Source organism: Aquila chrysaetos, chromosome 8 (assembly GCF_900496995.4).
Source record: "Aquila chrysaetos chrysaetos chromosome 8, bAquChr1.4, whole genome shotgun sequence".
Taxonomy (NCBI): domain Eukaryota; kingdom Metazoa; phylum Chordata; class Aves; order Accipitriformes; family Accipitridae; genus Aquila; species Aquila chrysaetos.
Window position 1 is genome coordinate 39,639,130 of NC_044011.1, and position 231,073 is coordinate 39,870,202.

Below are 231,073 nucleotides of genomic sequence, written 5' to 3' on the forward strand. Positions count from 1 at the left end.
GGTAACAAACGAGTAATAGATGCATTGTATAAATTCAGCATTGTAATGAGCACTGATATGAGGTCCCTATGGTAGTACCTCTACCTAAAATCTTAAAACTGGAGCCTTCAAAGTAAGTTGCAAGAGCAGAAGTTTATGCTGTTTTCAGGTACTAAAAGAATTTTGTATTAGTACCAGCATTAAAATGGCTTTGCCTTCCTAAGTAGCAGCCTATAGTCCCAACTGTCACATGAGCTAGCCAGCTGCCATCTTCTGTTGCTCTGTAAGGGAACCACACTCTCACCCAAGCAGGGTGGGCAGGAAGGCACAAGCATCTAACCAGGGCAACAATCCTTCACAGTAAGGTGAATTCAGTAATTCCACAGTCGTCTTTTCATGTCTCCAGAAGCACTCGGATAAGCGAGAGCAAAAATGAGTGTCTGTCAAATGTAACTCCACTCTTAAAGGCTGCAGCTGCCTCAAGTTACAGGAAAAAAAAAAGAAAAAAAATAGGACCTTAGTGATAGAAGGGGAAAGTACAACTGGAAAATATGCAGGACTGAAGAGCAGGTTTTCAGTATGCTGCAGCAAACAGCTCTGAACTCTCACTGCTGCCTTACACAATTGCCTTGCACTCCCAAACCATCTTCCTGCCTGACCCGCCGCAACAGGGCCCATGCAAGCAAAGCCTTCCTGACACTGCCTTTGTGCCCACAAAAGAAATGAGCCCTGCTCAAGGGTGGTTTTCCTCAATTTGGCTGTTACAGTAAAAAAACCACAGCTCTCCCCCACAAGATCTACAAGCGGTGCCTCGTTCTCCATTCCTCTCCTGGCCTCAGTCACTGGCTGTGAGCAGCAGTCCACGGTTTATGCACTTGCAAGCAGCAACGGGAGGGTATCTGTCCCCAAAGGATGCGGTGAAGCTTAACCAACTACCCCTAAATACAGGCGGGACTGTCAGCGCAGCTAGGGTCCAGTAAGTTCCCACTTTCAGCCTGGATAGTTCCCAGCAGACTTTGATAAAGACGTTAGCAAAGCACAATTTGTTTGGCAGAGGTAGCCGCAGACAGCGGTGGCCGCAGCAGACATTATATTCAGTTCTTTCACCAGCAGGCTGACAATTATTTACCCTCCTTTTCCCTGCCTTGGACAAAACACCACCACACAAAATCAAGTAAAAAAAGAAAGCTGTTATTTACAAGTGTACACACAGATTACAGGACCGCTAGAAACGTAACACAGTGAATAAAAAAAACAGGGAGGGAAGTCCCGAGACTCTCCCACTCCAGAGAAGACTTTGTCCCTGCGCTTCGCACCCACAGCCCTCCTAGCACTCAAGAATCACCGCACAGGGGGCCAGACACCAGAACTGCTCTGACCAGTACTGAAGACAAGGCATCTCCATGGAAACTGCTGGCTGCATTTAAGACACACTCCCTGGGACATAGAGAGGAACAACTGTATTTATTTCCAGAAGTGCTTTCTCACAAGCAGGGATTAAGGAAGCTCTCTGCCTGGCCTCTGCCTCCAGCCTGACAAATCTGACCACAAGAGAGGGGTTACACTTCACGCTAAAGCTAGCCCCCAGGTAGCAGCACGAGGGAAGCGCCAAGCTATCAGCACCACTGTCCGGTGTGAAGTCTGGGGGGGTCTGAAATAACGGTCAGAGGAGGCAATTTAAACACCCTCCGTATGTTTATTTCCATAAGAAACTGACCCCCAAAGAGTTGCAGGGGCTCCTGAAGATTTTGCTGCTGAATGCAGCATTGCGGGTTCGTCTCTGAACCTCTCGTAGGAGAGAGCCAGAGGGCTACAGAGCAAGCAGCTTCCTGCTCAGACAGGGCTAGGAGAAGCTGAGCTTTACTAACTTCACTGCAAGTCGGTGACTCCGTGAACTCTAGAGGGCCTGATAACTACACTAACTTAACAGAAGCCTTTTGGGTGCACTGGGAAGGACGTGGGGCAGATCTGACATCAGCCCAGAGGCAAACCAGCTCACAGTACTAAGTAGTTTTAGGGTATAGTTGCTCCCTGGCACAACTCAAGCACAACTGAAACTGCAATGGAACTCTGGAACAGACTGACCTACTGGATGAGGTTAACTCCAGGGACCAAGCGTTCAGTATACTTTCACGATGAAGAAAAACCTGAGATTTAGGACAGCTGAAGACTTATGAACCGCCCTCAGAGGACAAAGCATTTGGCATAAAAACAATTAAGCATATCATTTCTACGGTTTGTTAGAAGACAAATAAAGGGACCAGAAACCAATGTCTGCAGCACCTTATGGGAGAGCGCCAGAGAGCTGAGGTAGTCTGGCAGGCAGCAGCCACCACACCTGTCCGCCACACTCAGCCACTGCCCTGCTCCAAATAACACCGCTGCAGTTCTCTGCGCTCGTTCTCTCTGGCTGCTGGAAAAATCCTCTTTTGGCAGCTCTCCTCTAAATTCAGCCTTGCCTCTCAGAGGATGGTCCGCTGGGATGCTGAACGCCGAGGATAGGGCTTGGCCCAGGCAGAGTGAGCCATTCCGCACAGCTCTGCCAGTAGCTGAACCTCTGGAGTACTGCTTTGCACAGTTCTTCATCTTGCCTACATGTCCTCAACGCTCCACTTGTACGCGAGCTCCTGAACTGCCTTCTTGTTGGCAATCCTGGCAAAGCGCTGCTGCTCAAATCCATTGGACCTACAGAGCAATACCGAGAAGACCATGGGCTGCTGCGCAGAAGCTTTTCTAAAGCAATGAAACATTTAGAGACATTACGAGTTTTCCACTACTTTTGCTCTGGCTCAGTTTCCGCCTTGATCTGTGGTTAGCAACAGTTAGCATCTCTGCAGCTATTCACACCCTTGCTGACAGCACCAGCCTTGCTCCCTTCTGTCCCAAACAAGCACATATTCATCACCTACTGGTAACTTAACACTTTAAACCTTACTAATACTAACAATCTCATTCATCTGATAACTGGAAATCTTTACACTGTGAACTCTTTGAAGCAAAAGCTCATGCATTTTTACTGTTATTCAAACACAGCATTGTATCAGGAACATGTACCTGTCCACACCATCCCAGCGATGCCCGGGCCATATATTAAATCTGTTGAGTGGAGGTGCTGGTCCATTGTACCTAGGTTTTTCTAGAAAGAGAAAGAGTGATACAGCCATTTACTCCTTTGGTGTGATCATGCGGTCACATCATCATCAACCCAAGAGCTCTATAAAGGCATAGCGCACAGGCCGCTTAACAGCCAACTACAGCTCGCAGAGGAAACTTCCAAAGAGAGACTTAATCAAACTAGAGTCTGCTGACATTTAAGTCACCAGATACTGCTCTCTAAGCTAACAAACAATAGTCACCGTTGCTAGTAACAAGCCAGTAATAGCAAATACTGCTACTACACAAACTCCAGACAAGGAGCCCTTTAGGACTAAGCTGCTCTGGCAGTTCTTAGGCTTTAACAGCACCTCCATTTCTACGCTGCTAGAGCCCTAAACTGTACACCAGTGTAACTGAACATCCAAACCTTTCTTTTCTTTGTTCTCTTTGGCCTTCCTTTTTTTGATGAAGTCAGCCATGGGGTCTCCTTCTCTCTCTTGTTCCCGCAGCATTCGATCCAGATCCTGGTCATCAATATAACGAGCCAATGGCTTCTGCATCTCTTTTATAGCATCTTCCACATTCTGCTGCTGTTGCCTCCCCTGCGCTAGCCTGAAAAACCCCACAAAGTTTCACTCCAAACCCATGCAATCATTTACCACGACTTACACAATTTGCAGGACTGATCACAGTCCTGAACTTCCGCTGCATGCGCAAGCATTCCCAACATATATCCTGCAACAGAGGGAATAACAGAGGGGGTCTCCAAGACATGTGGGATGTGCTGTCCTGGTCCCAGGCTCAAACTCAGAACGAAGTGACATGCCACCAACACCACCACTGGAAGCGGTATCAAAGGTGGGCTAAAAAGCAGGGAGTGGTGAGTCCTAAGCTGTAGCGTGAGGCCCAAAGACCATGCTAGGGAGCTCTAGAGAACCTTACCCTTTTCCCCATTTGGCGTATTGCTCGTCTCTCTCGGACTTTGCTTCAGCTTTCTGCCTCTGCTCCAGCCGCTCCTGCACAAGGTCCCTCTTGCGGCCTGACTTGTCTCGGAAGACGGTCTCAGAGTGTCGGGATTCCTCTGGAGGGGACAGATGCCTCAAGTCATGCATTTGGGAATGTTCTGCTGTCCCCAGACAATTCAATTACTAACTGTGACTCATTCCAATGGTTTTTTTCCTTTTACTTGTTCTAGCCTCTGAAAGAGCTTATCATCCAAAGTCAGGCAGGATCACAGCTCTTGCTTTTAGCTGCTGCCCCACACAGCCACACTCGTGCCCTGAGCTCTTTGAGTATCAGACCGCTCCTTCAGACTTGCAGATGGGGCAGACAGAAAAGAAGACACTCGCTCTCCCTATGGTCTCGCCAGCATTGCTTTGAAATCACCATTTATAAATCTCTTCTTTCAGAGGCTCAGCGACCCTACGCAAGGAATCCATCAGCTTGTCTAGATGCTGCTCCACAGGGATGCTCTCCCTCAGCAGCCTAACACCAGGGCCTGATACAGCATCAGCAGACAGCTGAACACAGAGAAACAGAAAGCAAGCTGGTGCTCATGCAGTGTTTTTACACCCCTACCTTCCAAGTGCTTGTTATTTCTCTCATGCCTCCTGAGCTCCTGCTGTTCCCTCCGCAGCACATCAGCTGACACCAAGCCAGCTTTGACCCCAGATAACATCACGTTTGCCTACCAATCAAACAAAAATCACGTTACTGCTAGCCAAGAGCTGTCCAGTGATCCAGAGGCGTAACGAGGGGAAGACCCAAAATCAAGAGAGACGCGTCAGCAGAGAGTCATGTTACAAAGCCACTTTGCTGGCACCCTTGACAACAGCTTCCCCAGACCTCCAGAAACAGAGAGGACTGAGGCAGAGCTCCTCTCTCACACCTACTTCATGCCTCTTATTGCATGCAGAGGGCCTGGCACAGCTGCGTATGTGAGGTATATGAAACTTCTGCTCCACAATTTGTAAGTCATTGCATTTTTACAGTTTTCTATCAACAGGGAAGTAATGTACAGCTTAAATGGAAAGATAAACCGCTTACCTTCTTGGGAGATCCCTTAGCATCACGGTGGTGATGAGGTGAGAGGTCAGGGGGACTCCTCAAACTGCGCTGATCCTCACCAGCTGGCACAGTCCGTCGTGGAGGAGATAAATCAGAGTCTGAAGATTTGCTCTGATTCTGTTTGAGAGGAACACGCTTAGGGGAATCACTGCGTACACGGCCTAGCCTGTGGTCTGCATCGGAGGCGTTCCGGGTAGCCCTCCGCGGAGATGGAGACTCAGAGTCATGCCTTGGGCACCTCTGAGGTGAGGGCACCTGCCTAAGCTTTTTGGTGGCTGGAGAAGCACCTGCAGTAAAGACATATACTAACTAAAAATCACAGATTTAGACAGAATTAGTCCCAAGAAAGGACTAAACATAGTGGTGCATAAGCTCATCTTCTAGAAAAATCAAGACCTAAGAGACAACAAACTGTAAGGAAAGACAAGGATATGACAAGAGTCTGTGAATTTTCCTTCTGAACGCGTACTGCCCGGAGACAGGGTTTAACCTCGGTTTTCCTTTCAGACATGTTTAAGCCTTAGCCAGCTAACTCCTAGGTTAATTCTAGTCCAGCTGATGCAAAAATTGGATTACAAGAACTAGCTGTACCAACAGAAATGAGAACCTATCCACTACCCTTCCATGCTCGCAGACTACTAACTCCACGCCACTCACCTCTCAGGAGCGTGCAAACAGGATGACAGAGTGGGCAGCCAGCAAAGCACAGGACAGACAGAACAAACTCTTAGCACACTCACGTTTTGTTCGGCTCTGCTTTTTCAGACTAGGTGACCCAGTCCTCTTTCTCCGAGGCGGTGACAAATCTGGGTCAGAATCGTACCTCTTCTTCCGTGGAGGGGATAGATCTGGAGTAGCCTGACGCTTCTGACGTGACGAGGACTTGTCAGAGACACCGTGCCTGAGCTGAGATTGCCCTCCTTGGACTCCCACTAACTGCGACTTGTCTGTGGTTTTGCAGCCCTTTTTCCCCATTGCTGAACTGACTCTCTTTGGAGAAAGGTCCGGGGAGTCGTGACGCTGTCGCCTGGGAGGTGACAGGTCCGGGGAGTCGTGACGCTGTCGCCTGGGAGGTGACAGGTCCGGGGAGTCGTGACGCTGTCGCCTGGGAGGTGACAGGTCCGGGGAGTCGTGACGCTGTCGCCTGGGAGGTGACAGGTCCGGGGAGTCGTGACGCTGTCGCCTGGGAGGTGACAGGTCCGGGGAGTCGTGACGCTGTCGCCTGGGAGGTGACAGGTCCGGGGAGTCGTGACGCTGTCGCCTGGGAGGTGACAGGTCCGGGGAGTCGTGACGCTGTCGCCTGGGAGGTGACAGGTCCGGGGAGTCGTGACGCTGTCGCCTGGGAGGTGACAGGTCCGGGGAGTCGTGACGCTTCCGTCTTGGGGGAAATTGGTCCGGGGAGTCGTGGCGCTTCCTTCTTGGTGGCGAGAGGTCTGGGGAGTCATGGCGCTTCCTTCTTGGTGGCGAGAGGTCTGGGGAGTCGTGGCGCTGTCGCCTGGGAGGCAAGAGGTTGGCGGAATTGTTTCTCTCTCGCCTGGGAGGGGACAGATCCGGGGAGTCATGGCGCTGTTGCCCTGGAGGCGATTTGTCCGGGGAGTCATGCCGCAGTCTCCTTGGTGGCAAGCTGTCTGGGGAGTCGTGGCGCTGTCGCCTGGGAGGAAAGGAGAACGGAAAAATGAGAGTTAGATTTTTGTTTTGTTTTCCTGTCTCCAGACTGGAAACAAAAACCAAGTAGGACCTATAAAGCTAGCAGTAGGGGTCGAGGATGAAAACAGCTTTCTGAATGCAAATTCATATTTGGTTCTGCACCTCCATGTAGTGACCGGCACCACTGAGCTGCAGACTTCCCAAAGGAGATCCCAGAAACCCTCTGAGGCAACCTGGATCACAGGAAAGCTGTAATTTTAAAGTCTCTTTAAAGACTCTTTAAAAGTCTCTTTTAAAGTCTCTAGGGACCCTTGCGACACTTGGACTACAAAACCCATTTTGTGCCCTTGTATAATCATCTTCTCACAAGGAAACGCCCCATCACGCGCTCTCAGAGAGCCTGGACACTGTGCAACCATGAAACACCCCACAGATGCTTTCAGAAAAGAGGCATGCTGTAACACCACCATCCTCACCGCATTCCAGATCTATAGTGAGTCATCACCCAGATTTCTCTGACACTGTCAAAGGATTGCAGGACAGCTGTTCCAACTACTGTGCAGAAACCTAGACAGCATGCTGTCTGCCAGTTCTGTCCCCCCACCCCCAGCAGAAGCTATTCAACAGTGGAAAAGGAATCCACGCGTAAGCCGCTTCCCACATTTCACAGCAAAGAACTTAAACTGCAGAACAAGATGGGCGATAGCAGAAAACAAGAGTTAACCGTCAGAAGAGTTTCTAGTTGGAGCCCCGTACCTCGCGGTAGATTTGGCAGGTACTGAAATATCTGAACTTTGTGAGTCTTCATTCTGGTCTAAAGAAAAAAACAATCAGAAAGTCACCATCATTAGGATTCTCCACAGTTCATGATCTCTTCAGCATTTCAAGGATTTTTTTTTTTTTTAAGCTAGTAATCTTTTCAACTTGCAGGGTCACTATTTAGAGCAGTTAAACATTCAGGGAGAGAAGGTGGGAAGGTCTGGTCTCACCGCCTAAAAGTTTCCATTTCGTATTTGTTCGGAATTCCTCCATGAGCTTCACTTCATCTGGACGCTCATCAATAAATTCTGCCACCTGAAGATAAAACACCAGAGTAAACAACATGGCTTTAAAAAAAAAAAAAGGGAGGGAGGGAGGAAAGAAAAAGAAAGAAAAAAGGGAGGGAGGGAGGAAAGAAAAAGAAAGAAAAAAGGGAGGGAGGGAGGAAAGAAAAAGAAAGAAAAAAGGAGGGAGAAAAAGAAAAGAAAAAGGAGAGAGGGAGAAAGAAAAAAAACAAAGAGAGAGAGAAAGAAAAAGAAAGAAAAAAGGGAGAGAGGAAAGAAAGGAAGGATTTCTACCCTCTAACACAAATGATTAAGCATAATTGCACTGATCAGCAGCTGATATGTGACCATCACTTAGCTGCCTTCCTACAGGCAGATCTCAAAACAACTTTCTAGAGCCATCGCCTTCACTGTTCATCTCTTCGCTGCCGAGATTTCCAGCCCGTGCCATAAGCCACTCTGCAGCAGTCAGCAGGCTCCAACAATCGCATGGGTACCTTCTGCCTTGCCTCCAGCTGGTGCTTGAAAGCCGTGAGAACCACTGCACTGGGCCTACCACATGGCTTTGGCACTTGCAAAAATGCAAACACATAAAGAAAAGGCTACTTTTATCTGCAGGGAGCTAATTTAACCCCCTTGTGCCTAGACCAGGGAAAACTCACCCCTCCCTACCACGGAACCTACCCAAAGAGGAGGCAGTGAGAAAGGGCTTGGCAAGTACTTCCCAAAGAGACACACAAGGCGGACCGCAAGAAGAACGGATTTAGTTTGTGAAACCGTATTTGACGTAATTCCCCGCTCACCACGGGCATGTCCCCTTCGTCCTCCTCCTCCTCCTCCTTCTCCTGGACAGCAGCGATGCTATTCCAGCTGACATCGTCGTCCACGATCCGCATCCTGGGAGCGGGGAGAGGGGCCCTGCCGTCAGGCCACCGCCAAGGAAGGGACCGTCCGACTGCTGCCAGCCGGCCCGCAGCTGGGGACGGGAATGGGGGGGATTTCTGGCCGGGGGCGGGGGGACCTGGCGAGCGTCCCGGCCCCACGGGACGAGGGTAAGGGGCTCCCCGCCCGAGGCCAGCACAGACGGGCAGCGGGGAGGGCCGGGCCGGGGCTGGCCTGGCCGGGCCTGCCGCCGAAGGCCTCGGCTGGCGCAGATCGCGGCCTCCCCTTTTCCTCGCAACTCACCCGCCTCTGCCGGCGCCGCCCGGCGGCTTCTTCTTGCGGCGGCGGCGGGGCTGGGCGGCTTCTGCGGCGGCCGGCCCGCTCAAGTAGCGCCGCAGGTACTCGGCCTTGGAAAGCCCCGGCGCCGCCATCTTACCGCCAGCCGGAAGGGACGGCGCGCGCGGAGGGACACGCGGCGGCGGCGGGCGAGGGGGGCGGAGCCCGGGCGGGCGGGGGGCGGAGCCGGCAGCAGCCTCACACCGTGCCTCCAGAACACCTTTTATTTGGGAGTCGCAGCCCCCAGGGCACCCCAACGCGACCCCCCTCCCAGCCCACACATCAGCAGTAGGCCTCCGGGGAAGGCGACAGGGGACTCCAGCCCCAAACAAGTCCTGGTCATCGCCGGAGCCGTTGGGGGAAAAAGGCTGAAGGGGGTCCGGCTGCACCCAGCTACCGGCCCGGGGCTCCCTCCGCCTCGTAGCCCTCCGTCTTCATGTCGTTCAAGCCCAGGTCTTCGTTCTGCTCAAACGTACGCTCGTAGCGCTCCACTTTCAGCTCCGGGTCCTCTTCCGGGGCATAGACGTTCTGCGGGGTGAAACAGAGGCCTCCTTCGCACCCCTCTTCTCCAAGTCTCGGTCACCGGCACTCTTCAGCAGCACCCCAGCGATGGCAAGGGGCTTGGGACAAGATTCACCCCCCCACCGAGGGCAAGACTTGTCCATCACCCCACAGAGAGCATGACTCGGCCCAGCCCCTCACCCCAGGGAGCAGACACTGCTCCCGTCTCCCTCCCCACCAGAGCCCTGAAGGGAACCCTGCCCGCCAACACACACCAGGGAAATAAAGAAGAAAATCCACCCAAAGGGCCCAGGAGACTTCAAGGCATTCATCTTTCAAGTGCACAACACCGTACCTGAAGATAGCTGTTGCCTGCAGGGTCATCCATGATGAAGTGAGCCTTTGCCTTCCCCTCTACGATCTGCAAAAAGAGAGCACAGCCAGGCATGAAGGCTCTTTATGATCCCTCAGCACTTCTGGCACGAAGACATTCGCAGCACACTTTAGACAGTTCGAACGTTCTCATCGTTTAAAAAACAGCAACGGCTTGCGGAGAGAAGCGAGGCAAGCGTGGAACAGCTAGAAATAGTAAGGCAACACTCGCCGAGGAGTTCAGTTAAACATACGTCGTTGCTGCAGTGACAGTGGCAAAAACCACATTGTGGACCACTGAAGATTAAGAGCGCACTCACCTCACGCAGTTTCCCCAGGAACTCTTGCAGCTTTTCCGTTTTGCTGGGCGCAGAGCTGTCCCCCAGGGTGAAGGGGTTTCTCTCAACCTGGAAGAGCAGACTGCCCCTCACTCAGCCAGCTGTGAGACACCCAGCCCCACGGCCAGGCCAAATATTCACACAGAGGGGTCTGAGCTCCACCAGGCTGCAGTGCAGGACCACTCACCAGCTCTCCAATGTCCTTCAGCAGCCCTTCCAGCGTGGTGAATTTCCCCCCCAGTGCTCCCATCCCCAGCTCGAACTCCAGCTCTGGGATCTCTACACTGCACGTCTCCGACTGCAAGAGCGAGCACCCCCTGAGTCCCCACGGAGGGACAGCCAGGCCCACACGCACCCACCGCAGGAGGACAGGGCAGCTATCCAAAGGCACCGTACCTTTAGGACATCCCTCGTCATGTCAGAAGGGTCTGTAATCCGAAGGGTAATCCTGGTGCCTTGTGGTTCGATTGCTCCACCAGACTTCACCTAGGAACACCCAGCAGTCAGCTTCACGGCTTTTTGTATTTAAGTCACGCCACAACGCTTTAAGAGGGTTTACCCTGGCAGCTCCAAGGCCATGCCAAACCCAGGGACAGTGCCTTAACCCAGGGGACTTTGGCAGGTGTGGAGTCGGCTGACTTGCACCAAATGAAGCTCTTCAAGAACAAATTCTCCCGCTTCACTTGTTGGGGAAGGCAAGTCAGACCCAGGCTGACCTTGCTGCACGAGCCAGCCTCCGCACAGCTCACATAGGGTCTGGCCCCCACCCAGAAGCAACCAAGGGAGCTCTACCACACCCAGCGCTGCATGCCTCATGATGCTGCCCATAAATCCAGCACCACTCCCAGCCTGGCTTCCCAAACAGCTGCATCGTGAAGCGGTGGCCAGGGACTCTGAGAAACACCTACCCACAAAAGCACAGAACATCGCTCCCCCTCCCCACTGCCCGCCCCCGCCCCCCTCCCTGCCCTGCAAAAGGGTCAGTACTTTTCCAGCTCACCTCATTTGTCCTGTGCCCACAGGAGTCGCAGTTTGTGGCCATGATAATCACCTCCTTGAAGTGTGGGATTTCTGGAGCAGACAGTCAAGGAAAAGCCAGTGAAAGGAAAGCCTCAAAGCAGCAGCCTGCACCCGCTTCACGGCCTCAGCCCTCCCCAGCGTATTGCGGGAGCTTGCTGGCAAGCTGTGAGCAGCACCCAGACAAAGTTGCACCCTGACAGGCTCTAGGAGAAATGATTTCTGCATGCCTGGTGGGTGCAGCAGGAAGAGACCTGGTCAGCACACAGAGCAGCTCTCACCCCTGCAGAGGGCACCAGCCTGTGACCACGCTCAAAGGATACGCACTAACTTCATATTTGTGTTAGCTGGAGCGTTGCACTCGGGGCAGTTAGTGTTGAACTGCAATACCTGGGTCACAGGAACAGAAAAGAGACTTAGAAAGTCCCGGTCAGCCCAGAAAGCCTGCCCTGGGTGCCAGTCACCCAGGCACAGCCACCACCACACTGCAAAGTCACCCACCTCATTCCTCAGATCCTCTGCAGAATTGGCTGCCTTCTCATCCACCTCCTCTCCCTGCACAAGAGGACACCAGAAGCAGCATTAACTTCTGTTCCTTAATTCAGGGTCTCCCAGAGAGCAAGGGGGCTGACCAGCACTGCTCCCCCAGGCCGAGAGCGTGCACAGGCCCGCTGGCAGCAGTGGCAGCTCCCCGTTACCTCCAGTCCCAGCATGGCAGCCTGCTGGGGAGTCCTCCTGTAGTGGGTGACCACAAGAGCGTCATCCTTCTGCGGTGCGTGAGGGTTCTCCACAAAGCTGTTCCCTGAAGGATCGTCTACGATCTACAGGAGAACAAGGCCTTAGAAAGCCACCCCGCACTTCCCCCATGCCGAAAGGGGCTGCACTCTCGCACATACTCACAAAGGTGAAGGAGGAATGTAATTCTTTCAGCTGCTTTAGTTTACCAATGAACTCATCTATTTTACTCGCCACCTCTTCGTCCGTTGCCTGCCAAAGAGGACACGTTGGAGACGGACGCCGGGGCAGCCCAGAGCTGAAGACAACGCTGATAACCGCGCAAAGCAGAGAGCCCCTAAGGCTCTTATCAGCAGCATGCAACGCCCAGAGGCAGGGGACGAACAAAACAAGCATTTGCCAAGCAGGCGTTCCTGAAGCGCTTCCCCTTTTGCAGCACCTTACCCTGCGGACAGGCTGGTCCTGCTCCAGGCCTGCGACAGCTCTGTCAATTATCCCCTCAACGGTGGTAAGGACTTGAAAGAGAACAAAAGCTCACAGTGGTGCTACCCACCCCACCAGCTCACAGTGGTGCTACCCACCCTGCCGATCCCCAGCAGCAGCTTCCGCACACAGGCCCCATCAAGCTCATCTGACCCAATGGCCAGGAGACCAGGTCCCTAACCAGCGCCTGCTGCACACCCGCCGGCAGGCGGAGGGGTGCAGGCCGTGTACCCACCTCCCTTCTGGGTGAAGGCAGGGATCTCAAAGTCCAGCTCTGGAATTCGAGCCGTAGCACAGTCGGTCTTCACCACCTCCCTGTTCATGTCCTGCAGGCGATAGTCAGGGAGCAGCGTTAGGATCCCCAACAGGGCCGGGAGCTCCCGCACGCTACAGGACCACCCTGAGGTAGGCAGTGCCTGCCAAAGTGGCAGTGTTAGCTCCAGGACAGCTTTAGCAGCTTCTCCACTGGTGCAGGGGCGCACCAGGAACGCGCGCATTTGGGGCTTTAAACGGTAGCTTCCAAACAAAAAACGCTGTTTCTCAAACGGCACAGAAGACACTTTATTGCTCAAGCAAGACCAGCTTGTGAGGGGCCAAAGATGCAAGGCAGCTCCCCGCCGCAGGGGTGGGCCCAGCCCCACTGTCGAGGACAGATGAGGGGGGTTCCCCTGCTCACCTGACGGGAAGTGACAGCCAGGGTGTAGCGCACGCCCTGCTCCTGGATCCTGCCGGCAGACTGGATCTCCGTGTTGGACCAGGAGCAGCTGTCGCAGGCGAAGGAGCTGACAATGATCTCTTTGAAGAAGGGGATCCTGGTGAGCAGGAGCCGCGTCACCCCCTGCAGCAGCGAGGGGCCTCGTGGGAACCCGAGTCCTCAGGGCACCATTTCCCACCCGGCCCCGTGTTCCTGCCAAGAACCCCCCCGGCCGGGTCACCATCCCTGAGCCCTGCACGCCCCCCCCCCCCAAAACACCCAACCTCCTCTCACCTGCCAGTAGGCCCTGCCTACCCCCTCCTGCCCCCCACCCCCTGCCTGCCTCCTGCCCCCCAGCTCCCACCACCGCCCCTCCCACCCCCGCCATGGCCCCCCGCCCGTTCCTTCCCCTCACTCGCCCCGCAGGCCCCAGGGGCCGGCCCGCTCCCCCGCCCCTCACGTTGCGGAAGCAGTTCATGCACAGGGACTCGATCTCAGCTGGCCGCTGCTCGCCGTCCTCGGCGCTGAGAGGCCGGAACAGGGGTCCCCCCGCCGCGGCATCCACCTCCACAGCCCCCAGCGCCGACATGTTGCCGCCGCCCCCCACCGCGCCTGCGCGCCGCGCGGTCACGTGAAGGGGGCGCGGTCACGTGAAGGGGGCGCGGTCACGTGAAGGGGGCGCGGTCACGTGAAGGGGGGTGACAGCGACACCCGGCCAGGTCGGCGATGGCGGCGTCTTTTATTGCGGTTCAGCTAGACCCGCCCGGCCCCACCCCGCCACGCCCGGCCCCGCTCGGCCCCGTCAGCGGGCCTCGCCGCCCTTCTCGGCCAGGCTACGGGCCAGGTCTCTCCACAGGGCGTCGAGGCGGGCATGCAGGTCCTCCACGGGGGGCGGCCCCTCCTGGGGATCCCCTGGGTAGGGGGGCCGGGAGGAGAGCTTCCGCCTCATCTCCTCCGTCTCCTGGTCCAGGGCGCGGGTGAAGTCCTGGATCTGGAGGTGGGTGTCCCTGCGGAACTCCTCCACCTGCCGCTGCACCTCCCGGGCCAGCTCCCCTGGGGCTGGCGGCTGCTGGAGGCTGCCGGAGTGGAGGCTCAGCTTCACCTTGAGCTGCTCCAGGTTCCTCTGGATCTTCTGGTGGAGGTCCCTCGCGTTCCGGGTCAGCTTGGCGGAGAGCTCCTGGATGTACTGGTTGAGCTGCTCCGGGCTGGCCTGGCTGTGAGGAACGACGTTTCTGTGCAGCTCCTCCACATTGCGGTGGATCTCAGTCACCAGCCTGTCCGCGTAGGGGCGGAAGATGTCCTTCACCTGGTCGGTGTGGAAGGCAATCTTGTCGGCGTAATGAGCCATGAACCTCTGGACCTCGTCCGCACCCTCCAGGAGCTGTGCTGCCGCCTCCCGGCTGGGCGTCAGGTGCCGCCGGAGCTCCCGGGCTTTCAGGGCCACCTGGTCCAGGAGCTCCTCCGTGAACGGCTGCAGCCGGTAGCGGAGGTCTTCCAGGTGCTTGCCGACCGTCTGATGGACATCGTCCACATATGGTGACAGTTTCACCCTCAGGCTCTCCAGCTCTTTCCTGATGACTTTCCGCAGGCTGTCTGAGTCATGGTAGAGCCGGGGCTGGAGGCCCCTGTTTAGCGGCGCCAGCTTCTCCAGGAAGTTGCCCATGTAGCTGACCCCATCCTGAACGCTTTCCTTCAGGTTTCTGCGTGAGACAGCAGGTGTAGTTACTGAGCACCCCTGACATAGCGCAGCACCTCCACTATGCCCCAATGCACCCGTAATAAAAGCTGTTGACAGCCATGAGGGCCATGCCCATGAGCTTTTCTGTCCCCGGGGAAAGAGGAGGGAACAGGGTCCAATGTGTGCTGGTGGGGCCTGGGGGGAGCTTGCAGAGGGACCACGGGCAGTTGCCCAGGACGGGCACTGCGAGGCAAGCCCCCTGCGCGGCGTACTCACGTGATGTCGCTGCCCAGCTTGCTGCTCTGGCCGTGCTCTGGGCTGTCCTTGTCACTCGTCAGCTGGCTGAGGTACTCCCAGAAGCCACTCCGTGCCAGCTCGGCCGGTGACACTGCAGGCAGGAGGGCAGTGGTTAGTGGGGCAGCCAGGGCACTGCCCACCCCCAGCTCTTCCCTCCCGTCCAGCCCGCGTCGCAGCTCTGCCCCATCCTGCCATCGTCAGCCGTCCCCACGTGAGCTCCTCTGCTTGGCACCCACCTGGTAAGGTGGCCAGGAAGGCAAGGAGAACCACTGCCTTCAGAGGCATGGTCTGCCAGGCCGGCGTGCCACTGTGCTGCGGGAAGAGAGAGAAGAGGAGCGCGTTAGCTCACACCACAGTGCAGGTCTCCTCTCAGAGCGCTCATGGGTCAGTGGTCCCTGCACTTCACCCGCCCCCCCCGGCTGCTTTCCACAAGGACCTCGCTCCTGGGGTCCCCCGCCACGCAACTGGCACGCATGTGGAATGACACCTGGCTCCTCCGGCTGGGCAAAGCTAAACCAGGCCCGAGGTGTCCCTGCCGGTGCTGGCTCGGCGGGGCTGCTCCCCCCCTCCTCACCTGGCTCCGGGTCACCTCCCGCGTCCCTCCTGCTGGGACCAGGCCCGTGGCTCCCTTTATATATGCCTGGCGGGAGGCAGAGGCGTGTGGGCGATAAGGCGCATCCGCAGGGGTAGGCTTTTTGGACCTCACTCCCTGTAAACACAACGTGGAGGTCCGCGGACGTTCCTGAGAGGTGACGTGGGGGGCCGGTCATCTGACTGCCGGCTGCCCCTTCGCCTGCCCCACACTGCTCCCATCCCACCACCCGGGCCGGCCTGACCTCGCTGCGGCCGCAGGCAGCCTTAACCCCCTCGGGGCTGTGAGGCTGTGCGGCCCTGCCCTGCCCCGAGCATCTCCCAGGCAGAGATCTCGCGCCTGGAGCTGCTCGAACGCTGGCCTGGCGCCGGCCTGCTGGCTCAGCCCTTGTTTTCCCAGCGATAAGGGAGCCCTCACTGCTTGCTCTGCAGGTTTCTGGGGTCGAGGCTGACCCTGCCCTCGCAGCCAACCTTTGCATCGCAGAGCAAACGGTGTCTGGGAGCTGCCGGGGTGGCGAGGGGGTGCAGAGCAGCGGGACAGGGACAGGGATGTGGGCTGTAGCTCGCCAGCTGGCAGCTCCTGTCGCAGGGGCTCGCAGCCCAAACGGGGGGGAAAGGGAGCCAGGACCCCCGGGATGGGGCCAGGGTGGGCACGGGAGGATGAGCCCGGCTCTGGCTGTGCCAGGGAAGGGTGAAGCGAGCACAGTGGCCGTGTCTGCAGCCTGGGCAAGAGAGCACGCCTTCTGCGTGGGCTGCCTGCTTGCAAACTGCCAGCTGCACGGCCCCACTTCCCGCCAGCATACCAAACCCGCCGCGCTTTGGAGTGGTTCCTTTGCAAGTTGCCTTTCCCCCAGGAAAGAAAGAAAAACATTTTCAGCTCGGGTCTCGTCCCTGTGAGGGGTGCCGGCTGCTGACACCAGGCTTTTAAATCAGGAGAGCGCTGCAATGTTTGCACTGAAGCGACCCAGCAACCAGGGACCCACTGGGACTAATGTCTCCCCAGCGGGGCTGGGGTGTGGGCACCTGGCCGTGGAGGGCAAAGTCCGGCACACCGCCGGGATGAAACTCCGAGCCAACGCTCCTCTAGCACCAAAGTCCACTCCGCCCCCTTGCCCGTGCGGACACGCAGGGTCGCCCTGAGCAGCCCCGGCCGCACTCCCATCCCGCGGCCACTGCAGCCCACATGGGAAATCCCTCTGGCCGTGGGAGCGGTCCTCACGGGGCACCCACCAGTGGAGCAGCTCAGGGCCCTTGCTGTGGCCATAGCTCCAGTCCCCTTTTCTTCTCCCTGAGCTGGGAAGCTCCTGGGGACAAGGGCCCGCTCCCTACCTGTCCGAGCCCCACTGCGTCTGGCCACAGCCCCTGCGGGGCTGTGGGACGGGGGAGCGAGGTGTCCATCGCCCACCCTGCGCAGTCCGCAGAGACCCGTCCCCCGTGGCAGCAGCAGACCCGCTGCAGTGGGGATGCTCGGCCATATGCTGGGGCTCTGGCCCCTCTGGAGCTGCCTGGGTGCCACTGACTTGCTGCGGCACCCCGGTGTGGTGAAGTCCTGGGGCCCCAGCCCACTCTGGCTGACGGGCTCGCCTGGCTTCAACCGCCTCCAGCCCCCGGGCAGCGCCTGCCGCCCTGTGCCGGGGACGGAGACCCCCCACCCGCCTGGCCCCACCTCTGTTCCCTCTCCTGGGTGCCCCGGGACCCAAATCCGGGGGTGATGCTCTCCCCTCGGAGCAGCTGGGCCGGGCGCCCCAGGTTGCCCGTCCCGGGGCAGGACGGTGGGATGCTGCAGAGAACGAAGGACACAGACCAGCACGTGCATGGCAAGGCGGCAGTTTATTCCCACTGCGGGCAGCGGCCGTGAATGCTTGCGGTGCGGGGGGACGGCCGGATGGCCGCCCCGCGCCCCCTCCCTGTGTCACCGGTGGGGGGTTCTCAGTTCTCAGCTGGCTGGGCGGTGCTGAGGAAGGTGGCCACCTTCTCCCGCACCTCCTTCTCCAGCAGCTCCAGGTGGTCCTCCACGCCAGCGGCGCCTGAGTCCAGCTTCCCCCGCATCGCCTCCAGCCGCTCCACCAGCTGCCGCCCGAAGGTCTCGCCGAAGGGGGCTGCCTGCTGCCGGAAAGCCTCCAGCGTCTGCCCCACACGCTCGTCCAGCTGCTGGGCCAGGGGGGCCAGCCGCTGCCGCAGGCTCTCGGCATCACCGCCCGCTGCCTGCCGCAGCTCCTGGGCCAGCGGGCTGAGCTGGGCGCGCAGCTCCTCCGAGCTGGCGGCCAGGCGGGCACGCAGCTCCTCCACCGCCCGCTCCATCTGCGCTGTCAGGCTCTCCAGCTGCCGGTTGAGGCTGTCCTGCACCTCCTGGGTGTAAGGGCTGAGCCCCTGCCGCAGCTCCTCCACGCTCTGCCCCACTTGCGCCTTCAGCTCATCGGCCAGGGGAGCCAGCCGCTCCTTCAGGCTCTCCACCCCGCCGTCGATCTGCTGCTGCAGCCGGTCAGCATAGGGGCTGAGGGAGGCCTGGATGTTCTCGGCGTTGTCCTGCAGCCGGTCCCGCAGCTCAGTGGCGTAGGGCTCCAGTGCCCGCCGCAGCTCCCCGGCCCCGCGGTCCACCTGGGAGCGCAGCTCTTCGGCGTAGGGGCTCATCTTGGCTTGCAGCTGGCGGATGTTGGTGCCGATCTGCTGGTGCACCTCGTCGGCGTAGGGCGCCAGCTTGGCCTGCAGCTCCGCCAGCTCCCGCCGGATCTGCTCCTTCAGCCGCTGCGAGTCCTGCGCCAGCCGCGCCTGCAGCTCCGTGGCAAAGGGCACCAGCCGCCGCCGCAGGTCCTCGGCGTACGAGTTGACGCTCTGCAAGTTGCTCTCCAGCAGGGTGCTGGGGAGGTGGGGAGGGATGTCAGCACCCCGGCGTCCCCGCGGCCCCCTCCCCTGCCCGGCATCTCCCGGCCACCACCGTGTCCCCCACCCGGCGCCGCAGCCTGCGGCTCTGCTCACTTCAGCTGCTTGGTGATCTCGGCTTGCTGCAGCTGGTCCACCGTCTCCTTGGCATTGCTGCCCAGCTCGGTGAAGTACTTCCAGAGCACGCTGGCCACCTCGTCCGGCTTGACGTCAGCCCGTGCCCCTGCAAAGTGGATGCCGGGGTCAGTGCTGGCACAATCCCTCTTGGCAGCTCCCCCGGGTGCATCGGGTCCCCATCCCCACCCCGGGCCGGGACCACTCTCCCAGCACCGGGGACCCGCACACCGCCTCACCTGAGACCACGAGGAGCACCAGGACGAGGGCGGCTGCCTTCAGAGTCATCCTGACTGCTGGGGAATGCCTGCAGGAGCACAGAGTGGAGATGAAGGGAGCCCCCCAGCCCCTGGCCGCCCCTCACCACCACCGCAGGCGATGCAGCCGCCGGCTCTCCCCACACCTCGACGCTGCCGCTCACCTGTGCTGCCGCTGGGTGTGGGTACCTGCTGTGCCGGCGAGCACCTGGCCGCTATTTATGCAGCCTGAGCGCTCTCGGCAGCTTCCACGCAGGCCTGTGACACAGGCCCCGGGCTTGGACTTTAGCAAGGTCGCAACGTGGAAGCGCCTGACGTGAGCGCAGCCCTGACATCACCTGCAGCCCTGCCAGCTCCCAGCAGGGTGCCAGGGGCCGGGGCAGAGAGGGAGTGGGGGTACGCACGGGCACCCCAAGGCTGAGCCCCTCCTGGGGGGCGCAGGGGCCCTGGGGCAGAGGGGACAGCGCACCGTGGGGGGCAGCCCCTGGCTCCGCAGCTCTGTGGGACGCAGCGACGGCCCCACCGGTGCCGGCTGCGCAGTACCCGGGATGCGTGGTGTGGTGGGGTGCGGGGTCTGGGGGACGCTGCGGGGACCCCTCAGCCCTGCTGCTGGCTGCGCTGTGCCCAGGATGCACAGTGGGGCAGGACGCGGGCTTGGGGAGGGGATGCTGCGATGAATGAATATGAGACTGCAGGGTAGCATCGCTCCCTCCGAGCGCGGGATCCCGGAGGAAGCCCTGCCACAGGGAAAGGCCAGGACCCCGCAGCTGCGGGATGTTGCACCCACACGGCGCCGGCGTGCCCTTGACTGGAGCTGGGACCCGTGCGTGTCCCCGGCCGCGGGCACCGGGCTCTCAGCACACGCCCCGGGGATGCAGCCCCCAGCTCAGCCCACCCCCGGCCCGGTGGACCCACTGCGGGCTGCAGACTGGCGGTGACGTGTCACGGCTGGGGCAAAGGGCATGGCTGGCAGGGGCAGGGATCAGCCGGGTGCCGGCAATGCCAAGGTCCAAAGAGCCCTCGCGGTGCCCCACGGCCGGAGGGCACGGCCGAGGCACCCCGGCCGAGGTAGCCGCACGGTACCCCTGGGCAGAGCCAGCCCGGTGGGATCTCGCCCGGTGCCGGTGCCGCTGGATGTCAGCCTCGTGCCGTGTGTGCCCGTGCCAGCCTCGGGCCCGTCCTCACGGTGCTGCGCCCTGCAGCGGGCACCGGGCCGGCTGCAGGCACACCGGTGCACACAGCCATGTGCCCGTGCAAGTGCACGCACATGCATGCGTGGGCCTGTGCACGCGTGCAGACCCACGCACACGCGTGCTGAGCCCCAGGCCAGCCCCCGGCAGCCTTGGTCCCTGGGAGATTTCCCAACTCCTGGCTGGGAGGCAGGCCCCTCTGCAGCGGGAACGGTCTCGGCAAACGTGCCCCCTCCCCGGCCAGCCCCACCGCCCCTGACCTTTGCACAAACACCCCCGGAGGCGGCTGTGGGGAGGGTATAAAGTGGGAGCTCAGGGCTTCCCCCACGTAGCAGAGCCCCGTGTAGGTGAGTGGGGAAGCCCCCAGCGAGGGTCACGCCGGGAAGGGGACGGGGCCGGGACCCCCACGGGCGCGTGGGTCCCCGCCTGCCGCCCCGCGCCATACGCTCTGCTCTCTCCCCAGCCATGAAGGCGTCGCTCCTGCTCGCGCTCGTCTGCACGGCCGTCCTGGTGGCGGGAGCAAGTAAGGGGAGGGCGAGGGCTGCGGCAGGAGGAAGGGGATGGGGCTCAGGGTGCTGGGGTGCATGCACGGGGTGGGGGGCACGGACCCGTGGCCCCCGTCCCCCCGCTCCCACGAGGCTCGTGCTTGCAGGGGACGACGCGCCCAGGGAGCCAGAGATGCTGGTGAGGAAGGTGCAGGAGTACGCCCAGAAAGCCACGGCCATGGCCAAGACCGCCTTCAGCATGGTGCAGGAGTCGGATGCGGCTCAGCAAGCCAGGTGCCCCCCTGCCCTGCCCCCCCCCCCCCCCCCCCCCCCCCCCAGCCCGGGCACCTGGCCCTGCCGTCCCGCTGCCCACGGGGGAGCCCGGCCGGTGCCCCGCTCTGAGCCCCCTCCCCTTGCAGGCAATGGCTGGCGGACAACGCCGACCTGGCGAAACAGCGGCTGGTCTGGCTGAAGGAGCAGCTGCTGGAGTTCTGGAAGCCGATGCCGGCCGCGTAGCCCCACCGGGGGCTGGCCGAGGGCCAGCCGGGCTGGGGTGCCCCCAGCTCCCCGCCCACTGTCACGGTTCTTGCAATAAAGCGGCGCTGAAGTAGACGGCTGTGGCGGCGTCACTGGGGGGGGGGGGACAGGACAGCTAGGAGGAAAGTACACCGCGGGGCGAGGAAGGGCCGGGACAGATGCCCACGCTGGGGTGCTGCTCCCCCCCGCCGGGGCTGCACGTGGCCGTGCCAGGGTGCCGGGACCCCTCGCCATGGGGCGAGCACCGCGTGCCACTGCCCCACGCACACGTGCCCAGAGCGGCAGGAGCCGGGTGCCGCTCCCGCAAGCTGGGGGGATCCGGCTTCTGCAAAACCAGCCCCTGCCGCTCTCCACCGCCCCGGCAGAGCCCTTTGCCCAGCAGGGAGAGTCTCGCGCGGGGCCAAGCCGACGCAGAGCTGGGCTCAGCGGCAGGGAGAGCCCAGGGCACCCACCCTGCTAGCTTCACCCCCCCGACCCCGCGTCCCCCCAGCACCCCCTGCCCGGAGCAGCCCTCGCCCCCAGCACTGCGTGCAGGCTGCCTCCCTCCAGCATCCACTGCAAAGACTGAGCGAGCTCCAATAACTTAAGTCACATTTATTTGACAAAAGGAAGGCAAAGCTGAGACCGACGCCGGTTCGGGGAGGGGAGGCGGCGGGAAGGGAGGAGGGGGGTCCCCAGGGAGGACGCCCCAGGGCTGGCCTGGCCCAGGGCTCCCGCAGCCCGTCCCCAGAGCCCCCCCGGGGGGGAGGCACCCCAGTCAGGGCAGGGAGCGGCCCCGGGGCGGCTGCAGGAGCGGGGCCGGGGTCAGTCCCTGGCCGTGCCGGCCGGCGGCTCAGGCCACGCTCTTCTGGAGGTCGTCCAGGAGGGTGATGAAGCGGGTCTTGAGGCTCTCGGCATAGGGGGTGAGGCGTTCCTTGAATTCCTGCAGCAGGGGCGTCATCTTCTCGCGCAGGTTGCTGAGGTGCTCCACCACCTTGGCCTGGTACTCGGCGGCCTGGGGGATGCCCTTCTCCCGGATCTCCTCCAGCTTCTGGCTCAGCTTCTGCCGCAGCTCATTGCTGTAGGGCGCCAGGTTCTTGCGCAGCTCCTCCACGTGCTCGCGCAGGCGGTCCCGCACATCCTCGGCCACGGGGGTCAGCTTCTCCTGCATCAGCTCCACCTTCTGCTTGGTAAGCTCCTTCAGCTCCTGGGCCACGGGCGCCAGGCGCTGGCGGTACTGCTCCAGCTCCTCCGTCCACTTGGCGGAGAACTGGTCGAGGAAGGGCCGGATCTTCTCCTTCACCTCCTCCAGGTCCTTGGTCAGCTCCTGGCGCAGAGCCTCCGTGTCCTTCAGCCACATCTCCCGCACCTCCTTGTAGTAGGGGGTCATGTCCTCCCGCAGCTTGGCGGCGGCTGCGCCCAGCATGTCCAGGTTTTCGGCCAGCTTCAGGCTACGGGGAGTGGAGGGAGGTCATGCACGGCGCCCAGGGCCCCCCCGCCGACACCCTCCTCCGCTGCCACACGCCCCTCCAACTTACTCCAGCTGTTTGCCCACGGCGGAGGACTCGAACTGGGCGATGGCATCCTTGCCGCTGCCCTTCACCGTCTCCAGGTACACCTCCACCATGTCCCTGAGGCGATCCAGGGGCGTCTGGGCTTCATCACGCTGCCAGAAGTAGCGGGCCTGGGTGCCTGTGGAGAGAGCCCGGCATGCTCAGGACAGACCGCCCGGTGGGACGGCGGCGGGGACGGCTCCGTCCCCGCCGCTCTGCCCGTCGCTGCCCCCGGGACCTGCCCGGCTCAGGAGGCGACCGGGGAGCCGCTTGGCTGCAGCCTGACTTGCGAGGCACGTTGGAAGCCGGGCGCTTCCAGCAGCGCTCGCGTCGGGCTCGGCTGCCCCGTCCTGCTCTGTCCCGCCCCGGCCCGGCACCGACCCCGTTTGGACCTACCCGTCAGGCAGAGCAGGGCGAGGGTCACCACCACGGCTCTCATCTTGGTGCTGAACCTGGGGGGCAGAGCAAGAGTTGAGTGCAGGGAGCCCCGGGGCAAAGCCAGCCCCGGTGGGAACTGAGCCCCCCACCCCGGCACGCGGGGTCCCCAGGAGCAGCGGGACTCTGGCCCCTGCGGTGCCGCGAGGGCTCCGGAGCCCCTGGAGCCGCCCCGGCTCTTACCAGCTCTCCTCCTGCTGCTGTCGTGCTGCCGGTCGTCCCGTCTGAGCCGGCCGCTTCCCCACCGCTGCTATTTATGCAGGAGGGGGCAGTTCCTGCCGGAGATAAGCCAGCGCTGCAGCCCAAGAAATCGCTCCCCGGCGCGGGCGTTGTGGCGCGTAGAGTTCAAGGATCGCGCGCGTGGGCCAGTGCCGAGGAGCGCCGGCTTGGCAGGGGCGGCGAGCAAACAGGAGATCCCTGCGGGACGCGCCTCGCCGGCCAAGGAGCCTGTTTACGCTCCCGGTGACCCAGATTCCCGCTCGCCGCTGCGGCCTCGCCGGGGCCTCTCGGCAGCCCCCGGGGGTTGGCCGGCAGCCTGGGGACCGGGCTTATACCCGCAGAGTTTTGGCCGGCTGTATCCAGACCCCTCGTCCTCCCCTCGCCACCGCTGTGGGTCTCTGCCCCGTCCTTCCCCAGGCTGGTGAGACCCACGCTGCTCACAGCACCCTCTTTTCCCAGCACGTCCCCCATGCAGAGGTCCCAGGAGCTGCACCCCCATGCATGCTCCCACCAGCCCTCCCTGGGGACCTGGGCAGCAAAGCGAAGGCTCAGCCTGGAGCAGACACCAGCCTGGCCACAGCCAGCACCCCAGCATGGCCACCCCAACCCCCCCGCTTGGCCCGAAGCCGCTCTGCAGCCAAACCGAGGTGCTGCCCCATCCCACTGCCGCCAGCCTGGCAAGAGGGGACGGGGGAGAAAGGGGCCATGCCCCGCAGACGGCGCTGCAGGAGGGGCTGGTTAATGCCACAGGGAAGCTGCCCGCTGCTCCAGAGCAGTGCCAGTGGCACTGGCTCTCTGTGGCCCCAAGCCCAGGCTGGCTCGCTGGGCGCCGCATCAGCAACCCCATCCCCTGCAGTGCTGCAGCATGCAGGAGGCATGGCTCCCCTTCCCTCGCCTCTCCTCCCCAGAGCTGCCCTGCTCCTGGGAAAGCTTGGCCTTGGAAAGACACACTTGACAACACGGGTTTGATCTGCAACACCACATTTCTCTGCCCGCGGAGGGACGGGGAAGGATGCAGCTGACACAGCTGGTTCAAAGCTGCATCCTCCTGAAGGGATAGAGCTGGGCAGGCAGGGAGCTCCGCAGCACCCGCAGCCAGCCCAGGCAGGCTCCCAGGGCCCCTCGGGGCTCAGGCTGGGCTCTCGGAGGCAAGAAACCAGGCAGGGAAGAAAGCAGCAGCGATCCCAGCCTTGCAACGGGTAAGAAGGAGCTGGGTGAACAACACCCAGTGGTGTCAAACGTGGGTGGGCAGAGCTGGTGAAGGGCTCCAGCTCCCCAGGCAAGCGCAGCCGGGAGCTCGGGAACGTGGTGGAGGCTGACGTGAGTGAATCCCACCGCAGCTGCCCACGCGTCCCCCACACCACGAGTCAGGCTTGGCTGAGTTGCAGAGCTGGAGACCTTACCACTGCGTGGGGGCCAGGCAGAGCAGCCGGGGGCTTCGGGAAACCCTATCAAAGTGGTCTGCCGGAGCCGGTGGCCATGCCTCCGAGGAGGAGGCGAGGGGTCTGGGGACGGATCGAGGACACGGTGGCTCCGGAGCGAGCGCGGCCACCCTGCCGCACCTTGAGCTTTTGGCCCCGGCCACTGAGGCGAGAGGCTGTTCCACCTCTACAGTGGGCGTTGAGCAAAAGGCAAACAGGAGACCAGGGAAGATCATCGTCATGGTTTTATTTGTCATGATCCCACTGTCCAACTAATTGACTAGTTGCAAGTGACCCACAAAAAAATGGACTGAAGATTTACTGAAACTTCTTTGTTTTAGTCCAACATAAATGAGGAAGAAAAAATACTTCTGACATTTCCAAAAAACAGAAATAATAGCAAAGTATATTAATATACATTCAACATATACTGCGCGTATTGATTACTACAATACAAAGCAATGATAAAAAAAGTGTGATACTGCGAAATGGCACGGTTAAGCGAGTCCCTGCTGTTTCAGATGCTTGCTGTAGGGTGGCTGTCGACTCTCCCAGAAATACAGTGTCATGTAAACAAAAGGAAAACAAACCAAAGGTACAGAGCAAAAGGCTTTCAGTGTTTCCCACTACCTTCCCGCTCGGCCCGGCAGGCCCCGCCTGGCTCCCCGCGGCCCCCTGAGCCTGCCAGCACCAGCTGAGGAAACGCACCCGGCCAGCAAAGCCATGCGGCACTGGGACGCCAGCAGAAGTGCCAGCCTGGGCAATGCCGCTCGGCAGCCACTGAGTTTCTCTCCTCTCTGGGTTTCGGGATGGCAGAGCCGGACAGCGTTACTTTCCCGGGGCAGGGGAGAAGGGGGAGGCCGGGAAGAGGCACAGGTAAGGATAGCAAAGTCACCTCCACCGTGCTGGTTTCACACTTCCTTCTGTGCAAATTCAGGAGGGCTGGGTTGGTTTTTTCCTTTTTTAAAAAACTATTCCCGAAAAGTGTCAGTAAGAAGAATTTGAGCTGTAGCTTGTAACGTCCCGAAGGCAATGATGACACCAAGTGCTGCCAAGCCCCGGCTGGGGGGGGGGCTTCGCGCTCTATCCGTCACGGAAAGGATGGAAAGAAGGACAAAGAAGAGATCTAAGCACGTCTGAACTGTATAAAGGAGAATACCACTGTCGCCACTGGCACGAGAGAAAAAACCAGTCACAAGTACAATGTCATTAAAAGAAATAAAATACTTTGAACAAAAGGTGCAAGTCACAATTCATATAGAACAGAATCTAGTTAAAAATTTCTCTCAAACAGAAATTCCTTTTGCCTTTTATTAATAACAATAATAATAAAACAACATTTACCAAAAAACAATTCCTACAGGATCAGGAGGAGAAGCTAAGAAAACAAAGAAAAACCTGTCTTCCCTACATTAAGCCAGGAAAAAGAAAGAAAAACCCAAGTCGTATGCGGATTTGAAAAGAAAAGGTGAGGAGGGGGCGGGGAAGAGGTGATCCTTTCGGCACGCTGACAAACGGAGAGAAGGGACAAAAGCAGACGAAGATGAGACAAGCAGCGTATTGCACCAGGGGTGGGTGTCCCTGCCGGAGCGGGACGCGCGATCTGCTGCCGGGACACGGGCAGGGCTGCGGCTAGGCCGGCACCGTCCTCGCCCGCCCCTGCCAGTGCTGCCGGGCTCGGGTCAGGCTGGGCCCCTCCCCAGTGCAAAGGGTTCAAAAGAGTGGAAGAATAGCAGGGCCTCCAGGGATCGGACCCCCGCTCCACACCCGCCTGCTCCCTGCCCCACCAGGGAGGCCTCAGTCCCGGCCGCGCGCTGTGCCGAGCGCGGCGGTGGCGGGCCGGAGCAGCCCCCCAGGGCCCACGTGGCCGTGGTCAGAAGCAGCCCTCCAAACCAGACTCAGTGCTCAGGCTCCGTGAATCCTCTGCCGACGTGTAGGACTCGGGTTCTCTGGTTATTTCTGTGATAGCTGGAGTTACAGGCAAATAGGGCAAAAATTAAAGAAACCAAAAGGAACAACACACTGGATGAACTGATTATGAGGAAAGGGGCCATGGTATTCCAGTTAGTCAGAAATACTACGGCAATTTGGCGCAATGCTGCTAGATACTGTTGGTTTAAAATGGACCTTTTCGTTTCAAAGCTGTACATAGAACCTGCAAGAGAGAGAAGAAGCGGAGATGTCAGGAGACACCAGAGGATGGCAGTTTGGCTTCTGCAGCCCTCCACCACCTTCCCAGTCCACACCCGCGAGCTTTGCCCCAGGAGGGAGACCCTGCCGATGCTGCCATGGTCTGGAAAAGCAGCCTGGAAGGAGGGGTGTTGTCCCTGAACAAACAGGGGACAGCAGACAGTCACCAGTGCGGAAGCTTAGAGCCGCCCGTTGCTCCCCTCAGAGCAAGGGGACAAGGAGGGAGCCACCGATGCAAGCCAGGCCGACAGGGCTCTGGGTCTGCCATCGAGGTGGCCCTAGGCTTGCCGTTGGAAGGAGAGGGACACTTGAATACTCACTCCCTTCCTGGTTACACCCCTGCCTGCTCCATCCCAAAGGGCACCTCCGGGTGCTTGTAGCTCAGGAGAACGTCTGTAATACACGTCGAGGGGTAACAGGAGGTGTTTAGATGCTGGTTGCCGTCACCTAGGTTGGGATGCTCTTGACCTTCCAAACTCTCCCCGCATTCTGTAAGGTCAAAGAGCATCATCAGAGTTTGCACAAGGAGTGCTAAGGACTTACAGCTCCAGTGCAGGGATCAGCCCAGCAGGCCGCCAGGGCCTGAAGGGTCATGCCACAGGTGGAGCTGCCCTGTGTTTCTCCAGGAAGCCTAGATCACTGCTCCCACCAGCCCAGGCTCCGACCGAGAGCAGCACCCAAGGAGCTGCCCTCTGTCAGCATGCACTCCCCCGCAGCCCACGCAGCCCTCCACTCCCTGCAGGCACTGCTCGCTTGGAGGAGAGGTGGCTCTGCCATGCAGATTGCAAGCTGGTCCCCTCAGTTCCTGACCAGACCCCCAGCAGCACCCCTCACCCTCCATGCCATGGCTCGGCCAGGTCCTTACCCTCATTCTCCCTGTTGCGCAGCTGCTGACTGGCCATCAGCGACGACTGGCTGAGGACGGCGTCAGACATCCGAGCAGAGCTTAGTGCTTTTCCCGCCATTAAACTCATTCCAGGCAAGTTATCTAACTGCACCTGCAGAGAGAGCAGGACACAAGTCAAAGGGGGCTCAGGACAAGGCACCCCGCTGCTCCCGCAGCCCTCTGACAGGCTGCCCGGGGAGCTTCTGCAAGCCTTCAGCAAGGACTTCTAAGTAAAAACTGCACACCAGGTACAGCTCAGGGGCAGCAGATGTCCCCTCAAACCAAGAACGGACTGGACAGCCCAAGCGCCTTCCAGACCTACACTGAACTATCTAGGGACAAGCCCTTCTCATTTATACCAGAAGGGAGCTGCAGCAAAGAGCACATCAAGATTTGGGCAGGACAGTTCCCAGTGGCCCGAAACACAGGGGAAGCAGAGCAGCCGCTCTGTGCTCTCGGTCAAGGTCTGGGCTGCCAGGGCCAGCTCGTTCAGCAGCGCTGCAGAACCGAAAGCTGGGCTTGGCGTGTCTGCAAAGCCCTCTGTGGCCAGAGCCAGGCCTGGGGCATCCCAGCCTGTTTCATCAGAAGGACCTTGGAGGAAAAAGAAGAGATGCCACAGCTACAGCAGCCAGCTCTGGGGCAAACCATGAGTGAAGGAGGAGCGCATCCATACCGATCTCTGCTAAGCTGTTTTCCATGTTAAGCGAACAGGACATACTAAGTGAAGCACCCTCACAGCTTTTCATTCCCAGCAATGCCACAGAGCAGGGCGCTGCCTTGCCTATGCAACATGTCATACATAACCCACACACGTCAAGGAAGCTCTGCACTGCTTTAAGCCCCGCCGGGCACAGGCCTCTTCAAACCTACGTAGGCATCATCACTGTTCTGAATGGTGTGATGTCTCTGCAGGGTCCTGGGCCGCGGGTGCTCACTGGAGGCGGGTCGCGCAGGGTAGCCCAGTCCGTTGTGGTCAGGCACCTGCATCGCTTGGCCGGGGGAACTCCTGTCCATACAGTTCCCTACGATGGACTCTTGAAAGTCAGAGAAGACAGAAAAACGACAGATTAGTACAAGAAACCTGCAGCTCTCGGCGACGCGCGCCACCGCAAAACTGCGGGTCTGAGCTGGCTGGGTGGAAAGGGACCCCTGGCTGCTCCTGTTGAACTGATGCAGCACCAGGGCCCCCCCCAGGATGGCACTCAGGCAGGCTTCTCTCCCACCAGCATCGAGATCCTGAAAGATCCCAATGCTAGCTGCCTCTGATGGGGTCTACAAAAGCAGCCTGAAATTGGAGGAACGGGGCAGGAGCACCACAGCACAGGGACCAGACTCTTTCTGACTGCCTCCCAGCACTGCCGCCTTCCCCTTGAGCCCGAGCTCGCCCTCCACCCTCCTCCCTGCGTTGCCCACATCATTACACAAGAGCAGAGGGAGAAGCATCTCCCCAGCCTCCAACACGGGATGTTCTAGCAGGGCCCCTCGGCAATCGCGAGCAACATAATCTTGCTGGAAGAGCTGACCGGGATATTTGCTTTTATCAGATGACTTCTCCCTGCCCTCCTACAATCCGGCCGTAGGAGTACAGGAGTGTTCTGCCTGGCAAAGTCCATCTGCACTGCAAACTCTTATGACCGGGGGTAAAGGCTACATTCCTATCAAGCAAAACTTATCATCATCAAGTACACGATGTTTTTGAATAAAGTCCTGAGGTATGGAGAAGCCTATCATTGGGTCTCATGCACGTAAACAGCTCGCTCTCAGCAAGCACTCCCGCAGAGCACAAACACGCGGACGTGGCCACGAGCACTAGGGAGCTGCCCTGAAATGACACAGCTGCAGGTAGATTCCCCAGCCAAAGCTATCAGCTTTCGGGGGCTTTGGCCAGCGGGAAGCCATCTCCCGCTGTGCCGGGACACCGCGCTTCCTGGCTGGGCCTGCAACCACGAGATGCCAGAAAGATGCTCCCCAACAAGATCTGGCCGTAAAGTTACCAGGACCCAAACGAGACCCCATCCCAGGCGCAGTCTCCCAGCTGAGCTCTCAACGCCGCTCCCGGGCACGTGAGCGCGGCTAGCATCCCACTCCCCCAAGGCCTTTCCTCCTTCCCTCAGAGACATGGCAGTCCCGCAGGAACCCTGTCCCAGGGCAGGCGGAGATGCAGCCGGCCTCCCCCTTCCTTTGCACAACCGTGGGGTTACGTGCGGTTAACAGTCAGCTTTCCCGGAAAAGCGAGAAGGAAAACATGAGGTAACAGATGTTGGCGGAGCAGTGCCACCCACACACTGCTCGGGATGCCGCTCCAACTGTGGGAACGGTTGTTCGGGCCGGCAGCCCGCTTCTCCAGCTCCACAAACAGCCCCGGTGCCTAAGTGCTCCTGCAGCCAGGCCCAGCGGCAAGCCCTGGCACCAGCCCCTGCGCTGCAGGTGACGAGGCACGGCGGGACGAGTCCCCTCAGCCTGGAATAGCCTGGACCCAAAAGACAACCGCACGCTTCCCGTTGCCAGCACAGCACCTCTGGGGATGCAGCTCAGGCTGAGGGACGGGACGGCCTGCATTCACGCTCCTGTCCTTGCTCCAACCCTGCTCCAGCAGCCCAAACCCACAGCAGGAGAGCTTTTCATCCCCGCATCCATAGGGGACGGGGCTCCTGCGCCAGGCAGCCTTTGTGTCAGTGCGGCATGTGACACTGGCACCACGGGCAGGGCCACAGCCGCCAGCTCAGCTCCTTCAGTGCCGAGGCGAGGCAGATTTCCCATGGGCAGCATTCCCAGCCCTGTGACAGCTAGGTTGGAGCAAAACTGGAGCAGAGACGTTCAAAGGCAGTTTAGTCACATCCTAAACACAGATTTGGTCAACGCTCTCACAGTCTCTGGCTGCCATCTCCGGCAGATGCTCAACATAAAAGCCAGAGCCTTTTGATCAGGGTCAACACGCTCCCTCGGAAGGCACAAATACTCCCGAACCACTGCAAAGGTATGCTCTGCTCTAAGGAAAATACGTTTGGTGAGCTGGGCAGAAGAGAAGATACCACCCCCCGCCCCTGCGCCAAGAGAGGCTGTGGCCTCGTAACACAGTATAGGGAAAATAATGGGAAAACCCAGGGATGTGGCTGAGAAAGCCCAGCCGTCAGCACCAGCACTCAGGGAGAGGAGCCATGCTTGGCTGGGGCAAGTCTCCCCGGTCAGCCCTCTGTGCCTTGCACAGCGCACTTGGGAATGCTGGGGCTGCGCTACACGTGAGCGAGTGAAGCGCCAGCGTGCTACTGGCACGTCCACTGGAGTTTCGTAGGATTTAATTGTAGGAAAGGGTACCTAGGCTGCTTACATGTCAACTCTGCCTGGAACCAAAGCAGCACAGGCCTGATTCCAAGTGGGTTATCGAAGCCAGGAGGAAAGCAGTGCGAGCGGTTGTATCTCAGGACATAGTTTACTACGTGAGCATCCAAACAGCACTGCCAGAAGGGCTTACACAATTCTATTTGTAAACATTTACTTGCTTTTACTCATTTACAAAGTCTTGTAGTCTAAAGTCCTTTTCCCTTGTGTAACCGGTTCTAGCACCATCAGTACAGGGGCAGAAATATAGCTTCCGACTTCATGAAATTCTGTTGTTCATCTAATGGTCTACGATATTAAGATGCAAACTCTTGATTTGGTACAAAATGCACCTCCAGAGTTTCCAAACTTTGCCTAACCTGGGGTGATTCTTCCCTTTTGTTCTTCAAGCACGGCAGGGGAATTGAGGTCTGAGACAAACACATCAGTAACCCACAATTTAAGAAAACTTTGGAAAAGCCATGCCTTGTCCCTACCCCCCGCCCGCGCTCTGGGGGGCCAGGGCTTGGCGTGCCCGCTCTGCCCTCCGAGCCAGTCTGTTCCAACCCAGTACTTTCCCAACAAACCCGTGCTGTGTCCCCAAACAAAGCTGTGCCTCCTGTGCCCGGGACACTGCTCCTCCGCAGTAGGGTCCTCTGTGCCAAGGGCAAGCCAATGGCTTCGGACCAGCACAACTCAGTCCTGCACTGAATACTGATCCACCCAGCTCAGCCTGGAAAGCCTCTCTTCAAAGCCCTCTTAGCAAGGGTGTAAGATGGTGTGTTTTTCATACAGAGAAGGCCTGTAATTACAGCTCAGGCAGGAATTTCTCTTACAGCACACTGCTGCCAACACAGTCACCAAGGAGCAAAGGCGTAACTGCTTCCAACTAGCAGAAAAGGTCTTGGGACTCAAGTTTAAACTCACTTTCTTCAGAATCAAGCCCTTCTGGTTCAAGCAGGGCTAGAGTCTTGCTGCTGCTTCCCAAAGCGCCAGAGGAGCTCCTGCAAGGCGGCCCTAGCCGCAAGACATTTACCACCACTCTTACTGTGCGCGTTTGTGGAAGCTTTAGCAATACCAGGACTCAAGGGTCTGTTCTGAAGAGAAGGGACACACTGCTGCAGTTGGGGCTGCGCTAGTAACTTAACTGTTTCTAGCCCGTTGTTTACACAGGATGGGGAACATCACCAATGAGAATAAAAACGTCAACAGTACACAGCATCCCTGAAAACATGGCAGTACTCTGGGACCTGGTCTTCACCTGCCTGCGGAAGTAGGTCAAATTCCAAAGAGAAGCAGCCGATCGGGTCCCCTTCTTATTTAATGCTGTTGATGAGAGAGACTATGCCTGCAATTTACTTAAGGCCCCCAAAGCCAAAAAGAATCTAGGTAATTCTGTGCTATGCAAAATATGTCACGAAACCCCTGCCGTGCTGGGTAGAGACAGTGTCCTCCGGCAGGAAGGCAAGCGGCACGCAGCCAGCACGGAAGAGCGTTTTGTCCACGCGAGCAGCAGGAAGCCTTACCTCTGCTGGGCACCTTATTCCTACTGAATCCAGCAGCGGGCTGATGTCTGTATTGATGCGTCCCCAACTCCTGCGCGTGATTAGCAGTTCCTAGCAAAGATTCTGGGTCCCCATGCCCTCCTGCATTTACAAGCAGAGGGGTCTCGTGGCAACCTTTGGTCAATGTGTTTGAACTCTTACTGTCTGGAAAGCTGTCCCTGGCACCCTCGCACGTGCAGTCCTCCTCCATGCTCTCCGAATGGAACAGGGCTGGCTGGTGTACATATCCGTGCGGTGGCACTGACGCGGGTACCTGCTGGATACATTCTTGCGCCCTGATTTTTAAGAGGTGCTGGGGGCTGTTCTGTGGGTGGTACGTGTCAGCACTCTGATAAGGCAAAGACAACGACTGGCGCTCCGAGAGGTTCTGTCCCATGCTGGTGCCCATGTTCCCAGCATCCCCTTGGCTCATATGCCTGAACAACTCTTGAAATTCTTGCTGCTGCTGCTGTTGTTGCCGCCGTTTGATGAGCTGTGCAAATTCTGCCTGGGGCAGCCGCATGTCCGTGTGCCCCGTGAGCGAGTGCCGGGGAGAAAGCAGTCCCTGGAGGATGTGCGGTACCTGCTGGTGTCGGCTGTAGTCAGGAGGCGTTGGAGACAACAGTGCTTGCTGTAGTGCCGATGCAGTGTAGTGCTGCTGTTGCTGATGTGCGTTTTGAGGGAAACTGGGATACTGGTCAAGCTGTGGGACTTTCAGAGCTTGCTGAGCTGGAGGAAACCCAACTCCTCCCGATGGGCTGTAGTTGCTGGGGGAAACGCGAGGCTGCTCTGGGAACAGGTGGGGGTGTAAGTGCACCTGGTCATAGTTGGCGGGGGGATACCTGTTCACGTTCAGACTGCAAAGAACAGAAGAGAACAAGTTAGTGCACTGCAGCAGCTCTGGCTCAGCCAGGCGTGCCGGGCTGCCCTCTTGGGTCAGGAGGCAGACAGAGCTGCTCCTGGGCAGGAGATGCTCCCTAAGCCACGCGATACAGCAGTCCTGCAGACTTTCAGAGCTCTGACCTGGCTCAGGAGCTGCTGCCCAGGGGCGGGGAGACACAGCTTGCTCCCCGAAACCAGTGCAGCACAGCCCCGGGCTGGCGAGGAAACCACGTCTCGGCCCGAGAGATACCCGCCCCCTCTTCTTCATCCCTGCTCCCAGCTTAGGGAAGCAGTGCAGAGAAGGCCGGCGGCCTTACCTGTGCGACTCGGCGCTGTCGGCACTGAGCTGCTTGGACAGCTGCCTGTGGCCGTAGGTGAGGGAGGCCATCAGGTTAGCACGGTGCTGCATCTGGATCTGGTTGGCGCTGGGGCTGATGGGCAAGCCCCGTGTGTGGGAGGACATGCCCTGCCCAGCCACAGAGGCCCCTTGCAGGAGGTTGTTGCTGACCAGGTCGGTGGGCTCCTGCACTTGGATAGTGACCTGCTGAGGCTGCGACTGCTGCTGCAGGCCCAGGCACGTCAGCCCCATGTTTGGGGGAGGGGAACAGTTACCAGACTGCGGGAAGATTGTGTTGTGGGATGGCATGCCTTGGAACTGAGACTGGGAGGCGGCACCTACAAGGAACAAAGACCCTCAGCACCCGCGCCAGCCTGCAGCAAGGCTTGGGAGTGAGATCTGCCCCACGCGGGAGCTGCTGCTCCTTTGGGCCACACTGGGAGTCCCAGTATGTGTCTGTGGGTGGCGAGAGGAGCACTACTCCCGACCGCTCTGTCACACTGTGCCAGCGTGCAAAGGTCACAGCTAGAGCCCCTTGCACAGAAAGAGAAACAAAGCGGAGTTGACAGTGATTTGCATAAACCCGAGAATATCAGCCCTTCCTCCCCACCCCCGGGAGCGATAAGTAAGGATCTTATGACAAGAAACCCAACAGCACATTCCAGCTGGCAGCTCCACACAAGCTCTCGATAACACCAGCCCTTGCTGCCAGATGGAGAATCTTTTACATCATCAGCAAACGGCACAAGGATGAGGCCGCAGGGGGGAACCGAAGCCCCCAGCACCCCCACACATTCTTTTCCCCGGAGGTTTGATAGGACCATACGGTTCTGCCAAGCGGCCTGCCCAGAGGAGCGCAGATGGCTCAGTAAACTGTCAGCGCTTACCGTGGGGCTGGAGCACACTGCTGCTTACAGGAGGTGGGCTGCTGTTTGGTTGCCTGAAGAGATGGTTATTAGGGTGGTTCGGGGGCGGGCTGGATGGCTGAATCCGTAACCTACGCAGGGAAAAAAGCACCTTTTCGTCATGCCCGTTCCTCATTAAGATGCCTTTTCAACTGTGAGAGCTGATGCCAAATGCTGCGCTTCTCTTGTTTTCAATAAACACCATAAAGCCCTTGTTTGGGATCCCAAGCTCTTTAGAGCTTGGCTTCTCTTCTGAGAGCCACCTGACTTGCCTCAGTCACACACATAGTGAGCATAACCTGGTGGTTGCAACAGAAACCCGGGGACGAGGACACTGCAGGCTCGCCTCCTGACTTGCTGGGGCCGGTGAGAAACCTTCCTTTCTCCTTGCCCATCATTCAGCCTGCCCCATCTACAACTCAGGGTGCTGAAGCCAAGGACGGCTATCTAACCAAAAGCCTGAAAAGGTGTGAGATGTCCAGCAGCAGCTCTAAGTAGAAAGCAGGAGAGAAACCGGCTACTGAAGGTAATGCATTTTCAAGCCGGTGAAAAGGCAGAACTGTCAATCATCTGCTCAAAGCAGATTTGTGCCTTTGAATCATGTTTCTCTGCTTCTAAAAGTCCTTCCGACAGAATCCAGCTAAAAGGACTGGGCACGTTCACCTGGGAATGGAGTGCCATTCTCACTTTATACACTTGCAACCTGGCCCTGGACTCTAACTGTGTTAGCTCATCCCCAAGGTTGAGTAAGAGTAAAACCCATTCCCCAGAGCATTACTTGAGCCATTTCTTTACCTCTGAAGCTGGTGAGTGAGCAGAGCTGGCTGGTTTTCACATGGAGCTTGCAAGGGGGGAGATGGCTGGGGTGGCCGGATACAGTCCTGAACCAGGCACCGGAAGAAAACAAGAAGTATTTGCAATCAATAATGTCTCAACTAGTAAATTTAGAAAACACTGATTGGTGAAGTAGGACATATCCAGATTCACCAAATACTCAGTCCCTGACTGCAGCTCTGGCTGTCACAGCAGCTGTGCAAACATCACTGCTGAAGTCCTTCAGGCTTACAACAAGCCGAGCAATCTACCCTCCTCAATCCCACCAGGACCTGCTCAGTAGTTGTATCCGCAGCAATGCAGGAAAACACAAGGAAGACTTCAGAAGGTCTGGCTCAGGCTCCAGTACCTGAATCTGCTGATGAAGAATCTGATGGTGCTGCTCCTGCTGGTACAACATGTGCTGCTGCTGCGTCTTCTCCAGCGTCCTCTCATCCATGTGCCCACCATACATCTTCTGAAGCTGCTCGCACTCCTGTAACGAATCCAACGCACCCTGTAAGTGACCTTTTTGGGCATGGCACACTTGCTGTACAAAAAAACACTCTCTGAAGCCTACCCATCTGAAAAAGCCAGTAAAGAAAGCCTCATCCATTTAATTTGACATAATCAGGTGTGTAATAACATGGCTACCTCAAACCTCAGACAACAGAAAAGAAATGGGTGCACGTGACACCAAGCTGGTACCATTGCCTTCCCTTAAAAATGCAAGCACAAAGCTCTAGTAATAACAACTTCAAGGTGAAAAGAGCATATCATATTTCTACCGTGTCACAAGGTGAAAGTCCTGTCCTGGGGCCAAATCCCGCTCAAGCCATTGATAAGACGTGCACTGGCTGTGTAGGGAATAACTGTATACAATACACTCCAAACTCTGGCCTTTTCCCAGGACACCCTGGAACAGCCCCAAAACTTTGCTGCTGCAGGAAGTACAGGAGAGCAGCAGCCGCAGCCTGACAGTGCTGGTGGGACCCGCGAGGGCAGGCATAACAGCCCACATGTGGGCACAGCATGTAGTTTGCTGCCCAGAAAAAGGTGGGTGGAAGCCCCCGAGGTTCCCAGCCTACAGGTGAACAGCACGTACGTTTAGAGGATACCCAGCAGGGTTGCTGCAGATGGACAGAGGGGGAACAGCTCCTTGGCTGGAAAGCCACCACTGCATGTGCACAACCACTAGCGATACAGATTTCACCTTTTGTTTCCTGAAGCAGCAAGTCTGAGACAATAAAAAGCCCTTGTAGAGGCTCTTTTGAGGACTCCCACCCCTCTCTTTTACCTGCTGAAGCTGTTTGATGCTGCTGTTATTGCCCATCTTCTCCAGGTGGGCTTTGAAAGCCTGGATGCTGGCAGCACCATCCGAGAAGCGCCGAACCGGGGAGAAGCGTTCAGTGGGGAGGTGCAGAGTATTTGAGTCCTTGTAAATAGAACTGAACACATGGGGAAGTGTGTTAGTGATGCCAGCTAAAAAAACAAACTCCAGTACAGAGACATTTAATTTACACCAGCCATGCCAAGTTCTACCTGCCCACTCACCCAAAGCACTCACCATGCTTTAGATCAAGAAATAAAGTGCCATCATCACCGTGAACAGGAAACAGGATTACCAAGTATCCTTGGTGCCTGGGCAGATAAATGTGTTTTAAGGTTGGAGACTACTCAGCCACAAACCAGATTCCAGGTGGGCAGCAACTCATTGTCCATCCATACAGATGCATCTATCCCTTAGAGGGAAAAGGTTTACAGAAACCATTCAGCATCCTAAAAATCTAAAATTCACCTCTTCAGTAGCCACTTCCTGAGCCTTCCAGCTCCCCAGGGCTCCTGACTACATCTGATGCCTGTGGAAAACAGGAGGGGCACATGGAGAAAGGAGCCTGATACGTTCTGCAGCCTCTGAGGAGGAAGGGGGGCTGGAACCCGTGCTTAGAGATGCACTGAATTAAAAAGAGAGGGCAGGAACGTAACTCTGCACAGTAGGGGATATCTTTCTAATGCATTAACCAAGCTGTCGCTTCATATACAGAGTCTCCCAGTTGCCTGGATGCTCGGCACTGGGCAATCAGAACTGGTGCGTTTGAAAAGCAGACATAGCCAGTATCAAGGCAACTGTGTCCAAGGCACTACAAGCACTTTCCCTTCACAATGGGGTTTCTTCTTCACCATCAGAGGGAGCCAGATTTTTTTCAGGAGCTTTTTTCTCCCCAAGTTGGGGCTCCCCATTATCAAAGTAAAGTGCTAAGCTCCTGCCCTGCCATTTGGTGCAACCTGCATCATCATGAGCAAAGCTAACCTTCCATACACATGTTGCAAGGTGCCTTACAACAAATAGGATCAGGTTTCTCTGCCTGCCCTAACAGTTTCTGTGCAAATGCAATCTATAAAACCCAGCAAACAATACTTAATGGTACAGGCTCCAACAGCAGCCTTTGTCTGTGAGAAGGTCATGGAGACATGGTCTTTACAGCATCTCTGACATCCTGGCACTAAACCCAACAGGAGCCCGTCTAGCTGCACACTGGTGTGGGCCTGAACCACATTACTGCAGGCAAGTTACTGCCATGGTGACTCTGAATGCAGGTCTTTACTGAAGCCTGTTCCACGAAGTGATACGATTTCTCCCGGAGAGGCTCCCCCTTGTCAGAAGGTGACTGATGCTGGACCATTTCCAGCACACTGGGTTCAGTTCGTGTCACTTGGTCTGCCTTAGCGGGATGTACTTCAGTTTCTATAGCTTACACACAACTTTCTTCCAAGGACAGAGCTGTGCCCCTGCCTTTTGATGCCATCCCATGCATTATCCTTATCCTGATCTCCTGTTGTATTGATGGAAAGCAGAAGCCACAGATAAAATTACACTGAGGTTCCCAAACCCACGGGGCCAGGGCCAAACAACTGTACTGCCTTGTACAATCACAGTACTTCAATTCTGCTTTCAGATACTACGTTATCGTGACTAAAACCAGGTGCTACATAAGAAGATGGCTTAAAATACGTTAGGTGCTAAAATAAAACCCACCTGCCACTCAATAACTGAGGTCTAGTTAGGTGATGACACAAGACAGCTAATGGTTTCTGTACCATACGCGTCCTGGACACAACACGGGGCAACCTGTTTAGGCCACGGTCAGATGAAGTGTCTGTGATTTCCCAGGTAAAACATGAGGCAGGCTTACAGCACGTTACGACACCGAGGGTGGAATGAGCAGATACCACCCTGTCCGTGATGCAACAAAACAGGACTCCAAAGCCAAGAGGCAGAGGTGACACCAACATATTTACAGGGCAAGTGTGTTTTAACAATCTTGTAAAAAATCAACTCCTGCAGTGCATGAGTGACCCAGCTTACCTTTCCAATTTGAAGCAATCGTTAAAGCAGGACACAGCACATTCTGGTTGTTTTGCAAGCTGCACTCCTCCTATCAAGCTTTTCTGTGACCCTAGAAATCTTTCCCCTCCTGCTCTTCCCATCCCCCAAGCACCTTTGTGAGGGAGTAACTTCAGGGGAGAGAGGTGCTTATCTTGGTTTTCCGGAGTTCCAGCGTGGCACTAGCACTGTCTCAGTCTGCTCAGAGTTCACCTGTCTCTGCTGATTACATCAGTGCTCAGCTCAGCAGGTATCTGGCTACAATAAAAAGCGCTTTGTCAAGCTTGCCAGCATGAGCTGGCTGAAAGATTGAACAGGAGCACCAACCTGGCCTGGTAGGTGACTGCTTTCTCAACAGTCGAGACCAACAGGCAGCAAACTCTGCAGTTTGCAGCTGCTTTGCGCTCTCAGCGCTGAGAGGTTCAGAGCACAGGTTTTAAGCTCCCTCTGTGGCATTAGCATCTCCAGTTTGCTGCTGCTAACCAAGGACTGCGTGTCAAATTAACACCTCTCTCCATCCGGAGTGCCCCACCCACACATTTTGAGTGTGTTTAGATCCAAATCTGCATTGGTTCCCTCCTTCCCAGACATTGTGATTTTCTTCCCACCCCAGCTTCCTCTCCCCACATCATTCCCAGCAGGGGTTCGGATCAGAAATAAAATGACTCTTGAGGAGCTTTGCAAAGAGACTCTGCAGTCAAAACACACAACTCTGGTGCAGAACAGTGAGGTTTTTAAGCTCTGGTTGTAGATGACTCTTGGTGCAGCTTTTGCCTGCATCTGCCTCCAAAAATGTTCTGTAGAAAATCTGCTATCTACTGCTAGCTTGACACCTACCATTACAACAGAGAAAAGCTTTCCTCTAAAATGAATAGCTTATTCCCAACCCTTATGTGACAGCAGCCACTCTGGCAAATCACGTCCAGCCCCAAAAACGGGACTGGAGGGGAAGAGCCAGCTGGTTCCTGCCCCTGTGTTGCCTCTATTTGCAGGCACGGAGCCCATGCCAGCGCAGAACTCCAGCGTCCCCAGTGCGGTCAAGACACCCTCTGCTCTGTGGGTCTGCTCTTTGGAGTTGTTCCTCCTCCTCACCCCTCCCTGCCAAGCGGGATGTCCTCAGTGCTCCATTCCAGATGACATCTGAGCAGGTTTCCTGGCGCAAAGCTGCCCGAACGGCCGGTGCCATTACTCACCGGTGCTGATCGGGTACCAGGTGTGGAGCCCAAGCCCGGGGTCGGAAGGACTGCTGTCCTAGCTGCCTCTGCAAGTCTGGAGGGATTTCAGCTGTAGGGTTGGTCATTGCCAGAGTGTGCCTTTTTGACCTATTTGCCAAGTATCTGCAACAAGCAGGAGCACATTTTATAAGAGACTGATGGGAGTACTCCAAAAACAGGGAGCGTTAGATAATCCAGAGTAAACGGGAAGGAAGAATGCTTGCTGCAGTGCTCAGAACCAAATGGGGAGAAGCACGCCAGGGACACACTGCCTATGCCAGTCACATCACTGGGTCTTCAGTGCTTAGGGGACAAGTGTAGTTTCAGCTGCTTGTGTGCTACTGCAAGCCTCAGAAGGAACGAGTAGCCATTTGCTCTTCCCAGCAGGAAAGCCACATTTCATCTCAAGGGGAAGGCCGGTATATCCCTTTGGGAATACCCGGGTGACTACCTGCCCTCAACGTGGATTCACTCCGCTACAGCAGGTCTGCCTTCCTCTCCCAAGGCCCCACTGAGCCACGGGGAAGTCTGCTGCATGCACAGAGCCAAGAGACGAGTCACAGATAATTCTAGTGAGAGGTGGCCAGAGAACGGGCACAGAGCAGAGCTGCTGCTCAGCTGCACCCTTGCAGGATGGCCTTTGCACTTCAGTCCTGCCCTGGGCCGAGCCTTGAGCAGTGGCCGGCTTGTCACAGCAGGGGAAGGGCGCACGAGGGTCACCCTGCCAGAGATTACAGGTGGGTAGAGCCTCCGGCTGTCGGAGGAGCATGAGGAGAATGGGCTCGGCTGAGGAAGGGCTGGTGCCCAGCCTGGGCCGTGTGCGCCATCTAGTACCTGCTCCATGCTCCAGGGAGTCAGGAATCGCCTGGCGATGCACAGGGCAAAACCACCGAAGGAAACTGAGAAGCGAGAGGGTCCCTTCCAATGGAGCCGGAGCCACCAGCGCTAAGGCTGGGCTCACCTCTCACATCAGAGCCTGCGGGACAGCAGGTTAAACTAAAGCACCCTCTGAACTGGAAATGAGAGAATGCAGTTCTTTTGCAAACCTGCTGAAGACTGGGGGAGCGCGCAGGGCAAAACTAGGAGCCTCTGCTTTGGCAAGGATGTGACAAAGGGCTGCGCAGCTCTGAACTGCTAGTTTCTGGCTGCAGTGATGCTCAGAGTGGCTGGGGGCACCGGGCCAGAAGAGATAACGAACAAAGCGCCTACCCAGGACACCCTAGCTTGTGATGAGCGCAGGGCCTAGCACTTTACCCACTCAAGGCCAGGTGGGATGGATGCCTGCTTATGAACTCAACTATTTCTGCTCTTGTGAACCAGCAGCAACGAGGCAGCTATGGTAACTGTGACAAAGATCACTTGGCCAGCGACACTGCGGATACTAACAGGGAATTCTCACCTTCACTCTTTTCCCCTGCTAAGGCTCCCTGCAACTTCAACTGGTGAAGCACAGGAGCAGCAGGCAATGAAGTTGTTGCCTTCTCCAAAGCCAGCCTTTCTTTGCTAGCCACTGAAGCCACTTAAGCAGAAGACAGCAAGTTAACAGAATGAAGAGTGCTTAGCATTGCGGTAACTTGCCAAAGTCTGTGCCATTAGCTGTTTAAGAATCATTTGATGCAGACGGGGCAAGTTTCCCAAAGAGCTTTACAGTTGTGGTTTGCTAAGATCATTTTATTTCAGACCTCCAGGGAACAATCCAACCATGAGCTGTAACAGTGTTTCGGGTGGAAGAAAGTTTCCCAAAGCTCAAAGGAGATGTGACTGTTCTCTGGAACAGAGAAAAGACTATGCTCTGTTTTCAAGGTCAGATTAAGGAGGGCAAAAACTGCTCACTGGCGGCTGCATACAGAGTATTCAGAGCAGTGTTCTGAGAAGCTAAATATTTGCATCTGTCCCTGATGTTAATGCTATTTACCCTTCTCCTCTGATGACTACTGACATGTTGCAACATAAGGGGGTGGAGAGCGAGTTAACATACAACCTGGATGGGGCTTCTTCTGGGCCATCTGGTGGAAGAAGAACATGTGGTATGAAAGGACTAAGGGCAGCACTGTTGAGAGCAGCAAAGTGACCTATGGGTCCAAGGAGACTTGCCTTTCAGTGGGATCTGAAGATTTCAGTGGCTTGCAACCTACAAAATACTGCATGTGGGTTTCAAAATGTTTCCAGCTGAGGTACTGCTTTAATTTAGAGACTCAGCTAACACCTTAGGTTTTAGAATAGGAGAGGTGAAAATCTGCCCTGGTAAGATGAACAGGCATCCCCTTGCCAAGAGTCAGATTTATCTAATTTGCACAGTCAGAAAGACTGTCTACCACCTGAGGCGTTGTCAGTGGACATTATGGGCCCTTAGTTACAACTTTTAATAGCTATCTAGGCAGCACATCTGTGTACAGCTGCGTATAGAGCCTGTGCTCCTGAGCCCTGCTAGGGAGGACAGCGCGCAGTTAGGGTACAGCAGCTTAACAGGGGCTGAATGCAGCCTACAGTGCCTGGAGGTGCACGCTCTTCATCTGCTCAGTACTATGACTTGGCATCCGTTCTTTCATTGTGCTGCCTTGCAGCTGGGGCAGGTCATGAGCATGTACCTTCCCAGTATCGTGGCTCAGTGGATGAACAGCAGCTCATGAAGCTGGAAAATACTGTGAGAGTGAGCACAAAGATGAGGGTGGTGAAGAACTAGAGTCTAAGGCTACGCAGAAAACAAGATGTGCTCTGTGTTAACTCTAAGGTAGGGCTGGAAGCGAGTTCTTTCACATGTACCAGCTTTGACTTTCTTCTAAGCTTAGGTAGGCAAAAGGAGTCTCAGCGCACACTCTGCACAATCTGTCACTGCACACACCCACCGTTCAAATCCCCCCTTCGCTCTGGAGCACTGAGAGGAGAAGAGCTGGCAGAGGCTCTGGGGTATGACCTCCACCCCCCCCCCCAGTGTTTCTCTGCCTGCAACCAACCCCCAATTTGAATCCTTCTCCAGAGCGCAGCCCCTGAGGAAATGCTGCCTTACTCGAGGTGGTGGCCTGTACAAACTGGGGGGGGGAGGGCAGGGTATCCAGAAAACTTTTCAAGTTTGATGTAAGAATAGGAGCACTCCGTAACCACATCCACCACATGTAGTGCACCAGCTGGTTAGCAGAGAAGAAACTATGCAAAAGCTACTAAGAAAATGTTAGCAAGGACATGGTTAGTGTTTTCATGGATTTAGAAAATTACAAGCATCTTCTACCCGCTTCCTAGTATGTGTTTGGAGCAGACAAAAAGAACAGAAGTTTCCAGCCCGGTATCTAACAATCCTTTCCTTATTGGAGTAGACGATTTTAAGGCCTATTGTTAAAATTAGCAGCTAGAGGTACCCGCATTTCCAGCAAGCTCACTTTGTTTAAGGCATCAGAGTTGGATGTTTACTGCATGTCTTGATACAAAAGCTGCATTGACACCCAAGGCCACAGATGAGATCTTCATACCTCCATCACTCAGCAGGGAGGGGTGAATCACTTAGCACTCATTTTGCAGGTTAGTGTGGATTGCATGCTGGTGCACACTAAGCAAAGGAATTTAGCAGTTTCAGAGTTTCTGGAGAACCTACTGCTCAATTAGCTAACCATTTCAGGGGGAATCCAGCTTTGTAAGCACCTAGTAGTGTCAGAGGAGTAATTGCTTACAGTAATCAACACCCACAAGAACAAGAGAAACGTTGAGCCTTCGCTGTAATCAACATTGTTGCCTGTGATGAGGTTGCTCGTGTTTTAATTCAGCTGTGGAACCCCACAGGGTGAGCCTCTTGGAGGTAGTAAGGGCAAATGTTAACAGACTGGGAGTTACCTCTGCACAGCTTCCTGATCTGGCTCCCCATCAGAGCTCTCCTCATCCACCGGGGTGACAGCTGGGACAGCCTGCGGAGAGAAGAGAAGCCATGGGTTCCAGAAAGCAGTCGGCGTGGTCCCATCCGCACAGTGGACACCTGACCTCCCCAAACAAGCTTTCACAAGGATGTATGTCAGCTCCTCTGCAGCACCAAGGCCACCCAGCCAAGAACCCCTTCCAACATTCCTTCCCCAAACAAAACTGCTTGTACAAGGTTGCTGCTTCTTTTGGTGCTACCAGGTGCTACAGATGCATCAAGAAAGAATGTGCATTAACGCCCAAGATGGACATTTTTGTTTTCTCTATTAGATCAGCAAAGGAGAAGAAAAGCAACCGTTAAAAATTAAGTTCACAAATACTTTGTCAATTCCAGGGAGGAATACCTTCTCAGCTGCTAGCTACAGGAGAGAACAGCAACTCTCCCACAAGGGGACAGAGCACCCCGCCGCTCCAGAGCGGGGCAACCTTTGGAAGCATGCAGGCACACTCCCTGCAGTGCTTCCAGAGAGCTACAGACTGAGCTACTACTCTGTCTGCCGTGACCTGGAGGCAGTCACCTCTGCCTGTGGGAGGAGATATTTATAAGCATGCCACCAATTCTCTTCTTTTCTTTTGCTACTTACTGGCGTCATAGTGACGAGCGGAGATGGACCTCGAGGACGTTTCAGCAGTTGCTGTGCATGTAACTGGATGTTAGCTCCGCCATCTGATGCCCTCCGCCCCAGAGGGCCCATGCCATTCAGCAGCTGCAGGGTGGGGGGCTGCAGCAGGGACTGCTCCTGGGAAGCACAGACAGTGCAGTTATCGACCCCATACCAGATCCTTCTGGTACCTGAGCCCCAAGGTCACAAACCCAGACACTGGCATGAGAGAAAACAAGCCTTCTGGGCTTCAGAAGAGATGAAGGAGTATCACCAACATCTCAGAGCTGACGTGGGGCAGAGAGAGGCAGTCTCAGTGGAAAAGTGGTGTTTAACTCTCCATTTCTCTGCACTCTGCTTTAGTTGCCAGGCAGGCTGCAACCTGCAGCTCCAAAGCCAGGCAGCACAGTCCTATTTCTCCTCAGCCCATTAATTAATTTCATATTGCAGTGTTCTTTCATTCTTTGGCTTTTTAAGTAACCAAGTAGAATGATACCTAAAGAGACAGCAAGAGGATAAACCTTGAAGCTTATGGAGTCCAAGGAACTGGCAGATAGAGAGAGCAAGTGCGAGCACAAACACACCCCCACGTGCTGGTGGGGCACAGACTGCAGCAGGGAGCGCACGCATCAGTCAGTACCTTGTACTCCAGCTGACCCGTGGGCTGCAGGTTCTGCCTAGGCAGCACATTGTGCATGAAGTTCACATTCGGGGTCACCTGCAGGAACGGAGCCTGAGGAGTGACACGGGGGAAGCCAGGCAGGAGCTTCTGCAGATCTTCCATGACTTCCGTCCTGTGCAATCACATTTACAGACAGGCGAATTAGCAATGATGTGGAGAGCACCACCCATAGGCCCAGCACACTCTGCTTCCCTTCACAAAAAGGCTTCTTACTGCTCCAGAAAATGGTCACGGAGAGTAGCCAAGCCACCCTTTGGTTTTCACTTGTTCCTTCTTCCCCTCCAAGTTGAGATTTGCCAGAACTAGCTCTTTGCATTACCCTCAAGTTGCATTTATCACAAAAACTTTACCTAGGACATGAGAGCAGTGCACCTTAGGTGAGAAACCGGCTTGCACACCAGTGAACACCACTAGAGCTTACACAGAGCTGATGAGGAAGAAGAGGAAAGCCTCTCATCCTCAGCTGAAATACTAACCAAGCTGTGCAACGGGACTAGGACGTTTAAAAGAACACTTTTGCTAAAGAGACACCTTGAATTTCTTTCTCCGTCTAGCAAAAATCAAGTTTGCAGAAATAACTCTAAGCCACTCACAGCAGGAGTGGGAAACCAAAGGTTTGATAGCAGCTATGATACAGATACACGCACTCATCACCACCTGGTCTGCCTAGAGTGAAGCAGAGACCTGGGACTGAGGGGCACACTGTGAAGCATATTTGCCAGCCCAGAAACTGGAGACCATTGCCAGTCCAAAATGTATCAAGTCTTATATAGCACAGAGCCCAGAAGTCCCCTTCAGGCATTAGCCTCTCATCTGCCAATGGAGCACATGAATAAATCTGTGACATCTCAGAAGGAGCAAAGTCATGTGCTAGGAGTAAATCTTCAGGTTCCCTTAACCCTCCCTCAGGGAGTTAGGGTCCAATACTAACCGTGGGTCAGCTACTCCAACTGTGTGCCTTCTCATGGAGAGGTAACGGACCAGAGCTTCAGGTGATGGCTCTTCCCCTTCATCACTGTCTAAGTTCATTGTTCCGTCAGTCTGGGCAGGCAAAACATTGGAGATGTTGAAACACAATGTGAGGGTCAAGCAAAAGGCTTTGGTGCAAGCCTGGGAAAAGAACTTGCAGGGGCCATCAAGGGGTGTACCTCACCTCCACAATTTGGTTTTCAGGGTTGATGAGCTGGACTTGTGGCACATTGATGCTCATGGTATTGCCTGTCTGTTCTGTCTGCAAGAGCAGTAAGATCAAAATCAGAAGGCATGAAGCTAGCATCTCGTACAACCCCTTTACAAGCACCGCTGGATTAACACCAGTGCACAGACCTAAGCACTTGGGAATAGAGAGGTTACCCTGGAGCCAGTGAAGATCAGTTTATTCCTAATTCTCAAGGGGTTGCCTCATTTCCCCTCCTCCCTTCTGTTCAGGCAGGGTCAGCATCTCTTCTGCTTCCCTTATGACCTGGCCTCTCTTAAAGCAAATACTCATTTCTTGGACAGCAGCACAAATTGAGGAAGAAGCATCGCACCGGAGTCCTGGTCTGTAAACTCTGCCTCCCGAACAGTAACCCTCACATTGCCTTCTCCTCTGTCGCTAAGCTAACACAAGACTTTGTCTGAAAGGTATTCGCTAAACCCACAGCCAATGAACAAACTGTTCCTAATCTCAGGATTATGGCACCCTAAATACACACAAAGTTCTTGGATGAGGAACATTTTGACACTCCTGCCAGGATGAGGACACCCACAAGCAAGTCTGAGTTTAGCAGGTAAGGGACTGGCTGGCCTTCCAGGGCTGGAAGAACATTATGCAAGCAGGATCTACCTGGATGTTAGCAGAGGTGGGGAAGGTCATGGTCCGTGGTATACTTGGAGATGCTGCAATGCGCAGATTCTTGTGTCTCTTCAGGCGGTCACAGAGCAGGCTGTAGATTGCACTGTAGTGATCATAAGCATCGGCTCTTAATGACTAAAAGAGGAAAAGGAAAAAGCGGTCAGTGCCTTTTGTCAAACAACAAAATATGCTCCATATCATGCTGAGGGTGCTCAGTTACCAGAGGCAATAAGCAACAAACGTGGCCATTTGATCTCCAATGGGAACAGGCAGGACATGACTGTCAGCTGTGGTGTCTCACCTGAACTGTGCGCTCCTTGTCCAGCCCCATGTCTGCCATTGCTAGCAGCACGTCCTCGTTCAGTGGCTCCATCTGCCTCTCGGTCTTCAGGTGCTGACACTCCGCTATCAGCTGTAAGAGCGCAGACACAGACTTGAGTGCTGACATTCCCAAAGACACACCGATGAGTCATAGCGCTCTGAGGAACCAATGCACCAGGCTCTGGCTGCAAGCTGCCATGAGCTTTGAAGGCTGATGGCACACCAAATCGAAATCTAGTCCCTTTGGCTCTCAGTGCCAAAGGGAAAGATACAAAAATACATGGAGATGAGGAGCGATGTGGAAAGCAAGACCAGGAGACAGAAAGCGGAAAGGCAGCGCACCAGCACTCCCAATAAGAGGTCTCAAACAGCCGAAATGAACATTGCAGCACTATGTGCCCGGAGCCCATTTGCAGCCCGGCAGGCACTGAGCAGACCCCACTCACACACCAGCTCGCTTCTGCTTCTCACCCTGTCAAACTCTGCATCGGCCTCCCCAAGCTTCATCCACTTGTGTTTGCAGATCTGCTCCATGGAGAGCCGCTTGCTTGGGTCCAAGACCAGCATGTGGCGGATCAGATGTTCACATTCTGCAGGGGAAGAGAGAGGCTGGGTAACCCGCAGGGAGGGACACGACTTCTGCAGGAGGCAACCTCACGCGGCAAGGGCGAAAGCGCTTTTTTCTTTCAAAGCGACGCGCTTCTCCGCAGGAAGTCATACACAGCAAAAATACTGCTTCTCCTTTTGCACTTCGCACACGTGCCGCTTTGCTGCAGACATTTGATTTCCCCAGGCTAGGAAGGAAGCAAGCCACCCAGGCCACCGGGCCCCTGTGCTATTTGCCGGAGCCCCTAGGTGGCACGCTGTCACCCCGTCCCTCCTCGCCTTGCCGGCACTGGCCGGGGGACACGACTGGCTTTGGGGGGTTGAAGGGCAAAGTATCCCCTGACCATTCCCCACTCGGGAACAGCTCACTGTGAATGATTTCTCCACTGTATTATGCATGTGCTGTCACTATGGGGGACTGCTGAGGCTCTCCTCCATTTGGGGTGGGATCTAAGCTTGCTTTAAAAGCACCACATTTTAGCAAGCATTTTCTGCGTGAAGAGAACCTCTTCCACAAGTAAGGCGGCAGGCAAGGAAGCTTTCAGCTGGGAAACTCCATGCAGCCCATGCAAAATTACTCCTTAATCTGACAGCAGGCAACCAAGAACCTACATGTGACTCATTCTGAAATGAAGTTGGTCTTATCTGAGAATTAATCATACTTTTCCAAAACAAGATTTATTACTAAAGCATTCACAAGCATTTTTGCAGAAACAGGACACAGATATTCATCTCTGATGGGGGTATTGCTGGAAACTCACGTGCCATAATGCTGTGAAAAAGCATCTTGTCTAAAACAGGTACAGTGAGAGTCTCTATATTCCTAAATGACTCTTCCATTTTTAGCTTTCGCATTTCCCAAAATTTAGGAGTGTATCTTTGCTGACATTTTGCTCTAGTTTGCACAGTTACATACATGAAAGCTGAGATTTTAAATAAGAGTGTTTTGGTTTCTAAATTCTAGACTCGGAACTCATTTTAGCTTACGTTACAAACCACCATCCAGTGGATAAGCTTCCTGGCATACCACTTGACTGGCACGTTAATCAACTGGTATACTATAATGTAAGTGCTCCAAAGAATCTGTAAGCAGAGACGCAACCAGTGCCTGCTCAGCGCTGCAGGCACACTGAGGTGTGTGCACCCCTTACCTGTGGACATGAAAAATGGAATGCGAAATTTCCCACTGAGCACCCTCGCCCGCAGGTTCTGCAGCGTGCTCCCATCGAAGGGCAGAGCGCCGCAAACCAGCACGTACAGCACCACGCCAAGACTCTGCGTCCAAAACAAAGGTTGTGTCAGCAACGTTAGAGGGAGAGACTGGGAGACTGCAGTTAATTGCAGTAAATGTTGTTTAAATAAAATAAAATAATAATAAAGAAAAAAAAGCAAATCCCATTGGAATGGACCTTGCTGACATCCCAGGCCAGCTTAATTCCTCCTGCAAACTTCAAGCCTAATTTAGACTTTCTTTGGAGCCTCAGAAGCCAATCGTTAAAGAAGCCTACAGCCCCAGCCTGCCTGAGGCAGCCCCACACCACTGCGGCAGGAGACTCTGGCCAACCTGCATGCCCAGACCAAACAGCTTCAGCCGACCTAACACCACTGGGATGGCGCGGCCGTTTCAAATCCAGCTATGCCACCCTTCCCTCACACTCATCCGGCTTGGCTGGCAGAGCTTGGGGAGCCCCACGAGGAGAAGAGGCAGGACAGCAGGCAACCAAGTCGGTGTTGAAAGGCAGGGCTGCAGGGCAAAGCAGGCTTTGCGTTGCACAGCTAGTGCCACAGAGGAGACCATCCCAAGTCTCTGTGCTAATGTGCTCTCTGCAAAAACCTCGCAGAGCAAAACTTGACCTTTCCTCTTTCAGCTCTGCCAGATCAAGCCCTACTGCAGCAAGTACTCTGCCATTCAACAGTGGTGAAGCAAACCGTATTTTTGGGAAACTAAATTAAAAACGCTTTTCTGGGCAACTAATATTTTTGGCACCATACCTCCCAATAAAGAAAACATGTGACACAGTAGCCAGAACAAAATTTTGTAAGCGTTTCTTTGAAAAACATTGTTTCCCATATCAGGGGCTTTTCTCCAAGACACATACCAAGTATTCAGGAAGCAAAGCCAAACAAACAGAGCAAAAATCAGATCAAAGAGAGCAGGAGGTTCATCGCATACCCAAATGTCAACCTTTGGCCCATCGTATTCCTTTCCTTCAAAGAGCTCTGGAGCAGCATAGGGAGGACTCCCACACCAGGTTTTAAGCAGTTGACCAGGTGTGAAGATGTTACTGAACCCAAAATCTGAAAGAACAAAGAGAACTGATTAGAGGAATACGATCCACTCCAACTGTCCTAAGCAAATGGGATTTAAGTAATTTGCCGAGTCTAGTAAAGTCACATACAATCCCATAACGGATAACTGATACACAGACATCAGAGAAACAAGAGTGCAAAAGAGGCAAGAAGAGTAAGAGCAACGCTGAATCCACCTGGACAATGTGCAACTTTTCTCCATATTGAGACAAAAGAAGACCAAGTATTAACAGCGGCATGTCCACTTCATACAGTATAAACCACACCCCATTTAAACAACCTGCTGCAATACCAAGACTTAGGCCTGCTTCACATACTATAACCATACTGCTTTTGCTTAGCAGAACACAAAGATCTTTCCAAAAGTTTCCTCTTTGCTTTTTGCCCATGTGATTTCCATGCTGGAGTCAATACACCAGCCATCAGATCAACTAGGGTTGCTGCAAGTCAGGTGGATGGTTTGGAATGAGGCTTCCGCCTTATATTCAAGAAATCCCACATAAATCTTGTGTGTTAATTTCCATCTCCAATGTCAAGTTTCTCAACTTCATTAGGGACAGGGCAGCCGGCAGCAAGGACAAAATGCAGACAAAGGGAAAAAGAACAGGAAACTTTGATTTTCCAGAAAGTGCTATGTGAGCTGGAAACTTTGGTTATGGTGGGCAGCTCTACAAACCAAGTCAAATCATCCACCAACAGCAAATAATAAATCCTGAAAGAAAAATTAAAAGAAAGGTCTTAACCTTACGGGCAGTCAACCATCAGCTTATGTGGGCACTAATGGCATTCTCTGCTAATTAACCTGCCACCCTCTGGCACACAGCTGGGACTCGCACTGGAAGAAGTAAAGAAACCAACGGACTCAAGAGAAGTGAGCTTTTTCTTACAAAAAGAAAGAAGCTTCACTAACAATTTCCTTCTTTTTCGTGTCCATTGAATAAAAGCAAACATACAGTCAGAAAGAGGCATCTCCATGTCCCGTGAACGAGGTGCCCTTAGAAGCAAGCTCCATCAGAAGGAGCGGTGCCACAAAGGTTATCTGCAAACTGCTCTGCCTGTGTTTCTGCTAGAAGTGTGCCAGCAGGAGGGTGAGTGACATTAATACAAGCGGACGGGGACCCACAGCAACAAGGACATTTTTCATGGCATTTGCACCAGCAGCAGATCCTCACGGCAGGCTTGTTGAGAAACACTGGAAAAAACAAGGAGGGCCAGAGCTCAGTTTGCAAATTCTAACTGATTAAACCAAAAAAGCATCATGGCAAAAATACGCAGTACAGCTGCAGAAAGTGAAAATCTCTTATAAAGAGCTTAAGATTAATTTTGACTCCATCAGTGGTCAGAAGTGCACCGTATCTGGAATAATGCACAGCTGACTGCCTACCTGTCAGTGAAACACAAGATCCCCATGTCGTGCCAGGAGAATTGGACCGAAAATGCATACTTCACTACATGTATACAAATGGTAAAGAATACTTGAAATGCAAAAGCGCAAAAGTTTTTTTTCCATTTCTTGAAATAAATACACATTCACCTTGAAAACTCATCTTCGTTTTTATCTGCTTATTTCTCCTTACAGTCTTTTACCCATGCTTTAAAAGGTAAGGACTTTGGCATGCCATCTTCTTTAGCCATCAAGAAATATTTGTTTTCCTAAATCATGTAAAACTACAGGTTTGCCCCAACACATTCGATATTACCCTGCAGAAAGGAAAACAGTTGTCATCTTCTAAACAAAAGCCCCTTAACACCAGCGCCCAGAGTTTCACACCAACTTCCAAGAACAAGCCATCAGCGAGGTCAGTGATGGCCAACACCTCTGTGCAGGAGGCACAGAAAACGCCACAAGCACTCCAAAGACAATGCACTAACTGGTGAGTCTGTGCTCCCGCTCGCCATCACCGCTTTCCTTACAGGATTTTCCATGACCTAATTTCAGGTGACTTTCCTCTCCTCCTTCAAACAGCTTCTGCAAAGCTCAGCAGACCACCTAGCACAGCTCGGCACAGCAGGCGCAGTCGGCATGACTCCTGCTAGCTCAGCGCCAGGAGGGTACAGCCAACTTCCCCTCCTCCCATCCCTTTGCGGGGGCAAAATTCTCCATGTGGAGGTGGTTTACGCTTGCAAAGAATACCTAGCGTGGCATGTTCCTGTGGAAATACCTGGAGTACAGACAACGCTGCTCAAACCCTACCTCAAAACAGAGCACAGACATGGTAAATGTTCTTTAAAAGCATCACAGTATCAAAACGAGGCAGTTAAACATCCTTTGGGTTTTTACTGTTGGAAATTAACTCATTTAAACTTCCAAAACACGGGAGCAGTCAGCCTTTGGAGGACTATTTCAGGGAAATAGTACACAGCCACACAATTGTCTTTTCCACCTCTGCAAGCTTTTGAGCTGTTCTGTCTCATGTTTAAAGCAGGACGTATAACAAGTGCCTGAATTACAGCTATGAGAGCAAGCAACAAAAACTAGAGCACTAAATGTATTTTCATCTCCTCACAACAAAGCATCTGTAGTCAAGTTTAGATGTAAACTCTTTCCGACTGTGCAAGAACACGTTGGAATTTTGGTACTTCACATATATTGAGCAAACTATTCTGGTTTAGTTACTTTTATTTATCCTTGTATGTACTCGAATGGGCTTTGCAGCACTGTGGGAAACAACCGTATTTTCAAAGCAGCGAACGCCGCCCCGTGCAGCCCGGCACCAGCTCCAGCTCTGCACAGGACAGAGGACCGAGGTGCTCCCCGCACTGCTGCACTGGCCCGCTAACCGGTCATGCCGACGAGCCCCATTTGATAGCGGCATGGTGAGCAAGCAGCAGCACATTCTGCAGCGAGGGCAGAGCTTTGCCTTGCCGTGCCAGCTGGCAGCCACCACTGCCTCTGAACAGACATGCAACAGCTGCCTCCCGCAACCTTCTCTGCTTCGTAAGAGCTGCAGGAGATTGGCCATCTTTAAAACTTTACCCCTCTTCCACATCAGGTTGAAATTAGCCCATGGGTTCACAGCTCTTTTTGACAGCGGAGAGGAGGTGGGCAGAGAGAGCAGCCCCACAGAGCCTCTCCTTAGAGGACCAGGCTAGAAGGGCAGAGATGCTGCCACCAGCATGTCAGTGTTCACCCAGCAGGTCCTGGAGCTCCTGCGCTCACCCACCAGCTGCCCAAGATTTCAGGATGAAAAACCTCTCCCTGTGGAGAGCTACTGCTCTACCCAGCACTTTCCGAGCTCCGGGTGAGTCACGCTGCTCATCTCTGCGGGGAGCTGGAGCCAGACGGCTCCATCTTACGTGAAGCACTGCTCAAAGGCTGGAAACAGCTTCCAGAACCCACCTGTGCTGCATCAACTGACGTCAAGGCTGGTGAAAACAGCTGACTTTTTAAAAGCCCCCCTGAAAGTTCAGCGGGGGATTTGAAAACCCCAAAGCAACAAAAAACAACAAAACAAAATCTAAACCAAACCAAAAAACCCAAACTACAACTTAAATAAACTTTCTTAAAAACTATGACAAGTCACCCCAGTTCACCCCAGACATACAAATCCAAATCCCCAGGGAGCAACCAGGTCTCATTCCACAAACAGATGCAGAGGGAAGAGGAGCATTTTTAAAGAGCAAGGTAAAAGTCACAATGATGTGATATAGGGAAAATATTTAAAAGAAACATCTCTGTGCTATAAAAAGGTGGGCCCAGTCCCTCACGTTTCCTCAGAGCAAGAGCCTTTACTATCTGCACAACAGGAACTTTTATCCTCAGAAGGTGAAAGAGCAAGCAGGCTCTTGCAAACGAATGCAAAGCAATGCATAGATCAGATTCCTCTCTGAAACCATACCCCAGGAAGGCCTGGGTATTTAGCAATAATCTCAACTCCTGGCTGAACCCTCTGACTGGGAGCACAAGTGAACATAGTGCCAGAAGCTACTGACTCAGACTTTGAGAAGGTACGCTGGAGAAAAAGCATCCATGGGAAAAATGAGCACGAGGGTAAGAGTGTTTGTGTCTATCTTACTGTTTACAGAAAAATAGTATAGCTGCAATCAATCAAAAAACCCCAAAAACCCTGAACCCAAACCCCAAAAGCACACTTGTAGTCACCATTGAGTGAGAATAGCAGCATTAACTGACTTTGAGACTGCTACACTATCTTGCTGTGTCAGTTACTTAACTAATGCCAAGTAAGAGATGCAAAGCTGCAAATGGAGGTCAGTAGTAATGTGCTAGAAAATCTGCACCGGTGAGAGTCTGCAAAACTCCAAAAGCTGACAGAATTATGCACATTACTAAAGGCTACACATATGGGTACCAGAAGAACCACAAAGCTCTAGTCCCAGTCTCAGCTCTGAGTGTCAGAGATGACACACTGGCTTACTGCATCCATCCTTCAGGCTGTCTATGTTGCTGCTACTTGGCAGATAAAAAGCGACCAGACCTACTGAGCAGAGCCTTCAGAAGACACTTGAGATATATGTCTAGCTTCCATCACCTGAACATTAAATGGATTATTGAAGAGGTTTGAGTTAGACATGGTTAACGGGTTTGGCAATGAAGGTTTAGCCGATCCTCCACCCTGCGTAACTGGGCTTTGCGCATTTCTGTAGTGTTTATTCTGGGAGGTCTGGGGTGAAAGAGATCAGTTGCTATCGCTTCTTTTTTTGCTCTTGAAACAATGGAAGAACCGGTGTCAAGTTGTAATTGATGAGTTATAGGGACAAAACTTAATACTTGGAAAATCCTATACCATAAATCAGCTTTTCCAGGCTACTTTTCAAATCACTACCACATCTTCCTGCCAAGTAAAACACTACCACCACCAGGGTGGGAACTATCTTCTAGAGTCCATTCTGGGAGCAGAGATTTGGAAGGAAAATAGTTTCCAACTCCCTTAGATTAAAAAAAAAAAAGTTTCCACAATTTTCAGACATTCACAGAGCTTGTCAGCATGCTCATGTGGACATTTCTGTAGGAAATCCAGCCGTATTCCAGTTTCTACCTGGGTTAGTTTTTAACTTCTTTCTTTCTTTTTATTTGCTAGGCACCCTCCCCCCCTACACACAGATTAGATTTTACCCCATGAACACAAGATGGCCTCAAATCATTAGTGCATCTGTTCGCATAAAACAGACACCAGAAAGTGCTGCTCATAAAGACCTCCTGAACAGCCTTTCTTGTCGGAGCTCCGTTACCTGCCACCAACTCCTTCCACTGCCCACTGCAGCAGCTACCAACAGGCGCTTGCTGCTGCCCTCCTTCAGCAGGAAATGAGTCTGACTGGCAAAACCAAGTCATTTTCCCCACATTGTCAGTATGTTTCTCTCGGTGACTGCACACAGCGCAGTCCTGGGAAGCGTGAGCTAGCAGGCTTTCAGTTGGCCACAAAACACTGCACAGCGCAAGGCAGCACAGATTAGCTTAACACATAGGAAACACTACGAACCACTTATACTTCATCAGCAACATGTCTCTTGCTCATCTTCTGCTCCCAGAAGAGCAAAGAGCAGGTTATCATCCTTGTGCCAAGGAGGACAGGGTTCATACTATTAAGTGTCCAGAGAAAGTTTCATGAAGTCCTTGACTCCTTTCTATTCCTTCCCCATTCCCTCCTCACAAAGTGAGGATGAGAGAAACCAAAGAAATTACTAATCATTTTACTACAAATCAAATATTAAACTCTAATCTAACACCTACGGATGGTACAGAAGAGAACAGTAACACGAGGAACAAGGCTGGTTCCTCTCTCCAAGATGGTATCAAGCTAGAAGAGTATTCCCCAACTCCCAGTATTAAAATTGCTCACAGACTGAAAAGTTTTGTAGCCCTGAGCACTTTTTTTTTTTTTTTTTTTTTTTTTTAAATCAAGCTACAAACCCTTGTAAAAGCCAACAAGCTCTCCAAGGAAGCCTATTAAGAGAGGGGGCAACAAAGTGCTTTCCAAAAATGCTCTGCTATGCATTAGGCTCTAGTAGAATTAAACAGTAAGTATGATTCAAAATCCAAATTCAAATTTGGCTCTTCCAATTCAAAAGCCCATGAAATGAGATGAGCAGGGCGGTATTAAATCCTCTTGTTTCAATCAGTTGCTACATAATCCCACAAAGCTAAAGTCAAGTCTAGTCAGTGCATTACAGAGCTCAGCAGCCAAGGCTCAATCTCATGTACAAGAGGATCACAGACATGCAGGCCTGTGTTAGGTCAGTCTAGAAACCATCCAAGGTGCAAGCTCTCTGGAAGGGCAGTTATTAGCGAAAAACCCCACTGCCCAGCAAAACACTGGGAACAGACTGTAAGGGCCTGTTTATTTAGTAACTTCAGTTTCTCACCCTGCAATGAATAAAATACCCAAAGCACTGGCGCTACTTCTCTTGCTCTGTCAGACAGCATAGTGAAATGATTCCAAGAGTGCTGTTTCCCCTTCACTGCTCTACCATAAATGTTGTCATCCCACCTTTTCCATTCTTTCTCTCTCAGCCAGTCTGACCTGCTTCAAAGAAGTCCTAAACCGGCAGCAGGACTCAAAGCAAGGTCAATTTTTTAATATTAGTCTCACCCACTATCCAGCGTATTGGAACACCACAGTATCTACAGCCGCATATCTGCCTACGAAGCCAAACTTGCTTTTTTTTTGTCGTCTTTTATTTTGTGCTACTTGAAGGGAGATATAAATCTCCCGGCTACAACCTGGCAGTTTCAGCTCTGGGCAGCAGGCCACACCGAAATCCAAAGCTTCCTTTAGCTGCACTGCGTTTCCTTCTCTCTGAATACCTGGAAGCAGCCAATGCCTACATTTATTAACTTCTGAAAGCAGCTGCCTTCCTCCCACACTGCTAGTCTTAGCTCACCTGCTATTTTGATGTTAAGGTTAGCATCCAGAAGTAGATTTTCTGCCTTCAGATCTCTGTGGACTATATTACGACAGTGACAAAAGTTGACAGCAGCCACTATTTGCTTGAACTTTCTCCGGGCTTCCTTCTCGGCCATACGTCCGTGGGCCACCAAGTGATCTGTAAGGGACGAAGAGAAGAACAAAGTGGGTTATTCACACAGGGAGCGCAACCCAGACAGGGGCTTCTCGCGCACTTGCCGCAAGCGATCCAGAGGATGGAGATGGGGAATGACGTGGGCACCAGCGTGTTTTACAGATTCAAACACCAGACGGGGTCACCGCTGAAGCTACATGGGAAGGGACTCCAGCAAGCCACTGACACACCAGCCCTTACCTGGGCTGTCTCCAAGTGAAAGGCTTTAAAATTAGAAAATTTCCTCTATTTAGAAGACAGCTGATGGGGCTGGCTGGAAAATCAGAACTGTTTTGTGAAAAAGTGTAAAGGTTTTTAAATCTTTTTCAAAATCAAAATAAAACTTTTTCAACCTCTTCCTTCAGTCAAATACCAAGCCTCTCTCATACCATATTACCTCGACAGTGAGAGGTGCAGGTTCATGGCCACATGCCATCCCTCCTTCCCTCTGGTTTTTCACAGCAAATTTGTCTTTGGTCTAATAAGCCTCACCAAAGATAACTCTTGCCGAAACCAGTGAAGTCCCGGCTAGTTACAGAGACACTTCAGCTTTCTAGCCAACACACCTACCAGCTGCAGAAAGTATTTAACATCAACCCTCTTCAGAGGGAAAGCCACTCGTGACCAGATTGGAGCAAAACGCCGCTGTGCTCTACAGTGTATGCCAGCTCCACTCCAGCCAGCTGTACATCTGCCTCTGACCCACACTCTCCTTGCTCAGGCTGGACACAGGGCACTCCTCAAGGTACACCTTGGCTGAGACCCAGTCTGAACACTCCTGAAGCACACAGGCTCCCCTTACGAATGCTACAAGTCAGTACTAAAGTACAACTTCAGGAACAGTTTTACTTCTGCAATGCAACAAAAGAAAGTCATCGCACACACTTCAAAACACGTGCAGGGGTTCCTGACACTCATAACCAGCCTCTGAGTACTTGCTACTGTTTTGCTGCAAAACCAGACTTGCAATATTCAACAATGCCTTTCATTGTAAAAATGGAGCTTGCCTCTACTACAGAAACCTGAGTACTCTAAAATATTTTCTTGAAAATCTACACTCTCACTCAAAGGTAGTATTTGTTGCCAGCTCAGCTTTCCTTGGAAGCTAGCATTGCACGCACAGGCAGGGACAGTCTCTCTAAGGGATCACAAAGGCAGACATACAGCAGCAACCCAACTTAAATGAATCCACTTAAAACCAGACTTACAGAAGCCACTCATCACACCATCCTGCAAGTGGGCATGAACAGGCAGGAGACCAGCAGTAGAAATGGCAGAGAAAGGAGAAAAAGCATCCCCCTCCCCGAAGCATCAGCAGAACTGGCAACAAAACTCTGCCAGGAAAAGCGTAAAAGTCAAAGTAAGTGGCAGTTGAATAATGAAATACAATTATTACCCTTCCCTAATATCTCTCTAGCCTATAAGCAAATCTAGCTAAAACTGATGTGGCACGGTAAGAGATACGGGTAGGAATAGTACTTGGCAAGATCATGGAATTGAGGACAGTGCTACAAAAAGCCAGGAGAAACCTGAGAAGCATCCTGGAGAGCCCCCAGTAACCAACCACACTCCCTGACTACATGCGGGACCAGGAGGGTTCCCGAGTTTCCCCAACTCATGGGAGAGGCTTCAGAGAGGTTTGCACAAGCCCTCTCCCCTCGAGTGCGGGCCACAGAGCAGGTGAACAGAGGCACTAGCAAGCCAAACCCCCGGGGCTTATTATCTCCTTGCCTGTTTCAAGAGGCTATTACTTCTCAGCTGGGCCATCGAGTTGGCCTCAAAAGACTTCTGGCCAAAAACAGGCTGAAATGATTCATTTCACTCCATAAACTCCATTAAACTGGAAGGCTCGACAGAGATATCTGTTCTTGAAAATAATAAAAATAAATCACTTCTGAAGGTTTCTCATCAGGTGGTTGTATTTTTCCTAGTCACCCATTAATTAAAATACCTGTGACATAATTGACTTGCAGTAAATACTAATTACCAAGATCCATCAAAGCAGTTCTGCTGGCTTCTGACTGCACAGCAACCTACTTCTCTACGTTTGACTACTCGTGTTGTGCAACAGAGTGAAGTTGTTTTTCAGAGAACTTGTCAATTAAGTTTTATTCATCGGATGAACTTATTCCATGAGCAAATCTGAGCCAGGGCTGGGGAAGGGAGTCCATACCAATTCCAGTGTGACCTTCAAGTCACTTGCTAGGAAAAGCAAAATTTACTATCTCAAATAGCCCCATGATATTTCATTAAGTCATTTGCATGGTCATAAATTCTTTACTCTAAAGAGTTGGGAGACTGGCAAGCAGAGTTAAGCAAGGACCTGCTCCAATTTAATCCCTACCACTGATCAACAGATAGTAGCTCAGCCCCTAAACAAGTCAAGGTCATTCACATCTTTTACGCTGCTTGAATCTGGGAGCAGAGCCTGCCAATATAGCAAGCGCTCTTAAAACAAAGTGCAAGGTTCCAATCTCTCAACATTCAAAAAAATATTTTAGAGATTCTCCTGCAGGCAAGCAATCAAATCCACCTACTACAGCAGGCGTCTTCCTACAGGGCTCTCCTAAGTATATTTTTGCCCAGACCAGGGTCACCTGTCCCCCCACACAGTGACACATGCCGTTGGGTCCCGCACACTTCACAGAGTCTTGCTCTCAGAGGCTGCCCTGCCAGACGTCTGCTCACGCAGAAAACTCTGCTGCCCCTTTTATTAGTCAGTCCTGCTTAGGCTGTGAAAAAAATCTTCTTAGGTTAGGCATGAAATTTCACTTTTCATGAAGAAATGTGAGCAGAGGCCAGTCCCCAAGCTCTGCACGTAGGCACAGCACTTGGAGACCGCTGACATTTCTGCACAAGCTCCAGAGGAAGGACAGAAACAATGAAGCTACAGAATACTTCACATACCACCAAGGGCAACTGTATGCCAAAATTAACCATTGCAGGCTTAGTCTGCATAAACCTCTCGTGCAACGGAGGTTACAGAGATGACCTGAATGTTCAGCTGGGAGCCAGCACACTGATCTTGAGTGCACCAAGTCCAGAAGCACAGACTCGCCGCTGGGTCGTACACACGTCGGCGTGCTCTGCGGGAGCTGAAGATGCGTACGGCGTTGCTCCTTTGAGTGTTTTCCAGAGAGGAAGGAATGCACGATTTCATTTCGCAGCCCTTAAAAACATCAGTCACTGTTGTCTGTACTTATATGAAGCACCTGATGCTGCTCTCTGCATTAAAAAACCCAGTAAAATCCTACACTGAGGAAAAGACATCTTCTGGTTAAGAGACAGAACTGATACACAAGTTTCCACTTTTCACCTCTGGACAGACTCCTCACGCTTTTAAGTTGCGTTCTGTCTGGAAAGCAAATGCTGCTTAAGCTTCACATCTCCTCTGTGTGGTGGATTAAGTCATATTTCCAGCGTATCTGGTGACCTTGTGATCTCAGAACCAGCCTGACCTTCTTAGAGACTGGTACCACGTTGTTTAACGCCTCTGTCCAGTTCAAGCTCAGAAAGCTCAGGACAAACAGGCAGGAGATGGGGAGACAGGGCAGAGACAGCAGATGTGCTAACCACATTAACCAGACGAGAATTTTGTCAAGCTTTCTGAGAATTTTTGTTAATCAACCAAGTACTCGTATTCTTGTCAATGAGGGCTGCAGATTATTTACAGTATTCATAGTAAACAGCTGAAATCAAAACAGACTTCTAGACTGTATTCTGTTTGACCTCAAAAAAGGACACTCGAGGGACCTGGAACAAAGAGCACCGTATGTTTAAAAGGAGACATTAATTTGTTCATGATGTCAAACCAGCAACCCAACCACACGCAAAACATGCATAGGGACAAAAATAACAATTTACATTTTGCTGCTTAAGCCCACAGAGAAAGCAAGTCTTCCCCCTGATCCCCATGCAGCGCTATGCAAACAAAGTGAATTATCAAAACGTTTCCAGTAACAGATGAATCAAAGACACTTACTGCACAGCTTGGCCACTGAAGGAGCTATCAGCCCTTTTACTGGAAATTCAGATAAACAGGTTGTAAAGCTCTCCCAGGTGCCTATCCAGAACAGCCTGCAGAGCTCAGACCAACCAGGGACAAGACAGACAAGCATCCAACACTGACTGACTTAAACTGTGGCCATTTAGAGAAACTACCATTCTTTCAGCTAAAAATTCCAACCTATATTGCTGCCCATGTAATATTTACAGTTGTATGGTACAGTTTAAGCCTGTGAAAGTCTTTTTAAAGCGCCAAGGGAAACAACTTAGATTTGCTTCTAACAAAAACTTGCCGTTCACAAAAGCGTGACACTGTAACTCGGATTGTATGAGGCACTCAACCTCACACCGAGCGTTTAGCATCCAGAAAACCATGGCTGCCAGCGCCCCCCACTTCTGCAGCTCAGCACTACACTTCAAAACCTAGGTCATGCAGATGTTAGGAGACAATCAAGAAAGAGAGATAAAGACTCAGCACAGGCACGTTTAATAGAGGATTCCCCAGTGCGCAGTAATGGACACAGTGACTGCACTGTTCATACGCACCTAACACGGCTATCCCAGCAGCACGTCCAGCGATCCCTAACAAGCCTACCATAAGAGGGACAGGCATTGAGTTGAAGCAATGTGTGGGCAACGTTTTATCCTTAATAACAGGTAAGCCCCAGCTTCCGCCCGCTGCACGACGGTACGGAAGAGTCAGAGCGGGTGCGAAGCCAGCCTGCACTGCAATAGACTTTCTCTCAACAACATGAGGACGTGAGATTCTTTAGTATTGGAGATGCTAACGACTGCAAGGAAGCCTTCCCAAAACGGGTTGCTGTTTCCTCCCTGTAAATTGCTTCCGCTGTTAGAACAAAGTCTTCGTGGCTCCTCAGGAAACTCCGATTACAAAAAGCTGAAACTTTAGTTTCCCCCTCTTTGCTCTAACACCGAGGGCGCACAGGGCCTTGCGCAGCGCCTGAAAACGCTCAAAACCGGCTAGCGGGGGCACAACCTCTGGCTTCGGTCTGGAAAAACGTCATGGTTGTTACATAACTGGCTGCTCCCAGCTATCCACGAGGATAAAATGCTGGGCAGTGTAAGGGAAATTAGCCATGCTAATGAGCTAAATTTACTACAGCATAAAATATTTCAGAAAGCAATGAGATTTTCACTTCGACTCATGTAGAAGGCTAAGAGAATTCATTCCAAGTTTATATATGAACTTGCACATAGTTCTGGATTTAAAAAAAGACGAGCCCATCTCTGCCAAATTCACCAGAAGAGGGAGAAAAAGCAAAAAGTAATTTATACTTTTCTGTGGTGATCCACACACAAGTGAACTCTAATACACATTCAAGTGATTTTGCTGCAATTACAGCTTGCTGCACAAGGTAAGACGAATTTCACAAGCTTACAGAACCGCTGGGTGCCTAGCGCCGTGATTCATGTTTGAGAAAACAACTGGAAGACTCAGCTGGAGGAAGTTGGGTTTTTCACCAGGCAATCCACACTTTCCAAACATCAGCTACTACTTGCTTCTTCCTTCAGCTGTCACCTTCTCAGAGAAGAAATCCAAAGGACAAGGACAATGTCGAGAAGAAGGCATGACAGCCATCTACGAAGGTACTGAGGAACTGGTATTAGATTATATTCACCGGAAACCAGCATTTTTCAGCTCAAGTTGTTTTCCTTTTCCTTAATTTGGAGCTTGTCTTGCTTCTCTAAGAGCTTCATCTTTTATTACAACTCGGCCGCAGTTCCAGCAGAGTGAGAGGCTCTGACATCAAAAGTGAATCTGCTGCAATGACTTAACAGGACAAAAAGGAGAGTATTTCCATTTAGCTGACAGGCTGTATGTGACTGTCCTCAAAAGGACACTGCCTGGAAGCAGATTTAAGCCAGCTCACTTCAAGCACAAAGGATTTGCCCCCTTTTCTGAGGCTCACGTTGGCTAAGTTTGTAAAGACCAATCTTGCAAAATTCTGACTCTGCCACCTGGTGCAAAATTCCAGTGTGTAAGTAAATCTCTATTTCTACAAGTTTCTTACTGGTCATGGCAATAAAACAAATTAATAAATCAGTCAACAGTTCTTGCAATTGTGCTGCACAGATACTTTTTTGCCTTTAAAGAATAGCTTCTGTGTCAAGAAAGCTCAGCCAAAACATTCTTAGCAGACAATGGAGTTTAAAATGGATGTAACTAATACATGCTAAGATAACATCAGATATGAAAAAGATAAGAAAATACATGGTTTTGAGAACAAAATACTACAGAACCGCAGGACTGCCTGTTTCTTTGAAAGCTACCAACAAACAACAACATTTCCGCTATTGTCAACAAGTTTCAAATAACTTGCTGGGAAACAAAGTATTCAGCAACACTTTAAAATCCAACTGGATTACTATTTCCAACGTCTTTAATCCCAAAGGCAGCATAAAAAAAGTAGCAGCACCACCTGTCAATGAAACCCAAAGAAGAAACAGAGGTTATGGAAGTTATTTTTCCATTAAGTTGGTAGCATTTATTTCTTTACCCCTTTTGTCAATGGAAAGTTTTCAGGCTGAAGGGCATCTCTCAACTGAAACAAGAGAGTGTGGCAGCTATTTTCAGTTTACTGTAGTTGACCAAGTGCATTATCTGATTAAAGAATGCAATAAATGTACTTACCAAATATTTCCCCTCCACTAGCATACTCTGTCACTAGATAAATCATCCTCTCCGTCTCCATAACCTGGACGCAAGGACAGAAAAGTGACAGATAAGGAGACTGCCGTGTGCAAAAAGAAACGTAACTAAAAAAAATTTATTCTTTCTATAACACGCGTAACTGCTTTCATCAAATAAAAAATATTACTTTCCCATGCTTTACAGAGCTATGCAAAGGAATGGACAGGAACTGGGGAAAGTAAGAATCAAACAGCAAGTTTTAAACACTAAATCTGTAACTAAACACAACACTTCACCTTCCTCTTCTTCTATTTCCCCTCCCTTTAGCGTTTGCTCCCCAGTTTTGTCTCGTTCCAGCAGCCTGGGAGACTTTTCAGGGCTCCTACAACCAAACTTAGTTCACCCTTTCAATTAATCAGTCCATTGCAGGCACTAAAATAACCAACGCAATTTTGCCAAAGGGAGGAATATTCGCTGAATCAATAAGTGACTTTCAAATGAGTCAAGACCTATTAGACATAAACCACAGCGTGGGCTTTGCTTTAGGGAGGCTGCACGGTTCAGCCAGGTAACGCCACATTTTTCACAGTTTTTAAACACACATTTTTTAAGAGTCAGTTAGGATTTTGGGACCAGAGCAGTCCAACACGCAAGGCTGGCAATATATTAGATGGGATTTCTGTAAAGGGCAGACAAAAGGCAGCAAGGGGCTGATGGAGAGCAATGCCACGCTCCGCACCGCAGCAGGGCTGCTGCACAGGACTCTCGGAAGTGTACAACTGATTTCTGAGCACAGTTCTATCACCCCTAGTGAAACCTATACTCCAAAATGACCTCAGAGTCCTGAACAACTTCTAGGAAAGGCCCTATCAGGATACAGAAGAGAAGAGAAGCATAGGGCAAGGCACTATATGCTAAAGACAGGCCTCAACTACATTTTTAACGCTTAATAGACAGTGGGTGAGGGTGCGCAATTGCACTGAGCATACAAAAAGCAGCAAATAATGCCTTCCTGCCTGCAGATTTGGTAATGGTGGCTCCGAGGGCTGTTTTGTGACTGGATTAGGTTTTGTGACCTGCCTTCAGGAAAGTATGCACTTGGGGTGTTTTCCAAAATTTGATGCCATTTATTTCGCAGGCTTTGCGGCTCTGTCAATGGAAAAAAACCACCGTGTTTCATTTCCAGGACTGCAGGGCTGAACCTCCAGTGCCAGGTTTGAGAGGTCCATTTGCATACTCCAGGGTGTTTAGAAAAGGCCTGGAAACATTTTGGTTTTGTATTGGCTTTTCTCTGTTTCAAAGACAAGTGAAAGTTCACCTTTTGACACAAAATGGACTATTATCCCAACAGAGAAGCTCGGTACTTGGAGCCCCACACTGCTTGTTCCTACTAAGAATTAGGACTCGAACACGCAGAATTCGTATTTTAAAAAATACAAGCCTGATCCAGACAACAGCAGCTGCTTTAAAAGCTATTTTGCTGAATGTTAAGAGTATAACAAAGATGAACCTCAGTTCTGCTCAAGTGTCACAGGGCATGATGTACAGCTCCCACTCAATGGTGATACTACATGTCCAGAGAAGCCTTCAGTAGATATTTTTAAGCATGTTTCTGTTTCCAGACAGAATCTCTTATATTATAGACTACTAGCATTATAGATACTTTCTCCTTTTTCACTTACACCTTTTAAGTTCTATAAGCTCAAGGAAACGTGATTTTTAAAGTCAGATTCCTGATGAAAAGCTATGAAAGGCTCTGAATTCCCAACTCCAGGTTTTAGTAGTTTTTATCTAAAAATAAATGCCACTGAAAGTACCCAGAAAGAACGGCCAGATGAAACATGCTCCACAGTGGGTACTCTTTTCTCACCTTAGCAAAGCCGAGCCACAAGTGTCACCTGTTCAGTATCATATCAAAAGCTTTAGATGGAATAAAACAGGTTGAAAAAGGGGGTTTTGGCTCAGGAAAAAAAAAGGTTTAAGGAGTCAGTTTGCAAACAAACATTCCCTAAGTACCTTAAAAGTGCCACAATTCTGCAGTGTCTGCTGTAAGCATCTCACACTTGACAGTTTGGCCAAAACAGCTAAACATTAACCTCTGTCACTTCTACTCAGTTTTAACTCTTTGGGAGTCCCAGTAAATACTCCTATCTATCAGGCACAGATGAGAAGCAGACTGGGCTTGAACAGACAAAAGCTGGTTGTAGGGAACGGCAACTTCTATTGCGGGTTACCACAACTTCTCCCTTAAAATGCTCACACGAACATTACATTACAAAAGGAAATAACCCCAGCATATTTCCCCCAGGATTCCAAGTTTTTCACATTCCAATGCCTGCCATCCGAGTCAGGCAGCCACAAACAGGAGATCACCCATCTTTAATTAGTCTCTTGCACCTGAACACTGTCCCCAGGAAGGGCCCTGGGCAGCCCTTTCTCCACTTTCCATACCAGCCCCAAGAAGAGCTAACCTTCCATCCACAGCTTGGATAGAAGTCCCCTCCATTCCCAAAACAGCCTGTGACTGAGAGCCCTCTGGTAAGTGCACCGCTCCATCAAAGGTGCAGGTAGTTCTGTATGAACCTGGCAGTCAGTGGTCAGCTCTGGCATGATCCTGGGAAGGAGCCTCTGTCCCACAGCTCCCCAGAACTGGGACTGCAAGCAACAGAGAGGAGAGTTTGCACAGAGCTTTTTAGCACTCTTTGGTTGTAAGTCACTGCTTGAGCCCTTGTATCAGAAAGGCCCAGGGTGGGAGTCTTTCATCTGTCCAACAGCTTCTGAAACAGCTTTTAACATTTCACCAAGGTGTTGGTCCCCTTTGTTCCTCCGCTCCCATTGCTCTGCTGCCTGCTTGTCTCCAGCCAGTTGCAACTTCCTTGCTGTTCTATTTGATCGTGCAGTCAGAGGGGCACCACCGAATACGTGTGTAAAAGGCAACACACATGGATTCTGTCTCTGGTGGTTTTGTTCGTAAAGATGCCAAACAAGCTGGAGGAAGTCTGCAAACAATATTGAAAAGCAGGTCTGCCACTGCTATTGATCATCTTCCAGGGATCTTCCTGGGAAGGACTTTCAGCAAGTCCTTGGGGCCACAGGGCAACTGGGCAGAGAGAGGAGACCCAAGGAGTCGCATGCTTTCAGTCCTGCTAGTGGGTAAGACTTACTCTCTCCCTTAAACTGAGAAGGGGAGCCCGCATCCGGTTTCAACTGGGAAACTGAAAAGCACACAATAGCCATAAACAAATGGCAAGAGGCCAGCCCACAGCGGAAGTGTGATCTCCCAGAAAATAGAAGGATTAGCCACACTTTCCCCCCGCCCCTCTAATCAAAGTTCCCTGAGACCCTGAAAACATAAAAGACTTTCCCAGTATTTCACGTAGGAGAAATGGAGGGATAACCCTAGAGAAAGCATTACTATACAGTCAGCATAAAGCTATCGTGCAGAGGGATGGAAAACCCACTGCAGAGTGCTCCTACCTGGTATAACCTGATGATATGTGGGTGGCAAAGCATCTTCATGATCTGAACTTCTCTAAATATCTTCTTCAGGTTCTCTTCATCCAGCTGTGTCTTATCAATTATCTTTATAGCAACCTAGCGGAAGGAGAAAACAAAAGAGAAATTATTGACCCAACTGCACATTAGGAAAAGCATTTTTAAAAACAAATACTGCACATAAGAGCCTGCCATGCTGAACACTGTACGAAAACAGAAGAGGTTGTCCCTGCCTCAGAGGGCCTGGGATCTGAGCAGCCTCCCAGAATCCAGCCAGCTTGCCACAAATTGGGCAGGAAGAAGCTTTGCTTCCTAATCTTCAGTGTATTTTCCCTACAGAGGGTACCTCCTTAAGAGCAGCATTGCAGAAGGCAGTGGGATTTTTAGGCTGTTGCCTGTTATGGCAGTACAGCATGTTCACAGAGGCACCCAACACTGCTGAAAAGCAAGCTACTTCTGAACTCCTGCATATATTTCAAGAGAGTCCAAACATTTGTTGTTTGCTCAACGGAACCAGTTTCCTAGATCTCACCACCCAGCTTCGCTCTTCAGCCTCGCAACTGTCGTGTTAACTTACCACTGGAGGTTGTGCCCAAACACCAGCCCGAGAGCTGCACTGCTTTGGCATAAAAGCAGCGAGACAGATGGAGAAGTTGCCAGCTAGCCACACAGCGGGGGAACAGCTTTCGCGCACTGAAATCCGGACGCAAGTGGAACAGACCCTATTGCATTATCCACACAACACCTCACTGTAACAGGGCTGATAAATACGAGCAAGGATGGAAACGGGGGCGTTCAGGCTTCTAACAATTGAGGTATTTACCTATTTTAAGGCAGACGTGCTCTATAACGCTACACTAACATAGTTTAAACAAGTCTAAGTGCTTCCAGTCAGCTGCTCTCCAGCCTTGAAGACTCTCTTGCTTCTTTTCCCCCCACCTTCTCCGAGCATCCTTCCCCAGCACTGGCGACTCCCAGCTTTTTTGGGCATGGACAGTAAAGCCATCAGACTCCAAATGGGGAGACGCTTCTGTGCAAAAAAGTACCTCCCCTCAAGTCCACTCTGTCATTTGTTTCATCCACACAGAGAGTAAGGAAAGGAATCTTTTCCAGAAGGCCACGTTTAGCAGGGGAGAAAAGGCAACCGCCAGTGTGATACCTTGCCAGAGCAAACAGATGAGAGAAAAGGCTGCTCTTACTGGCAGAGGAACATTTGCTCTGCTGCTCCTACATCAGATTTCAGCCTTAAGTTAATAAGTACCTTCCTCCCCACCAAGAAAGATCAGTGCAAGCGAGCAGCTATAGTGTGCCAGCCTCGTTCAAGATTTGTGGGCTGAATTAACATCCACCAGCAGGTTTTCTCGCTTAGAGATGGCACTCTCCCTGGGAAGAGAACCGCTTTTAGAAATCTTCTCCTGGTTGCTTTGCTAAAGCATAATTTACAAAACTTCTGTCAAGGAAGACTGCAGAATCATGCAAAGACATGGGGAAGGGCATGCAAAGCAGCACTGCAGTAAAAAATGCTGATGATGCACAACCAGAAAGATTTGACACAGGAGCCCAAAGCCCAATTACATAAATGCTTAGCTTGTAACAGGCTCCAGCATTTGCTAGGGATGAGGACAAGTGCTCCACACACAAAGGCGTGCCATGTCCACGGACGAAAAACCACAGTGGCACACGATCCAAAACACATGTACTTCTCCTCTCATGCCAAACCCCAAGTGCAATGCTAAACGATGCTCTAACAGGCATGGTGCTGTTTGGAGAAAAACAAACAAACAAAAAAGGATCTTTATGATCTTTAAGGGAACAATCTGAAGCACATGAAAATTAAGCTTCATATTTTATGATAAAATCCCTGCCAGGGGAATAAGTGCCCTGCATGTAAGCAGAATCCTGAAAAGGCACCAAGTACAATAAGCTGTTTCTTTCACTTGAAACCTTTAATTCAGAGTACAGGAACGATTCCAGACTTCTAAGTCACTGAGCATGCTTCCTACAGCAAGAACAGAAGCTGAAAGGCAGCCAGGTCTGGCACTCGGCACTAGAAGCTGCTGGCAGGAATGGGGCTAGAGCCGAGACACAAGGTGAAACGGCAGAATGGGACCCCGCTCCGTGAGGCTGCCAAGCACTAACTGGCAGTGATTAACAGGGTGACGAGCCGCTGCTGTCCTGTTCTGGGCTGGCAGCACTCTGGGCTGCAGCTCATCCTCTGCTGAGCAGCAGACAGGCGACAAGCGCGTGTTTCATTAGCTAGGGTTTTGGTAGATCTGCACCACATAGTTTCAAGGACAATGCTCAGGAGCAGACTGGAAAAGTTAAGAGAGCCAGAGCGGGATTGGAAACCACTCAGTACATGCTTTTCACCAAGCATTTTCCCTGCAAGAATGAGTTTTTATAAAATTTAAACATACATATATATAAAGCTAAGGGAAGCTTCCTCAAAGAGTGAAGCCAAGATGTCTACCAAGAGACATGAGTCATTTTCAGGCGCAAATATGTAAATGACAATCCACAGATCTGGAGTATTCCTAAACTCCTTACTCATTTCCCAGCTCTATATTTGCTCTAAGGAAATCTCATTTCCCAGCTTAATTATATGGCTTGAGTTGACACTCTTGTCCAAGTTGAAGGTAAGTAGAGCAGCTGATTAAATACGCCGTGGTCAGTAGGGCCAGACAAAACAGAAGAACTGAATTACTCTGTTTTTCTCTCTGATAACATGGGGCAGGGAGAACCAGGCTGCCATCTCACCTGCTTGCCTGCCCCACGCTTGTCACCTTGCTACGCTGCGGGCTTTACATGTGGTGCCCTGAAACTCCACACCCACAAGACACACAATACCTGAATCGGTAGCAAAGGAACACAAACTCCAGCCAGAAAATGTCTTCTTGTGAAGATATTAATGTGAGTTTGGTCAAATGGGTGGCCCTTGAGCAAACCTAAACCCATCCTCAAAAGTTACGAGGAGGTTTCTTCAAAATCTTTTCATTCCATTCAAATGCCTCCAGCAACTGATGTAACATAAAAGGTAAAATCTCCTGAAAAAGCCTGGGGAAACCACCTTGTGCTCTGGTTTCGGGAAATTCAGAGCTTCCTCACGAACATGCGAGGGTGGAAGTAGGAAAACCCCTCTGTGCTCGCCGCAGAAGGGAAAGCACAGGGAATTTCAGGGGTGAGGGGCTTGCATTTCACCTGGGGCTTTGCAGAGGTACTTTACTTGGTTTGTTTCAGAGGTTTCCTCTTTGGTTTGTTTCAGAGGATTGCTTTTTTTCCAGAAGGAAGGAGTGGTTTCAAGGCTTTCCAGAACAGACGGAGTTGGTTTCTCCATTCCTGCATTTCCCAGCTGGCTAATATTCTCCCTTCCCTTGAAAGATGATTCAGGATTTCAACAGAAAAAAGACTGGCTGAAGTCCTCTGGTCACATCAGCCAGACTGACTTCATCTAAAACTTGGTCGCAGGGAAACAACCACAATGGATTCTGCCCTGCTAAGTGCATGCTTTCCTTCCGCTGGGAAAGTCTGCCCTGCCTAAGCCTCCCGACCAGGAAAGAGCCCCTGCAACTGCACAGCCTCCTGCTCCTTCTCCTTCTCCTCCTGGGTTTTGCTCCATCCTCCAAGCTCTTGATGCAGGTTATGCACACAAGTTTGCAGTTTTTGGTTGCAGTTCTTCCTGCTAGCAGTAACTTGCTGCTGCCATCACAAAACCATCTCACCCCAGGAGAAAGAATCAAGAAAGTACAGGCAAATAGGCTTCCGACTCCAACCGAAGGGAACACTAACGTTTATGGCACCTCTAGAACTAGCACTCTGTGGTATTATTTATGCAAAAAGAATCAGTTTCAGGTAGTCTCATGAAACACTAAAATCTCAAACCCAAAATCAAGTGCATTCCCTCATGCTTGCAAATACCACATAAAATAGAGGAGCAAGCAAGACTAAACGTCATTAAATAAAGCACAAATTTGGCTACAAGTAGAAGTGGAAGAAAACCATGATCTAATTTCTTAAACAATGAAATACCCATAAAAAAGGAGTCTGAAAAATTAACTGTTCTTTTATCAAAAGTTAATGAAGCTTACAGGCAGTAGGATACATGCCAACTCTGGAGCATACATGCTGCTACCAATTAACAAAGTGTTCCCTCCATTTCTAAACATTTCATTTTTTCCTTCTTGAATCCAAGTAAAACTTACACCAGTAATTTGAGGAAGAAATCGTTATTTGGAAGAAATGGTAAGTTGCTAGAAACAACAGTTGGTAGAGAGAAGGTAAGGTGTTCAAACTGATGCCTGCAAGACGCTGTGGAGGTCTTGCTCTTCAGGGCCAGAAGGCTCATCCATTGTATTTCCAGATTTTTCTTCTGGTGCACTTCAGCTGAACACTGCTCTGTAATTTTTTTTTTATTCTAAAGCTGTGCTGAGTATGTGTGCATGCCAGGCAAAAGCCTTGTGAGAAGTAGTGGAAATTTCAACCACAGATTAGCATGCATCCTTGTTTTGGCTGGGATAGAGTTCATTTTCTTCCTAGTAGCTGGTATAATGTTGTGTTTTGGATTTAGTATGAAAAGGATGTTGATAACACACTGATGGTTTCAGTTGTTGCTAAGTAGTGTTTAGACTAAGTCAAGGATTTTTCAGCCTTTCATGCCCAGCCAGCAAGAAGGCTGGAGGGGCACAAGAAGTTGGGAGGGGACACAGCCAGGACACCTGACCCAAACCAGCCAAAGGGATATTCCATACCATGTGATGTCACGTCCCGTATATAAACTGGGGGGAGTTGGCCTAGGGGGAGGATCGCCGCTCAGGAACTAACTGGGCATCAGTTGGCAAGTGGTGAGCAACTGCATCGTGCATCACTTGTCCTTTTTGGATTATATTTCACTCTCTTTTTGTTATCTTCCTTTTCATTACTATTATTATTTTAATTTTATTTCAATTATTAAACTGTTCTTACCTCAACCCACAAGTTTTACTTGTTTTTGATTCTCCTCCCCATCCCACTGGGGGGGGAGGAGTGAGCGAGTGGCCACGTGGTGCTTAGTTGCTGGCTGGGGCTAAACCACGACAGCATGAAAGCAAAAGGGGTGGTTAGGGAACTAAAGGAGAGGAACTGAAACTCTGGAAGGCCAAAAGGGCACAAGCAGTTATCCCCAATATCAACATGTCTCCCTGCATCAAATGGGAAGTCAAGAGGGCCAGAAACTATATTTCAGGCCAAAACAGCAAGTTGCTTTCACTGCACCCCAAAATTATACGTTCCTATTTTGCACTGAGAGACCATATTTTAAAATCTGGTGGTCACCAGAACTCAAGACAATGTCAAGGGTGAGAGTCTCCTAAACGAGGCAGAAGTCTCGGTGTAAGAGAGAATACCTACTTGCAGGAATTAAAATTATATAGACATCCTGTTTATCAGCTAAGCGTGGCTAATATTCATACAGACTTCCTTGAATCAATACTGCCCTGCCAACAAGAAGAGAAATAAATTGCTGGGTGTCCAGGTGGATGGGCAGGAGGAGGACAGGGGTGGCACAGGGGCGGGGAGAGGACAGCCACCATGCTCTTAACTGTTCCAACTTCTTGGAAAGTACATGAGAGGGGGAAAAATAGGTAGGAGCAAAACATCTATTTTCAGTGGAAAGAAGCCACGAAACAGCAAATGTTTCCTTTTTCTTCTGCATAGTGAACAAAGGAAAAAGCTAAAGACCCTGTCCCGGGCTAACACCTATTACTTCATGCCACACATTTGCTTAGATCTAATGATAACTATAATTAAACTATAATTAAAGTTTCCTGCATGGATGATCATTCCATAAAGAAACCACCTTTTCCATTTCGGGTCAGTTGCTTCTATAGCAGCCTACGTTAAAAATCAGGAAAAACCCCACTTCTTTTGGAATGTGACCACGTGATCAGTCTAATCAGTAATCATTATAAAAGTATAATTATGCCAGTAAGTGTTTCCATAAGTCAGCAATTGATCTCCTCAATGTAACAAGAGCCAACAGATGGCACCGACAAATTGACTGCATTGAAAAAAATCAACATGTTTATTTAGGAGAACCACATTTCCTAGAATTGTTCCAAGGAGTCCTCCTGCTCCAAATTCCTCCTGGAAAACCCTCAATAAACATTCACTGTGTGTATTCTGCTGTAGATGAACCTGTCCACACAACTTGGTTCCCGTGTTGTTCTCTCTGTGAGGGCACATTGCAGAGTACAAATGAATGAAAAGATGCCACCAGTGCAGGTCTTTAGACTAATGAATGAATAAACCTGGAGAAGGCCAATCTAAATGCAAAGGCAGGCACCTGGGTTCCCTCTACGTTTGCAAGTTATGTCAGCTAAGAAGCCCTCTCCTTTCCATCGGCTAGAGCTACAGTCTTACTAGGCTGACAAGATGAGCAGTCAGAGGGATGGACAGAGAAGAACTTCTCCTTCCAGCTGCTCCTGCCTGCCAGAAACGCTTGCGAAGCTTGGGAACATGGCCTGTTCGGATTAAGCAGCTGCTGGAGGGGTAGAAATCACTCCTGTAAGCAGATACCGAAGCTGCACAGGACCTTCAGAACTCCATTAGCAGAGACCAGACTTAAGACAGAGGGAAAAAAAGAAAAAACAAAACAAAACAAACCCTCAAAAGTGAAAAACCTGACATCAGCAGCAGATGCAAACTGCAAAGCATGGCTGTCCGGTCCCAGCGCTGACAGCACAAGGAAACCTCTAGTGTACGGTCATATTTAGATGTTAAATACAGCATCCTCCATACCTTCTCTTTGCTGCAAGCGGAATGGTGAGCACTGAGTGGCTGCAATGCACCTACCACGGGGCTGAAGCTCAGCTGTTTACTCTCTCCAGCTGACCTGCACCACACTACACACTCTGGTGTCATCATGTATCCCATGCCGTAGATCAGGCTCCACCACTGCCTTTTTCCCCGCATTAGAGCTGTATAGTCAGAAGAGCTCTGCAGACCAGATAAGCAAGCAAGTATATACAGAAGATGATATGCATATTAGCTACATGTGGAGGCACTTAACTGGCATATGGACACACAGCTGTGATAAAAACAAAACTTGAACTCTAGGCTACTGCCGGTCATGTCCCTTTTTGGGAGCTCAGTTTGATAGATGTCACTACAGCAACGCTGCGTTTCCGTATGGACAGTTGGATGGCAGAGGCACATGTTTTTCAGGCAAGCTGTCATCACAAGTCTGCTTGTGTGTTTAGGGTCACTAAAAGTGATCCCTCTAGATGCAAATAGGCAATTTGTACAGTTTATAGTCATAAGAAAACACTCGACAAAAAAAGATGCACTCTAACTGACATTCTAGATACCCAAACAATAGCTTGTTACTGAACCGGTGAGACTTCTCTTGACAAGCTCATGGGCAAAACAGAGGCATCTCCTCCTCAGAATTAAGTAACTAGCAGAAACCACCTAACTAAAAGTGACGTAGCAGATAAAACGAGGCCATTCTGCAGCAAAATCAGTGGCTTTTGGAGGTGGCACAAACACAAATATTGGCAGCAACTGAAAGCAGGAAACTGTGGACCGAGATGCGTACAGAAAAGTTGCATTTGCTCAGGAAGGAAGTTATCACCTTGTCCACATCCCTCTTCAGAATCAATGCAGTGACTTGTGTCTTGCACAAGGTGAAGAAAATACTGATGGCATTTTGAGAAAAGTCAATACGTCCAAATCCTCTTGGCCTGCTGCAATGTTAATACCCTGCTTGTGTGAACGCTGTACTCTGCTATGACCTTTCCTTGGCCCCAGGGGAACAGAACTGGGATTTCAATGACAGAAGCACAAACCCCACATTCACATCTACAGCTCAGCATACCAGCTAAACCCAGTTAAGAAAATCTCATCATTTCAGCGCATGCACAACAGCCTACAAATGTGGTTGGAACCATCGCAGCCAGGGGAAACTCATCTACAGCATCCCCTAGGAGCCCAGCCTTTACCTGTGCTGACTACCAAAATACCAATTCCTCATTTTCCAGTCTTGTGTTAACACTACGCTAGCAGCTGCAGCTTCTCTTTTCAAGAAGAAACTATCAAACACATACAAGAGCTGAATGCCCCCCACCCAAAACACACCGCTTCACAGCATGAACTTAAGTGTCAAATGGTGACTTAATCCCAAATGCAAATTCTTTCCTTTCCTATTCTGAAAGGTGCAAGGGATGACAGGTATACTCTTGCACATGCAGCCACAGCAATAATGTTCTGCAAGCAACGAGCAAGCTTGATTGCATTGCTAAAACTGGCTTCCAGGAACTGTATTCTCTGCTTGTCACAGTTACCTTGCATCACAGGTCAGCAACAGTGTGGTTCTGTAGAGCTTCTCCTAATTATTTCATCACCTGGGGTAACAGCAGGAAACAACAGAGAGATTCTAAGTTACCTTCACCGGCTGCCGAACATGCTAACATGAACTACATCACAGGCTTGCTGAACAGCATTAAGGGCATTAAGATTGCAGGGAAAGGCAAGGGAATCGTAACTGGAGATGCCAATTAGATAAACAAACTGTTTCAGTGCATGAAGAAGCTCCTTCTGCAAGCCGGAGGTGCTGCAAGCCCAAGTTCTTCGGCTTGCAGCAGGGACACACCATGAAGCGTCACCTCAGACTGCAAACATAAGACTTGAGAAGAGGCAGTGCAGAGGGACAGGCTGCAGTACTTCACACAGAACTGCCCCAGCCATCTGCTGCTGGTTTGTTGCAAAGAGCACATCTAGGTTGTACAGTATTACTACATAATACTACAAAACCTGATGGCGGCTCAGTTAGTTACCTGGTCTTCAGGCTGATCAGAACTTCGGAAGACCAAACTGTGAGCAAGGAGGTCAGCCATCCGCAGCTTAGGCACAGGAATCCCTTAAGCTACACCACATCTACCTTCAGCCTTTATCCTCCTTAAAGGCAAGATTACCAGAATCTTTTCTAACTTCTGGTCAGATGTTGAATCTCCTGGTCCTGGCCACTACTGCCTTTTCTTCCTCAGCTACAGCAAGAGATACACTGGATTGAGCCAAAGGCAGAGCAAGCCTTAGGAAACCAGATTACAGGTAGCCACACCTAACCAATTCAAACAAAAGTATGGTATATGCGCACAATTCCTGTCTCTCCTAAATTCTGTCAGGTTCCCATTGTACCGTGTTTATATTACGACTGACCTCTCCATCTTTTCATTTAGCACTGTTACAAGAGCAGAAAAACTCTCCAGTTCCACAACTTCAGCTGACATCTGTGCGAGTAATTTGTTTTTAGTTCAGAAGCCTTATAAAATTACTATAATGCTTAACAGATGCAAGTCTAAGAACTTCACAGGAGTCAGAACCATGAATTAGAGGTGGTATGGAAAATTATTTATTTACCCTAGTCAAGGGAAAAAAGCAAACCACACCCACAAATGGCAGCCTACAGTGATGGCCTGCACTACTACACTTAAATATGTCCACGTGTCCATCCACAGATAGCAGGCACAAAGAACTGAATGCCTGGTTATGTGATTTAATTGAACTCCTTCATACCTTGACTATAAATGCAGAATGTCTAAGAACTGGTATTAATAGTTAGCCTAAGCTTAAGGAAAAGCAGCTCAGGTAAAAGCCAGGTAAAGACCTCTCTCCCCACCGGTGTTGGACCCCCCAGCATAGCTCTTCCTTGACTTCTTTACGTCTTGTTTTCACCTCAGGATCTTTGATCTAACGAGAGTCTTTCTACGGCAGAGATTGAGATCTCACAAACCAGTGCAGGCTGTAATAGGTTCACAAAACTCAAGTTGCAAATTAGGCCACTATCTGGTCACATCTAACCTGAGTTGTGGGTGTAAAACACATCGTACAGACATTTAATGGGAAAGCAGCTTTTGCTCGTAGCATTCGCAGTGGCCCTACAGTAATTACAGGGGGATCTGCCGAGGCAATGCAAGTACTGTGTGGGTTTGCTGGAGTGAAAGGAATGAAAATTCAGCAATGAACAGTGCTGTGGTTCAGCCGTACGATCTGCTGACAGTCTGCAGCGCTACCTCCATGGGTTCTATGCAAATTAAAAGCAATCTTGGCACTTACTACACAAAGACTGCACTTGCTAATTAAAACCGGTTTTTGAATGAGCTTAGTTAAACTAGTGCAGAACTTTATGGAGGTACGTTTAATTGATGTAAACCAGTTAACTAGTCAAATGCAATGTGAAAAAGCAGATCGCAGTCACGTAAGCTTGACTATTCTGTAGAAGAGGCTCAGATCCAGTCACTCTGGCCAGCAGATGGGAACGCAGCATTTCTGCTTAGGCCTGACCAGGCTCTTGCTTATGCCACAGCTTGGCCTCCCAGCAACCTGCACACAAGCAAAGCCAAGAGGTGAATCAAAATCCGGGAGGACGCTTGCGCACCTTGGTCCCCTTTCAATACAGGTTACCCTCCACCTCAGGACACTGCATTCAAACTGGTTTCTTAATCGCTCTCCACCCATAAAGTAGTTAAGCAGCTGAACTTTTGTCCAAAAGCACAGAATAAGCAAGGTCGGGTCATGTCTATGCAACGCTGGCCATCAGGACGTGGCACCGACCTCATTTTAAATCAAGGGGAATGGAGGAAAAGTCCAGGAAAAGGAGATGACAACATTCTTACCTTTATCGGCCATATTTCCCATACACGCAGAGCAGCACACGTTGCGCTGCACGTAGGAGGGGAAGCACAAAGAAGCTCATATGTGCTCCGCTCCGCACCTCAGCAGAGATGGCAAGAGCTAAGCGTCCAAGGGGGAGATTGGGAAAGGAGGGGGAGAGGCAACAGGAGGCCATGGGGCAGGATCCCATGGGAGGCCGGCCTGCCTGGGAGACAGAGCCAGCAAGAAGAGGAGGCAAAGCCACTGCCGAGAAGAAAGTCGAAACGCCTTTCCCAAGCAGAGTTCAATCCCATGCCCTGGCACATGGTCACTGAGGGGAACTGAATCAGAAAGGACACTGCCATCACCCAACACTGCCATGGTTGTTCCAGGTTTCTTCCAGAAAATGCAAGCGTGACTCTGCCAAAGTGTTCAACGTTGTCATTTGTATTTAATGTAAAGTTTTTAGCAAGTTCAAATGTACATTAGATTTCCCCTCCCTCATATTTCACAGCTTCTAACAACTAAAAGAAATCCCGGTGCTGCATTACAGCTCAGCAGACAGCACAGTCCCCCGGACCACTACAAAATGCCTGACTGTAACCAGGCGAGACCAAAGACATGTCAGTTAACCTCAGAGGGCATTTATGCCCCATAGTTTACCATAGGTTTACCATACATAGTTCTTCTGTTTGCAAAGACAGGAGAGGGGAGGAGACTACAGTGAATTAATTTACAGTATCAGTCTGACACGTGTCAGACACCCGCAGTGATATCCAACATAATGCAGCAGGTTGTAACAGTATCAGGAAAATTAGACCACTTCTGAGAAAAGCTTGCTGTTATTAAATGCTGGGGTCTCCCTGACTTGCAGGAATTACACCCAGAATGATACCGACTGGCACTAGGTTGAAGACATAACTTCCACACTTCCACTCAGTGCTGGTACGGTCTTTTTTCAAACGCGGAGTTGTGTACCTCACAGCCTCTCTGAAAAGCCCAGTGAAGGAATAAGCAAATAAAATCCATGTGGAGAAGTGCGTTGGATCATCTACGACTAACGCCATCAACTGTTTCTTTTGGGCACTTCCACATGTGAACGCCTTCCATGGTTACTCCTTCCCTTCCCTCTGTCCCCTCCACTCCCACCCCTCTCACAGCCACCTCCAGCTGGCAGATGAGGACAGAGCACAGCCCCCAGCCCAGCGGGTCAGCTTCAAGGTTGCGCTGCAGGCTAAGCATTCAATAAAAACAAGATTCAGCTTACCAACGCCTTTAATACCCATTTGTCAGTATTGGGACAGGAGATGTTAGTTGTACATTGTAACTGACCACCATTCAGACACACGACTCCTAACCTCTCTTGAGATTGCCAGTTTAAGATTTAGAGGGCCTGTCAAAGGGCCCGTGTTGCTAAAACTAAAAAGCCCATCAGTGTCCAATCACCAAAGCTTCATTACCATATACCACACCAAAGTAAGAGCACCTTGCAGGAGCACAGGTACAAACTCTCAAGCTGCAACTGATTTACTGTTGCTTCGCCCAGAACCAAGCGACAGTTGAAGCAGCAAGCACACCAACCAATATATCCAGCTCATTTCAGGGACCAGAGTCAAGACCTGCTTGCAAGATCACCTATAGTCCAACGAGACCATTTCTTACATTGCTAATGCTCTTGCCTGCAGCCAGCAGAGCTAGAGGAAATCATACAAGACTGTTACTCACTGGCACTGCATTAGAGCAACACTAGACTCTTGGACCGAGTTGCTTAGCAGCAGAGTTTTGGAAATGTAGTCGCATGCAGGAAGAAATCTGTCACAGCAGGCTACGCACCAAGAATGCTGTACGGCAGCAGCCACGGGTCCGCCTGCTGCGAAACTAAGCTGTACTTGCTGCAACGCAGAGAACTCGTTTGAGGGCAGATGAGGAACGAGACTCACAGTCTACCTTCCAGGTTTTTAGGGAAAGACCCGTCTCAAATATCAATAGGAAGTCTTCACAAAACTGCTAGGATATTAGAACAAGCAGGTTTTAAAAGTGTTATTAAAAGTTCCCCTGGACTGATATTTTGCTCTCATTCAGTCATGACCTAAAAACGCAAGGGACAAGGAAAAGCAGTACATTCCAGGTACACAGCTTAAAATTAGACTCAGGTTTGAATGCAAGTGGATTGGACTATTAAAAAACAAAAGCTCAGAAGCAAGGAAAGTTAGTAGACGGTGTGCATGAAGTGGTGTCAAGAAATTTACTGTACTTTGGGGTTTGAATATTGTTAAGCAATACTTATAATGCAAAGATCACTACTCAGATTGACAGGCCTCCAATGAGAAGATGGAAAACCGTAACCTCGCTCATGTCAGAAACACGTACTGAGCAGCGCACTGGTGCACTGCAACAGGTCTCTCAACAAGTCAAGAGTAGCTGGCTATTTTTTAACAAGAGCAACATGCACGCAGCAAGAACATCTCTGGTTTGGCTCACCAGTCTTCCATACAACACAAGAAATCCTATTGCCCTAAGTTGCAATCAGGAAAAATAACTGCAGCAGGATGTGCAGCAGAGCCACAGGGAGCCTTTGCACCGGCTTCCAATTTATTTCTTGAGGATCCTTAAGGGTTAAAGCAGAGGACTTCTGGAAGATATTAAGCACTGATGTTTTGGCTTCCCTTCTGCAAACAGCAACAACCTCCAGAGGAATCTGTCATCCCATATAACAATCCCTTTCACTCAACCTCAGCGGCCTGTTCCCTTTGCCTCGCCACAGCCTAAGCAGCAGTGGCTCCGTGCTGAGCTATTACACCGAATTATGCCCACATTTCAGGGAGGAGGCCAGGTTCTGCAGCAACCCCAGCATTCACAATATTTTTAATATGGAATTACATTATGTGCAGTTATATTCAGAAGCATAATAGCTCCTGGTTAAAGAAGAAGGCTATAAGAACATTAAATATCACATTGGGATCACAGTATCAGAGAAAATCGAAAGCGACAGATAAGATGGAACGAATCACTATTCCACTTCATATGCCATCAAGTCCGTTTGGGAATATGGTATTCTGGGCTCTGAAATGCAAACTTGCACAGATATTGTCCTAAGCCTGTAAGCGTTAGGTCTTTTCTATACCAAAGTGAATCTACTTGGATATTCAAAATAAATCAAAAGCAATAGCCAATGCTACAGCACGCACTTGCAGATAAGGGAGTTACGCTGTAACGTTGCTACAACTCAGTGACTGCCAAACACTAAAGTCTTGTGCCAGGGTACCCCCCAGTGAATCACAAGCACTTCTCAAAGGGTCTGCAGCTAGCTCTGCTCCCATGACGCCAGCAAGAACGCCGAACGCTCTGCACTGAGGAACCGGCACCTAGCAATTGTCAAGTTCTTCCACAACTACAAATATCCACATGTCACGATTTATAAAGGCTGCGAAATGACCAGAAAGACAATGAAATCAGAGCTATGAAAAAAATCTCATCTGATAGGCGAAGTCCTAAGGCAGCCATTAGCTATCAGCATGTCAAGGTTTTGCATACAACCCATCGAAGTTAAAGATTTCAGATGCAGAAAATGTTCCTGTGTGCACCAACAGTATGCTGTTTGCAGGGACTGCACCTTCAATACAGCTGCGACTGGAGGCACGCTGGAGAGCACAGTGGCCCTGCAGCCTGGCTGCGTGGAGACAGACAGACTGCCCAGCTGCAGAGCGCGCTGACACTGCACGTGCCCTTCATTACTCTACAGGGGTACGGGTAGGGTGAGAGGCTCTTCCAGGGCACGAGCTTGTTCCCCATTCAGTTTCTGTATGTCAGTAAACACTGCTCCCTCACACAGTACCTCCAAGATCACAACTAGAAGGTGATAGTAAACCCTTTATTTCTGCCATTATTTTTAAAGGTGCCAAATGCATTAATGCTACAGGATCTGGAGTATACCAAGCAGGAAGAGACCAAGATTTCGACTGGAAAGTGAAGGATGAAGCAAAATGCCAGATCTAGATGATGTATTCAGAAATTTTTAGACACTGCGTTTCCAGCAACAGCCTTTATACAGTTTGCCATGATTAGATGGCAGTTTCTATGGGAACAAATAAGCAGCGTCCCCGTCACAAGATGTCTTGTAAATGGCACTTTCTTACGGCTTAGCATGAAACGCACCATCCGCTTAGTACATCTGGAGATGTAGGCTCCCAGGCTCCTCAGCATGACAGTGTTTTAAATGCTGAGGGCAGTGTACGTGTGCATTTATGATGAATATCCACTGCTTTGCAAGACTGTACTAGCCGTCAGGATTAATGTATTCTCAGCGGCAGCCAACCCATTCAACATCTGCTTTAATTTGGGCAACTTCTACCCATATAAACGATCCTTCTGGGAGCAGTCCTTTTCTTTGTGAAGTGCCAGTGCCACAACCGAACTAGCATAGAGCAGCCGAAAGACGATGCCCACCTCTGGGAAAGGTACAGCAATTTGAAGATAAAAAGCACCGTGAAGGCTAAGCATTTCTTACCTTCTATGCCAGACGTTAGATCTTATTTTTTCTCCGGACGACTCATCCTCTTCACCCCCCCAAAACCATCCCCAAACACCTACAGGCTGAACTTTAAGAACTGATGAAGCATCTGAGCCAATTAAAGCCTGAATCTCAGAAAAATTTCTCATGTCGCAGCATAGCCTAGCAAAGACACTCCAGATCAGGTTATCAGCTCGTGAGGCAGAATTGTAACAGATATGCCCGAAGTGCTTTCAGTACAAAGCCAATGTAGTCATTATGCTCAAAAGAGTCCAGTATTTGTGCGCACGTAAGGCACCAATACACACAGTATCAACTAACGAACACTGGTTTCAAATCTCGGGGCAGTGCCAGATCTGCACACCTCCAGAGGGGAGACCCAAGCAACAGCAAACATTCACTCGTGCAAAGCGAGTCTGTGAATCGGGCCCAGAGCCAGCAGAGAGGGGCAGACAACCACAGCATCTCTGCTGCGGATTCACTTAGCACGCAGTTCAACTACTGCCTGCTCGGAACAGTTCTTGAAAGGCTGTAGTTCACCTCTCAGAGAGGTCTCCATCAATAATATGTTTACTACGTGCCTGCAAAACCTAGTAACTTTAGTCTGCATTTGGTTCAAAAGAGAATAGAAATGATCAAACCAATGCAACACAAATTTGTAGCCCTAAAATGACAGAATTTTCCTTGCAGTTAGAAGAATACAGAAGAAAGCAATTTTCTTCTCAAAAACATTGCCTCTTCCTACTATCTCTACTCCTTCAGTTAATTAAAAATCCCTCAATTAGCCAATCTAGGGCGGGTTAATGTTACTGTCAGGAAGATCTTTTCCACGCTCCCCTGGGCCTGAAAACAACCATGGCTGCCTCCATCCCCCTGATTACACAAAAGAACATTTTCAGACTCAGCAAAGGTTCCAGAGTATCACCACCCCTCACTCCAAAACTGTTATGAAATGAAGTGGAAATTTTAGGAAGAGAAGCCAAAAGTGAAACTGTAAGGAATGTAGCCTTCAACACATTAACCCTCAACAACCAAGATAAAAAAAATCCAAGCACTGGGTAGCCCCTTCCTTGCCCTAGTCTTGCATGTGCTTTGCAGTAGTAGCAAACCACATTGTGCCAGTGTTAGCACCACAAATTTCAGGAAAGCTGCCTCCCCCGTGCCCCCACCCCATCTATTTCCCGTTATTTGCACTGACTCAGTCTTTACATTTACTAGAGATATTAAAACTAGTGACCTTAAAACCTCAATGTGGTCACAGCAGCATCTCTGCCAGAAAGGGAACGGGCAGCGTGGTGGTACAGATGTCCATAAACCAGCACACCCAGGGAACTGCCTAGCTGGGATCTCACTCCACTGTTACCATCGGTCACCCTGCCCTGCAAGGGACTTTTGCGGGGACACTGCTGAAAAGGAGAGCCTCTCTGGGCACAACAGGAATGGCAAAGTTGAAGCTCAACTTGTTTGACGTTTCCAACCTATTGATCTTCCCCAAACACCCTGTAAGGTGGGAAAACCACTGGCTGCCTCCACCCTTCTGCTTTCAGCAGAGTTTATAAAAGTACAAAGGAAGACGCAAGGTTGGCAACTTACATTCCATCATAACGCTTGGCTTAAAATAAACCCATGTTCTGCAGTGGTATTTCCACCAAAGGGTGAGGGGGGAATACCTAAGTCAAGTCAGAAATTTCCTCGCTCTTAGCAAGTAAGAAGCTCACAGCTCGCTGAGGACAAAAACACCCTTGCAGTTATTTCCACTAAGGGTTGCCAGTGATGTCAGAACACAGTACCTGCCTCTCGTAACTTTAGGAAGCTTGCTTCTCCCCCAAAACCAGAAAGATTAGCTTAAAATTTAAATTTGTTTCATAACAAAGACAGAAGCTCCTTCCACAGCAGTAACTGCACAGACCAACTTTTTACAGAATCACCTTTCACTTCAGTGTAGAACTGAATTACAACACTCGAGAAGCCTACAAGCCACTTCCAACAATAGTACCTGATTTCTCTTATCGGTAGAAATGACTTAAACCCACAGATAACATACTCAGGAGTTGAAAGCCTACTTCAAAGCCAAAACACGACACAGCAACGGTCTCAGGGAAGCATGGTACAGCGTGGTCTGAGCAAAAGGGCACCCAGACGGACAACTGCTGTGCAATGAGAAAAGACTGCTGAAGCCACCCCTGCAAACTGGCTCCCATGTGGGTTGGCATGCTTCCACCTGTGCCGGATGTTGATTGCTACTTCATCGCAGAGGAAAGAGCCTTGGAGACGAAGGGCACTTCTGCAAATCTCCTGTCCTCAAGGACCTCACAATCCTACAACATGCAATACCTCCTCACACCGCTCAAGCAGCCAGCGAGAGCCCTTAAGATGCACGTTTTCCCCTTCTGAAGGTGGATAAGCTGAGGAGTCCTCCCAACAGCTCAGGAAGCAAAGGAGGTAAGCCTTCATCTGCAAAGAGGAAAGAGCCCTGATCAAGGGGTATCGTAAGGGACAGAGTGGAGATTTTATCTCCAGCTTTACTGGCAACCAGAGGCAACATCACCACCTGTACTCTTGTAAAAGAGAACCAAACCGTCACAGCAACCGGGAATTCAGATCTCATGTTCATGATTCACCTTTCTGTGCAAGCTGAAGCACAACACAGCTCCTCAGAGGAGTTGATTCAGGTAAGGACAGGACAGTTCCAGAGCTTCATGCTAAACACCCAAGCAACCCACTGCTTTCCAAATATCACACACAGCCATTAACCCCGGGTCGGTGACAGTTCGTGGCAAAGGGCCAAAAGTCACAAGCAGCAATGGGTGTCACAGTCTTATCACTGGCGCTCCATCTATGCAAATTAAAGACATTACTCTATTCCAACAAGCTAGCAGCTTTGGCTGGCAAAGCGGGAGACTGGCAGCAACCAAGGACTCAGGTATCTGGAGTCTTGAGGTTTCTGCCCTCAGCACCAATGCAGTTCTCACGTGCGTACCAAATAACCATTGCTGCACCCCAGCTCTAAAACTTAAAGCAAGGGACAATGGAGTATTTCTGGAGCATGGAGACACTGCTATTTTGAAAGCAGACTTCAGCACTGTAGTACCGAAATTCTAATTGTGGCTGCTGCTTTGCTTTGCCACCGTAAATTCTGTTCTGAGGGAGGAAGACAGCAGCCAATACATGAGCGTAGGCATTGCACAACTGGGCTTCTACAAGCACTTGGTGTAAAGAATAATGTTCTTAAAAGATTTAATTTCTAGGGAATGTTTAAACACCGAAGAGTAAACACTGAGTCAGAGACATGCACTAAATACAGGTAAATGCAGCAGGGGCACGTGGAAGCAAAGCCGCAGCCTGGAATTCACTCAATGCCTCTCCTTGTACATGTGAAATTCGGGGCCCGACAGAGGACAAAGCCTCTTTTATATGTGCAGAAACTGCAAGAAAACAAAACCCAAACAAATAAAGTCAATCTACAGATTTGTTCGGGGGTCTTAATACAAGTCTGCAATACACAACTTCGTGTGTCTGACTTTTCAGTATTTGCACTTCTCCTTATGTATAAAGCACAGTGGTCAGACAGGAGGAACTTACAACTCGAGGAATCATTGAGCAGAACAGCAATACAGAAGAAAAGATGAGATCATTGCAATTGTCTAGGAAAGTAGAGTGCCTCTTTGGGGAGGCGACTCAGCGCACCAGTTTCTCTGTAAGTATTGCCCCCTTCCACACACACATACATGTAGCAATCTCCAAATACAGGGGTCTTCTATTTCACAGTATTTCCTATTTCTTACAACAAACAGTTCAGGAGTAATTGCACTAGGAAGCTGACAACACATTTTGATTTTTTTCTTGCAGTAGACTGACAATATTTACTTTCACAAGAACTGTATATTAAGGTAACTCTCCAGTTCAAACAGCCACAAAACACAGAGGCGTGTGTATCTTCTACAAATACTTGCTGGCCATACACCATGTCAATAACAGGCATTCTCTGTTAGCGAACATTTTCTGTTACAAACTACCCTTCCTGAAGTGCACCACCAGGAAATAATACCCTGTTTGACAACATCCAGTGCTAAGGAAAAGCACCAAGCTTCCCTCTGCAGAACACATCCTAGTACGTAATGGCATTTGTTAACACCCTTACACAGCTGAACTACTATTTCAGAACAAACTCAACAAGCCATGACAAAAGCAGAAGGTACAGCTAGAAGCTAGCACAATCTCTGTGACTTCAGAAACACGGACAAAGCAGGTTAGCTCAGCACACACCCCCCCCAGACAGGGCTTTCCCTATCAACTCACAGGCTGGCTCCCTCGGGCTGCCCAGAGGCACAATGCCTGCGCGCCCCTGCCCTCGCTCCATGGCGAAACAAAGCTCAAGCCACTCTCGGCCACGGGATTTTTGCCTCCTTGGAAGGGGAAGGGGACCACAGATAGTTCTCCACAAACTTGGCAGACCATGTGGGAACCAATACAGCCAGGGTGGGCAAGCTGGAGCCAAGAGAACACTTTTGGCTCCTAAACTAGAAGCCTGAAAAATTGGAAGTGGCACTCCATTTGTTTAAATTACCTTCTGAAACCATGCTCCATATGTGGGAATAAACAGTCACTCTGGTAGCCCTAAACACAACCAGGAGTAAATTGTTCCAAGATGCACATCTGCATTTACCAAAGATTAGACAGATAGGCTGCCAAGTCAGGATCTGATTTTCCTCACAAGGCTTTTTTTTTTTTTTTTTTAAGAACTCTTAACTGAAAATGGCAGCACAGAAAGGTACTATATATGGAACAGGAACAGATCACCATCACCCCTACCTTGTTCAAATAAAGGTCTCGGTCTGTCCAGCTGCCTTGTGCAAGCAAAGACCACTGCACGGAGCACGCCCTTTGTCCCTCTCACAATGCACTTGCACAGCCCATGTCACCCTGGAATCCAAGAGAAAAAGAACATCTCTCCCTCACCAACCTGCAAAAAGAGCAGTTTCAGGAATTCAGTGTCACGTTTAATGCATCATGCCCACGTGGGCATTATTCTGAGGGCAAGAGAAAGCAAATAAACAGCTTTCACATTTAATCCGTGAAGCAGCAGAGTCTCTGTACCCCTCATATATGCCAGCTCCCAGGAAAGATGTCTAACCTTTCCGTGGTGATTTCTAGTGCTGCAGTGTAACAGAGGTACCGAAGGCCCGGCCACAGCCAGGAAGGCAGATGACGTCAGGTACGTAAAGTCTGTCTTTCAGTGAATTTCAAAAAGCACAGCACACCAAGGGAAGCAAAGCCTCGGTCTAAGGCAGCACAGCTACTCCTACGTTTTGGTCCGGACTTTGCCTAATAAAGAACCAACGCAGAAAGCAGATTAGACATTAGCTCGCGTTGATCCATTTTAGAAGTGCAGCAACTGTTGATGCTGAGTGCACCGGAGGGGCTTTTAGGCATATGAATTCTCTTCTGCATGTACGATGCTATCGATTGAGACTGGAGGTCAGCTACGTGGATTCTGGGACAGTGATGGGATTGGGTAATAGTACTCCAACAGCAAGGAGCAATTATCTTTTATTTTGCACACATACTGAGAGATCTAGAAAGGACAAATGCTCAGCATCACACCCAAAAACTTTGGTGTGAGCAATGTAAACTGCAGGACAAACACCTCCAAGAGCTGGGAATGTTGCAGAAGATTTGGGCATGCCTACGCGGCTACAGCTTAGTCAGCAACCTTCCAGGGGAGAAAACTTTGCCCACATAGGCCAGTTCTACCCAAGTTCTTTATCCATCACTATGTCACTTAGAAAGCAGCTTTCTCCTAGTCCTGCACATCCATAAAGCATAACAAAATTAAGAGTACAGATGCAAGCTCTGAAGTGATTCTTTCTTATCATAAGGACTACCGGAGTCCTGACCTGAGGACAAGATCCCCATTCTGGAGCAAACCCACTCCATCCTTACTAGAAACAATGCCAATGTACTGGCAGGTTTTTTACAGGCTACCTAGCCCTTGAGCTCTGACACTTTGAAGTACTCGTCCCCTTTGCGCTGTACAGTCAGAGGGGATTTTAGTGAGGAGCTCGTACTGTATGGATATCGAATGACATGTCCAGTAAAACAAGCTGCTTGCCTTCTAAACCTGGAATATCACAAGACCACTACATAAATGTCAAGAACAGCAGTGCCTGCTGAACAGCCGCAAGCTCACTTGTTCCTTACTGGCTAACATTAGGACACAATCACCAAACAACTGCATTTGCAGCAAAGCATGCACAGTATCCTGCTTACTTAAGACTAAGCACCACTCAGTTGCTCAGGTAATCTAAACACAGCGTATGCCACAAGGCCTGCAAGTAATTAAGCACAGACTGCCAGCACTATCTGGTCTGAGCAGCAATCGGCATCATTGTGAGGCATCTCCTTCCGAAAAGAATTTCTGAAATTCTCTTTTTCCACTGCTCTAACCAACTTGGAAAGCTTCAACTCAATCACAAAAAAACGGGAGCAGATACCAGGTCTGGTTTTAAGAAACTTTTGACTTCACACAATTAGAGTTAGATCTGGTTTTATTTACAAGGCCATATTCTATAGCTAAGCAACGTTCTTCTGCATCGAGTCTCTTGGTTTTGTAATTCTGCTTATTTGGTGATACGAACACTGGTCAAGGCATTTCCAAAATGCATCACTGTTTCTGACGTGCATGATCAAAAAAAGGTAGGAAGTTGATTTAACAAGCAATTTGCCAGTCTTGGGCAAGATATTTACGGCAGCCATACAAGAAAGCATGGAAAAAGTGTAGCAATCCAAACACAGTATCTTGCTTATTCACACTTGATATCAACATTTTACCCAAATATGGACTGCTTGGCCTTAGGTAGCTAATTCACAAGTTAACTGTGTTCTTCCCCTCTTTAGCATTTTTAACCTAGTACGCATTAAAAGTCCAAGATGCCTGAAACAGCTGTAACACCAGAGAAAATGGTGATATTAAAGGAAAAATAAAAGAAATCTAGAGCTGCATAGAGGTTCCATAATAGAAAATCTTTCCATGCGGCTGCAGAGCCATACATAAGTGCTATGTAGCTCTCTGCTGAGCACATACTGAACCAATTACACAGGAGCCTCATAAGACCCACACAACCTCGGGAGCTATCACATTATAGATCCTTATGTAAGGCACAATGACGTAAATACAGTCTCCCTTGACACATGGAGGGTGCAAGATGAGTGAGCCTGCAGGACTTTCAGATCACATTTCCCATCTCCCCTCTTCAGTCATTTGTATCGTTTGTGATGACCTTGCTCTCCAGGGACGTATATTACCAGAAGGAGATAAATGAGATTTCTATTAACTTAAACTACACCAGCAAGAAAATAAAGGCACTGTCTCACAAGGTCAATTATTATTTTTTCTCTCTTTAAATGAAGATGAAAAAAAGCTTATTTACCAACTGCAAGACTGGTAACACTAACAATCATTGCTGCCCTCAATGCTGGAAAGCAGATTACCCAGAGCATTTGGCATTTCAGCTGCAATACCTCTTCTTGGGAAGAAAGAGAACACCCTGAGAAACATCCAGGATAGTGAAGAAGCCTCCAAGGCAAGATGCTATTCCTCCCTCCACCCCCACCCCCTAGCCCCCCACCTCCACAAATCCCAACAAATTTATTTCCATGCGGACTAGTTAATCTCTTATCCTCTAGATGTGTCCAAGGAAATTTAAAACCACACATCAAAATCCTAACCAGCTAAGATCAAAAGATAGTGCTAAAATAGACCTTGGGCTTATTTCAATTCAACCCCAGCACCATTCAGCCCAGCAGCAGGATGCAGGAAGATGTCAGCCACTGGAAGAAAGCGGAGAACATTGTGCATGCCTAAATATCACTTTTTACCTTGTTTCAGAGTATGCAACAGGAACACACAGGCCAGGAAACCGACCTGCTCTCAAGCAGCCTCATTTGTGCATGCTTGTATCAGACATGCAGAGTCTTGTTTCTGCTCAGGCCAAGCGGGTGTGAGGGGATGCTGCTCCTGTAACCACAGCATATGCCATCGTCTTTCCAGGAAACTTTCTTTCCACGCAGGCATTTTTCCCAAGTGTCTGCCTCGTGGATGGAAGAGCATGTAAAGCTTAAGGGTATTTCAAACCGTGATGTTCAGCAGAAATACAACTTCCCCTTCATGACCAAGTCAACCGTGCTTTGTTTTATTCCAAAGGCCCAACGTTTAGAAACGTCACCTTCAAGGGTTACTTGCACTCTAAAAAGAGCTAAAAGTATGAAAAGTGACATCTACTTGCCTCAGCAAAAATCGTTCCGTCTCCACCAAGGCCAATGGGACTCAGAAGCAGCCGTGAAAAACTCATGAAACCTCTTCCCAAGCAAAGCCACCCAACTCTACTGCTACTGAACCGAAGTGCAGCCAGGCAGTATGCAGCTAGCCATCCACTTAGCTTCTAGTTCAGAGCATGTAAACCAGAGCCATTAGCATAGGCTAACCACTTTCAAATCAGTCAGCAAAAACACCCATGCCACTGTCCTGCGTGAAAGGCACCTTACAGCGTTTCCCGTGACCAGGCAGAAAGCCTCAGACTTCCCCCCTGCAACCAGCGAGGAGAAAGCCAAGCCACACAGAATCACACCTTGATCAAAGGGGCTTTCCCTGTTTGCCAGTTATAATTTTGTGAGAGTTGGGGTAGTGAAGACAGGAAAGAGTCGAGCAGAGCTGACACAGCCACAGAGATTCGTGTGGTGCAGGAGAACTTTGTCTGTCTCTCCAGAAATGAGCTTCAGTCACATTAGCTTGCCTTTCTATGATTCAGGTACAAAATGAAAATGAGCTTCTATTCTAGCACGTACCAAAAATTCCTTAAATGCAACAGCTGCCTCAGGGAAAACAAGAACTTTTCCCTGGTTATGGAATGTGGTAGAGTCTTAGAGAATAAATAACAGTGACATCGGAGATAACTATAATGGGCTAGGGCCAGTACGAGCACCTTCCAAAGAAACCACAAGCCTACTAGGGAGTAAGTCACTCCCATCAGCAAGGCTCTACAAAAACGTATTTCTCCCAAGCTACAGCTTCCACTCGTTATGCATCAGATTCCTCTTCTCATACCTAGACACAGCCGTCAGGCTCAGAGGGCAGACTATAAAACCTGACTATAAAGTAATTACCTGCACCATCATATCACACAAATGGCCCGTGTATCCTGAGGAGTTGCAAAAGACAGACCTATCATTCCAGCAGGGCTAACAACTTGGAAATGCTTAAAATTTAAAAAATCACAGTAAGAGTAGTTAAAGTTTAAATAATACAGTTTCACGCCCTAACACAGGTGAATACAGACAGCTTCAGGGTCAGCTGTCTGGAGTGATGTAGCCAAAGAGTGTTCAACTGCTGCAGCCACGGCAGTGACCGGAGCCAGGGGAGATAAAGGTATTAAATGTCATCAGAAGAACAGAATACGAGCTATGCTCATCACTGCATACACAACACCTGCCACAGGTGGGCAAGTTCAAAACTACCAATGGGCACCGAATATTTAAACACTGCCAAGCTGAAATCATTTTCCAGCTTACTGTTCAGGAACAACTAGTCCACGGACCACAGCTTTCCAGTGCACAGATCACGATGGCAAGAGACAAGGGGTGCGCGTAGAAACAACTGCAAGCCAGACGGTGAGCTAGCATAGTGCTCCATGAGTAGGAAGGCGCAGCTGCTAACAAGCAAGACAGGCAAGCAACTCTTTAAGAAGATACGGTGTACATCGAGTGCAGTTTCACAACAACCAAGAAACCCTCTCCCGCCATTAGCAAGACTTGAGGAACAGCCTGGAATTGTCTTCCAGCAAACCCTCCAGGATACAATCATCTCTCACAATCATGCAACTGCCACCCGGGCTCTGACACAGGCAGCTGTAAGACTGAGTGGTGCCTGCTAGTACAGAACACGCCTCATTTCTGGGCAGCACAGTTTGCAAGCTGCAACACTGTCCAAAGAACAGCTATCAAGGGACAAAACCGAACTGCAGTAAATGTACTCGATCACAAATTCACACAAGCGGTTACACACAGTCTCAAGCACAGTCCCACAGGTAAATGCAAAACCGGCCCGTGTGCTTAGCATAGCCCATGGAAACCCAAACAGAGAGCTGCCAAAGCAAAACGTACGGCAGCACAGCACCTCGTAAGGTGAGGACCAACATCACAGCTTCCACTCTGAGTCTCTCTGGTCACACTCCCTTCTCCTTCCCCCTCTCATGTTCATCTCATTGTACTGAGAAGTCTTGCTTTCATCTGTCCGAGGGGAAGCTGGCTAGCTGAGGGTAAACAGTTCTGCTCAGTCCCTCTGGGGAAAAAGAAAGAAAAAAAGCTTTCCAACGTCACTGAAATGGAATGTGAGGGAACTAAGTGCACTTGGTAGGGGGAGAAAAAGGACAGCCTTACACTGCAGTCTGTTTGTACACAGCACTCAGCTGCGGAAAACACAAACAGAGTGTTCAACAATGCATCTGGGCTTGTGCTTAAGATCCCTTTTGCTCTGAGGTTCTGAAGAGATATTTTGGTTTGTAGAAAAGTTATGTTAATCAAATGAATCATTTGATAGGAATGTACAGTCATCCCAATGCAATGGAAAATCTAGAGATTAAAACGTTCAATCTACGCATCCAGCATAAAAGGTTAGAGTAACACTTCTGTAAAAAGCATTACTCATCCCTGCTTCAGCTGTACATCACTGCAGAGGTGTAGAGAAAGGAGGATGAACAGCATCAATAACTTATCAGCTGCGGTACAGAACAACCGGTTAAGAGTCATAAAAAGCATAAAGCAAGACCTAAACCACCCCGAACGTAAAAAGTCTTTGTGCAGTAGGGGGCCACCTCCTAGTCACTTAATCTTGAAGTTGATGATATCTGAGGCAGGTTTTCAGCGCTACCCCACTCTTACTGTATCCAAAGACATGCACCTAATGGTGGTACTTGCACACTTTTGCAAGCATAAGAAATTCCCTGTCTCTAAGAGCTGACAGAGGGTCTACTGCAGTGCTGTAGCCATTTACCTAAAGAGAAAAAAAGAAAACAATGCAAGTCTTGGTTGAAAATAGCATGAATTCTGCATTACATGCATGCTTTCCTCGGCTTCTAAAGCTACACTCGAAAAGTGCAGATATACAGTTATAGCTCAGGGTTTTTGCAGTGGCTGTTTAAGGAAATTAATTCACAAAGATCAAGCACCACAGCAATCCTACATACGGCCCATTCTTTACTGGGGGTTACATAATGAGTTTTTGAGTTACCCGTTCCAACTTGATTTTACGAAGCCATGGCTTTTTATGATCTGAAAGGTAACAGCACACAAGCAGGTCACTGCCTTACGTAGGCCAAGCTCTCTACATCACCGTTCTGCAGGAAGTCTGGAAGACAGGCAGCGAGTTCACCCCAACAGGAGGTAAGCTGGAATCTCTCCCGTCCCACACGCCCCCCTAAAACCCCTCCTCAATTGCATTCGGGTCTGTTGAAAAGCAATGCAATGAGGAGAGCATATGGATAGATGCAAAGATATTCTGATTCATTACTGAATGCCAGCAGACATATTGCTGTCATTAGCCTCTAGCTCCATCGCAAAATTTGTTTCTGAGAAGTCTCTGGTTATATAAAGCTCAGACCCTTCCTCTTTCACATGAGCTGATAGTCTTCTCGATGGGTGACTGGTGTTTGCTAGTAAAACATTCATCCCTCCACAGACGAAGAAGATGCATCTAATCAAAACAACTTCCCAGTCCAACAGTCTGCTGGTGGTCTAGCTAAAGCTGGCATTGCCAGCTCACGCCCAATTATAGAGTATCTGCCAAAGATCGGAGTCTCCATCAGAAGAGGTCTTGCTGTGAAAAGCAAGGACCAACCAGCCTGGCGAGCAGCCAGCACCAGGGACTGATGGTTCTGCACAAGAAATTCTGCTGCACCCTCGCTTCCACAAAGAGCATGCATCTCGAAGCCAGCCAGCAAAACATTTCAGAAACAAAGCTCATTTCCCATAAACCCATAGATATGTTCCTTTACTGTGGTATATCCTACTGCTATCAGGGTAACGCATCATTCTTCGCCTTAGCATACCTTACCAACCGAACTGGCTGACCAGGCAGCCGAACAGAAAAGGTTCAGTAAGTTACTGAGCACTTTTAAATAACTGCAGGTTACTGCTGAATGTTCTTTTTATCTTTTATCTAAACAAAATGTTACAGGACTAGGCTTGTTTTATGCAACAACGCCCTTGTAGCTTCTACTCCTGATAGCAAGCAAGCAGTTAGTTCTGTACACCTCATTGAGGGATCAGCTGGCTTACCTTTTACCACCTTTTACAAACTGATGCCTGAAAAAATTAAAAGATGTTCTGCCTTCTGAGCTGTGCCTCCCCTTTTCAGTTTCTTTACTAATAAATACATAGCAGGATCTGCCCCCCGTCCTCCCCCCCTTCCAGATTCTGATAAACTCCTTGTGGTTTAAGCTTTACTGGAAACAATGCTTCCTACCTCACTAGTTTTTCATATTACTCTCTCTCTCTCATTCAGCAATTTAGATACCCAAGTAGGAAGTTAGAAGTGAAAGGAAAGTTCTTAATCATGAGATCTAAACAAAACTGGTCCTTCATCAGCTCATAGCTCCTGGTAACTACATCATCTTCTGGTAAAAGTTGTCTAACACACTACGTTATCTTTACACTGTTGGTTGTCTGAAGGAGGTCAAACAAACATGTTGTACTTTCCTTGCAGAAGACCGGTAGTGCTCCTGTGGTTGGTTAATACTTGCAGTGGAGATGTATTAATTCACTAAGCTATAGTAACTCAGCAGCTTGCAGTCAGCTATAAATAACCAAGGTCCCCGTCCTAAAAATGATAGTTTGAAGGCACGAGTCAAGTGCAGCAAGCTGCAATGGCAGTGAAATACAGTTAGTTAGCCACCCCAGCACACCCTCCAATTATTCCTCAGAAACTCGCTGGCTTCTTAGTGAGACTGCAGCTCTAGATGTGCTTTATCCAGCAATTCTCAACACAAAATACATAAACAGTCCCTGGAGCACAGATGGAAGCTGATGCCCATCCCCTCCCAGGGGAGTTCCCTCATCACTAGGCTACAAAATCATGTTCCCTCTTGCTTTCAGTCTTTGATGATACAAATCTTACGTTCCTTCCTACACAGTACCCCAGTTTCAACATGAGAGGTAGAGCATCCCCTCCCTTATTAGCCTGTAGCTTAGTGATTAGGGCACTCTCAGAAGCCGGAGTCATGGTTGCCCCAAGGCTCAAGGAGATGGCTCATCTCTGGTATCGCAGCAAATGCAATTTCCCATCTCCCTTTCACTCACCTACGGGGTACCAGTGTTCACCCGCGACGGATGACCTCAGGTGCAGCTAATGAACCACATGCAAGCTCCAAGTTGGAAGACACTCCGAAAGCACACTCATCTGCCCTGTGTATAGATTTGCTCTTCCCATGAGAGCGGGATGCTGAAGAAAAGGGCCAAGCTGTTTAAGAGCAGAAGTAATTCAGTTTTTCTCCTCATAGCAAATCAAAGCCACACAACAGCATTTTGCTTAAGGAGACTTGAGAAAGGAGAGGAAACCCTTAAAAGCCACCTTTTAAATAAACAAACGAGAAAAGACAGGTACATTGAGAAGTAGTCTTATGTATGAAGTTTTAAGATTTAAGCCAAAATATTTGGAGCAAGATGAAACTCCATCCACCTAGCACCACCATTTAATCTCTCTCCAATACAAGCATCTCAACATAAACCAGAGATCTGGGTCCAACAAGCACACAGGTATCGCTCAAGTTTCTGCTGTCAAACGCCTACTTCCTCCACACATCCTGCAGCTCAATCATTTGGCAAAAAGTCAGCTATTTCTCTACTTCTAAGGCAAGCGTCTAATCTTCAGAGTTCCAAATAATTTCTGAAATACTAACTTTGCTCTCTAAAAATCTGGAAGTCAAAGATACCCTTCACTTTTTCCACCCTTGCAGTTAACAACACTCCTACACTTGGAGACCCTACACAGCTGCTTTGCTGTTTCCTCCAGTGTCAAAAGCATGGCAGAAGGTTTCACCAGTTACTTTTTCAATCCAAGCGCAAAGAACCCAGAGGTGCTGCCTCCCCAGCTTCATCCCAGGCAGGAGTAACCTGGGTTTTTAGAGCATCTCACCGACGATCACCCAAAACGAGGTAATGACACTGCAGCTTTACAAGCTACAGGAGACCATTTCAGTGGCTGACAAAATTTGGAACTCAGGTCTCCATTCACTTTGGAGAAAGCCACCAATCTTAGAGTTAACTGTGCAGCGTGCTGTCAGCACTCAAAGCTACCGCTAAGCAAAATGCCCCATGGCTACAACTTTAATGAAATTATCTGCCGAGCTGGCCACCAGATTTGTTCATTCTATCAGGATGAGATATTTTTTCAGCACATTTCCTTCAGTCTAGCTTAAAAGGGAGGAAATTAAGATAACACAAAATCGGCAAGATGAATACAACAAAAAGCTTGGGGATTTAGGAGCTTATTAAACAGTAAGTAGTTTTCGCTCTCAATGTTTTCAAGCCTATGGCTCCACTACTTACAGAAAATTTTATACATTAGAGACCAAAGAAACCTAACTGAAAATAAGTCATTACCTAGCCACAAAGAGAAGTGGCAGATCAACAGCAACTCATGCCCTCATATTCAGGTGGGATCAGCAGAAAACCAGCAGACGCACAGACCATCTCCATGTAGGCTCCGTTCTGCCCCCCTACTCCCACTGTCAGGGCAACACTGCCATTCAAAGCATTAGGGCAAAACAGGGCCATCTCACTAACTGAATCTTTTTTCCTGGCCAGCCATGACAGCTGGGCTCCTCAGACACAGCAGCTATACAGGCACATCATTTCCCACACAACAGTAGGTTCTTCAGATAATCTGAGGCTCTCTGGAAAAATCAAGCACAAGGCTCATCAGCTTGGACACCTTCCGCTATGAGCCACTGCCTTTATACAGTATTCATCACTGCAATAAGCATCTTCCCAGCCATCCTGGAATTGTCTCCCTCGCGGCCACTGCACAGGCTGGTATCGGATGTAGCATTGCTACCTTACAGGTATCACCAGCAAGTCACCCATTAACACCTTTGTCAAAACAGTACAGGCCATAGGGAGGGAGCATGCATACAGAGAGAGTGATACAGATACAAGCAAGGTTGCCTGCTATTGGAAGTCATCAGTTTCAACTAAGAGCTTATGAAATTTTATTTACAGAAGTTAACATCAGTTCCGAGACCTGAACACCAACCAGCTTTGACAGCGCTGCCCTAGAGCTCTCCTTACCTACACATTCTATCCGTATGAAAAAAAATCATAAACTTTAGACAGAAGTCAAACTGTTAGACTGAAGTCATCTCACTTCCAAGTATACTTAGAAGCTACACACTCAAAATTGTTTCCACTTGCAACACACATTCTTGACACCAGGTCTCTGCAAAACATAACCCTCGTTGTTCAAGTCCTTTGAAACAGAAGCAAGTTTGACACCACACAAGGAATCTTGACTCTTGCAAAGGAAGACGAAAATGAAGCAGTGCTGTAAGGATAGGTTAGCTTTAAGCCCCCAAATACCCAAGTTTGGGAGGTTTGGAATAAATTCAGGTTTTAGGGTTTTTACTACCATTTCTTACTACCAAATGCAGGGAAGGAAGGAAAGGTGATAAAAAAGGAAATTGGTATTTTTTGAATTAATTTCACCTTGAAGTAGTAATGCAACACTTCTACACAATTATTGGACCTTGTTGGTTGGCAATTTGAAGAGATACAGACAACCAAAACCCACTGCAGAGATCCAAACTGCCCCCGAAACAGCAATCCTCTACAACTGCTCCCAGAGCTACAGCAGAGCACACTGCCATGGCTGAGCCCAGCTCATAGCTGCTACCTGTGTAAAAAGAAGTTTCCTGTGATCTCAGGTACTGACCCATCCTTTGTACTGCATACAATAACGATTCACTGGAAAAAGCCTGTTCCACAGACATGTGAAATGAAGGACAAGTTTTCCAAATCTATGTTAGTGGTTTCAGAATGTTTCCCCAATGACTTCTAATTAGACTTCTGACTTCTAATTTGCTTTTTATCAAATGTGGATCTCACGTGCATCACAGGTGCACAAGGCAGCTTGCCGAAAGACAAAATTCCAACCTAGATGAATGTATAAGCACATAGATCACAGCTGCAGAGTGAGTAAGGGCTTACAGAAACTTTGGCTGTAATTCTTACTAAATCAAAACCTCAGGCCGAGACTCTCAATGTGTCTTGTGGTCACACATGCAGCCCTGGACAACCAAAAACCTTCCAAGGCTGAGAAGGAATGGACACATGAGGCAGTCTGACTCCAAAGGTCCTAGAAAGCATCCATGGTGGAGTCAGTGGATAAAAGGCTGACTTGTGTCCACGGGACGAGTTCACTCTCACATTAGGCACCTTCTTCTAAGGAGTTACTCAAAAGCTGGCAGCTAACTGCCTCCTAGAAAACAAACTGCTGATGTCTGGAGTTATCTTGTTGGTCGTTTGTACTCACACCAACGTCATAAGAACCTATGACCTCCTGCACTGCTCCAAATTTCTTCTGCTCCATCAGCCAGTAGTGACCACACAGCTGAAGATTTGCATGTATAGCTACTGTCTTTCTGATCATGTTTCCTGGGGCTGAGCTGTCCTCAGCAGTTTGTTTTTCTTCATCTTCACACATCTCAGAAACTCCAGAAAGGAAAACTGGAAAAGTCAGTCTGATCTTGCAATTCCTAGGTCACTTCCACTGTTCCCACACCTTTATTGCCATGGTCTCTGTTAACAAGCTCTTCCTCCCGTCTTGCTTGTGCTGCATTAATCAGAAGCCTGGGCTGACAGGCCTGCAGCCTGTGAAGGGACTGAAGCAAATCTCTTCCTGCAGGCTGGGCCAAGCCAGAGAATACGGGGGATGATCCCACTGAACCCTCTGCGGTCCAATAAAAAACGTAAGTGAAGAGGAAACACAAATGGCCCTGGCACACGGATGGGGGAGCCTTCTACACTCTTGGGAAGACAGTGGCTTTTGCTTGCCGTAGCTAGTTTGCTTTTCAGGACTCCCACTCCACCTACTCGTGACTCTTGTGCATGGCTGGTACCCGCACACCACCTCGTCCGCCTCTGACCAGTCGCACCCCAGGGTATGCTGAAGGGGAAAGATGTGCTGTCCAGAAGCAGCAGGGAAACGAACGTTACCCTTGCAGCTGGCAAAGGCCCCAGAGCCAAGTCGGTGGCCCTCGGGAAAGGCAGAGGAAGAGCTAACAAGGAGTGGAAGGCAAGGGTGCCCACAGAATTAAAAATAGCTATCCTGATCCTCCCTCGCCCTGCTGCGCAGCTCGGTCCAGTGTCCCGTGAATGAGGACAGGAATCCCCACTCCAGGTACGAGTGAAGTGCATGCAGTTCACGTGCTTCAGGTTACAGAAGGAGTGGATCCAGTTGCTTGAATTGTATTTAAAAAAAAAAATCCAATTGAAATTCAAGCTCTATCACAGCCTTGTGCTGCAACTTCACACAGTCCTTCAGCCGTTTGTTCTGTCCAGGGAAGACAGATAGGTTGCCAACCAAGAACTGCACTGTGGGATTAGCCAATGTTTATCAAGTGCTTTAAAGATTAGAAGTGTCACCTATGTGCTAAATATTTCTCTGGCACTATCAGCTTGAACAGCAACCAAGCATCTTGTATCTACTCCTGCCGATCTTGAGCTGGTTGCCGAAGGCGTCAGTCAACCTGACTTCCAACCACTGCGTTTGGCATTAATTCTAGGGACGTTTTTAGACACATCACAGGAGAGGACAGAATTAGGGAACCACTTAAACTGTAACTCCTAAAAACTACTAGCAGAGTAATGACAGTAGTATCACCAGAAGAGGCTCAGGGATTTATTTTTTTAAATCAGTCTCATATGTGTGCACGAGACCGGAATACTTTGGAATGAAGCCCAACCGTGTGAAGAGAGGCCCTCACCATCATTGACCCAGACAGAACTGGCTTAGCAGTGTTATGAAAAGGTACTTTGTACACATCAGCTTGATAGGAGCTAAATGGATCCCAAAGTCCTTCATTCCCCAAAAAGCTTTTTGCAATGCTCTCGCAGCATCTGAATTAAGAAACCAAAACATGAGCCCGAGCGCACAGGACAGCAGTACGGCATTGCTCACGCCGTTTGTGCCGTACAGTCTGCAGTACAACATGCACAGACCAAACAGCAAGGATATACTTATTTTTGTTCCTTTCTTCCTCTTGTTCCCATATCCCACCTACATTTCTCTTCCAGCTAGAATACAAGCAGAACCTGTCTGTGTCAAGACCTTCCCACTATCACCAGTATCACACGCATAGCCAAGCTGTAAGTGTTTAGCCTGAGATCCCAGTGTTTCCCATTCACTCACCTTTTGTCACCCATATTCCATCCATCCTCAGAGGACTTATGCCCCACAGAGGTTTAGAAACATTTAAAATACACAGACCTCAGTCTTCCCTTCAGCCCGTGGGTCTGAACCAACAGCAACAGAATTAAACCACTATTATCAAGCAGTTGGAAAATCAGAAATTCAGTTGCAAGAGTTTACGCTGCACTGGAGAGAGAAGAAAAACAAAGCTGGAAATCCCTCACTTTATAAACAACAGCTACTCTGAAAGCATTGTCAACAGGAAGTTGTCACACTAAGCTGTGTGCACCTTTGGCTCACAATTTGCCAGCAACGAGGAAAATGAACTCCACAGAAGGATTCCAGTAACACGAGCTCAGTATCAAAAACTGCAGAGGTCACACCACAAATTCAAAGGGGAACATCACCCGAAATGGACACTGCATTGCAGAGGCATAGTTTTTACCGCAGTGGCCCAGCCTGCATCCAGACACGCTTGCTCTGACTTTCAAGCAGCATGGTTCTCAGTCAAACGCAGCACGGGCCCTTGCACATCTGGACTCAACAGCGCCGAGGTCCAGGCGGTCACCAACACCCGGGCTCTACTGCCAGGGCCAGAGCAACAGGACCTTGCCAGCAAGAGTTTATTTGCACCTTGGTGTAAAAGCAGAGCAGAATTCTCTTCCCGGCCTCTCACGAGCTGTACGACCTTCCATCAGCCACGCAACCACGTAGCCCCCACTGCCTGGGCGTCCCACGTGTCACTGCGCCAGCGACACAGCTGCAGCCCACTCGACCTTGCGTTTTCGGAGCAGCTCTAGGCAGACCCAACAAGGTACGGCAGTCCCGTGCTTGGGCTGGACCTGCCCTAATGCTGTGTCTGCCCTCCGACTGCCAAGGTGAACGCTTCAAAAGCCAGAGACACAAACGCAGGAAGCCCAAGGACAGAGGAGCCCATGACAGAGAAAAACATCATCCAAAGCCAAAACAGCGTCACCACAATACTTTCTACTCAGCAGTGGAACCAGAGGACAGGCAGCTTGTTAAGGCTTACTCACTCAACAGAGAAACAACAACAAGAGAACCAGAAAAGCAGTGGTCATCAGTCAGTTCCTCCGCAGCCTGGAAGGGCGTTTTGCGGAAGAATCCCATAAAAGACAACAGGGTAAGACCATGGCAGGAGGCAGACCACAGCCGAGATGCAAGTGCTTTTCCTGCACAGGTGTCACAGTTTCCTGTGCGACAGAAAGACTGCTCACAAACTGGAGCCCTCACCAGGCGCTTGACGGAGGTGCCCTTGCTCGGGATAACCTCGGCCAGGTGTATTGCACGGTGGTGTGAGCAGGGGCTTGGAACGTCTGCAGGTTGGCGTGGCTGACGCTGCCTCCGACTTCTTATCAGGTGACTCACTGAAGTCACACATCATAAACTGTTCTTACCCAAGGCATGAATTAGCAGCGCAGGAGAGTCTGAAAACGGCGAGCTGAAGACACAGCTCAGTACAAACAAGCCTCCTAAAAACACACGCCATTCTTGCAGAGCCACTTGCGCCCTTTTCTGTGCAAAGGAGACTGAAACCAAAGGGTAAAACCAGAAAACTGGAATTGCTGTTCAAGATCTTGAAACGCATTTAACAGAAGGAAAACAAAGCCTAGCAAAAAATAAAGAGCAATCTTAATCGAGAGTTGATCTTCCTAGTATAATTAACAACTGGAGCATCCCAGGCACTGAATTTTGCCACGAACAACTCAGGTGGCACAGCTCAGGCTTCTGCCTGTGCAAAGGAAGCAGCACCATGGGAGAGTCTCCGCAGAGCAGCCTTTGTTCTGGGACCCAGCAAAGAAAACACATCTGCTCAGGCCAAATCACTTTTCCCTCCAACTTGATAGGACCCGAATTCGGATGACAGGAAGCAAGCTTTGTTTCAAGCAGCAAGAAAGGCGGTCTTATCACCCAGACTAATGTGTCAGGTTTTCGAGTTTGGAGACCTACATGTGGTAAAACAAAAAGCGTTCTGCTGTTTACCTGAGTGAGAGACACATAGCTGGCTTTAAAAGAGACTGCTTGGGTGCCTCTGTGGAGCTCCTCTTGTTTGGACAAGCACATTTGCTCTGGTGACTATTTGAATGATGACTCACTCAAACAAGCCAGGGCACCCTACCACACAAAACCCCAAACTGCTGACTTAGGGCTTGGGATGCAAATCCGCCAGGAAGCGGCGTTTCCCCGCCGAGGGCCGAGACGCCCAGACCTGGTCACTGCTGCACGTCGTGGCAGGACGCGCCATTACAACCAGGCTGCTCCAGGCACAGCGCAAGGCAGCGCTCCTCGCACAGCTCCAAGCCGTCGCTGAAAGAGAAGCTTTCGGCCAAGTACAGGAGTATATATTTATTAAATGTGACTGTAAATGATGTTCAGGGAAAGACTACATCTTTCGTCTACAATGAGACAGTTAAGTCAATTCTAATGCTATGAGGCCAAAGAGTAGAAAATGTAAAGCAGACTGGTAAAATGTGGCACTATAGAGAGACAAACCCTACTTCAGCCGCAGTTCTTGCCTTGAGGACAAATTCAAAGAGAAGACAACAGGGATAAGCAAATTTTATAAAACATTCTTGCTCTCATTGCACTTGTTAAGTTGCTTTTTTTCCTTTTAACATTTGTGCTCTGCAAAACTGACAGCCCAACTGCAATTTCTTTGTTCGCCCTCTGAAGGGCTCGCGACAGGCGGGTGCAGGACTGCCTGCCCAGCATCTCGTCCCCTGCTCCTCCAGAGCTGCAGCAGCGCCTGGCTCAGATGCAAGCCCGTGCCCGCCCCGCTCGCCTTGCTGGTGGCATTCCTCCAGCGACTTCCACTTTTGTCTCACGAAGCATGTGAGAGTCACAACCCGTGACGAGCCCGGCAGTAACTGCCGTATCAATTTCGACGCTCCTCCGGCCTGAGCAACGCCTGTAACTGTAAACCATAAACCTTTTAATATCCCGCTCAATTATGCGGAAAATAACTTCTGAGCAGCAGCACCACAGCAGCATCGTTTGGAGCCCGCTGCCATTTATTCCACCGCAACCTGGGGCCTGGCTAGGGATGGCCAAACCATGTGGGGAGAAGTTGTGTCAAGCGACACTGTCAGGGAGGACAGAAGCAGAGACAGCTCTTCCATGTGTCACTGATGATGTCAGAGCCACTCAACCCTCTTCTTGCTGCCCTCACTGAAGAGCTCAAAATGCTGCAACACAGGGAATGAGAAGACAGATGAACAAACTGATGGCATGCCATCAGAACGCGACGGGGTGCTAGTGCAACCTGTGGACTGTTTACAAATCCAAGAGAAAGAGCCCAAGAATTAAGCAACTAAATTGGGCGCTGCCGTACAAAGTAGTCTTACAACCACTCTCTGTTATTTACAAACAATTATCAAGGAAAGGTAAACAATCTGAATGACTGTTTGGAGTTTATAAAACATTCCCATCCTCTGCAGCCTGTAAAAAGCAAGTCAGACACTTTGCTGAAGCAAGAATGAGATCAGCAGAACTCACTTCCAATCCCCGATGCCAAATCCTAAAGTTCATCATCACCTTACCAGCCCTTTACAGCAAAGGCAGCTTTTCTTGCCCAGGAATTAAGGGGCAGGTTTTGGAGACGCACAGGCATACAGCCTCGAGAAGGCTCCCACCTTGCTACGCGCAGACCTGACCTGCTTTTGTCTCCCTGTGCTGCAAGCTGGGCTTTGTTGCCATGGTGAAAGCTCTGACACATTTAGTTTTCCCACTAATTTCCTGCTGCACTACAAACTACTGATGCTTTGCACCTCGCTGCTCGTCAGTACGGCGACAAGGAACCCCACCACCACCAGCCACACAAATGAAGAATGGATTCAGCTATGTGCTGTCCTTGCCCGGTCACTCCGCCAACAGAGTTTTTCAAGGCAACTTTAGTTATACCTCTATTAATTAAAATCTCTCCTGCCTCATCCATATCAGGATGGCTTAGGTACTCCATTCGTGTTTTCTCAGGACATGCAAGATTTGATATACTTTTGCAGAGTTTATCTTGCATCCTACAAGTTTATCTTGCATCATCAAGCCCTACAACAATTCAAGAAATTTGATCATCATCCAAAAGTGCTGCTCTAGAAGAGAAATATGCATGTCTGTCCCAATTTTGATTGCAACAACGGATAATCCCACTCTTAGGACAACCTGACGGCCAACCTTGGAGCGCCGAGTCCCTGCTGTCACACATGCTCTCACATCAGCTTCCGTTCCTGCACCAACTGGCAAGATGCAAGGGCTCTGATCGCTGAAACAAAGCGGGATTTTTCTAAACCTTGATCTGCAACGCAGAATATGCAATTCTGCTCACAGAGCAAAGCATGTTGACATCCTCAAACCAAACATGAATTTTAGGCCTGCCATTTCCCACAACATGTTTTAGAAAGAAATACTAACAGCTGCTTCCCTATCCTCCTGGAGACATCGAAGCACAGCCAGTAAATCCCTTACATTTCTACAGTCTCTTGCAAGAGTCACCCACCAACCTCGTGTCCCGAGGAAAAAAGCAAACAGTATTTGCATACAAAGGACGATGAGTTTCCCTATGTTCTCAAGCAGCTCTAAGATTCTCAGCTGAAGTTTTCCCAAAGACAATACTTGGTACAAACCTGAGGTTGTTCCATGAGCTCTACCAGCACATCTTCCAAAACATTTTTTCAGAACTGCTTGTCTTGCTGTCATCGGATGCGGAGCAGAGCACACAAGAGTGACCGCTGCCACCAAAGAAGATGGACTAAGAGGTGTGTTTCTCCAGGAAACTCACCAGTACAGGACAACACATGGGTTTTCCAGGTCTCTGAAAATTTATCAAAAGGAACTAGACAATTGAATGACCCTCATAATTAGGGGCTGCATCCCACCCTTGTCCTAAAAAGAGGTGGTACAGTCTCAAATCCCATACTGCAATTTCTGAACCACCATATTTTCCTTTGAGCTCACATGAAGGAACTAACTTCATACCCGACTGTCTCCATGGTAAGTGAAAACGACGATCCAGCTCTGTCCACGGTACCAAACCGGGACCAACAGCGCGCACACACACACAAACAATGGAAAGTAGCGATTAAGGCCCACATTGTCTAGCAAATGACTCAGAAAGTGCAGAAGCGCCTACTGAGTGGGAAAATACCTATAGTCAGTCTTCACTTGTCTTTTTACTGTGTAATGGGAGTCTCAACTTGGCTGAAAAAATATTAGTATTTTGTTCTGACTAAGCATAGGTTTCCCCATGCACCTCAGCTGCTGTGGGAAACACACGTCCCCGGCAACTCTGCCAGGGCAGCGGGCACAGACCACCCACACCGCAGCAACCTTGTGGATGTAGCTACCGTGATTCCCTTCTCCTCCACCAACTCTGTATTTTGTTTCCAATATAAAACAGCTGAACCAACCAGCAGAAAGGAAAAGTCTTTGGTTTTTTTTATCTTACACTTCTCAAAGCAGCTCAGATGAAAAACTATCTCTGCGGAAGCCAAATAGTAAAATGCTTGCAGACAGAATGAAACAGAATTATTTTTATTGGTTTCCAATGAGATTGCACTTGAAAACAAACAGTGGCTGTAGAACTGACAACCATCTCACTGCATCAAAATGCTTGAGATGCAAGAACATAGATGGGCTTTGTACAGCTAAGAACATATTCCTTAATGGCTACTGGGTAACGATCCTGTTTGTTTAATGGTACATTTGCACGTGCAAAAAAAAAAAAATAGTAGTACAAGCTAAGCTATATAATAATCAGTCTTACTGGGGGGAGCAGGGGGGAAGCCCTACGACCTCGAAAACTGCTGAAACCAGCTACAGCTGTTACCAGCCTCGGGGATGCAGAAGATACTAGATACAACAGAAGCTTCCCACAAAAGAACCCTATTGTCTTCTGGCCACCTGGTAAAGAGAAAACCTACCGTAAATCAAGCAGCACATTATCCTTTCCATGTTCCGAGGCAGTGGAGAGGCCCGAACAATTCCCTGCAGCAGCCCGCAGGGCTCCGTTGAGCGGCAGGGCCAGCATAAGCAGGCAGCATTCACTTTAGCTGCAGTCAGGAGCAGCCTCGGCCGGGAGATGCCGTGCATACTGCCAGGAGCCCTATCTGTCAGTGGCACTCCACTCTAGCTGATAACCTTGACAGAGCCACTTGCAAGATTATAGCCCAAGGATTTCCTACAAGCACATCTAGAGAGGAAAGACTAAGTACAATGACAAATACTTTTCATCTTCAGTTGCTGCCAGTGCTACTGAGCTTGAACTAAAATCTAGGAAGCGCAGATACACGGTGACACTGTCACAGTAACTGACCAAAAGGCAAACACCTTTCTATGGCAGTGATTATTTCAGCACAAAGGTAAATATGGACCAGGTTGGACATCAGGTAGTGCACAAACTCAGAGCGGAGATTTCAAGATTTAGACAGCCGAGCCTGGCTGGTAATGTAGCTTGGTAGTTTAGCTGGCAACTGCCCAGACTGTTCTACCTACAAGGCAGTAGCAATCCCAGGACTCACGGCAAAGGTATGCATGAAAGCTTTCCTGAAGAGACAGCGGAGAGGTGAAAAAACACACAGTGAAAGCATTGCTAGCTAAAGGAAAGCACAGACAAGTGTCTTTGTGAGAGTTTAGATACACAGATGATGAGAGGCATTTTTCCACCTAATTTCTCCACTTTCATTATAACACAGCCTGTGTCCTGGAAGATCTAAACAGCTAAGCCTACCTCCCCTTGGATGCACACACACCACCCTAGCAAGGGTAACCTGAGCACCCACACCACTCCAGAATCCTGCGAGCCTTCAACAGCAGCACAATACCTCAACAGACCGTATCCTTCCATCCCACAGATGGGAACTGGCTTCAAATTCAGCTCACAGCCACAATTCAGTGTGTTGTCTGATCAGACTTCACTCACAATTACATCTAGCTTGTCAGCTTATTCCTTCCACTAAGATGACTTGGATGTTGTGAGATGCTACACTTAGTTTTTAGGTGAAGCCTCATCAGCTTCAACGCAGCTGCCTTTGCCTGTCAGCAAGAAGCCTTAGGGCTCCAAAGACACTGTCCCCCAAGAGGGGCCAGAAACACACCTGGAACTACCTGATGAGCCTGAACGGAGGCAAAAAAATTCAGAAACACTTCAGGCTAAACAACAGCAGATCCCTGAGCCTTAAAAAGCCCCCCTGTGCCCGCAGAGCGATGGCCATGGTTCTTTCGCACGCCTGTCACTATTACGCCTCTATACATGTTACACGCGTATTTCCGCACATACGGTCTATGCACGCGAAGAGGCTACCCAGGAAGCAATAGAGCTGGAAGTCCACATCAGCCAAGGAGCGAGCGCAAGTCGCGAGAGACTTGTTCAGCTAAGGAAAAACCTTAAAAAAGGTTTGTCTCACCTTCCGTCGCAGAAATCCATGTGCACCTTCTCAGCCTTGAAAGCACTGCACTGGGTCAGTCTCATTCAAAACTACCTCCAATAGGACTAACAGTATTTTAAAAGTTGTTGGAAGGAGACACAAAACATCCATCTGTTTGCTGAAAGGCAGCAGACGTACGCAGCCTCCAAATCCAGACTTTAATTGAAATACTTTAATCTGCTGCCGCAGCCCCACATTCTCTTTTATTCCCAGTAGCACCGAGGCGTGTGTTCTCCTAATGGAGCTCTGACAGTCGTCCTGTGCCTGGCTCTCTGTCAAACCACTCTAGCCTCCAGCTCCGGGCCCGCAGTCGCATGCTGATACCCTACAGAGACTCCTTTTCTTCTAAACAATCTTCAAAACTCGATAATTAATGTACTGTAACTGCATCAGATACTTTAAGAAGTTGAAGGCAGAGCTTCCAATTGCCAAACCATACATGAAAGTAGCAGACACCAAGGAGATAGTGCACTAAGGTGAAAACACTAAATTGGACTGTCAATAACACAGTCATCTTCTGCATTACACATTACCAAAATTTAGGCCAGTCACTTTGTCCATCTGCAAATCAAGACAACAACTCAATGCACACAGATTGCTTCTGTGAGCATGCCCTATTTAGATGGCCGAGGCAGGATTCAGCTGCCTTGCTTTGGGAAGTCAGGCACGCCAGGCTCCCACTCCAATCACTGGAAAGAAATGGGCAGTTTCGCTCCGCAGCTCAGCTGACCTGTTTTAGGGTGTGCCAAATCGCCCTCCTGACAAGCCTCCTTCTCCCACCGGCCGACCCCAGGTTTTCATATCCACAGCCAGGTGAAACACATCCCACTTCAGCTGCACCTTTCACCGCGCCAGAAGAGCATTTTGTAGGGACATCCGCCTCCCCACTTTATTCTCCCATGGCGCCTGCCCACCAGCTCCTTCATATGGATTCTTGGGAACTCCAACTCCCCGATTCCTGTGCGGAGGTTCTCCCAGCGAAGCATTCCCCTATGACAGCCTTCACAAACTTGCCCACACAACAGCCACTCCGCATGACACCGAGTGTGAATACCTTTACGCAGCTCAGCTATGAGGCACGAAACCAACATTTGTATTTATACCTCTGATTTCTTTTCGAACCTTTAATGACCAAAACACTTTCAGGAAGAGTATCTGCACTCTCACCACCCGCATATGGTAGCCAAGTTATATCAATAATCAAAGCTACCACAGCCACAAACTACAGGCTTAAGCCCGCTTCCCCACAGTGAAGTTCCACACCTCACACGGAGGGAGGCTGGAGTCACTCTGCACGCACCTCTCCTATGCAAGGACCACATCTTTTCCACGGTTCTTCAATGTTATGAGAACTCCATACCCAAACGGCAGCTGCCCAGGCTGGTCATTGTCCCCAACACTGGATGCAGAGGCCACCAGGATAACCAGAAGCAACAACAATGTTTCAGTGTAATCGGGACATGCACTCTGCAAGAATGAAACACTTCAAGGTAACGTCTGGCAAGGTATGCCACCGAACCTCACGGGAAAGCCACAGGCTCCCAGTGAGATCCACCTTGGTGGCAGATGCTTGGGCTGCCCCAGGACCTCCTGCCCATCCTCTTGCTGCTGATGAGCAGAGCAAAGCTCAGCTCGGCTCCCCCCACAGACGCAGGCAAACGCTGTGCTATTTTTGAGCACAACGTGTCAGTTCCACTGGGTGTGGGAGTTTGTTTGTGTGGGTTAGTATGATTCGACTACTTTGAAACTTGGCTGAAGCCGCATAATTCCCTTTTTATGGAACCCCTTTGATGGCCATTTAACAGAGAGGGCGAGGTTTAGCCCTAACTATAGAGGCTTGGGGTCAGAGTTACTAGAAAAAGACACATAATGACTAATAATGAATCAGCCTTCAGCGGTTTCTTCATTTAAGTGTTAATGCAGCATATTAAACCCCTGGACTGGGATCAGCAGAAAGGCCCTGTCTGTAATGAGCGAGTACAATGGCTTAACTAGAGAATTTCCAAATTGCTCTACTTAAACCCGCGCAAGCTCCAAAGGGAGACACTTGAGTCAGTTTAACCCTTGCTCACGTATGACAGCTGAAGGCAGCATCTTGCTTGCGCCGTGCGGATGACAGTGGGACCAAAAGACGACAGCAGGACCAACAGACGACAGCACCCATCACACTCATGAGGGGAAGTCACTATTGACACAAGAATCTCTTCAGGCAGGGAGAACTTCCACTACAAACTGTAACCTCTACTCGGCTGACAACACTGGAGCAATGTCCTAAAGCTTTGCTTTCATGGGGGAAAAAACATACCGTCATTATGCAATCATCTTGACAAGAGCAAGAAGGGGCGAGCTGCTCAGGCTAGCAGATTTCTATAGCAATTGCACAAGGCTGACACATGACCCAGTGAGAGAGCACGTGGGGAAAAAGGAGTTTAGCTGCTGCTTCTCTGTGAAAATACCTAATAGCCAAGGAGCCCAGTCTCCCAGCAACGTACTGCTATTTCCTTATTTCCTTCTAACGCGATTCCTCCTTCAAACACAAATGAGAATACAGGCTTTAGGAACCCTAATTAGGCCTATGCAGCACTCACAAAACCTCTGCAAGGTGTCTACCAAGAAAAGAGAAACCGATCCCTTCTTACATCACAGCCATTCCTCTTCCTGCTCCCGTCAGCAGTGACTACTTTCCCCTACTGGGGCAATTTGTGTAACCTGCCCAAAGATACCATCGCCCTGTTGACTGGCATTTGTTTTGCTCCCACAGCTTCGCCTCGTCTCCTGCTGTAGCAGCCCCAAAGCTCCGGCACAGCAAACACTTGGGAGGAAGGGATACTGGATGGTAGGTGGCCAGGCTGGAGAGGTACAAAAGATGTACCCGACTCACTCCCCAATTAAGCTAATGGCAACACAGATGAGAAGTAGAGAGTAATTATCTTGGCTCTTTTAGACTACTCCCCCTGCCCGAAAAGGCTCAATGCAGGATAGGTGCCATAGGCCCATTCATTCAACCCGCCCCCGCAGGACTGTGGCCCCTGTCAGCTCGCTCTCCTGGCCCCATTTCTACCTGTTTGCATTGTTAAGACTCATCCAGAAGCAGCCTTGTCTCAAATTTAATCGTGCTCTTGCAATAATCTCTTGGTAATCGTAAGTTACTTGCTGCAGCAAGAAAAATGTTGTCGTGAAACATATGTCAGTACTTCAGCCTGCAGTTGATACAGGTAATGCCTCTGTGAGGTTTCAAGAAATATTCCCTCTTATCCCCACCGTGGCAACTATGCTTAGCCAATGTCCATTTCTAGCTTTTAGTCTTCTACTAAATCTCCCCACTGAACGAGAACTAAAATACAGCTCTTCTGCAGCACACAAATGGTGAGAACAGAGGCCATGTGAGCAGCGGTATAATAGATGCCTGAGGAACTAGCGACACATGACCATCAGCCTTTCTTACAGCCCAGAGAAATAAGAAGCAGGACAGGTGAAGTGGCAACAAACACGGAAGAGGAAAACGATTAAAACAAGGTGACCACGCGTGACCCTTGCACGGCTCATCACGAAATGCGCAGCACCAGTATTGAACAACTTCCATTTGACACAAGGACGATGAATCACAGCATACCGGCATGCAGCCTACTTGGAGATTATCGCACTCGGTGTGCTGACTGAAGGAAGCGATCTGTGATCATCCCGTAGCCACACGCCTTGTTGCTGCATGTCAGAGGTAGGGAAGAGCAGGACCAAGCAGCCGCCAAGACTTTTCCACCCGCTGGGCTGAGAGCGCTTCGCATTCGAGGAGAGAGAAATCCAGGCAAGTCGTCACGGCTTCTTGAGCCTCCCGCATTCAGCAACCAAAGCATGCCAAATCGAGCCCAATTCCTTCCAGAGCAGCAAAGCCCAGTTACCAGTAAAGTCTACCAGCTGGAGTTTTATCTTGGTTTTAAGTGCCACAGTGCCCAGCTCGAAGAATTCCAGCGCAAAATTTGTGCTGCTGACGACTCCAACTTGCCTAAAGACAAACCACAGAAACTAAGCCGGTTCTCTCGTGGAAGGAAACATCCTCTCCAAGCAAAAGCAGAGATGCCTCCCATTCTCCAGAAAAGGCTCAGCTCCTTAAAAACCTAGAAAAAAAGTCGGCCTAATTCTAGCCTTTCTCCAATTGTGGTTGTGATGGTAGGAGGAGGGCTACGTTCTGCCAGGAATTAAAGCACCATAGTTTTGGGTTACTATCCAATAAAACAAAGCCAGGTAGCCCCTAGAACAGCACGCCATTACATGCAATTAGTCAGACTGGCTCCTATCTTTGCCTGTTACCTAGCTGTTATGTAAAATACTCAGGACCTCAAAACTAAGCGGACAACCAGCCTGGAAGACGTCAAGACAGCAGGGCAGAAAGATCCCTGGACTTGGGAGGTAGCCATCTTCTTCCAGGACTGTGAATTCTGACCTCCGCTTCACAAGAAAAATGGAGGCAAAAATTAATGCTCATCTCCCAACGCAATGCTCAGTACGTGCAATGCAACACAGAATGAGGGAAGGCTTAATGTTTACAATAACATATTACTTGCAACATCAGAGGGGCAGCTCAACTGTGGCAGGTACGCTCCGCAGTCTGGCTGGGTCTCCCGTCGTGCTCTAGCTAGTGGAAGGGGAGAAGGGCAGAGCGAGCTTTCAGCGTGGCAGAGCAGCCATAGCAGTCCCTCTCCTCCCTCCTCACCCCCAACAGCTCCTGAAGACTGAAATGCAACATGCAAAGAGCACGGGACCACAAGGCATGTGCTCCATGGTGCATTCGCAAAGTCCTCTGTCAACACTCACCGACCATCCCTTATGAAAAAAGGCAGCATTAAAAACAACTCCCATGTCTGAACCAAGCTGCAATTCTAATGAAGTGGATGATTTAGAAATGGCAATTGCGTGGAAAACAATTCATTCGGTAGGTCACTCGGAAGATTTTTAGCACAGTGAAAAGGCAGGGTTTCTTGTGAAAGATGAGACAAAGGAAAGGGGGACAGAAGGCAGGCAACAGAAAGGGAGAGATGCTGCAAGATATCCCTGCAGGTGCCCCGTTAATCCAAGTCAGAGAAGCAGCTCCAGTTCCTGCCCAGCTATCAGAAAGGCGCGCTCTTACAGAGCTCAGTATTCTAACTTTGCATAGCCAGGGACTGAATGTAAATTGCTGGCTTGGTCAACACGTAAATTGTTGACTGTTCCCTTCTATTTCATCAGTTCCAGCAGAGACAAGTATGAATACAGGCCTCCTGCCCTTTAGGATGATTAACATTCCCTTTCGTTAGTGTCCCCAACACTGCTGACCCACATTCAACTTGTGAAATTCAGTTATATGTAAACGGCAATGTTCTGCGTCAGCAATATGTGCCGGACCATTAGAGCCAGGCGCACACAGCACACGCTCTCCTTCTCTCTGTAAATAAACGCAGTCCTCGATTTCAAAACGGCTAGAGAAATCCCAGTCCTTCCACACAAGAACAGGCACCAAACTATTCCCTGCTTTTCTTTTTTAGGGAAAAGGGGACGCAAGCCAGGGACGCTCAAGCTGTTATCTTCCAATGTCGTGTCAAAGTCCACTTGACCTGGTAAATGTCCACAGGAAAGGAAAACAGACTCCAGCGCCCCACCAACAGACCCACTTTAAATGCAGGCACAGCAATGAACACCAGCCTACGTCGTTACGACTTCCACCTTCGTGAAAAGGTCTACACGGACAGGGTACAATATGTTTTCCAGCTTATGCAGACGTTCGCACTGGAATTCCTTTCGAGACGGACGAGCGCGGTTCCCAAGGAGGGGCCGTGACGCGCAAACCAGCTTTTCTCTAAGAGAATGTGACACGGGGTCAAGTTTGTGCAGGGATTTGGTGGCTATATTTGAATGCTGCCCCATTCTTCCGCGCAGCTACTACTGGAAGAGATCACCTCTGGAAGAGGCTGCCAGCACACTCAGCAACTGGACTACGGTTGCGTTTCGCGATCAAAGAATTTGTTCAGATCACCCGATGGGACCACTTTTGCCAAGGCTTTCCTTTCTTTTAAGTCGTTTCCACTAAGTCGAAGTGTTAAAAGTACTACCGTGATGAAAATGAGCTCTCGGTAGCATTAGTTTGCATCCCCGCTGCCATTCAGAAAAGCCTTCCCATACAGGCTCACCCTTTCCAACGCATTTTACGTTGATACCTCCCCTCTAACCTCCTGAGTCCCAGAGCTCGAAGCAAGTAGCTCCTCTCCCCGAGTCAGTAGCCACAGCCCCATCAGTGAAGGAAAAGTACTGAAACAACAGCACCCAGGGTTTGCAGGCAAAAACCGATCCATTTGCTCGCACCCCTCATCACAGGCTGGGATTTGAAAGGAAACCTGACCTCAGAGCTGAGAAAGCTTCCAGGTCAAGTTTCAGCTCCAAGCCATTCCAGCTCAGCCTTCCAGGCACCGAGCAGCACAGCCGAACAGATGGCAGTTGTTCCAGCACAGGTATTTCCCCGGCCTCGGAGAGTGCTCGGACTTCAGAGGGATTGCATTTCCTCCACGCAGCAGCGCAGGAAGACGTGCAAGCGCACCAAACCCGCCACTGTAGTAACTTGCACACGCTCCACCTAGGCTGCATGGTGGAGGCAACTACTAAACCCACCATCCTCTCGGAAAAGAGCTTCCTAAAGCCAACAAACTACCCTCAGCCACCTCACGGCGGTAGAGATGAGCGCCAACTGCTATTTAGCAAAGCAGGAGTTTTATCAAGCTTCGCATCCTCTTCTATCATCCGTCAGCAAGGCGTAAAAGCCAGCCTTGGCCCTGCCAATGTTGAACAGGATTTCCAGACAAAGCATGCCTGCGTTTTGCCATCCTTCAGAGACATCGACTATTCCCATGCAAAAGACGGTCCCTCCGCCTCACTATCTTGCAAACCTCAGAGTTAGCACTGCTCAAAAGAAACCTGGGCTCAATAGGGAGGCTGAAAACAGGAACACAACTTCTAGCTGCAGGAGCGATCTCCACTCAGGAAGATCGGTGTCCTGCATCTGAAGCACCTGAACTTATCGCTCCCGCTTCTATCAGCCAAGTTCGGCTTCCTAATGGGGAAACCAACGGCCAAGCCCTGCATGGAACCACAGCAGCTGAAGTGCAGGTTAAGCTGCAGCATCCAGCGCTTGAAGGCACAGGAACAGACGTCAGCTTATACAAGACAGGCAAATATAACCCGATTCTGAAAAGGACTGTCCAGGAGGCGTTAAGCAACCGACGTTTACATAGCCCCTGACTTTAATTTTACTTAGTTATCTGGGCCAAAAATCTGGAGTTTCAGCAGATGACCGTAACTTTGGATTTCTACTAGTGCTTCAATGCAACACGACTCTCGTAATGTTCAGGAGGACAGCTAAAGCACACGGGCCGAAACCGTGTTCACGGCCTCCATCAGCAGCGCATCCGAGGTGCTACTACGGTGGCTGAGGGCAGGGCAGCCGCACGGGCGAGTGGGGCTTAGCCAGGGCTCGTCCCTGCTCCCCGCTGCCTTCCCATCCCCGCTTTTGTTTCCGTCCCAGTTTTCATCCTGCAACAGTTTCTGGAGAAGACTTCGGTATTATTGCCGCCGGCAGCCTGCGCCGGCATATGCAGCAAGAAAACTCCCCTCAGAGAGGACGGCATAACAGGCAAAATCGCGACTGTGGCAGCGGTCCCTTTCTTCCTCACGGATCTTCCAAGGGCTCAGGGAGCAGGCGAGGCCACTGGCCCGGGAAGGCAGGCCGTACCCGGGGATGCCTGTGCCCTAGAACCGCTCCCCGGGGCAGCCCCTTTCTCGTCTTACTCCTCACGGTCTGCTGCACGGCCCCCGGAGGCTGGGGGAGAATCGGTTGCCGAAAACCCTCCGCCCGCCCGCCGGGGCCGGCGGTGTTGCCCTCTACGTCAGATGGCATCCCCGGGCTCACAAAGCAGCCGGTCGTTCCACCTCCATATTGAGCCGGGCGAGAGCAGACCGACAGAGACAGAGTTCGCGGCGGGCCCCGCCGGTGAGAAACGGGGGCTCCGGGAGGCGGTGGGGGGGACACGACGGGCCGGCGGCCAGTCCCGCTCACCGCCCCGCCGCCCCGCCGGTGGTGACCGCGGCGAAGGCCGCGCTGACAGCTGCCCCGGCTCTGCCCCCGCCCGCCAGACCGGCGCTGACGCCACAAACGCCGTTTTCCGCGGCTGCTCAGCCGCCCCGGCGGGGCGGGCAGCGCTCTCCTCCGTCCCGGCGGCCCCACACCGAGCCGCGGGGCCGGGGGCCCGGCCGGGGAGAGCCGCTGCCCCGGCGGCGGGACGGGAAGGGGAAAGGGAAGGCGGGAAGAGGCCGGCCCGCGGCCCGGCGGGCCCCTCACCTTGGCCCGGGTCACCAGGTGGGTGGCCAGCTTGACGACGGCGAAGTTGCCCTTGCCGATGGTCCGCTCGATCTCGTAGTAGCCGATGCGGGCGGGGCCGGGGGGCCGCGGGGGCGGCGGGGCCGGGGGCAGCCGCGGGGCCGGAGGGGGCCCCCCCGCTCCGCTCGCCGCCGCCGCCGCTGCAGCCGCCGCCGCCATCTTGTTGCGAGGAGCAAACCCCCCCCCCCCCTCGGGGCTGCGGCACCGCGTGAGCTCATCCGCGGGGGGGGGGGCGGGGGGAGGGAGGAGGGCGGGCGGCTGCCATGGCAACCCCGGGGGAGGGGGCGGGGCCGTGACGCCAGCGCCGCCCTGACGCGCCCGCGCGTCACCGCCCGCCGGCGGCTCCTCATTGGCGGCGGGGCGGGGCCGGGGCGGGGCCGGGCAGGGCGCCCCCGCGTGGAGGGCGGGAGGCGCCGGTAACACCGGGGACCGATAGAGCCCCTCCTCTCCCCTCCCCTCCGCCCCCCGCCCCGAGGTTGGCGGGGGACGGCACGGCCCCAAAGACCACGCCTCGCCTCGCCTTGCGACGGGGGAATGACGGCCGCGGACGTCACGGCCGGGAGGATGACGTCACGGCGAGGCCGCCGCGGCCAGGCGCCGCCTAGGGGCCAGGCCGGCAGGAGCGCCTGGGCGGAACTTCCGGCTGCGCGGCCGGAAGCGGAGCGGGCCGGAGGGGGATGGGCGAACGGCGGTTGGCGGGCTGTCAGCGGCGGAAGCGGAAGCGGCGGCGGCGCAGGCGCGGTGGCAGCCGGGGCCGAGGGGAGGGAGGCGCCCGCCCGAGAGCGCCATGGAGTCGCGGGGGGAGCCGCAGCCGCCGTGAGTGCCCGGGGCGAAGAGGGGGGGCCGGGACCGGGACCGGGACCGGGCAAGGGCAAGGGCAAGGGCAAGGGCAGCGGCCCAGCCGCGCCGGGGGCGGAGCGGGGAGGCCTGGGCCGCGCCCCGCGGTGGGGTTGGAGCAGGGCTGCGGGGCTGGGCTGGGCCGGCGGCTGAGGGGGGGCGGGAGGAGGGAGCCGGGTCGCCTCCCCCAGCGGGGAGAGACCGCCCGAAGCGGCGGGGAGGAGGAGGAGCCCCCTCCGGCAGAGCGGGGGCGGCGGTGGCGGGAAGCTGTCCTTATAAACTCGGCCCCGCCATGATTGGCACCTGGGCGCGGGCGCTGCCTCCCAACCTGCGGCTCCCGCCGAGGAGGAGCTGGGCCCCGGCCTCCCTCCCCCCTCCGCCCCTCCCTGTTCAGCCCGGGGCCGCCGCTCCTGGCCGGCACGGACCGGCTTCGGGAGGAAGGGCCGGATCTGGGGCTTGCCCGGGGCCGTAGCCGGAGGCATCCCCGTTCGCTTCCTGGTGTAGATCCTTCGGGATCGAGGCCGGCGTGATGCGCTCTTCCCCGGAGCCAGCTAATCCTGCTGAACCGCGGAGCTCAGTGGCCATAAGCTGGGAATCTCGATACTAAGAGGGGCTAATCCTCCGGCCATGAGCCGTTAGGATCACGCCGGCAAAGCTCTGCGTAGCAGAGGTGCGCTTCTGCAGGGCGTCCTTGGAAATGAGCTTTTTCCGTGGGTTTTTACGGTATGTTGTGCTCACCTGCCTCCACTGCCTAGTCGGTAGAAGGCTGTGGAGCGGGTCTGGCGTGGAGGAAAATGCGTTCCGTCATCGGCCAGAAGTCACCGCACGTAGGAGCGGGCGTCAGTTGTCCGTGGGGAATGCCGGGAAGTGCAGCGGTTCCCAGCCAGCCAGCTAGGCTGCTGCAAGGAGCTCATCTGACGCGTTCTCTCCGCAGGAACAGAATGAGCCAGGGGGACGCCAACCCGGCAGCAGTGCCACATGCCGCCGAAGATATTCAGGGAGATGACAGGTGGATGTCACAGGTAAGGCTTCTTGGCTGGGGGGGGGGGTCTGATGGGCAAGTGCTGACCCTGAGGGGGCGGCAGCCCTGCCGGCTGGCTGCCAGTACATGTCTGTCTTGTAATGATGAATCAAGGTGAAAAGCAGCCTCGTTGCATGACCTGAAAAGCTGCCCTGCAAAACTGTTTCAGAAAATATCCCCGTCAGCCCCTTAGCAGGCAGAAATCACCAACCCCTTTGTCAAACAGAGCGCGGAGCAGCACTTTCCAGCGTGTCGCTGTGCCAGGGAGTGGTGAAGCTAAAACTAGCAGTGGCTAAGTGCCTGGCGTGCCCGTCCCTTGCTGCAACACTTTCTCCTAGGCTGGGAGAAATAGCCAGAGGACACTCGCTGCAGCGACTAACTAAGTTCATTTCTCTCTTTGGTAGTCGCTGAATCTAACGGGCGTCTGACAGGCTCATGGCTGACGTGTGTGTAGTGCGTAGAGTAGATGCGATGCTGGTCCTACTGGAACCGAGGCTGTTGTGGGGGTTGGGGTAGTTGGGAGGAGCATCCAGGGGTTGACGGCTTAACGCAGAGAAGGGTGTTGGAAGGAACAGCACGGTTCGGCAGCAGGGGAAACCGGCCGGGCAACCGTCTCTTTCCATCCTGCAGCAGCCATGCCAACAAGGAACTGTCAGGTGGAGCTTACCTTACTGCTTTCTTTAACCAGCACAATAGGTTTGTCTTGGACTGCAAAGACAAGGAGCCCGATGTGCTCTTCGTGGGTGACTCCATGGTGCAGTTACTACAGCAGTATGAGGTAAAGTTAAAGAAAGGAGGATGGTGGGGTTATAGGAATTAGATTGGTTCTCTCCCAAATCGGGTAACTGATAGTGACATGTAACACCGACAATTTCTGCTGTTCCAATTTTTCTGCCATCCTTTCCGGTTTATTCTGCCCTGCTTCCTTAACTTCCCAGTGCTTGTACAAAGCCTTGCCAAGCCACACACAGTCTTTCTCTGCAGTCTTTCTCTGAAGCCGTTACTGACCGCCTCCTGATTTCCAAACCCCCTTCAACATCTCTGTGGGTGTACCTTGCGTGGGCAGAACACGTTTAACCCCTTAGCACCTGGGGTGCTACAGGCATCAGCACTCTGGCTTTTCTCTAAAACTCCATTGGGGCAAAGCAGCGTTCTGCTGCTCTGCCGCGGTGGTGACAGAGCAGCTTTATTATGCAAAAGCTGCTTCCATTTTTTCTAGTTTTGTTCCCTGTTGATGAAAAGGATTCCTTCAGGTCATAGACACTTTCTTCAGCTGCCCTGTACTTTGGGAATCTGGGGACACGGTGCTCTGCAACAGATCCAGCACCCTCTGTCTCTGAGGAGTTGGGCAAATAGCTGCTCGAGGGAACTTCCCCTTCCTTTGTGCCGGGACTGAGTGCTTGAACATCAGTAGCTCCATCTCTTCAGGACCTCCGAGTAAAGCCCAGTCCTGTGTTTAAATGCCCTTTATGGAAGGGAGTTTTCGGAGGAAGTCTCCTGGCTACTTTTAGCGTCCTTGAAGACATTGGTTGTCTGTGTAGTATCTTTCATTCACCACCAGGATGCTGCTCTGAAATAGCAAATTGATTTCTGATTGCAGATATGGCGAGAGCTCTTCTCACCACTTCATGCACTGAATTTTGGGATTGGCGGAGACACCACGGGACATGTTCTATGGAGACTGAAGAACGGTGAACTGGAGAACATTAAACCGAAGGTATAAGCAGAAAACCAAATCTGGCAGCCCTGCGTTGACTTAGAGGAGACTTCAGCGCTCAAGCGCTGCAGAACTGAGTGAGCCGTTACTGTTAGCAGAGCTTTTTGTTTGAGCAGCCGTTGGTTGAGTGTGCGTCAGGTGTAGAAATGCATGTGGCCGACCCAGAATTGTTTGGGAACAGAGCTGCACGTCTCCTAGATGGGCTTTACACTGCTGAATGTGCAAATCAGAGGACGTCATCAGTAAACAGAGATGACCTCCCAGTCCTAGCAAAAACGTCGATCCGGCCTACGATTTACCGTAGCTAGGTGTAGTTTGGAGTTGCAGTCTGTCCCTCAGGCCCAAGGTGTGTTCTCAGCCTCTAGAAGAGGATGGGGAAGTATTTGATAAGCGGTAGCAAAGGTTTTCAGGATGTGTGGTGAAGAGCAGTTTCCCAGCCTGCACCTACAGTTGCAGCCCAATTGCGAGTGGCTGTACTGACAGCAGCGAACAGTGCACCAAGTTGCTGTTACGCCACACGTACCCCAGGGAGGGAGGCAGCGGAGCTCGTACTCGGGCTTACAATCTTTTCAAGCAAAAAGTGGAGCTGTACCATTTTCCCTGCCCCGAAGGAGCTTACTCTATACTGTATAACTCTATGTTACCCTCTTTTTGACCAGCATAGGCTCCTGCAGGAACATTGGCCAAGATGGGGTGGGCTCAGGCGTCTCTTAGGCTGTCCAGAAAAGCTTCCGTAGTGGCAGTTCTTCATCTGTCCTGAGGGCCAAAGCAGAAGCTCATAAGGCACTCTGCAGAAATCAGCACAACTGACAGCTGAAGACCTCTTGCAGTCTTGAGTTTAGCCTTAAGCCTGACTCTTCACTTAGCTTGCTGGTCGCAGGTGATGTGTACAGAGGGTTTTCAGGGTCAGCAAGCCTATTACAACTTGTTGTGACAAAGTTGCCAACATTTTTTTCTCCTTGTAGGTCATTGTTGTTTGGGTTGGAACAAATAATCATGAAAACACAGCAGAAGAAGTAGCAGGTGGCATCGAGGCGATTGTGCGCCTGATAAACAGCCAGCAGCCACAGGCCAAAGTTATTGTACTGGTACGTTTCTTGGAGCACTGGGAAAACCAACCGGTCGGAGGAAGCCCCGTGTTCTCTGTACCGTGCCTCTGCGCTACTGGGAGTTACTGATCGTTAGCGGGGAGGGCAGGTGCTTTATCTAGCTTCTGCTTTCTGCGTGCCTCCCCTTGTTCACCTGGCTTTGTAGAAGTCATCCTTTCGGCCCCTCCAGAGGCAGCTGTGATCGTTCCCATTAGTGGCATTGCTGTCCCACTTAGAAATGGCGTGGAAGAAGTCCTGTGAGGGGAACATAGGTGCCCGGATCAGAGCCAGCACTGGAAATCCTAGTTGGTTTCTTGCCTCGGCAGCTTAGCTGGTGCCGCTCTTGTTGAGAAGCTGGGTAATGGCATTCAGTACAGCACTGAAAGTGCACAGAAAGAGCACAAAGTGATACATTTTTAAAAAAAAAAAAAAAAAAGACAAAAGAAAGCGGGTGCCTTGCCAGCTGTGCTTACAGCTCATCTGGCGCCTTCAGTTGCATTTCAGATTAGGTCTGAACAGACAAAATCTGATTCAAGGGATGAGCTCCCCTTGACAGACATCTAAGTCTTGAAAGGTCGCCTGATTGGAAGGGAAGGCAGGCATTGTTAGGCCGTTGCAGTCATATGAAGCTCTTTTTTTACCTCCTCCTTGTGCCAGGGCCTGCTACCTCGTGGAGAGAAGCCAAACCCGCTGCGGCAGAAGAATGCCAAGGTGAACCATCTGCTAAAAGCCTCGCTCCCCAAACTGCCCAATGTCCAGCTTCTGGACGTGGACGTCGGCTTCGTGCACTCGGACGGCACCATCTCGTACCACGACATGTTTGATTTCCTGCACCTGACGGGAGGGGGCTATGCAAAGATCTGCAAACCCCTCCATGAACTGATCATGCAGCTGCTGGAGGAGACCCCCGAGGAGAAACGAGCTGCCCTGGCCTGAGTAGCTGATGTCAGCGTTAACAGCATCATCCAGCCCATCAGATCAGTTCTGTCACTGGCACTACAGAATCCTTCTTTCTTAAAGCACTTTCCATTGTAGAATGTTACCGGATGTTCATACCTAGTGTTTTGAGGGGGAAGGCTAATGTTTAACTGGTCTTGTACATATGAGGGCCGGCTTGGTTGGTTTTATTGCAGGAGGAAATTAGCTGAAGAAGAGTTTTACTTTTAAATCATTCCTCATTTAAACTGAGAACAGGACTGTCACTCTGTGCCCCTCTCATGTCTTGTTGCTCTGTGGTTGTCCTAGAACCCTTGTAGCCTGTCTCTGACAGCCCGCGCACACCCCCTGCCTCACTGGTCCTGGCTGTAGGGATTGTGCTCTGTGTATTAGCCTGTGAACAAGAATCACATTCCACTTGCAAAAGCCAGAACAGATGCATTTTTCCAAACTCGGTCCCACCATTGAAAGTTTTGGGGATTGTTTCTTTTTTTGGGGGGGGGGGGGGGGGGGGGGTAAGTGACACGTGTTGCTTTCTCACTCCTTTCTGAAGCAGCATGAAACTGGAATTCAGAAATGTAAAGAAACAAACAGTTAACCGAACTGCTGTACCACTCCCAGGTGCTGGTTCTTGTGCTTCTTTCACCATGCCTGATAGCCGGGGCACCTTTCCTCCTCCCACATAGCTTTCCCCGGGGGCAGTCTCGTTCTGGTGCTGCTGGCTGTCCTGTTCTCTGCTCCTGTCTGCGTGTCGTGTTGCTGGCTTTTAACAGTTGCTTGGTTTAGGATTTTAATTGCCCAGTAAACGCTACGCAAGGCGGTCACTTCCTTGCTAGTCTAGAACCAACGTTTCATTCCTCTGAGATGCCTGTGCCACAGGGCTCTTTGCGGTGCCGTTCATTGTTCTTGGTTGTTTTGTTTTTTTTTTTTTTTAAGTATGACTGTTACCTCCTTTTTTGTCTAAAGGAAGCCCATATGAATAGCCCCTGTCTGCAAGGCCTAAATCAGTCTGAAGCTTTACAGATTCCAAGGTGTATATTTCTTTATCGCTTCTGTTTTACGTGTATAAACATTTTATTCGAGCAACTATGGCCTCTTAGAGTAAAACGTGAAGTCAAGGCATAGCTTTTCCTGCCCCAGATGCTGCTCCTCGCCTCTAGCCAAGGGAGCTGGAGGGGCAGGTGCCCTCCTACCGGGGCTGCGACTAGGAGGGGGTTTGGTTTGGTTTTTTTTGTTACAAGGGCCGGTTGTAGTCTACTAACCATGGTAGGAAAACAGCCTTTCATTTAGAAGGGAAAGGTTGTCTTGTTCAGAAAGAAACTGGTTTGGACCCAAAAGGCAGAGCCCTAGTTGAATAGATAACTCTACTTGCAAAGAAAACACTTCTAAAGAAAGTCTGTTTCTCCTCGGCTTACCTGCCGGAGTCGGAGCGCGGCAGTGCTGTGCAGACCTCGCTGTGGTTCGCGCCCTGGTAGCTGGCCGAGAGCTGCCAGCGCAGCTCTCTGCCCTACTTCTCACCTAAGTGGGCTCTGCGGTCAGGCACGCTCATCCTGGCCGGTAAACCAGAGAGGAACAGATAGCTTCTTAGCGGGCACTTCATACCATGTTCCGAACCAGGGGTGTTTAGGTGTCTGGGCTGCTTGCTGTGCCCTGCTGCAACAAAGTACGTAGGTACTGTATATATAGTCTGTCTGCCCTTTTTTATAATGAAGGGTGCTGGTGTTGAATGCAGTCTATAACCTAGCATTAAGGAATACTTTACTGTCCCCGCTACGTTCCCCTCTTCCTGTAGACTTGATCGTAGCAGGATTTCTGCCTGGATTGCATGCATAGTGTGTGTTTTGTTTCCAGTATATGTGATCTACACACAGATGAAGGAAAGATGAACCGTTCCGCTTGCCAGGATCAGAAGTAGGAAGTTTCGGAGTGCTGCGGTAGAGGAGGGAGTATGGTCCTGCCCCCACGAACCTGACTAGGGATGCACTGCTTCCTGAGGCTTGCTCTGGAGCTCTGCTGCCTTGCAGGACGGGCTTTAAGGGAGGGTTGCTCGTGCTGCTGATAAGATGCTGGCTGGAGAAGCTGGGGCAAGGGAGAGTGGGAAAATCAAGTGTTACAAATACGCTGCAGTGGAGGATTCCTGGGGAAAGGGCTTCTCCCACCCCCTAGGCACCCCTTAGGGAGATGGGATAGAACACGTTCCGCTCCCTCTGAGCTTTTCGGGTTTCTAGGCTTGTGCAAAAAGGCAGCATGCTAGTTTAATCTACGCATCATCCCTGCTTCCCTCCCTGCTGTCGCTGCGTTTGGCTCGAGAGATGCTAACCAGGAATGTGCTCTCCAGAAAAAAGCTCTGCCTTCTCAACTCAGCGGCTGAGGCTGTGCTTAGCTGTGAGTCAGCCCCTCTTGGCGGGGTGCTGAGCCTTCGGCAGCGTGACTAGGGCCAGCTCTGCTTAGGCTTGGCTTGCTGAGGTGCTGTGCTCTATGCTTGGTTCAGTGCTCATGGCCCTCCTTCTCTGCCCCCCTAACCCCCTCGGGGACTGCTGGCACTGCGTAACGAAAGCAAGGACGGCTTCCCCTCCACTCAGACTTTGCTCTGCTCGTCGCTGCCTAGTAAGAAGCTGCCCCACTCACAGCTGCGAGGTTTTGGGGTTCTCCCTCCTTGCTGATTTCATACTAAAAACCAAGTGCCTCGTCGCAGGAGGCGTAGAAACGCTTCAGTTCCGGCTCTGGGTGACCGATGTCCCCTGGGGTTGGGGCTGGGCTCCCCCCGGCTGGCCAGCGGGAACCCTGTCGTTGTTAAGGGTTGGCTGGAAAGGAGCCGGCCCTGTGGGGCTTCTCCCACTGTCAACAACCCGGCCGCATTTGACAGCTCTGTGCTGGAGCCGGCCATCTTCTCTGTGTGAGCGTTGCCAGTTGCAGGTTTATCACAGCAGAGAGAAAAAACAAAAGATGGGAAAGGACAGAAAGAGTCTTTGGTGACTTGCTGGGGGAACGGGAGGACGACCGCAGGATGGAACCTGCGAGGAGGAAAGCCCGTACCGTGCGTGAAAGGAGGTCGTGCCCTCCCTCTGCGCCGCCTGCCCGCAGGTACTGCCCTCTCACTGCTCACCGCCCCGAACCTTCCTTCCCCGGGACAAAAAAAATTGTCATTCTGCTTTGGCAAAAATGCATCGGCTGGTAGAGCTCACTCTGTTAGTGCATATTTCGATATAAATGTCAATGTTTCACCCCACCGTGTTGCAGCGTGTGTGCGTGTGTGTGCCTAGGCGCCCGCGTCTCGCCTTTCTTCCCTCTCTGTGTCGGTGACTCGTTCTGTTTGGTGTCTGTGGGGGCTGGGGAGGTGCTGCCCCGAACTGAGCTGCCAAACCATCCTCCCCCTGGCTGCACTCACAGGGTTCCCTCCCTGGGGGGCTTGGGAGTCATGCTCTGCTGGCTCCTCGCTTACTCTGTTCTTTTCCCCGCTCGGCTGGGGGGCTTTTCTTTGTTTGTTTTTCCTCTCCTTGCACTGTGCAGAGCTCAGGTCCCGTACCCAAAGCTGTAAGCAAGGTTCTGTGGGTGAAGGTAACTGGTATTTTGGCCCTTGATGGGACATCGGCTTGTCTTTGATGACGCAGCGATTTCTCTTTAATAGCCCTGACATGAGCAGGGAATGCACATCGCCACGCAATCCGGCTTACAGTCATCCCAGCAGAAGCTTGACTCAAGTTTGAGCAGCAGCTTAGGAGTCGGTTGGAGTTCTGCTTCCAGCTCCTGCATGGGTGTCCGTCTGTCCCCGAGCAAGTCGTTCCATCCGCTATCAGCGTCACCACCCATAACCTGGAAACAACACGCAGACTGTCCGAAAAGTGCTTTGGGATCCTCGCCAAGAGGACCTATAGAAATAAAGTGCACAATAGCAGCAGTGCTCGTCTCTTTACATTTGTCCCACAGAGAGCAGAGGGAAACTGGTGGCAGGGTGTTGGCTGTCACTTTGAGCCTAGAAAATGGCTTTCTGCAGCATTACGTGGGGCTGAGCTGTTTCGGCAGAGCAGTTAAAACCCAGAAACCCCATCACAGGCACGTAAAGCGTGACACGTGCAGCCACGGAGCCTGTCAAGAGGGGGACCTATATGTGGGAAGCTCATCAGCAGCTGGGATGGGGGGTCTTTGCAGAAGATGTGCGATAAAACACAGCGTGGCATCGCTCCCACTTCCGCAGTGGAAAAACTTCAAATTACCTCAAATTACTGCAACCCCTGGTGATGGAGGGTGCCGCAAAGGCCAGGGGAGGCTGCGGGACCCCCTGCACAGAAAGCCAGAGGGGAGGGCGGGAAGGGGAGAGGCACCCGGGCGGTTGTGGTGCCTCGCCTGGCAATGAATTTTGCCATGCCCCCACGCTTGAGGACATTGGTGGCCAGCCGGCTGGGTGAGTGGCTGGAGCGGGCGGCCAGAGAGCTGCCCGGCATCACCGGTGCAGGACCCCGGCCAGGGAGGAGTCCTTGAGCCGGGGCTGGTTATGGCTCCTGCGTTGCGTGCCCTGCCATTACTGCGGCAGCTCGTCCATCCGGACCAGGTGGCTGCAGCGAGCCATCCGAGCCCACTGCTGGGAGCCGGGGGGTCGGCAGCATCCCTGCGGCGCCCGTCGGTGCTGGGGCCAGCTCGGGTCGCCGGCGGGGGCAGTTGGCGGCCGGTAGTTGCTGCCACGTGCCGGAGAACAAGAACGCTGTGAACGAGGCCGCCGGCAGCAGTCGACGCTGCCGGCCGCAGGGGCGAACGCAGCGCTGGGGCTGGGGGGACCTCGCTCACTCCCGGCCCCCTCCCCAAGCCGGGGGCTCGGCAGGCAGGATGGGTCGTTATCCTATCCGAGGGGCTCGGGCAGCCTCTGTGTGACCTGAGGGGCTGCTCGGGGTGGGGGGCAGCTGTCCCTGCGGGGTGGGGGCTCCCCTGTGGGACAGGGCTTCCTCTGTGGGGTCCTATATAGGGCAGAGGCTCCCCTATGGGACAGGGCTTCCCCTATGGAGTCCTATACAGGGGACTATGGAGCCCTATGGAGCAGGGGCTTCCCCTGTGGGGTCCCCCTGGGGCAGCGGTGCCCCACGGAGCGGGGGTTCCCCGGCGGGACGCTGCTGCTGTCGAGGGGCCCGCTTCCCGCTCCCCCCACCCCGGGGAAGGGGACGCCCGGGCGCCGCCCGCCGCCGCGTCACTTCCCCGGCCTGGCCCTTTAACGTGTGACGGTGCGTGACGTCACCGCCGGCCCGTGTTTACAGCTGCCTGCGGACCGGGGAGATAGAAAGTACCGACAGCAGGCAGCCGCGGCACCGCCGGGATCCAGGACCGGGCAGCGGCGGCACCGCCGGGATCCAGGACCGGGCACCGGCACCGACACCGGGGCTCGCCATGGGGCGGGGTGCCCGGGCGCGACCCGGCTGACCGACCCGACCCGACCCGACCCGTCCCGTCCCGTCCTGTCCCGTCCCGCCCCGGCGGACCTTGGCCGGCCCGGCAGGGGAACGGCGCGGCACGGCACGGCTGGGGATGCTGGCGGGATGCCGGGCACCGGGGCGGCCCGGGTGCTGCCGATGTGGGTGCTGCCGACGTGGGTGCTGCCGGCGTGGGTGCTGCTGGCCCTGCCGCCCAGCCTGGCCCAGCCCCTGCCCAGCGGGCGCCGGTGGGTGACGGAGAAGGAGGCCCGCTTCGACACCACCTACACCGACTGGGTGGGCGCCGACCTGATCAACATCTACGCCTTCAACCACAGCGTCCGGCGGAACCGGGTGAGCCGGCGGGGCGGCCGGAGAGGCCCGCTGCCTCCCTGGGCTCCCCGTCCCCCGGGGTCCCCCCGCAGCCGGGGCTTCGGGGCGGGCGGCGGGGACACGTCCTCCGCCACGAGGGCCGAGCAAAGTCCGGCCGCCGGGGCCCAGCCCGCCGCGGCCGGTCCTGCCCGGCCAACGCCTCGCTTTCCCGCTCTCCCCGCAGACGGAGGGGGTGCGGGTGTCGGTGAACGTCCTCTCCGACCACAAGGATTTGCCCGTCCTCTTCGTGGTGAGGCAGAAGGAAGCCGTGGTCTCCTTCCAGGTGCCGCTCATCCTCCGGGGCCTGTGAGTACGGGGGAGGACCGGCGGGCGGGCAGGGGTGCCGGGCGGCCGGTGGTCACGGCACGGCACAGCTCGGTGGGCGCTCTGCCTGCCCAGGTACCAGCGGAAGTACGCGTACCAGGAGGTGAGCCGCACGCTCTGCCAGCCCCAGACCAAGGCGGAGGTGGAGACCCAGCACTTCTACGTCGACGTCTCCACGCTCTCCCTCAATGCCTCCTACCAGCTGCGTGTCACCCGCGTGGAGAACTTCGTGCTGCGGTGAGGGGAGCCCTGCGCCCCGGTCCCCCTCCCTGCCCACTGCCCACTGCCCGCCAGGGCTGCCCGCCGGGGCGGTGGGCTCCCCTCGCCAGCCATCATCTCGCCCGTGTTCTCTGCAGGACGAACGAAAGATTCAGCTTCAACGCCACAGCCGCGCAGCCGCAGGTGAGGAGGAGCTGGCACGGCACAGCACGGGATGGGGTCTGTGTCCGGGGAGGAAAGCGTGGCCACTGTGGCAGTGACGGGCTCTTCCCCTGCCCAGTATTTCAAGTACGAGTTCCCCGAGGGACTGGACTCAGTGATCGTGAAGGTGACCTCGGCCATGGCCTTCCCCTGCTCTGTCATTTCCATCCAGGACATCCTGGTAGGTTTGGGTGGCGGGGCCTCCTGTTCGGGTGACGCCTGATGCCCGGCGTGGCTGATGGCCCCTCTGCCCCTGCAGTGCCCCGTCTACGACTTGGACAACAACGTGGCCTTCATTGGGATGTACCAGACCATGACAAAGAAGGCGGCCATCACGGTGCAGGTGGGCGCCGGCCCGCTTCCGGCCCTGGCCTGGCGCTGGCGGGTAGTGCCGGATAGCAGAGCTTGCAGAGGTTACCGCTCCAGGGCGGCCCCGAGCCCCGCAGCGAGCCCTGGCTGCGCGGGGCGGTGTGGGAGACCCCCTGGTTGGGCTCTGCTGACCCCTGTCTCTCCCCCCTCCCTGGGACGGCCGCCGCAGAAGAAGGATTTCCCCAGCAACAGCTTCTATGTGGTGGTGGTGGTGAAGACGGAGGACGAGGCCTGTGGGGGGGCTCTGCCCTACTACCCCCTCTCCAAAAACGCCTCACCGGGTACGCTGGGGCGGGGAGGGTGCTGCAGGAAGCCGTGGGTCGCAGGCTGGGGAGTGGCTGGGGAGCAGCATCCGCAGAGGGCTGAGCCCCTGGCCCATGCCTTCTTCCAGATGAACCTGTGGATCAGCACAACCGGCAGAAGATGCTGGAGGTGATGGTGTCGCCCGCCATAACCTGTAAGCCTGGGAGGGGCTGGCTGGGGCTGGGGGGTGCTGGGCTCCACAGGGGGTCCCGCGGCAGCTCCCCGGGGGTGCCGCTCTCCCTGAGGGCTCATCCCGGCTCTGCACAGCGGAGGCCTATGTCAGCAGCATGCTCTTCTGCCTGGGCATCTTTCTCTCCTTCTACGTCCTCACGCTGCTCATCGCCTGCTGGGAGAGCTGCCGGTGAGTTCCCGGGCATTGCTGCCCTGGCCACCCTGTCCCCTCCGGACACCCCATCCTGTCCCCAGCGCGGTGGGGGTCCTCGGGCGTGCTGTGGGCCCCCCACCCCAGCTGCCGTCACGGCGCTGCTTACAGCTGCTTCCCTCGGCAGGCAGCAGAAGAGGAAGGGGCTCCTGGCAGCCATGGACTCGCCCAGCCTGGACACGGGTGAGGGGCTGGAGGCTGCAGCCAGTGGCAGCGGCACACAGCAGGGGGGGTGTCTGCCTGGGGGCGTCTGCCTGGGGGCTTCCCGGTTACTTTGCCCTCTCGAGGCCGTGGCAAAGCCCTTGGTTCTGCAAGAGATCCCCGCGGTCCCCCTGAGCCCCGCTTGTCCCCCAGGGGACAGTGCCCATCGGGACAATCCTGATGTCGGGGGGACAGGGACGTCCTGGGGCTCGGGCTTCACGGCTCTGGGGCTGGCAGGGCTGCACTGGGGCTTGGGTGTCTCACCAACTCTGTCTCTTCCTTTCCACGGCTTTCTGGGGACTCCCAGCATCTCTACTGGGTAGGTGCCAGCCTCAGCTCTGTCCTCGCCTGTGAGCTCGCTCCCGTGCCCGCGCAGGCGCTGCTCTGTGCCAAACAGCCGGGCAGCCCCGGGCCAGGGGTGCCACGGGAGGCTGCCAGTGGCTGACAGGGACCCTCCCATCTTGCAGGGCATGCCCGCAGCATCCCCGACTCCTTCCTGGGCCATGCTCCCTATGACAGCTACGGTTACGGCTCCTTCGGTGAGTGCCGCGCGCCATCCCTCGCCTCCCCGCCTCTCGGCGGGCGGCTGTGCCACCCACCCCGTCTGGCCATCCTTGCAGGGAACGGCTCCTCCGGCAGCACCGAGGGCGTCACAGACAGCATGGGCTCGGCAGAAGTCCCCTACGGCTACGTGGGTGAGTCCTGGGGCAGCGGTGCGGTGGCTGGCATGGCCGCAGCCCTGCAGAGCCAGCGTGCCCGGGCAGTGCCAAGCTGCCCCAACAGAGCTGCACTGCCAGCGGCGTCCCAGCTCGGCCCCTCTCTGTCTCTTGGGAAGGGTCTCTGGGTTGCCAGCCCCTCCATGCCAGCCCACAACAGGGTCTCTATCGATGCCAGCAGGATGGACGCGTGCCGGGGGACCCCCACACCGGGCCTCGGCCCCGCTCCTGCTCCAATAACTCTCGCTTTCCTTTGAAGGGCAGGAGCAGTTCAAGCGGCGCACGCCCTCCGCCCCGATGAGGCCGCTGAGCATTGCCATGGGTAGATGCTGGTACCGGGCAGGGACGGGCCAATCAAGCCAAAATCTGCCTTGCCCCAAGCTGGTGCCCAGGGCACTGAGCACCTCTGCGCCCTCCTCCCCCTGCTCAGAGTGGCCTGGCAGCCCCCTCCCGCGGGCAGGACAGCGCCCGAGGGGCTGCGGGGCAGGGGGAGGACATCATCCTCCTGGTCCCCGGCTGTCCCCAGCCTGGCAGAGCCCTGGGGGTCAAGGGCGCGGGGTGATGCTCGCCCGCGCCAGTACAGCCGGTGCGTGTCCCCGGGGCAGCGCAGGGGTCCACACGGAGCTGGAGCCCGTCCCCGGCGTGAGTTGGCGAGGAGGCGGCCGAGCTGTTAATTGGGGGTGATTGGGGTCCTGCGGGGCGGGCGCCAAGGGGGGCTCGGCCAGAGTGGGCTCTGCTGATGGCCCCCGCTTGGCTGCAGGGGAGCGGTCACTGGAGAACGTGGCCGGCCGGCCACGCCTGGACTCGCTCAGCTCCGTTGAGGAGGATGACTACGACACGCTGGCCGACATCGACTACGACAAGAACGTCATCCGCACCAAGGTGCGTGTGCCGCCCCGTGCCCCCCGCCCCCCCGCCGGCTGCTCCCTGCTGGCCGGGGCGAGCCCCTCCACCTGCCTCTCCTTCCAGCAATACCTCTGTGTGGCTGACCTGGCCCGCAAGGACAAGCGGGTGCTGCGCAAGAAGTACCAGATCTACTTCTGGTGAGTGGGGGGCAGTGGGGCAGAGCCGTGTCCCAACCCGGGGCAGGCGGCGGGGGTACCCCTGACACCCCCCCTGCCTCTCCCAGGAACATCGCCACCATCGCCGTCTTCTACGCCCTCCCCGTTATCCAGCTCGTCATCACCTACCAGACGGTAAGCGGGGCCATGGCAGCACTCGGGGCTCCCAGGAGCCCGGGGGGCTGCGGTCCCCAGCTGCCACAGGGATGTCCCTGGGCATCCACCCATGTTCCCAGGCCCCGCTGTCGCCGCTCTCACCATGCCCGCCCATGCGCAGGTGGTGAATGTCACCGGCAACCAGGACATCTGCTACTACAACTTTCTGTGCGCCCACCCGCTGGGGAACCTCAGGTGGGTTCGGGCGGGGGGGGGGGAAACAGTGGGTGGCTGGGGGTCAGGCGGGGTGGTGGGGCCCCAGGGATGGAGAGGGGTCCGCGGGACCCACATCCGGACTGTCCCTGGCAGCGCCTTCAACAACATCCTCAGCAACATGGGCTACGTCCTGCTGGGCTTGCTCTTCCTGCTCATCATCCTGCAGCGGGAGATCAACTACAACCGGGCGCTCATGCGCAACGACACCCACGCCCTGGTAAGGGGCGGGTGGCATGCCCGGGGGGGTCTCAGCTGCCCAGGACCCCCCCGCTTCCCCTCCCTCCCCTCCCACCCCCCAGGAGTGCGGCATCCCCAAGCACTTTGGGCTCTTCTACGCCATGGGCACCGCCCTGATGATGGAGGGGCTGCTCAGCGCTTGCTACCACGTCTGCCCCAACTACACCAACTTCCAGTTCGGTGAGTGCCCCCACCCGGCCCCCGCCACAGCCTGCGCCAGGGCCACCCTGCTCACCGCTGCCCCTCTTGCCCCACAGACACCTCCTTCATGTACATGATCGCGGGGCTCTGCATGCTGAAGCTCTACCAGAAGCGTCACCCAGACATCAACGCCAGCGCCTACAGCGCCTACGCCTGCCTGGCCCTCGTCATCTTCTTCTCCGTTGTCGGCGTGGTGAGTACTGGGGGTGCCGGTGGGGGGGGGGGGGGGTCAGTCGGTCGGTCCCCCCACCCGCTGCCCGCCGCCCCTGCTCGCCCTGCAGGTCTTCGGCAAGGGGAACACGGCCTTCTGGATCGTCTTCTCCGTCATCCACATCGTGGCCACCCTGCTGCTGAGCACCCAGCTCTACTACATGGGGCGCTGGAAGCTGGGTGAGGCGGGGGCGCACGGCTGCGAGCGGGGGGGGGGGGGGGGGGGCGGCATGGCGGACACCCTCCCCCAGCACGACCTCTCCTCTCCCTGCAGACTCGGGCATCCTGCGTAGGATCTTGCACGTGCTGTATACAGACTGCGTCCGGCAGTGCAGCGGGCCCATGTACGTGGTGAGTGCTGGCACCACGGCTCGTAGCACCGGGGTCCCCGGCTCGGCGGAGACCTGGCCTGGCAGCGCTCCCCCCACCCACCCCTCACAGCCCCCCCTCACCTTTTGCAGGATCGAATGGTGCTCTTGGTGATGGGAAACATCGTCAACTGGTCGCTGTAAGTGCGGTGCCGGGCACGCGCCAGACCCCACGCTGCTCCTCCCAGCCCAGCGCTCCCCATCCCTGCTGCTGCTCCTGCGGCACGGCCCCCCCCCTGCTGCAGCTGGGCTGAGGACAGCCGGCTCGTGACAGCTGTGAGCTGAGCACGGCAGCTCTTCTCTGTAGCTGCAGCAGCCCAGTGTCCCCACGCGCTGCCCGAGCTCCCAGGGGCTGCCGGCGTGCCTCGGGGATGGCGGGGCGCATGGGCATGACCCGGGGGGGACCCCCCAGCCTACGCCGACCCCGTTGCCTGCCCCTGCCTCCCCAGCGCTGCCTACGGCCTCATCGTCCGCCCCAATGACTTCGCTTCCTACCTGCTGGCCATCGGCATCTGCAACCTCCTCCTCTACTTCGCCTTCTACATCATCATGAAGGTATGAGCCGGCTGCGTGGGAGCTGCCTGCCCGGTGGGGAGGGCTGAGCAGGGACGGGCGCCCCTGCCAGATCCTGCCTGCACATCGATCCGGGCCTCTCCCGCAGCTCCGCAGCGGCGAGCGCATCAAGCTCATCCCCTTGCTCTGCATCGTCGGCACCTCAGTGGTCTGGGGCTTCGCCCTCTTCTTCTTCTTCCAGGGGCTCAGCACCTGGCAGGTAAGTGGGAGGGTGGCGCGGTGGTGAGCCAGGGCGGCCGCAGGCCAGTGCGGTGACAGCTGGGCCTGTCCCTGACAGAAAACGCCAGCCGAGTCCCGGGAGCACAACCGTGACTGCATCCTGCTTGACTTCTTTGATGACCACGACATTTGGCACTTCCTCTCCTCCATCGCCATGTTCGGCTCCTTCCTGGTAGGTGCCGGCTGCCGCCAGCACGGCTGCCCGCTGCCCCCGGCCACCCCGGCTCACTGCCGCCGTGCTCCCCTCGCTCCGCAGGTGCTGCTGACGCTGGACGATGACCTGGACTGCGTCCAGCGGGACAAGATCTATGTCTTCTAGGGGCCCGCAGCCGCCCGCTGCCCCGGCCCCGTGCCAAATGCCTGGCCGCAGCCCCCGGGGAGGGATGCCCGTGCTGCGGGTCCTGCCAGCCGCTCCGTCCCCCTCCCCGCACAGCCCTGGGGTCCCGACGTGCCTCCTTCCCGTCGGCCGGGTGTCCCCCCCACACCGGTGTTACATGCCCTTCCATGGGCTCGTCGTAGCCGGAAGCGGGGCTGGGGGGTCTGCCAGGGCACCTTGTCTTCGGTGGCAAGTGACACTGGAAAAGGTGCTGCTGCTGCTCTGGGTCCGTGCACCCACGGTGCGGGGGGGCCGGGGCAAGTGCTATGCTAGCAGCCCCATGGCCCCCCCCAAGCTCGTGGGTGGGGGGGGGTCTCTCTTCAGTGCCTGAGTCGTATGGGTGGGAGGTGGGGAGGGGGCGTGTGTCCGGCGCGGTGGCTGGGGAGGCCCTGCTCGAGTCTCCCTCAGCATCCCCGGAGGGTGGGGGGGGCCGCTGGGTGCCCCCTGTCACCGCTCCCCTCCAAGGCTGCCGCCTGCTCGCCACGCGTGGGTCTGCTGGGAAGGGACTCGCATTAAAGTGTCTGCACTTTGCCAGTGCCTGCCGCCTCCTGCCTGGGCAGCGGGAGCCCGGGGGGGCAGTGGGGGTCCCCGAGGGTCCCCGGGGGGGCAGCAGGCTCTGCCCTGCCGGCCTGCCGCCGGGTGTCAGCCACGCTTTGCTGCGGTGGCGGTTTCTCCTTTCCACCAGGACTTGGGGAGAGGGAAGATGGCGCAGGGGCTGGGCAGCGCTGCTGCTGCCCTCCTGCCCCGCAGACCCCCTATGCTGCGGGGGGTGCGGTGGTGCCGGAGCAGCAAGGCTGGCAGTCCGGGGGGGGGGGGGGTTAGGGGTGCGCAGGGAGGTCCCGATTCACGGGCAGCGAGGGTGCTGGGGCTCCCCTTGGCATCCCAGCCCGGTGCCAGGGCTGCTGCACGCCTCGCCGTGCCCTGGCCCACGCGAGCGGGCCATGCCTGGCTGGGGCAGGGGGAATCCGGGGGATGCCCACGGGATGCCCAGGCAGGATGCTGTGCTCTCGGGATGCCCGCAGCCTCGCTGCTCTGCCCTGACCAGGGCACGCTGTGGGCTGCGGGGGCCACCCAGGCCCCGGTGCCCAGGAAGCCCCGCTCGGCTGCCCCAGCTCCCCGGCAGTGAGCACACAGGGAAACCAGCCATGAAGTCAGGGCAGAAACCCTCGACGGCTGCCGCAGCTGAGCGAGCGCTTGGCTATAAAAGGACTTACTCCATCAGCCCCCCCCCGGCCTCGTTCCCTCCCTGCCCCCAAACCCGCTGGGGCGGAGGCACGCGGGGAATGCTTGGGCACGGGCCTGAGTTGCTGATTTTCGGAGTCTTTCCCCAAATATGGTGCCTGGGCCGGAGTCACGGTGCGCTACGAGGCTGGCGCGCCCCAGGAGGGAGGGCGGGGGGGCCTGGCCCCCGGACCGCACTGACATCACTGTCCCAGCGCCGGCCTTTTAGCACAGGGTCAGCCTCCTAACTGTGCAGTGCACTGGCTCCCGCGCAGAGCATCACCCCTCGCCTCCGTGAGCAGCCGCTTGTAAGTCCTGCTGGGGCGGGGGGGGGGCAGTGGGGAGGGTGCCCAGGGTGGGGACGCCAGCCCCTGGCACGGATCTGTTGCTCCCCAGGATGGGGACCCTGTGCCTGGGATGGCGATGCTGCTCCCGGGACTGCCAGCCTGCTCCCCGGATGGGGATTCTGCTCCTCCGATTGGGATGCCGCTGCCCAGGATTGGGATTCCGCTCCCTGGATGGGGATGTTGCTCCTTGGATTGCAACGCTGCTCTCCGGACGAGGGTCGGGCTCCCCAGGAGGGGAAGCTGGGGCTTGGGCTGGGGACACTGCCCGGGGTTCTGGGCTGCTCCTGCTCCTCAGGACTGCGTTGCTATCAGGGCTGCACAGCTGCGGGTCAGCTGGGCTTAGCCCCCGCGGTGGCCGGAGTGGCCATGCGGGGCTCAGGGCAGCACCGAGGCTCCAGCCCCTGCTGACCCCTTTCTGCCCCGTGCCTCGACGGGGATGGGAGATGGGCACAGGCTGCCTGCAAGGCACGTGGGGTACCCCTGCATCACCCGTGGGGCTCGTGGGGTGCCTCTGCGTTGCTGGCAGCAAGCGGGGTCAGTGTCCTCCACTGCACCACACTGTGCCAGGTCTCGGAGCCCAACCGGCAGAAGCCAGGTGCATCTGCCCCAGAGGTTGGGGCGAGCCAGCCCGGGGCAGAGCATGGACTCGGGGATCGGGCACACGGCTTCTTGAGGGCGCAGCCCCGGCACTTGGTGGCTTAATGCCAAGCAGGGAGCTGTGCGGGGAGGTGCGAGGCCAGCTCCACCGAGGGCTCGGCTGCCGGCTCCCGGCGCCTCTCCCTCCTGGCATCCTCCCTGGCATCCCTACTCGAAGCCAGCTACCTGCCATCTCTGCCCGCAGCATGCCCTTACAAGGGCACAGGCACAGCTCCCACCGCAGTCCTGCTTCGCCTGCGCTCCTCCCCGGCACCAGGACCCGCCGTGCCGAGGCCACCTCACGGCACCACAGGCATGGCGTGGCCACCCTGCCATGCCATGGCCACCGTGCTGTGCCATGGCCACCCAGCCCTGCCGCTGTCACCCTGCCACCCGGACCCCTCTGCTCTGCAGCCCCTGTGGGGGCAGCACGGCTGCTCCGGCTGGAAGGCATGGCCATGCCAGGGACATTCATGCCGGCCAAGAGCCAGCGGGCTGCTGAGCAGGCAGGGGACGGGGATGAGGCTGCTCTCCTGCGCAGCCCGAGCCAGGGAGCAGGGACAAGGCACCTCTGCCGGGATGGGAACCGTCTGTCCGGGCAGGCTGGGGGCGGTCACGGCCGCGCACTCACCTCCAAATGTGCCCGGATGGAGCTGAAGGGCTGTGGCGCGGCAAGGGAAGAGCCAGGAGGAGGGCACGTCCCCGCTGCACCAAGGTGGGAGGTGGATGCGACAGGGTGCTGGGGTGGCGGCAGGGTCCCTGGGCAGGGGGACGGCATCTCCGCAGCCTGACAGTCCCCATCCCGCCGCCAGGTCACCCAGCCGCCACAGACATGGCGAACAAGGGCCCGGCATATGGCATGAGCAGGGACGTCCAGTCCAAGATCGAGAAGAAGTACGATGACGAGCTGGAGGACCGGCTGGTGGAGTGGATCGTGGCACAGTGCGGGGCGGCAGTGGGTCGCCCCGAGCGGGGCCGCCTGGGCTTCCAGGTCTGGCTGAAGAACGGCATCGTAAGTGGGGAAGCCCGGGCACCCACTATGCCCGCCGGCTCCAGGGCTGGGCGGGCGGGGGGGCGGCGGGGAGCTCCGCAGCTGGCAGCGTGTGCGGCGCAGCAAGCCCAGCCTCTCCTCTGCCGGCAGGTCCTTAGCAGGCTGGTAAACAGCCTCTACCCCGATGGCTCCAAGCCCGTCAAGATCCCCGACACCCCCCCCACCATGGTCTTCAAGCAGATGGAGCAGATCGCCCAGTTCCTCAAGGCGGCCGAGGACTATGGCGTGGTCAAGACAGATGTGTTCCAGACTGTCGACCTCTTTGAAGGTGCGGGTGGGGGGGCAGCCGGGGTTGGGGGGCCAGGGCTGCTGCACCGTGCCCATCCTCACGCCCCTCCGTCCCTTGGCAGCCAAGGACATGGCGGCGGTGCAGAGGACACTGATGGCCCTGGGAAGCCTGGCGGTCACCAAGAACGATGGGCACTACCACGGGGACCCCAACTGGTTCATGAAGTAAGTGGGTGGAACATGGTCCCGGGCGTGGGGACCCCCCCTGCCCCACGGCTGCCCGGAGCGGGCTCTTTCCACCGCCCCACAGCACCCTGGAGCACATGGACGCAGGATGCCAAGCTTTCAGCTGGGAAGGGGGGGGGTGGCTGGGCCACCCCTGGGCAGTGGGGGCTGCTGGGCACCCCGGGGACGAGGATCTGGCTGCCCCAGGGAGGGGGGTGGGTGCCGCATGGTCTTTCCCTACACCCTGCAGGAAAGCGCAGGAGCACAAGCGGGAGTTCACCGAGAGCCAGCTGAAGGAGGGCAAGAACGTCATCGGCTTACAGATGGGGAGCAACAAGGGGGCATCACAGGCAGGGATGAGCTATGGCCGGCCCCGGCAGATCATCAGCTAAGCAGCCCCCCTTGCCGCCCCCAGCCCTCCCACCGCCGGGAGAGCAGCCCCAGCCGGGACCTCCATCTTCCCTCCCCTCGGCTCAGTGCGTCACAGCCACCCGAGCACCGGCGGCCACCACCGCCCCTCACCGATTGGTATTTATTGACAAGAAAACGCCAGCCAGCCCAAACGACCCTTCAGCGCAACCAACGGCAGCACATGCCCAGCTGCAGCGATGCACCCGGCCTCGGGGACCTCGGGGCAACTGTGCCCCAGGCAGCCTCTCCCCTCTGGCTTCGCACGCTCCCGCTGCACCCCCGTGAGCCCCTGCTGCCAGCCGGTCCTGTCCCTGCCGTGCTCGTCGGCACCTGCGGGTGCCCCGCCGCCCTCCCCAGGACGGCGGGTGGGAAGCCACCCCGCCTGCCCACAGCCCCGCACGAGCCCCGCGCCACCGCCGCAGAGATCCTTGCGAACGGGGAGAAAAGAAAATTGGCCCCGGTTTTCTACTTTGTTTTTTTGTCAAAATTAAAAGGTTATTCATCTAGTGCTGCCTGACAAGGTTTCCTCCCACCTGCCCCGTCGCCCCCGGGGTTGGCGGTGCCGGGAAAGCTGAAGCCACCCTCTGTAAAAGCTGCTCAGGTCGCCTGGGCCGTGTCTGCTCCTGCTTCCAGCTCCCAACCTGGGAAAACCAGAGCTGGGGATCGGGCTCTCCCTGCCTGGTTCGGACAGGTCTGCAGGGTGGCTCTGCCCTCTCCCACCCGAGCCGCAGTGCCCACCTTCCTCCTAGCTCCTTCCAACTGCTCTCCCCTGGGCTGGAGCAGCCCCAATTATCCCGACTGCCAGGGAGGAAGGTGTGGAGGGCTGCGAGGGGCCACGAGCAGACCCAGCACCCTGGCACTGCGTCCCCCCGGGCCCAAGGGCTGGGAGGTGCAGGGTGACTCACGTTTCCACAGCAAGAAAGTGCTGGGAGGGCAGAGGAGCGATGGAGGGGGGAAAGGAGGCTTTTTAAGACTTTATTTGGAAAGCTACACAAAAGGGCTTTGCCGATTAAAAAACAAACCCCAGCTTTAAAAAAATAAACCAAGGAACCCAAGGACACACAAACAAGCCAACCCTGCTCGCAGATGAGCCGCTGCCAGAGCAACTCAACCTCCCCTGCCTGGCCCAAACCCGGCATCACCCACGGCCTCATCCCTCCTGGGCACCAACCAAAGCCCCAGCGAGCGGCGGGGAGGCAGACCCACGGAAGCGACCACAGTGAGCTCGTGCTGCCACGATACCTGTGGCAAGCTTGAGTTGCCACCTTTTGCGCCCACCACAGCAGGGACAGCCCCGTCCTGCCCCCCCTGAGCAGGGTGGTCAAGAAAGCCCCGCTGCGTTCTGACTCCCTGACTGCAGGGCTGCTCATGTGGTGGCGGGAGAGGAGGAGAAGGTGTTGGATCAGAGCACAGGGGACAGGGAGCAAGCGTGGGTTGGAGACTGGCAAAATGGCTCCCCGCTTTGAAGCTCGGCATAACTGGTGGGTACTGGCCAGCTGCTAGCCCAGCGGGGCAGGCGAATGACAGTGTTGTGGGGTCCCTGCCTGCAGAGGTGGCTGCCAGGGGCCCTGCCACGTTTTCCAGGCTCACGCTGCAGAAATGAGGGAGAAAGTGACACTTCTTCCCTGTGCTGCAAGGCCATGGGGGCCGGGGCGGGCACGGGGCTCTGTGCAGAGCCCCGCCATGGCCACCACACACCCAGGAGGCATCTTCACGAGGCCTTGCTCCACGCACAAAGGGAAGCCCAGAGTGTCACTGCAGGGCAGGCTCCGTTCAGTGTGGGTTTAAGGCTTGCTTTGTTTTCCAGAGCGAAGGAAAGGGAAGCTCCCCTTCCACTGCCAGCAGTCTTTCTCCTTGTTTCTGAGCCACTTCCAACACCACCTTCCGCAGGACACAAGGGCAAGCGTCCCTGGTGGCTCAGGAAGTCGCTGCTGCCCGTGCTCAGGAAGGACGTAGTGAGAGGGAGGGACGCAGCCTGAACCCCCAGCCCCAGCTAGCACGTCTGGCGCTCCCTGTCCTCCGAGAGGAGCTCGGCTGTTGCCTCCCGGCCAAGGTACCCCGCTCCAGCGGTGGCCGCCTCGTGAAAGCTGGCAGCTCTGCTGCTGCTGGGAAGTCTGGGGTGGGTGGGGGTCCAGGATCCCTCGTCCCCCTCGCCTTCCTGGGCAGGCTCTGGGTGCTCACACTCCATCTCTACATCCTCGATGTCCTTTTCCCGGTAGAGCGGCACAGACTCCATCTCCAGGCCGCTCTCCAGGGCTCTGTGCTTCCCTCCCTGCTGGTACCATTTGCAGGCGGTGGAGCCGTTGCAGGTCAGGTCAAGCCCCACGTTGTTCCTGGTCAGGCAAACCTCCAGCATGTAGTAGAAAGTCCAGAACACGGCAAAGCAGCCCAACAGCAGGAGGGTCTGCAGAGGAGGAAACCCTTTAAGAAACGAAGCTCTCAACCACCCCAGAGCCCTGCCCCATTGCCCAGCAGAGAGGGCACAGCGCCAGGAGGATCAGCGAGGCAGGTTCCCACTCCTCCAGTCCCTCCTGCAGAGGACGGGGTCTCCCCGCTTGGCTCCAGCCGGCAGTCTCCCTGGCCCGCAGGCAGGCTCACCTTGAGGGTGTTGGCTGTGATTGTGTAGTGCTGCTCCTCGGGGATCTCCAGCCCCGGAGGGCAGGGCAGGGAGAAGTCGCTGCTCAGGTACTGCCCACTCATGGCTTCCTCCAGCAGCCTGGGGGACAGAGGCACCCCATGAGGGTCCCACAGGCAGGGCTGCTCTAGGAGGGGCCCAAATGCCCACAAAGGGTCCGGAGAGACTCTTCCACTGCTGAGGGTTGCCCTCCTGGGTCAGATCCGGCCAACAGAGCTCTCTCCTACAGCCCACAGCTCCCCTGTGAAGTGCACTGTGGGCAGCCCCAGGGCCCTGGGCCAGGGGCCAGCAGCCGGGCTGCAGCCTCGCCCTGCCACATGCCTCGCAGCAACGCTGCTCCAGCCAAGCAGGACCTGCTTAGAGACTTCCGATCACATCCCTTAGCCCTCCATCTCCCGTCTCCCCATCGAGATGGGGTTGTGGTGTCCTACCTCTGCCGTTCCCTCATCTCTGCTGGGGACCAGGAGGAGCCATACAGGGTCAGCTGCCACTGCTTCAAGGTCCCAGGCCTTAGGCTCTCATCTCCTGGGGAAGAAACAGGTTGGTCCAGTGGGGAACTCTCCCACCCGGCCGGGTGGCAGTACACAGAGCTAACCCGCAGCCGCGCAGGTGCTGAGCTGGCAGCTTCCCAGGCCACGGCACGGAGCTGCTGCCACCGCCCCATGAAGGACCTCTGGAGGGCAGGACTCACCGATGTCCCTGATGACCAGTCTGTACGTGCCCTGTGCTTCCTCGCCCCAACACCGGACTGTGGAGAAGGTCCAGTCAGCAAAGCCATTGGGGTCCCTGCCAAAGGGTGAGGAGAAACAACCCATGAGAGGGTAACATTGCCTGAGCCGCAAGGCTGGACGTGAGCCCTGGCTCTCCTGCTTGGGGCCAGCTTGGCTGGGTGTCCTGCCCTGCAGCGGGAGCCTCCACACCCTGACCCCCTTGGTGCTTACGAGTCCATGCTCCTGGTGGTCCCTATCAGGGACATCATGCCGCTGGGGCAGAAGAGCCTGATCTCCAAGTTGCCGCGGCGGGGGTGGGTTATGGTGACGGTGACTGCCACGTGCTCCAGGGTTCTCATGCCAGAGAGCTCCAGGTCAGTGGTGGTGACTGGGAAAGGGAAGGCAGGGTTTGCCGAGGCTGGAGGCCGGGATGGAGCTGTGCTCAAGAGGACACACGTGCTTGTCCCTGCCTCCTCCTGGCTGCCCCCATGTGTCTCTGCCCCCGCAGCAAGAAGCAGGACCCAGGGCAGCCACACCCCATGTAGGGAGGCGCTGCCAACGAAGCCACGCTATGCTCGGCAGCCTGGCCCTGCTCCATGCTCTGTGAGGAGCCTCCTTGTCTGTCCAAGCGGAGCCACCCATGCACCTCCCTGGCTAGTACAGGGAAAGGTGTCCTGGCATGCTCCCTCCTGGGCACGCCACGTTGTGTTTGGGCTGCTTGACATGGACCAGAGGTGCAAGAGGCACCCGGTAGTGGCTGTCCTCTGCTCGCAGCTGTGCCCTTTGTCCCCTGCCTGCCTGAGTTCAGCTGGGACCAGACAGGACGGAAAGGATGGTGAGAAAGGGGTGAGGAGTAGGCGGTGAGGAAGGAGGGGTGGAAGGCAACTGCGCAGCAGTGGGAAAGCTGCCTCCCGGGCACCTCCCAGCACGTCCCAGAGCAGGAAGACAAGCAGGAAGACGATAGGAACCCACGCTTTCCTTTGCTCACAAGGATGAGGCCCAGGCATGCCTCCCTGCCCTGTCATTTACCGGCAGCCTCTCGCCTGCAACTGAATCCTCATTTCACAAGCGGAGCACAGCTGCTGCCTACACAGCATGTGCCGCTGCCCCACAGGCTCCCCGACATCCAACTCTCCCCCGGCCCTGACTCATGGCTTGTGGGTTCAGGAGCCCACCCAGAGCGCTTCAGCCACTGCAATGAAATAATACCTGGTCCTTCATCAAATTCTCCCCGCCCTGGATTTGTGGCAGCTTTTGGCAGCCCCGGAGGCTCCTCTGAACCCAGTTACACAGGGGCCAGGTTTGGAAAGAGGACTGGGATGAGAAGCCTGGTGTCCAGACTCCCAGACCCTATCTCAAACCATTCACAGCTCCACAGACGCTCCCAGCCCCAGCACTGCTAATTATAGTGCAGGAAACCCTGGCCCTCTTCAGAGCAGATTTCAGGCCGTGGCTCCGTCTCCTCCTGGCAGCCCTGGCTGAGCAGCAGGTGGGTGCTCCCCAGCCTCTTCTAAGAAGGGAGGCAGGCGCACCCCAGGACCAGGCAGCCTGCGTGTGGCGGCGGGACGGCCCAGCACCCCAGGGCCACCTGGGGAAAGGGTTAACTCGGCATCAGCCTGTGTTACCTGGGGGACAGTAGTGCCCCCCAGCCACACATTCCTCTCTGCCACACATTCCTCTGCGCATACTTCTCCAGAGCAGCGCCTCATTTTTGCCTCTTCCAAACTCTGCTTGCTGCCTGGCTTTCAGCTCACAACTCCTTTTAGGGCAGAAGGAGCTGCTTCACCTCCAACCCTCTGCTCAGAGGCAGAGCGGGGCTAACCCCACTGCCAGCCTGATGTCACCCCTCTGCCCCTCTGGGGCTCTGCAGTGCTGGTACCTGCAAGGGAAGCAGTGTGCTGCAGAGCCAGACTAGCCCAGCTGGGCAGGGACAGGAGAGAGGGAGAGCATGTGCCCAGCACCTGCCCAGCATCTCCTCAGCCTGCAGCAAAGAGGGGAGGGACAGGACCACCTGCAAGGAGGGAGCCCACCTGCCGAGCTCCAGACTCTTTCCAGGGGTCCTCTGTCCTGGGGAACAGCCTCCGGGCACTGCCAACCCCCAGCACCTCTGCAGAGGCTGCAGCTGGGGCAGCGAGGGGTGCAGGGCCAGGCCCCCTGGGACAGCATTCCCCATGCGACAGGGAGGGGGCCAGTGGCCCAAGAAGCAGTGCCCAGCCAGAGAGCCGGGCCCTGCTGAGCGGGCCAGGAAGGGCTTGGGGCCGAGCTCTCCTTCCCACTGGTAGCAGCCGGAGCAGTGCCTTGTTTATGTGGACAGAGGCTGGCCAAGTCGGGAGCTGGAGCATTACCTAAAATGGTCAAAGCCAGAGGAGCAGGTCTGGCTGCTGCCCAGCCTGGCCATGCTCACTAATGCCTGTCTGGCTCCTCAAAAACATCAATCTAGGGGATGGAGTTATGGGGAGGGGACCACATCGACAGACACAGATCCCCTGGGGGAGGGAGAGCAGCAGGAAGAGAAGAGAGAGGAAAAAGCCCAGGCAGCCCAACACTTAACCCCTTCGTGGCCTCAAGCAGCCCAGGGCTTGCCCTGCCAGGCTGTCCGCATGCCCAGCTGTGTCCCATGCCAGCGGGAGCAGGCTGCATCCCTGGCCTTGGCGTGTACAAGCACATGCTCTCATGTGGCACACCTGCTCTTACCATTCCAGGTGACCTCCAGCTCCTGTGGGAGTAACGGGATGGTCCTGCCCTCCTTCAGTGCAGGGCTCACGTATGAGGCAAGGTACGGGACGGACTCCCAGATCTGTCAGGGGAAAGGCGAGAGGATTCAGGACGAGGTTGCACCCTCCCTGCGCATCCGTCTCTCAATCTCCCACCACTGTTGCAAGCTGCTCCTGTCAGTAGCACACCTAATGTGTGATGCCAAGGGGCCTCTCCCGACGCTGCTCCTGGGCATGCGAACCCAGGCTGCAGCAAATGAGTGCCGCAGGGCTGGACAGGAGTGCCCGCACGCACACCTAGCAGCAGAAGGAAAGCGACTGCCTGCAGGCTAGAGGGGCCGATCGAGACTCCGGACTGCCCAGCTCTGGGTTTGGGACTGCCCAGCTCTGGCTTCATCTCTGCCACCACCTGAGCGGCTTTGAGCATTACTTGAAGCCATTCCGTTTCAACCCCAGGCACAGTGGGGCACGAAACGTAGCAGAACCCAAAGGCCTGCAGGAAGAGAGCAGCCTGAAAGTCCCTGCGAAACAGGGGGCATTGCTGGCAACTGGCAGTGACCCAGCACAGCTGCACGGTGCTCTACACACGACTGAGGACCATGTGCCAAAGGGATGTGCCCTGGTCTCCATGCAACTGGAGGCACAGGGAGGAAGAGATGGGGCATGACGCCCTCCCTGGAGCCCACTGCATAGGGAGGAAGGTGCTGGGGCTGCTGACGGAACTCCCCAAGCCATGAATCAGAGGCTGTCGTCTCCCACCAGCGAGGGCTCTCGCCCATGGCTATATATAGTGCTGAGAGAGCAGCAGCTTGGGGGCAGGTTTCAGGCATTGCCGAAAGTCTCATTACTTCATACCAAAAGCAGCCTTATAGCGAGGGCCGGCAGGATGACAGCCAAAGCGCTGGCCCTGAACGGCAACAGGGTCACCCCACGGCGTTGCCAGTACAGGACCTGTCCCCGCCACCAGGCTGTGTTGGCTCCACCTGCCCATGGGGCACGCCTGGGACAGGGAGGGGAATTACCTTGGCAGCGTTCACCAGCCTCCAGGCATTCAGCAAGCCAAAGCCATGCTGATGGCTGTGGCTGAAGCCAGCCCGGTTGATGTCCCACTTCGCGTGGCGATCCTCGTACTGAAAAGAAACGCAGGGCACTCCCGTTACCTTGGGGGACACCAGCAGCCTGGCAAACCCAGAGGCAAGGGAACCAGGCCTGAAGGGAAGGAGGCTCAGAAACATCCCGCAGCAGTGGGGAAGCAAACCCACATGGCCTTATTAGAAAGAAACAGGTTGACCTTTGTTTGAAATAAGTCCCAGGACAAACAGGCTTCCCAGCTCCTCAGAAAGGAAATCAAGCAGCACAAAAGGGCACAAATGCCTCTGCTCTGAAACATCCCAGCTGCTCCCTGCTCCCTGCCGCCCAAGCCCCAGCCTGTGGGATGGCAGAAGCCTTGGGGAGAAGGAAGCAAGTCCTTTAAATCAACAAGAGCTGGGCCAGGACAGATCTGGGTCCCATCATTTATCAGGTTGTAGTGCTCCAGCAACGCTGGCTGCCAGCTACGGAAAACATAGCCCTGTGCCAAAGTGAGTATGGCATTAGCTGGACATGGACCCCCGCTCCCCAGAGGGGTGTGAAAGAAGCCCTGTCCCTAAGCCGAAACAGGCAGCTCCAGTCAGTTTCCACTCTGCAGTGAAGCTGCATTGGAGTCGAGGCCGAGAGCAAGGAAGGGCCGTGTTTGCTGCCAAGCTCGGTGTTATGTCTGTTTCCAAGAGCCCGACTCTCTGGAGAGCCTGAGGAAAGGCCAGAGGCAGAGCTCCTCGCTTTCCCACTGCACAGACGGCAGGGTGGCACTGCAGAGATGCGTGCCGGCCCTCCGGCTGGGCCAGCCGCACCGCATGCGCACACACTGTCCCGGTGCCTGCGGGCGAGGCATGGCGAGCCCCTGGAAGACCTGTATGCTGGCAGATGGAGGCATTCCTGGAGCAGATACCCCATTTATTATCATGACAGAGGAAAATGCCTCAGCCACATTCCTGGAAGGAACAAGGGGTGAGGGGAAAACGCAATCCCTTTGCTGGGAGCCAGACAACTGAGAGATTTATAGAGGGGCAGGCAGACATAAACAAGGATGTGCACAGCAGGACCTCGGCCATCCTGCAGCATCCCTGAAGGGCAGCTGCAGGACAGAGGGAGGGAGAGGGGGAGAGGGGGAGGGCCACTCACCTTGGTGGCGGTGAAGACAATGATGTGCTGGACATCTCGCCAGGTGAGACACGGCCGCACCTGCAGCATCAGCGCAATCATCCCGGCTGCAAGAGGGGCAGCAGCTGATGTCCCCGTGTGGCCCTCCGTGCAGCCCGTACCCTTCTGCAAATCCCAGTCTGTTGTCACCTTCCGAGAAAGAGAAGTGATACTTCCTGTCAGGCCACTGTTTGCCATGCTGGGGTGGCTGGGATTGGTACTCGAGCAACCGAGCACGCAGTCCCAGCCCCAAGCTGTGCCCTCGCCACACCAGCTCCACCAGCAGCGCATGCTTAGCCTATGACACAACTGCCAGCAAAAGCCCTGGGGACACAGGATAGCGTGCCCCCCCACTATGCAAAGGGCACCGGAGATGGGGGCTCTGAGGCTCCCCCCCCCCGTCATCCTGGACACAGCTAAGAAATGAGCAATGCTCGAACACAACAGGGAGAAAAAGGGCCAGCAGCCGCGCTCCTGGCAGAGAGCAAGGCAGATGGTGGAGAGCTTGCGAGCGAGGGCAGCCCAGGCACCCTGCATGGAGGCTGGGGTCCTCATTTACTGCATGAGCACCCCAACAGTGTGCAGGGTAGTGGACAAGCTGGTGCGTTTTCTTGACAGCCCTGCGAGTGCTGATCTACTGCTGGTGCGTTTCTGTCAGCAACACTCACGTAATTGCTGCTGCTCTACCACAAGCCCGATGAGGAGGAAAAGATGCCCCCCGGGCTGGCTGGACACATGAAGGGGAGGCTTGGAAAACTGGGAGCGAGAGGGGAGAAAAGATGGAGTCGGCAGCTCTCCTCCCCAGCAGTCTGGGTCCCCCCGGCTGGCCCTGTCCTCCCACGCCAAGGGCCCTCTGGGTCGCCCGATTATTATCTGCTGAGGACAGTGAAAACCTTCTCCACCTCAGGATAAGCTGACCATCCTGGGGGAGAGAGGAGATAACACAGCCCCTGCCGCACTGCTGCTACAGCAATTACAAGGGTGCTTTGTAGGGCCAGCAGTGCCTTTCCCTGCTCTGCCAGGCAGCCAGCCCAGCCAGGCGTGTCTGTCTAAACACGGTCTGCCCTAGGTGAACAGATGGGAAAGCCTTTGAGCAGGGAGAGGGGTGCAAGGTTTGGCATGGAGCAGGAATCAGAGCATGACAGCCCCGGCAGGGGAGAGCACTGCTGCGTGCACCGTTGGGCTGAAGACCTGGCCTTCTCTGCACTGTGCCGGGGCACACGGCAGCCTTTAAAGGGCACCACAGAGACTCACACAGCACCTTCACACCCCTTCCGAAGAGATGTGCTATGTCAGAAGGAAAAGGAGGGACTGCGGCTGAGCGTTCATGGTCCCTTGCCCAGGGACACCTCCTCCTGCCTCCTTGCGACCGCACAGAAACACGGGCAGGGAAAGGTGAGCTGGGGCAGCACCCAGTCCCAATACAGCATGCCAAAGCCAGCATCCACAGCCTGACCCCCTCTGTACATGGCTTTCAGACAAAACGAGAAAGTTATAGAATCGTAAAATGGTTTGGGTTGGAAGGGACCTTAAAGATCATCTAGTTCCAACGCCCCTGCCATGGGCAGACACCTTCCACTAGCCCAGACTGCTCAAAGCCCCGTCCAACCCAGCCTTGAGCTCTCTGGATGCCCAAGGATTCCCCCTCCAGAGCAAAGACACGGGGTGGTGGCCCTTAACTCCCTGCCTGCATGAGCCAAATCTAATCTGTCTGTCTCCCAGCCGTCTCTTCCCGACAGGCAGCCTCCCCCCAGACAGGAGGGAGGAATTTGCAGCACGAGCTTTCTTTCTCTCTGTGGTTGCTGAGGTCAGGCTGGGAGACAGGAGGGGCAGCCAGAGATCCCATCGTCCTCCTTCAGCCAAGACCAGAACAACAACAAGAGCAGGGCAGCAGCAGGGGGAGAGGGTCAGGGATTAGTTGCTGAAATGCCTGGAAACCTTTCCCAGACGATTCCTGGCCAGGACGTGAGTACCCAGCAAAAAACAGCGCAAGGTGGAAAGGACAACGCCACAGTTCCCCAGTCGAGAGATACAGCCCTGTGCTGGGAGCTGGGATGCAAACAGTCCACTACAGGGCTGAGCAGAGTGGCTCAGGCAGCTTCTCCCCAGGGTAAGGGCAGGAAAGCACCTTTGCAGCCACTGTTTGCACAGTGTTTAGCTAAGGATAGGGAACGGTAGCTTTACACTGCTCTGGACCACGGATGGTTGCTCTGGCCTGCAGGAGCAATAGCCAAGGCACAGGAAGGTCGCACGCAGGCACTGCTCCCCTTGCCCCTGCTCGCAGCCAGCTCAGCTACAGAGGCTGGACCAGCTCTTGCAAGAAGCCTCCGATTTCAGTCAACATCGCTGGGGCCTTCGGAGGTGACACCTCTGCTCCCCACGTGTGAAAACCAGCACCAGTTCAGGGAGAGGCACGCTCCCCTCCAACTCGAACACCGTGAATGTTCTCCAGGGGACTCTGGACACATGTACGGAGCTGTGCTGCCTTAGGACCAAAATACCAATTCGAATGAGCTGCTGCTGCTCGAGACAGCCGCTACTCATCGGGACCTCAAGCTCACCATAAAGAGTCCTGGAAGAGCCTCGCTTCAGGGACAACGCATCCCAGTTGCGAAGCAATGAACGTAGTTAGTTTCCTTCGGAGAGAGAGAGGAACTGGGCCTGAACTAGGCAACTTTGGGGGAAACTCAGGGCAATTACAGTTTGGCACCTTCCTCGTCTTCACTGCTGACCACAGACAGCATCACTCCAGCACAAGCGGGCCTCTGCAGAGGGATCATACGGGACTGTGCAGAGCGCACAGAGCCTCTAAGGAGGCATCGAGAGGTCCCCAAATGATGCCACCTCACTGCAAACCGAATGTCTCCCTGTGCTCCCCATGGGGAGACAGCCAGCACTGCCAAAAGCTGTAGGTTTTGTTGCCTTCTATGCTTGACTCCGTAACGTTCTGCCAGCTGTTAACAACTCCAGCTTGCGCTTGGACACTACACGTCCTACAAAGAACACCCTGAGCAGCATAAACGTTCAGTAGGAAATGCAGCTAGTGCCAGAAGCCGTATTAAATTCTTCCCATTAAGGAAACCACACAAAGTTTATAGTCTGGTAGAAGAAAAAAACCTAGCAGATGGCTGCTGAGAAGTTAACTCTGAGATCACTGAAGCACAGTTAAAGGGCATTTAGGAGGAGACTATCCTCCAGAGAAAGGGGTGTGTAAGTTTTAACATGGCACCGGCTCACTGAAGGAGCGATTGCGGTACTGCAAAGAAAGGACAGCTCTCTGGCACATGCCGTACATAGGCTATGCACAGCATCTCGTCCTGGCTCCCCGATGGAATACCAGCTCCTGCATCAGTGTCCCGTAAGGCCAGTATTCGAAATGAAGGGCCGTTCGAGACCTCTGAAGCACTCTCACCTGTAGCAGGCTTGGGGGAAGCTGGACATAAACCCCAAACTCTGTAACCCCTGATGAAAACACAGCAGAGCCCTTGCTGGGCTGCCGTTCCCTTTTTTCCTAGCATCAGTAGTTTCCAAACCAGCCCAGGACAGCTGAAGTTATTTCTGAAAGGAAAAATGAGCTCCATTCTGGATTTTAGTTTCCCTGCTGCACGAGCCGAGTCATTGCTCCCAGCCGATCACACCGTGCTCTAGTTAGGCATGGGTTCCTGCCCTGGCTCTGGACTGCAAAAGGAGCTTGTTGAGTCCTAACCAGGTGGCTGAGGAACCCAGGCTCTCCCTGTTCCCCCGGTCTACCCAGCACGCAGGGAAGCCTGTTTGGCGAGCCTGGATTCAGCTCCTCTCTGGCAGGCACAGAGCCACAGCTGCACGTCCCTGCTCACAGAACACCCTGGGCGCCATCCCTCGTCCGTTAGGTGCCCTGAGACCCCCCAGCACACACTGCTGGTGCTGATCTTGCACTAGGTCTTTGGTGCCTCATCAGCTTTCCCAGAAAAGTGCCTTTGGGAACCGCCCATACCAACGGGAGACCCTCCCGGTGCCTGCCGAGCCAGGGACAACCCTAACAGTTGGGCCTGGGAGCCAGTGACATTTACCCCAAGCGCCCCAGGATGGCCTGGGCTCTGCAGTCCCTGCTGGCACTGCAGGACAGGAACAGGTCACAGCCATACGGGCTGGTTAGTCTGACTAGCCCCCCGAGTGCACCAGCACCAAGGGAGGAACGTGCTGGGTCAGGCCTGAGGCTGGGGAAAACAGGCCCGGCCACTTGGCTTGGGCAAAAAGGACATTTTGTTGACAAGAAGTCATTTTTTGGCAAAAAAAGGAAAAGCTGATAAAAATATTCTGAAAAATTCAGCTGGGAGAGGCACATGTGCCAGAACGCAGAAGGAACTGGGGCCAAGTAGCTTAAAGAGCCTGATGCTGCTCCCAGCCCTCCGTGCTCGTCCGTGCTCCCGCATCCCTTCGGAGCGGAAGCAAGGCGGGGCTGGCTGGACAGGGTGTGCCGCTGCCCCCGCGGAGCTGAGCCGCAGCTGCCCCTGCCCCTTTCTCTTCAGGAAAGCTCGCAGCAGCATGGGAGTCTCGCTCCAGGCTCCTTCCTTGCTGCGCAAAGAGGGCACACGCGCAGCTGGGATAAAGCTTGTCTTCTGCTGGCTCCCCGGATGACATTCCCAGGGACACAGTGCAGAGGAATTTCTTAGGGGTCACCCAAGCGGCCCCCGTCCCAGAAGGTGTCTGCCCGCAGTTCCCAGCATTGCAGAGCAGGGAGATAAGGGAACACAGTCACTGTCCCTTTAGGTCTGACATCCTGCCTGCACTTGAGGTGACAAACATGACATACCCAGGATCTGCATTTGGGGCCAGGAACTTGGTGTACCCGCCAACACCTGTGCAGAGAGAGGGTCACCACACTGCAAGTTGCAGGCTGACAGACAGTGACGACACAGGGAACAATTAGAAATACGAACCTCCCTCTCAGAGCATTGCTTATGTAGGACCTAGATAAAAAACACGTTCATTCCCTGCCTCACAGAGGAACCCAACTACCGGCCTAAGGCAGATGCATAGCAATTGGAAGGGACGGATCTTCGTCCCTTCCTCGCACTGGGCTGTTCCAGCCCCGCGGCCAAGTGCGGCCAGCAGAGCATGGGGGCAAGACATGTGTCTTGCGTGGTACTCACAATGCTCCTCATCATCTTGTCCCCGCCGCTGAAGGTCACTGCTAGCATGGAGGCACACTCCTCGGCATAGAACGGCATGGAGCCTGTCTCGTCCACTGCACCTGGGAAAAAGAGAAAGGCATCGACCATATGAAGCCTGTTTCACTTTAACTGCTCAAATTGCAAGGTGATGAGCCCCTGAGAACCTCTCCTGCTAGCTGTGCTTTTTCACAGGCTGGGAGCTGGGCTGGGAAACTGGAGCCAAGTCTGTATTTTTCACGTCTGGAAGATCTACAGGAAAGGCAGCCACAGCAAATGACCTTTCACTGTGCTTAGTATTGCACAGATCTTCTAGCCCTCACGTAGCTTCTGCCGTCTAGAAAGCAGATTAGACATCTCTTTTCCAACACACAATGATGGGAATGCTGCCTTTCAGGTCACTCCCTCAACGCGGCAGTGTGTCTGTCAGAGCCCCAGCGATGGAGGCCTCAACGCAGGCAGAAATTTCTTTGGCCTCCTCTTGCTCTGTACGTCACAAGAAAACTGCAGGCTTGAGGGCTGCAGCCCAGAACACCTCTACACACTGCCACATTCATTCCCAGAGGACAGACGGTTTCCCATGGATTCCCCCTATACAGCCAGCTTCCAGCTGGGCAGGTTTTGCGCTTTTGGGATGATCTCATCTTTCCATGCTGGGAAGGAACAAGACAGAAGACGCATGCACTCACCTATTGTGACAGTGTAGATGGAGTTGGCGTAACCATCATAGTTGCAGTTGTCACTGTGTTGCCCGCCGTTGCCACTGGCCACGACAAAAATGCTCCCAAAGCCCCTGCGACCCGCTATCACGCCGTGCTGCAGGGCAGCCTGCGGAGAAGGAACCATTACTGGTCAGGGCATGTAGGCAGGCGGGCCCTTCCTGGGCCCTTCCCCGCTGACCCCGGAGGGTTTCTGCCAGCAGCCATGGCTGGCACACGTGGCTGTGAACCATGGGGGTGCGGGGCTCTCCCGGACCTCGCAGCGCACCTTGCTGCTAACCCCAGCGCAGACGGACACGTGTGCCTCTCCCGAGCTGGGGAAGCATTTGCCCTGCAGACTGCTCACAAGCACAGGACGTGCTGGAAAGCTGTGTCCCGGCATCCCCATCCAGCAACCAAAGTCCATGCTCTGAGATTTCACCAACCAGCCCTGCCAAGTACTTGGGGTGATAGCGGGGCCAGCCACAACCCCTCCGGGCCGTATTTCAACCGGCTAGCATAGTCAGGGAGTTGTGTCTGCTAGAGCCCCAACCAGACGCTGAGATTCCAGAACGAGTGTGTTACAAAGGCAGCGATGCGGCCAACCTCTGGGAACGGCCGATCTACAGCTTACTATGATTTTAAGTGGATTTTGCGTAAAAATAAACAAAGAAAAAGCAACCTTCCAGGCAATCACAGCACAAAGACTGATCAGCATTCGAACTCCAGAGGAAACATAGCAGCCCAAGCCCGCCCAACTTCAGCAGGGCTCACTCCGGAGCTGGCTTTTCCAGAGCATCGAGGCTTTCCTGCCGACAGAGACTACCCACACGGGGCTGCTGCCCTTTTGCGAGGCTCCAGCTCCCACATACGCCTGGGCTTTGCCTTTGCTGAGAAACACAACTACACCAGCCCCACTTGCGAAGAACATTTCCAGGCCGACACCTTGCACAGAACTCATTCCTGCCTAGAAAAAGGATATGCCTCTGATGGACAAGCAAGAAAGCAGTCCCGCTGGAAACCAACCCTCCTCCTCTGCCCGCCCTTTGGCAGGTAAAGGCACATACTGCATTGGCCAGAACGCCCTCCGGACGCTCTGCTGCGGTAAAGTGGGCTTTGCTTGCGCTCTATGCCCCAGAGCTTGTTACAGCTGTTTCTGCATGCAGGAAGAGAATAAATTAACTTGCAGAACTGGAAACCATTTGTCATTGCGAACTGATAGCTCAGCTGTCAGCATTGTGCTGAAGAGCACAGTAACTGCTATCTTGTGGTTAGAAAAGTACAGCAAAAGGCTGCCGAGCAAAAGAGTAATTAAGCAGAACCACATCCCAGGAGCAATGCAGTGCTGGTTTTGGGGCCTCCTCAGCAACCCCTCACCGCCGCACATGGGCAGCAGGAGCCAGGCGTGGGCAGGCCAGCTGCGTTTTGCAGTGGCTCTGCGGCACGGGTGCCCCAAGAATGCCTTAACGGCCCAGGAAGGAGCAGCTTCCGCTCTGACACTTCCCCCCACTGCGGTCCCACTGAGAGCGAATGCAGCCATCGCCCCAGCCCCTTATTTACTACTAGTGTTTGAAGGCATGCTCCCTGCCTTGAGAACCACCCTTAGCACTGGGAGTGCTCGGTGCCCCAAGCGGAGAGCGTCCCTTGGGTTGCAAAAGTTGTCAGAAGAATACCACAGGTTGCAAAAGAGCATCTTCCTGCTGGAACCAGCCTCTCCTCGGAAAGCTCATCTCCTACTGCCAGAACGCTGCCCTCCCGCAGCAATGTCACCTCTCCCCACCACACAGTAACATGCAACACCTCTGCTGGCAGCAAGGGAAGCAAACAAACGTGCGCTGCGCCACAACATCCCTCCTCGCCTGTCCAGGCAGCTGAGAAACCACAAGCACCGGAGGGCCAGCCCAGGGGTGACCCGTGCTGCTGGGACTGTTTTTTACCTTTCCCAGTTGATGGGGGCCATCCACAGTTTTCCCATCGTCATCTGGACCCCAGCTGCAAACAGAGACACCATGAAGAGACCGCCCCAGGAGTCGCAGACAGCAACTCTTCCTCCCGTTACAGTTTGCCACCACAGTGAGCTACAAGCAGCCCCCCAGCTACTCCCAGCACCACGACTGGGATTGGAGGGCACTGTACTTTCCCATCCGGCAGGCTGGCCCCTCGCTGCTGGGATATCGCTCTTGTGTTTGCACTGTGCCCCTGGGTCAGATTCCAGTGGACAAAATGTTTGATTTTTTTATTGAACAACCAGCTTCTCACACATTCCAGTCCCCGTCACACAGTTCAGCTGGGGCTCCCTGACCACAGCGGGGGGCACAGTGCCCCTCCAGCTCAGCCAGCCTGTAGGAGATGCTGGAGCAGCGCTCAGAAGGCGGCCTCGCAACTGTAGGTGCCGTACACAGCCCAGGCCAGCCCTCGAGTAACAGCAATACCACTGTTACTCTTAACAGCAGTAACAAAGAGCAGCACCTTACATGCCTGGCTGCAGACCCCCTCGAGGCACAGCTGCGCAGAGCCCCCGAGATAGCCTGACAGCAGGGCACAGGTGGGTGCCAAGCCCGGGGGGGACAGGCAGGGTATTCCCACTGTGGGACAGACCTGCCACCTCACAGCCCGGCTGCCTGCCTGCCAGGCACGCTCACAGGACCCACAGGACCGGCGGTACTGGTTTCGGTCCCTCAAGGCTAGCTGGAGCCACAGGAGGAGAGGAGCTGGCGTGAGCGTTCAGCCACAACCTGTGACCCCCTCCCCAGGCAGAGTGGGGCCCATAGCCTTTCGCTGGGTGTTGGCAGGGCCCGGCTCAGGGTCCCCTTGGGGCTCACCTGCAGCTGTAGATGTCATTGATCTGATAGTGCTTGTTGAAGGCAATGGCCTCCATGCTATCGGTGAGGGGCCCATCCAGCACTCGGATGCCTGCAGGACAAAGGACAACGAATGTGACCGAAGTGGATCCACGTAAGCTGTATAAACAGCGCAAATAAACGCCTTGGCAGGTTCACACTGGGGACACTTGCTTTCCCAGCCTGACAGAACCAGATCTCCTGGAGCCGTAGCCCTGCAGATCAGTCCACAGGAGCCAGATGTGTGTGAGGGATTGTAGGCGCACCCTCACGTGCAGCTCCACATCCTCTGCTGAGCATGGCTTTTCTGCCAAGCGAGTCCTCCAGTCCCACTGCCAGAACCGAGCTGGTGATGGTGACAGCACAACCAAACACCAGCTGGGCTCACTCCCATGCACCCCTGCGCCCCCCTACCCAGAGCGCTGCTCCACAGGGGCTTCCTCACATCCCACCCTCAATTATCCCATTGCTTTTCAGGGCTAGTCCCCGCCTGGAGCGATTGCTTCCCCTTCCAAGTCGCCAACCAACCAGCCATCGCTTTGGGATGGACGGCACGCTTGCCTGCTGAGGGAAGGGCTCAAGAGTCGCAGGACACCCCAGCGACTGTGCTCAGACCAGGAGGGCAAGGCTGCTGCTCCAACAAAGCCAATGAAGGTTCAATACTGAGTTTTCAGTGACCCAAACCACTGATAATTACCGTTCCGCATCACAGTTTAGCCTGGCAAAGGATGTTACAAATGGAAAGCAGACACGCATCTCAATTAAGCCTATTCATAAACAGTGCAACCACCACCCTTCTCAGCTCTTGCCTGACACACCACAGGCAGCTTTTTACTGTCCCATCTGAGCCGTCCCCATGGAGGAGCAGAGCAGCCCAGCTAGAGATGTGCTGGCTCACCCTGGCTCTCCCCGCCCCGGCTGGCATCACGCTGGCTCCAGCAGTTCCATGCTGCCAGGGCAGTCCCCCTGCCCCCCCCCAGAACTCGAGGCTGCCCCGCTGCACTTACCCTGCAAGGCCAGGCACAGCTTTGGAGAGCTGAAGCCCGAAGAAGTGCCAGGTCCCGCCTGAGCGACGCGGCCTTAAACCCTCCCTATTCCCCACGCTGCAGTTAAAACTGTGAGCTCATCTTTCCTTCTGCCAGCTGCGCTCCACCAGCAGCATCTGCCCGCAGCCTCCCAGGCCGGCTGGAGCCTGGGGACCCTCCTGTGCCGTGATCAGGGTGGCTGCTCAGGGAGCTCCCCATCGGGACAAGGTAGGGAGGGAGCCGAGCGCAGGGCAGGGGTGCAGAGCCACCTGCAGTGCCCTTGGGCAAGCTCCTGGCCCCCCAGCACCCTCCTGGCACCACAGGGCCCACCCACTCCCCAGCCCGCTGTCGCAGCCAGGAAACGTGGCACCATCTGCCGGGTACGGAGAGAATCACGTCCCAGGCTGCAGCACAGCAGCACCATCCTCTGCTCTGCCAGGGACACATCCTGCCTGGCACAGAGACCTCACCTCCCCCCCCACCCCGTGAAGAAGCGCAAGAGCTCCGGAGACAGCTGAGGCCGCAGCGGCACACTCCCTGGCTTTGAAGAGGAGACGCGCAGCCAGACCTTTGCCACCTGTCTGTCTGCACAAGGCAGAGCCAAGACCAAGGGCCGGGGGAGCGTGGGGGACTGGCAAACATTTGCTTCCCCAGGGCCTCCCAATGTGCTGCATGTCATCGCACGTTTGCCTGGCTTTGGCCACGTGGTACGGATGTGCATCTGCCAAAAGCTCTATGGCTGGGCAGGTGGCGTGCTGGGAGTACTCGGGAAAAGCTGCCCCAGCACACACCTATCCCACTCTGCCAGGAACCGGCTCCCCTGGAGAGGAGCTCAGACAGACACCGGTTCCTCCCTCTGACAGAGCGACCAGCCTGAGCAAAGCACCAGCTGACTCAGAGCTGCTTCGGCCAAGCCATCCCTCCCACGGAGCCGTGCCTAGGCCCCACAGAATTGGAGATAAGACAAGCTGGGCACGAGCGCGGCCCATTGGGGTGCCGTGGCGTGCGCGCGTTACCTGCAATGCGGCTCCCATAGGCAACCCCCACCGTGCAGAAGCTGTTGTTTGGCACAGCAGCAATCTCCCCGGCGCAGCGGGTCCCATGGTGGTTGCCGTTCTCCTCATCGGGGTGAGGCATAGGGTCAGGATCGTTGGAGTTCAAGTCATAGCTGCCTTCTGGGCTCTGAAAACAGACCCGCAGTCGCGACCCAGGGCTCTGCTCTCCTCCCTTTGGGAAAAGCAGAACTTGAGAGCATGCTGCATGGGCTGAAACACAGCCTGGAAGCCACAGGAACTTAGAGACTGCTTCCACACAGGGCTGCAGCTCAACACTGCTATCTGCTGCTATGGGAAGGGGACCAACAGCAGCAGCTTTAGCAACTGCTGTGGGTCAGAGGGTGGCCAGCTCTCACTTCTAAGCAGCCACCTCCCACAGGTAGCGCAAAGGCCAGTAAGCCTGCAACTCAAGTGCAAAATCTCCCAAGGAAAGGTTTGCCACCAGCTCTTCCCACCCTGGCCAAGCCCAGGCTGACAGCGCAGGTCTACCAGCAACCAAGCACTCTCACCTTGCCTGACTTCCAGCCTGCCCTCGCACCCTCCCGCCGTGGAGCCGGCACTCACGTAATTTGGCTCTATGTCTTTGATGGTGTGCTCCACACCGTCATCCACCACCACCACTGTCACACCGCGCCCCGTCACGTTCCGCTCCCAGACGCCCGTGACGTTGATGTCCTTCCCGGGGCTCTTGCGGTTGTTCTAAGCACCAGAAAGGACAATGAGGGGAGAGGAAAAGCAGAGCAGAGGGTCAGCTCCAAGGAAAGGGGCTCCCAGACCTTTTGGGCATGCTGGCTACGATGTGCAGGGCCGGGGCTGGGGTCGGGCTGGGAGAGCAGGGAGGAGTCGCAGGACGGTCATGGAAGATTTGTTTTAGACGGACAGCGAGCAAAAGTTGCTCGAGCCACGAAGTGGAGCGGCCAGTACCACAGGGCCGATGCCGCGCTCCAGCCTGCTGACCGCACAGTGTGCTCCAGCTGAAACCCCTCTGCCCACCCCAGCATTGCCGGTGCGGGGCCAGCTGTGGGAGCCACCTCCTCCCATTATTGCAGTGAGCACTCTCGGCATGCTTCCTCCTCACCACAAGGACAGAAAGCCACTGTTTTGCCTGCCACGTGACAGCTCGCTTGCGGCCAGACAAAGGGCCCGAGCCTGCTGGCACAATGGGAGCCAGAAAACCACTCACCAGATGCCACTGCTGGGGGTATTTGGGATCGTTAAAGTGCAGGCTGCGTTTGGAACGTTTCAGAAGCTTCTGTTCCGAGTGCCACCGCACGCTGTCATGCTGTGCAAACAAAGTGTCCACCGACCTCCTTATTGCTTCAGGTTCGCTTGCTGCGTGGCCGTCAGGCTGGTAGGTGAAGAGGTAATGGCCCTTGAGCTCCCCGACGCGGCCCATGTTCACCAGCCCCGCGGTCCGGGCCAGCTCCTCTGCCCGCTGCTCCAGCTCCTCCTCAGGCGCGTCCAAGCTGACGGCCCACGTCAACTTGACATGCCGGGCTTCAGTGCCGGGAGCGCACTCCCCGCTGCAGGCCAGTCTGTCTGATGATGCCAGGGGGATCCAGGCAGTGCTCAGCCAAAGGCACGTGTGGATACAGAGCGTGGCCTCCATCCCTGCGCTCCATAGCGGCACCCTCCACTTCCAATGCGGCATCAGACAGGCGGGCTGCAAACAGCAGAAAACGAAACAGGTGAGAACCTCTCCTGCCCCACAGTGCGGTGGCCACAGCCTCACCTGAAGGTCCCACGGAGCCCCACAGCTCCTGGTGGGCAATGTCGGCACCTGGGCTTGCCACCAACCCTCCCCTGCCCCAGGCATAGCAGAGATCCCCTTCCAGGGAAACCCCAGCCAAGGCAGCTCCTTCCCAGCGGCGTAGCACCAGGAAGCCAGACCCAGGCAGGGCAGGGATTGGTCCCAAGTGCTGCCCTGCCTGCCAGGGTGGCAGTCCCAGGCCAGAGCAGAGCCCGCTGCCAACTGGCAGAAGAGGGGCCACTTCCTTCTCTCACCGCGGCCCGGCACAGAAACAAACCTCGCAAGGAATGCCACGCTCCGCGAGGCACCCGCTGCCACGAGCCAGTTCCTCTTCTGGGGGAGGCCTACCGGACCAGTTTCTCACCTGCGCCGTGGCCAGAGGAACCTGCTTTCACCCGGCATGGGTCGAAATCAGCACTGAGCCCTGGTTCAACCCCCCGTTCCACAAGCCACTGCCCCGCACGCAGTCGGGGGAAATCCCGCTCTGTTTCCCGCACCCAGGGACGCGGCCTTGCGCTGCCCGGAGCTCCACAGCCCCCCAGCAGTTTGCCGGTGGTGACGGACCCCATCTCGGTCGGCTTCTAAGCCACCGATACAGCTCACCGGCTGCAGTCCGCCTTGGACACCGGGATCCAGGTTTCTCTCCCTAAAAGAAGGGCTTTAGCTGCCCGTCGCTGCCTGACACTCCGGGAGCGGCACCCACCGGAGCCCTACAGCCACCTGGGGCAGGCCCCGAGCTCCCCGCTCCACCGGCTAGCCACTTCGGCGTCAGGCAGGAGCCCGAGTCCCGGAGCCCCGAGCTCGGGGACGGCCCGGGCAGGCCAAACGCTGCCTCTCCCCGACCCACCCCCTCCCAGCTCCCGGGGCCAGGCCAGGCGCCCGCCGCGCTCCTTCCCCCGCTCCCCCGGGCGGGGCAGGCCGCCTTCAGGCCGGGCCAGGCCCGCGGGGCTCCCGGGGCGGCGAGTCAGCCGCGGCCGCGCCGGCGACCCCAACCCGAGCGAGGGGGCGGGCGGGGCCCAGGGACCCGCGGGGCTGCCTCCCCTCCCGCCCCGTCCCCGCCGGGCGCTCACCGGGCATGGGCCGGCGCCGCTGCCGGATGCCCGCCGCCGCTGACAGCGACGTCACATCCGGCAGTGGCGGCGGCGGCGGAGCGGCCTCCCCTCCGCCAGGGCGGAGCTCGCGGGCCGGGCGCGGCGCTCTGCGCCGCCGCGTCTCCTCCTGGCGCCGGAAGGGGCGGGGCGGCGGGGGCGCGGGCCGTGCCGCTCCGGGCCGCGCCGCGCCGCTCCGCTCCGGGCCCGGGCCCTGCCCCGGCCCCAGCCCCGCAGCAAGCCCCATGGCGCTGGAGCAGGCGCAGGCCGACGGCCCCGCCGCCGCCCTTCCGGCTCCGCCGCGCCTCTGCGAGCCCGGTCCCGCCGCGCCGCCCGGCAGGTAGGTAGGCCCGGCGGGCCGGGGCCGGGGCAGGGGCAGACCGAGTGACCGACCGACCGAGCAGCCTCTTTGTTTCGCACAGCGGGAGCGCTCTCTCCGCCCCGGAGAGCCCCAGCTCGGCGGTGCCGGCCGGCCCCGGCGGCGAGGCGGAGCCCGCGGTCGTTCCCGGCCAGGCCCCGGCGGCGGCCGGCGGTGAGGGGGAGCCCGGGCCCGGCGGCGCGGAGGCGGCGGCGGAGGCGGCGGCGGAGGAGCCCGACCCGGAGGCGGCTCCCGCCCGGCCCTCGCAGAACATCGCCGTGCAGGTGGGTGTCCGCCCCGGCGGGGAACGCGGCTGCCGGGCCCGTGGGGTGGCAGGGTTTCACCGGGTGCGGGGCCAGGCTGGTTACAAGGGGCGATTGGGGACCCGGTTGCTTTTGCGGGGGTGGGCGTCACTCGTGACCCGAGCAGGCGGAGACCGGGCGGTGAAGCGTGGCCGTGGGGGCTGCCTGGTCCCGAAGGCGCTGGACTGGCTGTTGTGGCTCTGGGCGCTTGGTGAGGCTGCGGAGGGGTTGGGGGGGGTCCGGCAGCAATCGTTTCCCTTCGCAGACCGATTTCAAGACGGCTGACATGGACGTGAACACGGATCAGGATATTGAGAAGAATTTGGTGGGTATCGAAGCCCCGTGATCGGGTCTAGGCTCTGCCGCTCGCGCTCCCACGGCGCCCTCCCCGGGCAAAGGAGCTGGAGCGCTGCTCTTCCCATGGGGTGTTTTTTTACCTTTTTCAATACCAGCCTTGATGTTCCGAAGCTGTCCTCTTTAAAGGAGGACATGCGGCACTAGCTGCCGCTGCCGGCGGTGCCCCCCCTTCATCCTTTCCAACCGAGGGAGCCTGAGCTTTGAAAGTGGAAGCCATTAAACTGTGGTTCTTGACAGTGGTGCCCGCTGGGCTCTTACATGCCACTGAGCTTTCCTGCCCCTGTCCGTGCTCTCTTGAGCATGAGGGAAGGGGAGGGTTCTCCCTAAGTTGCCGCTCTCCGCTGCAGGACAAAATGATGTCCGAGAGGGCTCTGTTGAAGGAGCGCTACCAGGAGGTGTTGGACAAACAGAGGCAGGTGGAGAATCAGCTGCAGGTACAGCTTAAGCAGCTCCAGCAGCGGAGGGAAGAAGAGATGAAGAACCACCAGGTATTTGGCAAAGTCCTCTCGTTGTTTAACCTGCCCATTAGCGCTGCCGCCCACGCGATCGAGGTGGGCTGCTTTGGCCTCGTGTGGAGGGGCGTGGCAGGGAGCAAAGCAGGCCGTGAGAAGCGGCAGTGACGCACTGTGTGGCAGTTTCCCTTGCGGACCCCGCTATTTTGCAGCGCTAAGGACTGGCCCCTGCCCACATCGGGGTGCTGAGCAGTTCAGAACTAATTCCTAACGTGGCATCCTGCATGTACGTCCGCTCCTGACGGTGGTCTCACAACATCTTTTCAACAAGCGTGGCGTTTTTTCCAAATGAGAGCCAGTGTGGAGTGAGGAGAATTAGCTCCGTGTGATCATTTAGATCTCTGTGGCTGTTTGTCAAGGATCACTAGGTTAAAGGAGTGACTCGCAGGTGACCTTAAGACAAAAGGAGCCATCAGTGTCCCATCGGCTAGATCGAGAACAGAGCAGAACTCGCTGCCCCTTAAAATCCTTCTAAAGGGGCAGGAGAACCTGCGATTCAGACTGTCTGTCTGTCTCCTGGGTCTCCTCATAATAACCGCTATATATCTTGTCTGGATCTACTGCTAAAAAGAAAGATTTTGATGATGCGTGTAATCTCATAATCTCTATTCAATTAATCTAAAATAATAACGGATTTAAAACGAAAACTGTTACTTGGGGATTTTGCTCTTTAATTGCACGATGCTTGTTTTACTCTAGGAAATCCTGAAAGCGATTCAGGATGTTACGATCAAGCGAGAAGAGACAAAGAAGAAGATGGAGAAAGAAAAGAAAGAATTCTTGCAGAAAGAGCAGGATCTGAAAGCAGAAATTGAGAAACTCTGTGAGAAAGGCAGAAGGTATGAGTATGGAAAAGAAAGTGTTCATTTGGGGCGGGGGGGGGGGGAAGGGATTGCTTAACCCTCATGTATACCTGATGAAGCAGAAGAGGATCCCTTTAAACATTTGGGAAGCAGCGAGCGTTTCGGGGAGCAGCGTAGGTTTCGTGTTGTTTTGAAGGGGTCTACCACAGGCAGAGCACCTTTTGTTTACAGAAGATCTCAGAACGAATGTTTGGGCAGCGGGTTATCGCTTTGCCTGTTAGGTGTATGCGTGGACAGCACTTGGCAAGGATAATGTGCAGCTCAGCTCTGCGCGCTGCCATCTTTTGGAATCCAGAGCCTTTCCGCAGGAGGCGGGAGTGCTCTGTTGCAGTGCTAGGGGTAGGGTCTCATTGGCCTTTCCAAGTTGTTCCCCTCAAAATCTCCCATTTCAGTAGGCTGCTTGACTGTGCCTCACACCAAACAGTTTGAAAGGCTGACGGCTGCTCTCAGGCTTTGCTGTAAGCCAGGTCGCCTGCTCTGTGCAAAGAATCTCAGGAGATTCAGCATGGGGGAGGGGGTGGTGTCTAACGCGAGCGAGGTGCGAGTTGTTTGTGAAGATCTGACCGTTCCTTTGGATGGTGAATTTGCACTTTTACAGAGCCATTCTGTCATGTTGTAGACGTCTGGTGGGGGTTTTTTTGTTTGTTTTTTTCTGAGGGCTCGGTGATGCTTTTGGATAAAGCTCCTTTAGTAACGGTTCCAAGTACTCGGCCCCTGTTTCCCCCGAGGGAACGGCTGCGAAGCATGTGTTGTCAGAGCAGCACAGCTCCCCGCAGCAGATTCTGGTTCTGTGCCACAGTCTTTGTGCAGTATCATGATACAGCAAAATTTTTGCTCTGGAGGATGTTAGCGGTTGCGCTCAACCATTTACTGAATGGTGCAGTCTTCAGAGTGTGTTGTCACATTGGGTGCACAGCTGTGCCATTGCGTTGTTTAAACTTGGGGCATCCGGTGTCGGTGGCTGGGTGGTAACACCTTTGCAGTAGGCGACTCCATCTGTCCTTTCTCTCCTGCGCAGGTTGCTGAAGGAGCAGGAGGAGAAGGAAAACAAGATTGCTTCTCTGATTGCAGAGCAGTCTGATGAAAAGTAAGGCTCTTCTCTGTTACGGGATGAATTCTGTTGAATACTCATTTCCTTCCAGTCATTTTGCTTTGGAGTGAATCTGATGCTTCTGGCGGGGTGGGCTAGAGAGAGCGGTCTAACAGTGCTGTCCGGTTATGCACTCTGAAGGTTTTCTCTCCTCTTCCAGCAGGCTGGTGCCCCCGCTCTCTGGCTTAAATCCTTTTTGATCCTGGTCACAAGCAGGCTCCTAGATACTTGTGACACAAAGATCCCATAAGATTAGATTTTATGCTCAGTGGATTGACTCAGCTTGTAACTGCTACCTCCAACTGAATTTCCACTTCCCAGAATTAGGGCAAACCTATTTCTCTGTCTGTTCCCCACAGCCGCCCAGCTACTCTAAACTCTGGCATGCTTTGCTGTTTTCAAGCTGGGCAGAGAAGCTCCAGGTCCAGGCATAGATGCGGACATAATGCAGGTGGAAAGAGCCAGCTTGAAACTTCTGCAGGATCAGAACGGCTTCGTTCTGTGTGCTGCTTCAGGTCGCTTCCTGGTTCAGACCAGTGCACCCGTCCCTGGAGTTGGATGGAATTTTGTCGAGGGGACTTCCCCTCTCCTCGGTTTGCCCAGCGTGTTTGCACACTGGTTGTTTGCGTGCTCTGGAGCAGCTCACTCTTGGGACAGTGACTCACGCAGCCTTGGGAGCGGTGGCTGGTGTCATGGTGTCAATGCTGCTGATCTTCCACAGTTCCACCCCATCCAGAGCTGCAAGGATCGATCGGTTTTGCGGGAGTTTGTCAGCTCTCCTGTTCCACGCCATTCCAGTGCTGAAGCTGACTGGTTCTGTTTCTGAAGCTGACTGGTTCTGTTTCTGAAGCTGACTGGTTCTGTTTCTGTCTGCAGGCAGCTATGGGAGATGGAGCTAGATAAGCTGAAGAACCAGCACAATGAAATCAACAGGAACATTCTCGAGGAGACTGAACGGGCCTGGAAAGCAGAGGTTAGTAGGTGACGCCTTTCCTGCAAAGCACTTGTTGAAAAGAGTCTTTTTAAGATTCTGGGGCGTAACGAATGATTACATGAAATTTGGAGCAGTAGAGGAGGAGGCAGCTAAGTCCCCCTCTTTGTGGGACAAAAGAAGGGACAAACGAGCATCAGTAAACTTTAGTCGGGACTGGTGCCCTGGTGCACTTCGAATGGTGCTTAGTGAAGAGATTACTGTGGCAGTTTGGCAGCAAGGATCAGGAGCACAAAAACTGCCCTTTGCGTGGGGCCTCTCTCCACTAGATCCTGTCCCTGGAGAGCCGAAAGGAGCTGCTGGTGTTGAAACTAGAAGAAGCAGAAAAAGAAGCAGAGCTGCACCTCACCTACCTCAAGTAAGTCTGTGCGGCCTCGGAAACGGCAGGGTGTCCCTGCGGGCCCATCTCCTCTTCCTCTACTTAGGCTGGAGGCTTGGCTGAAGAAGTTCAAGGTTTCCCGGGGCTTTCTGACTAAAATAATGTGATTCGTTAATGTTGCAAAACAAGGGTATGTGAGGCTGTGCTTACTCCCCGTTACTGTTCATCTGCTGAATGTGTGCCATGCTCTAGACTGAGTACTGTAGGAGTGGCACTGACTGTGGTGTCTGCATGTCTGTCCACCAGATCAGTACACGCTCTCCTCTTGCGGCGTTCTTTGCCTGGCTGCGAGCCCTTCTTCCTGCCCAGCCGGAGGAGGGGAGCCCTGATGGGGGAAGGACGGAGGGTGTGGGGTGTTAGTTGCTCCCGCTTTGCTGCCAGTGAGAGCACAGTTGCAAGTGGGAAAGTTTAGTTGCGCTTGCAGGTCTGCACCACCCACGCTGGAGACGATGAGGCCAAAGCAGGAGTGGGAGATGAGGCTGAACAGGATACGAATGACCAAGGAAAGCGTCCGAGTAAGTTCCCACCAAACAGCTCCCTGCCTAACACCGAGCAGCTCTTCATGTTGATGCTACTTGGCATGCTTAGTTTCAACCCTCTTTGGGAGAGGACCAAGACCCAGAAGCAGCTGTGTGCCCAAAAGCATGGCACAGTCGGTCTGCCTTTGCCAGTGGCTGCAGAGATCTTCTGCCTCCCTCTTCGGGCTCGCGTGTGTGAACAAGCCACACGGATATGACGGCGGTGTGTTGGGTTAATCGCAGAGGCAGTTATGCTGTTTCACCCTCCGGGTCCTTTTGCATTCTCTCGACTCTTGTGGAGCTGAACTGTGTCTGCTTTAGGGCCTGCAACCTTTGTGGGACTAAGAATGCTCTGCCCAGGCAGGGGAATCTGCCTGCTCTAGGGACACAGTGCCCAGAACTTCCGCAGGCAGAGGCTTTGATAAATGCATCTGTTTTCTTCCCTCTCTGCTAGGATCAGTTCAACGACCACATTCAGATGGTGAGAAACGGAACAAAGCTGAGCAGCCTCCCGCAGATCCCAACCCCGACGCTGCCACCTCCACCCTCGGAAGTGAGTGCCTCTCCAGCCTCACAAATACAAGCTTTCACTGCTAGGAAGTTGCTGCGGGGCGCTGGGGAACACCCTGCCCACCGCCCCATAACTGGCACGGCCTGCGCCATGTGCATTGAAGGAGGGATTGCATTTCCAGGGGTCCTGTGCTTGTCACCTGTCTCTTGGGGCTTACTGGCCGTCCCTGGAGAGGAGGGGAAGGGTCTCTTTCCCTCGCCACGAGGAGTAAAGGTGCCAGTGCCTGCGGTTCAGCCCGCCTTGCAGCTGGCTGGGAAGGAAGGCGCTTGGCTCTGCTTTCAGATGGGCTTATTCTAACCAGCCTTTTCTTCTCCCCCGGTTTTTCTTTCTCAGACAGATTTCATGCTGACAGCATTCCAGCCCAACCCATCCCTTACTCCCAGGCTCCCCTTTCCCATCGGACCAGTTCCTGTTCCCATGGTCATGCCGAGTGCTGATCCGCGGGCGCTCTCCTTTCCTCTCCTGAACCCTGCTATATCCAGGCCCAACCAGCCTTCCCCGCCACTGCCTGCTTCCCAGGGAAGAAACAGCCCGGTAGTGGCATCGCTTATTGGCACGCACAGCCCTCACGTGACTCCCGCCACCTCCATCCCTCCTCCACCAGGCCTGGGAGGAGTTAATGTCACTCCAGAGTTTCACAGGCTGCAGCCAGCCGATAAGCTGGAAAAGCTGCTGGAGAAGCTGTTGACTCGGTTTCCACAGTGCAACAAGTAAGTGTCTCACGTCCTTCCCAGCGAGCGAAGACTGGCATGTGGGATGTGAGCTGGGGTAAGGGGAAGCGGAGCTCCTCCTGCCGCTGGCGGGGCCTGGAGGAAGGGAGGGAAGCCTGAAGGCGAGAAACAAAGGCTGGGTGCTTTCTGTCAGGATTGCCATAGCACTGGGAATGAGAAATGGTGGGAGCTTTGTCTGAAGGACAGCAATCATACCTGAGCTCAGCCAAGAGCCTCCTATGCCCAGCACCGCCTTGGGCAAGTCCTTCAGCCTCCACGGTGCTGCATCCTGGCTGCACGACGGGTGGGCACCGTCTCTCGCTCCAGCCGGGGTTTCCCCGCTCTTTCCCCAGCATTTTGGGCCGAGGAGCTCATTCAGTGTGCGATTCGCCTCATTGAGAGGGTAGATGGTTGAGAGCGCACGCTCCTTCGCTGTGATACAGGCTTCCCCTGAGGCTGGGGTGGCTGGCTCGCCTGGAGCGGTGTTGCAGGGGCCTTGGACAGAGGGTGCCCATCTGTGGGGGCTGCTCAGCTCGCTGGCAGTGGCTGGGAGCTCTCAGCAGGCTGCTGTCCATGCAGGGCCCAGCTCACCAACATACTGCAGCAGATCAAGACGGCTCGGAGGACCATGGCGGGCCTGACCATGGAGGAGCTGAACCAGTTGGTGGCGGCCAAGCTGGCAGAGCAGCAGGAGCGGGCAGCGGCCGGGGCTCAGGTGGAAGAGCGGCGGGGGGCTGGTGGGGGCCCACCAGATTCCTTGCAGGGGGCTGCTGGGAAGGGGAGGCTGGGTAGCGGGGAGAGGCCACGCCTGCTCCCTGGTTCCTGGCAGACTGAGCTGCACATGGGCCGTGTGTCAGGCGTGTCCCCTGGGTTCCCCTCTCTGCTGACTGCGGCTGACTCAAGGGAGTGGTTTTCCCCGTGGTGACTTGGGGTAACTCGGCTGTCGTTTCCTTCTGGGCTTTTCCAACGTGCCTTGTTTGCCTTGCTGCAGCCTCTCGGTCGAATCAGGGCCCCCATGTTCTCTGCTCCGCTGCCTCAGATCAGCACACCCATGTTCCTGCCCCCGGCCCAGGTGGCTTACCCTGGAACAGCGTCGCACGTAAGGCTTTTTGGCTTTCCTAGAGCACTTCACCATCCCCAGGGAAAGTGGAGGGAGGGAGCCCTTCTGAGAGGTGGCCGAAAGGATGAGCCAGTGAAGCTGGGACCTCTCTCCTCAGGCAGCTACTTGGGCTGGTGAGGTAGAAGGGAGGGGAGTCGCCACAAGAGAGGTGTTGGAGGCTCTGACGCTGTGTGATGGCCACGGGCAGAGGCAGGAATCGGGCAGACTGTGGCCTCTGGCTGCAGCTGGTGGGACAAGTAGCTGGAATGTGGGATACGTGACCTGAGCTGGGGTGCCTGACTTCCGTGCCTATCTTCCTTCTGTTCCCTCGCTGCCCGTCCCAGACCCCAGCTGCCTGTAAGCTGTGTCTAATGTGCCAGAAGCTTGTGCAGCCTGGTGACCTTCACCCCATGGCCTGCTCGCACGTGCTGCACAAGGAGGTGAGTGTGCTTCCCTGCTGTGTGCTGCTCTTGGGTGCCCGGTAATGGTGGCCAGTGCTGATTCCCTTCCGGGGTCCCTGGCTGCGTGCAGTGAGTCACTCTTTTCCGGAGATCTTGCCAGGAGAACGGTGTGATCAATAACCAACTTCTCTGCATCGTGTCATGCCCGCCCTCTCCATGCTTTTAGGCTGGGCTGCCCTGAGGGGGCGTTTGGTGGTGGCTTTAGGATTGGGCTGTCCTTATTCCTGCCCCTGAGCCTGCGCTCATTGCCATGAGGGTTCGATCCCAGCCTTTTGCCTTCCTGGAGCAGGACGGTCTGGAAGGATCTAGAATACAGGGTGAGGGAGAGAGCTGCCACCATCGCCCAGGTGTCTGGGCGCCATGGGCCTGTGTGCAGGAGCTCTTGGGAAGAGGAGGAGACTTTCTCATCCCGCAGTGCTGGCAGTGGTTCACCTGTGTAGGCAAACCCATCATTCCTGTGGCTCTGGGGCCTCCAGCAACTGCTGAGGAAATGGAAAACCATGTGTTGAGGAGGGTTCCCTCCACATGGTGACCTTTTGATGGAGGTTGTCTCTAAGGAGCCAGAGAAACCATCCCTTAAAACAAGTGCCCTTGCCAGCCCTGTTCTGGAAGAGCAGTGCCACGCTCTGTTCACAGCACCTTCGAGTTGTGCCGGTGGCTCTTGACGAATTCTCTCTCTTCCAGTGCATCAAATTCTGGGCACAAACCAACACAAATGACACTTGCCCCTTTTGTCCAAGTCTCAAATGACAGCTACTCGAACAAAGCGGTCCCCCAGGAGGAGTTGCTGTGAATAGACAGGATCGGTTCTAAGATTTCTACAGTTCTATATTTATACGACCATGTATACACATGTACATTTTTATTATATAGGTAATGTGTGTATAGAAAGTCTGTATACATACAAATTCATAAATAAAGTGTGTATATTATGCAGTGATCTGGTGCTGCTCCTTATTTCTTAGCTCGCAGCCTTGCTGGCTTCCTTGTGAATGAGAGTTAAAGCATAACCTGCTTGCCAGGATGCTGGTGGCTGCTGTAACTGCCTCTTCCCGCTTAGCTTCCCATGGCTCCTTCTCCGGGGCCAGTGCTTCCGGCAGCTCCACACTTGCCGCAAACCATTCCCCTTGGCGGGATACCTCACCGCCCTGTGCCTGGCCCCCTGCTGTGTCCATCTGGCGCTGTGGGTGCTCACCCAGTAGCTCCCCTCTTGGCAGTGAACAGGTCACAGATGAAGAGCATTTTTTTTGTGGTCTTTTTTTAATGTAATAATAATTTACCGTGTTAACATTCATCGTTCTTACATAGACAATGGGTTACAGAGTACTGGAGCCTACAGCGACGGCCTGCAGTAACCGTCCCCGTCCCCCTCCTGTGGGGCAGAGTTCCGCACACGCCTTGACCCGGTGTTCCCTGCTCTAACTCTGGGCCCTGGGGAGAGAGCGCTCAGGAGTGAACGGATTCAGCTGCGCTGCAGCTCAGGATAACCAACCAACCTGTTGCAGTTCCTACTTTCCCCTCTCCTGTCCTTTCTCCTAAAGCATGGGCTGAGGCGCCAGCGCTTTCTCTGTGGATTTCGGTGGGATTACTAGGTGCTCGGCCCCACTTAAAATCTTGCACTGACTCTCTAGAAATTTTTTCCCCCTTACTTGCAGTCTGTGGCACGAATTCCGCGCTGCTGGAGGCACCTACACCTTGGGGTCGGTCAGGGCAAGCGCTTCCGGGGCGCAGCATGCCTGAATTTGGCCGCTGTCTGAATCTTTCTACATGCACGCACGCACACGCTTGCCAGCATTTTAAGGCAGTGGTCCACAACAGAGTCTCTGGGATCCTGGGGAGGGGGGCATCCTGGGCAGGCACGAGGGTGCGGAGGTCTGCGCGCACGCTGCAATCATGTAACGTTGCCCTCCTGCGCCGAAGCAGAATCGCTGGGTGCTTGCCGTTTCAGAGCAAGGTAGGGGAAGGGGATGCTACTTGCGAGGGTGCTAGTAGTGAAGTGGGACAGCGGAGGGGTGCGTGTACCGGGCTGCTGCAGCGGTGCCTGGCTTGCCTCTCCTACACGGTGTGGGTTTCCTCCTCTTCCCGTGCGCGCTGGCTGCCTCACTGCTTTTTCAAAGAAATACTTAACCGCAGGGTTTAGTTAACAAGCTTTATGCTTGGCGATTACTGCAGACCCGCAGCGCTCCAGCCCCCAGCCCCTGTCCCCAGGTGAAGCAGTGGCTGGGCTCTTGCACATGCCTCCACTGGGCAGCTGCCAGCTCGGCCCCCGCGCCGCAGGCAGCCCCCTCTTTTGCTTGTGGAGGAACGTTGCCTTTTAATTAGCGGATCTTGGTGTTTGAAAGGAAGGACTTTCCTGTCCAGGTTGGAGGCAGAGAAGTAAGGAAGTACAGCATGATCAACTGCCTGCAAGCTCGAGAGCGTCTGCCCAGGGGAAGGGAGGCAGTGAGCCTGCGGTGGAGGTCCTTTTGGCTCATGAACCACTGCTCTGTGTGCTCTGGCCCTGCCCGCCTCCTGCATCCCTCCGTCACTGTCACCACCTCCTCCGAAACCAACTCAGGCCACCCCTGATCCATAAAGTGCTTCCACCCGAGCACACCACTGCTGAGCGAGCCCTGGCCTTGGGTTGTGGCCGAGGCCCTAGGACTGAGCGGAGGGCTGAAAGTATTTAAAAAAACCCCAAAACAAAACAGGACCAAACCCTCTAATGTCGGGTTTGGAACAGTGGCTTTCAGCGCTAGAATTAAAAATATAGATATATGTGTATCTTGTACAGGTGAGAAGCGACCGTTACTTGTACACCCGTGCACGGTGTGGGACCTGCTATATACACGCTCTGATTCTGCACAGCTGCACTACCAGTGACTTGCATTATAAAAAAAAAAAAAAACAAAACCTGAAATAAATAGAACCGTGTGTTTAAAAAATAAGAAATGCTGCAGTCCCCGCAGCCCCTGAGCTGCCAGGGTGTCTCACGCCGTGGGAGCAGGAGCCGGGGTCCGGCCAAGACGCACAGACTCGTGGAGCGAGCGGGGAGGATCCGCCGTGGGACTCGCCGGCGGTGAGGCAGGGCAGGGTCTGCGGGCGGGAGCCGGCCGAGCCTGGCGCTGGCTCCCCTATGGCTTTCAAACGGGCGCGGGTGGGCCGGGGAGTGGCCGGCACTGGGGTTGGGTACTTCGCGCTCTCTTGGCACGCGGTTTCTGCGCGTAGTGGGCTGCCTGGTGCTCGGAGGGGGGACATGCCGCTTCTTTCCCTCCCCACACAGCCCGTGGGGGCAAGTGCCAATGTCCCCGAGCCGGGAGGCTGTTTATCCGGGGACAGGAGGGCAGCAGCCACCAGCTTCTCCGTGGCAGGCGCCGCTGCTGCTGGAACGGAGGCGAGGCAGTTTCCTGTCCCCAAAAGGGACGTGGCGAGCGAAAATGGAGCAGGGAGAGGATGGGTGCCTGCTCCTGCCTGTCCCGGGAGGCCAGCGGGAGGGCAGGGTGGGCACAGGGAGTCCTGGGGCTGGCAGCAGCGGAAGGACGGTTTGGGAGGGCAGGGGAAATGCCATGGGAAACGCTGGAGCGAGACTTGTACGGGGGAAGCAGAAGGATGGGAGGGAAACCCCTGCCTCTGGCTGCTCCTGTCCGGGCAGCCCCAGGCTGGCCCTGCGTGGCTGTCTCTGAAAAGCCCGGGGCTGGGGACGGGAGGCTCCCGAGATGGGAACTCTGGAGCTCGGCTCAGGCAGGTGTCCTGTGCCCGGGCCTGGGGCTCCCATGGCTGCTCCCAGCCCGCCAGCCCTGCCGGGCACCGAGTCCCCCAGGGCCAGGAGAGCCTGGGCTGAGGGTCCGAGCTCCCCACACTGCTGCCCTGCCTCCACGCTCCAGCCCCCAGAGAAAGGACCTACCTCTCCCTGCCCCGCTGCCTCAGCTGTGGCCCCCGGGGCTGCCCCCACGCTCTGCCGTCACTTCAGCAAGGATATGTCATCGGCGAAGTCGTCGTGGTCCCGCCGCAGGCAGTGAAAGCAGCGCCACTGGAACACCATGAGGCAGAGGGGCAGCATGAAGAGGGCGCAGATGGCTGCCATGACGTAGGCGATGGTCATCAGGGTGGACTCGTCCGTCTGTGGGATGTTGTAGCCGCAGTCCTCCATGTTGGAGTGCAGGTAGGGTCCCTCCACGGCGGCTGTCCGAAACTCGTCGTGCACTGCGGGCAGGAGAAGGCAGGGGTCTGGCCGCCGTGCCACCCCTGCGCGTCCGCATCCCCTCCACTTCTCCCTCCCTCCGGGCCCAGCCCTCACCGTGGCAGGCACTGACGGCGAAGCCGATGCGCTTGCGGGCACGGTCGAAGACCACGTAGAAGCCCTCCATGATAACGGCGCCCATGACAGTGCCTGTGGAGGACTGGGAGATGGCAAACTTGTAGCAGTCGTCCTGAGAGGTGGCCACATCTTCCACCGGGCGCAGGTATTGCTGCCGGAAGAGAGGTGCCGTCAGGAGAGGGGACAGGGCAGAGCTCCCGGGGGCAGGCAGCTGTGCGCACCCACCCGGCATGGTCCGGTGCGCGCGACCAGCTCCAGCCCGCTCAGCACCGGGCAGGGTCTGCCCGGGCCAGCGCTCACCTGGGGCAGGATGGTGATCCGGAAGGACTGGTTGGTGGCCTCCCCCATCAGGTAGAGGGATAGGACGGGGAAGATGTGCCAGGGGGTGGTGCCGACCTGCCAGCAAACCAGCTGCTCCCCCAGCCAGAAGCCGTCCGGGAACTTCTCCGTCTGCCAGAAGGGAAGGGGAGGTGAGCAGGGCCACGGCGGGCAGGCAGCAGAGATGCTCAGGCTGGTGAGGGGCAGCCGTGCTGCCCGCAGCCCCGCGCTGGCTCTGGGCACATGCCCACGGGGCAGGGATGGGTTTCACTGACCGACGAAGCTGTTTTGATGGATTTCACCGCAGCCTCAAACACCTTCTTTGGCAGCCTGAGGTTGGTGGTCCCGCTGTCCACGATACTCTTGTCGTAGTTGTACTGGGGAGCAGAAGAGGAGAAGTGACCTAGGCGCTAGACTCCAGCACTGCTCCCCTCCCGCTCCCCCCTCGGATGGAAGGCAGACGCCTCCAGCAGCAGCGTGCCCTGTAGGGCGGGTTCCCCCATGGCCCCCTCACCTCTTTGCAGTCCATGTTGAGGTCCTGCCCGTTGACTTCCAGCTTGACGATGATGACCTCGTAGTACCACTCCTTCCGGATAGGCGTGTACCAGATGTCACCCACGTACAGCGAGTGGTCAATGCCACCAATGATCTGCCGTGGAGACAGAAAGGCGCTGCCACCACGTGCTGCCATCTCCGGCCGGGCTGCGTCTCCCACAGGCAGCCCCACTGGCCTCCCCTGGCCTGCCGGCTGCCTGCAGAGCACTCACCATGCTGCCTCCCACCGACGCCAGGGCCTCCGTCTCGTTGGGCGAGAAGCCTGCCCCACAAAGCTGGAGGGAGAAGATGTTGGGCACCCGGGTCTGCTTCACCAGGGAGTCAAAGAAGGGCTCCAGGCTGTCGTCGGGCTGGTGGGAAGAGAAAAGCAGAGGCAGGACAGGGATGGGTCAGTGCCATCCCTTTGCCAGGGGCTCTCCGTGCCCAGGGGAGCTCCCCTCGCTGGGACCGCTGCACCCCCAGGGATTCTGGCTCCGTGTGCTGCTGGAGCAGGGCTCACGGTCACTGGTACAGCTGCGAGCGGGGCCCCAGGGGACCGAGCAGAGCCGAGGAAAGAGGCAATTGAACCCTGCCGGGCCATGGCACCCACGGCTGCCAGCAGGGCCCGGCAGAGCCAGGGCCTGGCTGGCTGCAAGCCAGGACTCACCCGGGCAATCTCGGCATATGCCAGCCCCAGGATCCCTTCCCAGTTGGAGCCGTTGATGAAGAATTTGTCCGACTCCGTGATGGCAGCAATGTTGGCTCTGACGGTGACGTTGGGGCCGTGGGGGATGGTGACAAGGTCAGTGCCCAGTTCCCCTTCCCACTTGCCCTGGGTGTAGGGCACGTACACACCTTTCCGCAAGTCGCGGTAGGTGCTGGACCTGCAACGGTGTCAAAGAGGTAGAGTAAGACTGGCGCGGAGGAGGAGTGGATGCCCTCGCGCTGGGTGATGGTGGGAGCACATGCATGCGTAGGCGAGCATTTGCGAGCCTAGAGGCATGCCCGTCCCGCAAGCCAGCATGCCTGGGTGAGGGCAGCATGTGTCTCCGCAAGTGGGGCTGTTGGGGAGCCCCACCGCACACGGCTCGATGAAGTGCCAGGATGGCTCCTTGCAGCCTGGGCCAAGGCTGTCACAGGGTGTGCAGGGGACAAGCCCGGTGGCTGTTTGCTGTGCGCAACGGCCAGCCGCCCAGACACCATCCTAAACGTTGCGGGAGGGCAGACAGGCAGCTGAGGGGTCCCTCCTTCTCCGGGCACAGGAGGGGTGGTGTGGACCCAGCCGGCCCGGAGGCTGGCGGTGCCCAGCAGGGTCTGGCCGGAGCCCCAGCGAGAAGGGACACCATGCCTCTGTGGGGCCAGGGCTGCATCTCGGGCGCACGGAGCGGTGGCTGCGCTCTCTCTGTCCTCCCAGTATACTCACAGCTGCCGCTGGTAGTATCGCCGGAGGAAGGGGTGAGGCGCAGCTCCCACAGCAAAGTTACTGCTCCCGGTGTCCACCAGGATATTCAGCTGGAGAAGGAAGAGAGACAGAGAGGCTCAGGATTGCAGCGGGAGACTCCACTGCGCTGCCTGCCCGGCTCTGCCTGGCGCCGCAGGCGAGCGACGCTTGCCCCATCCCCATGCCTGGCACGCGGTGGCCACCATACTGCCTGCCTCCCAGGGAGCCACGGCTCTGGGTCTCTGTCTGGGCAGCAAGCCTGTCTCTGCCCTCCCGACCAGGGCCAGGGCATGCCCTGCTCACCCAAGCCCAGCCGCAGGGCTTGGTGCCAGCCCCATTGTTGGCACGGGCAGCCGCTTGCGGGCTCGGGCTCCCTGGCACAGCCCCGCATGCTGCCGCCCTGGGGCAGGCGGGGCTCAGCCCACCCTATGTGGCCACGAAGGGCCCTTTGCCCTGGCAGCAGCAGAGGGACGGGCAGAGGCAGGGCAGGGAGGCTGCCCTGGTGCCTGTTGCATCCGGGGAGGGGGGCCCAGGAGGCAGGAGGGATGCCGTGCAGTGGTGCCGAGCCCCGAGCTGAGCGGGGGCCCTCTTTTGCCATGCCCAGGGACGGCTCGGAGACGCTGTGTGAGAGAACGCAGCGGCGGAGCGGGAGTTGGCGACATCAGGGCGTTGCGCAGAGAGCAAACGTTGTTGGGTGCCGTGCAAACAGAGTGCGAGCGCTTCTCGCAGCACAGCCTGGCCTCGGCCCCTGCACCTGGTGCCGGAATCCCTAGGCAGGATTGGGCGAGCACCTGGCAGGGTGTTGTGGAGCTGGAGAGAGTGACAGCAAGACAGGGTGCCCGGGCTCCCCTTGCCAGAAAACCTAACATGCTCGCAAAGCTGCTTGGAAGGATCGAAGGTACACGAGCCACCACGGGTTGCTGGATCTGCTAATCGGCCATCCGTACGCCGAGCTCTACTCTTGCTTCATTCCTGCCCGTGCCGTGGATTACCAGCTCACAGGCAGGGTTTGGCAGACATCCTGCCAGCGGGGCCAGGAGCGGGCCAGCCGGATCCTGCCCCCAGCTGAACCCCGCCTGCGGCCCCCTCCACCCTGCGAGGAGTGCAGTGGGGGTTGCTGGAGCAGGAGTGGGGCTCCGCAGGGCTCCATGGGGGTCCCGGCCATGCTGGGCAGCAGAGCTGGGGGATGAGCTCTGACCCGCAGACCGGGGGGGGGGGCCACTTTGCCAGCACCCCCCCAGCCAGCAGCGTGCCAGGGCTTCGGCACTTACTCCGCAGAGTCAGAGGGGAGAGGAAAGTGGATAACGTGCTCATGCCAATCATGCGGGAGTTGTCTCTGGGGCCGGCCACAGGCAGCACATCCTGGGCACCCCTGGTCCCAGCCCCACCGCCCTGCTGGGGGACAGGTCTCCCCCGACCCCAGGCTGGCTTCTCGCCTAGGGCACCATTTCAGGCCACGGGTAAAGAACAGAGCGGCACGTCCGCCCCTCCAGCATCCCTTCCCGGGTGAGCGCCTGCCGTGCAGCCCAACCTTCCCCTGGCAACCTGGCACCTGCAGCCTCTGCCGCGGTGCCTGGGCTGGCTCTGTTTGATCGGCTGTCAGAGGCCATCTGCTCCACGCAGCTCATCTTTGCCCATCCCCGGGGCACCCAGAGGAGACGGGTTTCCCTGGAGGAAGACCTGCTGAGCTGATGCTGCCAAGCGAGGACGCAGGCGGCAGGGAGGCTTTTTGCTCTCACCTGGCTGAGAGCAGCTGTTGCGCTGGGCAGGCGAGGCAAGCCGCTGCTACCGGGGCCCTGCATGTAACCACCCCGGCCGGTCCCCGCCAGGCTGGGGGGTGCTACGTGCCTATGTGAGCAGCGGGGACCCACGCCCTGCAGGCTCCGTCCCGCTGACGGGGGTGAGGCAGAGGACCCGCATCCTTGAGACTCGTCCTGGGCGCCGATTCGGGCCAGGACACGACACGTGAACCGGTGAGGCCGGGACACGTGCGGCGGGGATGCTATCTGAAAGCCTTTGGCTGCTCCCTGGAAGCGACGGCCCCTCCAGGCACCTCGGCAGCAGCCGCGGCTCCTGCCCTAGTGCCGCAAGCCCCGACCTGCGTGCAGAGGCGCCAAGCCTTCGCCATCTGTCCCAGAACGCCGGCTCCCGATGCTCGGCTTCTGCCCTCTTCCCTACCTATTTACAAATCAGCCGGTCCTGGGGAGCCTGGCGTGAGCACGCACCATGACCGATGCACTAAGGGACACGGTGCGTGAGAGCAATTAACCGCTGACGGCGACTTCACAGTGCAGCACGGCTCAGAGCTGAAATTAAAGCTCAATAGAGCAAGAAACTTCCTTGCCAGCGCTGGGAAGGCGAGGGGAAAGGCGAGGCGAGAGCTGGAGCAGTGGGGCAGAGCAGGGTGCCCAGGCAGCACGCATGCCTTTGAGAAGGACGCACGCATCCCCGCAGGTAAACATCCTCCCTGCTCCCCAATTTCCTGTGCGCGCACGGCCATGCTCTTTCGCGTGAAACGTTTAATTCCATTACAACGCCTGGAGGGATTTTCCTCCGGCGCACACGCACCACGTTTGCGCTTGGAAGGAGTCCAAGGCTGGAAGGCGCTGCCCGAAAGGGTGACGGCTTTGGAAACGCACGAGTGCCTGGGAACAGGTGGTCCACACGAAAATCATCCGGCAGCTGCGACACGTGGCAGGTCCCGGGCCAAAGATGATGAAATCCCGGGCAAAACTAGGTTTCAGACCAGATCTCCTCCCTCTTTCCCTGCCGGCGCGGAGAATCAATCCCTGGCGCGGGGGGGGACGACGCAAAATCCGGAGACCCAGTTTGTGCGGCGGCAGTGCCGTGACTCCGCCACCGGTGTGGTTCTCTGCCACCAGTGTGTGCCAGGCCGCACCAGGCGCCCCAGCAGGAGCCAGCCTGCTGGCAGGGGAAAAGCCGGCCTTTCCTTTTGGGGCTCTGCGTGGGTGCCAGCTGCCTGGAACCGGGAGCGGCGCCCACCGCATGCCTTCCTTGGTGCCGGCACATGCCTGCTCCGGGCGGGAACGCCGCCTCGACGCCAGCTCCTGCGCAGTGGCACCTTTCGGCTCAGGGCGGGGGGCATGCAGCTCGGCACCCCCCTTCCAGTGACAGCCAGCAGCGAAAGCGTCGCCGTGACGGGGAGGGGGATGGGGATGCCGGGCGGGCAGGACCAAGCCGGTGGCCCCCTGTTCTCCGCACCCCCCCACCTCCGCGGGTCCCTACCTTCTGCGGGGGGCTGCCCACCGTCATCTCCACGTAGTAGCCCTGCCCGGACTTGCCGCGCAGGTTGTCGATCATCTCCACGAAGCTGCCGGCCCGCTCGGCCTCCTCCGGTGCCCGGCGGGCCCGGAGACCCGGCGGCGGGCCGGCGCCTCCCCGTAGCGGCAGCCGGATACGCGGCGGGGTCGGGCGGGCGCGCAGGGTGGCCGCCCCCAGCCACAGCAGCAGCCAGGGCCAGGCGGTCGCCATCGCCGCAGGCCCCTGCCCGCGCCCTCCGCCGCACCGGCGGCTCCCCGCCCCGGAAAGCCCTCCTCCCGGCGGACGGGGCCTAGCGGGCCCGCAGCGCCCCGCGCCTCGGCCGGGCGGCCGCGCCGGGGCCGAGCGGGGCGGCGGGCATGGCGGCGCGGCGCTCCCCGCCCCGGAAAGCCCGCCCGCCGGCGGAAGCGCGTGCGGCCGCGGCGCCCCCCCGCTCCCCCCTCCTCCCGACCCGGGCGGGCGGCGGCGGCAGCGGCGGCGCGGCCGGGGCGGGCCCAGGCCACGCGTCGCCATGGCAACGTGCGGCGAGGCCCCGCCCCGCCCGGACTACAGCCCCCGGCAGGCGCCGCCGCGCCGCCGCCGTCACGCGGCCCGGCCAATCCGGCGCCGGCCGGCCCCCCCGCCGCCCAACGCTATTTAAGGCGGGGCGGGGGCTGGAACCCGGAAGCGACGTGCGCGGCTCCGGGCAACCCGTGGGCGTCCGTGGAAGCGGCGAGCGGGCCCGGGGGCCGCTGCCCCCGCCACGGGGGAGCCGGCTGGGGGTGGTGAGCTGTGCGGCACAGCTCCGGCGGCCTCGGTCGGGGGCCTGAGCCCGCCTTGGTGCCGGTGCGGGGGTGGGGAGAAGAGCGAGCGGGCCGTTCGGCCCCCGGGGCGAGGCTGTGGCGGTGGGAAAGAAGAAGGGAAGGCCTCGGGTCGGTTGCCCGCGTCCGGCTGCTTGGGTGGGGGGGAGCGGCCCGACGGCGTCTTTGCCTGCAAAGCTGCTTCGGAGGCTCGTTTTACGTCGGGGTTATAAATAGGGAGCGGGCTGAGGACAGCGGAAGGTGAGGAGGGCAAGGAAGGCTCAGCCGTGGGCAGCGGTGTGGAGATCCCGCTCCAGGCGATCATCTTTGGTGTGGTCGTGCTGCTGGGATGGCTCCTGTCCCCTGGCAGGCACCTCAGCCCTTACATCTCATGAGGAAAGCGGGGGCGTGCTTTAAGCACCCGGCATGTTGGGGCTTTTGGGGTAAAAGCTGGTCTGACCTTGTTGTTCCCCTCTGGGATCGAGTGGTGGGGCTGGAAGGGACTGTCCTGTCCTTGCTCCTCCCTTGGCTTCCTGGCCACCCTTCTGCTTGTGTTGGTGCTGGCCCGTGGGTGGCTGCAGGGAGCCTGCTCGGCTGCCTGGCCTAGCCTGGCTCCCCATGCAGCTGTGTGAGGCTAATGCTGGCCAACTGTGGCTGTGCAGAGCCACAGCTGGGGGTGTTTGGGGTGGGGAAGGTAACGTAGAACTGCCCACACCTGTGGTGGATGGGTCACAAGGGCCCAGCTGTGGTGGGACTAAATGGCTGCCTTCAGTCTTTGAGTTAAATAGCAAAGCAATGCTCCAGGGGTGGGACATGTTATATTAGCATCCTTTTACAGCTTCTGAAATGTTCTTTGGGAAGGCGAGAAGCTGCCTTGTCCCTAGGCAGTGCTGATTCAGCCCAGGGACTCCTCCTGAAAAGCTGTGCTGTGCTCTGGGAAAACCGCTTGCTTTCCTTCCCTTTCTTTCCATTCTCAATTTAGCTTATTTTTTGCCTGTCGAAAAAGTGCCTGAAGGGAGTGCTCACCTTCTCTGTGGAAGCTTGAAAGGCTGGGCTGGGGGTCTCTTTGCAACTTCTGTGCTGCTTCAGCTCTGCTCCCTGTTTCCGCAGCCCCTGTGAAGCATGTGTGGAAGGTCTTGGACTCGGTTTTGCTGTGTGCACCTCAGTGAAAGAGCCCTGTAAGCAGAGCAGAGAGCTCTGCCCTGTTGCACATTTTCCTTTCTTTGGGGTGGCTCGGGTTGTGGGTGGTGAGGCCAGGGCAGCTTCTTCCCCCCTGGCCTCAGGGCAGGTGTTGGACTGTAAAGTGGAGAGCTCCCAGCTGTGCCCAGCCAGCAGCTGGGCTCAATCTCTTTGTGAATTAGTAAATTGTGCAACAGAACTAAGTGCCAGCAGCCCCTACCTTTTGTAGGGGAGGTGGGGAAATGTGCTTGTAAATAATGTAGTATTTCTTCTCCTCCCTTTGTGCTGTTAACACACTTTGAGCTGCAGCCTGCTGCCCAGCGCTTTTAGCTGTGTCCTCCTGCCTTTACCAGAATCCATCGGTTCTAGCTGCTTTTGCTTTTTGCCCTTCCTGTCTGCGCAATGCTGGGCAGCCCTGATGCACCTTGTTCCCCTCCGCAGCCCCGGCGCTGAGTTTCCTGCGGGGCTCTGCCATGCGCTGCATGATGAGGAAGCTTTAGTTCCGAGTGAGGTTGATCGATGTGATTTTTGTGTTGCTTCCTTCATGCCGCCAGGCGCAGGGAGCCATGGCAGGAGCTATGGTGCGCATTGGTGACCAGCTCATCCTGGAAGAAGATTATGATGAGACGTACATTCCCAGTGAGCAAGGTAACTGATGCCTGTCCTACCAGGAGCAGTGATAAGGGATTCGAGCATGCAGGTCACTCTGAGGTGTTTAAGAAAACAGGAATCAGGGAGAGCATGGGTGGAGAGGCTAGAATAAATGGGATTTCATAGAAGACAGAGCTGAGAAGTTAGCTTTCTGGTTGCAAAGATAAATGCTGTTTTGCAGTCTGTCTCCTAGCTTTACCAGCCTGGTAGGACATGCTCACTGACACACAGGGCCGTGCTGACAGCTTTTAGCAGCTTTGTTTCAGGATCGGGATTTCCCAGTGTCCCCATTGCTTTAGCTGAGGAGGTTGGCTTTATTGTGTAGTGCCTGGTGTAGACCATCTCCATGGATTCCTCTTCTGTTTTCCTAGAAATCCAGGATTTTGCACGGGAGATCGGGATTGACCCTGAGAAGGAGCCAGAGCTGATATGGCTGGCCAGGGAAGGCATCGTGGCCCCGTTACCACCCGAGTGGAAGCCCTGGTGAGAGCTCTGTCGGCAGCTGTCCTGTGAGATTCCTGGCCTCTCCTGCCCTTCCCCTGCTGGGTGCTGCCCATGTTGGTGGCAGAGCAGGGTACTGGCTGGTGAGGGGGGGAAGATGCCACAACAGAGGTAATTCCTGTGGATGGGGGAGCTCAGCTCTTTGTGGGGTGGTAGAAGGGGAAGGAGCGTTTGGGAAATTGGATAAGGATGTGAGCGATCTCTGGGAGAGCTGCTTCCCCACACTGATGCGTCTTTGGACTCTTGGAGATGTTCCACCCCCCTTCGCTGACCATAAGGTAGTCACATGACCCAGTAAGATGTCCTGGTACATGCAGCTATATTTGTATGTGCTCTTTCACTTTTTCATGCTGTTTTTCCCATATAGCCAAGATATCACTGGTGATATCTATTACTTCAATTTTGCTAACGGCCAGTCCACGTGGGACCACCCCTGCGATGATCACTACAGAGAGCTTGTCATTCAGGAGCGAGAGAAACTGCTGGCACGTGGCAGCATGAAAAAGAAAGACAAGAAGAAGAAGAAAGACAAGAAAGACAAGAAGGAGAAGCAGTCACTGAAGCGACCCACCGTGAGTAGGCTCTGCTTGCGGTGCTTCTGGGGAGGGCTGGGTGGAGGATGAACAAGTGGCTGTGACCTAGAGGGTGATCCTGTGCCATTGCTGCTTGGGGATTGGAACAGCGATCCCCTGACAAGGGATCCTGTCCAGCAGGTTTGCGAGTTTGATGAAAATCCAACAGAAGTGGGGGCACAAACCCATGACAGTTGGGAAGTTTTGGTTTAGAAGGACTCACTGGGAGCAGGGGTGACACAGCCCTGTGATGGTCTTGCTGAGAAGGGTATGGTACCAGCCAAGGATGCTGGTGCTATTCTTGGCAGCAGATGTTTGGAGTGCTGGAAAGATTTCTTTCCTCGGAGAGGACAACAAATGGTGTTTATGCGGTGTCCATGCATGTGTTGCTATGATATACAGGCAGCAAATGCAGGTTTAGACATGTGAGGTTAGTCTGCTTTGCTGTTGATATCTCCAAGTGTAACTGAATTCTCTTTATATCCTGAGTGACAGCAGATCGTCCCTATCTTCCGTTTGCTGGTAATGAGATCAGTCTCCTTGGGGAAAGATGGTACCTTGTGTTGTTGCTCAAGGCATAGACCTCTTCAACTCAGAAAGCCTCAAGCTTTCACTTGAGCGCTTTCTTTTCTATGTGTACATGTACTTGCAAGTGCTCAAAAATGTACAGACCTATTTATGTATCAATTGTGTATTAAATAAGTATATATCTGTACTTTAGATAGATAAGGCTATATATAGTAATATGGGATATGTCTTCGTTATTTGCTAATATTTATCTATTTAGGAAACACAGCCAGGTATTCTTCCTTCAACATCCTTCTGTCAAATGCCCTCTGCCATCCTGCCCTGCGGGCAGGAGAGTCCTGAGCCAGATCCAGATAGCCAGATTAGGGATGAAGGCTGCCTTGACAAAGGCAGAGGGAGACCATCAGACATAAGTGATTCAAGGAGGCTATTTGCAGGCACGTGGCCAAACAAACTGCATCCCTTGCTTGCTCCCAAGCTCAGCAGACCATGCCAGACCTTACGTGATGTGGAGAAAATTTTAGAAAAAGGCCCCTCTTTTAGCAGCTTTGGCGTAGGCATCCACCAGGACCACTATACGCCTTTAGAAACGCAAGAGAAGCTTTGTCTTGACTCCTCTGACTCACTGTCTGATGATTTAGAGGTTAGGCCACCAGTGCAACCTTTGTGTGTGTCAAAGAAATCCTATCCACGAGACTTTCAGAGTGTCAAAACTCTGCTAGAGGCCCTTGAAGACAAAATCGTACTCTTTGAGGGTGAAGAGCTGAAAGAAAAGCAGATGAAGGATGTGATGGGTGAGTGTGTCCATAAGCCTGATCATCACCTCTCAGTCAGAGAGAAATCTACAGGACCAGATGGGGATGTGGAAAGAAGCCCAGGCATATTGCAAGCCAGAGAAGAAGAAAGCTTTTACCGCTGGAACAATGAAATGACTCTTTTTGATGCCAGTCTTGCATATGACTGGGGTTTGCAGGAGACAGTTGATATTCCATGTGCTCAGGAAGAGCTGAGATCCCGCAGCAAGTTATCTGAGAGTGGAAGTAAGAGGAAAGTTCGAGATGAGGCTTTGGGTCAAGCCATCAGTGTGTACAAGAGCAATGAGACAATCGGCAGACCTGAGAGAAAGGGTTCAAAGCAGATGGAGCTGATGGAAGTAGGAACAGATATGGAAGTAGCCATTAGCAATGGTATGCTAGAGCATAACTCCACAGTCCCTCAAGATACCACAGATATACTACCCTGCTTCCAAGGGGTAGATGCAAATAGAGGAATTGATGTGGAACTTCATTCTGCAGTGGACCCCACATCAAAATGTGTCTTTTCAGCTGCTAAAGATAGCTGGAGAAATGACGAAGGCAGTGGTTTGATATCAGAGTGTGCTAGCGGTGATTCGGGCAGTTCTCATAATGATCATGCACCACACGTACTGGGAGTGAGCCACCGCTTCTGTCCGCACCATGAGTCTGGGAGACAGAATGACGCGTGCTCCATTGCAGAAGAGCCTCTGTTGTCTCGTCCCCTCCTGGGGTCATCCTCGGCTCAGTCACCAAGTCCTGCCCAGAAGCCAGAGAGGGAGCGTAGCGCTGAGGATATGAAATGGTGCCACAGACCAGAACCTGACCATGTCAGTGTTATGGTGGATTTTTGTGGGAAATGCACTGCCCAGAAGTCTAATGGTGCTGGAGTACGAAGAGAAGCAAAGGGAGGAAATGGGAGGACAGATCAAGCTTCTGGAGTGTGGGTTGAGTGCCAGGGGAGCAACAGGCTCTGTCAGCATGTGAAAGTGGCGGTGACCCAAACCAGAGAAACTGCGGGGAGTTGCAGCAAAATAGATGTTGGTGAAGGAGCAGGTGGGAATGAGGTAGGACGAAGTCCTTTGTGATGGCCCTTCTGTTGTAAACATTTCTGGAGAATTGGGAGTGTGAAAACTTGCTTCCAAGCTAATTTTCAGGAGAAAAGGGGCAAAAAACCTCCTGTTGGAGGTCATGGAAGCAGATGTGGCATTAGTTATAGTGGCTTTCCTAAAGCTTGGGGGTAGCTTGAAAAAGCCATTGTTTGTCGTCTTCCTTGCGTGGCAAACACTGCATGACTCATGCCTTGTTTTAGTTTTGCAAGGACATGAAGTGCCTTCTGAACTCAAAAACAGGTGATGGGCAGTAAATCAAGTGGGATGGCAGCATAGAATGCAAAATCATCTTTAATTTTGGCTCTAAGACTCTTTGTAGTAAGCGTGCTACAAAGTCAGTCTTTTCCCTGGAGATCCCACAATCTAAATTGAGGGGCAATGGCTTATTCAGCTATTTTTAGCTTAATTTTGCTTGCTGAATCTCGAGTTGCAGAGCGATTGAGTTGGTTACGGTGATACAGAAACCATAAGTCACAGCCAGCTCTGCTGCATCCATGTCCAGTAGCTTGAGAAATGGAATCTCTTCCCTCTTAAATGAAAGAAAAACAGGAAAAAGTTTGAATGAACTAGCTTTCTCAAACAAAAGAAAGATTATTCCCGCTGGTTACGGACTGTTGTTTTGCATGTGGGTGCAATAATGACTTGTCTGAGCACAATTTAGTCCTTGGACTGCTGCCACTGTGGTCTTAGGACACTGAGGCAGCTTACAGGTGTGACAGGCCCATCTATAAATGGGACTTTCTCCTTCTTCCCCTGTGAATAGCTGGACCATTTTGTGCTATTTTGCCCATACTCTTTCTCTCTGTTGTCTGTAGCAGGATCCTGCCCTTCACTGGGAAGAATGTTCCAGGTTGGCTTGTCTTCATCCATGAGTAATTGCCTCAATTTAATAAGAACTTACCAAATCTCCTGTTCTGAACAAAAAAAAAAAAAAAGCTGAAAGGTCACTGTGTGTAATGTTAATGAATTGCTTGGCTCTACTGTTGCTGGTACCCAGCTGCGGCTCCACCAAATCGCTAGCTCAGGTTTCTAATTACCAGCATGTGGTAGTGCTCAGTTAGCTGATAAGAACTATGACTATAAATATCAGATAAACTGCAGATTATCCTGAAAGTTTTAATTAGCCTCATGGAAGTGAGTTTGTCTTTGCTGAAGGACAGCTAACATCCTCTGTTCCATACATGTAGCTAATGGCCATCTGTAGAAAACAATTAAGCTGAGCATGTGTGATTTATTTTGTTACTGTTGCTGTGGCAGTGACTAGGTGGCAGAAGGATCAGTGCGTATTCACTTCCCTCTCCCCATCCCTCAGCGTGCGAGCGAATTAACTATGTTCTCGGTCTGTAATCTTGTGTGGGTACAGAGTACAGGAACTGTGACTTCTGAATGCACGTGTGCTCTGCTGAAGCAACAGCACTTGCCTGTACTGGCACACTACAGAGGAAGTCCTAGCATGTTTTCCTTCTAGTTTCACCTGTGCAGCGTATTGCAGGGTGAGACTACTTGGGTGGGGAATTCCACAGAGTCGAAGGGAATGGTCACATTTCTGGGTGAAGATAACTTGATATGTCAAGCATGTGTTGCTTGGAGGTGAGGATGTTGGATGGCTCCCAGGGCTCTTGCAGTGCTTTGAAAGGGGGAGATGCTTTCAGGAGCTTCTCACGGATGTGCTGCGGCAGAGCTGCTTTCCTCAGCCTGTAACTTTTCCACTGGTGTAAGGTGAGGAAGCATCCTGGATTTCGGTCTAAAAAGAGGTGGTAGTTGCAGCTTGTGAAGAGTAGGAGGCTTCTTGCCATCAGAGTGGTTTCTACTTCACTCGTTTCACGATGTGCAGAGTAGCAGGGCAAACAGAGGCAAAGCTGCCCAGTTTGCCTCGCGTGTGTGATGTTGGGTAGGAGCCTCTCCTAGAGGGTGCCAAGTGTGGGTACATGCAGATGTGTGAGCTAGTGTGGCTGTTGTTGTTCTCTCGCATCAGTTTTGGAGTAATGCCCATTTATTTTTTGAATTGCCTTGCTGCTGTAAATTGTCGTATTCAGATGGGCCTTTGGAAGGCAACATGTGTGAGTAAATCAAACAGCTATTCCTTACATCTCTCGTGTGCTGGTGATGGCCGGGTGTGGGGTCTCGCAAGCAGTTTTTCAGTGGTGGTGGGTTTAGTACCAGCAGCCGGTGTTTGCACAGGGGAGGGCTTTCTCCCTTTCTGAGATACGGAGTGTAAGCTGTGCACCCATGCTGTCCTCTCAGTGAGTCCCTTCTGCATGCTCCAGTCCTCAGGCACCCTGCTAACACCCGTCCAGGCGCCCCTGGGGAACCTCGCTCCACTGCGTGGCCTTGCGGCATCTCCGGCTGGCATCCTTCGCGGGTCGCTGAACTCGGATGTGGGGAGCTCGGTGGACTCCAGCCTTGTGGCCAAAGTGGGGACTCAGGTAAGGCTCTGTCTTCTCTGGGAACGTGCCCTGGCAAGCACGCTCTGCAAAAGGTCACAGGCATGGTGATACTTAAAAACTTAAATGACGGTATTGGTGATCTCTCGTCGGTTTGGAAATACTTTTGTCTGTTAAAAAACCACTTTCCTACTCTGTCTTTCACTATATTTCTTTTCTTTTGCTATTTCTAGGGAGCCCAGTGCTAAAGTTGTGGTGAGCTTTCTTCTGCTATGTTTAGCAGATTTAAAGAAAGAATTGTTTCAGTTACTGTTGGGGGAAAAAGTCTGTTAAGTTCATTTTAGTAGAACTTTGATTTGTGTCCAAATGAAGCATGACATACACTACAGATAATGTAATCTAATAAATAATGTTTTCACCCCAACTATTTGCTGAGAAAAAAAAATTAAAAGAACAGTTTTCTGGATGAATGCAAGACTGACAATCATGTCGAATGATTATTTACAGAATGTGACCTTTGGGTCAACAAAACAGATGTGTTAAGTGGTAACGAATTGATCTTTTAAAGGAAAACAAAACAATATATGTGCAAAACATCATACAAATCAACATCTCCACTGAAGGTTTTCTTCTTGCTGAGTTAAGTCTTGTCACTGGCCATTTCAAACATCTTGTTTTATTATGGTCTTGGCTGAATCAGTGTTTTAGGCACAGGCAGGTTTTGCAGATGTGCTTCTCAAGGACAGGAGCCTCTTTGGTGTAAGGGAAAGCGTGCCTCATAAAGAATACATTTCCCACCTGGACGTGGCTCTACCAGAACAAGGGGAGCAGCGTAATCCTGAGCACCTTCTCAGAACTGAGCAGTTTTCCTGCTGCTGGCCAGTGTCTCAGTGGGTTTGCATCTCCCCTTTCACTTCAGCTGTCCTCTTGCTTCCCTTTCTGACTTGATAGCCTGCGGAGACATGTAAGCCCACAAGCCAGACCAAGAAGTTGCTGGGCTTGGTCTGTGAAGAGAAGAGTTCCTTGAACACGGCAGCTCCAGATAAAGGGAGAAACGAAGAGGGAGAAAGTGAGAATGAGGTAGGTTGTGTGCCTCAGCTCTTAATGTGTGTTGGTAACTGTAGCGCATGAAGCCTCAAGGAATGAAAAACTGTGATGCTCCATTGGTAACAGCTGATGATGGGCTGTGGCTGTTCCATTTGATTCTGGGCCTTAATTTGTGCTGCACTTCCTCTGTGTGTTGTTGGATCACCAAAAAGTATCTAATCCTGTTTTCTCCTTGTACTCCCTATAAATCAATGTCTGCCACAATGTATTTCCAAAATGAATTGGCTGTAGGCTTATTGCCTTGGCATATTGCTATAGGTCTGCTGTCTTATTTCACTGATTAGGACACCCCAGTTCCTCCTGTGTGGCCTGTGGGGTTGCAGGGGTCAGAACTCAGTGTTGGTCATCTCCTTTTTTAATACCTTTAGAGTCTCCATGGGACAGCAAGACTGTTCAAAAACCTGCACGTGGATGTCAGCGCCCTGGGAGGCAGCTTTGACTCTGAGGTAAGAATGTGGGTGATGCGAGACGGGCAGAAGAGGAGCTGCGGCACTGCCCAGCCAGTGCCTGGGCTGGGGAGTGAGAGTGCAGGAGACATGCCCAAGGGGCGAGTTTCGCATATCACTTACAAGCAGGAACAGCCTGGAGCAGACTGGTGGAGAGGAAGGGCTGGGGGGAGTGTCTGAGAAGCCAGATGCGGTCCACAGGGGACAGTGGTATGGGTATCGAAGGCAAGTTTGCGCTTGAAGGAGAATGCTTGTGGTTTGGTAGATGGGATTGGAGAAGACAGCATCTTTACACAGTGTAGAGCTTTGTTTCATTTTAAAGAGGAGAAACCAAAAGCCACGTAGGTGTGACAGGCAAGCTGGAAGTCAGCTCTTCCAAGGAGCAGCAGAAAGGAGGGGGTCTCAGATCAGAGAGGTGCCACCATTCTTGCTGTGGGAGGAAGGCTTGTTGAGGAAGAGGCACCGTTTGCTTCCGCATTACTTTTTTCAGTGAGTGTGGAAAGAGGCTCATTCTCAGCTGAAATTGCGATGGTGGCACTGGGGAGAGGAGAGGGGAACGTACTCTGGAACTGCCATTCTTGCACTGTCATGGAGTTCCACAAGAATCTTAGAAGCTTCCATGTGGACCACACATGGCCACCTAAAACCTGTTTTCTTTCATCTGGCACTGCTGATAAATTCCATGGCTCTGACATGGAGCGTCAGCAATGAGTTCAGTACACGCGTGGCTTTGTGCAGACATTTTGCTTTCCATGTGGGTGTGCGCTCTCTGCCAGCGCTTTCTTAGCGGTGATCAGGCTTAAGATGACAAGGGCACAATGGGAAGTGCGTTGCAAGCAGCTCTGGTGATTTGGCCCAACTGTGCTGACATTAATCCTTTCTCACTGCTTTGAAAATTCTGTTCCAGTATCTGAAAGGCAAATTAATTTCTTTTTAAAGTATTTTACAGCATTTCCCTTATCCTTTTCACAGCATACGAAAATTAAGCTGTAAAGTACTTTGCTGGAGAACCCATTCACAGTGCTGGGCAGAAACTGCCAAGGCTTATGCTAAAGTGGATGTGGAAAAGAAAGGCCCTACTCTCTCATCTCCAAACAACAAGCGGCCTGTCAGGGCCCAATTCGTCACTGAAATGTTAATGTGTCCAGGAACAAAGAGATGTCTTGGCATTTCAGTGCCGCGGCAGGGCTTCGGGAATCTATTATCATTTCCATTATGAAATGGCAATTGCCGCCCAACAGCCAGGCTCTGTTAACCCAGTTGGGTGATATCTTAGTCCTGATAAGATATTAGTGCCCCACTGGAAAATATAATTCTTTTGTAGTTCCATGAGATGGCAGTAGAAAAGCACTCCTATGAGCGAGCTGCAGCCCAAGCCGTTCTCTAGCTTCCTTACAGAACGGAGAGGAGGAAAGGATTTGTACAGCAAGCCCTACAGGGGGAAACCTAAGCAGTAATGGGGTGAAGTGCTGAAAAAACTGGCTTTGTGTAGCCTGTGGATCAGGGTTGAATACCTATATTCAAAGAAAATTAGCTTGGGGTTTTAGTGACTTGCTGAGATGCAAGGATGTTGGGTAAGAGCGGAGGCTGTGTTGAAGATGGCATGAGCATCTGGGAAAGAGGGAGGAGAGATGGAATGAAATGCTACCCCCCCTTAGTGGGCTTTTCTGGAGCAAGGAGTAAGTTAACTGGGGAAAAAGGCACTGAAAACAAAATCCAAGTCAGATGCTGGAGAAGTTGACATGTGAGGTTTATGTGTAGTAGTCGGAATGTACTCTTAGAAAGAGGGCCTCTTCTAGGCAGATTGGCTTGCTTGGCTGCTCGTGAGGTTAGCTCTCACCTGAACCCATCTTTCTTGCCTTCTGAATTCCTATGAGGGAATAGTTGCTGCAGGCATTTGAGACTGCCCTAAAATACAAAAGGGCTTTGGGGTACTGCTGGAAGGGGCAAGAGGAAGAAAAGGTCTGGAAGCATCTCTGGGTGCCTGGGGAGAGGGTCCCATGGCAGCAGAAGTGATCCCCTGATGCAGCACTTGCAGCTTGGGAGGTTTAGTACTCTGCCTTCTGTCCAGGTCAATCTCTGGGTAAACACTAGGAGTCAAGGGGGTCTTTTGTGTGGTGGGAAATTACCATGCAAGGCTTCTTTACCAGATGGAGATGTGTGAAAGGGAGCTGTCTCTGTAAATAAACATTGCGCAATACAGCTTGTGTGTTACTGCGGAGATGTCTGTGGAGGAAGCAGTGCTGCTGATTCCCAGGAAACAAAGACATCTATAAAATAGCACAGGGACGCCTGGTAAAAGGGGATGAATGGTTGCTGTGGTCATAGCCTTGCTTGCTCCCATGCTGGGGGAGCATGGCTGAGGAGTGCTGTAGTGAGCCATGGCTCGCAGGGAGCCCTGAGCTGGGAAGAGTCTGGTAGAACAGCAAGTTCATTGAGCCGGCCAGCAGGAAAGCAGCAGCAGTAAGGCATGCAGAGCAGAAACAGTTTGATGTTTGGGAATGTGGGCCTGTGAGCTCCTGAGCAGAGGCTGGAAAGCTGTTCAGCTGGAGAGCTTTCTGCTCCAGGGGTGCCTGCAGGGGGTGATATGCAGGGCGATGACCTGTCACAGGCGGGTGACCCTATCAGCTTGCAAAGGTGATGTGAGGACTTTTGCTAGTGGATGTGTTACCCCACCTGCTAGGAAAACAGCAAAGCAGAGGAGGAAAACTGTGGCAGCCAGTTAGCTGATGTTGCTGAAGCTGACCTTGAGCACCGAAGGAGTCCTGCAGAGGAGGCTGGCAGCCTGCGAGAGGTGATGAGTGGTGCTCTGACATCATGGTCCTGCTTGCATGGTGTCACTGAAGCTTTGCATGCAGTAGGCAGCTTCTAGTGTTGTGGTGTGGCTCTGATAGTTGCTTGGTTTGTTTCTTTTGCGGGTTAAAGTATTGCATACGTGGAGAGAGGTGTAAACTTAAAAACCAAGGGCAAATGCTATGCAGATGAGGTCTGGCAAACCTAACCCTCTCTCTGTACTTCTGTGCCCGAGAAGAGCCTGAAATCAGGGAGCCAGGGGGGAGCACATCACCTTTCAAAGGTATTCTGTATGCAGTATGAGATTTTTTCCCTTTTTTTTTTTTTTTCCTTTTAGAGGTAGGAAGAATGTGAAATTTTTTGTTGTCATCTCTCACGTTCAACACGTTAAAGTCCAAAGAGGTGATGTAGTCATCCTGTTTCTTCAGATGAGTAGTATTCAGTTTTGGTGGCTGCTGTTCATCCTGATCGTTCATCTCTGGATGAGATGCCTTTCCAAAACCTGATCCTGTTGGTATCGATGTGCTTTTTTCCAGTCTTATGCTGATTGCTGGAAGTCTGGAAGTAATGATTTGATAGGCAGACATTTCACATCAGTTAGTGTCGTTCAGCTGCAGGTAAAATGTGTTATAGCTTGTGAAAAGATCAGCTAAAGCTAATTATAATCTGACTGAATTGTCCTAGCTCTGAAATCCATAGCCTGTTTTTGCACAAGGAAAACCTCCCTCCTCTTCCACCTGTGTTCTTGATTGGCACAGTTCCCTCTTCTGGACAGTTGCATTTGTGACTGTGAAGGTGTAAAGTTAACAGAAGTTTTGTCTGTATCTGTCCTTAAAATATGATTCTACCAGCTAAAGAAATTCTTCTGGGATATTTTAGTAACTGAGGTAAACTTGCCTGGAGAGAAATCTTTTTGTGTGCACAGTATTATTGGGTACATCGGTATATTCTGTTGTGGTGTGTCTGCTCCTTGAAGGGAAATCTCTGTGTACTCTTTCCAAGCATAAGAATCCCGATTGCTCTCATTTGGCATGTGTTTTCTTGGGCACTGTCAGATGTCCTGGAGAGAGGTCCTCAGGAAAACTCTAAAGCAAGCCTGTCCAAAAGGACACATAACTTTCCAGACACTCTAGCCCCCAGATAAAAGGAAGCATAATGAGGACTCCTTCACTGGAGTAACACTACAGAAATGGTACTTGCACACGTTTTTTCTGGATTCTGGAATAAAGGTGTTATCAAGGCCTTTGCAGAGCCTCATGTGGCTGGCTAGTGATTCAGCAGCATGTTTGTGAACCTCTGCTAACCAGGCACTAAACTGGAAAGGGGCCATAAGCTTTCATTATTACTCAGCAACTTGCAGGTGAGGCTCTGAACTGCAGGTTTTTTTGGAAAGTACCCAGTGATTAGATTTCTCTGTCCTCCTCTCTAGTCTGATGGATGGCTCTCTCAGCCCTGAGAAGGTCTCTCAGACAAATGACGTGCTAGGAGACATTCTTTCAGTTTGCCGCAGCTCTGGGTTTAAAGCTGACAGCATTCCAGTTGCACTTTGATAAAAATACATCGTTAAAATATGCGGTCTGTGTATGGTACATGCTGTACACAGGATGCAGCTAATGTTTGACAAGACACCACAGCATTAATAAAACAGTGAGAAAGTAGGACGTGCTAGCAGTTTTGTTTGCATACTGATGAGGGAACCTTTTCCTGCTTCCTCCTGGCTATCGCACTTTTTATTGTGAGTTTTGTGGGCCTCCCCACTGCTGGGAGAGGCAGTCGAACCTTTGGGTGACTAAACTTTATTTTGGGATTGTTTTTTCCCAAGGCCAGTGGGTTCTGCCATTTCTAAGTCTAGTGTGTTAGCTAGTCACCGTCCCGTTCTAAGCTCAGAGCAGTGGCTTAAATTGGTGCCCACCCTCAAGTTCGTCCCGCCAGAATGTGGATGATTGCATCCTGCCTGCTCGCCTCTGCTTATAATTTCAGGCAGAAGTTAAATGTCTAGTATTAGTATCTTGCAAATTTCCCTCTCTCATGGAACAGATCCAATGTGGAAGCATAAATGGGCCTAATGCAGAGCACGTAGGGTGCTCCCAGGGGCTGATGGGCTTTGCAGCAGCCACTGCTAACTCTTATCCACTGAGACCCTGTGAATAAAAAAGCAACAGATTAAAAAAAAAAAAAGAAGTCTGAGCCCAAGAAGTGAGTATATTTACCTTAATGAAGTTCCTTCCCTTTGAAAGGGACTGTATGAAAAGAAATCAAACTGGTCTTGAAGTCACCCAAAGCTTTGCAATTTTGCTGCTTGCTGTAGGACAACCCATGCTATTTCTGACCCCTGCATCCTCCCAGAGAGGAGGAAAAGGACATTGTAGCTATAATTGTGTTTGACTTGCTGCCTAGAAGGAGTCTTTAAAATCAAGACATGCTGAAGAAGGGCAAGAGTCTTCCCTGGATTCTGATGCTGCGTGCCCTCCAACTCCAGTTCAAGTCCTTCCTGGAGATGCTGACAGTAGCCTGTCTGGCCAGAACAAGGAGGAGTCCGATGGGAAACTCACTGGGAATGAACTACTGGGCAAGCAAGATGCTGAAGTGGAAGGTGACATCTCTGCAGCTGATGAGCTGCCCCGGTCTCTGGGGGAAAGGAGCGCAGCAGGGACAGATGTGCCCAGTGGTGCTGGGCAACCTAGAGTTGCATCTCCAGCTGCTGAAGCTGCTGAGGCAGATCAGCTGGCAAGTGTGGCTGCCACTGTTGACACCGTGTCTGTTGGTGAAAAGATAGTGAATGAAGTGAGGGAAGAAGCAGCAGCTGATGTGAAAACAGACAGCAGGCTGGATGCTGGCGAAGTAAGAGACCTGCCTGCATGGGTTGGGTTTGGTGTGGAAGCTGCTGTGGCTGTTCCCGTTGCTTTGTAAGGCCCTTACTCAGGAAAGCTTTTCGAGCCCTTACTTGTTTTCTGTAAGTCAGTGTAAGTGCCTTCCTAATCAGTAGGGTGTTCCTGGGGGGGCACAAGTGCTCTGAGTTCCCGGATTGGCATCTTTAGTATGGAGCAAGGAAATTGTTCTTTTAAGCATACACGAAGTGCTGTCCAAAGCAACCGACAGGCAAAAACCCTGAACTGTGATGTGTGTTTTGAGTCTTGGAGGAGAAATAAGTCTCGGCTTTCAGTGCTGCCATCTGTACTAAGCAAGCAGGTTTTATAATGAAGTTCACACCAAGCCCAGCTGTCCATGCTGCTTTGTTTCTCTCCTTCTGTTGTTTTTCTCAGCTTATGCAGAGATGGGGCAAAAGCGTAAAGTGAGCTGCCAGCTGCGATATCTGCAGCTCTGTGGAAGGATGCGACAGGGAGGTGTGAGGTCAGAGTGGGGAAGGACGGTACCTCGGGGCTGGCACCGGAGCTGTAGCTCTGGTCTGCCGAACATAGTACCTTCCAGTCTGCCCATGGCTTTTCTAGCACTCTCTGGGTGGAGGACTGGCCCAACAGCTGACTGTGGTCAGCTGAACCTGGGTATTTGATTGTGCAGTCTCTGGCAGGAGAAAAACCATTAACTGTCACAAGGTGCAGATGGGTTCATGGCCTGGCCCCTGCAACTGGGGTGCCAGACAGATGCATGCTATCCACTCTTCTTCAGTGTCTTCTGGAAAAGTTAGAATATGAGATCTGATAAACTCTCTCTTTCCAACCTAGCTTCCTTCCTGCTGATTTGGATGATTTTCCTAGTTCTGTTGATGTGTAATGCCTTTAAGAAAGGATAAGCTGTAAAACTGAGCTTGGAAAGCATGCAAGTCCTGAAGAACTTGAAGTTGAAAGCTTTGCTTTCACAAACACCCGCATGCTTTATGCATCTGGGTAGTTGTGCTGAAGTCAGCAGGGCTCCATGGGTGTTCATGTTGAATAGTTATGTACTGTTTCAGGATGGCTGGGAACATAGGAGTCCTTGCTGTGGCTAGGCATGGCAAGGTGTGCTTTTAAAGTCCCTTTAAGACCATGGTGCTGTTCTGTGTGGTGGGCTGGGGGGTTCCAAGAGCTGCAGAGATCCTTGCAGAAGGGACAGAGGACAGTAAGCAAGTGCCTTTTATCAGGGATATTTGAAGAGCACTTCTTTGCCCTCCCTGGTCCCATCTCCTGCCCCGCCCTCCTGTGAAGTGGTGTCTTGTGCTTGTCTTGTGGGTCACACCCTTAGTGTCGTCTTTCCTGTGATGTTCAGTCACCTTTTCTTCCCTATGTTATAGAGAGGCCAGATTTGTCTTCCCAGTATCAGTTGTCATCTTGTTGGAAACACCTAGGTGAAGATGCAGAGGTAAGATGTGTACAGGCTGTAATGCATATCTCCTCTTAGCTTTCAAAGGCATCCGAGACCAGTGACTGTGGGGAGGACTTGCAAGTCTCTGACCACTCGCTGATTCAGCCTATGGTGAGTCACTAAAAGCTCCTTGCCCCTTGGGTGTGGGCTTCATGTTCCTCTGGGAACAATAATGCTATGCCCACCTCTTGCAGTCCACCTGCCTGACTCCTTAACTGCTAAATGATGACCTTACAGCTGTGGCACAGGCCAGCAATGTCATCCTGCACTTAGCAGGTTCTGTCTGTGGGTGAGGTAATATCCCTGGAAAAGTAGGTCGCTTAGAGCTGGGACAGTACTCAGATAATTGCAAAAAGGAAAATAATAAGCAGTGTAAAAATTATGCTTTAAGGGACTGAGTGGCTCTTTCTAAGGGGAGTCTGTATGGCCGGGAGACCTGGCTCCTGCAGGTCTCAGAGGGAGAACATGCGGGAGGGTAGGCCTGAGATGAGGGGGGAGGATGCCCATCAGCATCTCTTCATCTCTGCAGGAAACTGCCATTGCCATCTGCCAGTGGGAGCAGAGGCGGCATGGCCAGCGAATGGCTGAGAATATCATTATTTATCGGTGTTAGTGCAAGGCTGTGTGTTGGCAAGTGGCTGCAGCCTCAAACAATACCTTTTGTAGTGCTCGCTTGCGGGCATGTGTGCGCACACATGCACATGCTCCCTGTGTGCAGCCAAGTGCAAGGACCCCTAGAGACTCTGCCAGGAGGGAGAATTATCTCAGAGAGTGAATAGCTTGTGGGCAACTTGCAGGAGCTGACTCTTAGGAAAAATCTCTGGCAATCTGCAGCACTATCATAAATGAGAGCAGTAGAGGCTGGGGGAAGATCTGCTTGCTTTGGATGTGCTGTGTGTCGCCCCTGCCTGCTGTGCTTGGTGGCATGGAAGCGCACACAGATAGCGTGACAGAGCTCACCACCCTGTGATACCACCGTGTACATCTTGCGTGGCCTTGCAAGGAGAGTTTCCTCAAGGACCATCAGTGAAGGGAACCTCTGTGCTGCACGCTCCCGCGGGCCAAGCCCATAGGGAATCCTGATTTACTGAGCACCCCTGTCTGCTATTGTCCCAGCAGGTAGCTCTGCATAAACCACCTTGCCTGCCTGTGCCTCTGCACCTTGGGAAAGAGAGAAAACCCAACTCGCCATCTGTCTGCAGTATATTTATGACCTATGCTTGGACACGGGCCTGAGTCTTAGTGTAGCCATCTCCTACGTGCTGTAAACCTTTCTAATTTTTCAAATGTCTAGTGGTACAAAAGGCTTGCTGTCAGAGGGATGGTGAGTGTAGATTCCAAGCTGTGTTAGGATTTTGACCTAGTCTCAGGATCTCTGGCAAAACCTGCGTGTGCTCATCAGACACTGATCCTTTTTGGCTTTCTTCTTTAGGACTTGGGCTTCCAGAGTCGGCTTTCTGAGCAAGTACTGGATGTGGGGGTTCTGTCTCCTGCTTTGGACAGCCCCACGTGCAAGGTAAGTGCTATGTATGTGATCAGGGACCAATCTGTGAACAGGCAGGGTAAAATACTGTATTGTGGTGCACTAGAAACAGGGTGATGCTATTGGCATAAAGGCTTTGCAGAGGCAAACAGAAGTGATGTGTTAAGTCTCAGGGATTAGAGCAGCACTACTAGTGCATGTTTTTTTCTGCAGAGATGAGATGCAGGTAGCTACACAAAGAACATAAACTTTGAGTAGAGGTGGCTTGTGAAGGGTGTGTGCATGCAAGTGCACATGTGTGCTTTCCCTGCCCCACTACAAATGTAGATAAATGGCTTTCCTGGGGAATGGTGGGAAGCAGAGTCTATCTTACTTTTTTCTTTTGTGAGTATATTTGTCCTTTTCTTTCTCTTAAGCAGATGGCAAGGATTTGTGTAACAGAACACGATAGCACAAATTGGGAAAAAAAGGAGATTAACTCCCTCTGACAGATTTTGGTATAGGGAAGCTTATTTTTAAGCATTTGGTTGTCTTGCCTGCTTTCGTGTAGGGTGTGGGAAAAATAGGCTCCTTTCAGTGAGTCTGTGGCATATGAAGGAGTGTACGTATGCGTGCATGTGTCTGCTTCCTAGACCATGTTAGCCCGGGACATAAATATGATCGGGCAGTTGTAAGTGAAGAAGACTGCTGTGCATCTTGAGGTTTTATCCTGGTCTTCTCAGCGTGTTGCCAAGTTGGCTTCCTCATTCTCACGTTCCTATTGAGCCCTCTCAACTACCCGTCTCCTGTGCCATCTCAGCTTATCAGTCTGTTGGCTGGAAGTGTGCTGCACAGTGAGGCATGGGGTCAGGCTCCAGCTGGGGTTACTCAGCCTTGCTCTGATTGTAAGCGAGTTGATCAGCTGCACCAGAGGAGACCCTGAGTGGCAAACTTGCCACCTGTCCAGCAGAGAGGAGCAATCCAGTTTGTAAGGTTGTGTCTGGAGAATACACCTGTCCTCTTGTGCCTAATAATGAGCATAATCAGATGTGAAGAGAAAACAAAACATATGCCTGCTGTGTTCTCCCCCTCTCCCTCTCACTGCAGCACAGTCGCCATGCATACAAATGTCTTGTTGGAGCAGCCACGTTTGGAGTTTGTTACAGACCTGTCTTGAGGAGAGAGGTGGATTTGAAATGGTGCTGCCTGCAGAACTGCAGCTGCTCTTTTGTGTCTGTAGACAGAGGCTAGTCTGAAGTGACTCTGGGTTGTAGGCATGTGCTTACTTCCACGTAGTGAGCTTGCCTTGCTTTGAATATGTTGGCAAAAAACTCTCTTTTAAAAAAAAGACCACCTCAGTCAGCTACATGAGCACACAGTATTGGAGGTTTTGGGTTAGTGTGTTTTGGCAGGAGCTGTGGTAGCTTGCAGAGGCTGTGTGGGCTGCTTCCTGCTAGACCTGGCTTCTCTGCTAGTGGTGGGGAGGTTGCTCCTTTCACCCTTCACTTAACAGGCATTTAAAGTGCTGGCATCCTGCTTTGATGGCCCTGCTGCTGCACTGAGGGTGATGGTGAGGAGCTGGAAGCAGGCGTGCGATCTAAGCTGATGTGTGTGGAGATCCTCCTGCTGAGCTCCCTTGGGAACTGCGCTGTGCAGAGGGAGGAGATGGCCTATTATGTGTTATCCCACTTTCCTGTGTCCACAAGACTGCCTTTGTATCGTGACCGTGTGAGATGTCCTCTGTGCAATGCAGCCTGGCATTTAAGCAGTGCAGAAGGCTGCTGGGGATCCTGAGGCAACAGGATGGGCAAGTGTCTCTAGTAATTTCACAGACAAGGCTTTAAATCAGCCCTGGTTCCCTGCTGGCAGGTGCTGTCTTCACCTTCTTAAATGTGTCCAGAGATTCCTGCAGTCTGTGACTTCTGGGGAGTGACTGCCCTCCTGTGAAGGCATGTTGGGCAGGGGTGCAGCAGTGGCCCCATGCGTGGGCTCAGCAGCATTACCCTCTGACTGGTTATCCCTATTCCCAGGAAGATCTCGTTCTCCATTTGTCTGGCTTCTTTCCTTTCACAGGCAGCAGTGACAGAGCCCGTTTTGAGCCAGGAAACGTTTGCCGAGCTCCCTGGTTCTCGGGAATTGAAGTCATTAGTTACACCGGGGCAGGAGGGAGGCTGGGAGGGGGAGCTGCCTGGGAGAGCTCTGACCAGGCTGATGTGATGGAAGGTGACAGCACTTGCGGGGAATCCTTCTGCTGTTTGCTCCGCTGCACATTTGCATACATTACTGCTGTTTTAATTCTGTGTTATTTTGGCCCTGCTCCACGGTATGCTCCTGCATGGCAAGGGCTGAGCTCACCTGCTGTTTCTGTGGTCCCCAAGAATTTATGAAGGGGCTACTCTTCTGGGGACCAGAAACCTCAGCAGGGAGGCTGAGCCCTTGCTGCTTTCTTGTGTGGGGCTGACAGCTTGAAGAGGTAAGTTGTTTCCCTCTTCAGGTGAAAGGCGCAGTGCATGTTTGTGTGTGCCTGCTGCAGGGACAGAGGTGCCTGGCAGGTGGGAAAAGGAGCAGCTGACTACTTTGTATTCAAATATTTGCTATTCATATTTCAAGTATTTACTATGTCATAGATAAGCCAACTGAGGTTGCTCAGAGTGTGTTACTGAGGGGGCTGGCTTCCTTAGCAGCACCCAGACTGATGTGTTGTGGCGTGAGTACTCGGAAATCCCTGGGTAGGTGAGACTGTGTGTATACTGCCCATCACAATCTGCTTGAGAACCAGGATGCAAGGCAGGACTGAGTCCTATTGTGATTTTGTTCACAGCCAATGTATCAGTTTGGTTTATGGCCACAGCATGTTATTTTAGTTTTGTGTGTGTGATGTTCCTCTCCTAAGAGACTTTTGTCCTATGCTTTTCAGGGAGTTTAGTGTTACTTGGATATGTGAGGTGACCTTTGGAAAAAAACAAACCTGTGTCCAAAGTGCTTAGTGCTGGCAGGGAGCTCATCTTCTGTACTGAAAAAGCAACCCCCAGACCATAACCTGACACAACCCGGAGAGCTGAGCTCCCAGGCCTCTCAGTTGTGCTGCTGGAACCACTCCTGCAAGGCGTTCCTCTGTTTTGAGACTCTTGGTTACCTGCAGAAGAGGAAGCTGGCACACTCAGCTGGGCATTCTGGAGCAGCCTGTGGATGCTGTTTGGTCCTTGGGTTCAGTGCTGATGTGCTGGACCAGAGCAGTGCTGCCCTTCAGCGGAACCACTGTAAGGTCCTGAGAGGCTTTGGTGGTGAAGGAGCCAGCAAACTCCACACTGTTTGCTTTTACCTGCAGGCTCAGGAGCTGGGAGAAGAGGAAAAAGACCAAAGCAAAGCCAGTATAGAGGAAGAGCAAAGCAAAAGAACAAAAGCTGCTGAGAGGTATGGTACAAACAGAGCAACAAAGGAGGCATGGGCAGCTCTAGCTCCAGATGACTTTCCTGTCTTGTCCACCCCTGCTCTGCTCCAGTCACTGTAACCTGTACAGGGGTCCCCTGTAGAACACCCTGAGATGCTGCAGCTTCTCACAGGGTCTTTCCCACTAAACCTCTTGCTTCTCCTGCCACCTCCTTAGTACTACCTCAGCAGATTTCAGCTTCATTTCAGCTTCTGGCTGGGTAGGCAGCAAAACTGCCTGTCTTTCATTTCCTTGTGACTGCCCCAGGTGTGGAGCTGGCTTCTGTTTCCCTTACAGCTATCTGACTTTTCTCTAATGCTGAGAAAGTCATGCTCTTGCCAAGATGGTCTGAACCTGTTAACATTGTGTGGTGTGCCCTGTGGTGTTTAACCATGGAAGACTTAGCCACTGGTGGTTGCCCTGTGACAGACCTTTCTGGTTTGGTCAGTGCTGGTCCTGCTGGGCTGCCAGCTCTTCACTAGGCAGAGCCTGTAGCTGAAGACTCCCAGGGCCAGCCTGGTACCTCTTACTTGTGGCTGAGAGTCCAGCTGCAATGTCAGCAGTTCTCTTCCACTTCGTTCCATAGAGGTGGCCTAGAGGAAGTCACTGGTTGCCCAGGTGTAAGCATTAAGCTATTTTATATCCCCAAGAGCAATGCTGGCTTCCAGACCCTTAGCTACTGCAAGGACTAGACTGTCTAGGGGAGCTATTTTCAGCCTGTTTGTGGTGACTTGTTTAAAACGGTTGAAACACTGTGCTGAGCAGTGAGCCCTGTGCTCTCTCGAGCCCCTCCCCTCCTCCTTTGAGAGCTGCAGCATGTGGTGTTTATAGATGAATTGTGTCAAAACTCTTAGCCTCTGCACAGAGTTACATATACTCTGGGGCATTGAGAACCAAGAAGCTGTTGCCTGTGCCTGGAAAACTTGTGAACAGAAGAAGCTGCAATCCATCTTAATGACTGGCTGCGGACACTTTAGACTTGCAGCCTGGCTCTTAGAAGAGCTGTTCATGTGAAGGTCCCTGAAAACATGTTCCTCCTGCAAGAGTTGTCTCCTTATCACTTGGTACCTGCTTCCCAGCTGTGCATCCTCTCTTTCTCTCTGCCTCTAAAGCTAGCTCGTGCTTGCCTTGTCTCTCTTCTCTGTACTTCCCAGATGAAGTAGGACTGTAGATGTAAACATGCCTGCCAATATTTCCATCTGTAATTTGGACAACAGTGTGAGTATTGCTAGTAGGGCTTGACTTATCTTAGGGAAATTCCCTAAGGACCTGGAAAGAGGGAGGAATAATCCAGGGATGGGATTCAGCATTTTGAGACTGAATTAAATCCTTTGCTGCCTGTTAGTCTGGCGGACCTTGAGGTGGTGGGAATGGTTTGGAGCTTTGCTGTGCCTTTGGCAGCCCCACATTGGACAAATGGGTCCTGTTGGCAGGCATGGCTTGTTGCCCATCTAAGTCAGCCACACATCCCATCTTCCCCTATCTTGTCTACCTGCAGCAGCCAGTAGACTCTGATCTGTGCTAATCTGGTCTTCTGTTACCTCTTTTGTGCTGCCAAGTGAGAGGGATCAAAGTACTTGTGAAATGCCAGAAGAGAAGTGTTTTGCTTTAGAAAATCCCGATCGGGAGGAGGCTGTGGCCCAGGAGCCGGAGGAGGGATCGCTGGATAGCCTAATCAATTTGGAGGAGCTTGCTGTCCCACAGAAAGTGTAAGGGCTTCATTTAAGTCCCTGGTGTTGTAAGCATAACAGCTTTTGTCCTTTTGTTCCCCTTTGTGGTGTTTGAAGTTAGTGTGTGAAGACAGCACACTAGGAGATGTAGTTTGGTGGGCACAGCAGAGCTGGAACATCTCCGTATGCGAATCCAAGCAGCTGTTTCGCTGGTGAGAGTGCCAAGTGAACAGTCTGTACTGGGGAGGGTGAGAACAGCAGCTCAGCCCTTGGGGTCTGTGGCACAGGACTCTGTGGGATGGAGAAAGAGCTGTTTGCTTTGTGTTTGGAAAAGCCTCCTTCTTACCAGTGTCGCTAACGAGGCTCTAAGCATTCACCCTCCTTCGATAGCTGTTTTCAGACTCCTGAGTTCACTTGCTGAGTGGTGCTGAGGTTCGGGGCGGGGGGGGGGAGGAGGACGACAACAACAAAAACCCAACAAATCACCCCATTTTTACAGTCACTGGGAACATTGGTTGCTTTGAGAGAATAAGGTCAGAGCACAGGATGGTGGAGCTCAAGCTCCCTGCAAAAGCCAGTGGACTATTGCTGTACTAAATTGATGGTCTTTGCAGATACGTACCACTGTGATAGAAGATCTCAGTAGAAATGATTGTGCTGACTTTGCTTTCTATGTCAAATGACAGATCAGCAGATGCAATTGGAAAAAATAGGCAGCGTGTCTCTCGGGACAAAGTGGTGGAGAAGTAATCTTTCATGTGGAGACCAGCACAATATCTCCCTTTTTCTATTAGGAATTGTGTTGAGTTGTGTAAGTGTGTGTGTGTTGGCTGGATCTCTTTTTAAGCAATAACTGGGGCAAAAGGAAGAAGATGATAAAAAGGTGGACGTGGCTGAACTGCTTTGCAGAGCAGCCTGATAAATGACACCTTCTGTAGGCATCTCTGCAGTTGGCCTGGAGCATGTAGTGTTATGGGGGAGTGCTAGTGAAGTGGGATTTTTCCAGAACCCAACTATTCTTTTTTCCATCTTGTTCTTTTTCTAATGGCTGGGTAAGTGACCTTTTCTCTTTTGACTCAAGGCTCTATTACCGGGGCTGTATTTTCCCCGATTCCTGGCAAAACAGAAGTCCCTCTGCCTTACACTAGCAGTCTCAGATCACAACGAGACCTTCCTGCTCCAGCTTTCACTAGCAAAGAATAAAATTTTTTTTCCTAGACTAATCTTCGTTTTCCCCTCCTTCCCCTTCAGCCTCTCTCAGACCTTATAATTTTGCTGCTCTCTGTCTGAAAAAACTTAATTAGAAACAGATTGGGTTTGAATTTTTGGAGTGCTTGGGGCTTTCTGTTGCCTAGAGCTGGCAAACTCCCAGCACACTTTAGATTGCAATTGCAGAAAAATACCTGGTCCATCAGAAGCGCACTGCCAATTCCTGCACTGAAAACAGGTACTGATTGCATCTGCTTTCGTGCCTGGCAGCCCAAGCCAGGGTTTCATAGCTACTCGATCCTTCGTGAAGTGAGCCCATGTTGCCCTCGCAAGGGGAGCTCTAGTGGGCCAAAATACGAGTTATTCAGGACCTGAGTTCTGCTAGGGCTGGGTTTAATACTTTATTGGTCAGAATTTCTGTGGGAGTCAAGGAGAGGGCCCACCACAGTGTGTGAGGGCATCCCCAAGCTGTTACCTGAGGTAACATGCTACTCAAAACCCTGAGCATGTGCTGCGTGTTCACCAACAGCCTTGTAAAGTGTGCTTTACTGTAGCGAGATTGTCTTCTGCCTCTGTGCCCTCCACCTACCTACACTGCTGTTCCTCACCTCCTGTGAGCTAAACAGCGAGGGCTCCACAGCAGCCCGCAAGTGGCTGCAGTCTAGTGGGGATTCTGCATGTCCTTTGTCGACAGTGAAGCTTCGGGTCTGGGATTTTTGGTTTGGAGTTGATACTGTTTGGGGGGATGTTGCTGCTCGTTTTTTGTTACTTGTTTTTTCTGTCACCATTTTGCCAAAGGAGCTTTCTCTTTTTGGTAGGCAACCTGAGAAGGAAATCAAACACGAGCAGTCGTTGAACCAGCCTAGTGAAGAATCCTTGGAGGGAATAGCCAAGGAGATGGAGATGGAGCTCGAGCAAGAGAAAATGCATTTGTTGCAAGCAAAGAAGGAGAAAATTCAGCAATTCCAGGAGGAGATGAGGCAGCAGGAGGAGGAAGAAGCTGAGAAGCTTCATCAGCAAAAAGAAAAATCCCTCAGGTACTTTCCTCTTCTTGCTCCCTCTTCCCCCTATTTTTCCTCTGAGCCTTTCCTAGCTGCGATTTCCTTGCCAGTGGCCACAGGCTTGTGCTGCTATAGGCCACCACCTTGAAAGTGGTGCTACTTTGCAGAGTTGTGGCCAAAGGAGGCAAGAACAAGGCTTTTGGGGAGGAGGAGTACAGAACTCTTTGCCTGGCACAGGCAATCCTGTGCGTGAGGATCCACGCATCCTGAAATGACTAGCAATCTGCTGTTAGTGTTGTGTGTAGAGAGCAGTCTGCCTCAGGAAAGCACTCTCCAATACAGGCAAGAGAGCATCTTCCCATCTCCTGTAAGACTAGCTCTGGTTCAGTACATATGCAGCTTTCAGAGCTCTGAACCTGTCTCTGATGGTTAACCTGGGAAAAGTTTCCACTTCAGTGCTTGGAGCTTTACCGCCTGGCAGACGTTCAAATCCTGGGCTAAATGGTAGTAACAGGACTCAAAATTGGAGCATTAGAGGAGATGAGGTTACCCCAGAGGAACTATCTGAAACTCTGGTACTGTATGTTTTACAGAGGGACTTCAAAACAAGGCTGTAAGGAATAGGGCATGGATGTCTGTGTGAAACCCAGCCAGTGTGTGAAGATCCAATAGCAATCCAGGGAGGAGAACAGCACTGGGAGCTGTGTCCTTTCCCTGGGTGGATTTTTCTCTTGAGGCCTGTATTTTATTTCAGGTGGCATTGATAGTCATGTTCTTAGCACACCGAGCCAGCCAGAAACAGTATCTTGACATGAAATGTCATGGGAATGCTGTCTTGGGTGTGAAGAAAGACACAGAAATTGCACCTGAAGGGAAACATGTCTATGCAGTAATAAAGCAGTAGTAAAAGGTGTCATATGAAAATACGAAGCTTACAGATGTACTAATGCATCCAGGTACCTTGGCTGGGAGCCTGCTTTCGTTTAATAGGAGCTGATTTCATTTACTTGGCGGGGGGGCAGGGACGGACGGACACCAAAAAACAAGTACCACCTATGATGATATAGTGCATTTTAAAAATGTGCTGCAGAAGTTTGATGCGCGGGGGCTGTGTCTCTCGTGCCAGCAGTCAGGTTCTGAAGGTATGGAGGAAAATTAATGGTCTGGAGCCCTGAGAGTGCATTGCTTGTGCAGGCCCAGCTAGTGGGAGCAGCAGCTGATCTATAGGCCTTGAGGAGGTGATTTGAAGATATGAAAGCTTCACGAACCTTTTTTTTTTCTTCCCCCCCCCCCCCCCCCGGCTGCTCATCTCTCAGGACTCTGAAAGAAGATTTGGCAAAGGTTTCTGAGGAGGAAGAGTTGCGTGTCCGAAAGGAAGAAACTGAGAGACTCGCAAAGCTGCGAGCCAAAATCACGTCAGAGACCGAGGCAGAGAAGGAGAAGATAAGGTGAAAAGTTTTGCTACCAACCCTGGGGACATAAACTCTGCAGGTCTGGGAGGGAATCAGCTGGCATGCCACCAGCAACCGCTCAAAGTGGAGGTACTGGTCCTCCTGAGCCTCCCATAGCTGGTACCCTGCCTTGGTAGCAAGTACGAGGCCCTAACCATGATGCTGTACATGCAGAGGAGCTGTGAGTTGATAGAAGGCAAAACTGATGGACCTTAATGGTAACAGCTCTGCTGCCTTGGAGCCGATGAAATTTTGCTAAATAGGACATAGAGTACATAAGTGTCCTGAAGAGAGGTGTTGCTGTAATGTTGGACCAGGCACAGCTCTGGGGCATGTAAATGACAGAAAAGGCATCTACAAGGATGGCTGCACTTGGCAGCATAGCTTGGTTTGAGTGGATGTCTCTTCACAGGTCTTAAGAGCCATTAGAAGCAACTGGAGGAGGCAGACACTGGAGAACTTAGATTTTTGTTATTTCTTTTTTACTCAGTTGACAGATCGGTCTCCACCTGACTGCTTTGCTCTTTATTTCCAAGGCTTTAGTTGATATGCTTGTGAATCTGTGTGCTGTGGTTCTCAGTTTCTTCTGGCTTGCGTGTCCTATCCTATAGCAGTGTCTTCTCTTGGTTCTGGTTCCTAAATGGAGTCCAGTGGTGAAGTACTGAATTCTGACTTGCTTCTGTCCATGTTCTTGTTGCAAACCTACCAGGGCAGAGCAAGAGGTCATGCTGCAGAAACTACGAGAGGAGTGGGAATCCCAGCAGGTAATGGAGAAGCAGAGCCTGGAGAGGAAGCAGCAGCTTGTTTTGGAGAAAATGAAGCTGGAAATGGAGGAAGCTCAGCAGAAAGAGATGACTGAGCTGGAACAAGAGAAGGAACAATTCCTGAGTGAGCTCAAGGAGAGATTAGACAGGGAAAAGAAGAAGGTGAGATCTTTATTGCCTGCTAGGGTCAGACCCATGCTGTTCATGCTGATCTGGCTTGCATTGCAATGCTAAAGTGTTGAGGTGAAATAACACGTGCATGTGCTTTAATAATGGCTCACTTAAAACATAAAGGAAAGATGCTAGGCATGCTGTTAGATGCATGACTGAGGTGGGGAGGAGTACTCCCCCAATTTTTATTACAGTGGTGATTAAATAACAATTATTTAAGTGGCCACATGGCATCTGAAGAAAAGAGAAGGATCACTGTGTGTCTCTGCCAAGCAAAACCAAGCCATTTTATCAGACCAGAATACCTCTTTGGCTGCTGCTTTAGTCCTCCAGAGAGCCTGGGGAGTTCTTGAATGGAGGCAGTTCATATTCCTTCCAGCACAGCACGACTGAGATCTCCTGGGAGGGAAAGCACACGGAGAGTAAAGGCACCTTGTACCTAATCCGGTTTGAAAGGGGGTTACTGTTGTGCTTTTTTGATGCTTATGGATGGATGTTAATTGTAAATGCATCTTGTACAGCATGTCCCCACACATAAAGGTTTTCCAGCAGACTGTCTTGTTCGTCTTCCTGTAGGCAGTAGAAGAGCTAGAGAAACAGTTTGCAACTGAACTCCAGCAGCTGAAATCTGCAGCAGAAGAGAAGCATCATAAGGTAAAAGATGGTGTCCTTAGAATGTAAATTGGTTTTTTTCCCACATTTTCACTAAAGGTGGCATTAATTTTTTTCCACTTCCTAAATGTGCTTCTGGTCTGGCTCAGCATTTGGACACGCTTCAAGTAGGGGGTGGTGATAATGCACACACTGGTCTTTGCCATCCTGCTTGCTCTCTGTAGGAGGGCACTAAATGGATCTTGTCAGAAGGGTGACAAGTCTCTGTGGGTGGCTTTCATGGCAGGTCATTTCCAGCCTGCAAACCCAGATAGCAGAGGCACAGAGGAACGAGGAGGCTCAGCTGCGTGAAGACTTGCAGAGAGCAGAGCAGAAAGTGCAGCAAAAAGCATATCACGTAACGGAATACGAACGCGAGGCAAGTATTCATCTTGGATTGCTGAAGGTTCTTCACTCTCTCTCCTTGGATGTGTGGTGAGGTCTGAGAGGCCATGTCCCCTGGCCAGGGGTGATAGTGGTGCCGTAGGGGAAAGGACACCCCTACAGCATCTCACCTCACCAGGGTGCTTTCCTTGTGCTACCCAGGCCACAGCCTGATCCCACTTGCAAGGTACTCTGAACTTCAGTCCTTCTGCTCATGTGAGAGGTTGCTGTCTTGGGGGACCACTGTAGTGCAACACTGTAGTTCAGAGAAACATCTTTCCATGTCATCCTTGCAGCTCAGCGAGCTTATGAGAGAGAAACGCCACGAAGTGGAAAAAGACCATGAGAGGAAAATGGAGAGGATGAAGGAGGAGCACCAGGAGGTCCTAGCACAGATTCAGGATCAGTATGAGGAGGAGGTACTGCTGGGGGAGAGCAGTGAATTTGGGAAGTGACTGGTGGCTCGCTCAGCTGGGCTGTACCTGGACCGGCACTGCTGCTTGCCAGACCTGCCTATCTCAGCCACTCCTAGAATTGGAAATCTCCTTTCTTCAGGAGAACTGGGTATTGTTGCCATGATGTAAAGTGAATTTAGGCTGGGCGTATAAGGATAAGCTGTTAAAATATTCTCTGTGCAGGCAACTTCCACATGCATTTGTGGACTTCTGCACAAGAGAAGATTGTTCACGTTTTTGCAGGTGCCTATTCCGGAAAGCCTTCTGCCTCCCATTTTTTACTCTACAGTCAGCAGTGTGTGACAAAACCTTAGTTTCATGGGTTGTTTCTTCTTTTGTGAGCCATTCCCTTAACAATGTTGTCCCTGTAAGGTTTTAATGTGCTGAATTTAGTGTTTGCTCAGGAGCTGCTGTGTGATGGGCTGGCTTTCCAGAGGTTGTGTCCCGTGTGTTCATGTTGGTTTGCTGGAGAACAGTGTGCTTCACTCGGCTGCTTTTCTTGTTTGTATTTTGCAACAAACAGGAGAGAAAGCAAAGAGCAGAGCTGTTTGAAGGCCTCAGAAGTGAGATGGTACGCCTCCGACACCTTCACGAAGCTGAGGTGAAAGCTCTGCAGGCGGAGCTGGATGAGAGGCTTACTGCACTGCGGCAGAGGCACAGGGAGAAGGTGAGGAGAATGCTTTGCCTAGCAGGTTGTTGTGACTTGGCTGCTTGGGGATGGCCTGGGTGCCAACACACCTCGGTGCACCTGCTGCCCTCTACAGCCGAGGGTGACACAAGTGGCAGGTCATGTTTCCCAATTTTTGTTGTTCCTCCTGGTGGAAGAGCTCTGCCTGGTGAGCGAGGAACTTGTGCCATTCTCTCTTTAACTCAACATCTCTGGGCAGGAAAGAAAACTCCAGGATTCGGAAAACGAGCTTGAAATGCGCACAAAGAACGTAAAAGCCAGATCATTGCAGCTCCTTAGCCAGGTGAGTCAGCTCTGTTGGGCTTGCAGAGGTTTCCTAGCCTGTGCTGCTCCTCTGGCTGCTTCCTCATGGGGGACTTCTCAGAAGTGCTCAGTCAGGGCCTTTTGCTGCCATCCAAGTTACAGGTAAAACTTCTATCACAAGTCAGAGCAGGGCTAAGCATTCCTAGTGGTACAGCCTCAGGGCTGATGTTTGCAGTGGAAGTCAGTGCTCTGGGTTTGCTCAGTGCTTTGGGAAACAGTAAGTGGCTGTGAGAGTGGCAGAGGGATCTTTCAAGGTGGCATGTCCCGTTCAGCATCGCTTCAGATTTTAGTCGATCCCTTCCTGGTTTACCTCCTTTTCTCCCTGCTGCCATGAAAAGGGAGTGAGGGTTTCTGGATCTTGGGCAGCAGAGTGGGAAAATGAAGCACTCCGAATGCTCCTGTGGAGCTGGCAAAAACCACTGGCTGATGCCCTTGCCTGCCAGATCTCTTAAGTCCTGGCTGTGCCAAGGGCTGTAGAAAACCTTGCTTCAGTCAGCCTTCCTTTCCAAGCAGCACAGGAGTGAGGAAATAAAAAGGTGGAGAAATGCTGGAGGCAACCAGAGGCTTCATAAAAGCGAGATCCTGCAGAAATGGCCATGTGCCTTGAATACTTTTGCAGCTGAGCAGGAAGGGGTGTTCTTCCACAGGAATGCAAATATTCCCAGCTTCTCACTTGAAGTCAAATAAAGGGAGGGGAACTTGCCTGTGTGTGTGGGAGGGAATAAAGCAAAACTGACAACAAACCTCAGGTATTTTGAAATGGTCTTGAGACTTAGGCCTGACCTCTACTTCAAGTGCTGCTCAGCATCAGCAGTCTCTTTGCTCTGACACTCACCTACTTTCTCATCTGTATATAGGAGGAGTCTCTGAGAAAGAAAAGGCAGCAGCTGCTGGATGAAGACAGACGGACTGAGCTAGAAAGAGATGTATGTATGTCTTAACTCTGGAGAGGTGCAGTGCTGCTTTTTGTTTGGGGGTGAGGGCAGCATGCTAGAACTATGGCTTTAAAAAAGCAAACTGTTGCTTCTAAAGTGTGAGTCTGAAAATGCCTCCCTGCCTCAGCCTGGAGTCCCATCCTGCTGGGAGTTTGATTAGCTCTGAGCTGTTTCCCAAAAAGAAGAGACAGTCCTCCCAGGATTGGTGTGTGGGGTGTGCATTTGTAGCTCTGGGACCTCATGTGAACTGTGCAGGTAGCAAGCTCTTGCATGTTGTGTGCCTTTTATTTTGGTGTTGGGGAAATTGCTATGAGGGGTTTTTTGGTTTTCTTGTAGGAAGCTGCTTTAGCTTCTCAGCTCCGCCTGGAGGAGAACAGGAAGGAGCACGCCAGCCTCCTTGAGTCCATCTGGCAACTGCGTAGGTCTCTTGAAGAACTCCAGGACCAGAAAGCTGAGCTGGAGGCCCAGGTGGACTTGTTGCAGACCCGAAGCCAGAGGCTGCAAAAACGCATCAGGTGTGTGTATGACAAATTTCCTTGAATACAAAAAAAAATTTACCCTATGCCCCTAACAGAAACCTCTCTAACCTAACCTGGACCTTTCCCTTACCTCTGAGCTTCTTGTACGTTGGGCCACATCCATTCAGAATCCTAGTGGTGGTTTTATTGCATGTCGAGGGCACAGAGGTCCAAGGGTCTGCTTCCAGATCTATTAATAACTCACTCTGTAAATTTGTCCCTTCGCCTTTGCTTGTCAGGTTCATTTGTTTATCATCTCTGCATCTGTCTTAAGAGGTTAATAAGATGCTTTGAGCGGAGCATTGAAATGCAAAGGAAAGATTTTCATAAGATAGCTGAGCTTCTGGGTAAGGGTGTGAAGCAATGAACCTCTGGCTGGGCAGCGAAAATGACATCACACCACAAACCTGATACTGGTGTTCTTCCACATCTGTGGCCCTTTCCCTCCTGGAAACCGGAGGTCACTTTGGACACCACTGCAGACATTACTGGGCTAGACAGGCCTGCTGTCTCATCAGGTGCTGCCACTGCTGCCTTTTCTTGTGGCAGTGAGCTGGAAGCAGTTGTCAGGAGCAAACAGGAGACTTTAAAAGAACTGGAGGCAGAAGAAAGTGTACAATCTCCAAGAAGGAAAGCTGAGCTCCATGTTGAAGACCTGAGAGAAACTATTCAAGCTGTGAGTAAAGCAGACTGTAAAGGTGCTTGCCTTGAGATCTGAGGCTGTAACTCCCTTGAAAATCTGAGCTTTTGTTCCTTCTGGGTGAACTCGTTTGAGATGCAGTGATGCATTTTTCTTTGCCAGGGGACATCAATATGTTTAGTAGTATTTGTTGATTTCTGTCTATTATTACCGGGGGGGGGTGGGAAAGGAGTGCGAGATACTTGAGTGCCCTTGGAGTCAAAAGCAGGGCTCAAGTCAGGGATAGAAATGTGGTTTTTACTTTTGAAGTCACAAAGAACATCCCTGGCACTGGTTTTGGATCTGGGCAATACCATGGTGATGTCATTCTGAATATTTGCTCCTAACTGGGTTCTTATGGGGTCCTGGGGTTCTGTTTCCCATACATGTTTCTTAATTTTTGAAATGTTTCAACTCCTCAGCACTTGTCCGGAGAGCCTGCTTCCCCACCCTCTCAAAGCCATGAGGACAGTGACTTCCAGTTTGACCAGTGAGTATCTGTATGCCAGCTGCTGCTGGAAAACGTTTTTGCTTTGGTTTTACAAGCAAATTTTTTTTGCTTGGGTTTATGTGCATTGCACTGACAATCTGCTTTTGGGGAGGGTGCTGCATGAGGCTTGCAGGATGGCACAGTCAGCACAGAAAGCCAGCAGCATGCCTGTCTCTTTTGTGTAGCGTCAGGAGCTACATCTCTGCGGAAGGGATCTCTATCAGGAATGCCAAAGAGTTCCTGGTGCGCCAGACCCGTTCCATGAGGAAGAGGCACACAGCACTGAAAGCTGCAAAGCAGCAGTGGCGCCAAGATATGCAGAAAGCCCAGGAGGTGGTGCAGGATCCCGACAGCTCCCAGCTCCTGGAGGGGGTGCGCAAGAACCTGGAAGAGGTGAGCTCCTGAGCACTGCCTGCGTTCAGATGTTGGGCATCGTGGCTGCACGAATGAATCCACGGCCCTGGGATTCAGATTCCTGGCTCTCCAGCTGCAGTGACAGGCAGCTGTGGGTGTTCCATCCTCCTGGAAATCAGGTCTTACACATCTTTTATGATAGATATGTCCCTGCTTGTGTCTTCCTCATCAGAACACAAGGGTCAGAGTCCTCTCAGACTGGCTGTGGATTACTCCAGGAAGGCCGAGAGAGCTCTTCAGGAACATGGTGCAAATGCAGTGTCTGAGGAACAGGCTTAATGAGGACCTAACTTAGGCTTTGGATCGCAGTGATGTTACTGTGCATCAGATGAGCGGCCAAAAGTGCCTATGTGTGCATACATAGCCCACAGTTAATGGAGCATTGCATGGTAGAATAGTTCCAGTTCTGTTTTGCTGCGTGTGCTTTGGACTAGGAAGGCTCTACAAAGCAGTCGCTGCAGTGCAGCCAGCACTCAGTAGCTTGCTAGATTGCAGGAACTTTATTGTTAGTTGGAGCTCTTGGGACCTGAAAAATGGAGAAAGTATAGGTAGGGGAAAAAGGGATTTGTGTGTCATGCAAATCCCATAACCTTTTCTCCTCATAGTAAAGGAAGTGATAGGTATCCATCCCGTCAGTAGGTACAAGTTTATGGTTGTAGCTCTAAAGTGATTTCACTCTTGCTTGGAAAGGGGTTCTTGAGTACTCATCAGCTCTGCTGATATGCCAACCAAAGACAGGGAAGGTCATAATATCCTCCATGGATTATAGGGTGCATTTGTATTTGCAGAACCAAAGCTGTTGACCCTGTTGCATGCAGGGTTTGGAAGTTAAGCCTCCTTTTCCTTGGGGTGAACTTGCTTAGAGGCATGTGTTCTGCCCTCTGTACGCTCTGCTTCATGTGCTCTTGAAGACTTGGAAGCAACTTTACTCCAGCAGCATGATTTCCTGTGCTGAGTAGAAGTGAGATAATGAAAGTCACCCTAACCAATATACATTATTTCCTGTCATTCTTGTTTTGTTTTCCTCCTTGGCTTGGCTGTTGATCCACTGCAGGAAGCAAAGCAGTTGGACACAATGAAGTTGGCTATGCGGAAAGGACAGGTGCTGCTGAAGAAGAAGGAAGAGAAACTAAGCCAGCTGGAGTCCTCACTGCTGGAGGAGGTAACCACCAGCATTGCTGTTGTTTGGGCCTGCCCAGCTGCACTCCACCCTGCCCAGAGCTCTTGGCCTCCTCCCCTAGGCTGGAGTCTCTGCAGGGCTTTTGGTCCCCATGAGGGCTGTTTAGCTGGTGCCCAAAGACAGGCATTTGCCAATAGAGCTGGATTTTAGAAACACATTCTCTGAGAGCAGAATGGTGTGTCTGTCTGAGAGTGGTGGGAGAGAAGGCTAGTCACAAAGTTGGAGAGAATGACAAACCTAATTGGACTAGGACCCCCATGATTCACTAGGTGTGCCACCCACAGGACAAATGTGGGCCAGGGTTTGGGATGGAGACTTTCTTCCACAGTGATGGCTTGGCAGGCAGGGCTGCTGGCGGCAGCAATGGACTTGGGTGGAGAAAACCTGCAGAGTGCACTGGCTTGTGAGAAGCTTGCTTGTTAGGTTGGAAATTAATCACTGTTAATACTGATATGCTGAAGTATCCTACAATATAAACTAAAACCTCACATCAGAATGGTTAGAGGTCATCTTAACTGTCTGTATCTTGGTCAAGGTGGCAAATACTGTGCCTTCCCTCTGCTGATAACATCTGGACTCACTGTTAAGCATGTGGCTGCAGAGTGGATACAGAAAGCAACCTGAAAAAGCCACATGATTTGAGCCTAGAGAAAACAAGGGCAGGTCACCTCATGTGAGCTAGGATTGAGTCTGCTTTCCTGACCAAGGCAAGCCTTGGAGTCTGTTCAGCTCTGCCTGGGACCGTGTGGGCTTAGGCAGGGCAGCAGCAGATAGGAGAGCATGAGACCTTTGATGGTCAAGCACTTCTCTACAGTGCAAAGAGAGAACCCAGCCCACACGAGAGTTTTGAGGCTTATTTAAAGCACAGCTTTGATTTCTGCCTGGAAGGGCCCTTTCATAGGGCTGTTAGAGTTGGCCACTAGTGCCTACCTGTGCTGCTTTCAGAGACTGAGCAGTCTTCTTGACTTTCAGGTTTTGCTGTTGGGGACTGAAGATGAGTCTGCCTTCACTTGGCCTATGCCTGTCTATGCAGACTAGCTGTCGGCAATATTCCAGTGACTTTTATGTTTCGGGGACAGAAGAGCAGGTTTTATTTGTATTGTTTTCCTTCTTTTGACCAGCTTTCAGATGAAGATACGCTGAAGAGTGCTGCATGCAAGAAGGTGGTGACTTTTGATCTCAGCAACTCTGAGGACACAAACAGCACATCCAGTGTAAATCTACGTCAGCCTAAATGTAAGTGCCTGACTGGCTCGATACACTGTGCCCAACATATAATGTTTTAGACCTAGTTCTGGCTTTCCCTCTAGTGCCTCTGATGTACCTTCTGTTGTTCTCACTTGTGCTTATTAGTGTCTAAGGCAGGTCTGCTATCTGTGACTGGGACTGCTCTGCATGTAACATTTGATTTGAAAAACTTATTTCCTGCCTGTACCGGCAGGTAAGAGGGATGGAATCTGTATGTGAACTTGCCTTTTAAATCTCTACCTTTGTTTTTAGAGCAGGTTATAAAATCAGGCTTCAGATCTTCCTTCTCTGCTGTTGCAGAGCTGTATTGCTCTTCTGCAGGTGTCCAGGCTTCTTCTTCCTCACATTTCTGGCAGGAGAGCCTGCTGCAATTCCCTCTGCTGCTTGTGCTTTTTTGTTTGCCTTCAGTTGCGTGTAACTGGAGTTGTGCAGGTGGGAAGAAGGGCTCCCCATAAACAGTCAGGAAGGCAGGAGGGTTGTATTGCTTGCAGAAAGGCTGGCAAGGCTGAAGCTTAAAGAAAACTTAGAAAGCTTCCCTATGGCAACAGACAGACAAGCTGTCCAGTCTGGGATCATCTCTGACCCTGATCAGTAAACAATCTGCATGTAGGTCAAGAAACATGAAACTTAAGGGTTTTCTATGTGAAACTTGAGGGTTTTCTCTGGCTGCAAAGCCAGGTTTTTGCCTCTGTATCCCACTTAGCACAGATTGATCAGACTCAGCTCGGAGTGTAACCCACGGTGGAAAGCGGGTCTCCTGCCAGGGAGGCAGTGTCTCCCTTGCCTTCCCAGTGATCCCTTTTTCTCCCTCCTCTTCTGCCAGTTGATTTGACAACTGATTTACGGCCTGCCCCCCAGCTGGACAAGATCCAATACTTGACAGACTCTCTGCAACATATCACTAGCGAGCTGAACGGGGTCCTTGGTGTCTTGGGCTCTCTGAACAATCGCCAGTCTCCACTCTTCACCTCGATGCCCTGCGACAGTGTCCCTCTGTCTACCTGTGCCTCCTTGGCAGGACTTCAGGCAGGTGGTTCCCTGGCACCCCCCGCCAGGGTGTCACTGGTGGACCAGTGGGCCTGGAGCACTGGGCTGAGCTCTAGCTGCTCTTTCACAGCTGGACAGTCAGTGGACAGCATGCTGGCAGAGAAATGGCACAAGTATTTCCCAGGTAAGTCTCCTATCCTTAATCCATCTGCTTGCTTGCATATGACTTTCAATTTCACAGCCCTGCAAGTTCTAACCAGCTCAGCCTTCCAATGCTGGTGAGGCCAGATCCACTGGTGCTGCTGATAGGAAGGGTGCTAATAAGATAAGGAATGAGACCCTTGTTCCAGGAAGTGCAGCATATGGCTGATCTTGTCACCCTGCTTCTGGAGCAGTTCAGCCTCTGATGTGCGCCTGAGAAAGCAGTTTTTACTAAAAAAGAGAGCAAAAGAGGAGACAGCCCTGCTTCACTGGAAGCCTCCTGTGAATTGCAGATAGGGTCCACCATCTTTGTTTCCTTAACACTGCTATGTCCTCAGCAGGTGGCTCAGCTTGTAGGGACAGTGTGTCCATAGTACAAGAAAGCAAATGCACCCAGATGTAAAGACTATTGATTTGGGGGCCCCGTATTTAATGTCTGTTTTCCAGGTGGGTTCCCGTTGCTCAGTGGAAGTTCCAGGCCTCTTGACAACAAGCTGGGATACGTACCTGCGAAGTAAGGGTCTTGTTCCTTGAGTTGTTGTTTCATTGTGCTGCTTTTACTTCTCTGGAATGATTTCTAGGTCATGTATCATATAAAAAGTAGATAACAAAATCATAAGCTACATATTAAGTAGACAGATACTATTAGTTATTCACTGCCACATGCTCAACACTGCCTTGTAGCTTCTACAGGAAAGCTGCCATCATAGTTGTGCTGATAACCCTTGTTCCAGGACCAGGGTCCAAGGGTGCTGGCATTGGGCCGCACTGGCTCTGCTGTGACAGGCAATGCTGTGTGGGTGGATAGAGTGGAGGCTGCCACCTGAACCTTTCTGATCCTATACAGATGGAAAGGAGGACAGCAGCCTGACAGTGGGTGGCTGCTACAGCTTTTCTCTATGATGTAGTTGGGCAGAGGACTTTGAGCTAAGAGGAGGTTGCTTTTTGTTAACTGTGGCTCTTTCTGTAGAAGCCCATCACTTTCTTTCTCAGCTCTGGGATTGTTTCTGCCTAGACCTCTCTTTTCCCACTTGTGCTGTCTCTTTCTCTCTCATGTGCAACAGTGAGCAAATACAGCTGTTCCAGCACTCCCAGTTCCAGAGCCATGAGTCAGACAAGATGAGTATTCAAGGAATGATTGAGACCAACAAGAAATGGCTAGAAGATTTCAAGAGGGATTCAAAAGTGTATCCTTTGCCTGGGTCTGGTCTTTAATTGCACTCCAGCTTTCTGCAGCAGGTAGGTGGAGGCAGGAGGTGAGTGAATCAGGAGCACTAAAGCATTGAACAGCAATTTCAAAGCCTTAGCTTCTAATTTAGTGTCTGGTTCTGCAAAGGAATATGGTGTTTAGCAGTTAGAGCATGAGTGACCTGTTTGCTCTTCTTTGAGCCGTACTTATTCAAGAAAGTCTATTCCCTTTCCCTGTTTGCACTGTGATGCTCTTTAGTGCCATGATATGCAGGAGTTGGAGCTGGTAATGTGAGAAATTAAAAAAATTAACCAAAGAGTGCAGAACAGAGGAGGCGGCAGGGAAGTAGGGGGCCTAGTCTTGCAGGTCTGCTTTTGGTGCCATTGAGACAGCCCCAGCCGCACTGGGGATTTTGCCACGGGCAGTCCCTGCTGAGCAGCCTGGAAGGGGGGAGCAGTGTCTCTGCGAGGTGACGTGTGGGGCGGCCCTGCAACTGGGGAGGGAGGGCTCCCTGGTGGAGCTCTCCCCCCAGCTCAGTTTTGAGGTGCATCGTAGCATGCGGTTGGATCAAATAAGTGAGATGTTAGCGTGCTGTTAGCGGGGATGTTTCCAGGCTTGTGTTGTAACAGCATTATGCTGGGGCTGTCTGTGTCTCCTCTGCAGTGTGTGCTGATATTAGCAGCAAATCCCTTGGTTCTCCGATAGCACATGCTGTCCTGAGCACGGTGCTCCTTTGAATTCCCTAATCCCCCTTTAATTCCATCTGACTTGGATGCAGCAGGCTAAATACAGCATGTGTGCACAAGGCTGGCTCCTGCCCCTCAGTACCTGTCCTGTCTGCTGGCTGTGCTCATGTGTGCTAATTCCTTGTGAAAGCCAGGCTTTTCCTTCACCCGGCTGCCAGACCTCTCTTCCCAGGTGCACAGAAGCCCCCTGCCAGCAGCCCCAACCTACTTCAGCTAGGACTGGATGAAAACAGACAAATTAAAGTGTACCATTACTAAAAGGTGGGACTGAAGAGATGGTGGTGGGGGCCCGTGCAGTCTCCCTAGTGATATGTTGGGTTTCAGTGATGCCCAGCCATCTCAGCTGCGTCTTTGTGCTGTGCCCTTGAAATAAAGTCTTTTTACAAGCGAGTGGAGAAAGGAAGAAATTAACTTCCCAGGTGGATTCTTCTAATCCCGTAATGTGTCCAAATATACTTTATAGACTGTTTAATCCAGTGGTGAAATATCAGGGCTTCAATAAATCAACAGTTCTCTCATTAGTATTCTAGCAATCGTGAGCCAGAGCTGTGAATCATGGAGGACTTTGAGTAACTGGTCAAGGGGGAGGATGCGAATCCAGCTGAGACTCTGCTAGAGGAAATGTGTCAGGAAATGAGCCCACACTGATGCCCAGCCAATGCTTAATTGCAGGTGGGCCAAGTCATCTGGCCTCTGGCACGTGTGGGAACAGGGGAGAGCGAACAGTGAAATGGCTATAGAGCATGGGGACAGGCTTGGGGAATGGCAGATTCTGACTCTCGGGAAATGTTCCTCTCTTTTGGGGTGGAAGCAATAGGAGCTAAGCCAGGAGTGGCTTTTCATGGCAGATTTGGAATAGAGCTCCCTGCTTCCTCTTTCTGCCACACCAACCAGAGCTGTGCAGCGTAGCTGCACTATGGGACCTCTTCTGCGTTACTAATGTGCCAATGGCAATGCGGAGTGGGGATGGCAAGAGAGTGTGGGGTGGTGTCTGCTGGTGCAGGTGCTGTGAAGGAACTCGTCCTACTGTGAATGTCAAGACAAAGCCCCACCTGTGTCCTTCCATGCCCTGGGGAGAGGGATCTGGAGCTTGGCTCAGCAGCTGGGGTCTCCTTCCACACAGCAGGGCTGGGGAGGCAGATGGGAGCCCTTGGTGCCCAGCCTGGAGCCTGGTCTTGCTGCTCCTGTGGCAGCTCTGCTGGGCTCCTGGGAAAGCAGGTCTCAGGAGGTGGTGAAATGGGCTCTGCATGGCCAGAAACCTGGCTGAGGTGTTGGGATGTTCTTGGACATCAGCTGCAAGACAGTGGCTCGTTGCTTTGCTCACCAGGTGGCTGCAGTGGTGTTCCTCTGCAGAGGCTGTATCCAGAGCACATCACCACCCTGCCGGGGTGCATGGAGCTGGGAGGGGGCAGCGGGTGCTGCTCTAACCGATGGAGGGAAATGGGACTCAGCTTTCGTACTGCTGAGTGGGAAATGTGGTATTTGGTTGTCTTTGTCAGTATTTCCTCCAAGCTGACTTTAAATATTTTATGCTTTAAAAAATGCTGAACCACTTGCCATTTTGTCTGCGGAAGAAGCCTGCACTTCAAGGGATCCCATCTGTGAGAAATCGTCTTCAAAGCCGTTCTCCTTAGAGACGGCTGATGCAGGGAGGCTGGGAAAGCTGCTGCTCTGCACCCTTTCGTGCTGTTTGTGTTCCTCAGAGTGGCTAATGATGTGCAGCAGAGTAAAGCAGAACCCCCTCCTGCTTTGCTTCCCGGGTGTTGTGTACTGGCACAACACCACAACAGCTCACGCTGTGAGTGTGGCAGGGGAACGTTTACATGCAAATAGAAATATATTTTTGATGAACATCATTTTAAAACTCAATGTCTGTATATATTTTTTTTGCTGATTTGCCTAGAATTTTTTTAATTACTCGGCCAGCCTTTGTCCTAGGACAGCTTGATCCTCTGGTCAAGTCTGTGTTCTCCCACCTTCTGGTTGCTAACGAAGCACAGCGTAGTCCTTCTGCAGGCACTGCCGGAAGAGAATGTCCCACTGGTGTCCTTGCTGAGGAAATCCTAGCTAGCTCTTACCAGTGCTGGCTGAGTGGGGGGACCTCAGATGCCCACAGTTACCGATTTTAGAAGGGACCCTATGGTTCTGGCTTTCTTGTGGCATGGGGAGGCTGTCAGCCTGGTGGATGCTGTGCCCAAAGCCACATGGCTGAGTCCAGTCTGTGTGTTCAGAGAAACATGTATTACTAGTGTGGAGAAATGCCTGTTTTCATAGCAATAACCTGGTTTGAGACATGCTCCTTTTTCCTGTTAAAACCTGTGAGAGCAGCTGTATCTGGTGGTGTATGCAAATTAAATCAACATGAGCCTGTTTTGTATGATGGTGATGTTTGTAGCTCTATTTTTTCTTGTTGAGATGTTCTGTTGTAGGCCTAGATATCCAGCTTGTACTTACCTTTCACATCTTCCCTGTGTCTCTCTGGGCTGTTTCATGTTTTGTCTTGTCAAGGTCATGTCTGGCAATTTCCAAGACCACTTCAGCTCACTGTGGCTTTATTACCATTATTCTGTTAACTATCTGGCCAGGGTAGCAAATGCAGGGGCAGTTAGAAAGCTAAAAAACAGAACTACAAAAGCAATTCTTCATGGGGCTTTCAGCCAGCAGGACAGCTTTTCATGGACTCGTATCCTGCCCTTTTCATAAAACTGTCATCCAGTCTTGTTAAAACAGTTGCCTCGCTCTGGAGCTTTATGTCAAGGTTGGAGGACAGGCTGTGTGCAGGAGTGGTCCACGGCCGGCTTGGCTGGGTGCCCAGGGAGGGGCTGCCTGCGGGATGGGTGAAGGTGTGGGGGTCTCTGCCAGAGCAGGTGGGGAGCTTTCCCTGGGAAACGGGAAGAACTGCGTTGCACTGGCTGGGAACAGGGCTTTGCTCCGGAATGTCTCTCCGGCAACTCGGGATGTGTTAAAATTGGCTAACTCTGCAGATTGGCGGTTGCTACTGACTTCTCCATTTGTTTCGGAGCAGATGGGAATTTTCCCCCAAGTGGTGGTTCAGGTGCTGCTGCTGCAGCAGTGTGCTTGCTGGAGTCCTGCCCGTGGGCTCACCAAACAACAGTCTTGCCAGAAATTAGGGAGGATTGGTGACGTGCTGTTCTCTTCTCATGGCTTGTTCCTTTCCTCTTCTTGCCTCCTTCCAGCAGCCCTGGGACACCCACAGCAGCCCTTCCCAGCTGTGCATGTTTGCCCCTTTGGGATTTTTTCCCTTTAAGGTAGTCTCTCATGAAAGACTTGGCTTCTCCTGGGTCTCCAAGCACTGCTGCAAAGGCTGCGTCTGTCCAAATGGGGCATTCGCCGCATGTGTCCTGGCTGGGGACTCTCCAGCGCTGAGAGACTGCAGATGGGTAATGTGGCCAGTGACCACAAGGATGCGGAGAGGGGAAGTTCGGCACCTGCCCTTATTTTTCCAGCTCTGATTCTTCTGCACAGTGCATAGCTCGCCAGAAATCCTAGGTTCAGGTGGATGGGGATGTGGGGACTCTGGGTGATCACGTGATCTGAGCTACTGGTACAACAGAAAAGCCAAACGTGGTTCGAGGATGCGTGAGGCACATGGACACGTGCAGGGTCTGGGACGCTACTGTGCAAGGTTGTGGTCTGCCTGCGGAGGGAGGGCTGGAAAGGAAGGAGTGTGACTGCTGCTCTACATGCTGGGGAGATGAAGGCTGTTGGAGCTGGAGGCCTGATGAGGCACAGGAAGAACAATACGTGGATCAGCTGGTCACACAGAAATGGAGGCTGATGGTTAGAGGCACATCCTTACAAACAAAACAGAAACCACCACCAAAACTTGAATCACCCCCATTCTTGCTGTGCATGATCTGCACTTGGGTGTCTTTGCCTGCTGGAGAGCTGCAATAAGAACTACTGGAGGAGGTCTCTGACGGCAGTGCATGCTGTCCAGGTAGGTTCTTTTAGGGGCAGGTCCCCCACCCCACTCCCGAGGCAGCTGCTGTGCAAAGAGCACGGGGCAGCTCTGAGAAATACAGTCTGAACTGTAGGTGCGTGCTAGCTGTGGGAGGCTTAGCTGTAATCCTGCTGAGAAGCGGTCCCGAGCCCAGGAGGTCTGCCCCAGCTCATGGGTCCGAGGTGTGGGGTCTGTGCCTGCATGTCCGTGCGCACTGGCCTGCGTATGTACATAGAGAAGAGGATTTGCTTTTCCTGGAACGCCAGTACCGTATATGTTGGAGAAACTCAGTGATTAGAAGAGCAAAAGGACAGTGCACGATTACTTTGCCAAGAGGAACGCGAGCCGTAAGCTCATTAAGGGGCTTGGTCTCTGCCTGCCGAAGAAGGGACGCTTTAGTCCCTGGCTATTTGGAGACCACTGTGCATTGCTCCGAGAGCTTTGCCTTCCCGGGACGGAGGGAGCCCCTCGGCCACCCCAGCCATGCTGGCGACCCTGATGACAGCACTGTTCTTTGTGGTGAGAGCATTTGGGCAGGTGAGTCTGGGCTGGCCTGGCAGCAGGCAGGATTTATTGCTTTCCATTTTATTTCTAGAAATGTGTGGGTTATCTTACTAGGGAAGGTAGCGAGCAGTGGGGAATGTGGGCTGGGGATGCCCCAGCTCCTGCTCCAGCATAGCTGTGGCTGTGCCGTGAGCCCCTGCAGCAGTGTGCAGCCCAGTGGGTCTGCATGTCCTCGGCAAGTTGCCCACAGTGTTGGCTTGGGAGCACCCGTGAGTTTTTTGTCATCGGAGCATTAGCAGGTGTATTGGCAGCTTTGCAGAGCACGGTTCCCTGTGGTGCCTATGCATGCAGGAAGCAAGTGCAGGGGCTTGGGCTTCCCAGTCTGGCGAGCAAGAGCTGCGAATGTGCATGTTGAGTCTCAGAGCACTTTGGGTTGGGGAGGAAGAACAACCCTCCCCCATCTAGGGCTGCTTTCTCTTGGGGAGAGGAAGGAAAGTGGGAACGTCTGCTAGGCTGGCCAGGGGCTGTGTCACCAGCCTGGCTGACTCTTTGAGGACAGGCAGTTGTTCCTGGTCCCGCTGACTGCGCCTCTGGCTTTTGTAGCTCCTTCCCCAGGGTGTGCTCCAGCCCCGCTGCGTGGTGTGCGATGCAGGCGATAGTGACTGTCCCGGTGTCAGGGTGCGAGCCTGCAGCAGAACTCCGAGCGCTGCCTCCTGTGGTCTCTAGACCAGCTCCTGCCCTCTGCCATTCTCTGTCCCCAAAAACACCTTGGGGCAAGGAGAGGAGGCAGAGGTCTCTGCTTGCCCTGCCTGGAATGGCCGCCTGTGCCTCCCGAAACCAGGCCACCCTGGGCAGGAGGTCTGGGCCACCCATGCTTCATGCAGAGCCACGTGGTCTCAGCATCACCCGTGAGCTCTGCAGCCCCACTACTTTGTGCTGTGAGAGTTGATCATCGGCGTGGTGCCGGGAAGACACGCTGAGCATCACCGCAGCTGGCAAGGCCACCATGGGTTGTGGTCACTGCGTATAGAGGAGCAGCTCTTTCTGTTGCTCTTCAGCTTCTCTCCTGTTCCCTCACCTGTTGCAAATCCTTTCTGTGTCCAGCTCGGGACCAGCTTGTTTCACGAAGAGCCCCTGCCGTACCTTGTGTACCAGCCCCTGCCCTGGCAGATCCAGTGTGTGACACAGAGCCGCCGCACCAGCCGGGACAGCGAGGTGAGGGCTGGCTTCGCTGCCTGTGGTCGGCCGAGGCAGCTGGGTGGGGGATGACAGCAGTGCCTGGTGCAGAAGGAGCAGCCAGCATCCACTGACCAAACAGAAGGTTCGGGCAAGGGGGAGAGATTTTCCTCCTTCCCTTGCAAGACAGAAAATAGGGTAATGCCAGGAAGCAGGGCAAGCTGAAAAACGTAGGAGAGGTATTTGTAGACCAAGTCAAGCTGCTTTTTAGGAATGAAAATCCCCTAGCAGACCTGACATCCCAGGTGCTGCAGTTTTGTGGAAGGGGCTGGAGTTGAGGAAATGAATCCAGCAAGTCTGGTTCCACGCTGATTATGAAATGCAGATCTAGTGAGGCTAGGCTGTGTCAATGTATGTCCGAAGGTGCTACTGGCACATCTCGCAGATCTGATTTTTTTATACAAAGCTCTTTTCTGTTCTTCCTTGGAGGACTTTTCACAAATGCAAATTAATTAGTCAGTGCTCTGCAGTGCTCTTTAAGGGAACAGCAGTAAGTATTTTCAAGTTTCCCAAAGGGAATGGATAGTGGAAAGCTTGGTGAGGCTAGCCCTGTCCCTTTCAGAGCTTCCCAGCTGGCCCAAAAGGGGCTGTTCTTGCCGCCTCTGCCTGAGATATAACTAACTCTGTTGTATCTTTGTTCTCTATCTTTGTAGAAAGGCAGGAGCTCTCGTCATAACAGCATCTACTCAATTTCTGGAGAGAAAGGTGAGTATGGAGCACGCAGGGAGACAGCCCTGCCACATAGTAGGGGAAACTCGTGGTTGTGACTGTGGGATGCAACAAAAGAGCAGGCATTGCAGTACCTGGACCCTTCTTGGCCTCTTGCTTCCTCCAAAGAAATCTGTCTCTGACAGATCAAGGGGTATTTTGGAAGTCAGCTTTGTGGGAAGAAAGGCTTCTCAGATGGATGGCTTTCTCTCCAGACTATGGCTCGCTGGCTGTACTGTATTTTCAGTCAATTCTCCTCCCTGTGGAGGGTGCCCTTCTTGCTGCCCCTGGGAGGGCATGTGAGTATGGACAGGATGGCGAGATGTTTGTTAAAAGCTGTAGTATCAGTGAGTGAAGGCCCTGTTTGTTGCATGGGTGAATGTACAACAGCACACTTCTGTGTGTGTGTGTGCGTGCGCATACCTGCCTCCCTCTTCCCATGAAACCTGCCCCACTGAATTGCATGGGTCACTGTCCCCCAAAACAGCCCCCCTTCCTCTTCTCCTTGGCCTGGCAAAACCACCCTGAATTTGCCCCCCCCCTTCCTCTTCCTTGCTCTTGTCTCTAACACTCTGCCCCCTCTGCTGAAGTCAAGTGCTCAGCAAAGTGGATTTGAGCACTTCTATTCTCAGCGCAGCTCAGGTGGCAATCGGATAAAGGCGGGTGAAGCAATGCTCCGGCAGCGCGGGGCTGGGCTGGGTGCTGCCAACTGCCTGCTGCGGCAGAGCGAGCAGGGTGCCGAGCTTGGGACATTCCTCCTCAATGCACCGTAGCTCTGGCCAGCCTCATCACTCTTTTTTGGGGTTTTTGCTGCCCTGTGAGTAGGTGAAGGTCCCCGGGGCTGCCTGGGCTGGCAGTGGCACTTGTGTTGGTGCAGCGGCAGAGCGTTACTGATGGGCCTGGCCACGGCCGAGCTCCTTCAGCAGGTGTATTTCTTGCTGAGCTGTCGGTAGCCCACGCGGCTGGGGTCTTGTTCCTGCAAATGTAGAGAGGTACATGCCCCTGTGGCTCCCCAGCCTCTGGGGTTTGTTTTTTTGGGGTTTTTTTTTGTTGTTTTTGTTTGTGTTGTGTGTTTTGGTTTTTTTGGTTTTGTTTTTTTTTTTTTTTTTTTAGTGGGCAGGATTTACAGCTGACAATGGATCTTGTTAAGCAGGGCAGGAGGGAGCTGATTCCCAGTGTGGATTCTTAGGTATCTTTTTACTTTGCAATTTCTTTTAGGATGTGACTAAAACTGGGTTCAGGTGACAGTGGTGAGTTTATACAGCAGCATCTGGCACCAGGATTTCTGATGGCTGCTCGGGGGGTGCTTAGCAGCGACACGCTGGCTTAAAGGAGCACTGCTGAGTGGCTTTGATTCAGTTCCTGTTGAATTTCACAATACTTCCCTAATGCAACATTAAGTGTGAGGTGGGGAGGGCTCCCATTTGTCAGCATGAGAGCTTTATTGCTGTACAGTGCCGGGCCTTTTTTCTAATCTTATTTGTGTGTGTGTGTGAAAGTAAGTGAGCATCATACTTGGTGATTAAACGTGGGGAAGCTGAGGTCTTTGGGGAGCAAAGCTGTGTAAATAGAGGGCTTAGCACTGCCAGGGAGACTGGGCTTTTCTTTGCCTCCGGTTCCCTGCTGCATCTCCCTCTGCCCTGGAGATGCCCCTGGGAGCCAGTGGGGCCATGGTTTCACGCTGTGGTCTCTCCAGCCTCTTTCGGCTCTGGTAGTGGAGGGAAGCCCTCCCTTCTGTGGGGAGCCTGGGATATGCAGAGGCCAGTCTGACCCCATGGGGGGGGTGATGCCAGAGCCCTGCCCCGCTCAGTGGAGCCTCTTCAGGGCCACTGGCACCACCTGTGCTCACTGTGATGCTGGGTTGTTGTCCCAGGCAATGTGACCCCCGACACCAGCAGCGAGAGCAAGTTCTTCAGCGATCCTTCCGAGAAGGCGGCCGTCACTATCCAGACCCACTTCAGGAGATACCAGCAGCAGAAGCAGGAGAAGAAGTAGACGTGTCGGCCACCTGTGCCCTGCACTGTCCCTCCTTTTTGTCTGCTTGGTATCCCAGAGAGCTGTGCGGCCATGGTGACTGTGAACCTGCTCCCTAATAATGTAGCTTCTGGTGCATGTGCAGCTGTAGATACTCTGCTGTTCGTGTTGGTTGCCACTCAGAGCGAGATCTCTTTCCTGGTCAGTCCTTCCCCAGACAGCATTGCCTTGTGGGCCAGGGTACCACCGGCGAGGGGCTGTTTGGGACCTCAGTGCCCAGGGAGTGGCACAGCATTTACAAGCCTTTCCTTGGTGGCAGCACCCAGAGCTGTGTGGTGGCTGGCCCTTGGGCCACAGCCAGTTTAAGTCCCAGCACCTGTGTCAGGGGAGCAGGGGGGGTCCTGTACAGCTGATGGTGATTGTGGCTGGCTGGCTGCTCAGCTGAGGCTGGCTTTGCCCAGCAATAGCCCTCCCCTGTGCCTCCACCTCCGTTCTGCCTCTGGAGCTGGGGTGGAACAACTGCCCTTGTCCCCTGCTCCAGGTGGCTGGCTGGCTGAGCTGCTGAGCATGACGGTGTCCAGGAGCTGGCCCGGAGTGGGATGGCACTGAAGGGGGTATGCCGCAGGCAGCCAGGGTGGTAGGAGCTGAGCTGTGCTCTGACTGTGAGCTCATCTTACTTTTCTTGGGTGGGGGGAGGGAGGGAACTGCTTGGGGTGCCTTGGTTTCAGAGCAGGGATGGGGTGGACTCTGTCTCCTGTGGCTGCATGTGCGGAGGCTGAACCTGCTCTCTGCTGGGTCGGGCTCCTTCCTGAGACGGCCCTCTGCTAACTCTGGCATTTGGGTTAGTGCCCGCTGTCCCCCAGCCACCCTGTCCTGGTATTTTGGCCCAGCAAAGCTGAACAGAGACCTGCTCCCAGTCCAGCAGGGGCAGGACCCCAAGATTGTCTTGGGTTTTAACACCCGTTTTCAAGTGCTGGCTTTTGGAGGGTGCAGAGTTGTTGAGAGAGAGGGAATACAAAAGCACCAAGCTCTGGGCCAGCAGAAACAGGAGGAAGTTTGCAGTGAGGAGGTGCTGTGTGCTGTCCCATGGCAGGTGCTCTGTGGGAAGGAGCAGGGCGCAGAGGAGCTGCTGGCTGTGAATGGTGCTGCTCTGACTGCTTGAGTGTGGTCTCCACTGCTGCCTTGCTGGGTCTGATGCTGGCTTTTCTGTGCAGAGCTATGCCCCTGGAGCCCTTTCTGTCCTCTCCAGCTGCAAATGTCCTCAGTGCTTCTTACAAGGGCTCCATCCCCAGCTGCCCCTACTTACCTTTGGCTTGTGAGCGCTGGCATTTGGTGTCTGGCTTCTGCTTGTGCTCAGTTACTGCCTGCCGGTTGTGGTTGGCATCCAGCGCTGCTCTTGGCTCTTCTCTGGAGGTGCTCTGGGAGAGCAGGGCTGGTAACGGTTTGGTCTGTTGCTCTGCGGTGGTGTGAGCCGCCAGGCTCTGCCACAGGCGGACTGAGCTAGCTGATGCCAGGAGGTGTGTGGTGCATGTAGTGTGGTGTCTGGGGCTTTGCCTGGAGTGCTGGGCGAGGCAGCTGGTAAAGCAGACCTAAAACCAAACCGGCTCTTTGGATTTCTGAGCCTGATGCTTTTTTGCCTGCTTCCTGTTGAAGGCAGAGTTTGGCTAGCGTGGCTTGACTTGACTGTCCTCCTTCAAGTCCCGGTTCGTTACTGTGTGCAGCAACGTGGAGAGAACCCGCTGCCATGGTGAAGAGCAGTGGGCTCACGGGTGAGTGCTGGAAACTTGGACTTTGTTAAACTCTGCAAGGCCAGCGTTTGGAACTGCTGGGGAAGGGAAGGTGGAGAATGCTTGCTAAGATGTAGAAGGAAATCTGTACTAGCCAATTACAATAAAGACGTATTAATCTGTGTTAATCTGTTCTTTTTATTTTGCTAATCCACTTACTCTTACAGCTGAGAACACACTTGCCTTTTCTTGCCTCTTCTATTTAAAGTCTGGGATTGGCGTCTCAGGTGCTGCATGGTTGCCTAGCTGTGATACTGCTTTGAGATGGGCATGGGCGCTTGGCTCTCTTAAAAAATCTCTGCTGTGTAAAGGTTTGGAAGTGAAATGTGCACTGAACTGGTTTTGAAATCCTTAGAAAAATGCTTGAGAAATGCTGGTTTTCTTGTCAACACTTTCCACTGATCTCAGGGAGAGACAGAAGGGGCAGGACTGCTTTCACTTGGCTGAAGGCAAATGCTAACCAGTGTGAGACAGATCTCCGGACGAGCTGATGTGGGCGATGATGTGCAGCTGCTCCTGTGTGGACCCATGGGTGCCCTGGAGTGGCGAGAGGGTTGTCAGCCCATCAGTGCATGGCAGCAGCCTGCCTGGGAGGGTACGAGTGGCCGTGCGGCCAGGAGGTTCCCAGGACTCCGAGGATGATGCGAAAGGCTGAGTTGCTGGTGACTGGTTGCTGCATGTCCCCCAGCCTCTCTGGCCCCTCGGTATTTTCCCTTGATGACTTGCTTTAAGGCAAGTCAAGCAAGCTCTTTCTGGCTCAGAGACCCTGTCAGAGCCACGTAGCGTGATCTTCAGCATTCAATTGCCTTGCTCATGTTCCACGTGCAAATGCTGTACAAAATCCATGCACTCCTTGTGTGTGAAATTGGAAACTTACCATGGTTTTGTCTCCAAAAACCTGTTAAAATTGAATGAATAAGGAAACTCATGCATAGAAGTAAAGGCTATTCAGAACAGACCTTGGGATTCATTTAAAAAAAAAAAACCCAAAGCAAACAAAACCCCAAAGCAAGTACTGCAGAAGCCTAACCCTATTTCATGCATGGATTTGGACGCTGGCTGATTGCTCTTGACAAGAATCCTCAGTGCACGAAAACCAGAGGCTCCAGATGCAGGGCAGTAACCCAGATCCTCTTGCTGAGAGTGTGGGAACATGCTGGCAGAGGCAGAGCCACTCAAGCAGCTGTTCAGGCAGAGGAACTGCAATGTCCTGGTTCACCAGAAGCAAACTCTATCTGTCCCTAAGGAAAGCTTTACTGAGAAGCAAGGTGTCGATGGGGATTTCGGTGCAGAAACATGAGTGGGGAATATCAACCTGGGCATTTGTGGTATTGAGTGTGATCTTTGATGCCTTCCCACCAGCCCATTTGGGAAGCATGCTCCTCTGTGTGCAGGATGCTCCTCGGCAGAGGTTGGCTCTGAGTGTTACCTGAATAATCACCAAAACTGATGAAAATTGTTATAATGGCTCATTTCTTGAGCCCCAAGAGTGAACAGCTGCCAGGCTGTTGCCAAGACACTTTGAGTTCTACTGGATTTGAGGTGTTATGTTAGTGAGAACCAGGTGGCAAAGGAGGATCTGCTGACCAGGGTGACAACACAAGCAGGTAATGGAACTGCATGCTGGAAATGGGAATTGTGGGTAATGTCACCAGTAACACCGATCACTTTATTTGCATGTCATTGTTGGGGTTCCTGTAATACCTCTCCTAGATTTTCTTTTTGGTTAACTCTGTAGCACTTGATTATAATCAATGCGTTAAAAACAGCACTTCTGTCAAGAGGAAAAAAAATGAGACTGCTAAAAATCTCTGCGTAGAAGTTACAACTGCTAGTTTAAGCTACAATAGGAAGCTGATTCCTTCATTGTAAGGAAAGAAGAGATGGAGCCCGTGCGGAACAAGCATGGATGGAGAAGTGATGAAAACACTAGCTTATAAATTGGAGGAAATAAGGAAATGAAAATGCAGTTAGTTACTTGGACTTCAAATAAGACCAGAACCTCCTCTGGAAGGCAAAGTTCTACTTCAGGTAATTAAAACAACTGTTAGTAACAGCCTTAGCTGTTTTTGTCTTCCTGGGATAGCCAAACAGGTAAGGAAGGCTGCTGGCCCCAGGCTGCCTGCCTCAGCTCTAGCTGCTCTTGCTTTCACTGTCAGATGTGCACGTACGAAAAGGGAAGGTGTAATCTGCATGTCCTTGGTGGTTAATTGCTATGGCTGGTGGTAAAAGCCGAGAGGAAAATAAGACCAAATCAAGGTGGGGCACGGTGTCGTGCTTCACTGGGCTTTACTGCACTGTGCTGTGACCTGGCAGAGCTGTGCTGCGGTTCGGTGTGCCACAATGCTCTGTGTCCTGGGGGAGCCACGTGGCGTCTTGATGCGGTGTCTTGCTGTCCTGTGCCATGATTCACCGTGACGGGAGGCAGCGATGCCATGATTCACGGCTTGGTGCTGGATTCCCTGGGCTTTGTGCTCGGCTGCGCTTTGCTTCACTGCTCCACTGTGATTCGTTGCGCTCAACTGTGACCGAGGACAAGTGTGCCGTGCTTCACCTCCTGCTCCCGTGTGGTA

The 231,073-nt window shown here is 53.3% G+C and overlaps 14 protein-coding genes across 49 annotated transcripts; 6 read left to right on the forward strand and 8 right to left on the reverse strand.

The window, feature by feature from the left end:
- Nucleotides 1–1,149: 1,149 nt before the first annotated feature.
- On the reverse strand, nucleotides 1,150–9,238 carry BUD13 (BUD13 homolog). 5 transcript variants are annotated; one of them, XR_003924590.2, is made up of 12 exons: nucleotides 9,018–9,238; nucleotides 8,636–8,729; nucleotides 7,779–7,863; nucleotides 7,546–7,603; nucleotides 5,883–6,793; nucleotides 5,122–5,429; nucleotides 4,654–4,762; nucleotides 4,018–4,156; nucleotides 3,503–3,687; nucleotides 3,034–3,115; nucleotides 1,766–2,664; nucleotides 1,150–1,715 (listed from the first exon to the last, which is right to left on the reverse strand). XR_003924590.2 is itself a non-coding variant. In XM_030022377.2 (12 exons), exons 1-12 carry the CDS (start codon nucleotides 9,143–9,145, stop codon nucleotides 2,571–2,573), a joined length of 2,154 nt encoding a protein of 717 aa, XP_029878237.1. In that variant the 5' UTR covers nucleotides 9,146–9,238; the 3' UTR covers nucleotides 1,150–2,570. The 5 variants fall into 5 exon arrangements, 4 of the variants coding, with proteins under 4 accessions (XP_029878237.1, XP_029878236.1, XP_029878235.1 ...); XM_030022377.2 differs by having other exon boundaries at nucleotides 1,150–2,664; nucleotides 5,883–6,732; nucleotides 6,772–6,793; XM_030022376.2 differs by having other exon boundaries at nucleotides 1,150–2,664; nucleotides 5,883–6,637; nucleotides 6,677–6,793.
- Nucleotides 9,239–9,260: 22 nt separating this feature from the next.
- ZPR1 (ZPR1 zinc finger) lies at nucleotides 9,261–13,883 on the reverse strand. The gene is made up of 14 exons (XM_030022378.1): nucleotides 13,651–13,883; nucleotides 13,173–13,334; nucleotides 12,732–12,822; nucleotides 12,458–12,528; nucleotides 12,179–12,265; nucleotides 11,977–12,099; nucleotides 11,780–11,833; nucleotides 11,602–11,668; nucleotides 11,262–11,332; nucleotides 10,658–10,747; nucleotides 10,449–10,559; nucleotides 10,244–10,330; nucleotides 9,907–9,972; nucleotides 9,261–9,578 (listed from the first exon to the last, which is right to left on the reverse strand). The coding sequence occupies exons 1-14, from the start codon at nucleotides 13,777–13,779 to the stop codon at nucleotides 9,444–9,446; spliced, it is 1,344 nt and encodes a 447-aa protein (XP_029878238.1). The 5' UTR covers nucleotides 13,780–13,883; the 3' UTR covers nucleotides 9,261–9,443.
- Nucleotides 13,884–13,913: 30 nt separating this feature from the next.
- On the reverse strand, nucleotides 13,914–15,765 carry APOA5 (apolipoprotein A5). Its single transcript, XM_041125337.1, has 4 exons — nucleotides 15,740–15,765; nucleotides 15,402–15,472; nucleotides 15,145–15,256; nucleotides 13,914–14,890 (listed from the first exon to the last, which is right to left on the reverse strand). The coding sequence occupies exons 2-4, from the start codon at nucleotides 15,448–15,450 to the stop codon at nucleotides 13,993–13,995; spliced, it is 1,059 nt and encodes a 352-aa protein (XP_040981271.1). The 5' UTR covers nucleotides 15,451–15,472; nucleotides 15,740–15,765; the 3' UTR covers nucleotides 13,914–13,992.
- A 1,802-nt stretch (nucleotides 15,766–17,567) lies between these two features.
- On the reverse strand, nucleotides 17,568–19,253 carry APOA4 (apolipoprotein A4). Its single transcript, XM_030022379.2, has 4 exons — nucleotides 19,172–19,253; nucleotides 18,990–19,057; nucleotides 18,733–18,859; nucleotides 17,568–18,613 (listed from the first exon to the last, which is right to left on the reverse strand). Exons 2-4 carry the CDS (start codon nucleotides 19,036–19,038, stop codon nucleotides 17,686–17,688), a joined length of 1,104 nt encoding a protein of 367 aa, XP_029878239.1. The 5' UTR covers nucleotides 19,039–19,057; nucleotides 19,172–19,253; the 3' UTR covers nucleotides 17,568–17,685.
- A 1,254-nt stretch (nucleotides 19,254–20,507) lies between these two features.
- Nucleotides 20,508–21,294, forward strand: APOC3 (apolipoprotein C3). The gene is made up of 4 exons (XM_030022384.2): nucleotides 20,508–20,544; nucleotides 20,661–20,720; nucleotides 20,850–20,976; nucleotides 21,102–21,294. The coding sequence occupies exons 2-4, from the start codon at nucleotides 20,663–20,665 to the stop codon at nucleotides 21,196–21,198; spliced, it is 282 nt and encodes a 93-aa protein (XP_029878244.1). The 5' UTR covers nucleotides 20,508–20,544; nucleotides 20,661–20,662; the 3' UTR covers nucleotides 21,199–21,294.
- A 504-nt stretch (nucleotides 21,295–21,798) lies between these two features.
- APOA1 (apolipoprotein A1) lies at nucleotides 21,799–23,487 on the reverse strand. Its single transcript, XM_030022380.2, has 4 exons — nucleotides 23,370–23,487; nucleotides 23,148–23,203; nucleotides 22,737–22,890; nucleotides 21,799–22,649 (listed from the first exon to the last, which is right to left on the reverse strand). Exons 2-4 carry the CDS (start codon nucleotides 23,188–23,190, stop codon nucleotides 22,052–22,054), a joined length of 795 nt encoding a protein of 264 aa, XP_029878240.1. The 5' UTR covers nucleotides 23,191–23,203; nucleotides 23,370–23,487; the 3' UTR covers nucleotides 21,799–22,051.
- A 1,566-nt stretch (nucleotides 23,488–25,053) lies between these two features.
- On the reverse strand, nucleotides 25,054–117,288 carry SIK3 (SIK family kinase 3). 3 transcript variants are annotated; one of them, XM_030022371.2, is made up of 25 exons: nucleotides 117,117–117,288; nucleotides 67,714–67,830; nucleotides 64,237–64,300; nucleotides 57,402–57,563; nucleotides 50,422–50,546; nucleotides 49,400–49,523; nucleotides 48,114–48,232; nucleotides 47,623–47,733; nucleotides 47,313–47,456; nucleotides 46,641–46,718; nucleotides 46,419–46,528; nucleotides 45,446–45,599; nucleotides 44,788–44,943; nucleotides 44,123–44,193; nucleotides 40,280–40,423; nucleotides 36,999–37,149; nucleotides 36,072–36,197; nucleotides 35,684–35,769; nucleotides 34,871–34,980; nucleotides 33,964–34,321; nucleotides 32,747–33,621; nucleotides 28,773–28,936; nucleotides 27,882–28,014; nucleotides 27,337–27,505; nucleotides 25,054–26,981 (listed from the first exon to the last, which is right to left on the reverse strand). In XM_030022371.2, the coding sequence occupies exons 2-24, from the start codon at nucleotides 67,753–67,755 to the stop codon at nucleotides 27,348–27,350; spliced, it is 3,765 nt and encodes a 1,254-aa protein (XP_029878231.1). In that variant the 5' UTR covers nucleotides 67,756–67,830; nucleotides 117,117–117,288; the 3' UTR covers nucleotides 25,054–26,981; nucleotides 27,337–27,347. The 3 variants fall into 3 exon arrangements, with proteins under 3 accessions (XP_029878231.1, XP_029878233.1, XP_029878232.1); XM_030022373.2 differs by lacking the exon at nucleotides 117,117–117,288 and adding an exon at nucleotides 87,677–87,696; XM_030022372.2 differs by lacking the exon at nucleotides 40,280–40,423 and having other exon boundaries at nucleotides 117,117–117,287.
- PAFAH1B2 (platelet activating factor acetylhydrolase 1b catalytic subunit 2) lies at nucleotides 117,116–126,652 on the forward strand. Of its 2 annotated transcripts, none has more exons than XM_030022383.1 (6): nucleotides 117,116–117,134; nucleotides 118,927–119,014; nucleotides 119,702–119,791; nucleotides 120,614–120,730; nucleotides 121,696–121,818; nucleotides 122,476–126,652. In XM_030022383.1, exons 2-6 carry the CDS (start codon nucleotides 118,934–118,936, stop codon nucleotides 122,752–122,754), a joined length of 690 nt encoding a protein of 229 aa, XP_029878243.1. In that variant the 5' UTR covers nucleotides 117,116–117,134; nucleotides 118,927–118,933; the 3' UTR covers nucleotides 122,755–126,652. The 2 variants fall into 2 exon arrangements, with proteins under 2 accessions (XP_029878243.1, XP_029878241.1); XM_030022381.1 differs by lacking the exon at nucleotides 117,116–117,134 and adding an exon at nucleotides 117,847–117,971.
- A 1,303-nt stretch (nucleotides 126,653–127,955) lies between these two features.
- SIDT2 (SID1 transmembrane family member 2) lies at nucleotides 127,956–135,385 on the forward strand. Of its 8 annotated transcripts, XM_030021617.2 has the most exons (28): nucleotides 127,968–128,504; nucleotides 128,707–128,828; nucleotides 128,922–129,083; nucleotides 129,203–129,248; nucleotides 129,346–129,447; nucleotides 129,526–129,609; nucleotides 129,805–129,916; nucleotides 130,027–130,092; nucleotides 130,206–130,299; nucleotides 130,448–130,503; nucleotides 130,829–130,840; nucleotides 130,989–131,060; nucleotides 131,142–131,216; nucleotides 131,497–131,559; nucleotides 131,998–132,119; nucleotides 132,207–132,280; nucleotides 132,367–132,433; nucleotides 132,576–132,649; nucleotides 132,764–132,887; nucleotides 132,970–133,087; nucleotides 133,165–133,301; nucleotides 133,390–133,498; nucleotides 133,593–133,669; nucleotides 133,780–133,826; nucleotides 134,136–134,241; nucleotides 134,348–134,458; nucleotides 134,537–134,650; nucleotides 134,735–135,385. In XM_030021617.2, exons 1-28 carry the CDS (start codon nucleotides 128,277–128,279, stop codon nucleotides 134,795–134,797), a joined length of 2,637 nt encoding a protein of 878 aa, XP_029877477.1. In that variant the 5' UTR covers nucleotides 127,968–128,276; the 3' UTR covers nucleotides 134,798–135,385. The 8 variants fall into 8 exon arrangements, 7 of the variants coding, with proteins under 7 accessions (XP_040981132.1, XP_029877477.1, XP_029877479.1 ...); XM_041125198.1 differs by having other exon boundaries at nucleotides 127,956–128,504; nucleotides 130,989–131,216; XM_030021619.2 differs by lacking the exon at nucleotides 131,497–131,559.
- An 899-nt stretch (nucleotides 135,386–136,284) lies between these two features.
- TAGLN (transgelin) lies at nucleotides 136,285–139,479 on the forward strand. 2 transcript variants are annotated; one of them, XM_030021633.2, is made up of 5 exons: nucleotides 136,285–136,383; nucleotides 137,871–138,070; nucleotides 138,200–138,377; nucleotides 138,460–138,562; nucleotides 138,813–139,479. In XM_030021633.2, the coding sequence occupies exons 2-5, from the start codon at nucleotides 137,891–137,893 to the stop codon at nucleotides 138,952–138,954; spliced, it is 603 nt and encodes a 200-aa protein (XP_029877493.1). In that variant the 5' UTR covers nucleotides 136,285–136,383; nucleotides 137,871–137,890; the 3' UTR covers nucleotides 138,955–139,479. The 2 variants fall into 2 exon arrangements, with proteins under 2 accessions (XP_029877493.1, XP_040981134.1); XM_041125200.1 differs by lacking the exon at nucleotides 136,285–136,383 and having other exon boundaries at nucleotides 136,396–138,070.
- A 455-nt stretch (nucleotides 139,480–139,934) lies between these two features.
- On the reverse strand, nucleotides 139,935–160,943 carry PCSK7 (proprotein convertase subtilisin/kexin type 7). Of its 4 annotated transcripts, none has more exons than XM_030021621.2 (16): nucleotides 160,859–160,943; nucleotides 159,222–159,701; nucleotides 158,603–158,737; nucleotides 158,000–158,165; nucleotides 155,941–156,031; nucleotides 155,056–155,110; nucleotides 153,110–153,248; nucleotides 152,403–152,503; nucleotides 147,253–147,420; nucleotides 146,055–146,162; nucleotides 145,013–145,115; nucleotides 142,550–142,706; nucleotides 142,300–142,394; nucleotides 142,040–142,133; nucleotides 141,572–141,689; nucleotides 139,935–141,377 (listed from the first exon to the last, which is right to left on the reverse strand). In XM_030021621.2, exons 2-16 carry the CDS (start codon nucleotides 159,687–159,689, stop codon nucleotides 140,967–140,969), a joined length of 2,409 nt encoding a protein of 802 aa, XP_029877481.1. In that variant the 5' UTR covers nucleotides 159,690–159,701; nucleotides 160,859–160,943; the 3' UTR covers nucleotides 139,935–140,966. The 4 variants fall into 4 exon arrangements, with proteins under 4 accessions (XP_029877481.1, XP_029877483.1, XP_029877482.1 ...); XM_030021623.2 differs by lacking the exon at nucleotides 160,859–160,943 and adding an exon at nucleotides 160,153–160,613; XM_030021622.2 differs by lacking the exon at nucleotides 160,859–160,943 and adding an exon at nucleotides 160,066–160,613.
- Nucleotides 160,944–161,028: 85 nt separating this feature from the next.
- RNF214 (ring finger protein 214) lies at nucleotides 161,029–170,023 on the forward strand. Of its 4 annotated transcripts, none has more exons than XM_030021627.2 (15): nucleotides 161,029–161,216; nucleotides 161,281–161,518; nucleotides 161,802–161,861; nucleotides 162,241–162,381; nucleotides 163,105–163,244; nucleotides 164,287–164,355; nucleotides 165,235–165,331; nucleotides 165,619–165,707; nucleotides 166,141–166,243; nucleotides 166,701–166,799; nucleotides 167,151–167,527; nucleotides 168,107–168,242; nucleotides 168,519–168,626; nucleotides 168,971–169,066; nucleotides 169,772–170,023. In XM_030021627.2, exons 1-15 carry the CDS (start codon nucleotides 161,122–161,124, stop codon nucleotides 169,835–169,837), a joined length of 1,914 nt encoding a protein of 637 aa, XP_029877487.1. In that variant the 5' UTR covers nucleotides 161,029–161,121; the 3' UTR covers nucleotides 169,838–170,023. The 4 variants fall into 4 exon arrangements, with proteins under 4 accessions (XP_029877487.1, XP_029877488.1, XP_029877489.1 ...); XM_030021628.2 differs by having other exon boundaries at nucleotides 166,153–166,243; XM_030021629.2 differs by having other exon boundaries at nucleotides 161,299–161,518.
- BACE1 (beta-secretase 1) lies at nucleotides 169,898–179,350 on the reverse strand. 2 transcript variants are annotated; one of them, XM_030021631.1, is made up of 10 exons: nucleotides 178,924–179,350; nucleotides 175,660–175,748; nucleotides 174,904–175,120; nucleotides 174,470–174,607; nucleotides 174,217–174,351; nucleotides 173,978–174,079; nucleotides 173,685–173,834; nucleotides 173,364–173,535; nucleotides 173,046–173,269; nucleotides 169,898–170,075 (listed from the first exon to the last, which is right to left on the reverse strand). In XM_030021631.1, the coding sequence occupies exons 1-10, from the start codon at nucleotides 179,167–179,169 to the stop codon at nucleotides 170,049–170,051; spliced, it is 1,500 nt and encodes a 499-aa protein (XP_029877491.1). In that variant the 5' UTR covers nucleotides 179,170–179,350; the 3' UTR covers nucleotides 169,898–170,048. The 2 variants fall into 2 exon arrangements, with proteins under 2 accessions (XP_029877491.1, XP_029877492.1); XM_030021632.1 differs by having other exon boundaries at nucleotides 169,898–173,269; nucleotides 178,924–179,349.
- Nucleotides 172,703–228,628, forward strand: CEP164 (centrosomal protein 164). Of its 14 annotated transcripts, none has more exons than XM_030021606.1 (36): nucleotides 172,703–172,818; nucleotides 181,469–181,562; nucleotides 181,937–182,048; nucleotides 182,434–182,638; nucleotides 187,340–187,498; nucleotides 188,408–188,536; nucleotides 188,932–189,009; nucleotides 191,693–191,803; nucleotides 194,200–194,643; nucleotides 196,138–196,212; nucleotides 197,534–197,617; nucleotides 200,892–200,977; nucleotides 202,553–202,702; nucleotides 204,691–204,909; nucleotides 206,190–206,321; nucleotides 207,034–207,250; nucleotides 207,836–207,913; nucleotides 208,158–208,289; nucleotides 208,591–208,713; nucleotides 209,273–209,416; nucleotides 209,637–209,720; nucleotides 210,598–210,666; nucleotides 211,012–211,190; nucleotides 211,743–211,869; nucleotides 212,295–212,362; nucleotides 212,548–212,755; nucleotides 213,831–213,938; nucleotides 215,078–215,192; nucleotides 216,028–216,375; nucleotides 216,840–216,906; nucleotides 217,457–217,579; nucleotides 218,486–218,588; nucleotides 221,528–222,828; nucleotides 223,900–224,010; nucleotides 224,685–224,736; nucleotides 226,613–228,628. In XM_030021606.1, exons 1-32 carry the CDS (start codon nucleotides 172,783–172,785, stop codon nucleotides 218,583–218,585), a joined length of 4,404 nt encoding a protein of 1,467 aa, XP_029877466.1. In that variant the 5' UTR covers nucleotides 172,703–172,782; the 3' UTR covers nucleotides 218,586–218,588; nucleotides 221,528–222,828; nucleotides 223,900–224,010; nucleotides 224,685–224,736; nucleotides 226,613–228,628. The 14 variants fall into 14 exon arrangements, with proteins under 14 accessions (XP_029877466.1, XP_040981118.1, XP_040981119.1 ...); XM_041125187.1 differs by lacking the exon at nucleotides 172,703–172,818 and adding exons at nucleotides 179,701–179,781; nucleotides 180,718–180,913 and having other exon boundaries at nucleotides 218,486–222,828; XM_041125184.1 differs by having other exon boundaries at nucleotides 218,486–222,828.
- Nucleotides 228,629–231,073: the final 2,445 nt, after the last annotated feature.

Excerpts from the sequence above, each read along its gene's own strand:
- BACE1 (XM_030021631.1), bottom strand. The coding sequence starts at position 179,169 with ATGGCGACCGCCTGGCCCTGGCTGCTGCTGTGGCTGGGGGCGGCCACC. Across the intron at positions 173,536-173,684 it reads GGATCACCATCCTGCCCCAG|CAATACCTGCGCCCGGTGGA; the intron begins GTGAGCGCTGGC and ends CTCTTCCGGCAG. Across the intron at positions 173,270-173,363 it reads CGCCGTCAGTGCCTGCCACG|TGCACGACGAGTTTCGGACA; the intron begins GTGAGGGCTGGG and ends TCCTGCCCGCAG.
- SIK3 (XM_030022371.2), bottom strand. The coding sequence starts at position 67,755 with ATGAAGATGCTTTGCCACCCACATATCATCAGGTTATACCAG. Across the intron at positions 64,301-67,713 it reads ATATCATCAGGTTATACCAG|GTTATGGAGACGGAGAGGAT; the intron begins GTAGGAGCACTC and ends CCTTGCGTCCAG. Across the intron at positions 36,198-36,998 it reads GCATCAAACAGCTTCAGCAG|GAGTGCGAGCAGCTTCAGAA; the intron begins GTAAAAGAGAGG and ends GATTCGTTACAG.
- SIDT2 (XM_041125198.1), top strand. The coding sequence starts at position 128,277 with ATGCCGGGCACCGGGGCGGCCCGGGTGCTGCCGATGTGGGTGCTGCCG. Across the intron at positions 131,217-131,496 it reads AGTCCCCTACGGCTACGTGG|GGCAGGAGCAGTTCAAGCGG; the intron begins GTGAGTCCTGGG and ends TTTCCTTTGAAG. Across the intron at positions 133,827-134,135 it reads AACATCGTCAACTGGTCGCT|CGCTGCCTACGGCCTCATCG; the intron begins GTAAGTGCGGTG and ends CTGCCTCCCCAG.
- APOA5 (XM_041125337.1), bottom strand. The coding sequence starts at position 15,450 with ATGCCTCTGAAGGCAGTGGTTCTCCTTGCCTTCCTGGCCACCTTACCA. Across the intron at positions 15,257-15,401 it reads CTTCCTGGCCACCTTACCAG|TGTCACCGGCCGAGCTGGCA; the intron begins GTGGGTGCCAAG and ends TCCTGCCTGCAG. Across the intron at positions 14,891-15,144 it reads AAGCTGGGCAGCGACATCAC|AAACCTGAAGGAAAGCGTTC; the intron begins GTGAGTACGCCG and ends TGTCTCACGCAG.
- APOA1 (XM_030022380.2), bottom strand. The coding sequence starts at position 23,190 with ATGAGAGCCGTGGTGGTGACCCTCGCCCTGCTCTGCCTGACGG. Across the intron at positions 22,891-23,147 it reads CGCCCTGCTCTGCCTGACGG|GCACCCAGGCCCGCTACTTC; the intron begins GTAGGTCCAAAC and ends CTCTCTCCACAG. Across the intron at positions 22,650-22,736 it reads GCCGTGGGCAAACAGCTGGA|CCTGAAGCTGGCCGAAAACC; the intron begins GTAAGTTGGAGG and ends CACTCCCCGTAG.
- APOA4 (XM_030022379.2), bottom strand. The coding sequence starts at position 19,038 with ATGACTCTGAAGGCAGCCGCCCTCGTCCTGGTGCTCCTCGTGGTCTCA. Across the intron at positions 18,860-18,989 it reads GGTGCTCCTCGTGGTCTCAG|GGGCACGGGCTGACGTCAAG; the intron begins GTGAGGCGGTGT and ends TCCACTTTGCAG. Across the intron at positions 18,614-18,732 it reads GAGATCACCAAGCAGCTGAA|CACCCTGCTGGAGAGCAACT; the intron begins GTGAGCAGAGCC and ends CCACCTCCCCAG.
- CEP164 (XM_041125184.1), top strand. The coding sequence starts at position 172,783 with ATGGGAACTCTGGAGCTCGGCTCAGGCAGGTGTCCT. Across the intron at positions 188,537-188,931 it reads AGGGAGAAAGTGAGAATGAG|AGTCTCCATGGGACAGCAAG; the intron begins GTAGGTTGTGTG and ends TAATACCTTTAG. Across the intron at positions 191,804-194,199 it reads AGGCTGGCAGCCTGCGAGAG|AAGGAGTCTTTAAAATCAAG; the intron begins GTGATGAGTGGT and ends CTTGCTGCCTAG.
- PAFAH1B2 (XM_030022381.1), top strand. The coding sequence starts at position 117,943 with ATGGAGTCGCGGGGGGAGCCGCAGCCGCC. Across the intron at positions 119,015-119,701 it reads ATGACAGGTGGATGTCACAG|CACAATAGGTTTGTCTTGGA; the intron begins GTAAGGCTTCTT and ends TTCTTTAACCAG. Across the intron at positions 121,819-122,475 it reads AGGCCAAAGTTATTGTACTG|GGCCTGCTACCTCGTGGAGA; the intron begins GTACGTTTCTTG and ends TCCTTGTGCCAG.
- RNF214 (XM_030021627.2), top strand. The coding sequence starts at position 161,122 with ATGGCGCTGGAGCAGGCGCAGGCCGACGGCCCCGCCGCCGCCCTTCCG. Across the intron at positions 165,708-166,140 it reads CTGCACCTCACCTACCTCAA|TTGCGCTTGCAGGTCTGCAC; the intron begins GTAAGTCTGTGC and ends GGGAAAGTTTAG. Across the intron at positions 168,627-168,970 it reads ACCCTGGAACAGCGTCGCAC|ACCCCAGCTGCCTGTAAGCT; the intron begins GTAAGGCTTTTT and ends TGCCCGTCCCAG.
- BUD13 (XM_030022375.2), bottom strand. The coding sequence starts at position 9,145 with ATGGCGGCGCCGGGGCTTTCCAAGGCCGAGTACCTGCGGCGCTACTTG. Across the intron at positions 5,430-5,882 it reads AAAGCAGAGCCGAACAAAAC|GTGCTTCTCCAGCCACCAAA; the intron begins GTGAGTGTGCTA and ends TCTTTACTGCAG. Across the intron at positions 3,688-4,017 it reads TACGCCAAATGGGGAAAAGG|GCTAGCGCAGGGGAGGCAAC; the intron begins GTAAGGTTCTCT and ends GGGGTTTTTCAG.
- TAGLN (XM_041125200.1), top strand. The coding sequence starts at position 137,696 with ATGTGCCCGGATGGAGCTGAAGGGCTGTGGCGCGGCAAGGGAAGAGCC. Across the intron at positions 138,378-138,459 it reads GACTGTCGACCTCTTTGAAG|CCAAGGACATGGCGGCGGTG; the intron begins GTGCGGGTGGGG and ends GTCCCTTGGCAG. Across the intron at positions 138,563-138,812 it reads GACCCCAACTGGTTCATGAA|GAAAGCGCAGGAGCACAAGC; the intron begins GTAAGTGGGTGG and ends TACACCCTGCAG.
- PCSK7 (XM_030021621.2), bottom strand. The coding sequence starts at position 159,689 with ATGCCGCATTGGAAGTGGAGGGTGCCGCTATGGAGCGCAGGGATGGAG. Across the intron at positions 153,249-155,055 it reads GCCCCCATCAACTGGGAAAG|GCTGCCCTGCAGCACGGCGT; the intron begins GTAAAAAACAGT and ends CCTTCTCCGCAG. Across the intron at positions 145,116-146,054 it reads GGCTGGTGAACGCTGCCAAG|ATCTGGGAGTCCGTCCCGTA; the intron begins GTAATTCCCCTC and ends TTCCCCTGACAG.
- ZPR1 (XM_030022378.1), bottom strand. The coding sequence starts at position 13,779 with ATGTCGGCGCTGGGGGCTGTGGAGGTGGATGCCGCGGCGGGGGGACCC. Across the intron at positions 11,669-11,779 it reads CAGAGGATCTGAGGAATGAG|GTATTGCAGTTCAACACTAA; the intron begins GTGGGTGACTTT and ends CCTGTGACCCAG. Across the intron at positions 9,973-10,243 it reads TCCTGGGGAAACTGCGTGAG|ATCGTAGAGGGGAAGGCAAA; the intron begins GTGAGTGCGCTC and ends CTCTTTTTGCAG.
- APOC3 (XM_030022384.2), top strand. The coding sequence starts at position 20,663 with ATGAAGGCGTCGCTCCTGCTCGCGCTCGTCTGCACGGCCGTCCTGGTG. Across the intron at positions 20,721-20,849 it reads CGTCCTGGTGGCGGGAGCAA|GGGACGACGCGCCCAGGGAG; the intron begins GTAAGGGGAGGG and ends TCGTGCTTGCAG. Across the intron at positions 20,977-21,101 it reads GATGCGGCTCAGCAAGCCAG|GCAATGGCTGGCGGACAACG; the intron begins GTGCCCCCCTGC and ends CTCCCCTTGCAG.